Genomic DNA, 288358 nt, shown 5'->3' with positions numbered 1-288358 from the left:
ATTACAATGTGCTTTGAATGTTTTGGAAAGAAGTGGCGAATATGGAACAATCCAACTGTTGTCAACCACGAAATCGTTTCCTTTCACTTTAGTTGTGACAGTTCTACCATTATCATCGGGCGATCCACGCCGATACAATGGATAACCATCGTTGCCTGTAATGGTCTCTGCCGTCAATTTTCGTGGATACCGTTTGGAACACTTGCCGTCGACCATGCACGGTGATTGTCGGTTGATAGATAATTGACTCGCGATATTCCTTTGCCTAATTGCATTACGGCTTCGCTGGGAAGGATTAGATCTTCTAGGACGCGGCATTGTTATTTAAATGATTAATACAAAATTAAACAAATAAATAAAACAAATATTAAATATGATTAAACAAATACAAATGAACAACAAATGAACAAATTAACTTTTTAGACAAATTTCTGAACACACACATGATGTCTTCAGAAAAAAATAAAGTTTTGGCTTTAAGGCCGCAACAAACAGGCCATAAGTTGTTTTTTTTTTTAAGATCTATTCTGCTACTCGGGACGGAAACAAATCCAACAAATCAAAAACCACGGCAATCGGTCCAGCCGTTCTCGAGTTATAAGTTTTGTAACAAGATTTTTGAACAATTGAACAATTTGAATAATGTTTCCAATGGGCTTTATTTTTTTTTTAGTTCCCAATGCGATTTTGAATATTGAGGGTGAAGCGTTGCACCGATGCAGGGTGAATTTTGTACCATTCGTCCTTTGGCCTCTCCCACAACTGATTAATTATAAATCGTAAATAGAACATTTTGGCTGATATTGATAGCTATGACTGAAATATAATGTTCAGTATATTTTATGTTGCTGTAACATATTTCCATCACATTGATTTATTTACTTGAATTTAGGCTTAGGAATTTAAGCACGCAGGGCCTGTCTCCCGCTCTAATGCAGTGGATCTACATCTCGGTGGAGCGACCAAATCTGTTTTACGGAGTCCTAGTGCGATTGCAAGCTACCGAAAAGATTCGAAACCCTACTCGGAATAGACCGTCTGGACCTCCACTAACGGCTGATCGCAGGAAAGGCAGCACAGCGCCTAATTGCAACACAACGCTACGGGCATAGTTCAATTGACAGGGACATGATCAGCTTTACTGATTATATGACCCCCCAAACATGCCTCGACGTTGCAACAAACTAATTAATGGCACCCGAAGACTGGGAAAAGGGACGGGACCAGACTAAACACCTTCAAATATACACAGACGGCTCCAAGATGGACGGAGGAGTACATAGATGCAGGCAAATATTATACAAACCCTGAAATAAGGCGGTCATATAAGCTACCGGACCGATGCAGCATATTTCAGGAGGAAGTTTTCGCCACAGCAGGGCCACATGATGCGGTCCACATATTCGTAGACAGCCAAGCGGCGATGATCCATGCAATCGTCCGCGGTTAATTCCAGAAGCGTCCTGGCGAGCAGGGAGGCACTAGATACCCTAAGCACGACTATGTCAGTGCGGATCTACTGGGTTCTCAGCCACCAGGTCATCGAAGGAATCGAGGCAGCAGACGCTCTAGCTAAGGAAGGCGTCGTGCTGGCGAATGCCAGACTTCAGAGCGCTACAAAGCGACCTAGAAAAGCAAGCCACACTACAGAGCAGGAACAGGTGCACTATGGTCCAGATGACCAGATTTTTAAAAGTTAAAACCAAGACGTGGTTTTTGGCGCTCTGTATTAGAAAAAGAGTGACCATCAAAGTTGCGTACCAGAAATTTGCATAGATGGCGCCACCTTCGCAAAATCAGGTGTGAAACCCAGCGGTCATTATTGCACAGAATGTGCAGTGAAAAAGTACCAATTTTATTGATGTTTTAAATGTCTCATAAATTGAAAAATATGATTAACTGATCAAATTTTTTGGATGCATTTTATTTAGTAGGGTTTTTACTACATGTTTTGTAATGTGAACGGTATCTAGTAGTTGGCGATGTATTCGTAATTTTATGTCAAAGTGAGGCCTTCAATATGTGTCAGTTCGTAGTAAAGACTAATTTTTGAGAAAGTTTTTTTAATAGAGTGCCACCTAGTCCCACCTTGAAACCTATTGTGTGTCGTATACCAATAAATGATTGTTAAAATGTATATAGTCACAAATGCCACATTTGACCACAACTCTTACAATTTGCATTTATAGATCATAACCTCAAATGAGAATTTTCAATGTTTTTTTGCCGTTTGGAACATGTACGGTGAGGCGTGTAGCTGCTTTTTTTTGATTTTTTTGAGAGAATCGGGTTTTTGGGATCCGCCGAAAATTAGGCACTGCCAGGAGTGCAAATGCGAGCATAGTTCTCTTAAGAAAGTAGCGGAGGAAGCGAATTGCATGGATAAGGAGAGCAGAGAATGCAGCGACAAGCTAGTTAAAAGGAGAGCGAGTTCGAAGGCAAATTTCGAACAGAGAGGCTTTAAATAGAGGTCGGCAGGACGCCATTAGGCATTTTTGAGCTGTATCTCTATCAATTTAAAAGAGTTTCAGAGGCTAAGAAAGTTTTTCCAAGTGAACAAGTGCAGTAAAAAAGTGAAATTTACACCGCCAACTTTACACCGCCACCATCGATCTGCTAGATCAATTAGCCTGCGAGAGCCGCAAGGCAGCTACTAGGTAAGGGAAGCTGGGGAAAAAAAAATAAGAAAAGGCAAGACTGATACATTTGCCCACCTTTATGCTAGGCAGCGACTAGATAAGCCAAAGAGGAGGCTCGGCCGTTTTAAATTTGTCAGCTGGAGCGACAGAGTTTCGCCGGAGCTTTTGCCGCCGCTAAGCAAGCGAGCGAGAGGGAAAAACGCAAACAGAACCAGGCAGACGGCGGCCACCTAAAACAGCGCCAAAGCGGTGCTGACGCGGAGAAGTTAAAACCCCGCGAGGGAAGGGAGGGAACTAAACAAATTATTCAAACCTAATCTACAGCCAAACCCACTCAACAAGTGGAAAAAATGTTTATAAAAAAAACGAAAAAAAAAGTGCCCCCGATAATGTTTAAATATTAATAATTATAGTCAAAAAAATCTTTATTTTAATGGTTCAGTACTTTTAGTTTTCTATTGCTATTCTATCTCTTTCTACCTTCCTCTAAAAGTTAAAAGCGATCGCCGTTAAATGCACAGATGGCAGAGAGAGAGAAAAGAATTTGAGACGTGCAAAGGTGGAAAGGAAAGACAAAAAAAGTGTATTGCACTGAATAACCGCAAGACGGATTTTGTAGAGAGAGTCAAGACTAAGAGAGTAAAAAAAAAAAAACAGACAGCCTTCACATTAAAAAAAATAGAGGGTATCTACGCATATGCAAGTGCAGGTACAGCTGTTTTGTTTGTCTACACATTTTTTTTTCCATGGCTTCACCCTTCTTTAGTTTCCCCTCTCCCATGTGCATTTATTGTGCATTTAATTATATTTCCTTTTGCTTCTATTGATTTTAAAATCGTTACATTTAGTTTATTTTTAGCATAATTGATTACTGGGTAGAATAATGGGAATGAATATTTTTATGGGAAATTTAATTAATGTTTATTAGTACCAAATAAATATTTATAATGATTGAATAGAGTATTAGTGTTTGATCTCCTACAGCAAGCCCCTGTAGGCCTCTCGAAGATAAAGGGGTCTTGTAACTAGTTTATTTATTCTTGGTGATTGCAAGACCAAGGTAGGGTGGGCGTAAATGTGCCTCGCAAACACCTGAGGTATGCTGTCCGTTGTCCGTTTTACACCTGTAGTTATTGTCTTCCGTTTTAGGCGTTGTACTCTTCCGTCCGGTTTATGGCTTTTTGTATGCACGTTTCATTTTTTTTTTTTTAAAGTAATAATAAGGTAGGCCTTAGCTTGGACCAAGAACACCACACTCGTAGCCGACGAGCCAGCAGCCGGAATAAATATAAGCGTGCCGTCCAATGCTAAGAATAACATCTTGCCTAATCATGGGTTATCCATTACATATATTATTATTTTTGGCGCCCATCGTGGGGCCAGACTTTTGGATAGGAATTGTCAGCAATTATATTTAAAGGTGTGGTTCACGAGCAATGACCTAAAATAGACTGTCATTTGACTAATATTTTTTTTATTTTTATTTCGTTTTTTTGTTTATTGTTCATTGAGATTGAGGAGAAGTTTCGAAAGTTTCTCCGAGGTCTTGAATGAAGATGAATAGGAAGAGATCGAAAACATTTCCGCTATCAGTTAGTTCCTGTACGAGTCCTTGGAATACCGAAAAGAACTTAACCGTAGGTTAATTTTCCGGGCCAGGATTCTAAAGGTTCTGATTGAGTTCTTCCCTTTTCGGTGCCAATAGCCTGACTGTCTTGCTTCTTAGGAATACTGCAAGAATAGCTTTTGGAAGCTGTCTGTAGTCCAGATCAATTCAGTTTAGGCTTGAAGCACCACTCAACTTTATGCAATTGGAGCTTTTGGAAGCATTTAGGTAGGTCGACAGATTTGGATTAACAGGTGATGCATTTCGCATAGCTGCACTCCTGACCACGGCCGATTTCATTAATGTCCAAGCTTGCATTCTTTTTTTTTTTTTGAATATTAGATCACTATTTAGCCGAAATTGGACGCAGGGAGAATAATTTAATTTGTTTTCCACTGCCCGTGGCTTAGTTGTTCTAACTTTTCATTAATTACTTTCCTCTTTAGCTATACTTGGTGTATTAAATCGTGCAATGTGAGAGGCTCTACAGGGAGCTAAGCTAACGGGGAGATCAAACTATTTAGAACTTTTTTTTGTTTTTTTTTGCGATTATATTTTTTAGGTATAATTTTTGTTGTGGTCGAACTCATTTTTTTAAATTTTGGTTTTTATTCTACTTTAACATATTTTCTTATATTTTTTTTATTTTTATTTTAGACTTTTTTTTTTTTTTTTTTCATAATAGTTGAGGCAGTTAATTTTAAGATGGGACTAGATCGGTCGGATGATGAAGGGGAAGTTCCCGCAGCAGTTCGTTGTGGGCATTGCAAGGAAGCTATAGCTCCCGAAAATCTATTTAAAACCCCATGCCAGCACGAATTCCATAAAGCCTGTGCAAATACAATTTTCAAAACTCAAACAACTTGCCCAACTTGCAAAACTATATGCTATGCCTCATCGTCTTCCCAGCAGCCGCTAGTACCTGGCAAGACTAGACAGCAGACGAGGTTAGTTCTTAAGGAAGGGAACAACCCATCGCAATTGGAGTCAGATAATCAACCATCAGGTTCCAAACAAATATCTAGGGAGATCGCTGAAGCGATAAAGGGTATGCAAAATGAACTCCTTAACAATCTGACGGAGAAGATTGCTCAAATGATAACTACATCAGTGGATGCTCGGTTAGCCGAGGCACAAGTTCCGCAGCCATCAATAGGAGATCTGAACAGAAACGTTTCATTTGATCAATTGTTAGGGATTCCCGAGGAGAATCAGCGCGAAGATTTCTTACTACCACCTCGGACTTATCTGATTTAGCACAGAGACCGGACAAGGTTGGACATATAATGAATAATTGGAAGCTTCGCTTTTCAGGAGCACCAGAAGCCTTGAGCGTAGATTCTGTGTGAAGCCTTGCGGAAGCAGTTTAGGGATTCCCGAACAGACGTAGATATCAGACAGTTGATTCGCGATAAAAAGCAGAGAGAAAAGGAGAGCTTTGAAGTATTTTTCGATGCAATCTTGAAACTGACGGATAAGCTTGAGCAGCCTCTATCTCATAAAACTCTGGTCGAGATCGTTCGCAGGAACTTGCGTCCAGAAATACAGCATGAAATCTTGAATCAAACCATAGATTCGATAGAAGTGCTGAGGGATATATGCAGGAAACGAGAATGCTTTTTGGAAGAGGTGCGTCGTACTCATGGCTACCAAAAACCTGTTACATTTCGAAAACAAATCTCGGAGCTAGTAGACGAAACCTCAGGAGATGATGCAGAAGAGTTCTTGGAATCAGAGTTTGGGGATGAAGTGGCAGCCATATCTCTCATTTGTTGGAATTGCCGAAAGGAGGGACACCGGTACCACGACTGCGTAGGAAAACGTAAAATATTCTGTTTTGGATGCGGGGCACCAAACACGTATAAGCCCTCTTGCAAAAGTGTCAAAAAAAAAACACCATGGAGAACACGGCAGATCCTCGTCGGCTGAGCAGTGTTCCGCAGAGGGGGGCGACGAAACAGGACTAAGACGGTCAGATTGTAAAATACAGGAAGTGTCTCCTCGGGATTTGATTGAGTCACACACACCAATGGTGGGATGGCACAAATTTCTAGCAGAGGCCAAGCAAAAGATAGCACCCCAATGGGAGACCGCAAAGTCGAATAGAGTTACAAGAAATGCACGGCGCATAAAGGCACATTTTAAATCCATAAAATATATAAATGAATTAAGGAAAAAGAAAGGAGATAGGAGGCCTTATGCAGACGTTAAGATTCTAGATAAAACAGTAACCGGATTACTAGACACCGGCGCGGGAATGAGTTGCGTGGGTGGTCAGTTAGCTAAGGAAATAATATGTAGTAAAATACCATTTAAATTAATGTCGTCTAACGCTTTTACAGCAGATGGCAAAAAGCAAGAAATATTAGGAAAATTAGCTACTAAAATAGAGTACAGGGGGGGAAGCTAAGATAATAGAACTATTTATAATCCCAAATTTAAGTCAAGATTTATATTTAGGAATTGATTTTTGGTCACTTTTTAATTTACTACCGTCCGAATTCAATATTTCAGAAATTAGCGAGGGTTTTGATAGACATAAACTTACTTCCGCTCAAGAATCGGCATTAAGCCAAATTATCTCACAATTTCCATCCTTCTCTATTCTGGGTCTGGGCAAGACAAAAATGCTTACGCACTCTATTGATGTAGGGAACGCTAAGCCCATAAAACAGAGACATTTCCCAGTCTCACCAGCAGTCGAAAAATTGCTATACGGTGAAGTTGATAGGATGTTGAAGTTAGGGGTGATTGAAGAGTCAGAAAGCGCTTGGTCTTCGCCTGTGGTTCTGGTCCAAAAAACCAGGAAAAGTCCGTCTCTGTTTAGATAGTCGGAAGGTCAATGCGGTGACCGAAAAAGATGCTTACCCCTTGCCGCAAATTGATGGCATTTTGAGTAGATTACCAAAGGCAGAATACATAACTAGCCTGGACTTAAAAGATGCATTTTGGCAAATACCGTTAGAGAAGGCATCTAGGGACAAGACGGCATTTACCATACCAGGGCGACCCTTATACCAATTTAAGGTTATGCCTTTCGGCTTATGCAACGCTTGTCAAGCCATGTCCAGACTTATGGATAAGGTAATTCCCTCATCTCTCCGAAACCAAGTTTTCGTTTATCTTGATGACTTGTTGGTCATCTCAGACACGTTTGACTCGCATCTTGAAATTTTGCGGCTAGTGTCACAACACATCCGTCAAGCAGGATTGACGATAAATATAGAAAAGAGCAGATTCTGTAGGCGATCCGTAAAGTATCTCGGTCACATAATTGGCGAGGGTGGAATACGAACAGACCCGGAAAAGATCTCCGCCATCACTAAGTTTCCGCTGCCGAAAACACTCAGAGCCCTAAGGAGCTTCCTTGGAATGGCAGGGTGGTATAGGAAATTTATACATAATTTTTCTACATTGTCTGCTCCGTTGACAGACTTACTAAAACAGAAGAAGAGATTTGTCATGTCCCGGGAAGGTATAGAAGCTTTCGAGAAATTGAAGGAATCGCTATGCACGGCCCCAGTTTTGAGAAGACCTGACTTTAAGAAGCCTTTCTATATTCATTGTGATGCGAGCAATACAGGAGTAGGGGGTGTATTAGTCCAAAAGACGGAGGAAGGGGATGAAATGCCGATTGCATTCGTTTCAAAAAAACTAAATAAAGCCCAGCGCAATTATACCGTAACCGAGCTGGAATGCTTGGCGGCTTTAGTGTGTATTAAAAGATTTAGAGCATTTGTCGAAGGACATCAATTCACAGTGATAACGGACCATGCCTCACTGAAGTGGTTGATGTCTCAGAATGATCTGCATTCAATGTTAGCTCGATAGGAAGGGAACCCAGAATGTAGTCTCTCAAGCTGCAAGGTTTTCGGTTTACTTAGTTTACCGTAGAGCAGAGCATACGAACGGGGATTTGCTTCATGACTCATTTGCCTGGAAGCTATGGGTGCCTAGCGAATTGGTCAGCGTGATCCTAAAACAGTCGCATGATGATCCTCTAGCTTCGCATGGGGGTATCCATAAGACCTTGGAGCGAGTCCGACGGTACTACTTTTGGCCGGGATTGGTTAACGACGTGAAAGCCTATATAAACAACTGCAGCGAATTTAAGACCACAAAGGCGCCCAACTTTACCTTGCGACCACCGATGGGAAAGGCGGCGCAATCACAACGATTCTTTCAGAGATTGTACATAGACTTTCTGGGTCCGTATCCGAGGTCGCGAAGTGGTCACGTCGCTATCTTTATCGTATTGGACCATTATTCAAAATTTGTGTTCCTCAAAGCCGTGAAGAATCTGACTGCTGACGTAGTCATTAAATACTTGCGGGAAGATCTTTTCCATACTTTCGGGGTGCCAGAATCCATAGTGTCGGATAATGGATCCCAATTTAGAGCTGAGAAGTTCCAAAACCTTTTAAAAAGCCACCGGATCTCTCATACCTTAACAGCGGTACACGCGCCACAGGCCAATGCCTCCGAGAGAGTCAATCGCTCAGTGATTGCTGCCATCAGAGCATATGTGCGCCCAGACCAAAAAGATTGGGATGAACATTTAAGTAGTATTTGTTGTGCACTCAGATCCGCCGTTCACTCTGGAATAAGCGCGACCCCATATTACATGGTGTTTGGGCAGCAGATGATTACTTCCGGGGCTACTTACTCCCTTTTGAGATCGCTCGAGATGTTAGAAGACAGAGCGGCAACCTTTACCAAGGAAGATTCTTTGGAGTTGGTCCGGAAAAAAGCTCGAGAAGTAATGGACAAGCAAAATGCTCGGAATGAAAGACAATACAATCTGAGGTCGAGAGAGGTAGTGTACCAAGTAGGACAGGAAGTGTATAGAAGAAATTTCAAGCAAAGCAACTTTCAAGCTGGCTACAATGCAAAACTGGGACATGCTTTCGTGAAGGCTAGAATCCGGAGAAAACTCGGAAATTCTATATATGAGCTGGAAGATCTACAAGGCCGAAGCATCGGGAAATATCACGGGAAAGATATCAGGCAATGACAGCTACAAGCGGATCAGCCTTGTGAACATTCGGTACCCCAAGTCTGATCTTGGCAGGGGGGATTTGTACGGTGAGGCGTGTAGCTGCTTTTTTGATTTTTTTGAGAGAATCGGGTTTTTGGGATCCGCCGAAAATTAGGCACTGCCAGGAGTGCAAATGCGAGCATAGTTCTCTTAAGAAAGTAGCGGAGGAAGCGAATTGCATGGATAAGGAGAGCAGAGAATGCAGCGACAAGCTAGTTAAAAGGAGAGCGAGTTCGAAGGCAAATTTCGAACAGAGAGGCTTTAAATAGAGGTCGGCAGGACGCCATTAGGCATTTTTGAGCTGTATCTCTATCAATTTAAAAGAGTTTCAGAGGCTAAGAAAGTTTTTCCAAGTGAACAAGTGCAGTAAAAAAGTGAAATTTACACCGCCAACTTTACACCGCCACCATCGATCTGCTAGATCAATTAGCCTGCGAGAGCCGCAAGGCAGCTACTAGGTAAGGGAAGCTGGGAAAAAAAAAAAAATAAGAAAAGGCAAGACTGATACATTTGCCCACCTTTATGCTAGGCAGCGACTAGATAAGCCAAAGAGGAGGCTCGGCCGTTTTAAATTTGTCAGCTGGAGCGACAGAGTTTCGCCGGAGCTTTTGCCGCCGCTAAGCAAGCGAGCGAGAGGGAAAAACGCAAACAGAACCAGGCAGACGGCGGCCACCTAAAACAGCGCCAAAGCGGTGCTGACGCGGATAAGTTAAAACCCCGCGAGGGAAGGGAGGGAACTAAACAAATTATTCAAACCTAATCTACAGCCAAACCCACTCAACAAGTGAAAAAAAATGTTATAGGAAAAAAAACGAGAAAAAGTGCCCCCCGATAATGTTTAAATATTAATAATTATAGTCAAAAAAATCTTTATTTTAATGGTTCAGTACTTTTAGTTTTCTATTGCTATTCTATCTCTTTCTACCTTCCTCTAAAAGTTAAAAGCGATCGCCGTTAAATGCACAGATGGCAGAGAGAGAGAAAAGAATTTGAGACGTGCAAAGGTGGAAAGGAAAGACAAAAAAAGTTTATTGCACTGAATAACCGCAAGACGGATTTTGTATGTGCATGATGCGGTGCGGCTGAGTTTTTATACCCGGTACTCGAAGAGTAAATAGGGTATATTGTATTTGTGCACATAACGGTTGTATGTAACGCACAGAAGGAAACGTTTCCGACCCCATAAAGTATATATATTCTTGATCAGCATCAATAGCCGAGTCTCTGTCTGTCTGTCTGTCTGTCCGTCTGTCCGTCTGTCCGTCCTGATGAGCGCCTAGTACTCAGAGACTATAAGAGCTAGAGCCACCAAATTTTGCATCCAGACTTCTGTATGCTCACACTGTTACAAGTGTATTTCAAAAATGAGCCACGCCCTTCCGCCTCCGCAAAGGGCGAAAACCTCCCAAATCTACAATTTTGAAGATAGCAGAAAACTAAAAACGCCATTCCGTAGGGAATGACCATATCTATCAGATCACCAAATTGGGATACGATTGGACCATTATTATAGCCACAATGAAGAAATTAATTTGCAGTAGCCAAACCCACCCCGTCCCGCAGCATTCACACTCTGCTTCGCGCTGTTTATGGCCTGGCCCTGACACGTCACTGCCTCTGCCTCTGCCGCTGCCTCTGCCGCTTCCTCTGCCGCTGACTCTGCCGCGACTCTGCAGTGTGTGTCTATAGGGGAGGGTGGCGAGCTAAAGGAGCGTGTTGGCGTGAGTGGTGTTGTTGATGTAGATGACAGATGAAGAAAAAATGTAAAATTTGACAAATAACCGCTAAGTTGCAGATGTAGTACTGAGTGCCGGGTATAAAAGTTGTGACGCGTAAGAAGCGTCTCACACGTCCCTTCTCGTTTTTGTTGTTTCTCTGGGTTTTTTTTTGGTGTTTATTTTCAGCGGCCGAAATCGGAAGCGCTTCTACGATGGAGGTACCGTGTGAGTAAATATGTATATATGTATGTAAAATTGAAACGATGTCTTGTTTGGGCACAATGGTCCATTAGCAAAGGCGAATAGAGTCAAGACTAAGAGAGAAAAAAAAAAAAAAACAGACAGCCTAAGCCCCAAACACATATGCCTTCACATTAAAAAAAATAGAGGGTATCTACGCATATGCAAGTGCAGGTACAGCTGTTTTGTTTGTCTACACATTTTTTTTTCCATGGCTTCACCCTTCTTTAGTTTCCCCTCTCCCATGTGCATTTATTGTGCATTTAATTATATTTCCTTTTGCTTCTATTGATTTTAAAATCGTTACATTTAGTTTATTTTTAGCATAATTGATTACTGGGTAGAATTAATGGGAATGAATATTTTTATGGGAAATTTAATTAATGTTTATTAGTACCAAATAAATATTTATAATGATTGAATAGAGTATTAGTGTTTGATCTCCTACAGCAAGCCCCTGTAGGCCTCTCGAAGATAAAGGGGTCTTGTAACTAGTTTATTTATTCTTGGTGATTGCAAGACCAAGGTAGGGTGGGCGTAAATGTGCCTCGCAAACACCTGAGGTATGCTGTCCGTTGTCCGTTTTACACCTGTAGTTATTGTCTTCCGTTTTAGGCGTTGTACTCTTCCGTCCGGTTTATGGCTTTTTGTATGCACGTTTCATTTTTTTTTAAAGTAATAATAAGGTAGGCCTTAGCTTGGACCAAGAACACCACACTCGTAGCCGACGAGCCAGCAGCCGGAATAAATATAAGCGTGCCGTCCAATGCTAAGAATAACATCTTGCCTAATCATGGGTTATCCATTACAAACACAATGAAGAAGAAAATTGTGAAGTAGGGTACCATTTTGCATTGCATTTAAGCCACAGTATTAGTCACTAGCTATGTATATTGGAGGGCTAGAGTGCAGCCAGTGTAATATTTTTTTATAATGGAAACTGCTGAAGAGCATGCTCTGTTTGAGAAAAAATGCGATTATCTTAGATTTTTAAGTGGTTTTAATTCGTGCTACGACTTTTTTGTATAGAATCTTGATCTGCTAAACATATTCCCATCCTTTTTTTGCTTCTAACATTTTGAGAAAAAAATTAAAAACCGATTTTCCCTTAAAAAAGGAGCTGCCACGCCCATTTCAAAAAATCCTTCCTCTTCCTATTCTCAACTTATATCAAAAGACTAAATCCAAAAATCTTATTCCGTTCGCGAGTTATTCATTTTGGCCAAGAAAAGTGGTCATCTGGACCATAGTGAGGTGGAACAGTACCACCACCTGCAAAACCGCGAAAACCATGTGCAAAGAATGCAATGGTAAACTCAGCCACTTCCTACTCCGCCTACCGAGGAAGGTCTGCAGACTACTGGTGGGAGTCCTCACAGGCCACTGTCTGGCTGAAGCCAAACTAGGCATCACCAGCCGAGATAGCTTCAGGAAATGCGTTGAGCCTGGGGTCATGGAAACCCTGGAACATCTCATCTGCTTCTGTCCGGCACTCGCACGAGCAAGAGGTAGATACCTAGGTGCCTTTGTGCTAGCATCACTTGAATATTCTTCCAAGAGGACGCCAGGGGAACTACTTACCTTTGCCAAGAACAACTCGATAAGCGGCACGTGTATAGATCAGTCAGAATGGGCATCATTGGTTTTGACCTTATTGCTCTTTCAGAGAACTCTGAAGATCTTAGCGACCTTACTCCTTGTCACCCCAACACCTGAATAAACAACGCATGATTCGTCCATACCGAAGTTAACAGGAAGTCCCATGCAACCCAAAACTCTGGAATGCAATAGAACGTCGCTGACCAATACGTTATCAGCTCCTTCCCATACTCCACACTATGACTAATTCAGTATCAGTCCCACACTCCAGTAGAAGGGAGAACTCTTGTAAACAAGTGAGTTCTCAAGATGAAAGCTGACACCAATTACCAGCTGCAGGTGCCTGTTTCATCCAAGCCGACGCATCTCCCAAGCCTCCCACACATAGGCCAACGCATCGCTTATCAGCCGCTCTCACCAAAGCAACGCCTCTCGCAACAGAAGCTTCGTCTCTTTCAGCCGAAGCCATCATCACTCAATTCCGACGACAAAATATCAGCCGAAGCCGAAAGCTTAAGAAGATAAGCTTTAAGCTTCCCAACAGAGGTCTCTAAATCAATATCTCGAGAACAAGAAGACAGTTCCGTTTGAGACTTTCTAACATTGAGTTGGGGAATTCATTATCCTATGTTCTATTATATAAGTTCGGTTAAATAAAATATCTTTTTTAAAAACCTACTTTTGAACTCGGGAAATCTTATTAATATCAACTTTTATACCCGGTACTCATTAGTACATTACCTTAGTGGTTCTTTTCCAAATTTTACATTTTTTCTACATCTGTCATCTACATCTACATCACTTCTTACCCCAACACTTTTTTTAGCTCGCCCCCCTCGCTTAGAGCCACACACTACACGAAGCAGATTGAGAGAGAATGTGCAAAATATAAAAAAAAGCTGCTGGGCAGGGTGGGTTTTGCCACTGGAAATTAATTTCTTCATTCTGGCTAAAATAATGATCCAATCTGACCCCAATTCGGTGATCTGATAGATGTGGTCCTCCTACCGAATGGCGCTTTTAGTTTTCTTTTATCTTCAAAATTGTGAATACAGCAGATAATCGCGATTTTCAATTTATAAAGAGATAAAACACATGTTTAGTGCATTTCCGTCCCGCCGAAACGGACTTAAGCCTAGTACTAAGATCGAAAAACACGTTTGCTAGCAAACAGTGCAATATATTTTCCTAGCGGCAGAGTGTGACCAGAGGTGAAACCCGCATTCCGTACGGTTACACTTCTAAGGAAGCCGTTTGGTTTGTTTTGCCTTTTTGAAAATGTGGGGAAAGTGAATAAGAGGTTAATAAAACAATGAAAGCAAAATGGATCCATGCAGAAGGTTGTTTTTAGTGGGATTGGCGGCTCTTGCATTACTGGAGGAGGAGGACAATCAACGAAATAAGCGCTGACAACTTTGATTCAACCCATATCTGCAAGACAGAAGCCAGGACGGTCGTTTGTCTATACATGTGAATATTATAAATCATATAAATATGTGTAAATGTATGGAAACCCATCGAACAATACCCTTGGCACAGCAGTCTAAAAATATGACTCAAATGCCATCAGTATTCTTTGAGAATTTGCATATGCCTGGGAATAACATTCTGCATGCTTCTTTGATTGGTGGAGCAGCAAGGCCGTGCCAAGGAATATTTGCGCCCGTAGCGAAGTTTTAAAATGGCGCCTCCAAGCACCCTTCCCATTCAAAATTGGATAGTTTCGATTCCAAATCTTCGCTATCGCCCCTTGGCACGACCCTGTGGAGCAGTACTTGGTCCCAAAAGGAAAACATCTTAGAAAATTTGGTTAACAGCCCAGCTGGGTCTGTGTCTTGGCAACATGAATCAACTGGCGTTGAAATAAGTTAGGTTAGGTTAGGTTGAGGCGGCTGTCGGGGATTGTCAGAGACTCGACACACTTAGGCCGGTTTCGGCCCATTGTGATACCGCATGTTTCGCTCCCTTCTCTCCCGTGAGACCCTATTTTATCCATTATCCCATCCGGATGCCCTTATGAAGCCTGCGATCCGTCTGGGACTTATTGTAGACATGTCCGAAATGTCATTTAGAAAAGGAGCTCCCAAGTATTGGAGTCTCCTTCTACTGAGAGCCGGGCAGGAGCAGAAAAGGTGTTCCACAGAAATCGTTATAAGGGGCTCCCAGCCTGTTTGCATGTGTGCCTATTAGCCAGTGTCCCGTAAGGGAGCGTATGACTGAGCTGCACCTACTCCTACTGAGTTTGCAGAGCTCATCGGTGCGCTTCCTATTTATGTTAGGCCATGTTTGCCGAGTTATGCGACATAGTGGCACAGTTTGCCATCTGTCATTTGTAAGTTTCTTAAAATGTTCTTTTATTCTGAGCTTGCAGGTGGCCATTGGCATACGAATATCCTCCTTATCATTGAGAAGGGGGATTGTTGTTCCAGCTCTGGCCAGCTCATCTGCTATACAGTTGCCTTCAATGTCCTAGTGGCCCGGGACCCATATTAGGCTGATGACGAACTGATAAGCCATCTCGTAAAGAGATTTGCGACAGTTCGCAACTGTGGCCGAGCTTGTCGTTATCGCATTCAATGATTTGATTGCAGCTTGGCTATCACTGTAGATGTTTATGTGAGTCGCTTCAGGGGTTAGTTCCTGAAGACAGCTCAGAGCTTCCTTGATCGCTATGACCTCCGCTTGGAAGACACTGCAGTGATCCGGGAGCCTGAAGGAGTAGCTTATGTTCAGCAGTTCGGAGTATATTCCTCCTCCGACCTTGTTGTCCAGCTTTGAGCCATCAGTAAAAATTTGAATGGCTTCCTTTGGACCAGGTGGTCCCTCAAGCCAGTCGTTTCTGTGAGGGATGATTGTCTCAAAGGGGTATCTGTATACTCCCTCGGAACGCAGTAGTCCGTTTTGCAGGGACGATGTTGTTTCCATTTAGGATGGATGCATGGCCGGTGCGATGTGACACCCATTGGTCGGAGTCTCTGAGACGGATTGCTGCCATTTCTGCCTTCTCCTTACCTGCAAGGTCAGGGCTCTGCAGGCAAAGTATAGCATTTAGCGCATCCGTTGGCGTTGTGCTCAGAGCTCCACTGATGCTTAGGGCTGCAGTTCGCTGCACCTTGCTTAGTTGTTTTGTGATGGTCCCCTTCGATAGGGCAGTCCACCACACTGTGACTCCGTAGAGCAGTATTGGTCTAACTATTGCTAGGTAGATCCATTGGACTATTCTTGGGTTCATGCCCCATTTTAGCCCAATGGCCTTCTTGCAAGTGTAGAGGGCTATCATAGCCTTCTTCACTCTGTCTTTGATGCTTAGGTTCCAGCTGAGCTTTTTATCAATTACCAACCCTAAGTAACTGGCACTGTCGCTGAAGGAGAGCCTGCATCCGTTTAGTATTGGGGGGTTGAGGGGCGGGATTTTGTATTTGGTTGTAAACAACACAAGTTCCGTTTTAGAGGGATTAATTCCCAGTCCACGCGACTTTGTCCATTCTGACAGTCGTGCGAGCTTTGCGGTCATTAGTTCGCAGAGTATTTGAGGGATTTTTCCCGAGAAGATAATGGCAACGTCGTCCGCGTATGCTACCACCTTGCAGCCCTCCCCTTCCAAGTCACACAAGATCTTATTGACGGCTATGTTCCATAGAAGGGGAGACAGGACACCGCCTTGCGGGGTGCCTCTGTTGACATACCTTGACTGAGTGGACGATCCCATTGATGATGTCACTGTCCTGCATGTGAGCAATTGATCTATGAGCATCACCAAGTGACGATCCACCCCCAGGTCAGTCAGTGCCTCTGTGATGGCTCCCGGTATGACGTTGTTAAAAGCTCCCTCAATGTCTAGGAAAGCGATTAGGGAGTATTCTTTGACGTGAAGAGATTTCTCTACCGCCGAGATTACTTCATGGAGTGCCGTTTCCGTGGATTTCCCTTTTCGGTAGGCATGTTGAGCGCCTGACAGCCACTGAGGTTTAATGGTTGTCCTCAGCTGCAGCCCGACTAGTCTTTCAAAGGTTTTAAGAAGGAAGGACGATAGACTTATTGGTCTGAAGTCTTTTGGGGTTGTGTGAGAGGGTTTCCCTGCCTTGGGTATGAAGACTATTTTAGCCTTTAGCCAAGCGCGGGGGATTTTTCCCACTGTCAGTGTCTTCCTGAAGATACTTTGCAGCCAGTTGATGGCCACGTCCCCGGCTTTTTGTAGCTGAGCCGGAATGACTTGGTCCGGGCCAGGCGATTTGTAGGATTTAAAGCTGTTTACTGCCCAGCTTATATTCCGTTTTGTGAGGATGTGCCCCATCGAGGTTTCCGGGCCTTCACTTGGGGTGTCTGCCGGCTCGATGGTCGTACACCCAGGAAAGTGAGTTTCGAGAAGAATGTGTAGGGAGTCCTCGCTAGAGTTTGTCCACGTACCATCAGTTCTCTTGAGACTTCCCACCGAGGGGGATGTTTTTGACAGGACCTTGCGTAGCCTTGCGGCTTCTGACGTGTCCTCAATTTCGGAGCAAAATTTATGCCAAGAGGCCCTTTTTGCTCTCCTTGTTTCTTTTTTGTATAGGGCTAGCTTACTTTTGTAATTTTCCCAGTGCGCTACCTCGCTGCTGCTTTTGGCTCTGTTAAAGAGAGCCCTGCAGTCTTTTCGGAGGGTATCTATATGTTTAGACCACCAGGGGGGTTTCTTTTTCCCTCTTGGTTTGGTCGAGGGGCAAGCTGCCATGAAGGCCTTATTGCAAGCTTCCGTGAAATTGTCCACAAGACGATTAAGATCGTCTTGTGTATCCGGGCATTTTGGGGCTAGGGGAGTAATTCCTCCATTTTTTTTGCGCTATACGTATCCCAGTTGGTTTTTCTTGGGTTTACATAGCTAGTGGGTATGGTGCTTTCGAGCGATAGGATTGTCTCGATGTACCTGTGGTCGGAGAAGGAGTGGTCCTCTAGGACTCTCCAACTTTTCATAGTGTCTAACAGTTTGTGAGATAACAGAGTGAGGTCAATAACCTCTTGGCGGTTTTTTATAATGAAAGTGGGGTCATTACCCCGATTTCCAATAAATAGGTTTGAGTTAAGGATGAAGCTCAAAAGTGACTCACCCCTTACATTTGTATCCGAGCTCCCCCATTGGGTGTGATGAGCGTTGGCATCGCAGCCTATTAGTAGGCTTGTGTCCGACCTCTCGCTGTCGCTGACAATCTTGCGAACGAGGTCACTGGGAGGATCGCTTTCCTCATGAGCCATGTAGGACGACACCAGGTTCAGGCGTGTCCCTTGTAGCTCTAGGCTGGCCGCCGTGTTGTCGCCGTTGCTAAAGTTGTGGAGCAGAAAGATATTTAAGTGCTTTCTTGCTAATATGCAGGTTCTTATTTTACCTTCCGTTTGGGCTACAATTAGGTTGTAGTCCTTTGTCGCTAATCCACAGACCCTGCCTCCTACCACCCAGGGCTCTTGGATTAGGACTATGTCTCCTCCGCTCGCGACTAAGCGGAGTATAAGAGAAGCGGATGCTGCTTTACAGTGGTGGAGATTTATCTGCAGAAGCCTCAGAGACTTCATTAGAGTCATTCTCCACCACTGTTATATCGGCGTCTGAGTCGTCGAGGATGTCGTCCCGACACATCGCCTCAAAATCGAGCAGCAGCTCCGTCTCCGAGGAGTAGCTCTCTAGGGCCGGCTCCGGCTCCGGGTCTACTTCCGGTGCCTCGATCTCCGAGGCAACGTCCTGCTCAACTGGTTTGTTGACAGAACGCGCCTCAGCCGCTGCATCCGACTTGTAGACCTTCATGGTCACCGAGCTGAACCCGAAGCTGAGCTCTCCCCTGGCTGCCTCGATCGGGGCTAGCGATTCCTTGTTCAGGATCACAACCGCCTGATTTGTGGGGCCCTTTGATGCCTCCACTTTAGCCACCTTCCAGTCTGAGGTTGGCAGTGTGGGGTTGCATCTCTGCAACATCGTTAGGATCCGCTCGGGCTCCTTGAACGTGGCCGGTACCCATATACGGGCTCTTGGCCTACTTGGCACCTCGCTCCAGTCTACAGCGACGAGCTTCGCCCCTGCGTAGACCTCACCGATTTGCGCCACCGCAGCTTTGTATAGCTTCACGGAGCGCTCATCCTCGCAGGCTACCACTTTTATATTTCCCTGGAACCATCCCATGTCCTTGCAGACTGGGGGTGGCCCGGGATCCTTCTCTAGAAGCTCGAAGCAGCGGTCGGCCAGTGCCGCTTCCACCCACTTCCATTGGCTTCTGGGTATTTTCCCTCCGCGCTGCCTTTATCGAGAACGCCTATCAGCGTCCCTCCTTGGCAATCTGCGCGAAGGATACGTTAGGTAGAACCCTGGATCGCTTCGCGGCAGGTCCGGGCGTCTCTTGAGAGCGTTGCCTCTTCTGTTGTGCGGCCACCTTCTGTGGCTCCACACTGAAGTTGGGCAACACCGTCGAGGCCCATTCTACTTTTTTCAGCCAGTCTGCTGTCGGACTGACTTCTTGGCTGGCGTTCTGCCGACGGAGTATGTGCCCAGCACTTCTCTTTTCGGCATAGCTATACTTCTTGGCTTGGACGCTGGTAGATGGCAAGTCCTCCCCCGCCGCTTCACCGGAAGGTTGAGCAGCCGCAATATTGCTTAGCTGCCCTACCATGGTATCAGTTTTGGGTGTTGACTTTCTACCCATCCCAGGTTTGGGATGGGATCCACCCGGATTCGTACCCGCGTCTTTTACCGTGCAGGTCTTTTCTGCTTCTGAGCGGATCGGGCGAAGCCTTTGGGCCGCTGCCTTCTCCCGCTTGGGATTTCTCCCTGCAGGCATTTGGGGAGTGCCTCTCTCGTTTTTGTTTTTATTATTAGCAATATTTAATTTTTCCATGTAGTTCCCACGAGCTGCAGAGAAGGGGAACGGTCCACCCCGGCAGAGCTCTGCGTTACCCGGGTAAGGCATAATTAGAACAGGGGGCTGCCAAATCCCTGAGCTCTCCGTTCACGACTGGGCTAGTGTTTATACCGGGCCCCCAGCCAGGCTGACTCTTGGCACGGGTCGAGTGACACCTTAGTCCGGCCCGGTGTGAGGTGAGTGTTGGGGCTAGGATGTGGGTAGGTATTGTGTAGGGATGGGATTGTGTGAGCTACTTAATGAGAGGCGGCACCACAAGCGCATCGTCAGTGTTGCTGCGTCGCGAACACCCGCTGGCTGTCCGGGACTGCTTATTTCGGTACTCTCCCTCAGAGCCAACTTAGTTGATGCTCTTTAGGATGCCCGCCTATTCGCAGCTGACCTACCCACTGGGGTAGGCCGTTCGCTATCCGCAACCTGCGACCCGTCCGGTGGCCTCAGCTAGGCCCCTCTGAAGCCACCTCAAAGCCCAATAGGATCATCGGATTGAAATAAGTTAGACAAATTAAAAATGCAAATAAATTCAATTGAAATAAGTTAGACAAATTAAAAATGCAAATAAATTCAATAAAATCTCATTAATCTATAATAATTTTTTCCTTTTTTTTTTGCCGTTTGATGACCTCAAGCTCATTGAGAAGCACGGTGGTCATTTATCTTTCAATTTCAGCGGGATTGTTGACTGCATTTTATTGAGTCTTTACTGTCTGTTTGCTAGGTACCCTCGCGGAATATAGAACAGATCTATATTTGTCGAGCTGCTAGAAACATACCACAAAATTCTATCGTATGATTGTAGAATGTAGAAAAAATTTTATATTTGAAAAGAAACCGTTAAGGTACAGATGTTCTTCTGAGTACCGGGTCTAAAAGTTGTGACACGTAAAAAGCGTCTCACACGTCCCTTCTCGTTGTTTAAAAGTTGAGGCGAGACTTTTGATTGCTCAACCAGGTGCAAAGGTTGAGGTTTTTTAAAAAGCCCTCACCTAGGGAAAGCTCCACAACAGGACGAGATTGCGGTGAAATGTACTTTGAACACTGCCACTTTTCTGAGACAGTTTACCCGTTGCTGACTCTTTCACACAAATTTCCCAGCGAGAAACAGGGTTTGAACCTTTTCTCCAAAGGTAGGCTCAAGCTATAATCGGATTCTCCCGTATCGCCCGACTGCTCATCTTCAAAAGAGCGATGAATTCTGCCTTGTTAAAAGTTTCTGGCCTTAATCTTGGCTCTGACTGCGTCTGAGATGACGAAGAGATGAATCCATCCATGTAAGAACGATCTCTCTGAGTTCGGCTGGATCAAACTTTCTTGCATATCCATCTCCAACTGCTCTTCGCAAAGAGTCTCGGAGGCCTGTGACTCGGCGACGCTTCGCTTGGCCTAAGTTGAGAGTCTACTATACTATTTAGTTAGTGGCACGGCCTTGCTGCTCCAGCATTCAAAGAAGTCTGCAGATGTTATACCCAGCCATATGCAAATTCTCTGTCATATTTTCAAGTTGCGGAATATGCAAAGGGTATCGTGTCATGGGTTTCCATAAATGAACACATATTGATATGATTAATAATATTCAAGTGTATGGACAACGACCGTCCTGGTTTCTTTCCTGCAGATATGGGTTTAATCAAAGTTGTCGTCGATTATTTCGTTGATTGTGCTCCTCCTCCGATCATACAAGAGCCGCCAGACTCACTAAAATAATCTCCTGCATGGATCCATTTTGCATTCATTGTTTTATTAACCTTTTATTCAATTTTCACACATTTTTTGTTTTTTTTTTTGTTTGAGGTTTTATGTTACCGCTCTACCCTTGGGTAGAGGGGGATTATTTGGCCGCCCGCCTTTACAAGGTTTTCACACATTTTAAAAAAGGTAAACAAAACAGCACAGCTGCCTGAGAAGTGTAACCGTACGAAATGCGGTTTTCACCTCTGGTCACACTCTGATGATAGCAAAATTTATTGCACATTTCGCTAGCAAGTGTGTTTTTATACACGGTACTTAAAGAGTAAATAGGGTATATAGTATTTGTGCGAATAACGGTTGTATGTAACGCACAGAAGGAAACGTTTCCGACCCCATAAAGTATATATATTCTTGATCAGCATCAATAGCCGAGTCGATTGAGCCATGTCTGTCTGTCCGTCCGTCTGTCCGTCTTGTTTGTCGGCTAGTTCTCAGAGACTATAAGAGCTAGAGCCATCAAATTTTGCATCCAGACTGCTGTATGCTCACACTGAAACCAATGTATTTCAAAAATGAGCCCCGCCCCCTTCCGCCCCCGCAAAAGGGCGAAAACCTCCCAAATCTATCATTTTTAAGATAAAAGAAAACTAAAAACGCCATTCCGTAGGGACTGACCATATCTATTAGATCACCAAATTGGGATCCGATTGGATCAGTACTATAGCCACAATAAAGAAACTAATTTGCAGTGGCCAAACCCACTCCGTTCCGCAGCTTATATTTGTTTTTTACACATTATCTCATTCATACTCTGCTTCGCGCAGTTTGTGGCCTCTGCCTCTGACACGTCTCTGCTTCTGCCGCCACTCTGCCGCGTCTCTGCCGCGTTTCTGCCCTGAATCTGCAGTGCGTTGCTCTAGGGGAGGGTGGCGAGAAAAAGGAGCGTGTTGGCGTGAGTAGTGTTGTTGATGTAGATGACAGATGAAGAAAAAATGTAAAATTTGACAAATAACCGCTAAGTTGCAGATGTAGTACTGAGTGCCGGGTATAAAAGTTGTGACGCGTAAGAAGCGTCTCACACGTCCCTTCTCGTTCGATCTGAGTACTAGGCTTTAACAACAATACCTAAATGTAAGCTGTTGCTTAGCGAAATATGTACTAGGTCTAAAAAAATGTGGGGAAGTTGATATGCAACGACTGCACCATAAAGTGGTCCAACCGACACCAAGCCGAGGCCTCCTCCCGTATAGTATAACTACTATTTGGTTAGTGGTTTAACCGAGCCGGTCGCGAGCATGCTGGAGAGATATGTAGATGTTGAGATAGATGGTTAATATTCGAGGAAAATTAGAGCTAAATACAACTAAAACAGCTAAACAACCATAGTTATCAAACTCAAAAACAAAGCAAAACAAAACGGGAAAAGACATGTGAGACGCTTCTTACGCGTCCCAAATTTTATAGCCGGTACTCAGTAGTACATCTGAACCTTAGATGTTTTTTCAAACTTTAAATTTTATACTTTTTCTACATCTTTCATCTAAATTTACATCACTTCTCACGCCAACTCTTTTAGCTCGCCCCCCTCCACTGGAACCTCACACCAAACGAAGTAGAGTGTGAATGTGAGAATGTGAAAAAAAGAAAAAAAAGCTGAGGGACGGGGTGGGTTTAGCCACTGGAAATTAATTGCTTCATTCTGGCTATAAAAATGATCCAATCTGACCCCAATTCGGTGTTCTGATAGATAAATTCCGTCCCTACCGAATGGCGTTTTTAGTTTTCTTTTATCTTGTGTGAATACACAACATTTTGAATACAGCAGATTTTCGCGATTTGTGTCGGCGGAAGGGAGCGGGGCTCATTTTTTAAATACACCTGTAGCAGTGTGAATGTACCACCTGAGTGAAAATAGCTTTTATAGTCTCTGAGATCCAGGCGCTCAACAAGACGGATGGACAGACGGACGGACAGACGTGTGCGTTACATACAACCGTTATTCGCACAAATACTATATACCCTATTTACTCTTTAAGTACCGGGTATAAAAACACACTTGCTAGCGAAATGTGCAATAAATTTTGCTATCATCAGAGTGTGACCAGAGGTGAAAACCGCATTTCGTACGGTTACACTTCTCAGGCAGCTGTGCTGTTTTGTTTACCTTTTTTAAAATGTGTGAAAACCTTGTAAAGGCGGGCGGCCAAATAATCCCCTCTACCCAAGGGTAGAGCGGTAACATAAAACCTCAAACAAAAAAAAAACAAAAAATGTGTGAAAATTAAATTAAAGGTTAATAAAACAATGAATGCAAAATGGATCCATGCAGGAGATTATTTTAGTGAGTCTGGCGGCTCTTGTATGATCGGAGGAGGAGCACAATCAACGAAATAATCGACGACAACTTTGATTAAACCCATATCTGCAGGAAAGAAACCAGGACGGTCGTTGTCCATACACTTGAATATTATTAATCATATCAATATGTGTTCATTTATGGAAACCCATGACACGATACCCTTTGCATATTCCGCAACTTGAAAATATGACAGAGAATTTGCATATGGCTGGGTATAACATCTGCAGACTTCTTTGAATGCTGGAGCAGCAAGGCCGTGCCACTAACTAAATAGTATAGTAGACTCTCAACTTAGGCCAAGCGAAGCGTCGCCGAGTCACAGGCCTCCGAGACTCTTTGCGAAGAGCAGTTGGAGATGGATATGCAAGAAAGTTTGATCCAGCCGAACTCAGAGAGATCGTTCTTACATGGATGGATTCATCTCTTCGTCATCTCAGACGCAGTCAGAGCCAAGATTAAGGCCAGAAACTTTTAACAAGGCAGAATTCATCGCTCTTTTTGAAGATGAGCAGTCGGGCGATACGGGAGAATCCGATTATAGCTTGAGCCTACCTTTGGAGAAAAGGTTCAAACCCTGTTTCTCGCTGGGAAATTTGTGTGAAAGAGTCAGCAACGGGTAAACTGTCTCAGAAAAGTGGCAGTGTTCAAAGTACATTTCACCGCAATCTCGTCCTGTTGTGGAGCTTTCCCTAGGTGAGGGCTTTTTAAAAAACCTCAACCTTTGCACCTGGTTGAGCAATCAAAAGTCTCGCCTCAACTTTTAAACAACGAGAAGGGACGTGTGAGACGCTTTTTACGTGTCACAACTTTTAGACCCGGTACTCAGAAGAACATCTGTACCTTAACGGTTTCTTTTCAAATATAAAATTTTTTCTACATTCTACAATCATACGATAGAATTTTGTGGTATGTTTCTAGCAGCTCGACAAATATAGATCTGTTCTATATTCCGCGAGGGTACCTAGCAAACAGACAGTAAAGACTCAATAAAATGCAGTCAACAATCCCGCTGAAATTGAAAGATAAATGACCACCGTGCTTCTCAATGAGCTTGAGGTCATCAAACGGCAAAAAAAAAAAAAAAAAAATTATTATAGATTAATGAGATTTTATTGAATTTATTTGCATTTTTAATTTGTCTAACTTATTTCAATTGAATTTATTTGCATTTTTAATTTGTCTAACTTATTTCAATCCGATGATCCTATTGGGCTTTGAGGTGGCTCAGAGGGGGCCTAGCTGAGGCCACCGGACGGGTCGCAGGTTGCGGATAGCGAACGGCCTACCCCAGTGGGTAGGTCAGCTGCGAATAGGCGGGCATCCTAAAGAGCATCAACTAAGTTGGCTCTGAGGGAGAGTACCGAAATAAGCAGTCCCGGACAGCCAGCGGGTGTTCGCGACGCAGCAACACTGACGATGCGCTTGTGGTGCCGCCTCTCATTAAGTAGCTCACACAATCCCATCCCTACACAATACCTACCCACATCCTAGCCCCAACACTCACCTCACACCGGGCCGGACTAAGGTGTCACTCGACCCGTGCCAAGAGTCAGCCTGGCTGGGGGCCCGGTATAAACACTAGCCCAGTCGTGAACGGAGAGCTCAGGGATTTGGCAGCCCCCTGTTCTAATTATGCCTTACCCGGGTAACGCAGAGCTCTGCCGGGGTGGACCGTTCCCCTTCTCTGCAGCTCGTGGGAACTACATGGAAAAATTAAATATTGCTAATAATAAAAACAAAAACGAGAGAGGCACTCCCCAAATGCCTGCAGGGAGAAATCCCAAGCGGGAGAAGGCAGCGGCCCAAAGGCCTGGCCCGATCCGCTCAGAAGCAGAAAAGACCTGCACGGTAAAAGACGCGGGTACGAATCCGGGTGGATCCCATCCCAAACCTGGGATGGGTAGAAAGTCAACACCCAAAACTGATACCATGGTAGGGCAGCTAAGCAATATTGCGGCTGCTCAACCTTCCGGTGAAGCGGCGGGGAGGACTTGCCATCTACCAGCGTCAAGCCAAGAAGTATAGCTATGCCGAAAAGAGAAGTGCTGGGCACATACTCCGTCGGCAGAACGCCAGCCAAGAAGTCAGTCCGACAGCAGACTGGCTGAAAAAGTAGAATGGGCCTCGACGGTGTTGCCCAACTTCAGTGTGGAGCCACAGAAGGTGGCCGCACAACAGAAGAGGCAACGCTCTCAAGAGACGCCCGGACCTGCCGCGAAGCGATCCAGGGTTCTACCTAACGTATCCTTCGCGCAGATTGCCAAGGAGAGGACGCTGATAGGCGTTCTCGATAAAGGCAGCGCGGAGGGGAAAATACCCAGAAGCCAATGCAAGTGGGTGGAAGCGGCACTGGCCGACCGCTGCTTCGAGCTTCTAGAGAAGGATCCCGGGCCACCCCCAGTCTGCAAGGACATGGGATGGTTCCAGGGAAATATAAAAGTGGTAGCCTGCGAGGATGAGCGCTCCGTGAAGCTATACAAAGCTGCGGTGGCGCAAATCGGTGAGGTCTACGCAGGGGCGAAGCTCGTCGCTGTAGACTGGAGCGAGGTGCCAAGTAGGCCAAGAGACCGTATATGGGTACCGGCCACGTTCAAGGATCCCGAGCGGATCCTAACGATGTTGCAGAGATGCAACCCCACACTGCCAACCTCAGACTGGAAGGTGGCTAAAGTGGAGGCCGGGTATAAAAACACACTTGCTAGCGAAATGTGCAATAAATTTTGCTATCATCAGAGTGTGACCAGAGGTGAAAACCGCATTTCGTACGGTTACACTTCTCAGGCAGCTGTGGTGTTTTGTTTACCTTTTTTAAAATGTGTGAAAATTGAATATAATTGAAATTGCATAAATTGAATAATCCTTGAGAATAGGCATACATATGTCTGGAAATAACATCTGCAGCCAAGGAATATTTGCGCCCGTGGCAAAGTTGTAGTTGTTGTGGCGCCCAAATTGCAGCCTTCGCCCCTCCACGGCACGACCCTGTGAAGCAGTCCTTGGTCCCAAAAGGAAAACAACTTAAAACATTTTGTTAACAGCCCAGCCGGGTCTGTGTCTTGGCAACATGAAGCAACTGGCGTTCAAATAAGTTAAACAAATTAAAAATGCATATACATTCAATATAATCTCATTCATCTATAATAATAATTTATCTTTCAACTTCATCGGCATTGCTGCCTCGATTTGATTGAGATTTTACTCTCTGATTGCTAGGTACCCTCTCGGAATATAAAACAAATCTAAATTTGTCGAGCTGCTAGCAACATACCAACGAATACCACACAAATACTATCAATACCACACAAATACTATCAATACCACAAAATACTATACGCTGACTTTCTGGATTTAATAGGCCTGTTTTTTTGTCGATCTGATTACTGCCACTAACCATATATGGTTACTATACTATATGGTTAGTGGTACTGCTTGGCGTACAGACGCTAAAAAGTAACTTGTGCTCTCAAAATGTCTTATCGGTTCCACACGAATATCATCCTTGATTTTTCTAGCGGCCCTTTTTTTTCGATCTGAGTACTAGGCTTAATGCGGATATCCAGCAACGCAAAAAATTCTATCCTAAAATTTGCTATTTATTTCTTTTGTGCGAGGAACGTAACTAACTAACAAAGACATACGAATCATCTATTTTTTTGTATACATGTGTACTGCAGTGGAAGTTTGAATTTCAAACTGAAAATAAAAAAGTAACAAAAAGAGAGGGTAGTTGAATTGAGAATGCATTTGCCAATAATGCAAATGCAAAAGAACACAAATTGTAAATAATTAATTTATTAATTTCAGTAAAATGATCTAAGTGTCTAATTAAGTGCCTAATAATATTAAAAAGAAAATCAATATCGAGTAATATGATTTTTATTGGAATGGTAACCACACGGGAACTACACATTTGCTACATTTTGCATACATATTTTAGTTTCTGCTATGAAAAAATGCATGGTGTGTGACTTAAACAAGGTTGTTCTCTTATCAGCCATGAACTGAAATCTATTTCCACGATGTTGATTTGGTTCTCAGTATTACTATCCAACAAAGCTTTCAGGCCACAGAAAGTCAATTCATCAATCGGTAAAAAATAGTTTATGAAAATAATTTTATTTTTTATGAAAATGATTTAGGATTGGAATAGATACTGTATATAAAGGAGAAGGTATATTTCAGTATATATCCGAGGGTCTACCGGTATATTTGATCGTTAACTTCGCGGTCACACTACTATATTTTTCGCGACAAATAATTATATTTATACAAAAAAATGGGTTTAAAAAAGGCTTTGAACAATTGCCTGATCAATTTTGATTGTCGCGTGATGGTCACGGACCTGCTGGAGGAGTACAAGTTATCCTACAAGGAGGTAAATGACACGTTGGAGGCGTATATCAAAGGGAAGGAGCCTGCAACGAGATTCGAGAAGCGATTCCTGGTCCATGGCACAGGGCTGACAAATGGCACAAATGATGAGTTCTACACGATTGTGCAGGAGAGCAAGCTAGAGGATTGGCGGACGAAGCTGCGGGATGCGCAGTGGCAGCTCTACAGCGTGGAGATTGCAGGGGGCTCCAAGTCTCCGGCGACTGTGTTCCGTCCGATGCAGCACCTGGAGGTGAAGCTGGCCGGCGTGGAGAGGCGCTCTGGTACCAGAATTGCAGAGGACAGGGCCACGAACGGTGTGCAGAACTCAGGTCCATCAACCAATGGCGTCCAGAGGGCACCGACTGCTATGAATGACGGCTTCAAGACTGCTACAAATGGGTTCAAAAACCCTTCCAACAGCAAGGAAAATACTGAAACCGAGCTAATGAAAACATCGCCCAAGGAGCAGGCATCAAAGGGCAAAGCAGCAAAGAAGGGAAGCATCAACAGTTTCTTTTCACCTGCAGGAGCGGGAGCTCCTGCAGCTAGCAACAAATCCAAAGAAGTCAAAGCTACGCCAAGCAAAGCCAATACAATGGACACTTTTTTTAAGAAGCAACCAGCAGGAGGAGCTGCTGCCACAGCAGTCAAGAAGCTGTCCCCAGAGAGTCAGACCAATAAGTCCCCTGAAAGCCAGATCAAGAAGTCTCCTGACAGCCAGGCCAAGAAGTCCCCTCTGAATGAGGAAAAGAAGGAATCCACAGCCAACATGTCCATTCAATTGTTTGACGATGAGAGCGCCGAATCATCCGAGGAGGAGAAAGAACTGAACAAAATACGACGCAAAGTAATGGCCTCGGACAACGAGTTCGACGAGGAGAAACCCACCACCAGCAAGCGTCGTCGCATTAGCGATTCCGAAGACGAAGAGCAGCAGCCCACTAAGAAGAGCGCCGAAGAGGAAGTCCACACAGTGGATGACGAAATGGAGGCAGATCCCTCGAATGAAACCTTTCTGGATGATGACGGCTTTGTCGTCACTCAGCGCAAGCCCACAAAGCCATCAAAGGCATTTAAAACAATGGCTTCACCGGTCAATTCCGCAGCAGCTGCCAAAAATAAGTATTCGCCTTCACATTCGGTTGCAGGTGCCAAGAAGAAATCGCCTCTAGCGACAACCAAAGTCGGCAAGGAAGCATCGAAATCAAAGCAGGGGAATCTCATGAGTTTCCTTACCAAAAAATAAATAGGGGAAATATTTATACTAGAATGAAATCTAAACAATGATATTTTTTGCTTAGTTCTTAAGAAAATTGAATGAAATTTATATGCTCCAACAAAAACTATTATTAGTCTATGGAATAGTTAAGAGGATTATATCCAGATTATATACGCTGTGTTAATTATAAACCTTTTCATTAGAATTTATATTTTCTGCCAATATCTGTAATCTGAAAGTATTTTCAGGAAAAGCTGGTAATTACTTTATAATTAAAAAATAAGTTTCTTTAAGCTCGAAGTTGATAAAGTAAACAATATGCCAATCCTAATAAATATTTGTTCCATTAAATTTGAATCCTCTTTTCGATTAAATAATCCCTGATTCTCGCTGCATAAAGTTATATTCTAAATGTCTAAAACAATCAATATAATATTCCATGTCTATAAGAATAATCAAGCAAATTAATGTCAAAACATAAATACAGATCAATCGACTGAGTTTTCTATAACTCTGACAACTTAACCAAAATGCACTTTATACCTAATTCTGTTTTGGATTTCGCGGAAGAATTGGAAGAGCTTAAGCGCAGATCTGTCGGTGTAAATCAAAATCAAGCAAAAATCCATGGATTTACTACTTTAAATTTGTTCGCACAGTTTTAAAGAATGAATAAAAGGCATTCAAAATTGTATAATTGGAAATCGTTCTAAGCCAAAACCACAAAAACTCCATGGGATATTGTAATAGCTTTTAGAAATATGAAACAACGGAATTACTCAGTCAGTATAGATTTAACTTAGTGGTTCTTTTTTCTCGAATTTTACATCTTACATTTTTTCTACATCTATCATCTACATGTACATCACTTCTACCGCCAACACGCTCTTTTAGCTCGCCCGCCTCCCCTAGAGCCACGCACTTCAAGAAGCAGAATGTGAATGTGCAAAAAATAGAACGTAAAGAGACGTGTGAGACGCTTCTTACGCGTCACAACTTTTATACCCGGCACTCAGTACTACATCTGCACCTTAGCGGTTATTTGTCCAATTTTACATTTTTTCTTCATCTGTCATCTACATCAACAACACTACTCATGCCAACACGCTCCGTTAGCTCGCCCCCCTTCCCTAGACCCACACACTGCAGACTCACGGCAGAGGCAGCGGCCGCAAACACTGCGCAAAGCAGAGTGTGAATGAGAGAATGTGCAAAAAAACAAAAAAATCTGCTTGAAGGGGTGGGTTTAGCCACTGCAAATTAATATCGTCATTCTGGCTATAATTTTGGTCCAATCGGATCCCAATTTGGTGATCTGATAGATATGGTCATTCCCTACGGAATGGCGTTTTTAGTTTATTTTTATACCCGGTACTCGAAGAGTAAATAGGGTTTATTGTATTTGTGGGGAAAAGTGGATGTACGTAACGCACAGAAGGAAACGTTTCCGACCCCATAAAGTATATATATTCTTGAACAGCATCCATAGACGAGTCGATAGAGCCATGTCTGTCTGTCCGTCTGTCCGTCCGTCCGTCCGTCTTGTTGAGCGCCTGGATCTCAGAGACTATAAAAGCTAGAGCCACCAAATTTTGCATACAGACTTCTGTATGCTCACACTGTTACAAGTGTATTTCAAAAATGAGCCACGCCCCCTTCCGCCTCCGCAAAAGAGCGAAAACCTCCCAAATCTACAATTTTGAAGATAAAAGAAAACTAAAATTCCGTAGGGAATGACCTTATCTATCAGATCACCAAATTGGGATCCGATTGGAGCATTATTATAGCCACAATGAAGAAATTAATTAGCAGTGGCCAAACCCACCACGTCCCGCAGCTAATATTTGTTTTTTGCACATTCTCTCATTCACACTCTGCTTCGCGCAGTGCCGCGTCGCTGCCTATGCCGCGAGTCTGCAGTGTGTGGGTCTAGGGAAGGGGAGCGAGCTAAAGGAGCGTGTTGGTATAAGAAGTGTTGTAGATGTAGATGACAGATGAAGAAAAAATGTAAAATTTGACAAATAACCGCTAAGGTGCAGATGTAGTTGTGACGCGTAAGAAGCGTCTCACACGTCCCTTCTCGTTTTCTTTAAAATTGTAGGTTTGGGAGGTTTTTGCCCTTTTGCGGGGGCAGCAGGGGGTGGGGCTCATTCGGTGATCTGATAGATATATGTAGTCCTTCCCTACGGAATGGCGTTATTAGTTTTCTTGTATCTTAAAAATTATGAATACACCAGATTATCGCAATTTGCGGGGGCGGGACTCATTTTTTAAATACACTTTCAACAGTGTGAGCATACAGAATGCAAAATGTCTGGATGCAAAATGTGTTGGTTGCAAAATTTGGTGGCTCTATATTTAAAAGTCTTTGAGATCCAGGCGCTCAACAAGACGGACGGACAGACAGACGTGGCTCAATCGACTCGGCTATTGATGCTTATAAAGAATATATTCACTTTATGGGGTCTGAAACGTTTCCTTCTGTGCGTTACGTACATCCACTTTTCCCCACAAATACAATAAACCCTATTTACTCTTCGAGTACCGGGTATCAAAATAACCCCCCAAGAAATGGTTTAATTATATAAGTGCTCAAATCAATTTTTCCTCCAAAAATATATTCGATGGACTTTATTTTTGTTAAAAGAATTTTTATTGCATTTGTTAATAGCTACTAGAAGTTTGTTTGAGTATCTTGTTGTTTGTTGTAATTTTTGTTTAGTAAATCATATTCGTTTGCGTGTCTGTATGTGTGTCCGAAAGTGTTGGTGTGTGTAAGTGTTGGTGTGTATGTATCTGTGTGAAGACTGCCTGGCGTACGCGTATCAGTGCGTTTTTTATTGGTTTTGTTTCTTATTTTTTGTTGTTCAATTCATATTTTGACTCATCTTCATCTTCCTTCAAAACACTTTCAAAAATTAAGGCGAGGTTTAATACAAATTGAATATTGATTAAGTTATTCTGTTTTCGTTTCTGCAGTGATTGCGATTGATTCCTATCTGATTTTTAAGCACTAAAAGCTTACAGTCGGGCTGCCCAATGGCAAGCAAATATATACGTGATTGGGAGAGGACCTTTTAACTCGATCTGTATCTGCAACAATATAATATCTTTGCTGGTTTGATGGCTAACAAGATTCGGAGACCGATTTTGTTTGGTTCGAAATGCATAGGCTTAGGTAGAAGCTTCTCAGAAGCTAAATTTGTTGCTTATTATTAAATTTGATTTTGCTTAGAAAGAGATTTGTATGTCCTCCCCACTGTTCGCTGAAAATACGTTGTATTGCATTCCCTTTTATCTGATTAATGTCCGAACTAAATTTAGGATGCGTACAGTGGGATTGCTTTTGTTTTTTGTTTCGTTTGCAGTTTTAGATTTCTCAAAATATTGCTCGCATATGCAAAATGTAAAACTCATTTGCTATAAAAATCAGTTGATCGTTTTGTCCTAGAGGGTGGTGTGATATGAACATAATGCATGATATGATTATTCTACTAAAAATGATTTCTCCACTTTTGTTCTGTTTTTTGATTCGTCAAAATTGTTTGTCATTTACTTAATCACCTAAATGAATGTTACATTCGTTGCGTACAATTTAATATCTCAGCACCATTTTTTGAATAATAGCACAAAGTATATATGTATAATAATATCTATATTTTATGGATCAACAGTAGTACCTTCCTAGAATTTGTTTTCGGTTTTTGTGTGTTTCTTGTTGTGGTTTGCTCTACAGAATAAAATAGTTTTAATTTAAGTTATGATTTTTGGTTTCTCGTTTTTCTTTTTGCTTCTTTCTTTCTTTCCAGAAATTTCTGTGTTGTGTTCTAGACCTGTGTATCTACAACACTGCCATAGGACTGTTCAGCATATTTGGGCGAAATATAATCCTCGTAGTAGTTGATGAATATATCCTTGAATTCATCGGCTATGAACTCCAGCGCATTCAGCATCTGCATCAATTCCCGATCGTTACACTTGTAGTTGCTCAGTGCCATCACATCCCAGAAGTAGGCAAAGTATTGCACATACTCGATCGACTGCCCGCCGTATTGGGCCACCACAGCAGGCAGCACGGCGCGCATAATGGATCCCAGCTTATTGAACTCCCAGTCATCCAGGACGGTGGCCCCCTCTTCCGAACGCACAGACAGCAATTAGACGACCCGATAGAAAGATAATACACACACAGAGAGATAGAGATAGTAATAGCAGTATTTGCACACAAGAAAAGGAGGAAAAGAAATGGTAGGGAGATTGAAAACAGAAGCCCGAAACTTGATGAAGGTGAAACAAATGACATCAGTGCGAAAGCAAGAGCTGGCAATGAATAAAAACAAAGTAAATGATACAAATTGTAAATATCGAAGCAGTCGCTCCCCACGGACATACCACGATGCACCATCAGGCACTGCTCTAGCAGAAGCCGGGCCAGTGCCACCTTGCACTCGTGCAGCTCGATCAGCTGGCTCTCGGCACGCTCAATGGCGGCATACAGCTTGCAGCGCTCCTCGATCAGCTCGCAATCAATTAGGGATGTATTGAAGGACCAGAACCACTCCAGTTTCTGCGCCTGGTCACAGTGCGGACACACAATCAGCTCGGCGCCGTTGTATTCCGGCTGGGTGTACTCCTCGGACAGCCACCAGCGTAGGTTCGGTGCATGGGGAAGGGCATGGGGCGTGAAGATCTCCATGCACTTGGGATTATCACAACGATAGCGATGGAACTTGTACTGCAAAAAGTCGGGAGGGTGTAAAGACATGTAAATTTTGATCATATGCCATATCCCACTTACGAACTGATCATCCGTATGGGACAGCTGGCAGGCATTGCAGTAGCACTTGATGCCGTGTTCCCCCAGCTCTTTGCTGCGTTCGCCCTGACGCAACTGCTGGTAATTGCCGCTGGCAAAGCAATTATATATGCCCGATCCCGCCGGCAGGTCCAGCAGTGCCAATGCAGTCAGCTTTCGCCCCGAGAACTTGCTGCAGATGGTGGAGGAACAACTGTGGCGACAGAGACTCAGTGTCTCTGGATAGACGGCATAGGCCACGACCGCCACCTCGCCGGCCAGCAGATGCAGATGGCCCTCCTGCAGCCGCATGGGCGCTGCCCACAGCTGGAACTCATTGAGGGGCGAGAACACATGCGGATCCGAGGGCAGCACAAAGGAGCGGCAGTGTGTTAGCGAACGATGGCGAAGCTGACTGATGTGGCGCATCAAAAGCGCCGCACACAGCAGCTCCCACTCTGCACTCGACATGCGGGAGGCCGAGGGCAGGTTCTTCTCCAGCTGATCGAAGAATGTCGTGCATTTGCTCAGGTAAATGGCCAGAATGTGCGCTGCCAGTGCCAGGGAAATCAGCGTCTCCGAGGAGTGCTCTTCTTCAAGCCTCTCCAGTCGCAGCACAGAGCTGTAGCCAATATCCTGTCGCTCCAGCAGGGCGCCGTTGATGCATGACCATAGCTTGCTGAGCGTCGGCTTTTTGCGGCAGTGCGCCAGCAGCTCTGGCAGTCCCGTGATCAGCAGTCGCAATGCCAACTGCAGCAAACGCGGCATGCCAAACACCTCTCCAAAGGACTCGAACAGTTCGATTTGGTGCCCAAAACACTCCACGGCATGAATGGCAGCGTGCTTGAAGCGACACTGGCGAGAGCAGTAGACAACCAGGCGGTTGGAGCAGTAAATGCAGGGAAAAGGAATGAACTGAGTGATGCCACAATAATCACACACCCGACAATTGCCACTCGGCACCATGGCTACCGCCTCGGACTCGAAGATGAGGGAATTCCTGGCCAGGGCACGGGTGCTATGCAGCGACGAGGAGTTGTCCAACCAGGCACTGTTTTTGGTAATAAAAATATCGATTAATGGTGGTCCCTAGTGGATGGTTGATTCTAACTCACATTTCAAAGGCTTTCATGTCGTTGGTTTCCAGGTCATCGCCCGTTTGCACAGCCATCTCGAAACGCTCCACCTTGAGCACCTCGCACTGATGCCAGAGCTCGTGGGTGCGCGTCTCGAAGACCTGGTTCAGTTCAATGTGCAGGAGCTCGTGGAGATGCTCCTCGCAGAGCGTAAAATTGCGTAGTTTTAAGGCACAGGCGGCTTGTCGGAGCTTTATTAATGGCAAGTACTCCTCCGGATAGCCTAAATCCAGAGCACACAGGCAGTCATCATAGGATTCCTAAAATAAAATTACTGTTATTGGCAAGAAATATTTAAAAGAGTTTATCTTTGCACTTACCGCATACAGACCACAATCGTAAAGGACCAGTGAGCGATTGGCATGGGCCAGAGCAGCGGCCAGCGTGTCCCTTGCCGGGGCCAGGAAGATGGCCTCTGTGAACAGATCGCTGGCCTTGAGCGGATGCTTCTCCTTGCGGTATGAGTCATTCCCGGCCTCGCGCAGTCGACGCGACTCCTCCTCGGACTTGAAGTGGCCCGTTTTGTGGCGTAGATGTTGAAACCATTTGAGTACATGTGTTCTGTAAGTAATTATGCCAAGAATGGGGCGCAGGTGGAGGCCGTTACATGGTTATATATGACGGGTGGTGAGGTTGATGGGGTTCACTTAATTTATTCACAGAAAATGTCAAAACGAAGTGACCCGAATTCCCAAAATCGACAGCGAAAATGCTACTTAACCGTACGAATGCATGCAATCAGAGTGCATGTCTTATATGAGGTGGGGGCAGTCCAAACGAGACAGTCGTTTTAGTTGCATTATCCGTTACAGTTGCATTTCTGCAAACCAGGAGTGGGAATCAGAGAGAGGTAATCAAACAAATTATCATAACGGACTGCCCCTTACCCTATATTTATGTGCCCTGCAACAATCACAACCAGGGCTGAACACTTGCCCCTACCCACTAAGTTACAAAACACACCTGACAATTACAAAACACATTTCTGATGCCATTCATTATATTGGCGGATAATAAAGTCCCCAAAGGTGGAATTAATTTCACATAGTTGCGGGAAGGCAATTTTGCATAATTTGATTGTATTGCAGCCCTGGGGCGCAAAAACACTTTCGTTCTCACACGCACACCCACACACGTACGCTTGCACTGACTGGGACACACGTACACGAAAACACACGAAGAATCGTTTGTTTCACCTAAAATCCAACAGCGGTTCCTTCGTCGTTGTCGTTGCTGGTGTTGGGGATGAAACACTGAAACCGCCCACCGCCCCAATTAGGTCGTCATCTTCTTCCCCGCCATACTCCGGCCTAGAAAGTGGCGCCAATGCGACCATGGTGTCTCCGCCACCATTGCAACCATCCTTCTGTCCATCCCCATCAGCCTCCCGATTGAGCTTTTGCCGTTGCACTGGCGTTAAAATCTGAAGCAATTGCAGTTCATCTCTATAGTGGAGCTCCTCCAGCTTGAGTTGTCGCAGTTGGTGACCAATTAAATCACCCAACGACGGAACTGGAGCAGAAGAAAAAGAAGCAGCAGTGGCAGCAGCGGCAGCAGGAGGAGCAGCGGATGTAGCTTTGTTGTTCACACGCGCAGATGAAGAGGAAGAGGCCATCACTTGCTTCCTTTGATTGGGCTTTGCTTTTTTGGTCTTCACGTCTTCTCGCGTCTAACGATCTCACACTGTCATTCATTCAATGGGCCATGATTTTCGCCTCTTGTGGTCAATGCTGCGGTAATCCTGGCGATGTAATGGCTATCAATTCGTATGCACTGCACCCCGACATGCTTAAAAGTTGCTAAAACTTGGGCGAAATTTTGCACGTTATGGCTTTCATTGATTTTTTGAACATTGTGGCGAGTATCATCGATAAAATATACCGTCAGGGCCTCGTAAATATACCAAAACATACCATTGCATCTTCAAAATATACCGTAAATATACCGTAGTCTTAAATCAGATTCCTCGATTTAGATGTTCTATTTGATATTACTAGCTTGCAAAGACTTTCACCAATGAAACAATAATTTAGTCCGATTGAGGAACCAATTTTGCTTATTATAAATACTAATTTTTATTGGATTGTATACCTTATGACCTTATATTTTACAAATTTTTATTTGAATTTTTCATTCAAATCACCCCCTCTGGAAGCACTGGAGCTTTGTCTTCAGTATGTAAATGTATGTAAATTATTAACAGAGTCACATGTACATATGTTAACTAATATCATTGACAATTAGTGAAAGTGCGCGGAACAAAAGAGGAAAATAAATTCTATTGTTTTCCTGAAAGTTGCACAAAGCATTGGGCGATAAGGGAACATAAGTATGTATATATTATAAGCTCGGAGTGTCTTGGGGCGGTTCTTTTATCTTTACAACATAATTGGGTCTAGAATCCGGTATCGACATTATCATTCATTTTCATTATAATTATTTTTCATCATTGTCGTCTAACTAATCAACTATGGATGGTGTTTTCATTGATTTTATTTTTATTAATATTTTATATTTAGTTGTTTATTTATATTTTATTTGAAGTTTTTTATTCTATCGAGCTTTCAGGAAACAAGGGAGCTTTCACGCTGAGAAATTTTTGTCAAAAAACTAAGGTGTCGACATCAGGTAAAAACGTCACAAAAAATTCAAGGTGTGCCAGGTAAAATACACCAGCGACTTCAAACACTAACCAAATAGTATAGTAGACTCTCAACTTGAGCCAAGCCACTAACCAAATAGTATAATATACTATACTTATACTTATACTATTTGGTTAGTGGCCAAGCGAAACGTCACCGCTCAATGTGCGTCTCGGAGTCCCAGGCCTCTGCCAAAGTCCCAGCTACAAGTATTAGTGCGTGTAGAACACTCAGCTAGAAGCCCCAGCTATACTATTTGGTTAGTGCTTCAATCCTCCAGGTAACTGGACTTTCGCACGTTTGCATTTTAGGGTGGATTTTTAATTTCTGTTTTCATTTTGTGTATTTTTCTTCAGTAGTAAATGTGTGTAAACCATTAACAGAGCCATGTTAACTGATAACATTGAATAATTAGAGAAAAGCGCGCAAAACAAACTAATTTTCTATTCGTAAGTAGTGGCCAACCTTCACCGATGGATGTCCATCCGCGGTCGGAGCCTCCAGCCTGGTAGCTGCCTCAAAAATCCATACCCCTGTCAATCTAACTCAAGTTATTTTGCACTCAGTTGCATTAATGTATGCTGATGACGTTAAAATTTGTTTTCCTTTTGCGACTGGTATTTGCATACTCGTATACAACTTGGCCTCGATGAATTAAGCATTTGGTGTTGGAATAACCTACTTTTCTTAAACCGTTCTAAGTGCAAACTTATGACTTTTCACCGCTGTGCTCCACGTTGTGTTGCCTATTCTCTAGTACACCATGTTCTGGATTGACTAGGAGTCCTTTTCAAAAACAAGCTATTGATATTCATTTTGCTTAAGGGAGTCCTGGCGTTTATTAAGCGTTGGTCAAAAGAGTTTGACTATCCGTATATAACTGAAACACTGTATATTGCAGTATTGTTCTTGTGTGTACAAGGAGCAACAAATTCTTTTTTAAACCCGTTCAAAAACAATATATTATATTCGCCTTAGAAATCTGAACTGGGACTCTGACAGACTCTTACCACCATACCGATATTGGCTAAAACTAGTGGACCTCTTTACACCATCGCTTTTGGGACAGATAGATTGTACAGTTCCCTCCAAACCAGGACCCGGCATGGCCTTATTATACCCGTTACTCGAAGAGTGTGTATTTCAAGTGTATTTCAAAAATGAGCCACGCCCCCTTCCGCCACTGCAAAAGGTGCGAAAACCTCCCAAATCTACAATTTTAGAAGATAGCAGAAAACTAAAAACGCCATTCCGTAGGGAATGACCATATCTATCAGATCACCAAATTGGGATACGATTGGATCATTATAATAGCCACAATGAAGAAATTAATTTGCAGTGGCCAAACCCACCGCAGCTTATATGTATTTGTTGTTTTCACATTCTCTCATTCACACTCTGCTTCGCGCTGTTTATGGCCTCTGCCCCTGACACGTCTCTTCCTCTGCCGCTGCCACGACTCTGCAGTGTGTGTCTATAGGGGTGGGTGGCGAGCTAAAGGAGCGTGTTGGCGTGAGCAGTGTTGTTGATGTAGATGACAAATGAAGAAAAAATGTAAAATTTGACAAATAACCGCTAAAGTGCAGATGTAGCACTGAGTGCCGGGTATAAAAGTTGTGACGCGTAGCACGTCCCTTCTCGTCTATTATCTATTGTGCATAGGACAAGGCTCTGCTGCGGCGCTGCCGCTCACGTACACGCATATTACAGTGATTCCTACCAATACCAATAGCAATGTCCAATGTCCAATGTATTTTGGGGCTCCGTTTTGCGTGAGACACACAAACGCAAAAAGGGCGCGTTCCCTGCGCCAGACCAAGCACCAACCGCACTTTCCACCCCCTCCGATTTCCCAAATTCAGGTTATTATAATATATGAATATTATATTATAATTATTTAATATACCAATATTTAATTTAATATATGTATACCTTATTTTAGCAAATTTGTAAATTTTATCTTTCCTTCCTCTCCTTTATCATACTTAATTTATATTTATTCCTATTCCATAATTAGCAATTATTTCTTAATTTAAAATAAATAAATACTTACTATAAACCATATATTATCTATAGTCATAAACTAATATAATATATATGTACATACATATATATTTAGTTATTCTCATTAGTTGTTCAAACTCCCTTCGCAAAGGAAAAGAGCTTTCAAACTCCCTTAAGAAGCCAAGGGAGCTTTATGTAGGTAAATACGTCACAAAAATTCCAGTGGCGCCAGGTAAATTACACGGCGATTTTCATACTACGTGATGGAAAAAAATTTCCAGGCAAGTTCTCTCCTGCGTTTTAACGGTCAGGGAAATCCTCTCTTGCCAGACGCTCTCGCATGCACTATTAGGGATCCTGTCAACATGAAGAAACTACACATATAAGGAGGTCTCGTCGGCAAAAATTAGGGAGGCTGACAATGCTGTCAATAAGTGCGAGTGAAAGGGTTCTCTCTGTAAGTGTGAGTGAAACGACAATGGGTCGAGCGCCCAACCTTCCGCGTCGGCATCTACATCACTTCTCTAGCCAAATAATGAAGCTGCTGGACGGGGTGGGGTGTATCCAATGCAAATTAAATTCTTCATTCTGTCTATAATAATCATCCAATCGGTTCCCAATTCGGTGATCTGATAGATATGGTCATTCCCTACGGAATGGCGTCTTTAAATTTCTTTTCTCTTCAAACAGTGGATACCGCAGATTTTCGCTGTTTGCAGTGGCGGAAGAGGGTGGGCGAAATTAAAAAAAAATACATTTGTAGCAGTGAGAGCTTACAGCCATCTGGATTCAAAATTGGGTGGCTCTAGCTTTTATAGTCTCTGAGAACCAGGCGCTCAACAAGACGGACGGACGGACAGACGGACAGACAGACAGACAGACATAGACTCGGCTATTGATGCTGATCAAGAATATACATACTTTATGGGGTCGGAAAGGTTTCCATCTGTGCGTTACATACATATGTATGTACATTCACTTTTTGCACAAATACAATATACCCTATTTACTCTTCGAGTACCGGGTATAAAAAGATACTACGGGATATACAGAATACAGCCGCAGCTATTTCTGGCTGTCTGGCAGCCTTGTGTACAGCGCCAAGCTTAAAACAAAAAGTTGTGTGTAAAATTGTGAAAATATGTTTGTACACCGCACGTTACCATCATTATATCGTAGAGTAAGCAGTTCGGTCCGTGTGCTATAGTCAGACTTGATAAGAAAGTATTTACAAATGCTTCTCTTGTCATTTCTTTTCCAGATTAATCAACTCACAAACACACACTCGCACGCACCCACTAAGTGCACTTGGCTCTCTTAGGCACGTCGCCTATCAGCCGCAAGTTGTAAGTTTTATCTTTCATTTATCTGGTGTTTGCTCTTGATCTTATCGTTCTCTGCTTAGCTCCACAGCTTCGCTTGGGGGATTTCGAATCTCTGGCACTCTGTCATATAAGAAACATTTCTCCGTCAAAGTTTCTGTTGTCACGTTGTGTTTTCTGTTGTTTGGTGCTGCGTTCAAATTGTTTAGCATTAATATGTCCAAAAATGAGGATACACCTATTGCCAAGTAAGTGCTGAGGAAGGGACCGAGAACGGGGACGGCAGCTTATCGTCTGACTTTTGGCATAAATTTACGTGGCAGGAATAAAAAGTTGCGCAAATACAAAATCTCTTTTGGGTAAATTAACATAAAGTGGAGAGCCCAAATGAGCTGCTGATTTGTTAAATAACCGTAAAAGCGGACAGCGTGGGAGCGGCGCCAACTGGGCCGGCACTCTCTCTCTCTCTCTCTCTCTCTCTCTCTCTCTCTCTCTCCCTCTCTCTCTCGTAGGTGCGCTTCTAGAAGGCCTCGAAAAGTTGCCTACGCCACTCTATTTTGATTTTTGCAATTTGTCTTTTAGTTTTCTTTCTGCCCATGCTCTTGCTCTTGTAAAGGTTATAACGATTTATTAATGACATTGGTATCCGAACAAATCATCTAAACAATTGGCGTGCCACTGACAACACTACTGTCTGGCGATATTACTTGAGTCTTTCGAGATATGTGATTTTCTTCCTCTCTGCATCTGTCATTGCGTTGGCGGGGGCTTATTAAATTTTTATACCCGACCTCACAAAGTATGTACATATAATATTGATCAGCATCAATAGCCGAGTCGATATAGCCATGTCTATCTGTCCGTCCATCTGTCCGACAGAAACCATATGTAAGAGATAGGGCAACCAATTTTTGCATCCAGATTGCAGTATGTTACTCACACTGTTACAAACGTATTTCAAGAGTATATACATAAGTATAAGAAGAGTTATCCCATAGTATCCATATTTGGGAGCAAGTAAAATGTGTGAAAATTTTAGAATTATGTAGAATCAAGTTAAGGGTTTGACTGTCAAACATTAAATATGTTTTGGAACACGAGATATGAACAATCTATGGATCATAGCTCCAATTCCTCGTTTAATTCTGGCCACCCTTTTCATTCATCTGCAGTGTCATAAGCTTGCATACTATGTATGTACATATGTATGTGAATATGTATACATACATGTATGTAAATATGTATGTAATGACTATGCACCGGGCATAAAAGTAGTGACGCGGCTTTAGAAGCGCCTCACAACGTTTCTCCTCGTTGTGTATTCAGCCACCTTTATATGTTTTTGCAATTTCGTTTGGTAAAGTTGCAGACTCAAGTAGTTTGGCTCCATTTGCACTTTTCGTAGTAAAAATTACGCACACTTGTACCCCTTCCCAAGCACTCGCAAACGATGAAAATGTATCACACATACTCATACAGATGGGAACACATCAGCCCCAACCCAAACTGATGAGGAAGGAGGCGCTGCTCCTGAAGTTGGGATGGCCGTTAAGTAGTCCTCGCTAGTAGTTTTTGTTAAGTAACAAAACTTCAAATTGAATTTTTCGCAACACTTTTCATTTTAGCACCTATCAAAAAACTCACTTTTTCCGAAGCTACTCAGCCTCATTACTGTGCCAACTGCCTGATGATGGTCTGTGGTTGTGGGTGGTCCAAGGGGAATTATATGACGGGTTGTAGTGTGGAATGTGAACGCTTACATTGTGTCTGCTTGAATGCCGCAGTTTCTTGCCAGCGAGCAGTACGTTTAAGTTCTCTTTTGCTGTTTTCCTACCAGTTGAAGTTGAGTTTTCCCTTCACCAGCCAAAAAAGTAAACTTTTCCTTGCTGTCGCTGCTGCTGCCACTGCATCGTCTTTATTTTTTTATTGCCGAACACAGTGAATTTATATAGAAACTTCTAATAGAAAATGCCACTTTAAATCGGTTTTTGGAGGCAGCAAAATTGATCAGATATCGGGGCAAACAAACCCCTATTTTATATAAATAAAATTAGTGATACATTTTTGTTACTTTAATTTACTTATTTTGTTTTAAATTTTGTATTACATTTTTAATTTATAGTTCGGAAAATTCCCATAGGGGTAACTATGGAACGGGACAACTGCAGGGCCAGACGAATGGTGGCAATGGCAACAACAATAACCCAGCAACGCCCTCAACACCTTCTCAAATTTTTTGTTTGCACGGACGCTCCAATAACGTGGAAGGTATGTATGTATGTAGACTTGTGGGTGGCACTGTGACGTCGAGGCAGGCGGCACTGTCGTGTCGCTTTCAATCAGAGGTGGGGCAAACAATTTTTAGTCGTCATTCATAAATGATTAAGAAAAAACGCAGCAGGCAGGCATTTTCCACTAAAAGTCAAATGCAAAAAAATCAAACAGAAAAAACCAACAAAAAACCATCGAAATATCAAGCAAACAAAACTAGTTTTTCGTTAGCGTTTCGATTCGTTGCTGTTCCGTTCTGTTAATCTTATCGTGAATTTGTTGATTGTTCCGTAAATGCTCCGTTTCGTTCAGAATCGGAAATTATGTGCAATTTGAGCGGGAGAACACACATGCCATACATTTATTATAGGGTAAACGATTCGCTAATTGTCAAACGGCACGGAAATCGGCAGGAACTGAATGATAGACTTGCTGCTGGTAACGCTTGCGATGCCGATGTCAGCAACGGGGTTTATGCCAAGGCGACGTTGGATAAGACTCGCATCGAAATGTTGCATGAATTCGGTAAGCGAATCGAACCAATTTACCACCTATTAAGTGGCACAAGCACACTCCGACACATCACAGCGCATCTACCAGCTGATGCTGCACACTTCGCGATTTTGCTGCAAGTGCTGCTTCTGACCCACAATCTGGGCGTAATCAAAATGTTGCAAGCCACTGTGAGCAGCTTGGACCACATCCGACTATTGCCATAAATCGCAAGAGGAGCAGCATCTCTGCTCCTCTTCTTAATTTACTTATGTATGACATCGATGGAACACCCCCACACCCATCCAAATAAATGTTGGGGTAACTTTTCAATCTACGCAATTTGAGCCAGACTCCTTCGTTCTGGAAGCTCAATATTTTAATTTCCTCTGAGCTGAGTCTGAAAGATGTTGCATTTTTTCCGCTTTTTTTGGCTGATGATTCGATTTATTGGCAGACGTCGAACTACGACGACCCTCAAATGACATTAACATGTGTCTAGACTCTAGACTGTTGACTGTTGATGGTGGTGCCGGCAGCCCAGAGAGAGACTTTTAGTCTTATAAGCTGTGAGCTCAACTCTTGGCGGATGCATTTTTATTGACTGCCTGGGGGAATGCCTTATGGCAGGGCATAAAGGTTTAACTTTTGCTAAAGCCAGGAAAATGTTATGGATTTATTTAAGGAAAGGGGATTTGTTAGGGAAAAATGGGACAGACTGTAGCTGTGAAACAGCTTTCTGATTACCTGATAGCTTGATAATTTGAGAAAATAAGAGACTGTGGCCCAAGCGACACCAAGTCGAAGCTTGTGATGCGTAGATTCTAAAAATAACGAAATCGGGTAATTTAAATATGAAATTTGAAATGATACAACAGATTTATTTTATGGCAAAATCTGTATGAAGCATTATCACACAAAATGTACGTCTCAACTCTACTCGGTTTCTTCTGTTTCTCAGATGTCCTTCTATTCTGAACTAATTAATGTCTAAATGAAGCTACAGACAAGTTCTTAACATGACTGTAGGCGTAAATACTTATTTTTTGACAGCTATTTAGAACATTTAGAACACATATTTATGAAATATTGAAGCCCACAACATTTGCGACAAATATTATTCCTGGGCATGCAAAAAAAACCCATAAATATGTGGGTACCCTCAAATGACCTTTCACTTTATACATAAGTAAAATCCACACACATATTAGCGATATGCACACAAATGTAATATGCAATCACCTGGGCGCTTTCTGGTGCATTCAATAATAGTTCAAGTAACAAGCACCCATTAAATGACCCGAGAGCATGTTGCCAACCCCCCACTCCCACTCCCTACACCCCAACTCAAGACTCAAGACCAAGCCAAGCAGTTGCAGCAGCTGCTTTCAATTGTGTGCCCAGTCCCTAGTTAGTCGTTCGTTAAACGCGTCCCAGATGGGACCTGGTACGCTCCCCCTGGTACCTTGGCACACAAACCCATATGCCGATATTATGGCATACTAATCAGTTGGAATAGTTCAAGTGGATCGACGTTCCATCGTTTCCATGCATATTGTAGTGATTCCCAGCTCATTGTTATCGATGCGTGTTTTGGATTCGGATAACATGGATTTGTTCAATAGGAAAGAGCAGAACAGAAGCGAAGGTAACTTTCCACACATATCCATAATTAGGGACTGGCCACAGAGATACATGTACAGATGGGTAGATTTATTGAAATTTGGTGGGGGATGGATGAAATTGTGGATTAGATGCCAAGGGAAATTGACGGAAAGATATGTAAGTGAAGAGTCAAGGAAGGTAAGGATTGGGAGACCGACCTCTTTGAGACCTTAAAAAAAGCTTTTAACCAATTTATGAAATATAATACTTACCTAGTAACCCATAGAAATCATTATCCAAACCGTGAATTTAATCACCTAACTGGTGAACATAAAATAATCTCTATAGAAAAAGCAGCCCTTTTAATAATGCACATCTATGTTAGAATATTCCCTTCATCGGATGATGGAACTCCTTTCATCACTTTGTTGACAAAATACACAGAGTACGCTGCAGCATTGCATTTCTTATTTGCACATAATGGAATACTTGTACGGAGAAGTACTCGACTCGTACTTGTTAGCTTTTGTTGCAGATTTATTTCTATTAAATTACGGCCCCGTTTTGTGTGCACTTGGGCTCGAGTTTTGGATCCCACTTGCACGGACATCCCATTTCTCCAATTAATTATTTATAAGTACACATAAAGCACACAATTGTTGTTAAAGGTAGAAGAAAGGAAGGTGCATGCCACCTGGAACCTTCCCTCCACATATTTTCCGCATTGCGCAAACAAGCAGGGACGTAAAAAGGAGGACGCGGATGCCATGGACGACGTTGGTCCAAGGTGACCAATTAAAGATGCAGATGGATCGGAGTTGTTTTAATTGAAAGTATGATGATTCTTATGCATCAGATGGTAGCTGCTGCTGCTACTGATGACGGCCAGTGGTGCTGCTGCCGCCTCGGATGCGGGTCTAATAGGTGCAATTTTCACGTGCCACAATCGCACTCATCATTGTCGTTGTCGTCTTCATCGTCGTCGTCGTCTGTGTTCTCAGAGCCATTGCCGAGCCTTGGTAATGCACAAGAATTGAATTTCGCTGCCGGCACTGTTACTGCCTCAGCGAGAGAGAGAGATAGGAAGAAGGCAGGCCAGAAAGATAGAAAGAGATGTCATGTGACGACTCGTTGGATATGCGAATGTGGAGGTGGCAGTGCAGAGAAGATGTCGCCAGCAGGGTCCTTGCTCTGAATTCAAATGACAATGGGAGATGATCAAAGACAGTCGTGACATAAAATAGTAAAGGGAAAATGAATTACTTGAACATTAGCGATGGGACACGATCGCGGTGGAGTGGATACAGGGATCCATGTGTTCCCAAACCATTTGTGGTTTTAACTTACCGTTTGCAAAATATTAAGCTTTGGAATGCAACAATGTTGATGTTTGTGAGGTATTTTTTACAACTTTTCGACTTCAAAAACACGGGAAAAGTCGAAAAAAATAAATCCTGTGTCCACTACTTATACCCGGTACTCGAAGAGTAAATAGGGTATATTGTATAGATAAAAGAAAACTGAAAACGCCATTCCGTAGGGAAGGACCATATCTATCAGATCAAATTGGAATCCGATTGGACCAATAATATAGCCTTAGGTGAAGAAAATAATTTTCAGTGGCTAAACCCACCCCGTCCCGCAGATTTTATTTGTTTCTTGCTCATTCTCTCATTCACACTCTGCTTCGCTCAGTCTGCGGTCTCTGCCTCAGCAGTGTGTGGTTCTTGGGGAGGGGGGCGAGCTAAAGGAGCGTGTTGGCGTGAGAAGTGATGTAGATGTTAATGTATGTGTTGATGAAAAATGTAGAACAAATTTAAAATTTTAAAAGAAACCGTTAAGGTACAGATGGTCTTCTGAGTACCGGGTATACGCGACGCGTAAAAAGCGTCTCACACGTCCCTTCTCGTTGGTTTAAAAGTTGAGGCGAGACTTTTGATTGCTCAAACAGGTGAAAAGGTTGAGGTTTTTTAAAAATCCCTCACCTAGGGAAAGCTCCACAACAGGACGAGATTGCGGTGAAATGTACTTTTAACACCGCCACTTTTCTGAGACAGTTTACCCGTTGCTGACTCTTTCACACAAATTTCCCAGCGATAAACGGGCTTTGAACCTGTTCTCCAAAGGTAGGCTCGCCCGTATCGCCCGACTCCTCATCTTCAGAAAGAGCGATGAATTCTGCCTCGTTAAAAGTTTCTGGCCTTAATCTTGGCTCTGACTGCGTCTGAGATGACGAAGAGATGAATCCATCCATGTAAGAACGGGCACTCTGAGTTCGGCTGGATCAAACTTTCTTGCATATCCATCTCCAACTGCTCTTCGCAAAGAGTCTCTGCCGCCACAATTGGCGGGCACTAATACTTGTAGCTGGGACTTTGGCAGAGGCCTGGGACTCCGCGACGCACATTGAGCGGTGACGTTTCGCTTGACCTAAGTTGAGAGTCTACTATATTATTTGATTAGTGGCACGGCCTTGCTGTTTCACCAATCAAAGAATTCTGCAGATGTTATTCCCAGCCATATGCAAATTCTCTGTCATATTTTCCAGTTGCGGAATATGCAAAGGCTATCGTTTCATGGGTTTCCATAAATGAACACATATTTATATGATTAATAATATTAAAATATATGGACAACGACCGTCCTGGTTTCTTTCCTGCAGATATGGGTTTAATCAAAGTTGTCGTCGATTATTTCGTTGAATGTGCTCCTCCTCCGATCATGCAAGAGCCGCCAGACTCACTAAAATAATCTCCTGCATGGATCCATTTTGCATTCATTGTTTTATTAACCATTTATTCAATTTTCACACATTTTAAAAAAGGTAAACAAAACAACACAGCTGCCTGAAAAGTGTAACCGTACGAAATGCGGTTTTCACCTCTGGTCACACTCTGCTGATAGCAAAATATATTGCACATTTCGCTAGCAAGTTTGTTTTTATACCCGGTACACGAAGAGTAAATAGGGTATATTGTATTTGTGCGAATAACGGTTGTATGTAAGGCACAGAAGGAAACGTTTCCGACCCTATAAAGTATATATATTCTTGATCAGTATCAATAGCCGAGTCTATGTCTGTCTGTCTGTCTGTCCGTCCTGATGAGCGCCTAGTACTTACTCAGAGACTATAAGAGCTGGACCAAATTTTGCATCCAGACTTCTGTATGCTCAAACTGTTACAAGTGTATTTCAAAAATGAGCTCCGGCCCCTTCCGCCTTCGCAAAAGGGCGAAAACCTCCCAAATTTTGAAGATAAAAGAAATCTAAAAACGTCATTCCGTAGGGAATGACCATATCTATCAGATCACCAAATTATTATGGCCACTATGAAGAGATTGATGGAGCTAAACACGCCCCGTCCCGCAGCTTATATTTGTTTTTTGCACATTCTCTCATTCACACTCTGTAAGATAAATCAGTTGTATGGAAAAAAAGAACTACCTCTAAAAAAAGCGTTAAAAAATACCATAGTCTATTCTGCCATAGACAAAAAAAATTATTATTCAGAAATTGTTTGATAATAAAAAGTCTCGCTTACATAAAAAGTCGACAAAATCGTGTCGAGTAGTTTATTCATTCCTGGTATAAATACGCCATTGAGAATGGCTCACGCACACATATCAAACAAGATGAACGGCAGAACGACCAGGCTAGCGAAGCATATGCACATGTGTAAAGCCACCTTTCTCCTGGTGGTCCACCAAATAAAGCCGACCAAAAGAAGGCACTGAAGCAGTAGCAGGAGATGGAGCTAAAATTTCTACGAGCTGCAGGAGGAAGAAGTAGGAGCTGCGGGAGGAGCAAGCAGAAGCTGAATATACATACATATGTATGTGTAGTGGAGAAATGCAGGAGCTGAAGCCAGTTGCAAGTGCAAAGAAAATGCATGCGGAAATGACAAAGCATGAAATACGGCTGCGACAAATGCTATAAAGTATTTAATAGACTGCTCCTAGCAAATGCTCCGAAGCGAACACCAACAGAAGCAACAGCAAGGAGCAGCAACTGAGCAGCCACTACCCAACTTTCGCTGCCACTTCCACTGACACCCAAAAATCGAGTAGGAACGTGTTACCCTTCATACGCGTCTCAACTTTTATACCCGGTACTCAGTCATATGCATGTGTGTGTGTGACCTTTTATTTGTTTCGTGCAACAAATAAAAAAAGCTGTTGGAAGGGGTGGGGCGCAGGCACTGGACATGAACATAGTCATTCTTGCTATAATAAAGATCCCACATGATCACAATTCGGTGGGCTGGCGAAGCAGTCACAGCAGTTTAGAGGCAAAATTCGGTGGCTGTAGCTCTTATAGTCTCTGAGCCCTAGCAGACAAACAAGACGGACGGGGAACTGACGGACGGATGGACAAACAGACATGGCTATATCGACTCGGCTATTGATGCTGATCAAGAACATATATACATAATGGGGTCGGAAACGTTTCCTTCTGTGCGTTACATATGTATGTATGTATGTACATCCACTTTTGTGCACAAATACAATATACCCTATTTACTCTTCGAGTACTGGGTATACAAAAAGGAAATAAAATCCAAGGAACACCAAAAAAACAACGGAAAATACGAAACGGGAAAATGGGTCATATACCCCGTATGGAAACCATATGGGAGAGGCGTGTCAGCAGTAGCACCAAGGAGCGGCAGCAGGAGCATTGGTGGTCATTATTCACGTACCATGTTAAATAAATTTAAATGTAAATATGTATTGCTCATGCTCAGCGGCATAACACATGGCTTAAACTGGAGAATGTAGATGCAGCAGCTTCAAACTGCTTTTCCAGCAAAAAGAAAGCGATCGCCCAAACTGGTAGGATCCACAAACAAACAAACAAATGCACACATGGCCCGTGCCACACTTTAAATTTAAAACCTTCGCAGAAAAAGAATATGCAACGTGGCTTAAATTCTTAAGAAAGGGATTAAAGGAAACAATCATGCAATTTATTCAATGCAAAGAGGAATAAGCAGAGCAAAAAATAAATATGCAGTGGAATGGATACAAACAAAAGCGAAGAAAAGGCTTTACTTTTTGCACAAAACTATACATGTACGTATGTACATACATACATATGTATGTAAATATAAAAACAATCATTGTAAATTTATTATAATGAGCAGGGACTCCGCATGCCTTTCAATGCGAAATTTGTATAAATACAGAGGTTTTGGGTAGTAATTAAAGTTGGATAATTATACCCGGTTCTGGAAGAGTAAATAGGGTATATTGTATTTGTGCACAAAAGTGGATGTATTTATGTACATACATACAGTAAGCACACATATTATTCGTACACCACCATCACCCTAGTTTGAACACCTATAACTTGGCGTACGGTCAACGTAAACAGGAAAAGTTAATTTTGTATCAAAGATCAACATATCTACTATATGTTTATGAAAAAAGTTTCTAATTTTCCTTTATGGTATCCTTATAAAAATTAACTTAAGCAAAAAAGACCTTTTTTTTCGCACATAAATTATTCGTACAGCCGTCCGATTCCTTAAGTAAAATTAAAATATTAAAGGTAAAATGAACAATGAAAATTTTTGTTTGCTATATTTAGCCTTAATGATAACTAAAAGCCCTAGAAACAATCTTTCCCCCAAGCTATTGATGCCCCATGAATTAATAGTGACCCCCTCCACAAGCAGTACCGGTTGCAATAGCTCCCTCGAGGAAATGTTGGGCTTCCGTATTCTTTTTTACCAATTTTGCCACGCAGGCTTCATGAAACTCAAGTTTACTAACCGTAGTGAAAGTTTCAGCTAGTTGCAGTTTTAAATGAGCCAGATTTGATCCAAAAAGATTACATTTTTGTGTAATTTTTTTGGGATGGGTCAAGTTTAACTTCGAATTATGACCAAACGGAATGATACATGGATGCCAATTGTCACTCAAAATAATGTTTAATACACCCTTTTTTATATTTCCATTACATAAGACCATTCGTAAAGCTCCAGTTAAAAAACAACACAGGTGAAAAACTAGGCACCCTCTAATGACCCATACGATTTTTTTCCAGATATGTTAAATTAATTTTCCGGAAGACTTTTGGAGAAACCCATGGCCAGATTCATTTCTAGAGAATGAATGACTAGTGAGTCCATCTAAGACAGATTTTTGATTGGTTGGCCTTGCGAAAGTTCATTTAGCCCATGATGAGAAAATGGTGGTCCCTCCTGTATGGCATTTCGGAGGGTGCCTAGTGTTTCACCTGTGTTGTTTTTTAACTGGAGCTTTACGAATGGTCTTGTTTAATGGAAATATGATAAAGGGTGTAACTTTATTTTGAGTGACAATTGGCATCCATGTGTCATTCCGTTTGGTCATAATTCGAAGTTAAACTTGACCCATCCCAAAAAATTACACAAAATCTAATCTTTTTTGGATCAAATCTGGCTCATTTAAAACTGCAACTAGCTGAAACTTTCACTACGGTTAGTAAACTTGAGTTCCATGAAGCCTGTGTAAAAATATTTGTAGAAAAGGATACGGAAGCCCAAAATTACATCGAGGGAGTTATTGCAACCGGTACTGCTTGTGGAGGGGGTCACTATTAATTCATGGGGCATCAATAGCTTGGGGGAAAGATTGTTTCTAGGGCTTTTAGTTATCATTAAGGCTAAATATAGCAAACAAAAATTTTCATTGTTCATTTTACCTTTAATATTTTAATTTTACTTAAGGAATCGGACGGCTGTACGAATAATTTATGTGCGAAAAAAAAGGTCTTTTTTGCTTAAGTTAATTTTTATAAGGATACCATAAAGGAAAATTAGAATCTTTTTTCATAAACATATAGTAGATATGTTGATCTTTGATACAAAATTAACTTTTCCTGTTTACGTTGACCGTACGCCAAGTTATAGGTGTTCAAACTAGGGTGATGGTGGTGTACGAATAATATGTGTGCTTACTGTACATACATACATATGTAACGCACAGAAGAGAACGTTTCCGACCCCATAAAGTATATATATTCTTGATCAGCATCAATAGCCGAGTCTTTGTCTGTCTGTCTATCTGTCCGTCTGTCCGTCTTGTTTGTCGGCTAGTTCTCAGAGACTATAAGAGCTAGAGCCATTAAATTTTGGCTCCAGACTGCTGCTGTATGCTCACACTGAAACCAGTGTATTTCAAAAATTAAGGCAAAACGGGCGAAAACCTCCAAAAGCTAAAATTTTGAAGATAACAGAAAACTAAAAAAGCCATTCCGTAGGGAATGGCTATATCTATCAGATCGCCAAATTGGGATCCGATTGGATCATTATTATGTCCACAATGAAGAAATTAATTTGCAGTGGCTAAACCCACCCCGTCCCGCTGCTTATATTTGTGTTTTGCACATTCTCTCATTCACACTCTGCTTCTGCCTCTGACACGTCTATGCCTCTGCCTCTGCCGCGTCTCTGCCGCGTCTCTGCCACGACTCTACCCTGACTCTTCAAAGTGTGTCTCTAGGGGAGGGTGACGAGCTAAAGGAGCGTGTTGGCTTGAGCAGTGTTGTTGATGTAGATGACAAATGAAGAAAAAATGTAAAAATTAGACAAATAACCGCTAAGGTGCAGATGTAGTACTGAGTGCCGGGTATAAAAGTTGTGACGCGTAAGAAGCGTCTCACACGTCCCTTTTCGTTTCTTTATCATTTTAATTATGTGCCAATTGCAGTTAAGAATGTATTTGTACGCAGTTTGTCTGCTTTGTTCCCTACATTTCCCCGAATTTTAAAAATATTTCATTACAATTTTGTTACTTAAAATATTTCTTAAATATTTGTAACCTTTTCCCTTATTTTTCTTGTTTAATTTCAGTTCGAGATCATTGCCATCGTGCCCGCAGCGAGGGTGTGGATGTAAGGGCCCGTCAAAAGCTGATTATTGCCAGTGTTTTGTGTCTGGTTTTCATGATTGCCGAAATTGTGGGTGAGTGTACGAGGAAATGCAACAAGGAAGTACCCCATTCATTATGCGACGAACAACCCCCCACCCTGTCATTGTGCCTGGTCGACTGCTCTTTCAATTCCTGAAATTCCACCTTTTTTTACTCCCATTGGTGGCTCTTTCAGTCTCAATTCCCAAACTAATTTCGCTCACCTCTGAAAGACTGAGCCCACAAATAAACAAGAAGGAAGAAAGAAGAACAGAGAAAGCAGTAAAAAAAGAAGAAAATGTGAAAGCCAAACAATTCGTGCAGCATAAAAGGGAAATGGAATAGGGATACGGGATAGAGGCCACGGAACAAGCAAACCAGAACAAGCAGGAGACGGCGATGTCGATGAGGACGACGACGACGACAACGCCGACGACGAGACGATTAAAAACTGAGCACCGGAAGTGCAACAGTATGGCGACCGGAAGGTCTTACTGTCTGCTGTCAACCTCGTCTCATATCTCGCTTCATTTATGACAAGGGAAAGGCCACCATAATAGAAGAAGCCAGCCGGTGGAGTCAGGGATGGTTTGGGGTTCTGTTGGTTATACAATAAACATTTAATTTTCGAGTGGCGACGATGTCTCGGGGTCCTTGGACGGACGGCTCTTGCCGTTAATCGCTTTGGCAATTACCTACAATTTTCTATCTTCCCCTCCTCACTGGGAGAGGAAGAAAGGTTTTTTTTGCCAGTGCCTTTTGCTGTGCCCTTCTCTGTTCGTTTTCGAAACTGTTGTCCAAGAGAGAGCTCCTCCTTTTTCTGTTTTTTCTCTCACTCACACAGCCGAGGGGATTGTCGAGTCCTTGTATACCTTTAAGCGTGCAAGTACCTCTCTCCATCCTCTCCCTTCCAATCATCTCACGCAACTCCCGCAGATTGTCGAGTTAATTTTTTGCTCATTTATTTACTCACTTTCCCACCATTCACACCAACCTCTCTTCTCTCTGCTCTCCAAAACCACAGGTGGCTACCTATCGAACAGTCTCGCCATTGCCACAGACGCCGCTCATTTGCTCACAGATTTTGCCAGTTTTATGATATCATTGTTTGCCATCTGGATTGCCGGACGTCCATCTACGCAAAGGTAAGTACAGCACCAAGTACCAGGAATTTCCATTTTAGACCTATACAAAAAAAGAGACACTGCCAAAAGTATTAGGGAACGAGCTGGAGCAAAGAGGGAGAGGTGAATCAATTAAACGTAAAGTTTTTCCTCTTTTTTTGCCAAGTTATTTTCATTCCTCTTTCCTTTTTTTACCCGGTACTCGAAGAGTAAATGGGGTATATTAAATTTGAGCTCGAAAGTAAATGGATGTATGTAAAACACAGAAGAAAACGTTTCCGACCCATTAAGAATGTATATTCTTGATCAGCATCTGTCTGTCCGTAAGTCTGTACGTCCTGATGATCGCCTAGCTCTTAGAGACCATAATGCTAGAACAACCAAGTTTTGTATTCAGACCTCTGTAATATCACACTATTACAAGTGTATTTCCTGTAAGAAATCTGTAAGAACAAAAATTTTGAAAATATGAGAAAACAAAAATGTAAATATATATTAGAGCCTCAGATAAGGGTCAAATTGCATCATTATTATATCCAGAATTTTGAAATTCATGTCCTGTGGCTAGATGTTGATAACAGATGTAGAAAAAATGTAAAATTGAAAATTCGAAAAAATCATAAGGATGCATACATATGTACATACATATGTAATGCATATGCATAAGTACATATCTATCACCCTAAGGCTGCATACATATGTAATTACAAATAAATAAACATTTACTCATAGACTGATTGAGTGTCGGTTATAAAAGTTGTGACGCGTACGGACGTGTCTCTCAATGGTGGTGACGATGGTGGACCAAAGACTCATTTCGAAAATAATGTAAAACATTTTTTTGGAACTTGTGTATCCTTTCTTTTCGCAGTTCGGTATGAGAACTATTTCCAGGGTTTAAGATAGAAAATATTTATTTGTAGGCATGACACCAAAAAATTAATTACTCGAAGAGTAAATAGGGTATATTGTATTTGTGGGGAATAAAATAAATCGCGAAAGATCTGCGGTATTCACGGTAATATTTTGAAGATAAAACAAAACTAAAAACGCCATTCCGTTGGGAATGACCATATCTATCAGGATTGGGATCAGATAGGATCATTATTATAGCCAGAATGAAGAAATTAATTTTCTTTCGTTACTTGTTGGTCATTTTTTAAATTTTAAATCCATTTTTCAAAAGTGGTGCTATCATTTTTTTCGCCTAATTTTATCAGACTCACTAAAGTTCCTTAAATAACTTAAAAACCTTAATACTTACTAATACCTACATATGTGTGTAGATATGTTTGCATGTACGTATGACCTAAATGTCCTTATAACTTACTTAGGCGGATTCTAGTGTGTTTAAAAGGGGGTTGCATTGCAATTTATATTCCATTTTTCTTCAGTGGCGCCTCCACCATAATTTCTGTCGCTCGACTGTGCCCAAGGCACATGGGCATGCCCTGTGCTCTCCCCATGTACCTCCTTTTTTCTCCATCTCTCTTGCTCTCTCTCTCTCTCTCTGTCTCTCACAGCAGCCGTGTCTCCGGGTGTTCCTCCATTTCCCCATTCGCCATCGTCTAATTAGGCGAAAAGCCTGTTTTCAAATTTTGTTGTGTGGTTGCTTTTGTTGCAGTTGTAGCTCTGTTGTTTTTGTTGTTGCTGCGGTTGCAGTTGCAGTTTCTGCTGCTGCTGCTGTGGCTGCTACTTCTGCGTACGGTTCGGCCGTTGCACATTTTTCAATTGGTCTTTGGGACCAAGAGCACTCCCTGCTCGACTGCTACGGCTGCTGTTGCGGCTCCTCTGCATCCATCTTGTGCTCAAACTAGAAGGCGGAAGAGGCAGCAGGAGCAGCTGGGGTGGCAAGCGGCACGTTCTGCTCATTCATGCAAAAATCTCACTCACTCGACGACTCGACTGCAGCCACAAAGTGAATAATGAAAAACTTTTGCAATTTCAAGCGTGTTGCATGGTAATTTTGTAAATTTTGCTGCTGCTTCTGTTGGTTCCTCTGTCGTTGCCTCAGCCTCCGACTATAGCCCCTTGATGTTGTTTCTGTTTCCAGTTTCCCTCTTTCTCAGTCTCTGTCTCCCAGTCTCTCTGCCTTGTGTCCTTTCTGGTTGCCATTGCATGGGTGCTGCATGCTGCATGGCTGCTGCTGGATGTTTGTCGGCATTGGTGGTGGGCATTGGTGGTGGCAATGAGAGGCCTTAGTTTTCAGCCTCAGCTTCAGTCTGGTCTGGGAAGGAAGGTCTCTCTCTGAGCAGTTCGCAGAATTTCTACCTTCCCATCCTTGGACTGCTCCTCATCCTCATGCCCCACCCCAGCCATTGTGGCGCCGCCATTGCCGAGTTGACAATCCTAATTTATCAAAACAAAACACATTTGCACAATTGCAGAGGCAAACGCAGAAAATGAAACTTAAAACGAACCTAAAACTAATATACGGTAAAGCACAGTGAACTAGATACTATTTATTTTGCATTATTTTGATCATTTTTAAAGGAAAAATTATCTAAAATTATTGAAGTTCAATGAGTTTCTAAAAGAGAACTCAAAGTGCCTCAGAATTCGAAGCCAAATAATCATCTTTCTCATCACAGTAAATGTTGGCTTTCATCGAAGAGTAATCGACTGCTGGTTCAATTTTGATTATCCATTGTTTAACCAATTAATAACACTCATAAACAAAATCGAACTTTTTGTTTTCTCAAGCAACTAAACCGACTTTTTCTGATAGATTTGGGGATTAACATTTTTTAATGAATTATGGTTTTTTTTATTTTCTATGGCAGAATTTTATTTTGTTTTTAATATGTAATTACTAGTATTTTTGTTAGTGCTTTTTTTGGAGGTAGCGGTTCGGGTGTGTATATAACTTAAGGATCTTAGATTTTGTTGTTAAGAACCATTCTGAAAAGCTATTTGATTCATGTAAAAATTTAACCCAAGCAGTTACTTCTTTTAGTTTACCGTCTGGGGTATACATACAAATAGGGCTTTCAAATGCAAAATGTGTTTTTTTTATTCGGTATTTTTTTCAACATTTCGCAATTGTATACAAAAAAATAAATTACATAGGACTAACATTTTTTTCGACTTTTCCAGAGTTTTTAAAGTCGAACCGCAAAAATCGTAGTTTTTCCATTTCAAAGCTTAATATATCCCAGACAGTAAGCTAAATCAGTAAGATAAAACCTCAAAGTGTTTGTGTAAATTTTATAGATGTTTTTATGAGCTTTTTAAAATGACAAGGTTTGACCAGATGTAAGATACTTAAGTTCTGTGAAAAAAGAAGAGCTACCTTTAAAAAATGCATTACAAAAGAATACCAGCTTCTAAAAATTCTTAAAAAAAGTTCTGGTATAGAAATCAAAAATATATCAGATAGTTTCTAAGCCCCATATCTTTCAGAAAAAGTTGGTTTGGTTTTTAGTGAACGTTCTTTGAAATTATTAAGATTCAATGCAGTTGATCAAATTCCCCTAAGAGATCACTCAAAATACCTTAGAACTAGAAGCCAATAAATGCTTTTTCGTATCTTATAAAATTGGGCATCAATCGGAGGGAAAGCATATTATTGCTATAGAAAATAATCAAATAAATCATTAACATAACACTGTACCTATAATTTCAAAAAAACATATACAAAACAGCATCCTTTCCTTTCTCGCCTTTAACTTTGTTTTTTTTGCCACGAAACTTCAATCGCTTTTGTCTTAAATGTTTTATTTTATTTTCCCAGATTGATTTGCATTTTAAGTGGAATGTTTTACATACAAGTAACAACACCATATTTCATTTTCGCTAATCCCAATTAAGTGTTTTGGCTACTTATTTTTAATTATCGTGCTGCCAGGACCCACTGTGGGAGTGTGCTGCAGCCATTGAGGTAGCTGCTGCTCCTCCGCCAGCAGGACCGACAGCAGCAGGCGGTCATTAAGCAAATGGCTGCACTTGCAACAGCAACGACGTCGATCCCCGTCCCCACAAACCCTACTCGTATATATTCATACATACATATATTCGACAGAATCTGGGGAATGCATCAGGGAGTGGGCAAGATGGGGTAGGAGTTGGAGGACACGACGGATGTTTGCTGGAAATTAAATTGTATTATTATGGCGAGACATTCGTTGCTGCAGCTCCTGCTCCTAGGGGCTACCTGGCATCGCATTAGTTAGCACGCTGGCAAAATTGTTGCCTTTTGCCATTATTTCAATTTTATAAGGAGAGAGGGAAACCGAGCTCCTGGTCGTTGAAAGAAATTATACACACAAAAATATATACACGAGTACATATGTACATACATATGTACATATGTACGTTTAGGTAAAAGCACATGCAAAACTCACATTACATTAGGGAAAAATAATCGCACAGAAAAGGAGTGGGAGAGGTGAGAGAGCGATGCCTCCCCGTTTTCACCACTGCCAAAATATGATCATCTAAGTAGAACCACACCCCAGAAAATTAAATGAGGAGGCACGTGTGAGGCGCTTCGTACGCGTCACAACTTTTATAACCGGCACTCAGTCAGTATATCTGTACCTTAGCGTTTTTTTTTTAATTTTACATTTTTTACATTTTACATTACAAATTTAGTCTACATCTATCATCCACATACATCGCTCCACTTTTTAGCTCGCCTCCGTCCCCCAGTGACGCACACTGCATAAGGCAGAGTGGGCGAGCGAGAAGGAATGACAACAAAAAACAAGAACTTCATGAGCGGCTGTTGGACGGGTGGTAACTACTGCAAATTAATTTTTTCATTCTGGCTATAAAAATGATTTCATCTAATCCCAATGCAGTGATCTAATAGATATTGTCATTCCGTACGGAATTGCGTTTTTTTTTATCTCTTGTCTTGAAAATTGTGGATACAGATTTTTGCCCTTTTTGGTGCGAAAGGGGGCGGGGCTAAATACACTTGGATCAGTGTGATATCACAGCAATCTGGAGGCAAACATTTCGGTGGCTCTTGCGACAGACAAGATGGACAGACAGACAACGGAAACGTTTCCTTCTGTGCGTTACATTCATCCACTCTCGCGCACAAACACAATGTATCCTATTTACTCCTCGAGTACGGGGTATAACATGAAAATTAAAACCTGTGTGCGTAAGTGGATGGAGACTCAAATTAAAATGGCATTTGACGTAATTTTGGTCACATTTATCAAGTCAAGCCTGAATTCTATGCCATGGAAAAGTCAACCCCAAACTCTATAGAAAGTGTGGAGAGATAGATACCAGTAACCCCCACAAACACATCATCCCACATTAATTTGTGTGTGTATTTTGTTTTGTTAGAGTTTTGTTTTTGACATGCCTTTTCTTTGAGGTTTATTTGGAAAGCTAGCTGTGAGTGAAGCTTCCTTTGATTGGTCGCAAGTAATTCAATTAAGTACCTACTCGTTCTTTTGGGATTCAATTAACGAAGATAGAAGAAAATATATTAAACTTAATGCAATACAGGTTAATTATGCCCGGTACTCGAAAAATAAATAGGGTATATTGTATTGTTGGGGAAAAGTGGATTTATGTAACGCACAAAAGGAAACGTTCCCGATCCCATAAAGTATATACATATATATTCTTGATCAGCATCAATAGCCGAGTCGATAGAGCCATATCTGTCTGTCTTGATGAGAGACTGCACCCACCCCGTCTATCAGCTTTGCTTATATGTTTGGACGTTGATATGTCGCAAAACAAAAATAAAAGAAAACGAGAGGTAGGATAGTATAAGAGATTTAAGAAGGGGAAGGGAGTTAGTGGAGGATATAATATGATAGAAGGAAGTATAAGGCGAGCATAAGACCCTAAACGGGTAATGCAAGGCATAATTCGATCTACAAAATGGAAGGAACAAGGGAATGAAGTTTCTAGTGCGTCTAATGGGAATTGTAAAGTTTATGCGGCTCTAAAAGTCAGGTCTGTCTACTTCTCCCTTGATAAATTTGTGCATACAAATTACACCAAGCTTATTTCTACGACTAACTAAGAATGGAAGGTTTATTAGAAGTAATCTACTACATCGCCGTTTCATAGTTGCATCCCAGTTGAGGCCACGCATGGCAAAATGTCAAAAGTTTTTCTGTACTGATTCAATACGGTCCTGATGTATGTTGTACTGAGGGCACCATACACATGAGCCGTATTCTAAAATCGGACGAACAAGCGAGATGTAGAGAGTCTTCGTTATATAGGGGTCATCAAATTCCTTTGACCACCTCTTTATAAACCCAAGCACACCCATGGCTATATTTACCATGGTATAAATGTGTTCAGAAAACTTTAACTTGGGGTCTAGTTTATCACCAAGATCATCAACCAATGTAATTCTCTCAAGAGAACTATCGCAGAGGGTGAAAGGAGCCAGTAAGGGGCTGGAGCGATGAAAAGTCATGACTTTGCACTTCGAGGCATTAAGGTGTAACATATTTGCACAACAATGACTGAAAGTTATTGAGATCTGATTGCAAGCGAGAGTGAAATGAAATGTCCTCATACTGGACACAGAGCTTAACATCATCCGCATACATAAGTATTCGAGAATTTGTTAAGACAAAAGGCAGGTCATTAATAAAGTGTGTGAAAAGTGAGGGGCCTAAATAGCTACCCTATGGTACTCCAGAAGTAACCATAACAGGTAAAGATAAGGAGTTTTTGAAAAGGACCCTTTGAGACCTAGAACACAGGTTTAAATCCATCTCAGCAGATTGGGCGGAAACCCTAGAAGGTTCAAGCTTTTGAATGGTGGTTTACAGAGCCGAATGCCTTACTGAAATCAGTGTAAATAACATCCGTCTGCAAGTTACATTGGAATCCTTTATTGATTTAGGAGGTGAACTCTAACAAATTGGTGGTTGTTGATCGCCTTATAACTCTATGTTTAGCTAGAGATATAAGTGATTTGCAGAGATGTTGCAAGTGCGGAGTTAAAATTTTCTCGAACATTTTAGGAATAGCGGATAACTTGGATATACCTCTATAGATTTTTGAGTCAGACCTGCTATGTTTCTTATGGAGAGGAATTATGAAAGATTCCTTCCAGATGGGGGGAAAGCATGAAGAATAGATGGATAGAGTGAATATTTTAAGCAAGGACGCACAGTACCTTAGTACACAGCCGGGAACTCCGTCAGGGCCGGCTGAAAATACCGGCTTAACTAATCGAAGATCATGAAGCAGAAAGCCTTTAACAAAGGCTTTGACCTTGGTAAACTGTTTTGGTACACATGACCAGGGTAGCTTTCCTGTTAATAAGTTGTTTGAACTAAATTGTGCAAAAAGATCGGCGATTGCCTGATCACCGATTTACCGACGTATTTAGAAATGATAGCGAGGATGGATGTTTGGCCCTTAAACGACGCCGAATAAATGCACATGTCAATCAAAAATAAATAGAGAACACAATATATAATTTTTGTTTGACTTTTCCCCTCACAAAAATCAACATTTTTGCATTTCAAAGCATAATATTTCCCAGGCGGTACGCTAAAACCACAAAGTGTTTGGGTTGACTTTTTAGTTGCATCAATCAGTTTTTAGATAAGTAAAGTTCTTTACAACCAGATTTAAGATACTAAAGTTACATATGTGAATAAACAAACCGCTACCTCTGAAAAAAACCGTTACAAAAAAATACCAGACTTAAAAAATTCTTAAATAGATGGATAATAGATGAAAATGTGTTACGTGTGAAGTCTAATCGTTAAAATGTACACTGAAAAATATAAAGCTCTTCCAGTGGTAGACTAGTTTTAAGGAATTCTTTTGGCAACTTTCAGAAGAAAAGTTTCTCCTGTGCAATTGCAATTTTCATTTTCTGGAAATACTTATTTTTCTTTTAACCTTAAACTTAAGTTCTGATGCTTTTCATTCTTATCTTTTGACAGGATGTCCTTTGGTTGGTATCGTGCCGAGGTCATTGGCGCCATGGCCTCTGTTTTCATGATTTGGGTCATAACTGGCATACTCGTCTGGCTGGCCATTGGACGCCTCATTACGGGGGACTTTGATGTGGATGCCAGGATCATGCTGATCACATCGGGACTGGCCATATTGGTTAATGTAATGTAAGTTAATTGCTAATATATTTACATACATACATACATATGTAGATCTTCGATGTCAAAGCTCTGCCGTTTGCCGTCTGGTGCTGTCACTCCGTCTGTCTATCCGTTTGTGCGACTGTAAAGTTTTTGCCCTGTTTTCCAATTGCAATTGCCGCAATCAACTTGTCCCGTAACAGGAAGCGAGAAGGGGAGGAGGAGCTGCCCAGGGGTCATGGCAGGGCCAGCAAATGGGTCAGCACATTGCTGCAGAAATGTTTCTCCGTCGATCCGCAAGCCCTTTGCCATTGCCCATTCCCTTTTCCCCGGCCAGTTTTTGCGGCAACTTTCTCCACATTTTAGCGACAACTTTTTCCACAAGTTTAAAATTTTTCCAGCTCCTCCCATGGCTCTGCTTTCGATTTGTGCGATTTTTTTCTTCTGCGTCAACAAAAGGCCAAAGCGGCGGGCAACGACGACTACGACGAGCAGGAGTTTGCCTGGTGTTTGCCTTGGCTAGTCTCAAAGATGGTGTTTTCTCTAGACTGGGGACGGACTGTAGGGTACTCTTACTCTTACTCTTAACCCCAATGCAGACTACATTTTATAGAATGCCTGCTGAAGACTCTGTCGCTGTGCGCGATTGGATTTTATTTCAATTTGGAAAGCTAAAAAAATTAATATAGCTGACAATGTTTTCTAAACGATTTTAAACTGCAATTTCATCGGTTTACGCTTTTTGTGTTCTTTGGGTGGGAGACACAACGTGACGAGCGTCCCATCTTTCGATGGGAGGAAACTATTTTTGAATGATATGTATGGGGCAGCTTACTTTTCTAAGGAAAGAGCTGACTTTCAGAGAAGATTTCCGATCGGTTTTTACAATATTCTTTCTTAACTTTACTCTTATATTTTTGTTCTTATGAATGACACGTTTTTCTAAAGAAGTGTCTGTATATATTTCTTTAAAATATACAAGTTTTTCAAAATTTTTCCATTCTCAGAATAAATTAAATCAGTCAACAATTATATTTCTCTTCTTCACTATTTCACTTTCTGTTGACGCAAGACGATCTTCGCTTTTTAACAATCTTGTAATTTAATGAATATCGCTTTGTATATCGATGAAATATACATATTTATGTATGTAGATTCTCATATTAAAAATAAATACAATGCGTATCTAAGAGCATATTGTCTTCGTTTTTCAAATTTCCTAAACACTCCCGCTTTCTGATTGTTTTGATTCCGTCGAGTGCAGCACCTGCCAGGCAGCCCCTGTCATACCCCTTCCTCGCGGTCTCCTGCCACATTCATGCTCATTCATGTAGCTGTCGAAGCATAGTTTTTGGCGCATAAATCGCAACTTTCAATGCTGAGAGCAGCACACACCCTGACACACACATGCATATGCCCCCACGCTCTCAGTCAACTCACCTTAGCTCTCTCCCACCCCACCTCCGTTCGACCAATATTTTTGTTGTTGTGCAAAAATTTTCCAGTTGACGTTGGCATTTTCACTGTTTGCCACTTGAATTGTTTGATTACGTGAATTGATTGTGAAAAACGTGCAGCAGAAGCAACTCTATGTTCTCCGTTCTCCTTTCTCCATACTGCTTCTACTGCTGCTTTGGCTTAGATGTTGTTGGACAAAAGAAGACCAGAGGGAGTGGTGCCATGGCATGGCTAACCATCCTAAAGATTCTGCCAGAAAATTGAACTAAAGTAAAGTTTGGTGCTTCCCTCCCGATGCTCCTCGAACGGATGCCATCTTACGCTCATTCCGTGTTCGAACAACGGTATTAAATGGCCATCCATTGCACTATGGGAAATTTGATTACTTTTTGTGGCAAGAATTAATAACCTCCAAACGAAACAATATTTTTTTATTTCGTTTTTTGTTCATAATATGATGAGTTCATAATAGTGAAAGGAATAGTGAAGGTGGTTCCTTCAGTGGAAAATCGAATTTCTATTTTATTTTTAAATTGAATCAAACAAGAAATTACGGGAATATGTAAAGCAAAGCCATATTATATTAAAAAAGCCTTGCCCGGACTATTAAAAATTAAACTAGAAGATAATTGGATTTTTACATTGACTTCCTTGTATACTGCAAGCAGCTTCTTTTTCTTGAGTTGTAGAAATGTTGGACACAATAGCACAGCACGTCAGTGCAAAGATACTGAAATTTTTTCAACATTATTATATTTGTACGATTTTACACATATTTAGCCAATCTGAACATTTTCAAGTTTTCCGTAAAATTTTTTCTTTATCCGAAAAACTGTTCAAAAAATGTCTTCAAAGGGTTTTCAAGTAACTCTTATCGTTATCAAAACTTAATTACCGCTTAATTGCAGAATTTGCAAACCTTAGGCCATATTACGAAAATGTAAATATCTGCGAAGGCGCAGAAAAGCAAAAAAAAAGGACATATGTATGTATGTACATACATTTGATCAAGGATTGATAACTCTACAATATCCATAAAGTTTAATGCTTCCGTGGGCTACCAGACACGTTGAGAGCCTCTTCAAAGAAAAAATGTTCGTCACAAATATGTATGTAAGAATGTATGTAACGCACAGAAGGAAACGTTTCCGACCACATTAAGTATATATATTCTTGATCAGCTTCAATAGACGATAGAGCCATGTCTGTCCGTCCGTCTTTCCTCTTGTTTGTCGGCTAGTTCTCAGAGACTATAAGAGCTAGAGCCACCAAGACTGGCACCAGACTGCTGTATGCTCACACTGAAACCAGTGTATTTCAAAAATGAGCCCCGCCCCCTTCCGCCCCCGCAAAAGGGCGAAAACCTCCCAAATCTATAATCAATTTTGAAGCTAACAGAAAACTAAAAAGGCCATTCCGTAGGGAATGGCCATATCTATTAGATCACAAAATTGGGATCCGATTGGATCAGTATTATAGCCACAATGAAGAAATTAATTTGCAGTGGCCAAACCCACTCCGTTCCGCAGCTTATATTTGTTTTTTACACATTCTCTCATTCATACTCTGCTTCGCGCAGTTTGTGGCCTCTGCCTCTGACACGTCTCTGCTTCTGCCGCCACTCTGCCGCGTCTCTGCCGCGTCTCTGCCGCGTCTCTGCCGCGTCTATGCCGTGTTTCTGCCCTGACTCTGTAGTGCGTTGCTCTAGGGGAGGGTGGCGAGCAAAAGGAGCGTGCTGGCGTGAGTAGTATTGTTGATGTAGATGACAGATGAAAAAAAAATTTGACAAATAACCGCTAGGGTGCTGATGTAGTTCTGAGTGCCGGGTATAAAAGTTGTGATGCGTAAGAAGCGTCTCACACGTCCCTTCTCGTTTTTTTTCTATTGCAGAATTTTTTTTGTTGCAATTTTTTAAATTTTGTATTTTTTTGTAACGCTTTTGTAGAGGCAGTGCTTATATTTTTCAAACAACTTAAGTATCTTACATCTGGTTGTAAAAAACTTTTCTATAAAGCTTTTCCTGAGTTTTTAAAGTAAAAATTTCGTCAAAAAAAAACATTACAACGAGGAGGAACGTTGTGAGACGCGTCTTAAGCCGCGTCACAACTCTTATACCCGGTACTCAGTACTACATCTGCAACTTAGCGGTTATTTGTCAAATTTTACATTTTCTCTTCATCTGTCATCTACATCAACAACACTACTCACGCCAACACGCTCCTTTAGCTCGCCACCCTCCCCTAGAGACACACACTGCAGAGTCAGGGCAGAGGCAGCGGCAGAGTCGTGGCAGAGGATGAGTCAGAGACGTGTCAGGGGAAGAGGCCTCTGCCACTGCGCGAAGCAGAGTGTGAATGAGAGAATGTGTAAAAGCAACAAAAGCTGCTGGACAGGGTGGGTTTAGCCACTGCAACTTAATTTCTTCATTGTGGCCATAATAATGATCCAATCGGATCCCAATTTGGTGATCAAATAGATATGGTCATTCCCTACGGAATGGCGTTTTTAGTTTTCTTTTATCTTTAAAATTGTAGATTTGGGAGGTTTTCGCCCTTTTGCGGGGGCGGAAGAGGGCGTGGCTCATTTTTGAAATACACTTGTAACAGTGTGAGCATACAGAAGTCTGGATGCAAAATTTGGTGGCTCTAGCTTTTATGGTCTCTGAGATCCAGGCGCTCAACAAGACGGACGGACAGACGGACAGACGGACAGACGGACAGACAGACATGGCTCAATCGACTCGGCTATTGATGCTGATCAAGAATATATATACTTTATGGGGTCGGAGACGTTTCCTTCTGTGCGTTACATACAACCGTTATGTGCACAAATACAATATACCCTATTTACTCTTCGAGTACCGGGTATAAAAATCAACACTTTTGCATTTTGAAGCTTGGTATTTCCCAGACGGTACGCTAAAGCCTCAAAGTGTTTGGGTTGACTTTTTAGCTGCATCAATCAGTTTTCAGATTAACAAATTTTTTTACAAACAGATTTAAGATACGTAAGTTATGTGGAAAAAGAAGCGCTACCTCTAAAGAAAACCGTTACACAAAAATATTAAATTTTTAAGATTCTTCAAAAAAAAAAGTTCTGCCATAGAAAAGCAACCACAATTCTTTAAAAAATGTAAAGCCCTCAGTCTATCAGAAAAAGTCGCTTGGTTCCAAGCGAAAAAAAAAAGTTCGATTTGGTTGAGTAGTGTAATTTTGCTTGTTCATATCAAACAGCTGACTTTAACAGCTGTTATCTTAACAGTGGTGCGCACTGTTAATTTTTTGGGTATGTAACAATACAGACGGGTTTTGATTTTATCGACTTTTAAAAATTGAGTTTTGGCCTGAAAAAGTGGTCAAATTCCCCATAGTGCATTGAAGGGTTTTCACTTAGTTTCATTTATTTGTAGTAGAGGCTACTTCCTGTATGGTTTTATATTCTCCGGACTCTTAGTTAAATTAGAAAAATGCCGAAAATGGAACGAAAAAATACAAATACAAAAATACACGCACCTCAGCAGAACATTATCCCCACCACATTCCTAATTTTTTTTCGTCTTTTCTTGAGTTTTGAGAAATATTATGCCATTTATTGTACAACAAATGCTTAGTGTACTTACCATGTGAATATTGAGCCTCCACTACACTCCACGCTTCATCCAACAGCCAGCCAGTCAGCCACTTGAGACGGGCAGGGCTGGCCAAAAGCTTGTTAGCCTGACAGCTCAATTTTATTTTCAATTTCTTAAGACCACGCTGTGCTGGTCTCCCAGGCTGTAGCTTGCTCTCTCGAAAAGCAGCTTCCCAGGCCAAATGTGGCCATAATTTGTCAAACACACATGAAGAAAAAATAAAGAAAAACAATAAAAAGAAAAAAGCTACAGCGAGTGGTGGAAAAAAAAATAGGAAGAAATATAAACGATGATGAAGATGGGAAAGATGGGAAAGACGCGAGGGAGAGCGTTGATGGGCCACTAAATAAATTGTATTGCGCACCAGAGCTCCGAGAGGCAGAGATCCCGAGCCAGCTTGAGCTTCAGCTTCGAGGCTGCGTCTCCATCTCCAGTGTTGCAGGAGGCACTCATTCATCCTGGCTGCGTGGTCAGTGGTGTTGCTGCCTCTACTGTGGTGTCAGGGATTCGATGCGAAGCACATACGCTTTTTGACTTTGAACGTCCGATTGCCGAGGCATTACCGGGAGCCACTTTTCCTCTCTCTCCATGCCACTGCTCCTGACCTACCGCGTGTGTATGTGTGTGTTCTGGAGCGAAAAAAGATGCCAATGCGAGCGACATTCCCCCAACATAAGCGGCCAGCCAAAACCCACCAAGAGACCCCACCCCCTGCTCGCTGCCACTGCCACCAGGGCTAACTTATGGCATTGTTGTTACAACTGTATCGCTGTAATTTGTAGCGCGCAATGAAGCATTTCCCTTGATTTTGCGGCATCTTTACTCGCCTCGTTAGTGGCCAACAAACGACAGCAGACATGACAACACCAGCCATGACTCTGGGACCATGCGAACTACGGACGAGAGCTCCATAGCTGGCTCACTGGCTCACTGGCTGGTTGGCTGGATGGCTGGCAACGTGACAACGTATAGGACATACCCTGATTTAATTGACAGGAACATAAATATTAGCGAATATCTTGACAAAACTCGCCTTGGCTCTGCTTTCTTTGGGATTCTCTCAGTGTGTGTGTTTGTGTTTGGCATCTGGTCTGGTCCCTGGTTTGGTCTCGCTTGGGTATCGTATGTGACTGTTGCCAGGATTTGCCGGCTGCTCCAGGATGTCTCGGGTTGTGTCGGGAATGTGCACCAGAGCTCTGGGTTCTGGCTCACAGTCCTGGTTGGCATCCGGATGCGCAGCTCGTTAAGCTGTCGCCCCATGGACGTAGGACGAGCAGCAGAACCAAGCAAACCAAGACTCAGACTAGCACCAAAACCAAAGACATACAGGGATAACGACAAGTGGACACGTTTATTGCGCTCATCTTAACGCGCATTTTACAACCGGGTGTTTTTATTTATTTTTTTCGTGGTCTGCCTTAGACATGCCAACTACACCAACTTCCTTTAAACATACGGACGAGTAAAAGTGCAGAAAACTTAATAAAAAAACTTTTTCTCGAAATTAACTACAAGAAAGAGAAATGCAAGAGGATTCCTAGGTGGTAGACATCTTGAGGACTCTTTTGAAAATTGTCTTTTGGTGGAAAAAGTATTGTCTTTTGGGTAAATGATTAAGAAATGATGGGTGTTACGTGGATTTAACTATTATTGAAAGACGAATTTTTGAAGTTATGAGAAGAGAAGATGAGTTTCGTAGAGAATTGCCATATCTATCAGCTTGCGGAATAACGATCAGATCGGATCATTATTATAGCCATAATGACGATTTATGTTCAGTACCTGCTCTCCACCCCTTTCAGCAGCTTTGCTTATTTTTTTTTGCTCTACGTGCCCTACGGCGCGACGTGATATGTTTTTAAGACAATCAAATTGTCTTTGAGTCAACAATTGAAGTTACGTCAATTAGCCGCAAATCGACATCGTCGTCGTTGGAATGGGTTGTTTTTTGGGGGCACACCCACATCCTCACAGAGTCTTCTGCTGCTGCTATTCCGTGACTGTTCACTTTGCGCTTTATGTTTGGAGCTGCCAATGGTTTGTGCGTAATTTATGCTAGTTTATTTATTGATTCCCCGGCACACAGTGCATTGTTTTCCCCGAAAAAGCCGGCTAAGTGCAGCCGGCGGACAAGAGTGGAGCCATACATAGTCAGACAGCCGAATAGCCATACAAAACGGAGCAGCAGCAGCTAAAATCGGCACTGTCCGTTGTCCGCTGTCCGTTTTGGCATGTCGGTTGGCCCGACCATGGCCTTTTTCCTCCCAAATAGAAAACCCATAAATCTACAATGTCGGAGCATTTAAAATGAATAAAAAGTCAATGTGCCGAGCTATTAACTGCCTGATGCATGCCGTTTGAGGACGGCTTCATACGGGGTATTCCGGGTCGGGGGTGGGGAAAGTGCTGGAAGGAGGAGTTGATGGGAGTACAGTGAAGACTAGTCAACCGGTTGCCATTTTGGACAATACAATTGTATTTGCATGCGGCAATGCATCCGGACGTATGCAGCAACTGGAGCAGAACCAACCCCAGCCCCAAATGGTACTCGGATTTTGGGGGGTTTCGGTTTTTGGCACGGGCACACAGCGAAGCATGGGAATGGAGGGGGACGACTATTCGCACACAACTTCCCGTACAGAGAACAGAGGTGGTTCAGGAGTTTAATCAGAGTGAGAGAGATGTATAGGGCTCAACTCTCGATTACAGTGTGATGGAGTAATTTCTTTTTTGAAAAGAAAAACATTGTGTGTATTTCAGTGAATTCTTTACCTGAAAGCGATTATTCTATAATTTGTTAGTATCAAAACTTATTTCTTTATTTTCGCTCCTAACAGCATTAGTTTCTGGACACAGCTCTACAACGAGACAATATTATTAATTTATTTGTATTTATCAAAATAATTCAAGTGCAATAACTGAACAACATCACTGTTTGGGAATTATGCGGAATATATCTGTAAAGAAATAATTATTATTATATAATTCATATACATTCACATAATACTATTCTATTACCAAAGCTTATGTTCAAGCAAGTTATGTTCAGCTTATCAAAATAATTCAAGTGCAATAACTGAACAACATCACTGTTTGGGAATTATGCGGAATATATCTGTAAAGAAATAATTATTATTATATAATTCAAATACATTCACATAATACTATTCTATTACCAAAGCTTATGTTGATTCCTTTTTTATAGTGCAATTCTGCAATTGTCGAATATGTCACAATCTTTAAGTATTTTGATGAGAGGGTATATTTCTTTTACGCTTAAGTTAAAGTAATTTAATTTAGTATCGTAAAATATAGCTCAGAAAATACTCTAATTTCTACAAAAACATCTACAAAATCCTGTCTTCTCCCTGTTTAAATCCCTACTTTCACGCCTGTGCCGTTCTGTTCATTTTCATTTAATATATGCCTTACAATTCTGCATACTATTGGTCGCACTGTGCGTGACCTGTCTGTTTTCCCGATTGTGGTAGTGCTTTTGGTACATTAAAATTCTGAAATAAAATACGAAACAATGCAAAAGAGTTGCCCGCACACCGCCATACCACTCTCTACTACCAACAAACAAAATAAAACGAGGAGGGACGTGTGAGACGCTTCTTACGCGTCACAGCTTTTGTACCCGATACTCAGTAGAACATCTGTACCGTAGTAGTTTTCGTCAAATTTTAAATTTTTAATTTTTTCTATATATGTACATATGTCATCTACTTCTACATCTAAATAACTTCTCACGTCAACACGCTCTTTTAGCTTAGCAGTGTGAAGGCAAAATTTGGTGGCTCTAGCTCTTATAGTCTTTGAGAACTTGCCGACGCACAAGAAGGACGGACGGACAGACATACAGACAGACAGATACTCGGCAATTGATGCTAATCAAGAAATATATACTTTATGGGTGGTAAATTGCCTGGACGTTGATATTAAATGACTGCACCATCAAGTGGCCCATTCGACACCAAGCCAAAGCCTGTTACGCGCGGAACCCAGCAGAACGCAGCCCTCCTCTCGCCCAACCGACCGAGGGGCGCTGCCGCATGACGCGCGGCGCGATTAACCGAACCGGTCGCGAGCATGCAGGAAAGATAGATGTTAGGCAAGATGTTCGAGGAAAATTAGAGTTAAACACAACTAAACTAGAGCAACTATAGCTAAGCAAGCAAAAATTACCAAAATCGGAAACAAGACAAAACTAAAATGAAACTAACTACGGGAGAGGTAGGCTGATCAAGTATAAGAGATTTAAGAAGAGGAAGGTAGTTAGTTGAGGATATAATGTGGTAGAGGGAATTATAATCCGAGCACAAAACCCTAAAGGGTTCGTGTGAGGCATAATTCGATCTACATAGTGGAAGGAACAAAGGAATAAAGTTTCTAGTGGGTCTAATGGGAATCGTAAAGTTTATGCGGCTCAGCAAGTCAGGGCTGTCTACATCCCCCTTGATCAAGTTGTGCATAAAAATTACACCAAGCATTTTTCTACGACTAACTAAGGATGGAAGATTTATTAAAAGAAGTCTACTACGGTAGGATGGCAGTCTCACAGTTGCATCCCAGTTGAGGCCCCGTAGGGCAAATAATAAGAAGTTTTTCTGTACTGATTCAATACGGTCCTGATGTATGTTGTACTGAGGGCACCATACACATGAGCCGTATTCTAAAATCGGACGAACAAGCGATATGTAGAGAGTCTTCGTTATATAGGGGTCATCAAATTCCTTTGACCACCTCTTTATAAACCCAAGCACACCCATGGCTTTATTCACCATGGTAGAAATGTGTTCAGAAAACTTTAACTTGGGGTCTAGTTTAACACCTAGATCATCAACCAATGTAATTCTCTCAAGAGAACTACTGCAGAGGTTGAAAGGAGCCAGGAAGGGGCTGGAGCGATAAAAAGTCATTACAGTGCACTTCGAGGCATTAAGGAAGGGGGCGGAAGGGGGCGGGGCTCATTTTTGAAATACACTTGTAACAGTGTGAGAATACAGAAGTCTGGATGCAAAATTTGGTGGCTCTAGCGGAAACGTTTCCTTCTGTGCGTTACATACAACCGTTATTCGCACAAATACAATATACCCCATTTACTCTTCGAGTACCGGGTATAAAAAGCAGAAGCACACGACAAAACGACGCACAAAATAAAGAGATTAACTTTATATTTTTACACAAATAACAGGCATGCACTCGCGTATCAGGACAGGTTAAAGTTGTAAGGCATTCAGTATGCAAATTTAGATATTAATTTAGAAATAAACACCCACCGGTCTTTTATCCAAAATAGAAAAGAAAGTACGAAGCGCAAAACAAAAACACGTCTGGTCACTACGAAAGAGAACGAGAATATGAATGAGAATATTGCTCCAACCACAAATACAATATACCCTATTTACTCTTCGAAAAAGGAAGGAGAAGAATCCCACTTTTGGGATGGGTTTTTGTTTTGGTACTGTTGCTAACGTGGCCTAGACAGTGAGGATATGAGGCCACACAACACCACTAGCTCTTGCAACATTTTCAAGAATATTAAATATTTGTGATAACGTTTTCAATTTTTTTCTCTCTCTTCCGACCCCCAGAATGGGTGTCCAACTACAGCACGGGCACTCGCATACTCTGGGCGGCGGTCATGGCCATAGCCATGGCGCCGGCAACTCCAGCAAGACATCCAAGAAACCGAAGAAGTCAAATAAAACGGGTCGGCTTCCATCGCATATCCATGCCACATCCACGCCATGCGCCGCCTCTCCCACAGAGCGCATTGAGGGCGGTGTGGCCTTTGCTCTCGAGGATGCTGAATTGCCGGGCAGCGGGTTGCCGACCTACTCCTATCAGAATGCCAAGCTGGTAGATCCTACACTGGATTTGGAAATTGCGGCCGTGCTGGCCGAGACGGCGCCGGGTGCCCATCATCACGGCGGGTCGGTGGGTCGTGAGGCCGTCAACATGAATGTTCGTGCGGCCCTGATCCATGTGATTGGCGATGTCATCCAGAGTGTTGGTGTGTTTGTCGCAGCTCTTGTGATCTACTTTTGGCCAGAGTACTCCGTCGTTGATCCCATTTGCACGTTTGTGTTCTCCATCATTGTGCTCTTCACAACCTTTACGATCATGAAGGATGCCCTGCTGGTAAGTGGGTGGAAAAAGGGGATTAGTATTTGTGCGAAGAGAGTATACATTTTGCACTCGGCTAAACCTATTAAAATGTAACAGATAATCATTTAAACAATTTAAATTTCAAACCCTCTTTAAATGCAATTTTCAAACACAATTCTAAATGGCGAAAATCATTTTCGTGACTTGAATCATCCATCGAAAAACAAGAGAAGAAACAGCATTCGGCATGAAACGCAATAATAAAATCATTTAAAATTTCCCTCATTCATTGCATGAATTGCATGATTGCATGACTATCCATAATTGAATCCTATAATTTGATAGATATGGTTATTTGTATCAGTTTTCAAGCAGTTTGAATACCCAAAAATTCAAGGATACAAGTTTACTTAGCAAAACAAAAAAGTAAACTACGTGTAGGGTTGAATGTTTGTGTTAAAACCAGAATTAATTAGGCATTACTTGCCCTTTTGCCTTTTCCTTTTTTTGTTTTAACAGGTACTGATGGAGGGTACACCCAACTATATGCATTATGCCGAAGTGCTGCAGATATTCCAAGCCATTGAGGGCGTTGAGCGGGTCCACAATTTGCGCATCTGGGCGCTGAGCATTAATAAAGTGGCGCTATCTGCGCATTTGGCCATTGGTTAGTAGCAGCCCTCCGGCGTGTCCGTCCGTGTGTGTCCATGCCTCGAAACAGGCCAAAAAGGTTGCTGAAACATGTGTTTGTCCATGGCTCCCGTCGACCCACGTGCTTTGGGTATGGTAATTATCCCAATGGATTTGCTGTTGTTTTAACCGGCCTGTCCAACACACCACCAACAGTGATGCTTCTGGCATACCTTCCTGCTGCTGCCTGCACTGCTACTTGCCCATGTTCATGGGCAGTCAGTGCGCAATTAGCTTAATTATTTTTGAAATGGCTTTTGAAGCGTGGACAATTTTGAAAGGGAGAGCGAGGCAGAGGATTGCTGTGCTCCTGCTCCTTCCACCGACCTTCATTAATGTTATCATCCCCGCTGATATCGCTTCATCGTTTCCTTCTTTTGCCCTACACTCAAACAGGATCCAATGCCAATCCAAAGCAGATACTGGATGCAGCAACCTCGGCGGTACACTTGCGCTACAACTTCTTCGAGACGACCATACAAATTGAGGACTATACGGCCCAGATGGAGAGCTGCATGCAGTGCAATGTGCCGGCCAAGTAGAAGACCCAAACCCAGAAATATCTGAAATATATAAATGTTATCTTATATATCTTAAATGTTATATCTTATGTATCTTACATTTTGTATCTGCTAAGTCACTTACCCATCCACATGTCCTGGCAAGAGACCAGGCAAAAAACCCACTAAAAACTATAAAGAAACGTACATGAATGTGTGTTGCTGCTTTTCCGTTTACATATTTCCCATCATCACTGGCAGTTCATCAAAACCTGGTTCACCCAGGGACGGGGATTAGCTGTTAAAGAATCTGCATAATGTGGCACACAGGACATATTTCAGCCACACTTTGGCTGCCATCTGGGGTGAGGGTATATCAAGAATAATAGATGGTTGCAATATATGTAAGTGTAAACCATTAACCATATGAGGATATGGTCTTCAAATTATTTTGGTATACTGCCCATTCGTGAAGTATGTATGTATGTATTTTCCATCAAATTCGACGCATGAGCGATATGCAGACACGCATAAAAGTTATTAAGCTGCCGTTCTCTGGACACGATCTGTCCGTTGCCTGCTATTCTGCAATCGCTAGCGGCGTTGCTGCTCTTGACAGACGGACGGACAGAAAGGCATGGCTATGTCGACTCGGCTGTTGATGCTGATGAATAATATATATGTACATATACGTTATGGGGTCGGAACCGCTTCCTTCTGTGTGTTAAATTTTTTCCCCACAAATACAATATAGCTTATTTACTCTTCGAGTACCGGGTATAAACATCTATCCATCAGCTTATCTGAGACCATCCTAACTACCTGGTTCCATTCCATTACACTCCACACCTGGCGATATCATTATGCATAATTTCACATGTGGCCATTGCGTAAGCGAGGACAACGTTTCGCGTGTGGACCGAAACGAGGCGACGCTTTTAAATTAAGTCTTAATTGTTGACCGTCAAACTGGGCGGCATAACTCTCTCTCTCTAGGCGGCATATGATTCCCACGTGGAAGGCTCTAACACTCCTCTTCCCAAACCTCCTGTTGATGGTGTTGTGTGGCGACTAATCGCCGGCAGTTTGTTGAAAGTTTTTCATGCTCGAAGCGAACAAAGAACAAAGCTGCCACCTCGAACAAATGCCGCAAATTCTAGTCAAACGAAGAATCCGACGTGGCCCTGCTAGCTAAGGTACAAAGTTGCAGTAAGTCACCGGCATTCAGAGGTTCGGCGGGGTGGAACTGGCACTCCACCCGGCTCCCAGAGCCAACACCCTGCGCAGACGCAACACAAAGTGTGCTAAAAAGAGCAAAAACAGCAGAGAGAGCGAAAGATTTCGTTTAGTTCGGCTTCTCCCGTTGCTGCTTTTGCTTTGGCGGCCACTTGACCTGCAGTTGGAATTGAATGCAGATGAATCGGCACAGCGCCAGCCAGATGGATGCAGACTGTGCAGCCACACACATGCTTTAAGTGAATTAGCATGCAACACTCACCAATACAAGGGGCACCAACCAGCTGCAAAACAGAAGTCATGAATTGCGTGTGTAAGTGGGTGGGCTACTTACTCAGCAACATCGTAGATTGTAGATGCATTTACTTACTGTATTTAATAACTTAAATTGATTTCAATCTCATAATTTCAATTGTTCTGCCTCATTCCTCAACGCATTAGGGATTTTGGCCAAGATAGGTATAAATTCCATACCAAAGCTTCAATTCGAGATGAGCTTTATTCAGAACTGACAATACCCATACAAAATGTAAAATTCACTAAAATTATAATGTAACATATGTACATACATATGTATGTACATATGTGCATATTAATCAGACTAAGGTTACACAAATACTTATGTATGTACATACATACATATATATGAATGTGTGCACAAATGTACATTTACATATGTATATATAAATGTATAATGTATAAAAGTTGCAACTCGATCGACGCGTCTCACAAGCTTCCCTACTCGTTGTAAGTGTAAAAGAGCATAAATAAAAATAAGCAAAACAATTCAGAAAACATTTTTTACAGTGAAATGTTTTGAAAACGTGTGAAATATGCTGCGTACACAAAAATTACGATATTTCGAGGTTAGTGAAAATATTGAGACAAATTTAATTGAATTTTATATATCTTGGTAAACTTAAATCTCTGGAAATTGATTGTCATCCCCCACGTGCTATGTTTTGCTCGCGGCTAGCCCCTTGAAAAACTGCATTTTCACAATACATTTTCTGCAAGATTCCGCGTGCACTTTCTTTAAACAGTGTTGCGTGGGGAATGAAAAGGCGGGGGCAGAATGCTCCGATGCTATGGTGGGTGAAGGTAAATACTTCGAACTGTAGAGTGGTGAGGGGAAGGGGCCAAGACGATGACGTCTAACGTCGTTGCTCATTAAAAACTTTTAGCCAGTTGGAACTTTCTGAGCCAAGAGATAAACAACAAGAAACATAAGACAGAGAAAAGTGTAAATTATAAAATTCACAAAGTAAACGGAAAGGGCGCGAAAATGTTTGGGATACATGAGATGAGACCGAAAAATGGAAAATGGAGACTGGGGGCCGACCAATGGGCGGACTAAGACTTGCAGATATATTTTTGGAATATTTATACACGTTGCGATCATATGCTTCAAGGAAGTAAGCAAGAATGAAGTGAAAATGCTTTAAGTATCTTATGGGTTGGCGACGATTGGGGAAGGGGAGGCATATACATTCCCGTGGCATTCCCAGTCGAATGGGAAACGGGAAACATTGTCCATTGCATATTTTAATCAAGGGAAACCCGTATTGAAAAATATTGTTAACAATAACGGGCAGCAGCGGCTGTGGCTGCGGACACTTTTAAATGACCCACCCAAGCCCAATACAGAGGCCAACATGTGACACACAGAAATGGCGGCGACAATTAAAGCTTTTCACTAGCATTCAAATTTTTCAATATAAACCGAATGGTTGTCGGTGCCATATCCAGAATGGATCCCGTGGCATGCACACTACACTGGGGGGACCACTACACTAAACGACCACCGCCATAAAATACTTGCAACAAAAAAAAAAGAAACATCAGCAGCGGCAGCTCGCAACAAAAGCAGAAACGAAAACACACGACAAGAGAGTAAGAATGAGTTGGGCTGATTGTAATCGTGGTTCCGACTAGCAGCTACCTGGTAATCACACAAGGGGAAGGAGTTAAAAATGTTTAATTTAATTTGACAGACATGGCTATATCGACTATATCGGCTATTGATGCTGATCAAGAATATATCTATATACTTTGTGGGGTCGGAAACGCTTCCTTCCGTATAAAGTACCGTATAAAAACTGCTCCAGGAATATTTCGTTTGCGTTTTCGTTTGTTGAAGCTGGGTACCCAGCACCGCGGAAAATAAAAATTCCTGTCAAACTTCATATAAATAAGTGCTTCAGAAATTTTTCGTTTGCCTTTTCGTTTGTTAAGTATCAAGCAACGTAAAGGAAATACATAGATTCGTATCGATACGTAGAGCGTGTGTACAAGAACAGCTTGTAGACAGGCCCGGAATATATAGTTTACAATTATTCCTGGAGTGAAGAGTAAAAAAACGAATAAGAGAGTCGAAATTGATCGTCGCAGTCAAAATAATACTTCTCCCATGACTTTATTGAAAATTAAATCATTTTACTGAAAGAATTTTTCACTGTGCTGAAGACAGGCCCAAAGGCTTGCCAATAATGCATACGAAAAGTTCCTGGAGCAGTTTTTTTTTAGTTTGACAGGAATTTGTATTTTCCGCGGATACCCGCCTTAACAGCAAAAATGAGTAATATAAAAATGCATGATATACTCTTAATATATTGTTCCAATACATTTGAAATCATTTTTGTCACTTGCAAAGCAATTAAGCTTTATTATCCACTGTACTTTTGTACATCTATGCTCTTTTGTGCAATTACCAACAATAACATGTTTTTGTTGTCATGTTGTCTTTGAAACGCTTTCTTGCTTCTTTGTGTAATATTATTTGGCGTAGCCACTTCACATTCGGCTACCGACAGCCAACCCAAATGTTACAAATGTTCATGCATTTACCTTGAATTATTTGCAAACCGTTCCAATGATTTTGTTGATTAGCTGTCCCATCAAAACCTGAAGATAGGCCAATAAAAAAAACGGCTGCAAACAGTCTCTGCAACCTCATGGTGGAAAGTTTTACGTTTATCTTATTTCACGCTCGATTTGTGACGCTTTTTCTCTGCCTCTTAATACAATTATTCCACGGCTCCAATTCCCCATCCGACACGATTTTTGCTCAAGGAACCAAACCCCCTGCATATAAAAGATATGGAGCTTAGAAATGGTCTAATAACAATTTTTTTTTTCTGTCAGAATTTTTTTTAAAGCTTTTTTCAGAGATATCGGTTTGTTTATTCACATAACTTAAGTATTTTTGATCTGGCTGTTCAGAACTTTGTTTATCAGAAAAGCTGATTTATTCAAAATATTAAACCTTGAAATGCAAAAATGTTGATTTTATATGTACATATTGTGCATAAAGTAGATAGAAATATATCGCAAACTTTGTTTCAATAATAAAAATAGTACACTTGGGTTCTTTGCAAACGCCATTACAACCATTTAAACTTTCTTTACTAACCACAAAAACAAAAATAGATAACAAAAAAATCACTTTTAGAATACGTTGTACATGCAAAATGACAATAAACAAAAATTAATCAAATAAAACAGGATTCGCTTTTAGTATAAATTTTTTATGCAATATGACCCACCTTCTCTGGTACATACTCGTATGTACATATGTACATATGTAGTTTGTTATTGATTAAAGCTAAATAGCATCAGCAATGGGTATCAGAAAATAACGAATAATAATTTCTACAAAGACAAAAACTCAAATAATATCAAAAGTTGTAAAGTAATTTTTTATTATTACTAATTCGGTAAAACCACTATTATTTTAATTGTTTTTGGCGATACCCATCAGCATTATCAAGGGAAGCTCAAACGACGTTTTTGGCCAAATACTTAGTTTAAACGTATTTGCACCAATGTACTATGGGTAAAAAGCCCGTATTTTTGGCATTAACCAAACCAAAAGAGCTAGAGCTCTACAAATTGGCATTAATGTTCGTTAGACTAAAGTAAAATTTCGGGAACAAAATGTAGTCATTTGGACACCGCCTACCTCCCGCCCCATGCAAACTGGAACCCATTTACGTCGTATTTATTATAAAAAAAGGTATTCAAAAGATTTATTATGATAAAAAAACATTTAAAACATTTTAGAACTTTTCAAAAATATATTTGATTGACTGATTGAATGATTGTTTGGTTTGAAGTAATTTGATTGGAATCGCTCCAACGTACAATTGAATTTCGCTTAGTACTTGTTTAACTAAGCAATAAATTGGATAATTTTCGTTTGAATTGTAATAGTTTCATCTTTATTTAGTCAGTTTTTGTCAATACTCTTTAAGTTACAACAATTTATTGCGTCTGCTTCACGATTGTTGTTGGTCCAGACCTCCAGCAGCGGCTGCATGAGTGAACTCATAAGCATCTGCAAAATTTAAAATTTTTCGAAAGGGGGAAAAAACGGGCCAAAAGCAGCAAACAACACGTGATTCTATAATATTTTCTTAATAACAAGTAACTTGAACTTCTGTGCAGTGGTGTGCTGTGCAAAAGTAATATTCCACAGAAAACACGTGTAATTGTTAGTACATATATGGTACTAGTAAAACATATGGTACTAGGTAAAAATCTCCTAAAACCAGTTTTGTTCTATCTGGATATTTAGGAATCAGAAAAGTTAAGTCGCATTCAAATATTTTACCCAAAAAAAATTACATAGATGCCAAAAATTCGGGCTTTTTACCCATAGTGCAATTCACCATTTACTTTTCAAGTCTCTCCATCGGTTTTCAGTTAGGTTTGAAACAGGACACTAACTTGGGAAACTCTGAACGTTTACTTTGTTCTCTTTAAATCATGCATAGAAAAGTAAAGAGGTGTACACTGGGTCGTTGGCCTGTTGAGAAACAACTTCAAAACCTTTTCGGGCTATACTTCCTATTATTTCTGCATTTTTGTATATCTCCCGAGATTATATCTCATTACCGGTTTGAGCAGAAGTGGGGTAGTGTGGCACGTGGATCGGTTTTATTTATTTTTGCTTTAAATTTTACGACTGCATAGCAAAAGTACTATAGTAAAATAAGTGTATTAATTGTCATCGTCTGTAATTTCACATTTTTTAAGGCCTTTTGTGCACTTTCCGACAATAAAATGTTGACTTTGTATACCTGAAGTTGTATATATTTCAGAACAGTTTAGAATTGTTTGTTTAAAGTTATCTACATTTGTATGTACATAACACTCACCTGGCTCCTTATACAGTTTAGCGTAACATGCAATCGTGGCCACTTCGCATGCGGCCACCGCCTTCCAGCACAAGTCCACAAAAATACAATGGCTGTGGGGGCCCTTACTATCACAAATTTTCTGGCATCTTCTTTGCATCCTTCTCAAACTTCGCGGCATCCTATTGTCACGTTGTCCCATCAGAACCTGTAGAGAGGCCAATAAAAGAACGGCTAGAAACAGTAGCAGCAACCTCATGGCGAAAGGAACTTTCGAGTCTATAGCTTTAGACAAAGTTTTACTTGGATCTTATTTGTCGCTCGATTTGTTACGGATTTTCAATGCCTGTTGATACAATTATAGGCAAAGGCATACTATGAATACCGATATGGAATAAGAAACACATCGTTCTTTGCAGTTTAGTGCAAAGGGTACAAATGTATATTTAATGATTTAAATCATCGTTTGTACATATCAGAACTCTTAAATCGAGTCATTGCGTAGAAGCTCCTGGGCTTTACAATTGTCTTCGAGAGAAGATTGAAACTCTGTTGGACCTAGACTCGCTTTTTTGGACATGCATGTTATGTAGTTCATCATGTATACATTGAGGGACCATAGTGTAGCAATTTATTAAAAGTATTCAGTACTGCGACGTCTCATTTGGATAGATTTAGCACATTCTCCCTCAAACTTTTTTTCGTCTCACTCTCAGCGATTGCGATCAGAGCTTGGAGGATATGTTAAATATTATGAAAATGATACTGATTACCTGCTACAATTATCAGATGCAACCTTATTTTAATGGGAATCTCGACTAAAGTAGAGTAGAGGTGGAAATGAGGTAATTATAGCCTAATGGCCTGTATCTGTATTAACTGTTAAGCTGTGTCCCCTGTTTGATTTGTCATGGTTTTCTGGGACTATCTATACCCATTAGCGGTAGGATATGATTCTGCCAGCTTTTATGCGTACCCACGTGTTTTGCATACCCTCTTTGGCGTTTTGTACGCAGTAAAATAAAGAAAGGGAAAAGAAAAGCCGCGACATTGCCATACTGTGTACATAGTACCGCCGCTAGGCGGGGCAGAGTTCGGTATGTGGAGGCAGTATGGCACGTGGATCGTTCGTTGAAAACGGCGTAAAAGAACGAAATAAAGAAAGAAAAAGAACGTGCCTCTGCATGGGGAAAGTAGTGGGCCTGCCGGAGGGCATTTGCCGCCGAGTGCAATATTTGTCTATGAAAAGGAAGCCGTGACAACTGTACGGGTACTGTGGAAAGCCCGGGAAATTTACCCCTCCCGCTTCCGATCCACCACGACAACTGACTGTCGGTGACCGAACAGGCGGAGCGGAGTAGCGTGGCTTGTATTGCGGGCTGCACTGCCAATATAATGCCCCGCAACGGATGCATTGCAGTTGCTTAATAAAGCTTTAAAGAAAAAATGTCGCAAGAGCCACCTCCCTCAGCGGCCGAAACAGCAAAATATTAAAATGATGGATGTGTATGCGCAAAGTTACTTTTTATACCCGGTACTCGAAGAGTAAATAGGGTATATTGTATTTGTGCGGATAACGGTTGTATGTAACGCACAGAAGGAAACGTTTCCGACCCCATAAAGTATATATATTCTTGATCAGCATCAATAGCCGAGTCTATGTCTGTCTGTTTGTCTGTCCGTCTGTCCGTCCGTCTTGTTGAGCGCCTGGATCTCAGAGACCATAAAAGCTAGAGCCACCAAATTTTGCATCCATACTTCTGTGTGCTCACACTGTTACAAGTGTATTTCAAAAAAGAGCCACGCCCCCTCCGCCTCCGCAAAAGGGCGAAAACCTCCCAAATCTACAATTTTGAAGATAGCAGAAAACTAAAAACCATATCAACCATGTGACCATATCTATCAGATCACCAAATTGGGGCATTATTGGAGCTTTACTATAGCCACAATGAATAAATTAATTAGCAGTGGCCAAACCCACCCCGTTCCGCAGCTTATATTTGTTTTTTGAAAATTTGCTCATTCACACTCTGCTTCGCGCAGTGGCAGCACACTGGCCGTCTGCCGCTGGCTCTGCCTCTGCCGCTGGCTCTGCGTCTGCCGCTGGCTCTGCCTCTGCCGCTGGCTCTACCTCTGCCGTGAGTCTGCAGTGTGTGGGTCTAGGGAAGGGGGGCGAGCTAAAGGAGCGTGTTGGTGTGAGAAGTGTTGTAGATGTAGATGACAGATGAAGAAAAAATTTAAAATTTGACAAATAACCGCTAATGTACAGATGTAGTACTGAGTGCCGGGTATAAAAGTTGTGACGCGTAAGAAGCGTCTCACACGTCCCTTCTCGTTTTGTCTACGTTATATTGTATATTGTATTTTTATTGATTTTTCCCTCTCTCTCACTGGCAGCTGAATAAGAAGATCTGAAAGGGATTAGACCTGGTTTGCATATAAAACGAGGAGGGACGTGTGAGAGTCAGTATATCTGTACCTTAGTGGCTTCTTTCGAATTTTATATTTTTTATTTTTTCTACATCTGTCGTCTACATCTACATCTACATCACGTCTCCCGCCAACACGCCCTTTTAGCACGACACCCACCCCCAGTGACGCACACTGCATGAGGCGAGCATGTGCGAGTGAGAAGGAATGAGCAACAAAAAACAATCACAAGCAAAGCTGTGGTGGAGAACGGAGGGAAGCCACTGCATATTATTTGCTTCATTAGAACACACTTGTAGCAGGGTGATATCCCAGCGTTCTGGATGCACAATTTGGTGGCTCTAGCTTTTATAGTCTCTGAGATCCAGGCGCTCAACAAGACGGACGGACAGACGGACAGACAGACATGGCTCTATCGACTCGGCTATTGATGCTGATCAAGAATTTATATATGTACTTTATGGGGTCGAAAACGTTTCCTTCTGTGCGTTCCACTTTCGAGCTCAAGTACTATATACCCTCTTTACTCTTCGAGTGTTTCATTTAAAATTAAAGTAAACGTTAAATAATGGGGAAAATCTAAAGATGTGCATAAGAAGTGGATCATTTTGTAAGAAAATATTCTTTGATGGGCATTCGGCTTGTGAAGGAATAAATATTTGTGGCTTAGTAAAGATAATATCTTTCATAATATTGTAAGCAAGAAAACTTTTTAGTGATTTTTGCGCACCGACAAACCAAAGATCAAAGAAACTCGATTTTGTAACATTTTGTATCTACAATCAGCTTTTTCATTATTTGTTATCAAAAAAACATGTCGCAATCTCATTTTCCTGACGTCCAGAGCTTGGGCCAGGCCGTTATTCTCATTGCAAGACTTGGCCACATTAAAGTCTCCAATGATTTTGGGTGACTCCAGTGATGCTGGCAGGGGGATAGGATCCCCATTAATTATGTAGAATTGAATCCAAAAGCTTTTGGGGGGAAAAACGATCGATGTTGGTCGGGTGCTCCGCAGTGGGGCTTTGAAGATGTTTTTTGTAAACAGGAAGAGCCAAAAAAAAAACCAACAAATTGTTGGAAAGTTTTGTAGCGCAGAAGCCTAGGATGTAAGACATAGGACTATGGCACAGAGGCATAGAAAATGGCGCAATAAACACTGAACGCATATAAAGGACAGTCGAGTTCATTTGTTAGGCGTGTTTGCGGTGTGGGAATGGTTTAAAGGATGCAGAGGGTCTGTTTTTATGGATGTTGGCGGGGAGGGAAAGTGGCTAGGAATGGTATGGCCAGTGCATTGTACTCCCTACTTTTGCCGCTGCTGTTTCTGCTGTTAAAAACAATGCCCCGACGGCGTGGCACCGAAAAATAGCTGCAACAAACTTTTGCAAACTCTACAATTGCATAAAATCGTAAAAAATTTATAGGGAATACATGGGCGCTCTAGGGGAGGCATGGAGGGAGCGACGAGACTCTTTCGAATATAGAAAACAGGAGCAGGAACAAGAACAAGCACAATTGTTTCCATTGCAATGGAGAGGCGTTCGCCAAAAACGACACCAAAAAAACGAGGAGGGACGTGTGAGACGCTTCGTACGAGTCAAAACTTGTATACCCGGTACTCAGTAAAACATCTGTACCTTAGTTGTTTTTTTTTAAATTTATCTTTTACAATTTTTTTTTTCTACTTGTGTCATGTAGATCCACATCTACATCACTTCTGACGCCAACACGTTCTTTTAGCTCGCCTTCCTCCTCTAGAGCCACACACTGCACGAAGCAGAGTGTGTAATGAGAGAATGTTCAAAAAATAAGCAAAGCTGCTGGACGGGGTGGGGGTAGCCACAGTGGCTATATTAATTCCTTTGGTGATCTGATAGATATGGTAATTCCCTACGGAATTGCGTTTTTAGTTTTCTCTTATATTAAAAAATGTGGATACAGTGGCCGGATGGGGCGGGGATAACTTTTGAAATACACTTGTATCAGTGTGATATCACAGCTGTAAGGGGGCAAAATTTGAGGGCTCTAGTTCTTATAGTATATGAGAACCGGCTAATGATGCTGATCAAGAATATATATACTTTATGGGGTCGGAAACGTTTCCTTCTGTGCGTTACATATGTACATACATATGTATGTATGTACATCCACTGTCGAGCACATACACAATATACCCTATTCACTCTTCGAGTACCGGGTATAAAAGAGCAAGAGAAATAACTACATAGGCGACTGTGTAATTGCGCTGCCAAAATAAAAAAACCAAAACAATGCAGAAGGACCGGTTGATGGGGGGCTGAAAAATAAATAAATGTAAGTCAATATGTAGCGGCCAAAAAGTTGTTGAAACAAAATATACAATCCACCCACGCGTTCAAAAGGATATCGCATTACGAAGCCAGGAAATGGGATTTCTTAATTCGATTAGTCCTTTAAATAAAGGATACTGATGATTGAGATGTAGCTAACATTTGGAAGGGAAATTAATAATAAAAGTTCCAGTTTTAGCAGAAAAGAGTAAGAATTGATGGATCTTTAATAGAAATAAATTTAAAAGCAAGAATTTTACGCAGTAATATATTTAATATATGAATGCAGTTTTGGGGATCTTCTCTAAGATACACAATTCAGTGATCTGAATGGTGATCTGTTTTATATGAAATTGTATTCTTGACATTAGATAATCGTTTATCTAATCTCTACAATATAATATAAATTTAGAGAATCTATAAAAATTTAGAGCATACCTGCGTCAAAATGGATACCAATGAATGTACTTTGCACAAGACTTTTGAATTTGCAAAACAAACGTAAAATCTTATTTAAAAAAAAAAACAACAAAAAATGTCCTTCATCCTACATCACTAGCAGCGCGGATTTCCTCAACAACTTGAATATATTTAATAGTTAGCTACCTCTGTTCTCTTAATTCATAATCAGATGTATAATTATGATTTATGAGCTTTTATCATTGAGTTTGACATCCATGTATTTCAAAAGCAGTCGTTTCTCTTTTAGTTTCTGATACTTGAAGTGTTCCTTCTGCCAAGCCTTAAGCTGTTTAGCTGACTTCTTATTCAGATCTTATTTTTAGCCACACATACTCGTACTCGCCCTCGTATTCGTACCATTCATCATTCAAATTGTGTGCACCATTCATAACGTTTTTTTGTCGCTCAGCTCCTCAATCCACCTAACAGTTCGTGCATACCCCAAAGCGTAAACATAATTTGTATTGCACTCCAATGTGCTTGGCTCAGAGCAGAGAAAAACTGCAAATGAACACGGTCCAACCGTGTCGTGGTTCGCAGTTTTGCAGACTTTCCTCTGGCTGCCACACACCGCATGTTGTCGCTTAGCCTCGGGTCTCGTTTTTCTATTGCTTTCTTTCACACTTTTATATTTTTTTGCGCAACCGAAAACAAAAAATATAACGCCCCGGCACGTTAAGCCAATATTTTGTGGCTGCTTAAAGTTATTCAAAGCTCTGTGTGTGTGCTCGGGGCTTCGTGTTTCACTTTTTCGCGGTTTATTCAAAGTCGCGCAGAGTCAGCGGAAAAAGGAAAAACAATTAACACGCCCAGAAAGTTCGGATTCAGAATAACGGACGCCGAATCCCTACCAAACCTAAACCCAAACCCTGATGAACATGAACCTCTGCTGAAAAAAAACGTGAGAAAACGAAAAACCCGCATTGACTGGCCACAGATTTTCTGGTTTTTTTTGATTGTAAAACTCTCTCCTGGGGGTTGAATTCGGGTGGTGCCCCAGAGGTTGAGTCCTTGGGTAAATGTCCAAAGGTTAAATCCAGGGGAAATGCTGCCTCTGCTAGTCGGTGAGGGATAAATGTCCGCTAGGTCCGCGGGACATTTTTGTGCCGCTTGGTGGTTTGAGTTTTGTTTGCGACTCCTCCGTAGGTAGCCACCACTTTTTTTTTTCGCTCACATATACGAGCACTACACATAAATTGTTCACCACTGACATGGTGTCAACCTCAACCTTAACCGTTCGGCGACCATGGAGCAGAATAGACGAATGTGTCCAAGGATTCGAAGAGATTTGGGTTTCCACAGTGTCTAGATACAATTGGTAAGAAACCAATAGAAAAATCTATTATACATCAACAGATATGTAAGCATGGCTTTGTTTTTATTGTAGATGGATGTCACAACGAACTAAAAAAAGCATGAGCTGAGGAAGTCGACCAGCACAATTATAAAGGCTGGTACCCCACCGTATTGTTTACAAATTTTCGACTTTCGTTCGACCCTCTCCCCATCCAATCGCGAGCCCAGCCTCCTTCCTGGCCTGTGCAATCATGCAGAGAGTCGTTTCCGACCCCATAAAGTATAGACATACATATATTCTTGATATAGCTATAGCCATGTCTGTCTGTCTGTCCGTCCGTCTGTCAGTCCGTCCGTCCGTCTTGTTGACCGCCTGGATCTCAGAGACTATAAGTGCTAGAGTCACCAAATTTTGCATCCAGATGGCTGTATGCTCACACTGTTCCAAGTGTATTTCAAAAGTTTTCCCTGCCCCTTTCCGCCCCAGCAAATCACAAAAATCTGCTGTATTTACAATTTTGAAGATACAAGAAAAGTAAAAACGCCATTTCGTATGAAAGCTTAGTATCTATCAGATTATAGCCAGAATGAAGAAATTATTTTCCAGTGGCTAAACCCAACCCGTCCAGCAGCTTTTTTATTTTTTGCATAATCTCTTATTCATTTTAATAAATCTCAGAATTAAATATAAAGGTGAATAGTGAAATCCTTAAAATTCGTCCTTGAAGGGAATGCGATGTATCACATGAAAGGTATTCTCTCAAGGATCATGAATACATACATTCATGATCACACAGTTCAAAGGACAATGAATTTAACTTTTATTTTTAACTTAAAATAAAAGTTATGGAATAACTCTTAATCTTAATTTTTTAAATAAAAAATCAAAAATAACTCCTATTTTTTATTTTTACTATATAAATCATAATTAACTCTTATTTTTGATTTTTAAAGTAGAAATTAAAAATAACTCTTGCTTTTAATTTATATTGAAAAAATTAAAAATATGAATTAAAAATAATTTATAAAGTATAAATCGTAAATAGAAGTTTTTGGCTGGTATTGAAAGCTATGACTGAAATATAATTTTCTGTATATGTTACGTTGCTGTAACATATTTCCTTCAGTCCCTGCTATGAACTATTCAGCTATATATATAATGCCAGGATCCTGATTTTCCCATCCACTAATTTGCTTTTGTGCGAAAGGAGTCAATAATTAACGCATTTGCTGGCGAATTCTGGCTAATGCGACCAACCCTCATTAGAGTAGACGTAAAAATCATGCCACACATCAAGATACGATCCGAACGGATACGGTACGGTGGTACATACAGAAAGATGCACTGAACGTGTATTTGTATCTGTGACATTGTAAGCTGTGACTTGTATCTCTGTAGCTGTATCTGTATCTGTTCATTTACAGTAGTAGCTGTGGCACTGGCTGTATTTTGCATTTGTGCAAGTATCTTTGCATTTATATCTCGCAACTGGATATGTATGTATCTGTGCTTTTGTATCGGCAACTGTACTCTGAAGCTGTATCTGTATCTGATTTTAATGAGCTTACATGGCATAAGTAATTTATATTGAGACCACTTGTGAGCAAAATGAGCTCGAAATGCTCTATACCTCAAGTGGAAAGAGTTAAATGGATACCAATTTTGAATGGCGGATGGTGGATGGCGGAGGGGAGGGAGTTCCAGTGCCACGGCAAGTGGCAAGTGCTTGCGGAATGGAGGGGGATGTACCAGCCGGATTGGTGGTTGGTCCTGCCGTCTGCTTGCTCGTTCAGCTAAATGAATAAACTTTTTCCGCTGCATACTATTTTGGGCGGTAAATAGTGTTAAAGTTCACACATTTGATTTGTTTTTCCATCTCTTTTTTCGGGTTTATTTCAGAATGTCCGATTCCCTCTCATGAAGTGTGCTTCCTTCATTCACATTCCACTTGACTCCTGACTTTTTTAGCATTCACAAATTTGTTGACAGCATTTGTTCCTCGCAAAATAGTTTTTCCATTATGGCGGCGGCGGCGGTGCATGCTGGTTGCTGATGGGGTGAACATGGATGGGTATGTTGGTGAGGGGGGTCTGCCTCGTATATAAAGTAACCGAAACAACAAAAGTGTAAATTAGCTTTTGGCTGTTGTTGACTTTGTTGGGTTATTTGTATACCCCGTTAATCGTTGTGAAAAATGGGGTTATACGTTTATGTTTAAATTTGAAACAGTACGAAAAAGAAATTATACATTTTTGAACTGTATCACCGACTAAAAGAGTTGGAGTAAAATTTTCTGATATCAGATTGGATCAATTTATGTTACAAAAAATATTAACTGCTTAAAAAGTACCTGCTATAAAAGCTGTGACGCGTACGAAGCGTCTCAGACGTTCCGCCTTGTTTATTTTCGAATACGTACATGCGTTTAAAGCGAAAATATATTCTATCAGAAATGAGGAAAGCTATTTCCCAGCAGATCAGTCATTTTTAAAGCGCTTTACATCAGTACACACCACCGACCCTCTAAGTCAAGGAATCTTATAAATAGATCGAATGTACATATATATAAAAATTCGCTGCTCATTACTGCTCTTTTTAGAGTAAGAGGTACCTTAAAGGTCTTTCTCTGCATAGTTGGTCTCTAGGTTTGAGCTCGTTCTCTGGCTCGATCTGGCTCTGAGTCTGACTACCGGGTTGCTGTTGAAGGGAAAACTTTGTCATTTGGTTTTATTAAAACACTTGCACCATCACACTCTCACTCGCTTTTGCCTCATCCACACACTCGCTCAAATGCACTCACACTTACTTGTGCCTCCCCCGCCTCTCCTCATGCCTGTTGCGGCACTTCAATTGCGCCGTTGCAAGTAGGAAAAGTTCTGTTTTAAGGGGTTATTTTTTGGCTCTGTACTTAGATTGGAAGGTCCCGTAGAGTCGGGTCCTGCTCCTGACACTCCAGCCAAAAGCCCACGGCTCCGGCAGAAACCGCAAAGTTTATTTAGAAATTAAAAATGTTTTGAGCGCTCGTAGGCCAGGCCTTCCACCGAAAGTACTCGCTTGTAATATGAAAAGACAGAAACTCTGCTCCAAAATTTAAAGTTAATAATAATTTTAAGTTGGAATTGACGCAAATAACTTACCAGAATATTAGAATAAATTAGAAGTGATCATAATGCAAGGGAGTCTATGGATTCGTTCTTTGTTTAAACTACAGCAATACCATTTCTAAATGTGGAAAGCTTTACAAATCCGACACGAATCAGTCGGGTAATGGTTGAATAATTTCAGCCACACCTTTGTTTGTGGATAGTTCACCATTACAGTCCACACCATGAGGGTTCATCTACTGATTTTAGCGGGTAAGAAATCCATCTATATCTCATTTGGGCTAACAATAACCTACGTCTACTTCTGTACTATTGCTTCAAGTGTTAATTAATTTTGTTGCAACTAAAGATGAAATTAAATGTGATAAATTGTGTGATAATAAAAAACCACGTCTTGAATCGTATTGTGCATACGTTCCCCTATATAAATGCTGGAATGTGATACCCACAAAATGTAACGTTGAGATGAAGAAATGTTTAAACAGGAAACTTAAACAACCAGGTGAATATTTCTTTAGATTGAAAACCAACCAACTTTTTCTGATAGACTGAGGCTTTAAAATATTTTAAAGAGTTATGGTTTTTTTTCTATTTCAAAACTTTTTTTTTAAGATTTTTTATTTGTATACATTATAGATGCGTTCATTAGCTCTATAGAAAAGCTAAGTTCATTACAACCAAATGTAAGATACTTAAGTTATGGGAAAAAAAAGCGCTTTCCCTTAAAAAATGTGTTAAAAAAATACCAGATTTTAAACATTCTAAAAGTTCTTCCATAGAAAATAAAAATTGTCATCAAACCATTTCTAAGCCCAATATCTTTCATAAAAAGTTTGTGTGGATCGAAGCGGCAAAATCGTGTCGAGTAGTCTTATCTTATACTGCGGATATCTTATATTTTGTTTTTTGACAGATGAAAAATTCTTGAGTGGTCATTGTACAAACCTGAAGAAAAAACCCCTTTGTAAGGTCAGGGAATACAACATATCCTGGAATTTTAATTCTGAATAATTAAAGTCTTAGTCCGAGCCGAACATTTGCAATAAAAAAAGCCTTCGTAAAGACGGTTAAACTGTGTTATTAAGACTGTTGTCGTTGGGCTTTTAGGCTTCCCAATTTCACATAATCGAACTGCACTAATTCGTTAGCAAAGATATCGATCCTGGCGAATGATACTAAAAAGTGATCGATGTGAAGCAAAATCTAAAATTCACATCCCCAAAAAAGCTAGTTTAATGAGTGACATGTACTTAAAACCATTCATCATTAATGCAAAACTTACATTATTATTATTAAAAGAAGAAAAAATGAACTGCAACCTGTAGACGTACATATGTAAGCAAACAACTAGACAAATGGTTTAATTAAAATGAATCTACAATGAAAGATAGAAATGCCAGTCGTAATCCACTACGCAGACAATGGACCGCAGATGCCGCCCTGGACACCAGTCTCTCATATAGGAAGCATATGGAGTACGCCAACGCAAAGGCTTCACAGACGTGCCGAGCACTTTCGCGGATCCTGCTCAATACTAGAGGACCCAAGCAAGATATAAGAAAACTAATCACCAGCGTAGTCTCCTCACAAATTTTGTATGCTGCCCCAGTGTGGGGCAAGGCGACAAAAGGGAAGAGCTACATGCGAGGAGTCGAGGCCTGCCGTCAGGATCGCCTGTGCTTTTAGGACCATATCCGACGAGGCTGCACATATCGTCGCGGGACGCGTCTCACTAGCGGAGCAAGTGATGGAAAAGGTGGAGCTGCACAATCTCCCGACAGGAGAGCATCGCGAGATGGCAGGCGAAATGGGACTCCTCGACCAAAGGTCGCTGGACCCACAGGCCAATAATGGTTATCAAGGTGTGGCTGGAGCGGAAGCACGGCCAGGTGGACTTCCACCTCACACAGATGCTGAGTGGACATGGCTGCTTTCCATCATACCTGAAGCGGTTTGGCCACGAAACGGACGACTGGTGCCCAGCCTGCGGCCGAGGCATCGAGGCGAACGCCCACCACGTCTTCTTCGAGTGCCACCGCTTTGAGCGTGAGAGGCGCCTGCTGGAGGAGGATTTAGGCACCGTCATCAGTGCTGACGGAATTGTGGCACACATTTTAGCAGATCCCAAGGCGTGGGATGCCACTATCAAGTTTGTGGCAATGGTAATGCGGAAGCTGCGTACAGCGGAGCGGGGAAAGGAGAGCGTCTGTGGAGTAAGATGGAGCGGTTGTGCGCTCAGCCATGCACCATTATTTTTTTCAGGCACTATGCACCATTCTACATCCATAGGCACATATGAACATATGTATGTATGTGTGTACAAATGTGCTTGTGGGCAGAGTGGTGTATTTTCGTGCACGTGAGTATCTCTGTGTCGCCCTCGCATTTGGCATTTGCAAAATTCAATCAAGATCGGATCGATGGATGTGCTGTGCGGGCAGTTGTTTTTGGACTTTTGTGCAGCGAACGAAATTGAAAATGTCTCACCCTTTTTTTTGCTGATGCCCCAACCATACTGCCCATATATGCCTCCCCACTGTTAGACCCCACCGAACACAAAATTCCACGATTTGTTGGTGTGTAAATCTGAAACAAAAGCAGCCAAACGATTAAAACAAGAACAACAGCAGCAACAATATGACTCGGTTGACTCGTTTCTCGGTTGGCGACTCTCCTCAAAAAGCAGCTGTTCGTGTACTGGCTCAAAGGCTTTGTGTGAGGATTTTCCCATAACGACAAAAACAAAGCACAAAAAGAAAAGAAAAACGAGAAGGGACGTGTGAGACGCTTCTTACGCGTCACAACTTTTATACCCGGCACTCAGTACTACATCTGTACCTTAACGGTTTTTTGTCACATTTAACATTTTTTCTTCATTTGTCATCTACGTCTACAACACTTATCACGCCAACACGCTGCTTTAGCTCGCCCCCTTCACTAAAGCCACACACTGCAGAGGCACGGCAGAGGCAGAGGCCGCACACTGCAGAAGCAGAGTGTGAATGAGAGAATATGAAAAAAACAAATATAAGCTGCGGGACGGGGTGGGTTTAGCCACTGCAAATAAATTTCTTCATTGTGGCTAATGATCCAATCGGATCCCAATTTGGTGATCTGATAGATATGGACCTTCTTCACGGAATGTCGTTTCTAGTTTTCTATTATCTTTAAAATTTTAGGTTTGAGAGGCTTTCGCCCTTTTGCGGGTCGAAAGGGGTCGGGGCTAATTTTTGGAATACACTTGTAACAGTGTGAGCATACAGAAGTCTGGATGCAAAATTTGGTGGCTCTAGCTTTTATAGTCTCTGAGTACTAGGCGCTCATCAGGACGGACAGACAGACATGGCTCTATCGACTCGGCTATTGATACTGATCAAGAATATATATACTTTATGGGGTCGGAAACGTTTCCTTCTGTGCGTTACATACAACCGTTATTCGCACAAACCATATTTACTCTTCGAGTACCGGGTATAAATATAACAAGATGAAGAAAACTGAAAAACAAGAGTGGAATTTTTGGAAGTTCAATTTAACCCGTGGGGGAGTAGCGTGGAGCGGCTAAGCGATTTTCAGAATTAAAAAAAAATAAAAACAGCGAAGGGAAAGACTAACTTGGCAAGAATATTTTTTATTTACCCTTTATATTCGATTCAGACAACCACACAAATATATGTAAATCCTTCTCAGCGTCACAAACCTCCAATTAAAATCTTAATAACCCTCTCTTCGAGCGCATACAAAAGGAGGAGGGAAAAAAGGGAACTGTCAAAATACATTTCATGAATTTGGTAACTGAACAAAATTGTGTTATAAATTGTATATAATTATGGAGTTCTGTGAAAGTGTCTGTGTGGGGGGCAATATGTCAGCACAGCAAAATAGACAGAATGAATTTTGTCAAATCTGTAACATAAAACCAACAAAAATATTATTGCAGCAGAGATATGTGATTTTTATTTGAAAATAAATATAGGATGGACATTTAATTGCTAATTTGATGGACTTTTAATTGTCATTTCTTATATCACTGAACTTATTGGCAACGAGAAATGCAACCAAAGTAATTTCTTGTGTATTTATGACAAACAAATTTTGTTTATATTTTTTAATGCATCAAAAGCAGACTATTACATTACATTTGTTTGAAAGGCATTAATTGGGACACACAGAATATATTTTTTATATTTTGGTTGTAGGATTATCTCAAATTGAGGAAAACACAAAGTGAATTCATTAATTGGTTTATGCATACTCGTATACTGGGTTCTCACGAGGTAGAAATCAACATTTGAATATATTTAATAATGTTTGCTTTTCTTTGCGTTATATTTTTTCAATTTTTAAATCTTAGATTAACCTAAAAAACTGCTACATACTTACATATGTACATATGTATGTTAACATACATACATATGTATGTACATATACTTATGTATTTATGTTTATCCATTACAAGAATTTCTTTATACTTAATTTCTTCCCTTGCTGAAAATTCCAAAGAAAAGCAATTTTTAGAAAATAACCATATGATTTAGCTCTTGCAAATAGAATGTGAAACTTTCTTTCAGTTTTCGTCCATCACTAATCTCAAACACCTGACGAAGGACTCATGGCAGCTTTTGTCGCTCTCTCTCCCTCATCTGTTCCTCTCCCGCACGTCCACTTTCTCTCTCTCTCTCCTCTCTGTCTTTCGGTCGGTACGATTTCGATTTGGTTTTTCTGATAGATCCCTGTGATAAATGTATACAATTTTTGGACCATTTGCATACGCAGTCGAAACGATGCGAAACGCATAGCGTTAGGGGGTAGGGTGTGTTGGTGTTGTGGGAGGAAAAGCTGAAGAAGATAAGTTGAAACCAGCAAAATGATTTTCATTTCAATTATTTATTGATTGATTTGCAATTTGTAACCGACCAAAAAGCTGCACACCTGCACTCACACACACACACACACACACACAAGAACATATGTGTGTACTTATCAATCGACCTTTTCCAAGGATTGATGGGGTGTCTCCTTTCTATGTGTGAGTAGTTTGGAAGGGGCGTGGTAGCGGCTTTTCCTGTGCGGGCGGGCATGTGAAAAATCCATCTACATGACTGGGTTTCCCAGTCGGACTTAGTTGCTTCCAAACAGTACTTCTGTATCGCTAAGCATGAGTACACTATGCGTGAAGTTTTCGCTTCAAATTTACAGGGGGTGAAACACGCAGGAATCACGCCTTTCTGTTCTAGTTGGGAACGGTTCTTTTGGAAGGCATGTAGAAGTGGTGGTTGTTGAAATTTCAACAACCGCTCGGGTTTCCCTTGCAGTGTAGTTTCCGAAGTAAGCATTACCAGAACACATCTTTGGCATGCATCTAGATGTGTTCCTTGGGAATGTATGGGGCATGCATATAATACCGTCCACAGGAACCTATTAAGAACCGTTCCGAACCTGTTCAATGGATTCATTCCATAGCACATCCGTGGCATAAAAGAATGCAAAAAGAACATGTGCACACAAACATATACACTTTTATTATTCATTGCGTTTATTAAATTAGACTAAAAAAAGGCTATGTTACAAATAAAAGAAAGAAAACTGTAAGCATTTTTTGGCCAAGGTGCTTCAATCCCTTGTATGTTTTCTGAAAAATATAAAAACTGCAAGGATATCAGATTTGTTCGAATATTATTTCATAATCATTTTTAATATAATTCACCGCATTTCTACCTGATCGATGATACATACCTGTGACAACGAACAGATACAGTTATCCATACTTACATACTTACTTATGTGGTAAAATATTGATTTGAAACTTCACTTTTTAGAACGGTCGGGAAGCTGTTCGGGTTACATTTACTCTTTCTTGGTGGATAAAGATGCATTAAAGAATCGGTTCTACATAGTCAAAAAGGGAGGGAAAAAGATCGATTCTTTTTTGCAAACCACTTTCAGACGGTCCGACTGGAGTGTTGCGTACGTCTCTATCCTTTGCCTTCTCTCTCTCTCTCTCTCTCTCTCTCTCTCTCTCTCTCTCTCTCTCTCTCTCTCTCTCTCTCTCTCTCTTTCTACTGCACAGTGTGTGGCGAATTGTGCAGCTGCTTGCGAAAGTTGCACATATTTAATTGAAAATGTTACCGCATTTATGAAATTGTCAATGTGCAATTCAACACACACACACACCCATGCAAATGCAGGTGGTGACGTCATACATACGTGTGACATATTTACATACAATTAGTTTGTGAAATTTCTGCACAAATATAAATATGTAAATCCTCTAGAAATGTATATTTTAATGTTGTCCAAGGTGTGAATACCCTTTTCAGAACTCCCAAGAGAGCACTAGAAATTCAAGAATTGTATAATAAAAAGCCATTTGGGTGCCAAAGATTGTTGAGATACTTTTAGAACCATCAAGAGAGAGGAATGACACAGTTATGGGATCCCCGACAATTTCTTCAGGGTAGCCTTAGAGGTTTTATTGAGAGAAGAAGGGACTTTGAATTGGAACCATTATTTATTTCTTCAGTTCCCAAATAGATTTTCCAATACGACCGTCATGTCATTCCCGAATACACTTTCAGCAAATAATATTTCATTTTCTGTGCAAGAAAAACCAATGAGGTAGGTGCTGAATGAACTAAACGACACACTACTATACCTACAGGAAACTCGGCAGTTGGTTACAGTGGCCCAAGAATTGTGCAATGATTTTATGATAACTTATTAGATAAAACATTTTTGATATAAAGTAGAGCTACCAGACATCGATGGAAGGCGGCAGTTAGACGGACATGCATCGGCATCTTCTCCTTTCTCTTTGTCACACACAAAAGATAAAAATCATGGCACGCCTGCAACGTACAGAGTATACAAGTGCAGAAGAAAAAAAAAACGAAATCAACAAACAAATTGAAATGGCAAAAGCGGCAGCACCATGCGACAGAGAAACTTTTATGGTTTGCGGAAAATGTAAAACAAAACAACAACAAAATGGGGGAAATGTGGAAAAACAAATTTTAGGAGGATAAATGCATAAATAATAAATTTATTTGCATAGATTGGTTGCCATTCAATTAGAATGTGTAAAAAAAATTAAATCGTTTCCCCAATAGGCAAAGAAATACATTTTTTTATCGTTTTAATTTGGTTTGTTTTTTGTTGTAGCCTAATTAATGTATTAACTGTCTAAGCAGGTTCTATCAATCGACAAAATCTTCTTTGGAATTACCAGAGCCCTGCATTAGTGGGATCAATCGCCTTTGATGTCTTGAAATTACAAAATGTAGATTACAGATAACACTACTTGACAGGATATTGCAGCTTCGATCCACGCTAACTTTTTCTGAAAGATATGGTGCTTAGAAATGGTTTGATAATAATTTTATTATTTTATATTGAAAACAATACTTTTAAAACTCAGGAAAAGTAAAAAAAACGAGAAGGGACGTGTGAGACGCTTCTTACGCGTCACAACTTTTATACCCGGCACTCAGTACTACATCTGCACCTTAGCGGGGTTTTTTTCAATTTTTAATTTTTTCTTCATCTGTCATCTACATCAACAACACTACTCTCGCAAACACGCTCCTTTAGCTCGCCACCCTCCCCTACAGCAACACACTGCAGAGTCAGGGCAGAGACGCGGCAGAGGCCGAGGCAGAGACGTGTCAGAGGAAGAGGCCTCTGCCACTGCGCGAAGCAGAGTATGAATGAGAGAATGTGCAAAAAACAAATATAAGCTGCGGGACGGGGTGGGTTTTGCCACTGCAAAGTAATTTCTTCATTGTGGCGATAATAATGCTCCAACCGGATCCCAATTTGGTGATCTGATAGATATGGTCATTCCCTACGGAATGGCTTTTTTAGTGTTCTTTTATCTTCGCCTTTTTGCCGTTGGCGGAGGGGGGCGGGGCTCATTTTTGAAATACACTTGTAACAGTGTGAGCATACAAAAGTCTGGATGCAAGATTTGGTGGCTCTAGCTTTTATGGTCTCTGAGATCCAGGCGCTCAACAAGACGGACGGACAGACATACAGACGGACAGACAGACATGGCTCAATCGACTCGGCTGTTGATGCTGATCAGGAATATACATATATACTTTATGGGGTCGGAAACGTTTCCTTCTGTGCGTTACCTACATTCACTTTGTGCACAAATTCAATATACCCTATTTACTCTTCGAGTACCGGGTGTATTTACATCCTGTGTCCTCTATTTTTTTTTACTTTTCCTGACTTTTTACTGTCAAAATGTCGTAAAAAATATCTACAAAAAATCAACGTTTTTGCATTTCAAAGCTTAATGTTTTTCAAACGGTAAGCTAAAACCACAAAGTTTTTGGAACCATTTAATAGGTTCATTCATGAGATATATAGAATGGCTAAGTTCTTTGCAACCAGATGTAAGCTACTTGGATTACGCGAAAAAAAGATATATTCAGGCTATGTTTTTTCAGAGCAACGGTGTAGGTACATATTGGAAAGCACAAACATAGCAAATTCTTTGGGTATTGAATGTAAGGCGTAGAAAACGAAAAGTAAGAAAAGACAATCCTAAAGCAGATGATGAATTTGCCAATATAACAGAGGAAGACACACTTCGGATCTCGTTTTTAGAGTCAATTTATCTAATCATTCAGCACCCACAATGGCAATTTGAAGCTCTGCATAAAATGGCTGAAGATTTTGAATTTCTATAAGGCTCAAAAATAACAGTTTATACAGATTATGAGCTTAAAAAACTTGTGGAGAATTTGGCCAGAAAGTATAATGAAGACTTAATTGAAGATGACTTTGCCCATGAAGTCTTAAGTGCGAATAAATTGTTTCCTACATTAAATCCGAATTTCGCCAACCTGGATCATATAAGGGTGCTCCAGATAATACTTACTAGATTTTATTTTGACATCAAACAATACAAATTTGGGGACGGCCTATCGTGTTTTTATACCCGGTACTCGAAGAGTAAATAGGGTATATTGAATTTGTGCACAAAGAGAATGTATGTATAAATTGAAGAAGGAAACGTCTCCGGCCCATAAAGTATATATATTCTTGATCAGCATCAATAGCCGAGTCGATTGAGCTATGTCTGTCTGTCCGTCCGTTCGTCTGTCCGTCTGTACGTCTGTCCGTCTTGTTTGTCGGCTAGTTCTCAGAGACTATAAGAGCTAGAGCCACCAAATTTTGGCACCAGACTGTTGTATGCTCACACTGAAACCAGTGTATTTCAAAAATGAGCCCCGCCCCCTTCCGCCCCCGCAAAAGGGCGAAAACCTCCCAAATCTACAATTTTGAAGATAACAGAAAACGACATTCCGTAGGGAAGGACCATATCTATCAGATCAATAAATTGGGATACGATTGGATCATTATTATAGCCACAATGAAAAAATTAATTTGCAGTGGCCAAACCCACCCCGTCCCGCAGCTTATATTTGTTTTTTACACATTCTCTCATTCACATTCTGCTTCGCGCAGTTTATGGCCTCTGCCCCTGACACGTCTCTGCCCCTGCCTCTGCCGCGACTCTGCCCTGACTCTGCAGTGTGTGTTTCTAGGGGAAAGTGGCGAGCTAAAGTAGCGTGTTGGCGTGAGTGGTGTTGTTGATGTAGATGACAGATGAAGAAAAAATGTAAATAACCGCTAAGGTGCAGATGTAGTACTGAGTGCCGGGTATAAAAGTTGTGACGCGTAAGAAGCGTCTCACACGTCCCTTCTTGTTTTAACTATTCCGGTGACATCTGCATCTGCATAGCGCTCCTTAAACAAACTGAAGCTGATGAAATGAATAAAAAAAGTATTGAACTAAATATATTGACAATCCGCAAAAACCTCATTTGTATTTTATATACATATGTACATACCTTCAAAAACAGATGTGAAAATGGAGGGAGTTTCGGGAGCCGTTTTGCAACTTCTTCCCGGTCGCAAATATTCCTCGGCGCGGCCCTGATTCAGTGTAGATTCTACAGTTTCCAAATAAGTTCCAGCTAACATGAATAAAGAATAATTTATCTACCTGTGTGCAATTCTCACATAAATCAAATATGTGCAATAGCCAAGACTCCGATCCAACAAATGTCATAGACGCGCTGTCTTGCGAGAAGGGTTGCCAAAGTCCTAACGACACGATTGTCGCTATCTACATACATATGTACCCTTGTAGCCCATCCATAACGCCACTCTCTCTTAGGATTGTCACTAAATTATGGGAAAAGTCTCTATACGATTTCCATACTTTTAGAAATAAAGTGAGGATTTTTCTGATCAATTTTATAGGCAGTTTGTTCACTGTCTGCAGCAGGTGGCACTCTGGCGAAGTCCATGATGTAGGTCATGCCTTTGATGTTTAAGTGGATGGCCGATGTTTTAAGACTGGCAGAAGTTCAACCACCGGCCAGACGAGCCTCCTTATGATGCTCCCTCTTGCTGGCGCACCGAATCACCATCGGGATCAGGCCCTTGTTAGGCTTGGATCTATGACACGACTATCGATGCCCGAACATCGTGCTGGGAAATCGACACAGCTGATGTTGCTTCACTCGGCCATACTGCTTGCAGGTGCTGGCCAAAATAAAGATGGCTTCACGCTTCACTTCGTAGAGTGGACTTGGAACAAACAGAGCGGCGTTGGCCAGCTAGCTCGTCTTAACCATCACCCGATCAATGGCTGATTGATGCTCGGCGACGATCGTGGGATTTTATTGATTGATTCTGATTGATCTTCAGAAGATGGGCCAAGGAATTGGCTACTTTCTCCAAAGAAAAGATTGGTGGTCCGGATGTTTTGTGCTCAAGGAATTAATACAGCAGCAATGCAATCTTGGCGCTCAACGATCTTTGTTTCTCGATACCCGTCCCCGGAGGTGATTCCAATATCATCAATATGGCTTCGGGCAGCCCTGTAACTGCGAAGGAATCGCGTACCATCCTGGGGCAAACAATGAAGTTGCTGGCCACATCCAGGCTGCAGCTCAAAATGGTATGCTGCACGCGTGTCGACTCCAGTATCTCCTTCATTACGTCCAGTATATTGATCCACATCGAAATGTGCTACACTTGAATTTTATAACAATGTGTGGTCACATGGGTAAGGGCCTGTAAGGGCCAGTTGCACAAATAGAGTTTCAAGCATTTTGTCACACCAGCAAATGTTAATATTGGTTATTATCCAGTCGCCAAAGACCAGGGCAGATTTCTCCTCGCTGTCGAGTAACGACAAAATGTCAAGATGATCAAAAATAATTTTTTTTTCAACGCGGTGACCCAACCCAATATGCTAAGGTTCGTTTCTACATGATTCTCCATGCTATTCTGCTATGTCTAAATTAAAAAAACTATATGAAATATTTCAATAACATTACTCGACACGATTTTGCCGCTTCGATCCAGATCAACTTTTTATACGCGGTATTCGAAGAGTAAGTAGGGTATATTGTATTTGTGCGCAAAGTGAATGTATGTAACGCACAGCAGGAAACGTTTCCGACCCCATAAAGTAAGTATATACATATATTCTTGATCAGCATCAATAGCCGAGGCGATTGAGCAATGTCTGTCTGTCCGTCCGTCTGTATGTCTGTCCGCCTGTCCGTCCGTCTTGTTAAGCGCCTGGATCTCAGATACCATAAAAGCTAGAGCCCCGCCCCCTTCCGCCCCCGCAAAAGGGCGAAAACCTCCTAAACATACAATTTTGAAGATACAAAAAAACTAAAAACGCCATTCCGTAAGTTTGACCATGTCTATAAGATCAGCAGATTGGGATACGATTGGATCATTATTATAGACCAGGGCTCGGAAAGGCCCTATCCCATGGGTGCGGGACAAGGCGCTGCTGCTGCGCTGCCCTCACGTACAAGCGTATTACAGTGATTCGTACCAATACCAATGTTCCGTTTTGCGTGCGTCTTCACACACAAACGCAAAAACGGCTCTTTAATTGTATGGGTGCCGAGCCCTGTTATAGACACATTATTCAAACTCTGCTTCGCGCAGTGTGCGGCCTCTGCCGTGAGTCTGCAGTGTGTGGGTCTAGGTTAGGGGGGCGAGCTAAAGGAGCGTGTTGGTGTGAGAAGTGTTGTAGATGTAGATGACAGATGAAGAAAAAATTTAAAATTTGACAAAACACCGCTAAGGTACAGATGTAGTACTGAGTACTACTACGCTTTGGACTAGAATAGTATAAAAGTTGTGACGCGTAAGAAGAGTCTCACACGACCCTTCTCGTTTGTAAAGATATGGGGCTTATACATGATTTGATAATAATGTTTTTTTCTATGGCAGAACTTTTTAAAGAATTTTTAAAATCTGATTTTTCTTCTTAAACTCAAGTATCTACCATCTGGTTGTAGTAAACTTAGTCACTCTTTAAAGCTAATGAATGCATATATAAAATTAAACAAAAGTATCTCATGTGTCTCTCCATAGATTTTGATGAGAAATACCTTAAACGACGCCAAATTAATACACCTATTCATACAAATTTGTTTATTTTTCCCGAGTTTTTGAAATCAAAATGTTGTAAAAATTACCTCACAAAAATCAACATTTTTGCATTTGAAAGGTTAATATTTTTCAAATGGTAAGCTAAAATCACAAAGTATTTGATTACACTTTATAGATGCATTCATTAACTTCATAGAATTTCTAAGTCCATTACATCCAGACTTAAGATACTTTAGTTATGTGAAAAAAGCGCTACCTCTAAAAAAACCTTTACAAAAAAATACCAGACTTACAAAATTCTTAAAAAAAAGTTCTGCCATAGAAAACAAGCTATAATTCTTTAAAAAAATGTAAGCCCTAAGTCTATCAGAAAAAGTCGGTTTGGTTAGAAGCGGAAAAAAGTTGGATTTAGTCGAGTAGTGTAATTTATTAAACTTTGAGAGGTATTTATGAGGTATTTATTCAGGGAATCCAAGTGTTGCCTTTTTGGACAGAAATAATCTCAATGCCTGTGAATAAAATTTGTATTTCATTTGGATTAAATACATACTACTTGTTAAACTTATGTAGAAATCTTACAAGTTTTCCTTTTGGCTGACCTTTAGACTAGAATAGTAGAGGATGCCCCATGCCCCCCCCGATGCGATTCGGACTTTGACACTACCACTTGAAAGTTTTCTTTGCTCTTTTCTTTTCTTAAAGCTCAGTAACAGAGGAGAGCAGGGCAGAGAATAGCCAAAACTCCTTCGTCCGCTTAATTGCCTTGACTACTCACTGTCTCGAGTGGGCGGGGGGCGGCTATGTCCACAGCCAGCCATTCCCACAAACAAATCTCTGAGCGGAGCGGATGCCCCTTCCGGAAACCCTTATTAAATTTACAATTGCATGGATTATGTCAGAACTCTGGCAGCGTTAAGCAGCTCAGCTGAGGCTCACTGTAGCCAATCTACTTCGATTTTTGCTGTCATCCTCTTCAGTTAGTACTCCCACTCATACAGCCCAGCCCCCATGCTCTCTGCAGCTGCCACCTCATCATCTTGAAGAGCTCTCTATTTCTACTAAGAGCTTTAAATGCCAATCAGGACTTTGCCGTGATTGTCTGAGGGTCGTATGGATTGAGACCCGTGTACCATCAGTGTTACTCAGAAGAGGTTCTGCTATCTAGACCTCGGACTTCGAATTGGTAACACTACCCGACAGGATTTTCCCTCAAGTAACCAAACCAACTTTTTTCTGAAAGATATAAGACTTAGAAATATTCTGATGATATTTATTTGTTTCTATGGCAGAACTGTTTTTTAAGAATTAAAAAAGTGGCATTTAGCATTTTAAAGCCTTATATTTCGCAGGCGGCAAACTAAGTGTTATGGTCCAATTGTTAGCTGCATCAAGTAGCTTTTGAGAATGGCAATGTTCTTTGCAAACAAATCAAAGATACTTATGTAAGTTACCTACAAAGTCAAACCGTTACCGCTGAAAAATACAAGTTTTTTTAAATACTTAACAACAAATTTCTGCTATAAAAAAAAACATAATTCATTAAAAAATTGTAATGCCCAAACTCAGACAAAGAGAATTTTGTTTCTTGAGGAAAAAAGGTTGTTTTTCTATTAGTCTAATTAATCAATTTCTTGCGTCTCTGCCTTAAGCCTCGATGTCATTTGTTGGCCATATGTATGTACATATGTACATACATACATACATATGTACATATGTACATATATACCTTTGAGTATGTTTTTGACAGAGAATTGTATTTATATACATAAGTACTTATGAGCGAGCGCCGTGCCATTGCTGCTTCTTATTGGAAGTGATTTGTGATTCCTTTTTTTTTTTTGATTCTTTTCAATTTGGGTATTGCTTTGAATGGAGTAGACAAAAATTTAATGAATGGAGCTTCGTCTGCTAATAAGTCTTATTTAATTTAAAGACTTATATAAATTTATACCTAGAATGAAATGTTCTCCTCACTCTTAAACAACATTTTCACTTTGACAGGGCCCTATTTTCATATTAGGGTTGGCACCAACAATAAGAGCTTCACCCTTCTTAAAAGGGTTAGAACGGCGTCCAGAATAGTCGCAGTTACCTTCATATTAAAGTATTTTAAGGCTGGATGAAGTTGAACCAACTAAGTTGGGAGTTGAATTAGAGAAGCAGCTTAAAGGGAGAACACGATTTTCGAACAAATCCAACGAAAAACTTGTTCTGATTGTACATTTGAAGGCATTTCTAACAATGCTTGGCGACGTCCATATTTTCGAGTCTGAAAACCGCCTTTAAAAAGAGTTACCAGCGATGGGAACGCTAAACATTTTGATTGATGTCTCTTCATGTATCTTGTTTTTGCTCGAGCTTTAGTTTGTTCAGAACTTGTACCATTGATAACACTACTCGACACGATTTTACCGCTCGATCCAGGCAGAACTTTTTTTAAAGAGTTTTTAACATCTCGTATTTTTATACCCGGTACTCGAAGAGTAAATAGGGTATATTGTATTTGTGGGGAATAACGGTTGTATGTAACGCACAGAAGGAAACGTTTCCAACCCCATAAAGTATATATGTATATTCTTGATCAGTATCAATAGCCGAGTCGATAGAGCCATGTCTGTCTGTCCGTCTGTCCGTCCTGATGAGCGCCTAGTACTCAGAGACTATAAAAGCTGGAGCCACCAAATTTGCTCACACTGTTACAAGTGTATTTCAAAAATGAGCCACGCCCCCTTCCGCCTCCGCAAAAGGGCGAAAACCTCCCAAATCTACAATTTTGAAGATAACAGAAAACTAAAAATTCCGTAGGGAATGACCATATCTCCCAGATCACCAAATTGGGATCCAATCTGATCATTATTATAGCCACAATGAAGAAATTAATTTGCAGTGGCCAAACCCACCCCGTCCCGCAGCTTATATTTGTTTTTACACATTCTCTCATTCACACTCTGCTTCGCGCAGTTTATGGCCTCTGCCTCTGCCGCGTCTCTGCCTCTGCCGCGTCTCTGTCTTGACTCTGCAGTGTGTTGCTCTAGGGGAGGGTGGCGAGCTAAAGGAGCGTGTTGGCGTGAGTAGTGTTGTTGATGTAGATGACAGATGAAGAAAAAATGTAAAATTTGACAAATAACCGCTAAGGTGCAGATGTAGTACTGAGCGCCGGGTATAAAAGTTGTGGCGCTTAAGAAGCGTCTCAAACGTCCCTTCACGTTTTTAATGCTTTTTTTTAGAGGTAGCGCTTCTTTTTTCCACATAACTTAATTATCGTACAACTGGTTCCAATGAACTTAGCTCTTCTTTAGAGTTGATGAATGCACCTATAAGGTGTATAGTATTTTTTAAGATATTTTGCCTATAAAGGGCTGATATCCAGCACCACAAAAAATTCAAACTAACTAACTAGCACAGGCATTCGAATCAGCTGTGTTTTGTAAACATGTGTACTGGAGTGGCAGTTTGAAATTCAAACTGAAAACACAAACGTAACAAAAAGAGCTGGTAGTGGTTGAGAATGCATTTGGCATTTTCCAATAATGCATTTGGTTTGCCAAACGTCCATTCTTGCCAAAAGAGCACAAATAGTAAATAGTTAATTTATTAATTTCAGTACAATGATTTAATTTTCAATAAAGTCATGGGGGAAGTATTTTTTTGACTCCGACGATCTATTTCAACTCTCTTTTACGTCTTTGTGCGCACTTGTTTCCTACACCTCCACCTCCTAAACACCAGAAATAATTGTCAACCATATATTTCTTGTCTACCAGCTGTTCTCTCAGTCCACATACATACGTACTTCGTATAGATATATCAAATTGAATCCGTGGATTTTGTCAACGTACTCAAGAAACAAAAAGTCGAACCAAAATTTTTTGGCTGTTTTTTTTTATATGAAGTTTGGCAGAAATTTTTTGTTTTTGTGGTGCTGGATACCAGCCTAAACACTCTCTAATTCTAAATTCTCTTTTTATACCCGGTACTCGAAGAGTAAATAGGGTATATTGTATTTGTGCGGATAACGGTTGTATGTAACGCACAGAAGGAAACGTTTCCGACCCCATAAAGTATATATATTCTTGATCAGCATCAATAGCCGAGTCTATGTCTGTCTGTCTGTCTGTCCGTCTGTCCGTCTGTCCGTCTGTCCGTCCGTCCGTCTTGTTTGTCGGCTAGTTCTCAGAGACTATAAGAGCTAGAGCCACCAAATTTTGGCACCAGACTGCTGTATGCTCACACTGAAACCAGTGTATTTCAAAATGAGCCCCGCCCCTTCCGCCCCCGCAAAGGGCGAAAACCTCCCAAATCTACAATTTTGAAGATAACAGAAAACTAAAAACGCCATTCCGTAGGGAATGACCATATCTATCAGATCACCAAAATGGGATCCGATTGGATCATTATTATAGCCACAATGAAGAAATTAATTTTCAGTGGCCAAACCCACCCTGTCCCGCAGCTTATAGCAAAACACTGGCCGTCTGCCGCTGGCTCTGCCTCTGCCGCTGGCTCTGCCGCTGTCTCTGCCTCTGCCGCTGGCTCTGCCTCTGCCGTGAGTCTGCAGTGTGTGTCTATAGGGGAGGGTGGCGAGCTAAAGGAGCGTGTTGGCGTGAGTAGTGTTGTTGATGTAGATGGAAGATGAAGAAAAAATGTAAAATTTGACAAAACACCGCTAAGTTGCAGATGTAGTACTGAGTGCCGGGTATAAAAGTTGTGACGCGTAAGAAGCGTCTCACACGTCCCTTCTCGTTTGTAGTCTAAAGGCAGAAATACTCTGGCAGTTACTTTTCTTTGGATTTTAAGGGTAGAAAAAAAAACTATAACTCTTAATAAATATTAAAGCCCTCAGTCCATCAGGAAAAGTCGATTTGGTTCGAAGCGGAAAAAAACGTAGGATTTTGTCCAGTAGTGTAATAGGCTTAAGTTTTTCCACAATTCAGTCCAATTCTCTGTGAATGAACTCAATCACATAATTAGATAATAAGGAGTCTTCTGTCTGCATCGTTGAAGACGAATAATGTTACGGGGAGGAGAGCGACAGAATAGTTTCCCTGGTCTGAATAACCAGGCTCTAAATCAGCTCTGCATCGTCGATTACTCATCACCCCCTTCAAAAAATGTTCAATTTATTTATACGTTGTCGTCTCTTAGTTTTAGTTGGACTCGTACATGTCAGTCCCTCTGTCTCCCTCTTTTCATGTGTCGCTTGAGGTTGTGGCTGTGCCACAACCAAACAAAATCTATTTGTTTTCGTACAATATTTCTGCGCTCGTCATTTGTCTCACGTTTCTTAATTAGCTGCAAGGAAAATGGGCTTCGTGTCAAATGTTGATGTTACCAGTAGACAAAAGCAAAATTCGAGAAGCGTCAGCGCAATGCTGTGATGCTCCGATGGCATTGGGGATGCGATGCGACACCTCTGGATTATGCAGTGGAGAAGATTTTAGCAATTAATGGCAAAGTAATTGAAATATTTCATTAAAAGCTGAACAGGCAATGCTGAAAAGACAAAACTTTCTACAACAAACGAAAAAAGGGGAGACACTCGAGACCGTGACAGGATTATAAATCAATTTGGGGTAGCCAAAACGAGCGACCAAAAAGTAACGACAAGTACAATAATGCCAGAAACGTAGAAAAATCCCAACAAAACAAGATGGAAAAACAAGAGTGAAAAAGTTTACCCACAAAATCGACTTTAAGCTGATTTTTCTTCCTTTGCATCCTTCTATCAAAAAAGAAAAACGAACAAAAGAAGAAGGTCCTATATATAGAGTAGCATTATGTATTTATTTCATACGTGGTACTCGAAGAGTAAACAGGGTATATTGTATTTGTGCGGAAAAAGTGTAACACACAGAAGAAGGCGTTTCCGACCCCACAAAGTATATATTCTTGATCAGCATCAAAAGCCGAGTCGATTTAGCCATGTCCGTCTGTCTGTGCGTCCGTCTTGTTGATCGCCTGGATCTCAGAGACCATAAAAGCTAGAGCCCCCAAATTGTACAACCATACGGCTGTATGCTCACACTGTTAGAAGTGTATTTCAAAATTTCGCCCCGCCCCCTTCCCAAAAAAAAAGTAAAAAATCTGCGGTATTCACAATTTTGAAGATAAAAGAAAACTAAGAACGCAATTCCGTGGGGAAAGACCATATCTAACAGATCACCGAATTTTGATCATTATTATAGCCAGAATGAAGACATTAATTTCCATTCGCTAAACCTACCCGGTCCAGCAGCTTTTTTTTGCCAATAAGGTACAAGGTACACTAAGGTACTACTGAGTACCGGGTATAAAAGATGTGAGTCGTAAGAAGCGTCTCACACGTCCCTTCTCGTTTATATGTACATACATATATGCAGGTGTATGTCTGTCGGTTTAGGCGTCGGTGATTTGTTTTGTTTGCCATTAACTCCACTCCACTCCGCTCCAAGCTACTCCCCCTTCTACTCTCTTGTTTCATCTGGCTATTGGATTTCATTGTGCTGCCTTTAGTTGCCGTAATAAATTTAATATGGGTAATTTTTATGACATTCTACTCCTATCAGACATAGCATCCCCCGTCAGCCCTCACCGTCGTCTCATTTTATACCCGGTGCTCGAAGAGTAAATAGGGTATACTGGTCGAAAAATGTAACACGCAGAAGGAAACGTTTCAGACCCTGTAAAGTATATATACTGTCCTGATGGCCTCAGGCAGAAGTCAGAGACAATAAAAGCTAGAGCAACAAAGTTTTTTATCCAGACTTCTGCATTATCATACTGTTACAAGTGTGATTCAAAATTTCGAGAAATTCTAGTAATAGGAGAAAACCAAAGGGGCAGTTCCGTACAGAATGCCCAAGTCTATAAGATCCATGAATAGGGATCAGATTTGATCATTATTATAGCCAGATTGACACAATTCACTTGCAGTGGCTTCCCCCCACGCCCTCCAGCTGCCAATGAATGATTGCTAATGCTCTCTCTCTCTCTCGCACTCTCTGTCTCGTGCACTAGCTCTGACGAAGAGTGGCTACTAAGAGGATGTGGTGGTGTGAGAAGTGACTTAGATGACATATGTAGAAAAAATGTAAGAAATAAAAAATTCGAAAACATCAGTAGGTTTCAGGCATACCGGTTACAAAAGTTGGGACGCGTTCCCGGGCGCCTCACAACGTACCTCCTCATTTTTCTTCTCTCTGTAGATTTCTGCTTTTCCACCTTCCACACATATTTTTTATTCCCGGTACTCGAAGAGTAAATAGGGTATATTGTATTTGTGCACAAAGTGAATGTATGTAACGCACAGAAGTAAACGTTTCTGAACCCATAAATTATATATATTCTTGATCAGCATCAATAGCGGAGTCTATGTCTGTCTGTCTGTCTGTCTGTCTGTCCGTCCGTCTTGTTGAGCGCCTGGATCTCAGAGACCATAAAAGCTAGAGCCACCAAATTTTGCATCCATACTTCTGTGTGCTCACACTGTTACAAGTGTATTTCAAAAGAGAGCCACGCCCCCTTCCGCCTCCGCAAAGGGGCGAAAACCTCCCAAATCTACAATTTTGCAGATAGCAGAAAACTAAAAACGCCATTACGTAGGGAATGACCATATCTATCACCAAATCGGGATCCGATTGGATAATTATTATAGCCACAATGAAGATATTAATTTTCAGTGGCCAAACCCACCCCGTCCCGCAGCATTCACACTCTGCTTCGCGCTGTTTATGGCCTCTGCCCCTGACACAGCTCTGCCTCTGCCACGACTCTGCAGTGTTTGTCTATACTAACGACTCTATAGGGGAGGGTGGCGAGCCAAAGGAGCTTGTTGGCGTGAGCAGTGTTGTAGATGACAGATGAAGAAAAATATTTTGACAAAATAACCGCTAAAGTGCAGATGTAGTACTGAGTGCCGGGTATAAAAGTTGTGACGCGTAAGAAGCGTCTCACACGTCCCTTCTCGTTTCTAATAACTTTTGGGCAGTCCAGTGGCTGAATATTTCTTTTTGTGCCATGTTTTTTTTTTGCGGTTCATCTTGTGTTTCTTGCCGCCCTTCGGTTTCCCACCGTCGCCGTCATCGCTTCGGCCTCCGCCTGCTGCTTATTCTGTTTTTGCTTGGGTATTTCGGGCAAAGCGCTCAAAACAGGAGGAACACAGAGGCAGAGAGAAGAAAGCATAGGGAAAGCTCAACAAAAGGCGCAACAAAGCGTGCACTGACTGGCGGGCGAACGCCGTGGTGCAGGCGATGGGCTGCGGAGTCTGTGGAAGCCACCGAAACTCTGGCCATGCTTCATGGTACTACTCTCCACGCTTCCCTTTTGCTTGTCTTTCTGCCAATGACATGTTGCAAATTAAAAAAAGGGTATATGACTGAGCAATCTTGGCTGCGGTTGCCCTCTGTCGACACAGAAGCACAGAAGCCTCCCGAATCCTGAAGTGTTTTCGGGACCCAGGATCGGACTGCCCCCTGCCCAGAGTTCAAAGGTTCCTACGTTTCGGTAACAGCATTTTAATGATGCCTATTTTTTGTTTCCCTTTCATTACACTTTTTTGTGCGATGCGCCTGGAAGGGTATACCTTGTACATAACGATACAAAAATGTAAAAAAAAAGCTTTCGTAAAAGAATTAAGCTCTAAGACAATCGGACTGAAAAATAATTATCAAGAAAACTTCCTCAACTCAAAGGGAATAATTTGTATTAAAGTTTGGATCTTACTTTTTTTTATTTTTTATTTCTAGAGTCATCTAAATTAAATACTAAAATATTTTATAGAAAGTGTATTCAAACTTTGAAGTGCCACTGCTAGTTCTTACCGCAACATTTTCAACAGTTTTGTTTATGGTTTTTGGGCAAAACCAAAAACCCCGAGACTTGAGCATCTGCAACAACAATCGACTTGCACATTATTTGATGACAAACAATTTGAGCCCCAAGTTGTGTCCTTCCTTTAAAGTTGTTGGTCGCCAAGCCCCAAGCTTTCCTTTATTTAAGAAAAAGATGGTGCTATGAGAGAGCTAGAGAGCTATTCCAGGCGCTTTTCCACAGATAAGATGGCATCTCAAACATGTGGAGAGAGAAAAAAGAAAAAACAAGTCTGTAGATAGCTTTCCTTGCTATTTAGCTGGGAATTTGCTCCCCCCGTCCTGGAAAGGGAAACAGGGGAAACGCCGCTTATGAGTAGAGAGCGTAACTTAAGACTTGTTGAAACTTAAGTGGAATTTAATAAATGCTTTCCTTGTTAACTTTACCTAAAACTGCTTTGAAGTTTTCCCTGGTTTTCAAGCAGCCTCAAAATGATTTTGAGGGCAAAGAATCTGTAAACAAGAGGCCTCTTTCCGTTTGTTACCCTTCCTCACCTTTCCTTTCCCAAAAACCAACCATCCATCGATTAGGGCTCATTAGGAAAAGCGAGGAAAAGCTAACAGAGATTCTGGATGTTGAACCAAATGGCAAGCTTTTTGAGTAAATAATTGTTGGTGGTTCAGGGGCAAATTTTATGCGTTAACTATTCAAAATCGATTGGCCTTAAATAAGGCCTCTTTTGAATGGAAGTGAAATGTTTAATTGGTTGGAATATTTTGCTAGGAATTATTTTTGAACAGCAATGAAATAAGCAGAGAAATTATTTATGGAATGAAGTTGTTTAAGTCCGAAATCCTTTTTCAGAAACGTAAATTCTTTCCCTTTAGGCAGTGACATACATACATATGTATGTACATATATAGTTTTACAGTCTAATTTCTATTGAATATTTCGATTTCAAAGCATTAAATTTGTGACTCTTCAAAAAACAGGTACTCAATTTGTTTGAGATTTTCTCCCCAGAGTCTGTCAATCTAAGCCAAAATGCTTAGCTAATACCTGATTCAGAACGAGGGCATAAGAAGAAGATCGCTTGCAATTGAGAGACAACATGGCAACAAAGCCTGTCACGGCTGAGAATCGCTTTGAGAATTCCCTTAGCAGAGGCTGGTGGCAAGTCCTTGACCCGTCTTGTCTTAGATTATGCCATTTAGCTGTGCAAATAAATACAATTGTCGTTTTTCTGGCTGTATCCTCCTCCTTCATGTGTGTCTCAATTTCCAACCATTCGGGGTGAAGTAAATTAACGGGGAGGTTGGTGGAGCTTTGGGAATCTCTGCATTGCTGGCAGATTTCTTGAGAGGATTGAATCAGAGTTTTACCGAAAATGGGTGGCGGGAGGATGCTATTACTAAAATAAACAAAAACAAAAGAGTGAAAGAGAGGGAGAGGGAGCGCAGAGCAGAGGAATGTATAGGAAGGAAATAAGTTGGCAGGCGGGCATGGAACAACTCTCACGATGTGCTTTGTTATTTTTAACAGCAATTTCCAAGAAAAACAAAAAGTAGTCAAAACCTAAGAAAAAGATGAGACTTAGAATTTCGGAATTGAGTCTTTTGATACCCTAGGAGATATAAATTAGATCTAAGAGCACAGAAGATATATTAATATTATTAAATGATAATATTGAAAGAATATACAAACGGATATGTGCTGTTACATTGCTGTTACTTGTGATCATGATTATACATTTATATCTAATAAAATTAAAGAACTGTTCTCCTCTGCCTGTGCCAACATGGCTTTATTGTCATAAAGGCCCCCCTTGTACATGGGCATAAAGCAAAGAGAAACGAACCCAAGAATCTACAATACTCCTACCCCTGTCTGGCATTGTCTCTGGGTTTAAATTCGTTTTCGCTCTGTGGATGTGACAGAGGATGTTGTTGCAGCTGAGTTGAGGAGAAAACGTAGATTTGCCGCCATATTTGTGAGACAATATCCCGCGTGGGGCAACAGCCAAGCAGCATCAGCAGGAGCTTACATTAAGGAAGCAACACTCGTTTATACGTACGTGAGTCTATTTGGGTGCATCTCTGTGTGTTTGTATGTGTGTGTGTAGTATGTGTGTGTGTGTGTGTGTCTGTGTATGTGTATGTTACGCATTATGCTTCCGTTTCCGGTTTGTTGAGTTCCACTTGTTTACTCGATTTAAGGAAATATTACTGGCACAAGCAAACAAAGTGCAACAACGCCAAACGGAGGAACAACGAGGAGTCAGTCGTCGAGTCTCTCAGGTCAGTTTTTCCTCCAACACTCTCACGCTCTCTCGCTCTCCTTTCGAGCGTGTATGTGTGTGTTTGCGTCGAATAGATAAGTCATAAGTTTTTCCGCTTCGTTGCAGCCAAGTATTATGAAATTCTTATGCTTTGAAATTCTCTGTAATAACTCTCTCAACAATCACAAATAAAAACGAAATAAAATTGTACAATAATACGACGGATGAATGCTCTTTTGGCTAGCCAAAGAACTTCCTGGCATATGATAAAACGAATAAATTATTGTTGAAGTGATTGTTCATGTAAAAATTCTGCTCTTTGATAGAAAAAGATTGTGGTAGGCAAAAAATTATGATTACCTGAGTGGTATACGCGATTGAGAGTTTTGAAAAAGTGCAGTTTTTGTATGCTATTAAATAGATGAAATGTATGTACATATGTATGTATGTTTATAAATATTTACATATGTATTAACGGTTTTAGTATTTTATTTGGCAGAAAGAAATCCATACATACATATGAATGTACATGTACATACTATGTATGTGCTATATGAGTACCGAAGCGTCTCACACGTTCCTCCTCCTTGCATTTATGTCTTGTCTCAATATCATACATATTTTTGCTCCTGCTCCTGCGCCCATCTTGGAACTGTCTGTGTATATATGAAGACGTTGAGTCTGGTCCCGTCCCTTTTTCCAGTCTTCGGGTCCCATAAGTGAAGTTGTTGTAACATCAGGGGTTTTGGGGTCTATCCCTGCCAATTGAACTACGCCGTTAGCGTAAGCGATGCAATTAGGCGCTGTGCTGCCTTTCCTTCTATCAGTCGTTGGTGGATGTCCAGACGGTCTATTCCGAGTAGGGGTTCGAATGCTTCTGTTGGAGTTGACCTCAGTGCCCCTGTGATGCAGAGGAGAGCCTGTCGCTGAGTTTTATCAAGAAGCGTCTTCTTTTCGGTAGCTTGCCATCACACTAGGACTCCATCAAGCAGAGTTGGACCCCACGTGCTGCTGAGCATTTTTTTGGATGGTCCCTTTCCAACCCTTTGGGTCTCCCTGCCAGTTGGCTGGCGTGCTTGCAATTTTTGGTGCTACTTAGCCTGATCTGACCGATTGTAGGGGGGATCCATGTAGGTGCCTCGTAACTCTTGGTGAAGAGAATGGGTCCGTCTTATCCGCGTTGATACTGAGTCCTACTTCTTCCGCCCACTCACATATCTACCTGAGTGTAAGTTGCATTATTAATTGAATGATATTATTGAATTCTCCGGATATATCTACGAATACTTCCAGCGCATACTTTTTGTTGTGAAGGACTTTCTCGATGGCAGCTACTAACGAGTGAAGTGCCGTTTCCACCGATTTCCCTTTGATATAAGCATGCTGGTTGGCTGACATCAGTCCCCCTACCTGGTTTCTGATGTGTTTATCCAGTAGCTTTTCTAAAGTTTTTAATAGAAAAGAGCCTTATCGGCTTTAGGGTTTCTTCGCTGCCCTCTGTCCACTGTCCGTTGTCTAGTGTAAGCTGGCTCCGTTGGCGAGCTTGAGAGGTCCTGGTTGCAACAGAGTGGCTTGGAGAAATATCTTTGTTCTCGAGGGTGGGCATGATGCTTGGTAGGCGCCCAGTAGTCCCTTGTATTACTAAGTACGGACTCGCGAGCTTCGTAGTAACCGTATTTTTAAAGTTTTCTCAGTTAGTATTCCGGGGGTTTCTATAGACTGTTATCTTCGATGCGTTTCTGAATTCAGACTTGAACTCATCGTACTTATGGTCTGAGAAGGATGGTATTTCCAAGACTCTCCAGTCAGATACCAGGGTACTTTTCCCCGCATCAAGTATTAGGTCTAGCACGTTTGGAGAGGTAGGGCCGACGCTGATGTGCTCCTTCCCCACGTTTGCTACGTCTAGATTAGATGTTTATTTGAAGTCTTAACTGTGGTGGGCATTGGCGTCGTACCAATGAGAAGTGGCTAATCGTTGGCTACCAGGCTCCTAAGTTCTTCAGGGCCTGTCGTTTGCCATGTAGCAGGAAGCTACCATGAGAAGCTTCTCCTCGTTCTCTAGCATCAGAACTATCAGGTCATCCGTTCTGTAAAGAGAAAAGGATAAGCGTTGATTCACTTTCGTACGACCTCAAGGTTCTGTTCCTGCTTACCGATGTTTGGAATTGCCGTTTTCTATCCAGCGCTCTTGGACTAAAACTACGCCCGCGGTCCCTTGCTCCACGGCAAAGAGGAGCTCCGCCAACGCTACTTTGCTTTTATGTAGATTGAGCTGCAGCACCCTCATCGTCACTCGATCTGGAGGATCGCACATTGGCGCCCCTCCTTGGGTTGTAGGCTCCCAATGTTCAGAACCTTCCAGTCCGCCGTTTGAACCTCCGGGTTCTGACGTTGAAGTAGCTTCAACGTACGGTCCCCTTGGATTGCGATGGGGAAGAACGGGATTAGCTCTCTGTCCACAGCCTCCAGTTTAGCCTCCTCTCACAACGAGATCCCACATGAGACCAGGAAGACGATGGACCTTGCCTTCGCTAGAAACTGCAATACCTCGATCAAATCATCACCCTGTCCGCTATAATACAGTTCCCATTGCCCAGCCGGCACCCGCAGGGAGGGTTCAGCTAGAGGATTTTTGCCAGCCCAATTATAGGTAGCTCCAAGAAAAACTTTTGTAGAAAATTGACAAAGATAAAAGGGGTAGAGGAGGTACCAAAGGCTAAGAACAGGGCCACTAATCAGACACGTGATTATGCATATGGTTGTGTGGCAAGAACTGTGTCTAGTAACAGGTGCCCCCATATGTAGCAACTGAGCGGATATTTATACCCGGTACTCAAAGAGTAAATAGGGTATATTGTATTTGTGCGAATAACGGTTATATGTAACGCACAGAAGGAAACGTCTCCGACCCCATAAATTATATATATTCTTGATCAGCATCAATAGCCGAGTCTATGTCTGTCTGTCTGTCTGTCCGTCTGTCCGTCCTGAGGAGCGCCTAGTACTCAGAGACTATAAGAGCTAGAGCCACCAAATTTTGCATCCATACTTCTGTATGCTCACACTATTACAAGTGTATTTCAAAAATATGCCACGCCCCCTTCCGCCTCCGCAAAAGGGCGAAAACATCCCAAATATACAATTTTGAAGATAGCAGAAAACTAAAAACGTAGGGAAAACCATTCCGTAGGGAAGGACCATATCTATCAGATCACCAAATTAGGATCCGATTGGATCATTATTATAGCCACAATGAAGAAATTAATTTGCAGAGGCCAAACCCACCCCGTCCCGCAGCTTATATTTGTTTTTTACACATTCTCTCATTCACACTCTGCTTCGCGCAGTTTATGGCCTCTGCCCCTGACACGTCTCTGCCCCTGCCTCTGCCGCGACTCTTCCCTGACTCTGCAGTGTGTGTCTCTAGGGGAGGGTGGCGAGCTAAAGGAGCGTGTTGGCGTGAGTAGTGTTCTTGATGTAGATGGCAGATGAAGAAAAATTTAAAATTTGACAAATAACCGCTAAGGTGCACATGTAGTACTGAGTGCCGGGTATAAAAGTTGTGACGCGTAAGAAGCGTTTCACACGTCCCTTCTCGTTTTTACTCGAGTGGTTCTGCAGAGCTAACTCCGCTCTTCTACACTCCTGCCTCTTGGATGTTAAAAGGCAAACTGAAGAAAAGTAGGTGGCAAATAAACAGGACCGGATCTGCTTGTACACGGACATAAAAAATGCATAACGAGCTTTAAAGTGGTTCGGTATTTTACGAAATTTAAACGCTTTAGTCCACATCCACCGCACCACCACCATACCATCTGTCTTTGCAGATCTCTCTCTCTCCCTCTCTCGCTCTCTCTCTACATTCATAAAAAATTCGCTTTATTGTCAATTTTAATACGTTTTTTGCTTTTTATACGATTTGCTTAAGAGAGAAGTTTTGATGGGCTTATGTGATGGCTGGTGGGTGGTGGGTCGACGAGTATAATCCCTTTTCTGCCTGGTCTATCATAAAAAAACGAGTAGGAACGTTCGTGAGACGCTTCCTATGCGTCACAACTTTTATACCCGGTACTCAGTCAGCATATGTAAGTACATTCCTTATAGATTTTTTCGAATTTTGCACTTTACATTTTTCTATGTCTGTCGTCTACATCTTCATCACTTCTCATGCTAACACGATCTTTTAGCTCTCCCGCCTGCCCCAGAACCTCCCCCAGAACCCCACACTGCATGAGGCAGAGTGTGGCAGCGAGAAAGAATGAAAACGATAAACAAGCATAAGCAAAGCAGCTGGAATGGGTGGGGTGAAGCCACTGCAAATGATTTTCTTGATTCTGGCTATAATGATGCTCTGAGCAGATCTTAATTCGAGGATCTGGTAGATGTGGCCTTTCTCTACGGAACTGCGTCTGGATGCAAAACTTGGTTGCCCTATCTCTTAAGCTAGCCCATCCACGATAGAATTTGAAAAATAAAACCGTTGGTTAGGGCCAAGAAAGGGCAGCAGCGAAAGGACTTAACGAGCTTTTACTGCTCTGCTGCCTCTTTGCCCTTTGACATGATATTCAACAGATTTACGTGCGCTCGTGCCTAATTTCAGGATAAAGAAAAACGCATCAGGATGCGGCAGGATGTCAGAGTCAGAGATTTTTTGGTTCTTAACCTTTTTTTTTGTTTGGTTATTGTTTTGATTGTTCTGCATAAAAGAGCAGTTCCCCAGCTCTAAGTCCACTCCACTTCCACCGTCGGATGTGAGCCACTCAACGCGACTCTCATCTCATTTTCGGTCTCGTTTAATTTGATTTCATCTTTATCCTTTTCCCTCGACAGCCGCTTAAACGGATTAAAAACTTTTCAATTTAATAACGTCACTTTAAATTGACAGTGAAATTCGGTTGACAAAACCCGAAACAGTGGAGTTGTATGTATACACACACACCCATCCAGACACCCCACAGTGGAGTGGCTGCCTTTCTGTCTTCAAAAAGCCCTTCCTACCCAAAATGTTCATATATGTATGTATATAGGGGGACTCGGCATCTAAGCCGCATACGCATTACGAAAACTTAACTTTTGAGCCATTTAAATCACTGCTTCAAATGGGGGATGCCACTCTTGTGGAAATTGTGAAGGAGGGGAGGGGCGGATGGTGGAAATCTCCCACTATTTGACTGTCGGGGCTTCTGTTCTGCCGTGGCATCAATTACAGCAACAAGCAGCGGTGGCAGTTGGCCTAATAATGCAGAAAATGCCAGACAATGTGTTTAACGTTGTCAATTTAACAACCTCGAGCGCTTTTTTATGGCTCGTCTCCCATCTCCATCTTCCACTGTCTCTCTCTGCTCTCTGCTATGGCTTTTCCCTTTTTCCACGTCCCCAAATTTTCCATCCAACTGCTAACCAAAACAAAACAAAGCAAAAAAACAAACGGCGGCAGCAAGCAGCGAGGAGAAAAGTTAAACAAAGGCCATAAATGTACAGTGGAAGAGTTTACCAGGTCAGTGGGTGAAATTATCGAAACAGTGGGTGAAATGTGGCAGGAAAAGAGTGAAAATGCATGCAAAGCCAACATAAATTAGCATTACATATTACCGCATCCTGTTTAAGCAATAAGAAGGAAGCAAGTTCTCCAAAACTGTGAAAGATACATTGAAAACAAAGGTAGGTTTATAGACTACTATAAGAAATTAATTTACCAATAACCCAAATGCGATTAGACATGATTTATTTACAATTTAATATTCATTTCGTGCTCGTTTTCCCCGTTTTGCTGTTATAATAAAGTGAGATAATATTAAGTATCTTGTTGCCCTACTAATGTATTGTAGTCACACACAGATACACAAACACAAACACAGAAACACACATAAACGAATGGCTCATTCGATTTTCCGCATAATTTGTTCCACTGTTCGACGGCAAAGCAGAAAAGTAGACACACACACAAGAGCGATTCAGTCGCTCGGCAGACGGGTCATCATCCCAGCAGCGGATGGCTCCCAGCTTCAGATCCCAGACTTTGGGTTCCTGGCACGCCGCAGATGCTCAGGCAGCTACGCCCCTCTCCATCCTACACCCAGAAGGAAGAGCACGCCACGCACATAACAACAACTACGGCACACACATACGCACACTGACATAAACGCTATCACCCACAAAGACACGCGCTGGCAGACAACAACAAACATGTTAACATAAACGTCAAACACACAAAGGCCGCCCGCGTTCCGAACCCGGTGGAACATTTCGTGGGGGCCTGGAGAGTGTGTGCGATTGGCGAAAGAGTATACATAGGTAATCTAGAGGTGGAGTGGAGTAATGAAACTAAACCGTAGATTCAGGAGCAGAGGCAGCAGCCGTGGTTCTTGGTGTGGGGGTGGTCGAAATTGTGAGCATCGCACGGACCCAATTCTGCTGTTGCTGCCTCTTCTGGTGCTCCTACTGCTGTTTCTGGTTCCTGTCTAAATGGCCCAGCGAACATTAGAGGAGCAGTTTTTGCGCCGATTATCTTTGCTGGCCAAGTACAGTGAGAACGCGATGAGGGGTCAAGAGGGTCAAGTAAAAAACTGTAAAACTTGTGACTAAAATTGCCCCCAGAGTCTAAAAACTATAATCAAGCTTCACTGAATGTTCCATAATTTCTCCTAATATGTTCCTTCATTACCGAGTGTTCCCTGTTTTTGTAAACGAGCCAGAGAAAAGCAGCGAAACGCTAAGACCGTTCTATTTTGGCAATTCATTGCCGTTTTTCTTCAATGGAAAATCTCTCTCTTGTGTATTTGTATGTGCATCTCCTCAATGTGTGTGTGATTCGTGATTGCTATCTATATCCATGGACATGCCCGTGCTTTTCTCCTTGCTGATGACCAGTGCGCCGCCACTCCAGCCGCCACTCCAGTTGGTCCTACACTTTCAGCAGCCCCGAAGGAGCCTTCTGCTGCCACCTGCTTCCTGCTATTGGGGCGTGGTCCACTACTAGGATATCCCATACACTACATTAAGCTAACTAATGATGCATGCCAAACAGGAACAACAATGCGAACAACCTTAGTCGAGAAGCTAAAGAATTATGAACGCAAATCCACTCATCCACACGAGGCTCGAACTGGACCAGGACGAGGACCAGCACCAGTTAGTGCGTTTGCTGGATTGGTGGTATTGCTCTGCAGAATGGCTTAGGACACGGCACAGCAGTTAATTGAAGTCGTAAAAAAAGAAAAGACAACAGCAAAACATCTTTATCAGGCTCTCCATTCTTGTGACCCCTCCCTGATGGTTTCCTTTCTTTCCTTATTTTTTTTTTTTGTGTGTGGTGCGTGTGAATTGTTCCCCATGCCTTTGTATTTATTTATTTGGGCCATCGGTAAGGACGATTTGTCATGGCAGCGAGAGAACACAACGTTTTAGAGATTATCCTCTGAATATTTTTTATGTACTCCTACCACAAACGCTTACAAATGCCTTGTATACAATGTCGGCTATCGACAACTATATAAAATGTAAGTATCTTGCATAAACTGTATGGCCCTGAAGATTAGCCAACATCATCAAAGGCAACACTAGACAAACTGATACTTAAAGTATGCCGCCAATGATGGGGGTGCCAAGTGGATGGAAATATTTTGCACAAAAAAATACAATGCCTAACAAAAGAGTTCACTATTTGTGTTTTTCTCCTTTAAATGCACTCGAAACTGTTTTGTTTGTAGAGAGTGTGGCTCTAAATAATATACATTTTTGCATTTTGCTTTGATTTTTAACATTATAGATGGATGCATACAATTCTCCCGTGTGTGATTTATGTTTTATACATGTATGGTTTATTCGAATCACTTAAAACAATATTCAGCTGTTGAACTTCAAAATCCGTTGAAACGTCAAAACCTTGGAGAATAAGCAAGAATAAACAAAGCTACCCGAAGGTGTGGGGGCTAGTCACAGCAAAAATAACATTCGTCATTCTGTCTATAAGAATGATCCAATCGGACCCTTATTTGAAATATGGCTATTCTTTACGGAATCTCGTTTTTACATTTCTATTATCTTTAAAATTGTGGCTGTTGAGATTTTCGCCCTTTGGTCGGGTTGAAATACACTTGTAACAGTGTGATATCACAGTATCACATTTTCACGCAAAATTTGGTGACTCTAGCTCTTTTAGTCTCTGATATCCAGGCGCTCAGACGGATGGACAGACGGCCAGACGGACGAACAGACAGACATGCCTATATCGACTCGGCTGTTGATGCCGATTAAGAAAATACATATGTATATACTTTATGGGGTCGGAAACGCTTCCTTCTATGCACTCACCACATCCACTTTCGAGCACAAGTACAATATACTCTTTTTACTATTCAAATACCGGGTATAAAAAATAAAAATCCCTTTACAAACTACTAGTTGAAAAATCTCCACAGCCACACTCTTGTATAATACTTTGACATACTTCATACTTCATTTTGAAAAATAGATACATACGTATGTATTTGCATGTTGCATTATAATGCTTCGGTCAACAGCAACATGCACGACGAAACATTTTTAGTGGCATTAATTATTCAGAGGCCTCAAATGGAATAACTTGTTCTACACGAGTATGTACTTCATATTGTCCGTTTGACCGCATCATACATATGTACATACATATATCCATAAGTACGTCCTGCACAACATACACACAAGTAGACAGAGACACTCACTGAAAAGAAAGGGTATGAGGACATAATTTTAGTTTGATGTTGAATGTTGTTGGAGAGAGAGCTTCGGGTGCACAGCGCCTGGACTCTGGCAACACCGGTAGCACATGCCACTCAACCACACTCCTCCACATGTCTCCATGACGTCAGGAGATGGACACCCCATGGACAGCAAGGAAGCTCCATAAAATTGTGAGGCATATTGGGTCAAGAGTGCAAATTTGCATCTTATTAGGTTATTGATCATTTTCTGGTCAGCTTGCCTTTCTAAACGAACAATTTCTTCATGCATTCTATACAAAATATTCACAACTTAGCACTGAAACCATATTAGAGAGTTGACTGACGGATGGAATATTTGGGAAACGGTTTGGCTTGATTTGAGTTAACATTTTGACAGAAATATTAAAGAGGCCAAAGGTGTTGCTTATAATGGTTAAGAATGTCTTTTAAAGTGGAAAAATATCTTTTTTTCTAGATATCTCGCTGCACGGTCCTTAATACTTAGATTTATTTCCCAATTGTTTTGGCCTTAGCACTGTTGTGAAGCACATCTTAAAAATATTAAATAATTCTGGCATTAGATCAACTCGGAAGTGTTGGGAAACTCTGACTTACAAAAAAATGTTTTTTTATATCCTAACCTCTTAAAGGGGAAAACAGGGAAAGAAAATGATTGATCCGTCCTATAAGACCCCTTATTTCTCCACTCACCATTTGAATATGTAAATTCATTACAAAAATCGTCCAACTCTACAAATTATAAAAGATTTTAAAGAACCCTACAAAACCATCGGCACCCAAACGCAATCCAAATGATTCGAAATGTAATGCAGCTCAAAACAGATAAAAAGTGTGCGAAAATATGCAAATAGTAGACGGGTTGGCGCGGGGGCGATGGCGTTGGCTTTCCACTTGACCAACTAAAGGGTATTCCAATTGGAGCATACATTCAAAAGTATGCACTCGAGAATGTATGTAAGCGCGTATGTACATACATTGTATGTATTGTGTATTTGCCCCGCCCTCATTGCCACACCAGCGTTCAATTGTTAATGCAAACAAGAGCTAATAAAACATGAAAAACTGCTTGGTGGTTTGCATTATATTTATGATTGCTTTGGGGCCTGTTCTTGTTTAACTATCGGTTGTCGCAAACAAACTGGGCAGGCCGGGCAAGGCCTTTGCCTTCTTTCGAGTGGTGAATGCTGTGCTGAATCCTGTTTGTTCTTTTAGTGGTTCGAGACAATGGCTAGAGGGAAAGAATGAGGGACAGGGCCATCTCTTGCACATGGAGTGACGTAAATGTGAACGAGTTGAAGTCAAAGTGTGAAATGCTACTGGTGCTACTGGTGCCCCCAAACGATAATAATCTTCATTTGCCTCCACTCAATGGTCTGGTCTGGTCTGTCTGGGCTCTGGCTCTCCTAATCTGTTTGGGCCTGGCCAACAGTACAGAACAACATGTCCCCAGACCTTTGTTGTCCATTTGGTTCAGTGTGTGCGACTGTCTGCCACTGTGGCTGATGATTCTGCTGCCGTAGCTGCTGCCAATTTATGTAACTGTTACTGACCAAAAACGTCGGACGTCTTTTTGGCTGTCTATTTAGCCAGTGATTTAACACCGAACTATCCTCCCTGCAGTTCCTCCTAACTCAATGTCTGTCTTTAGGGCCAAAAGCATCCTCGTGTTTCACTCTCTAGATGTTTGCCTTTGTCTCTGTGCTTGGAATTTTGGTTTAATGGCGGCCTCGTCGTTTGCGTTTTCTGTTTTCCTTGGACCACAGAACGCTGCACTACCCTATCTTACCCTACCCTAGCCTTCCCTTTCTTCTGTTGCTGTTGTTCAACTAATTGGTAGTATAACAGCAGACATAAGCAACATAACTGTCCAACTTGACTGGAAAGTGTCTATATGGCCAAAAATGATAATTCAATTTCATTTAAGATTATGCAACTGCATTTAAAACACTTGATAGAAAACTTACAAAGAAGACTACTTTCTGACATTTTCCTAATGTGAGGAAGAGAGGAGAGGAAGGAAGAGGAAAGAAGGAATGTGAGGAAGAGAATAATTGTAAGTATTATGAAAAGGAAACTAAAACGAGAAGGGATGTGTGAGACGCTTCTTGAGCGTCACAACTTTTATAACCGTTTTTTTCAAATTTCTTCATCTTACAAATCTTACAAATGCCTTGTATACAATGTCGGCTATCGACAACTATATAAAATGTAAGTATCTCGCATAAACTGTATGGCCCTGAAGATTAGCCAACATCATCAAAGGCAACACTAGACAAACTGATACTTAAAGTATGCCGCCAATGATGGGGGTGCCAAGTGGATGGAAATATTTTGCACAAAAAAATACAATGCCTAACAAAAGAGTTCACTATTTGTGTTTTTCTCCTTTAAATGCACTCGAAACTGTTTTGTTTGTAGAGAGTGTGGCTCTAAATAATATACATTTTTGCATTTTGCTTTGATTTTTAACATTATAGATGGATGCATACAATTCTCCCGTGTGTGATTTATGTTTTATACATGTATGGTTTATTCGAATCACTTAAAACAATATTCAGCTGTTGAACTTCAAAATCCGTTGAAACGTCAAAACCTTGGAGAATAAACAAGAATAAACAAAGCTACCCGAAGGTGTGGGGGCTAGTCACAGCAAAAATAACATTCGTCATTCTGTCTATAAGAATGATCCAATCGGACCCTTATTTGAAATATGGCCATTCTTTACGGAATCTCGTTTTTACTTTTCTATTATCTTTAAAATTGTGGCTGTTGAGATTTTCGCCCTTTGGTCGGGTTGAAATACACTTGTAACAGTGTGATATCACAGTATCACATTTTCACGCAAAATTTGGTGACTCTAGCTCTTTTAGTCTCTGATATCCAGGCGCTCAGACGGATGGACAGACGGCCAGACGGACGAACAGACAGTATTATGAAAAGGAAACTAAAACGAGAAGGGATGTGTGAGACGCTTCTTGAGCGTCACAACTTTTACAACCGTTTTTTTCAAATTTCTTCATCTGTAAAACAAAAAATAAAGCACTTAAATAAACATATCCATTCATCTCAAGAGGCCAAAGGAAATAGTTCTCTACTACAATAAGTATGTGTATGTATGAATGTTCCTTTATATACATACTTAACAGGCATATTGAAAGGTAATTGTATAATTTTTATATGGTATTGTATCGGGTATTGTATTGTTCTGGAATATTGGTTGCTAAAGACAATTTTAAGAAAGTTTGAATGCACTTAACAAACTTTTTGTTTCTATTAAAAAATGTAGAGTAAATTTTAATGGTTTACATTTGTTGTAATATTTTTTAAGAAATTAATTAATTATATGGCTATATGGATAACTTTTGTCTAATTTCAATATTAACACAATGATAATACCATTTTTGTCAAATGGAACGGGTAGTTTCACCAGGATAGTCGCACGAAATATAACGGTAAATTGATAAAGAAGTGAATTAAAGACTAAAATTTTCACCTAATTTTAAAGTTTTTTTTCTCTCCTAATCAGAATTTTACAGGGATCGCATGGGGATAATTTAAAGAAGTTAAACCATTACATAATTGCATCAAACTGGCCTGCAGCGAGCTTTAATTGAACCCTTTGAAATCCCTTTCATTTTAATGTCCTGAAGGACTTTACCAAGCAATTCCCAAAAAGTTTTCCACAAACATTATTAGTTAAGCTCCAAACAAATATGTATTACAAAGCTTTTGAAAGATTTTGCATAATATTCATTATTGAGTCTAAATTGCAAAATCGTGTCGAGTAGTGTTATCAGTTTTAACTTAAATTAAATTGTTTGATCGGTTTTTGTTCACAAAACTGAAAGAGTATAGAATCTATATATGTACATAGTTCTTTAACGACAATACTGTGTTCACGCTTGAACACATGGTGACACCCACCCCAAAAACGAGTAGAATCTAAATATATTAAACTTGTTGTTGTTTGTTTTTATTTTTATTGGTTTTCGGAGGAGGGGTCGTGAGGGGCAGAATGTGTAATTTAATAAAGTGGTAAAAGAGCAGTTATTCGCCAAACTTGAAACACCATCCTTCCCGCCCGCGTGCCATGCCCTTTGAAAATCAATTGCGGTTTCTCGTGTTACTGTTTGGTTCAGTGGCCACAACTCTCTTTGATACAGCAGCAAAAAGAAGGATGAGGGACAGCAGGAGGAGGAGGAGTAGCACGTGGAAGCACTTCATGCAATTCACATGAGCGGTCCACAGCTGTTCACTCTTCGGTCAGTGGCACTCTGTGTCTCTCCCTCTCTCTCTTTCTCCTCCGCATATGTATCCGTATCCCGAGTGCGGGTGTCCTTCTGCCCGTTGTATGTAAATGAGATATTTTGCGGTCGCTGGTCAGTAGCAGCAGCAGCAAGCGGCAGACAGGAGTCACGTAGGGGAGGATGATGGTGCTATGCAGGCGCCATGGCACGTACAACATTCAAATGTGGTTGAAATCTGCATTAACTATTGCAATTAGTGCACAAATTTTGTATAAATTATGGAAAGAATAGTTTTTGGCGCATACTTTTCTATGAAATGTATCACTCTATCTATCTATGTATGTATGTATATGTCCATGGTAATGTGCCCGGTGCCCCATGATTGCGTGGGTACTTTTTGGTTTAAATTGTATGCTGTAAAAGTATTTTTATACCCGTTACTCGAAGAGTAAATAGGGTATATTGTATTTGTGCGAATAAGGGTTGTATGTAACACACAGAAGGAAACGTTTCCGACCCCATAAAGTATATATATTCTTGATCAGCATCAATAGCCGAGTCGATTGAGCCATGTCTGTCTGTCCGTCCGTCTGTCCGTCCTTATGAGACTATAAAAGCTAGAGCCACCAAATTTTGCATCCAGACTTCTGATCATTATTATAGCCACAATGAAGATTTTTTTGCAGTGGCTAAACCCACCCCGTACCGCAGCTTTTATTTGTTTTTTGCACATTCTCTCATTCACACTCTGCTTCTGCAGTGTGCGGCTGCGGCCTCTGCCACGTCTCTGCCTCTGCCGTGAGTCTGCAGTGTGTGGGTCTACGGAAGGCAGGCGAGCTAAAGGAGCGTGTTGGCGTGAGCAGTGTTGTTGATGTACATAAATGACAGATGAAGAAAAAATGTAAAATTTGACAAAAATCCGATAAGGTACAGATGCAGTATGGAGTACCGGGTATAAAAGTTGTGACGCGTAAGAAGCGTCTCACACGTCCCTTCTCATTTTTTACTAAATATATTCATAGAAAATATACTGTAATTGATCAAACGAAAGGAGGTATTGCCGTTAACAGAAAATTAAGGAAGCAATTCCATGGAATGACATGTAAAATGTACATACATATATAAAAGGAAAAATCTATCTGATTTATATATAAAGCAATTTTTCAGAATATATTCCCATTCTCTTTTATCTCAAATTACCATTACCAAGCAGCAATCGAACACATATAGTGCCTGGTATAAAAACTTTGACGAGTAAGAAGCGTCTCGCACGTCCCTTCTCGTTGGTATAATGTTTGCGTCCATCTGTCTTTAAAAACCTTACACGCTAAATATATTTATTTTCGAGGGTGTTTCTACCACTTGCCAGGCAGACAGCTGCATTCCTGAATTATGCAATTGAATCGAATATTAAGTAATATAGTTTCAATACCCTGCTATTAGTTGGGTGTGCAAACTTAATTGTTAATTATTCATTTTGTTGAATAGAGTCCGAGTAAGGCTTTTACCGTTGCTCTTCGCAAAGGTATTTCCTACCTAAGCGAATACCCCTGCTTTCCCTGCTCTATGAACAGTCTATTCTATGGCTTTCATCGTGTGGATTCATTGCACGCGTACATTGCTGCGTTTTCGTGATATTTGGCTGTCTGTCTTTGCGCCCTCTGAACACACTTGCAACACACGCTCTCTTGAGCGCTCTCTTTTTTGTTCGAATGCCATCGCCAGCCATCCTATTGTTTATTGTAAATTTCGTTTAGATGTGCAATACAATTTTAATTAGACTGCCTCTTGAACGAGTATTCCTATTTTTTGGTGTTCGGATACAGTGGGTGCGGGTTGGAGCGCACACTAGTCGCAGCATTAGAGTGTGTGGCTACAAATATATCGCTATTTATATCTCCTTTCATTAGGTAAGTTAATTGCGGGGCTTTCATCCCAATATACCATTGATGCTTATCGGCTTTTAGAGTTTGTTTTCGCTGTTTGATTGCACCAGTTTCATTGGCGGATTGATTTTTGCAAATGTACCCTCTCTTCAATGAACTGGGGGTTGTGGGGTTTTTGTGGGTTTTCTACCCATGTAAACTGTAATCAATTAATTCATTGTTATTCGTACTCTGCTCTAAAAAAAATTAGCTGAAACCTGCCACATAGTACACACTCACACACACACAGATGGTCTATTTTGGGGGCAGAGATGCCAGGGGCCAAGTGCACGAAGTAATCATCAAGTTTTTGCCATGATAATTCCGCAGGAAATTCTTGGCTTTGCTGCTTCTGCCACACTTCCACTGCCACTTTTTAGAGGTATTTTACGGCATGTTTTAGAGGGTTAATTTGATTATTTAATTAATGTGTAGTATTGCATGATTGATCTAAATAAAATTAATTTAATTAAAGGCATACATTTATTTTTAATATAGTTTACATTTATCCATTGCCATGTGACTGCCACATTTTTCTCGTTGCCTGTTTCGCTTTGTCAGTTGCCAAGCCTAACTCAACTTCGAACAGATGTTCATGCTACAGCAAAGTGTGGCCATTTTAAGATCATTTTATTACGAGTCATTTAAAAATACGGCTTCTTTTTGTCCCGAACCCCTCTCTGCACTTTGAGTTGATTTTTGAAGACTTAAACGCCTTTTGAAAACTCTGCTGAAGGAGCGCAGAGAGAAGAAAGAACAGTGAAACTTTTAGCAATTGGCAGAGTCGCATAAACGTCGTCGAGGGTGGTGCCGTGCACCCTCGGTAACCAGCGAGAAGCGGCCCTCTGGTGCCACACATCGAAAGTTGTTTTTATTGTCGCCAGCCATTTTCATTACATTAACCGTTTGCCATAGCATCCCTCTGCTGCCCGACCCTACCTCTACCTGCCTCCTGCATCAAAGCATTGTACCCCGTACACCAGTGTAACTTCCTAACTCCAATACCCTCCAGTCTGCCCTTCTACTACAGTGCGCATCGCTTTCCTGTTTTTGTTTGTGTTATAATGCCAGTTACTGTGTTTTAATCCCGGAGAGAAAGGGGATATAACGTATTCGTAACTCTGGGATGCCCTGTCAATCAGAGCCTGATCCTCTTAAAGAAACTAAGATATATGTAAGAAAAACGGAGAATTAATACTAACGATTTGTAGTTTATCTTTTTTTGCACAATTTATAAAACATGAAAAAGTTGTTCAAAGAATCCAATGGTCTTTCATCAAGTTTCTAGTATAATAACAGAGCTTCGTAATTTTCAATTTTAGATGTGGGGATCCAATGTTGTAGGGTACTCACTCATCAACCGAAAACAATGAGAAAAAATATTGTATTTTAGAGGGTATTCTGCCCACGATTATTATTCTTAGCAGTTTTCTCTTATTTTTCCGCTGGCTTTGCTGCTGTTTTACTGCGCCGTTTGTTGATTTTGCTGTTGGCTGATGTTGCCACTGCCACTGATAGGGTTCCTCGCCCGCATCTGCCTCTGCTCCACCCACTTTTGGCCAGGTGCACGGGTAGGGGAGCAAAAGCTTAACGCTTTTGTCGTTAAAAAACATCAAGTAGATGGACGAAGAAAAGCGGTAGAGGCAAGAGTACGAGGAGAGTGGTGGTTGTGGAAGTGGCAGCATCAGCGACAACGGCTCAAAACAAAAGCAGAAGCAATCGAGCTGAGTTGGCTTGAATGGCAACCAATTGCGAAACTATGTGAACAGCCTTCTATTCCATCTCCTATCCCCCGTCCCCCCAAGAACAATCATGCGCACTTCCTTACAGTCTTAACGCCCTGCACAACCCTACCTCCCTGCAACACCATCACATCCCCCATCACCCTCATTAATCAGTGGGGAAATGGGCACATGATAGCTCCCAAAAATCCAGACATGTTGAACCCCCCAAGCCGGGGTCTTGGCAGAGACCCCTGCACCCCGATCAACTTCGACAGGTCAAAGCGCTTTTATAAAGCTATAAAATATACACAAACTAAGTCTTTCCATTCGCACACGTAACCTTTTTGACCACCCCACACATAGCCCGGTGTAGCAGAGAGAGGCAGCAAGCGTTTTAAATAAGTCATATGCAGAGGGTTGCCTAGGAACTCCCTGTGATCCTCAAAGTCCTTGAGGAAAGTATTCTCCCACCGTTTAGTATAGAATTTTCAAGCAATTCTCTGCTCTGTATTGTAAATATTGTATTGTATCTGTATAAAGTAACGCACAGAAGCGTTTCCGACCCCCACAAATGATATATATTCTTGATCAGCATCAACAGCCGAGAAAATAAAAAAAGCTGCGGGACGGGGTGGGGTTAGCCACTGCAAACTAATTTCTTCATTCTGGCTATAATAATGATCCAATCTAATCTTAATTCGGTTACCTGATAAATGGGTCATTCCCTACTTAATGTAATTTTTTTGGTTTTTTTTCTAAATTGTGTCTTTACCAGATTCTTGTCTTTTATAGGGGCGGAAGAGCGCGGGGCAAAGTTTTAAAATAAACTGGTATCAGTGTGAGCATAAAGCAGTCTAAAATACAAATTTAGTGGCTCTAGCTTTTATAGTCTCCGAGAACTAGCCGACAAACAAGACGAACAGACGGACATGGCTATATCGACTCGGCTCAAGAATATATAAACATACTTTATGGGGTCGGAAAAGCTTTCTTTCGTGTGTTAAATTGTTTCCCCAAAAATACAATATACCCTATTTACTCTTCGCACGAAGCGTCTCACAATCGTCCCTACTCTTATTTTTTTTTGATCGGGATTTGGGGCCTAGCACTCGAAAGATTTATATGCGTAAACTTCAAGCTGACGTCAACAGGTGATTTAACACTTTAGATAACATGGAACTTGAACAGTCTATAGTCGGAAATTGTGGAATCTGTCCCTCCACTGCCCTGAAAGGAGCAAAACAAACCAACAAACGAATTGCGAGGGTTTCGGAGTTGCGAAACTTGAATTTTTATTATTTTATTTTATTGCGTTTACATCTTTAAATAAGTTTCCTTCTGCTAAGAAACAGCCTTCCCCTCTTTGGGTGTCCTGTGTGTGTGGAATGCCCTTCGGAATTGATGTGTCTTTTGGGGCCATAAAAATGACAACAAAATTTCTTTCTCCTTTTTGGACTGATTGCTTTGTGCGATTGAGCATCGTTTCGCAGGTTCTTGTCCCCTATACCCTTTGGTCCTTTTTCGCCCTGCTCTGTTCTTTAGGAGTCCTCTCCTGATTTTTTGTTAGCTTGTTTGTTGTCCACATAGGATATAATTTATACTGAGCGCTCTGAATTAGTTTTTTATGTGCAGTGCCCGCCCCGTGCCTCACATGTACTGAACATTAAATTAGATACGTGTTTGGGTACGAGCTGAGTTTCTGGTCCAGATTTTCCCCACTCATCGAGAAAAATATGTAAAGTTTACCATTGATTTTATCTTTGATTGATAACTGTGTTAGGGGCGCAGGTTAGCAACTTGTCCGGGGGATATTTAAATAGTTTACTTTACTCTCACAGTACGCCACATTTTAGAGCTCCATTGGGGAAATTTTGCCCTGCAATCGCTGCTGCTGTTGCCACAGCCAGCAACAACAATGGCCAGCACTTACCAAAATGCAACCGAGAAAATTTGAGAAAAGTGAAAAGGGATGAGAAAAAAATGTTGAGGAAATTCTATTCCAACACGAAAAGGGAATCGCAAAAAACGCGAAACAACATGGAATTGTTAAGGAACTGCAAACTGCAAATCCATTAAGCCACAACAGAATGGAAACGAGTACCAGAACCAGAACTCAGAAGAACAGAGCAGAATCAAAACCGTAGAGAGCTTCTATAGGTTTAGCATTGAAATGGCAATGTCCTTACAAAATGGACTCAGAGTTGTTTGCTGAATTTAGAGAGAGGGAGAGAGCGAGAGCATTGAACGCTGAACATTTGGCCAGACAATCGCAAATGTGTTGATGGTGGATTAGCGGATATTGTTTGAACTTTCCCGAAGAATTTTCAACTTAACTTTGCCACAACTACATTCAACCAAGAGTAGCCAACGAAACCAACTGCCAGGCAAGCCGAGTAAAATCGAACTCAGAGCTGTCTATCCATCTTAACAATATACATATTAACACTTCTTATTTGATTAAGATGTTTTTCAAATCATTGAAGAAAGAAGAAAAGTCAACACAATAAAACAATTTAAATTTATAAAACAAATATTCATTTTAAATATATTATTATATTATTATTATTATTAAAATATAAAAAAAGTAAATAAAAAAGTTATATTTATAAAAAAAAACTAGAGGCCAAGCCCCCTGCAAACCATTAATTTGAATGTATCAAATACTGATGAAATGAATTATCTAAAGCAAGGGGGGACGCGTTTTTTCAAATTATACAACCTTTACATTTGTTCTACATCTACATAACTTCTCACGCCAACACGTTCTTTTAGCTCGTCCGTCAGTGCTTCCGTGATGGCGGCCGGGACAACAATGAAGGCTGTCAAGGTGAATTCCTTGTGCTGCAGGGACGATTTTATGATGGGTGTGATCGTGTGTAGGCACGATAGGCATGCTGAGAATCAGAGATTTCATTTAGCGGGATTTTCGCAGTGAGGTGCAGACCTAAGAATCGCTCCATCGTCTTCCAATGGGAGGATGAGGTACTTATAGGCCTGAAATCTTTGGGGGCAGTGCCCTCGAAGATCCGCTTAAGCCAGTTTACGACTCCTACCCCAGCTTTGATTAACTGTGCTGGAATTATGCCATCTGGTCCTGTGGACTTGTAGGGCTTGAAGCTTAGGAAGGTTGAAGCTACAGGCTTGTAGCTGTAGGGTTAATATATAACCCAGGATATATTCTCGTGGATATAGATCCTGGGCAACTAGAGGTTGCAGCCTGGGTTCAGTGCAGCCTGGGAAATATGTTCTGAAGAGAAGATTTAGGGATTCGTCGCTGGACATTGTCCATGACATGGGGTTGTCTTAAAAAGTACCTTACGCAGGCGTGAAGCTTCGGAGTTACTCTCGACTTCGCTGCAGAACCTACGCCACCAGGCGCGTTTGGCTTTCCTAAGTTCTTTGTTATAATTTGAGAGGCTGATCAGTAATCTGACCAGTTCTGCTCTTCGTTCGTTCCACCATTTAGGCTTCTTCCTACCTCTGGCTTTACCAGGGAGCCATGATTTATCAAGCGCGGCACTGCACGCGTTGGTAAAGGTTTTGACCAGGTTGGTCGTGGCTGTCCTTGAGATATCAGGGACTCAGGGAGCAGACGGCCTAGCTGCTCTACATATGTACATGCTCTCTACATGGCTCCAGTTGTTCCGCCTAAGCTTCCGGAAATGCACTGGGCTCGGTACCTAGAATGATAAGACAGTTTTCACGTACTTGTGTTCCGAGAAGGAGGATACAGCGTTATCCTGGATACTATGGGAAGCAAGTGTAAGGTCTGAGAACTTTTTGTGACGAGAGACGTGGGCACGTTTCCCCGGTTTAGGATGACCATCCTGGTGGTCAGTGGATAGCTGAATAAGTGCTCACCCCGTTCATTTGTGTCGGAGCTCCCCCACTGAGAGCTCCCCACTGAGAGCTCCCACCAGCAGGCCGATGCCTCTCATCTCGGAGTCTGTGATAAGGGCACTTAGGGTCGTGTGCGGAGGGGGGTCTGGCTGGTCATGCCCCAAGTACGTCGAGCTCAGCTAGCTCTCCTGGCCTACTGAAATTTGGACCTTTGAGAAGCTTCGTTGCCTCCTCATTTATGACGAGGAAAGGCCCCAGCCTTTGGCCCCTGGCCTACTCGACTTTAGCCACCTTCCAATCGTCTGTAGGAAGGTGGGGGTTGCACACCTGCAGCAGCCTCAGGATCTCCACCGGCATTTTGGTGGCGGTCCGCCGTTTTCCTCGAGCTCCAGGATAGATTCCTGCTGGAGCAACGAGGTCCCGAGGGACATTGCCATCCATGGCGCCCCTGTCAAGGACGCCAATGAGGGTTTTTCCCCTCGCCACCTCCGCGAACGATCTGTTCAGCGGTTGCGTTTTCGGCGGCTTGATGAGGATCAAGAATATATTTACTTTATGGGGTCGGAAATGTTTCCTTCTGTGCGTTACGCACATTTCTCCGACCACAAATAAAATAAACCCTATTTACTCTTTGATTACCAGATATACAAATTAATATGACTACAAGACTTAATTGAGATAATATGGAAATTTAATTAAATTAAATGCAAAATGGTAAGAGCTTCTAAGTTTATACCCAGCATAAAACCATATTGTGGCAATATACATTTTCTCACGAACGAGCCTCCAAAAATGTGGGGGCTTATGTTTATTTTTTATAAGTAAAGGTTAAAAAGTGATTGGATATGGTATAATGGTACTACTCTTTACGTCGGAGGTTGGATGGAAACTCCCTCGGCGCTCTCTCGCCGATCGGTTGTCCGCTCTCGCTCTCAATTCGCGCTCCTTCGTTTTCTCTTTGCGTTTGCTCTCGCGTTTGGAATTCGCAGTGACGCGAATTCGCCCTTGCTCGTTTTGTTGTTTTGTCTAGCGATGACAATTGGCAAAACACAGCCCACGAACATACATACAAATGTATGTAAATATATCAAATTACTTTCAATAACTTCACGGACAGGCGTGTCAAATCCGACAAAAATTGTGCGGAGCAGTAAGACACACATTAGTTATACGGTAGTCTTTGCTGGATGTGGTTGGTCCTTTAACCATGAGGTTGCAACTGATGACTCTTATAGGTAAACTCTCCAGATTGAAGTGTAGTTCATGTGTCAGTATCTTAACGTTCGCTATATTTTTCTCAAGTTCTGATTACCGTTGATGGACGACATAGAAGCAGAAATAAATGTCTTGAAGTGTGTCTAAATCGAAGGGATTTCGTACAGCCCTTCTGCGCATTAGATCATAAACGAAAGTGCTGGTTTACGATACCATCAAATTGTACATACGATCTTGTTAAATGTTTAAGAATGAAGGCGAACTTACTCCGTGAGTAAATTATCTGTAATTTTTTCAATTTATGCTAATTATTTGCATACATACTCGTAGCTTATAAAGCCCCGGACATTGTGGACGGTGAGTGTGATAAGGTTAAGAAAGAACCATGGTGCGAAACCATTGCGATAAAAGAAAATGAGGAATCAGAATCGAAAGAAAAATCATATGAAAAATCAACGGAAAACGAAAAAGCCGAAAAATCAACAGCAGCATATTCAGCCACGGAAAAAGAAAAAAAAGAAAAATCAACTACAGATAATAAAACAACAACAGAGAAATCCACCACAGAAAAAGCATTGGAAAACACATATAACGCGACAGAAAAATCAACAGCAGAAAAATCCACCACAGAAAAAGCAGCAACAGAACAATCACCAACAGAGATTCCGAAATCAAGCGAAGAAAAAGACACACCGACAGAAAAATCAAAAGAGAAACCAAAATCAGAAGAAGACACATCGAAGGAAGAAACAACTGAGAGCCAAAAAGCAGGAGAAGACACAGCGAAGGAAGAATCAACCAAGGAACCCAAGTCAGAAAACGAGACAGCGGCGGTAGAACAAACACACAGACCAAAATCAGAAGAAGACACATCGAAGGAAGAATCAACTGAGAGCCAAAAAGCAGGGGAAGACACAGCGAAGGAAGAATCAACCAAGGAACCCAAGTCAGAAGAAGACACAGCGACGGTAGAACAAACACACAGACCAAAATCAGAAGAAGACACATCGAAGGAAGAATCAACTGAGAGCCAAAAAGCAGGGGAAGACACAGCGAAGGAAGAATCAACCAAGGAACCCAAGTCAGAAGAACACACACAGCGACGGTAGAACAAACACACAGACCAAAATCAGAAGAAGACACATCGAAGGAAGAATCAACTGAGAGCCAAAAAGCAGGGGAAGACACAGCGAAGGAAGAATCAACCAAGGAACCCAAGTCAGAAGCAGACACAGCGACGGTAGAACAAACACACAGACCAAAATCAGAAGAAGACACATCGAAGGTAGAATCAACTGAGAGCCAAAAAGCAGGGGAAGACACAGCGAATGAAGAATCAACCAAGGAACCCAAGTCAGAAGAAGACACAGCGACAGAAGAACAAATTGAGAGTCCAAAATCAGAGGAAGAAGCATCTACGGAAGAGCCAACAGAGAACCCCAAATCAGAGGAAGACACATGGAAGGAAGAACAAACAATGAGACCAAAATCTGAGGAAGAGGGAGGCAAGCCGGATGAAAAACAAACTGAGCGACCAAACTCAGAAAAAGAAGGAGATACACCTGACGAATCACAGACATGGAAACCACAAAAAGAAGAAACATCGGAGAAAGCCACTGCAGAGAAACCCAAATCGGAAGAAGACTTCTCGAGGGAAGAAACAACTGAGAGCCAAAAAGCAGGGGAAGACACAGCGAAGGAAGAATCAACCAAGGAACCCAAGTCAGAAAACGAGACAGCGGCGGTAGAACAAACACACAGACCAAAATCAGAAGAAGACACAGCGGAGGAAGAAACAACTGAGAGCCAAAAAGCAGGGGAAGACACAGCGAAGGAAAATTCAACCAAGGAACCCAAATCAGAAGAAGACACAGCGACAGAAGAACAAACAGAGAGACCAAAATCAGAGGAAGAAGCATCTATGGAAGAGGCAACAGAGAACCCCAAATCAGAGGAAGACACATGGAAGGAAGAACAAACAATGAGACCAAAATCTGAGGAAGACGCAACGATGGAAGAACAAACAAAGAAATCCAAATCTGAGGAAGAAGGAGGCAAACCAGAAGAAAAACAAACTGAGAGACCAAAATCAGAAAAAGAAGGAGACACACCTGACGAATCACAGACATGGAAACCAGAAAACGAAGAAACATCAGAAAAATCCACTGCAAAGAAACCCAAATCGGAAGAAAACTTATCGAGGGAAGAAACAACTGAGGGACAAAAAGCAGGGGAAGAAACATCGAATGAAGAACCAACTAAGAAACAGAAGTCAGAAGAAGAAGGAGGCAGACCCGAACGAAAAACTAAAGAGCAACTAATCTCGGAAGAAGAAGACAGCAGACTGGGAGAAAAACCAACAGAGAAATCAAAATCAGACGAAGAAGGAGACAACCCGAAAAAAGAACCAACAGAGAAAACAAAATCCATAGAAGAAAAATCGGGAAAAAGTACAAAGGATGAGGGAAAATTTAAAAAGGATAAGTCGGAGGAAGATGAGAAAATAGAAGGAAAATCGATATCAGTACAAGAAAAATCGGAAAAGGCAAGAACGGAAAAAAACAAATCTTCCGAAAAATCAGAAGCAACAACAGAAAAGTCCAAATTAAAATGGGATCATTTAGGAAGAACCAAAATTCAAAAGAACATCAAAAATGAAAATATTAAAAATGGAAAAGCCGAAAGAAGCATCCAATTATTGCAAAATAAAGGTGAAAGAAGACAGAAGAAGGAACAAAAGAAGAAAGCAATTAAAGAGAAGAAACAGCTGAGAAAGCAAAAGATACAGGAAAGGAAACAGAAGCGTAAGAAACGAATCCAGATGAGGAAGAAGAATAAACGACTGCTGAAGAAAAAGCGGAGACAGGAGAGGAGAGAACAAAAAATAAGTAAAACCAAAAAATATAAAAGGAAAAATCAAAATAAGCAAACCCGTATGAAAAACAGCAGAATCAGAAGGAGAAACAACAGGAAAATCGAAATGAAGAGAGGAATCACAATAAACACCGAAGAGAAAAACAGATGAAGCCAAACCAACGGCAGTTAAATTCGAAGAAGAAGTAAAAAAAGACACACACAACATTTTTATAACTGGTAGTGACGTTTGTACGACCCTTCGAACGTTTCACAATTTTATACCCAGTACTCAATCAGTACATATGTAAGTACATACAATACATATGTATGTTTACAGAGACCGTAACTGTTATAACTTCTTAAGTAAAAAATTGCAGTCTGAGCATTATCTTAAACTTTTTTATATAAAAGTTACGAGTAGCACTTATTTTTAATTTTTTCAATAAAAATCAAAATTATGAGTTATTTTTAATTTATACTTTTAAAATCAAAAATAGGAATTAATTATGATTTTTATAATAAAAATCAAAAATAAGAGTCTTTTTTGATTTATATTATAAAAGTCGAAAATAAGAGGTATTATTGATTTTTATTTTAAAAGTTGAAAATAAAAGTTAACTTGATTCTAGGCACGCCCTTTCTTGCAATTGCATTGCATAATATTGCATTGATTAACAAACTTCATTAATATGTTATGCGGCAAAATTAAAAAAAAAATTGTTATATTATACAGTGAAGAGAGTGCGTTGCCACGCCCATTTTCTAACATACCATCGTCTCATTAATATGAGCTTATTAATGTAAAACACTACATAGAACAATTTTGTTTCGTTTTCAATTCATTAAGTTTGGCCACAACAACTGGTCAATTTCCCCACAGTGCAATGGGTATGCGAATTCGGTAATCAAAGCTTTAGTAAAGTGCGCAGTGCGAGTAATGAACAACTTATGTTTTTAACTGTAAACAAATTGCTGACTTATGGAAACAGAAAGACAATGACTGACCTTTGCCAACATATTATGAAAGCTCAAAACGAAATATAAAGGAAAATAGTGAGATCCTTAAAATTCGTCCATGAAGAGCATGCGATGTATCACATGAAAGGTATTTTCTCAAGGATCAGGAATATACATACATACATTTATGATAACAAACCACTCACTTCGAAGGATAATCAAGTCAACTTTTATTTTCAACTTTTAAAATAAAAATCAAAAATACCTCTTATTTTCAACTTTTATAATATAAATCAAAAAAGACTCTTATTTTTTATTTTTATTATAAAAATCGTAATTAATTCCTATTTTTGATTTTTATTATAAAAATAATAATTAATTCCTATTTAACTTTTATATATATAAATCGTAAATAGAAGTTTTTGGCTAATATTAATAGCCATGACTGAATTATATTTTCTGTATATTTTATGTTGCTCTAACATATGTCCTTTACATTGATTTATTTACTTCAATTTAGCCTTCATAACTGTTATTTGAGGTCTCTGTATGTTTGTACATTATTGTAATACCCGGTACGCGAAGAGTAAATTGTATACGTGCACAAAAGTGGATGTATGTAACGCACAGAAGGAAACGTTTCCGACCACATATATTCTTGATCAGCATCAATAGCCGAGTCGATATATCCAGGTCTGTCTGACCGTCCTTTTGAGCTCCTAGTACTCAGAGACCATAAGAGCTAGAGAAATGTTTCACAGAAAGTTTTGTGTCCAGACTTCTGCATGCTCACATTATTCCATGTTTATTTCAAAATTTAGCACCGACCCCTACCGCCACCCAAAAGAGCGAAAATCTGCTGTATTCGCCATTTTGAAGATAAGAAAATACTTAACGCCATTCCCTAGGGAAGGATTATATCTATAAGATCACCGAATTGGGATCTGATTGGATCATTATTATAGCTAGAATGAAGAAATTAATTTGCAGTGGCTACGCCCACTCCGTCCAGTAGCTTTGCTTATTTTTTGCACATTCTCTCATTCCACACTCCGCTGCGTGCAGTTTGCGGCTCTAGGGAATGGTTGGTTGCCTAACAGAGCGTGATGGCGTGAGCAGGGTTGTAGATGACATACGTATAAAAAATGTTAAATGTAAAAATTTGAAAAAAAAAACACTAAGGTACAGAAGTACTACTGAGTACTGAGTACGACATGTACAAAAGTTGGGAGGCATAAGAAGCGTCTCACACGTCCCTTTGTGTTACTATTCGATTACTGGGTATAGAAATACAATACACCCTATTTACTTTTGGAGTACTGAGTATAAAACCTGAAGCAGAAAAATAAACAGACTAATTTAGATAAGCAACAACGGAAAAACGGCAATTGAAATTGAAATTAATAGAATCAAGTGCAGAAGCAACAAAGCGAATGTACTATGTACATTTATACAATCTTAGAAATTTTTTTTTTTTCGAATTTTACATTTTTTCCACATCTGTCATCTACACTTCTCACACCAACACGCCCTTTTAGCTCACCATCCTCCTCCAGAACCTCACACTGCATGACGCAGAGTGTGTGATAGAGAAAGAATGACACCAATGTGGGAAAGGGGGGATTGGGGGGAAACCACTCCAGATTGATTTCTTCATTCTGGCCATAATAATTATCTGAGCCGATCTTAATTAGGCCGTCTGCTAGATCTAGCGATTCTCTACAAATGGCGTTTTTAGATTTCTCTTATCTCTATTAATGCTGATTAAGAAAATATATATTTTATGGGGTCGGAAAATAGTTAGTTTTGGGTAAATTGAAGTTTTTATGGTAGATTTAAGATATCAGTGCAGAACGCCAAGATAATTTCCGTATCCAAACTTATGATAATGGTCTTAACTGCACGAATCTCATTATACATATATCAGTTTCAGTTGTCAACTCTTTCAATCAATATGATGTTAAGTCTCGTTCTCCTCCTAGGTAATCCATTTACGTTTGAACATTTTTATTTCGATTTACAATCCACTTTTAAATCCTAGCTCCCCTAAGTTTTTCCATAAAGTCAAAAGGTTGCATGGTGAATTGCCCAATATCATACGAAGGAATGACATGTGCCTATGATTTAGCATGTGGATTTAAGGCAGAAAATGAATGTCAGCTAAAAGTGGAGATATGTTTGCGTGAATTAAACAATAGACCCCGTAAGTTTTTTTGTTTTTTACTATTCAGTTTTTATATGCTTTATGCTCTTCAACATATATTGTTCGACTGTTGAAAGGCTTTATCAAAACGAGTTCTGGATACTGTGTGGATGACAAAAAAAGACAGTGCAAACCTATGACACAAGAAGAATTTACAGATATAGATTTGACGTAAATTCGTTTTGCACTTATTAAAACATTTTTCCATGGCCAATAACGATTGATTGGGGTGTCTTTTATTACTTTTCTGGTAGCACTTAAAATTAAATTTAAAATAATAATCACTACAAGATTCTTAATGAGTGGGAACGTGTGAGACGCTTCTTCGTGCCACAACTTTTATACCCGGTACTCAGTTATCTGTATCAGTATCTCAGTATCTGTCTTAAAGTCCTTTTTCGAGTTTTATATTTGACATTTTACATTTTTTTCTACATATGTCATCTACATCTACATCACTTCTCACGCCAACACGCACTGTTAGATAACTACACCTCCCATATAGCCGCTCAGTACACGAAGCAGAGTGTGGAATGAGAAAATGTTCGAAAAATTAAAAAAAACTGCTAGACGGGTTGGGGATAGCCACTGCAAATTCAATTCTTCATTCTGGCTATACGGAAAATAATATTTATACCCGGTACTCGAAGAGTAAATAGGGTATATTGTATTTGTGGGGAATAACGATTGAGCAATGTCTCTCTGTCCGTCCGTCCGTCTGTCAATCCTAATGAGTGCCTAGTACTCAGAGACCATAAGAGATAGGGCAACCAAGTGTTGCATCCAGACTTCTTTATTTCAAAAATAAGCCAAGCCCCCTTTCGCCCCCACAAAGAGCGAAAATCTCCCACAGCCACATATTTTGAACATACGAGAAAACTAAAAACGCCATTCCGTAGGAGAGGATCATGTCCATCAGATCATCGAAATAAGATCAGATTGGATCATTATTATAGCCGGAATGAAGAAATTATATTTGCACGGGCAAAACCCACCCCGTCCCGCAGCACAGTTTTTTGCACAGTCTCTCATTCACAACCTGCATTTGCAGTGCCACTGCAGTGTGCGGCTCTAGGGGAGGGGACGAGCTAGAGGAGCATGTTGGCGTGAGAAGTAATGTGGATGTTGATGAAAGATGTAGAAAAAACAAGTAACAAAAAACTTTTAAGGTACAGATACCTTAAGTGAGACAGATACCGATACTGAGTACCGGGTATAACAGTTTTTTTTTTTTTTTTTGAGCCTTGTTTTAACTTTATTTAAGATCTGTCTTTTGCAGACAATTATTAAATTTCCTCTTTGGGTACTTGGCAATCTTATTTCAGTTATCTTATAATTATGTTATTATTAATTGTTTTGTTATGTCTAGCTGCTTAGATCCAGGGGAGGTCCAGCGGGTGATCTCTTTTAAGTCTTCTTGTGGTTGTGCTGTTGTCCAGCAGGCCCAAAGGCTAGGTTGTTATCGTGCTGGTGCAGACGTGTGAGGTACCTGGTGCTACTCTCAGTGATCACTTCCGTTACCCACGGTGTGTTGAGGACACTGTGGATTGTGGCATTGTCGTGATAAATATGTGCATTACCGACAATTCGGAGGGCTTTACTTTGGAAAATTTGTATTATCCGCCGGTTACTTGGTTTGGCAGTTCCCCACAGTTGTATGCCGTATATTGGTTTAATGATCGCCTTGTAGACAAGCAGCTTCGACCACAGGTTGAGTATGCTTTTGCGGCCAATCAGCCAATAGAGTGTCTTCAGCTTGTCATCCGCCTGCTTTCTTTTCTTAAGCAGGTGAGCCCTCCAGGTTAGCCTCCTGTCTAGTGTCATGCCAAGGTATTTCGGCGTTTCTTCGTCCGGGATAATGACCCCTTCCAGGTATACAGCTGGACAGTTACCCGGCCTTAACGCAAATGTGGTGGCTGTGGACTTATCGTTGTTGACCGCGATGTTCTACCTCCTCTGCCAGTTGTTGACTCTACGGTGTATTGAGAGCCCCGACCTACTCCCGACCTATCCCGACGCTGATGACACAGCATTCGTAGCCACCGCTGATAACAGTTGTGAAGCGTCAGAAGCATTTCACATGTTCCTTCTCGTTGGTTTTGTAGATACAGCAGATTTTCGTCCTTTCTGTGGGCGGGGCCAAATTTTGAAATACACTTGTATCAGTGTGAGCATAGAGGGGTCTGGTGGAAAAAATTGGTAGCTTAATCTTTTATAGACTCTGAGAACTAGCCGACAAACAAGACGGACATACGGACAGACTGACCACAAGACAGACATGGCTATTTCGACTCGGCTATTGATGCTGATCAAGAATTTATATACTTTGTGGTGTCGAAAACGCTTCCTATCCTATTTACTCTTCGAGTACCGGGTATAAAAAGAATAAATTTTAATGTAAAGTAAATTCTTCTATCCGCACATATTTTAAGTCTTAATAGTGAAGGATTTTGTTTCTTCGTAACGAATCTGCAATGAAAATGCTTATCTGTCTTCTCCGTCATGGCAGCTGCTTCATGTCCGATTGCTCCATAGTTTGACCAATTCAAACTACAAGAATGGGAATGGGTAGCCCCAAACTACAGAAGAGCGAACGGGCGAACCGAAGCAACCGACTATGAAAAATTTAAACTTTGCATTCAGGCCATTTATTCATCCTCCGCTTGGCATTTGCCTTCATATCTTAGCGTGCGGTTCCACCCCGACATCAGTATCGTTTTCTGGTGGGTCTGGCCGCCTCTATCTTCATCTCTGGCTATATATTTGGCCGTCTCTGTCTGACACTGACAAGTGCTGCCTCCTTTCAAGATGGGTCGGAGCGACGGGGGCAGCACCTTAAAAATTAATTGAAACATCACTACCGGCTAATATTGTATATTAAAAACAGCAGCAAGCAGAGGACAGAACTCGGAGAGAGGAAGCTTGACCTGGGAACTGAAACCAGAACCGAAATTGCCCACCCCTACTCACAAAAAGATGAGGCATATAAAACTTTTGGGGTTAGCTCAGGAAAACTTGCAAATTGCCATAGTGCGTGGCCATTTATCAGTCTTACTTTTTAGGTGGTGGGAGGCACGAAGCAGCAGCAGCAGCAGAATGGACCTACTATGAGTAGAAGAATGTTGAACAATAAATTCGAACAACATTTTTGGTTGCTCCTTGGGAGTTTATTAGCTGGCAGCCGGTATTTTGTGGTCAAAGGGCAACCTGAACTTGAATTCAACCCTCCAACTTTACAAATCGGCCCTACTATCCATCCCAATGCAACCCATCCCATTCCATGCAAAGAACGAATCAACCCATTCATTCATGTTCATCGTCATCAAATCACTGTCCAGTTTCGAATTTTCGAATACTCTCAAGCGGACCAGAGCATTGCCAGCCTCGAAATTAATGGGCGCGCATGTGCAAACTCTCTTTGTGGGGCGCTCTCTGGCGCTGATGTGCCGATTGGACCCTCGCGAGGGCCTCGGTTTGTCGTCTGTTGCGCCTAGGACAACACACTTCTTATTAAATGCAACCTTTTGTGCTTTCGTGTGATCTAAAAAACGAAGCGTGTGGTCGAGGTCGCCGTCGCCATCGCCATCGCCATCGCCATGGCCGTCGTAGCATGTCGTCGTCGTCGGGTTCTTTGGGTCTGCTGGTTGTCGTTGTCGTGCCATAAAATCCGCATAATGTTGCTCGGATGTGACAGTGCACGGTTTTTATTTGTCGGGTGAGCATCGCTTTTGGGGCGGCACCGTGAGAAAATTGTATGACGGGATAGTCTCTAGTGCTGATGTTGTAGAATTTCGTACGTGAGCGACGCAATGGCAATGGAACGTGAACGTGAACGTGTAACGAAAGGCATCACGGGGCTTAGTTTTTGAAATAAAGCAATGTAAAGAAATAATTCACATATAAAATAAAAGAGGAAACGCGCAAATAAAATGCTAATGGCATTGTGATTATTGTAGTGAAGTGAAGTGCTTATCAAATGAGCATGATAAGAAAAAACTAAGCCAAGGGAAAGAAAGGATAGGGAAAGACAAGGAAAAGCTGACTTAAGTAAGAGGAAAACAAATCTTGGACACATGCAACAACTGGATACGGATACGCCACTGAAGCTTTGAACACCACCCTCCCCCACCCGCTTCAAGTCAAGTACGTAACAGATTGTTGATGCTGCCCCCTCTGACCCGAGTGGCACTCCATCTCGAATCCACAGAAAACTAAACTAAACCAAATCATCAACCATCTCTCCCCATCCTTTCGCCACTTGACTAAAAGTTCAATTTCCTGCAAGATGCTTTAATTGAAGCGCACTGTAAACAGAAGAAGAAGGAAAAAGAAGCACCATAGCAGAGCCCAAACGGATATAAGCTCGTATGAATGGGTGTCTCTGTGTGGCTCTTTGGCTGTCTCTCTCTCTGGTCAGTCAGTCAGTCATTAGTTATTTGCTCATTTCCGCAAAACGCAACCTGCCCGGATGTGCAGCACTTGTCAGCCAATAAACAAGAGCAGGGACCCAGGGACTGCGAGCCAGGCACTTGGTTACTATATATGTATGTAGAATAGATGGGAGGTCGCAATCTCTCTGACATACACAGAAGAATGAATTAAATGTTCATCTGGTGGCAAACACATCAGCGTCAATCAGCAATGGTGATGGGCTGACTGTCTACGGGCTCGATGTCCAACCTCCTGCTGTTTTGCGGTAATGTCCATTGAGTTTCGGAGCGCTATCGGTAGCCAGTCCAGCGGTGTATTGTCTGTAGGCATTTACCAGAGCACGACTTGATGAGGGAATGTCCCTTACCTCTTCATGGGAATTGAGTTATTCAAAATTGAGGGAAATTTTCGATTGGCAAGGGTTCGTTCTACCACCATTAGCATTGGCTACATATTTTTTTCCGCATAATATTTTCGAAATTATAGGTAAGCAAATGCCTTCGTTGAATCTTTTATGGAGTTCACACATGACATTTACATACATACATTTTTGTGTGCTGTTATAATCATTTATAGAATGATTCCAAACATTGTTCAATCTTTTCAGAAAATCACTGTCAATACCCATCAATCCCTTTGCTGCACATTTGTCTCTGTCTAACCGGAAATATTTTGCAGAGTGTGCTAAATAGCATTTGAGTGGTATTTAGAACATTCCTTCTTTATTTGTCGTAGTTTTCGGAAATCACACAGATTCCATTTCGGTTTGTTTGAATAAAAATGGAAAACCACGATGTACGAGCGTTAATTGTGATAGTTATGAGGAAGTATTCGCCATGAATGCGTTGAGGAATAAAATTGAATCAAAAGTTTTCAATGTAAAATAATTTTAGGTGTGGAATTGAAACCCTTAAATAACACTACTCGAAAAAATCTTCAAGGAACCAAACCAAACCAACCAAACCCAAATTATGGTTTTTTTTTCAATGTCGTGTTTTTATACCCGGTACTCGAAGAGTAAATAGTGTATATTGTATTTGTGCACAAAGTGGATGTACATATGTACATATGTAACGCACAGAAGGAAACGTTTCCGACCCCATAAAGTAAATATATTATTGATCAGCATCAAAAGTCGAGCTTTGCAAGTCTGTTTTAAAATGGGCTTAAGAAGTGTTAACAACACTTCGGAACAACTTTAAAAGATTATTTCGCAATGTCCTGGGGTTGTTTCCACGATTCTCCATACTTTGTGCTTATCGATTGGAGTCAAAAATTCATCATCATTGATTTAACTATGCCCCTATACCCTGAAAACGGCACAGTCTAGCATTCAATCATCCATGCTCTCTTGTACACAATATTCTTGCAGGGTCTTTAAGGTACTTTCAGGAAAAAGTAGCACAAATGGGATGAGTGTGTTTTGGGCGGTGGTCTACTCTACAGTGAACACGACTTGTGGCACTGCATATGTGTCATACATTCAGGTTCTTGGGACAACAATAACCAAGACGGACAATAACACGGCGCATCATTCATAAAGAGCAAAAAACACACACCCATAGCATAGGTGTAAAGAAACAAACAGAAGCAACAATGAGTGGAATCAGGGTGGGGAAGGAGAACGTATACGAATACGAGTATGAGTATGAGTACTCGTACCCAAGCTAACCGAGTTTTTTTTTGTGGCCCTGCTTCTTCACGGCCCACTTTTTTTTGGGCTTCTCTATTTTTTCCTGCTGTTGCTTGTTATATTTCTTTTTATGGCTTTTACGGACTGCCCGCAAAACGACGACGACGACAATGACAATGACGAACCTTAGTGACAGAGCAGCGAAACAGGAACAGCAAAATGTTCCACCAAAAACCAGCCTTAACCTACCCCCACACCTATCCTATCCACCCATTCCACTCAATCCGTCCGTACAGAACCAACCAGAGCCCCAACGCCCAAATAGTTTGATGAAACTTGTTTTGTAATTGTTTGTTTTTTGGGGGTTTTCTTTGGAAAACCCCTTCTCAACCACTACCATATTTTTAATCCCGTTACTCGACTACTAAAAGGGTATACTGAATTTTTGCACAGTAGGAAACGTTTCCGACCCTATAAAGCATATAGTCTTGATCAGCATCAATACTTGAGTCGATATAGCCATGTCTGTCTGTCCGTCCGTCTGTCTGGAAGGGGGCGGGGCGAAATTTGGAAATACACTTGTAACAGTGAGAGCATATAGCCATCTGGACGCAAAACTTGGTGGCTCTCGCTTTTATAGTTTCTGAGATTTTTTCCGCACAAATACAATATACACTATTTACTCTTCGAGTACCGGGTATAAAAACAATGAAACAATGAAATTGTTTTTCAGGTAGATCTGCAAAATGGTGTATGTTATGTTGTGTATGTGTATGTTTTTTGGTTCAAGTATGGTTTTGCTTTAATTATTTGATTATGTGACAACTATTTACTATTTGTTAGAATTCCTGTCAGTGTGTTTTGTCTCGAAATCATCTAATATTTGTCTGTGTTTTTTACGATTTATGTGACATTAGTAAATTGAATTCGTTTATTTTAATTCGAAAGTTGAACCAGCCCGGGCTATTTAATGGCACGATTTTGGTTATTAGAAAACTAATGAATAATACTATTGAAGCAACCATTTTAAATATATAGTTAATGAGAGAATATTTTTTGTTACTAAAAATGAACCGAAGTGCCAATTGAATATAAACGCTTTCAATTTTTTATTAAAAAGACGGAATGACATTGATATCAGTATGAAAACATTCAAATTAGATTATAAAATAACATGAAGATAATATACTTGATTATGAAACACAAAATCTATTTTCATATTTTGATGTTATCATTATTTTATTTTAGACAATAGTTTTTGATGATTCTCACATTTTTACTTATTTATTTAATTTTTCTGAGTTTTTAAGTCCTAAAAACTACCGCACAAAATACAACATTTTTGCCTTTCAAAGCATAATATTTTTACTTTATAGATGCATAACTTTATAAATGCATTCAGCAGCTTCATGGAATGGCTAAATTCATTCCAAACAGATTTAAGATACTTGGGTTATGTAAAAAAAGAGCCACCTCTAAAAAAAAACCGTTAGAATAGAATGGTTTAGAATATTTTTGAATTTTGAATTTCAATAAGCTTTTCAGAATGGCAATGTGTCTTGCAACCAGATCTAAGATACTTAAGTTATGGGATAAAACAAAACACAACCTCTGAAAAAATCATTATCAAAATATAACAACTTTTTTCCACAAGGAACCAAATACCATCCAAGTCATACTTTTTTTTTGGTTTTTTTTATTTTTTTGGGGTGGGTTACCCAATTAAAGCTCAGGCGTTTCTACATAAATTTTATAAAGCAATACCTTAAATGACGGCGAATGAATACACCGGTACATAAAAAATAGAGGACAAAATAAACAATTTTTTTCGACTTTTCCTAAGTTTTCAAAGTAACAATTTCGTAAAAATTCCGCACAAAAAAATTTAATAAAGTATTTATTTTAAAGTTTAATATTTCCCAGACGGTACGCTAAAACTACAAAGTGTTTTGAAATACTTTTCAGCTGCATCAATCTGCTTTTCAGATAAACCAAGTTCTTTACAACCAGATCAAAGATACTTAAGTTATGTGAAAAAACAAACCGCTACCTCTGAAAAAAGATTTAGAAAAAATACGAGATTTTAAAAATTCTTCAAAAAAAAGTTCTGGCTTGGAAAAAAAACTTTTCGTCAGACCATTTCTAAGTTCTATGTCTTTTAAATAAAGTGGGTTTGGTTCCTTGAGGAAAAATGTGATGTAGTGTAATTGGTATATTAAAAAAAAATGAGGGGTTGACAAACGAGCGAAGCGCGGTTTTGTATGGGCTTGCTCCTAGTGAACTATATATGTATGTATATGCTAAGTACCGTGTAAAAAAGTTGTTATGCGTACGAAGCGTCTCACACGTTCCTCCTCTTTTTTTTGTTCATGTGGTGTGGCTTTTTTTTTGCCCTCGTCACGTAAATCAGTGACAGATAATATCCCCTTTGACAAAAAAATGCCTATTTAGACGTTATTTGTAGCTACATATAGACGGGACGGGACGGTCAACAGTTAATGGCGTGGAGAGTGTTGTCGTCGTTCTCGACGTCCCCCAGGCAGAATCTCGGAGTGGAATTCGGGTTTTGGGGTATTAGTGGGTGCCACTTCTTGAGGAGTTCTTCTTCTTCTTTTTGGTCTTCTGATTACATTCCATTTGGTAGTTTTGTGGTGCTGCCGACCGTGGTTTTGCTTCTACGTTTTATTTTATTGATCTATTTATGCTACTGGAGGGAAATTACCCCCCAATTCCATCTCCATGTCCCAGCCCTCGTCACGGATTGACAAACAACAAAAAGTTGTATGTTTGGACTAATAAAAAATATGAAAAACGAGAAGGGACGTGTGAGACGGTTCTTACGCGTCACAACTCTTATACCCAGTACTCAGTAGTACATCTGTACCTTAGTTGTTTTTTTTTTTTAATTTTATCTTTTACAAATTATTTTTTTTCTACATATGTCATCCACATCTACATCACTTCTCACGCCAACACGCTCTGTTAGCTCGACCCCCTCCTCTAGAGCCGTACACTGCACGAAGCAGAGTGTGCTAGCGAGAAAGAATGAGAAACTACAAGCAAGCATAAGCTGCTGGACGGGGTGGGCCCTTTGTGGGGCGGAAGAGTAAAATTTTGAGACAAACTTGATTCAGTGTGATATTCCATGAGTCTTCACAAAAAATTTGGTGACTCTTATAGTCTCTGAGAAACAGGCGTCGAATGAGACGGACAGACAGACAGACGGACAGATGGACGGACAGACAGACATGGCTATATCGACTCAGCTATTGAAGCTGATCAAGAATATAAATACTTCATATGGTCGGAAACGGTTTCTTCCGTCTGTAACATTTTTCGACTACATAAACAATATACCATATTTACTCTATTTACGAGTACCGGGTATAATGAGAGCGAGCGGACCTCGAAAATGTTTTCCTTTGAAAGAAGTGTGGCTTCCACGGTATTCAGAGGTTAATTAGCAGACAGGCGTGAAAGTAATCATAAACAGGGTCCATTTAGGTGTCCTGTCCGAGTTTATATACCTTGACCTGGGTCCCTGGGAGTCCGACTCTATCATCAGAATGTCTCTAAAAGCCCGGGACTCCATAAACAGCATGTCCTGTTTGCCCGCTCTATCATCTGGTGGTTAATTATAAACTTTCTAGAAGGAAATATTTCATGTTTTTCGTTTCCTTTGCAGCCTGTAGGCTATATCTGGTGGTTAATTATAAACTTTCTAGAAGGAAATATTTCATGTTTTTCGATTCCTTTGCAGCCTACAGGCTGCATTAGTTTTGTCTTTGGGTATTAGTTTTCTTTGAAACATAAATTATTATGAGCCTATTAAATCATATTTCTTCGATCCTTCGATCCGGAATAACCTTTTCTGAAAGATAAGGGGCTTAGAAATGGTTTGATGATAATTTGGTTTTTTTCTATGGCAGAACTGATAAATGCATCTATAGTCTATACCCCAACACTTTGTGGTCTTAGCTTGCCGCTTTACTAATATTAAACTTTGAAATTCAAAAATGTTGATTTTTTGTGCAATATTTTTAACCAAATTTCGACCTAATATGGCCAAGTTCAGTTTAAAGATACTGAAGCTATGTAAGAAAAAACCGTTATAAAAAAGATCTGCCATAGAAAAAAATATTTCTGTAAAAAATAAAGCACTCGGTATATCTGAAAACGTCGGTTTGGATCGATGCGGAAAAAAGTAGTTCGATTTTTTTAAGTGTTGAAAATGTTTATGCTTTTATTATAGTAAAAAACAAAAATGTATTCTAATGGTTTACACTAGTAGTATTTTTAATATAATACAAAAATCAGCTTCTCGAGACTACTTTTAACATTACAAATAAATATTTTATAAATTTTGTCAAACTCTTAAGAAACGTTTGTTATTTAAAGTTTTTAATTGGTAAAAAAGGAAATATAGAAATTTTGACATACAAATAATAAATAAACGAAGATAATTGTTCTACAAAATGCAAGACCTCAACAGTAGAAATATTGTATGTCTAACTTCTAAATAATTATCACCTGGTTCATAAGTACATATCTTTGTTTTTAACTAGTAAAAAAATGAAATATAGAAATTAAAGCATACAAATAATAAATAAATTAAGATTATTGTTATACATGATTCAAACCCACAATTATACAATTTATGTGTGTAACTTCTACATAATTCCACATAATTTTCACTTGGATGTAAACCCATTAATGATCACGACAATCCCAGGGTAACCCCTGACCGAACGTAAACTTAAAGGTAAACATGAAAATCCCTGAAAATTTCCTAATCAATTTGTTGCCTTAATTACCTGGACTTAACCTACGATTAGCCTTGGACTAAAGTCAGAGTTAATCTATCATTTTATTGGGGTTTCCTAATTATCAGGAAAACTGTGGCTCATATAACGCAACAAAATGATTGATGTCCATTACAAATTTTAGCGGTACTCCGTGCCACACCTTTTCCACACCCACATCCACCCACACTGGGTGGGTAGGGTTTAGGGTAACTCTGCAAACCCTAAAACCTCTTTGCTTTTCCACTGTTTATTGAAGCATTCAGTTTTATGTCATAGCAACTGATTGATTGTTAATTAAATGTCCAGCCAATTCACTGATTGCTGCTAATCATACGTTTGATGGGTATCACACCACCACACGCCACGCTCCTCCGGGTCTAATCGGTTGAGCAGAGATTTTCATGTTCCACTTTAATTCAAACACCAAAATATGTTTGTGACGGAAATTTAATCTTTATTATGAGGCGTTGCCCCGACATAAACCAATTTCAATGGAATTTACAACAAATAATGCGAGGAAGGCTCGACAAAAACGAATCGAATATTATCCAGAGATAGTGCCAAAGATCCGTTTACGTGACTCGGAAATGCAAATAAAATAAAGGAGTGGAAAAAGCCCCGCTTTCGGGTTTTTCTTTATTGAATTCCTCTATGCAAGGGAGGAGTCTCTGTGTGTGTGTGTGTGCGAGGGCAGACCGACATAAATAAACCTCAACTAAGTCGTGTGTTTTGACATCAATTTAAATTGACTTGGCTGTGTAAAAAGTGGGTGGGGGCCAGTTGGTACTATATGATAGGCGTATAGCCCAAAACGCGAAAAAGAAACAGAGGCCAGAGACCAGAGAAAAAATTCTTGTCATTTAAGGCATTCAAACATCAAACCAATCCCCACTTTTCTCCCTTTTTTTCTGTCCACCTCCAATCAACCAAATATTGGCCTAATGGCCAGTTTGGGTGAAAGAAAACGAGTAGGAACGTTTGATAGACGCTTCGTACGCGTCACAGTTTTTATAACCGGTACTCAGACAGTATAACTGTACCTTATTGTTCTTTTTTCAGAATTTTAAATTTGTACATTTTTTCTACATCTGTCATCTACATCCCTTACACCAACATGCCCATTTTGCTCGCCACCCTCCCCCAGAGACGCACACTGCATGAAGAAAAGTGGAATTATTTTCTTCCTTCTGGCTATAATAATAGTTTGAGACGAACTTCATTCGGAGATCTGATATGTATGGCCATTCTCTACGGAACTCTTACTTCTCTTATCTTCAAAATTGTGGATGTGGGAGATTTTCGCCGTTTGTGGAGCAGGAAAGGGGGCGGGGCGAGCTTTGAAATACGCTTGTAATAGTGTGAGTATACAGAAGTCTGGTTGAAAAACTTGGCTGCTCTAGCGCTTATGGTCTTTGAGTACTAGGTGTTCATCAGGACGGACGGACAGACGGACGGACAGACGGACGGACAGACGGACGGACTGACGGACAGGCGGACGGAGAGACAGACAGTCATGGCCATATCGACTCTGCTATTGATGCTGATAAAGAGTATATGTATATCCTTTATAGGGTCGGAAACGTTTCCTTCTGTGCGTTACGCACATTCCTCCGACCACAAATACAATATACCCTTTTTACTCTTCGAGTACCGGGTATAAAAATAAAATAAAAATGCAAAATAGTTTGTTGTTCAACATATTTTTACGGGTACCATCGGTTAGGGCTGATGCTTTTGCTTTCGGATCGTAAATGTAAATTGCCCGACAGATATCTGGAGAGAAAATGTAGATGATAAGAGGAGATAGGACACAAGCAGGTTCTAGCCCATAGGCAAGAAATTCCAACCAACCCTTTTTGACAATTTTGTTTGCTGCGCTTCGATGGCTCGTTGGCTTTCCTTCGCTTTCACTTGCCCCAACACAAAAAACTTGCGAGTATTCGCCGCGCAAATAGCTGGAAAAGTATTCCCCGATGATGTTTCTCTAACTGGGCAGACACGCCAGTGAGCAAATTGAAAGGTACACACGCGCACGCACTTCGCAAAACCAAAAAAAAAGTAGGATGGCCAAAAATATGAACAGGCCAAAACAATTTAAGAAGGATACCACCACCAGAAAAAAGGGTGTTGGGAGGAAAAAGTGAACTAGAGGCAGATAAAGGAACGATACGAAACAAAACGCTGTCGTTGCTTTCTTTGTCAATTGGTTGTCGGAAAGAAGACGGGAATAGAGCAGAGTCGGGAATCGGTGCGCTAAGGGATGCAGGAAGGTCAATTGAAAAGGGCTTACTTTTTAATGAAGCGAGCTAAAGGAAAACACGATCCACACATACGGAGAGAGCAGACGAAAAGAGTGAGAGTTGTGTCTGTTGCTGGCTCGACACAATGTTGAACGAAGTACAGAAAATGGATGAGCATATGTACATATGTACATACATACGTACGATATGTGGAAGGGACGGAGTGAGTGTCTGTCCGTCTATCTATCTTACTGTATATCTGTCTGTCTGGGTCCTCAAGGAAACTGAAAGCATATTGACAGTACAGAAAATGGGGGGCAAATGTGAATTGAAATGCTATACAAGATACAATTAGATAGAGAATAAGTGGAAGATGACACAATACGACGTTTTGTCATTCTCGTGCATATGATGAATGATGAAATATGAAAAGGGAACCTGGATTTGAAAAGGGACGGATGACTGGTATAAAAGAGTGAAATAACTAGAGTTGTTCAACTCTGACAATATGGAAGTGATTGAACTGGAAAGATTCTAAAAGATCCTAATGCGGATTTAGTTCTTTAACTCTATAAAGAACATTTTCAAAACAATCTTCTATCGAAACTTCTGCTTAACATAATGCGTAAACCCAATTCTCTATCGTAATCATTGTCAAAGGCGAAACAAAACTATTCGGAATAAGACGGAAACAAGTTTGGGGTAGCATTTTAGACTATTCAGATATAATCTTCACAATTAATAAGCCAGTTATCATTGATCTATCGTTTCGTTTTGAATTGATTTTTGCACACTGGCATTTTTATTGGTACTGGTATTTGCCGCATGGGGCAATAGCCACAATCTGACATATTGGAATTTCAAACTAATGAGGTTTCCAAACCAAAACGTACTTACCCCCATTCGGCCCCCCACAACCAAGCTTCCTTATATGTATGCACATACATATCTACATTCGTTCGTTCGTACATGTTCACAAAGGGATAGAGGGTGTGTAGCAAAGAGTATGCGAAACCAAATCAAATCACATAACATGGCAGCTATGTTGGTCGCAACGACCATGCCCCCCATCCCCAGTTATACCAAAAACACAACAGAACCCAAGCCAAACCAAACCGAAGGGAAGCCCCCAACTGAACAAATCCAAACCGATTGAAACCAACTACAACAATTCCCTTAGCTATGCTAATGACGCGCACTTTCCTTCATTGTATGGCCCCTTTTTCACTATTTTAGCCCCAGTCCCCCCTTCGTTTATCTGTCCCGCAGCTGTCACCTGTCCCCCATAGGTGGCGGAAGCCTCACACATCTGATTCCACGCCTCCTTGCCATTGTCATTGCATTCTTTTTTCCGCTTTTCCGCTATGCATGCGACGAAATTAAATACATGTTGTGTTGTGGAGCCTATGCTAATATGTAAAAGAAGTGGTTTTGCAATCACGTCGCGGAACTACGGGAAAGATAATACTAAAGATCTGCTCAAAGTTTACCTCTCTGAAATAAAATAAATTTTGCATGAGTAATATTAAAACGTTGGTTAAGTTAACGAGGAAAAATGTGTGGAATTGTTATTGATTCTTGGGTTTCCGTTGGAAATTCTTATAGAAAATGGTACAGAAAGAATACTTATCATTATTATTACTAATTCTTTGAATAAATAAATGTTACAGCCCACTCCTGGCAGACGACTTTGAATAGAAGATCCTTTTCAATGGCAAGTGTCGAGTTGCCATAAATCGTCTTTGTTATGAACATGCTACATCATCCATTCTTGTGAGATTTTAACATTTATAGGGCATGTAATTTTCGATATGTCAATTAGACTACCCGACACGATTTTTCCTCAAGGAACCAAACCCACTTTTTATAAAAGATATGGGGCTTACAAATCGTCTAATGACAATTTCTTTTCTATGGCAGAACTTTTTTTGAAGAATTTTTAGAGGTTTTTTTAGAGGTGTCGGTTTGTTTTTTCACATAACTTAAATATCTTAGATCTGGCTGTAAAATCAGGTTATTTATCTGTAAAGCTGATAGATGCAGCTAAAAAGTAGTCCCAAACACTTTGTGGTTTTAGCTTACCGTCTGGGAAATATTAAGCTTTTAAATGCACAAATGTGCCTTTTGTGAAATATTTTTAACAAAATGTCGACTTAAAAACTCAGGAAAAGTTGAATAAAACTATATCCTGGGTTATTTATTTTTTTCTGTATATGTACATATGTGCATTCATTCGGCTTCGTTTAAGGTATTGCTCATCAAAATCTATGAAGAGACGCCTCAGATAAAATTGGTTAACCAAACCTAAAAAAGCAATTTGAGCAAATACCTTAAATGACGCCCAAATAATGCACCTGTTCATTCAAGAATAAAGAACAGAATATATAATTTGTACATATTATTTAGACTTTTCCCGAGTTTTTAAAGTCAACATGTCGTAAAAAATACCGCACAAAAATCAAAATGGTTGCATTTCAAAGCTTAATATATCCCAGACAGTGAGCTAAAACCACAAAGTGTTTGGGACTACTTTTTAGCTGCAACAATCAGCTTTTAAGATAAACCAAGGTTTTTACAAACAGATTTAAGAAAAAAAGTTCTGCCATAGAAAAAACCATAGCTCATTAAAAATTTGTAATGCCCGATATCTATCAGATAAAGCCGGTTTGGTTTCTTGAGGAAAAGAAAGTTCGATTTTGTTGAGTAGTGTTATCATTGCCAAGATGTGTTTATTTTCTGCACACACATACAGAGGATATCTAGGTATTTGTAAGGAAATATGCATATGGATTCTCCTATTCGCTGTTTGCGAGTTGCTGTTGACATCGTCGTCTGGTTTGGTTTTCGATGGTTTTGGATTCTCGACCTCGCGCTCGTTTACCATACCCCTTCCTATTACCATTCGTATATTCTTTTTGCTGGTTCTGGAACTAGTTGTCGTCGTCCAATATGTGTCAAATGCAAATTTAAATCTTATTGAAAAGGGGGATTATGTGACAGCAACAGACGTTGCTCCAAAAACAGTGGAGAAAGGGAAGGTCCTCAAAAGATGGAAAGGTATTGTAGAGAGAGAGAGGGAGAACATAGATATGGTTAGGGTTCTTCGGTTCCTCCTACACATCTTTTTTATTCAGTTTGTGGGCTCTGCTGCTGTTTCAACTAAAAATTTTACTGCAATGGCTGCAATCGAAGGCAGGAGGAGTAATTGACTGACTAAAAAAGAGAGAAAAAGAGAGCGGTGCGATTGACAGACTGACTGAAAGAGTGAGAGGGTAAAACTTTTGAATATAGTAATTATTCCACCCAGAACCGTTTCTCATTTGCATCTTTTGCTGTGTGACATTTTTTAAATGGATTCTCTTTCTTCCACCATCCCATATTCTTGGTTTTTGCGGTTTTACTGTCATTGCATTGATATCACCATTTTGGCATCATCTCCGCCTGAGAAGAGTTTGGCAATATAATAGAAATTCTACTGCAGTACATGCCATAGCAGACTCCAAACACACACACACATCGAAAATAGTTTAATCCCATATCACCATGAACACACACAAAGCTGCAATAACCAATACAATGACATGACCATACAATATTTCTTCTCCACAAAATGTTTTATGCTTGGCTGCTACCTCGCTCTGTCATCCCTTTTGTGTGTATCCATTCCCATCACACCAATACTCAATATTTTGAAGGCATTGACAATTTTCTGTAGATGCAAGGGATGGGTGAGGGTTCACCCAACCGCCCCCACCCCCCTTGCCCACCACCACCACACCACCCTTTCTTGATCAGATAAACGCTTGTATATATTTCAAAGATTTTGTCGTCTGCTTATTGAAAATAATACAATATTCGTGTGGATGGGATAAAAGTGGACGGTCGTGTGGTGCCATGGGTATTTGGTTCAACATAATATATCTCTCTGTCTGTGTACCATATTGTGTGAAGTATCTACAGGATACACTCTCTGCCTCTCCCTCTCTTACTCTATATTGTGTCGTTCGGTGTGGGGCACACTTTTGGAACATTGATTGTGTCATCATCACAATTTAAACTGTAATTTCTGGGGATTGTTTTCATAAATACGAAAACGTAACTTTTTGATTAAACCAAAACCAAATTTTTTATAATAATACAAACCAAATATATTCATAGCAACCTTTGTTATTGCCTGTGTGTGCTTCTAAAGTATTTTTGTTTAAACATAAACATATTGATTGTTTGTTTGTTTGATTGCTGGTTCGGTGTTTGTGTGTTGGTTGTGCCTTTTGTTATCATGAACCAATTTCAATAATGTCCACAGCGATGGCATTAAATATGCCTACCACAAATGCCACTACACTACATACCATGAATCACACTCTCTCCCAATCGACAAGAAAGAAAGGTAAAGAGGACTCATTGACATCTCAATCTCTTTTCTTGGGAGGAGGAGGACTGGCAAATGCACCGCACGTAGCCACATAAATTCCTATATTCAAGCTGTACTTTTTTTACATTAAACATTCCTTGCCATTCAATTCAATGCGATTATGTACAAAGGAATCATAGTCTTGGTGCTGGTGCTTATCCTCGCTCTGCTCCTTCTCCTAATTGAAACCTGCCCTGTAAATGCATTAAGTCCCCCTAAAATTCAGGGAAAATAATGAAGCTGATTAATTCAATCTGTTGTAATGTGGCGCGCCCGCCTATTTAGGTATTCCCCTGCAACCCGCAATTCACATTCACATCCTTATTCTCATCCTGTGCCATTGCGTACAGCAGTTCTGATTGTGGTGTTTCCCTTTCACCATGTTAAGTAGTTTAACACGCTAATGTGATTGAGGCTCCCATGGAAGCGGCCATGCCCACCGGTGCGCCACCTCAATCGGATGGTAGATCAATGAATTAAACGTACTATGTAACGTACTACGTTACATATGTGTAAATAATCGTCGAGATTTTGAAATACACTGGAAACAGTATGAGCATACAGCCATCTAAATGCAAAATTGGGTGGACTTTTATAGTATCTGAGATCCAGGCGCTCAACAAGACGGACGGACGGACGTACAGACGGACGGACGGACGTACAGACGGACGGACGGACGGTCAGACAGAAATGTCAAGAATATATATACTTTGTGGGGTCGGAAACGTTTCCTTCTGTGCGTTACATACATCCAATTTTAGCCACAAATACAATATACCCTATATACTCTTCGGTATAAAAATAAATGTATTAAGTAAATCTAAAAGACATTGCTTATGCTGTTGCTGTTTGCTGCTGTATATTTTTCTATGTTCAAATTTATCTTTCTTGTAACCCGTAACCACATATTTATCGATTTTTACCATCACAATTTAAAGAACCTTCTCTCTGATTACATTTCTGTGTGAAATTCACAAAATCACATTTGCTACCTCCAATGAACCTCATCAGCTTTACTCTGTGGGGGAGTCCCCAACCAGAACTAAGAAGTCATAGCATACCTTGAGGCAACTGAGGACAGCACTATGGGGAATTTTACGACTTTTTGTTGAGTTTTTTTTTTTAGAGAGAGGAAGGTATGTTGGAAAAATGGGATGCCTATTGTTCAGTGTAAAATCGCATTTTTATTTTATTCTGCATAATTGTAAAATTGTATAAAAAAAAAATATGGAAATATGTTAAGCAATATTATATTAAATTATTAATTGTATACAAAAAAAATATGAAAATATGTTAAGCAATATTATATTAAAAAGGAGCACCTGAATTTTTAAAAATTTAAAAAAAGAAGATGATCGTATTTTTACATTGAATTCCTTGTGTACTTCAAGCAGCTACTTTTCTTTGAGTTGTAGAAATTTCGAACATAATAGCGTTTGCGCGATTTTCTTTCGAATTGGTTCAAGTTTTTCAAATTTTTCAAATTAATCGAAAAACGGTTCACAAAATCTCTTACTTTTATCTTAGAATATCCTTTAATATTCCTGCCAAGAGGTCTCGTTTTGCAATACAAAGACAATTTATCGTTATAAATTGTTTAACGACTAGAGATTACGCAAGACATAAGGACCATTTAATCTGTTCAAAATTTAACAAACATAATTAAAACCTCTCTGATCAGGCTGAGTAGTAAGAATTCAACCTAAATTGTTTCATTTTAATCTTCAGATATCTTCAAGAAGTAATCTGCATTTGAAAGACACAATTCCAAAATTATGTCTTTGCGAGGCCATAATTACAATAAATAGTCTAAGTTTAACTTTGATTTAGGGGCTATTTGCCAATTTGCTGTGCATAAAATTACCAACATATATTTTTTACACATAATAAATTTAATTTTAGAAAAAAATAAAAAAGAAATATTTTTAACGAGAAGGGACGTGTGAGACGCTTCTTACGCGTCACAACTTTTATACCCGGCACTCAGTACTACATCTGCAACTTAGCGGTTATTTGTCAAATTTTACATTTTTGCTTCGTCTGTCATCTACATCAACAACATTACTCACGCCAACACGCTCCTTTAGCTCGACACCCTCCCCTAGAGCAACACACTGCTGAGTCAGGGCAGAGACGCGGCAGAGGCCACAAACTGCGCGAAGCAGAGTGTGAATGAGAGAATGTGTAAAAAAGCAAATATAAGCTGCGGGACGGGGTGGGTTTGGCCACTGCAAATTAATTTCTTCATTGTGGCTATAATAATGATCCAATCGTATCCCAATTCGGTGATCTGATAGATATAATTATTCCCTACGGAATGGCGTTTTTAGTTTTCTTTTATCTTCCAAATTATAGGTTTGGGAGGTTTTCGCCCTTTTGCGGGGCGGGGCTCATTTTTAAAAAACAGTGTGAGCATACATATGTCTGGATGCGAAATTTGGTGGCTTTAGCTTTTATAGTCTCTGAGATCCAGGCGCTCAACAAGACGGACGGACTGACGGACAGACGGACGGACAGACTGACATGGCTCAATCGACTCGGCTATTGATGCTGATCAAGAATATATATACTTTATGGGGTCGGAAACGTTTCCTTCTGTGCGTTACATACAACCGTTATTCGCACAAATACAATATACCCTATTTACTCTTCGAGTACCGGTTATAAAAAGGTATTAAAAACCTTTTTGACATAAAATAACAAAAATGTATTCCCAAATGTTTCCAAGATTTTTATACACGGTACTCGAAGAGTAAATAAGATATGTTGTATTTGTGGGGAAAAAATGTAACTACCGAAGGAAGCGTTTCCGACCCCAAAAAGTATATACACATATTCTTGAGCAGTATCAATAGCGAAGTCGATTTAGCCATGTCTGTCCCTCCGTCTGTTCGTCCGTCTTTTTGAGCGTCTGGATCTCAGAGACTATAAAAACTAGAGCCAACATATTTTGCATCCAGACGGCTGTATGCTCACAGTGTCACAAGTGTATTTCAAAATATCGCCTCGCCCCCTTCCGCCACCTCAAAGAGCGAACATCTCCCACACCCACAATTTTGAAGATAAAAGACAACTAAAAATGCCATTACGTAGGGAATAATTATATCTATCAGATCACCATTATAGCCATAATGAAGACATTAATTTGCAGTGTCTAAACTCACCACGACCAAAATTTTTTATTTTTGCACAATCTCGCTCACTCTGCTTCGTGTAGTTTGCGGCTCTTGGGGCTAGGGGGGCGAACTAAAAGAGCGTGTTAGCGTAAGAAGTGATGTATATGTAGATGTAGGTGACAGGTGTAGAACAAATTTAAAATGTCAAATGTAAAATTCGAAAAAAACCACTAAGGTAGAGTCCTACTGACTACCGGGTATACAAGTTGTCACACGTCCCTTCGCGTTTCATTTCAAACTCACAAGCACATTTTCAATGTCTCAATCAAGAACATTGTAAAAGAAAACTCTCGTTTTTACATAATCTTTGGATATTTCTTCATCGTTGTGTGACGCTAAATCGCGATTTTCTGGAAAGTTGGAGTTTTGGAAGCTCTATGAGATGCGTATATTCATTGTATCCAGAGTCCCAAAATTGTTCGACTTTTGCGGCTGCGTCGTGTCGCTGTTCATGTCCTTGTCCTTCGTCCATAATCGAAATTCATTTTCTGGCTTTTAATCAATGCGATAACGCCCCGGCATCGGTCTCCAGCTCGCAATGCCACGCTCCAGTCCCCCCACCAATGCCAAGCCCAACTTATGGAAATCGTTGACTTTCGTGCAGTCTTTATCCTGTTCTATTATCCTACCAACCTCCCTTGCACCCCCTAAAAACGTAACTGCAAAAAAAATGTTGTGCTGCAAAAACACCAAAAATAACGAGAAGGGACGTGTGAGACGCTTCTTACGCGTCACAACTTTTATACCCGGCACTCAGTACTACATCTGTACATTAGCGGTTATTTGTCAAATTTTAAATTTTTTCTTCATCTGTCATCTACATCTACAACACTTCTCACACCAACACGCTCCTTTAGCTCGCCCCCCTTCCCTAGACCCACACACTGCAGACTCACGGCAGAGTCAGAGCCAGCGGCAGAGGCAGAGCCAGCGGAAGACGGCCAGTGTTTTGCTATAAGCTGCGGGACGGGGTGGGTTTGGCCACTGAAATTAATTTTTTCATTGTGGCTATAATAATGATCCAATCGGATCCCAATTTATTGATCTGGTAGATATGGTCATTCCCTACGGAATGGCGTTTTTGGTTTTCTGCTATCTTCAAAATTGTAGATTTGGGAGGTTTTCGCCCTTTTGCGGAGGCGGAAGGGGGCGTGGCTCATTTTTGAAATACACTTGTAACAGTGTGAGCACACAGAAGTATGGATGCAAAATTTGGTGTCTCTAGCTTTTATGGTCTCTGAGATCCAGGCGCTCAACAAGACGGACGGACAGACGGACAGACGGACGGACAGACAGACATGGCTCAATCGACTCGGCTATTGATGCTGATCAAGAATATATATACTTTATGGGGTCGGAGACGTTTCCTTCTGTGCGTTACATACATTCACTTTGTGCACAAATACAATGTACCTTATTTACTTTTCGAGTACCGGGTATAAAAATGAAATAAAAACGAAACGGGAAAGATGCGTCTGAACAAAAAATGAAAACAGCAAACCGAATTTGATTTGTCTACCCGGTACTTGAGGAGTAAATAGGGGATATTGTTTTTTTTGCTCAAAAGTATGTACAATTGTAACGCACAGAATGAAACGTTACATACCTCCTAAAGTACGTATTATTGAAAAGCATCAATAGCCGAATTAATGTCCGCCTGTCCGTCTTGGTTATCGGCTAGTACTCAGGGACTATAAGATCTAGACTCGACTCTAGACCCACAACATTTTGCATCCAGACTGCTGTAATATCGCACTGACTACTCACACTGTTACAGGTGTATTTAAAAAATGATCCGCGCCCCCTTCCGCACCCACAATGGGCGAAAATCTCCCACAGCCACAATTCGAGAAAACTAAAAACGTCATTCCGTAGGGAAGACAAATATCTATCAGATCACCGATTGGAATCAGATTGGATCATTATTATAGCCAGAATGAAGAAATTAATTTGCAGTGGCTAAACCCACCCTCAGCTTTTTTTTTTTTGCACACTCTCTCATCCACACTCTGCGTCGTGTGGTGTGCGGCTCTAGGGAAGTGGGCCGAGCTAACAGAGAGTGTTGGCGTGAGAAGTGATGTAGATGTAGATGACATATGTAGAACAAATGTGGAATGTAAAATTCGAAAAGAAAAACAATAAGGTCCAGATATACTGACAGAGTACCGGGTAAAATGTTGTGACGCGTAAGAAGCGTCTCACACGTTCCTTCTCGTTTTTAGCTCGTTTTGAGCTGACAACCTTTCGTTTTCTTCTCGAATTCTCGCTTTTCTGTGTGTATTATTATTATTTGTGATTTATTATCAAATTGTGTAACATATGGCCAAAGAGAGAGGAAGGTACTCAGGGCGTAGATATGCCAATGTAGTGCCAGCAACTTCCAGAGCTTGAAGTTGAAGTCAGAGACCACCTCTGGCACAAGTTGCAGCTGTAATGTACATTTTTCGGTTTTTTTGAATACACTGTCTATAGGGTACTATATGATAAAGCAGGATTTTGCCCACAACAGGAAGGACTGTGAAAGGTTTTGTAATCAACCTTAATTTTATTTTTTTCGTAAGACACACCAATGAAACAAATATCTTCATAATCTTGACAAATATAAATTCGTACCAAATAAATTACAAATCTGTCATTCAATGCTAAAAAGGAGTATCTACATTTATTTTTACCCTTTCTACACATGCAAAAGCACTTCAAGAGTATTTGAACTTTTGAAAAGACCCGAAGATGGGTCTTGCTTGCGGAGTTAAAAATTTTTTTCTTGGATTGGTTGTCGATTGGCTGTCCTTGTTCTGGCGACCGAGGCCGGGGCCATTGGTATGCACACGCGTGGACCACGCATAGTTGTCCTCGACAGGAAGTCTAACCTAACCCGAGCAAATGCCCTGCACGTATTGCCCTTATAAGTTGTTGCCATATATATGTATGTACATATATGTGCATGTGCTACAGTACCAGTACTATAGGACAGTACCACCCCTGTGCTCTCTACATGCGTATGACAGTTGCTTGGGGTTCTTTGGTATGCACGGAGGACAATTGCAAAAGTCGTTGCAAACTTTTTGTTTTTTGCCAAGCCATGCTAACTGTCAGTCAATACACGAAATGCGAATGATATGGCGTATTTGTGTCCTACGGATGTTGACTGTCCCAGCTCCAGCTTCACCTCTGCTTCTCTCACTGTTTTCTTCTCCTACTCCCTTTGGGGAAAAGCCAAAACCTTATGACTTATTCAGTGAATGTTTGGCTGAGTTCGAGTTTTCCTCTCTCTTTCTCTTCCTTTTGTGCTATGTCTGTCTTTTGCAGCTGCTCTTGGACTTTAACCTGCTCTACCGCTATTCAGCTAGAATTCACGTCATTAATTATACGCCACGTTCGCCGTCGAAGCCATTTACGCATAATGAGAAAAGCGCCTCTCAAACGTACCACAGCGCGCTATGGTCCCACAGACCACTTTTGGTGGCCAAAAGCTAATTTTTAAAAGTTAAAACCAAGACGCGGTTTTTGGCGCTCTGTATTAGAAAAAGATTGACCATCAAAGCTGCGTACCAGAAATTTTTATAGATGGCGGCACCTTCGCAAAATCTGCTGTGAAACCTAGCGGTCATTATTGCACAGCATGTGCAGTGAAAAAGTACCAATTTTATTGCTGTTTTAAATATCTCATAAATTGAAAAATACGATTAACTGATCAAATTTTTTGGATGCATTTTATTCAGTAGGCTTTTTACTACGTGTTTTGTAATGTGAACGGTATCTAGTAGTTAACGATGTCTTCGTAATTGTATGTCAAAGTGAGGCCTTCAATTTGCATAGGTTCGTAGTGAAAACTAATTTTTGAGAAAGTTTTTTTAATAGAGTGCCACCTAGTCCCACCTCAAAACCTATTGTGTGTCGTAGACCAATAAATGATTGTTTAAATATCTATAGTCATAAATGCCACATTTGACCACAACTCTTACAATTTGCATTTATAGATCATAACCTCAAATGAAAGTTTTCAATGTTTTTTGCCGTTTGGAACACAATGAAGAAGAAAATTGTGAAGTAGGGTACCATTTTGCATTGCATTTAAGCCACAGTATTAGTCACTAGCTATGTATATTGGAGGGCTAGAGTGCAGCCAGTGTAATATTGTTTTATAATGGAAACTTCTGAAGAGCATGCTCTGTTTGAGAAAAAATGCGATTATCTTAGATTTTTAAGTGGTTTTAATTCGTGCTACGACTTTTTTTATAGAATCTTGATCTGCTAAACATATTCCCATTCTTTTTTTGCTTCTAACATTTTGAGAAAAAAAATTAAAAACTGATTTATCCTTAAAAAAAAGAGCTGCCACGCCCATTTTTCCAAAAAACCTTCCTTCTCCTATTCTTAACAAATATCAAAAGACTAAATAAAAGAATCTTGATTCGTTCGCGAGGTTTTAATTGAGGACAAGAAAAGTGGTCATTGGGACCATAGTGCAGCGTGCCACGGAGCAGAAGCAATAGCAAAAGCGGCAAATGGAATTAAAAGCAACACTAGTGTGAGTATTATTTGTGGTGGGGCAGGGCAGGGCTGGACAGAGCTACTTAATTAACTGCATGGTCAATAACTTTTAGGCACAACTTATAAGCTGCACTTGCACCACAAGAGTAATGGCATTTCGATTCTGACCATTGAGCATGTTTTTCTGTGCTTTGGCTTTTCGGTAATCACAACATAATAAGTGCGTGTATCACACCTTTCGTTCTTTAAATAGAAGTTATCAATATTTTGTGTGCACTTAATTTCGATGCGAGTATTAAAAATGCTTCATTAAGCGGAAAAATATACAAAAAACTCTAGTTCTCTTGTTCTCTACTTTTCTTCTTAGATCTGAGAATCATTCCTCATACTTATGTGCCTCTAAACTGAAGAACAAATGTCTAATAGACAGCTAAAAGCACCTCATCCAATACAGTATTCTCCCTAGAATGCGCACCACAACAAACTACCCCAATATAAGGAAATTTGCCGACCACTAATAGGAAAAACAAACACCACCGTATGCCCGCAGGACCCTCGCTCATCAGCCTGCCACCTGTCACACTCTCCTCGTCGTACATTCACATCTTGAAACTTTAATATGTACTTTCATTAGGTTTATAACGAGGCACGCATATCATCGGTCGACTGTCTCCTCACCCCCTACACCCCCACCACGCATCATTCCTTGGGGAGTCATTGACACACATTTCATCATTAAAGTGGCACAACAGCAATGAACGATGGGCAGGCAGGTCGCTCATCTATAGGGAATTCGTTCTCTCTTAAGTTATGATCAACACCCCAGGCACATTTCCATAAACCTTTCCGTGTAAAAATTTAGTTTCTTTCGACACTCAAAACTGTATACCTTGACCCATTTTCGTTCATTGCAGGGAAGGCGGGGTCCCTGGTCTTTAATGGCGGTCAAGTGGCTGACATAATCAGGCGACGATGGCAATGTGGCAATGGCAAAGATTTAAGAGTTAAAATCCTCAACATTTTGGCCCGTTGTGCGCGTGTCCACAAGTTCCAATTTAATTACACATCTGACCGAATTTGAATATTCTTCCCCCCTACACTACCCCGTCTAAAAAATGTATCTGAGTATATAACATAATGGTATACATGCCTTGGACCTCGTAAATTGAAAGCATTAAGATATTTAAACGAGGAGGGACGTGTGAGACGCTTGTTACGCGTCACAACTTTTATTCCCGGCACTCAGTACTACATCTGCACCTTGGCGGTTATTTGTCAAATTTTACATTTTTTCTTCATCTGTCATCTATGTACATCAAAAACACTACTCACGCCAACACGCTCCTCTAGCTCGCCACCCACCCCTAGAGCCACACACTGCAGAGTCAGGGCAGAGACGCGGCAAAGCACGGCAGAGGCAGACCGTGTCAGAGGCACAGGCCGCTCACTGCGCGAAGCAGAGTGTGAATGAGAGAATGAAAAAACAACAAATGCTGCGGGACAGGGTGGGTTTAGCCACTGCAAATTAATTCATTGTGGCCATAATAATGATCCAATCGGTTCCCAATTTGGAGATCTGATAGATATGGTCATTCCGTACGAAATTTTTTGAAATACACTGGTTTCAGTGTGAGCATACAGCTGGAGCCAAAATTTGGTGGCTCTAGCTCTTATAGTCTCTGAGAACCAGCCGATAAACAAGACGGACGGACAGACAGTCAGACACGGCTATATAAACTCGGCTATTGATGCTGATCAAGAATATATATACTTTATGGGGTCGGAAACGTTTCCTTCTGTGCGTTACATACAACCGTTATTCGAACAAATACAATATACCCTATTTACTCTTCGAGTACCGGGCATAATAACGTAACTTTTTCCCCATTGTTTTTTTATACCCAGTACTCGAAGATTAAATAGTACTCTATAGTACTGGTGCACAAAAGAGTATTTATGTGATAGCCGAGTTTATATAGCCGTGTCTGACTGTCCGTCTGTCCGTCCGTCCGTCCGTATTGTTGAGCGCCTGGATCTCAGAGACTATAAAAGCTAAAGTCACCAAAAGTTGCATCCAGATGGCTGTATGCTCACACTGATACAAGTGCATTTGAAAAAGTTCATGAAAAGTCATCGCTTATGTCAGATAGGTTAATGACGATGTGTCTTCGCGTACACATCGACGACTTAGGTTACATACACACATACATATGTACATTATACAGAAGTATATAAAAGGTATCAAAATTGTGACGCGTACCTACGAGATTTATTTCAACCACTAATGTTTAGGTAATACCAGCAACGTGATTAGCCCAAATCATGACACAAATTCATAAATTTCTCACAGGACTCAACTTGCTAGACCCTCTCTCTCTGTCTCTCTCTCTCTATGGTTCTGTCATTATAATGCCTTAAAGCCTTTCAGTTAGCAAAGTGTCGCCATTCTGGCTGCGTAAAATTAATACAATAAATGTATGTACATGCATACATACATATGTAGCATTGGTTGCGGGGGACTGCTGCAAATTTGAGTTTGGATGTTGGCCGTATGTGAGAGGAAAAACATTAGATCAATGCGGATACCCTGTGATGAAGTTTCAACGATTATAATCGGCCAAAGTTTAATGTAAATTGGCCTGACAGTAGGAGATTGTGACTCAATCAAATGAGTACGGTTTTTAATTAGAACATAAAAGTAAAGACTAGTAGGAATAAAATACTGGATCAAATACGGTTATCCTAACATACATATATTTTGAATCCAATAAAATATTGAAAATATTCTAGGCGAGATTTATTTCAACCAAAAACAAAAAGCGTTTCAAGTAAAAATCATTACATTCTTATATTTTCTTTAATCTACCATACAAATATTGTTACTCGGCTACAATCGTTTATTTTAATTCAATTTAAGCTGTCCAAAAATATATAAAGTATTTTAAAGATTTAAGCAAGAATCTCTGGCAGCAAACTTTTCCATAGCCCCCAAAAGTTGGTAGAAATCCTGGGTAAAATTTAAAACCTTTTTTACGCATAAATACGAGTATGCGAGTGCGAGTACTTGGTATACATATGTACATATGTACATTAAACAGACGGCAGCTGTGAGTGCAACTAAATCTACTTAAAAAAGCTGCATATTTTACCTACCCACCTCTCAAATGGCAGGCCAAGAGGGTTCCCACCATTTAAGGCCCAGGCACAGGCCTCTTAGAGTTTTCCTTTCAGCTGTGAGGCTGTACCAGAAAAATGCGTCGTTAAAATTTTGCTGGTTTTTGTGGATTTTTACTTTTGTCAGATTTATGTTTTCCGCTGGCCTTTTAGTTTCCGCAGAATAAAACATAGAGAGAGACTTTCTCTCACTGTTTCACAGGCTTTTCCAGAATCTGGCCAAAATCTGCCAGAAACAGTCATTGGGCTTTTTGTTCTGAAGGCTTTTTGTTTTTGCATAATTAACACACAGATTTTGGAAGGCTGTCTTGCATCCACGCACTGAGAGGGGCAGTTAGACACAGATACAAATCATCCGTCAAAATCGAAGTTAATCCCTTTGCGTTATGGACAGCAACTGAAATTATTTGCTTAAAGGCTTAAATCCTTCGCCTATCAAACAGCCAAAATAAACAGAAAAACATACGAATAAAAATCTCAAAAACCAACACAACAACATCAAAATAAAACGAGAAGGGACGTGTGAGACGCTTCCTACGCGTCACAACATTTATACCCGGCACTCAGTACTACAACTTAGCGGTTATTTGTCAAATTTTTTCTTCATCTGTCATCTACACCAACAACAATACTCACGCCAACACGCTCCTTTAGCTCGCCACCCTCCACTAGAGACACACACTGCAGAGTCAAGGCTGAGTCGCGGCAGAGACAGGGGCAGAGACGTGTCAGGGGCAGAAGCCACAAACTGCGCGAAGCAGAGTGTGAAAGAGAGAATGTGTAAAAAACAACAAAAGCTGCGGGACGGGGTGGGTTTGGCCTCTGCAAATTAATTTCTTCATTGTGGCCATAATAATGATCCAATCGGACTCCAATTTGGTCATCTGATAGATATGGTCATTCCCTACGGAATGGCGTTTTCTTGTATCTTCAAAATTGTAGGTTTGGGTGGTTTTCGCCCTTTTGAGGGGGCGGAAGAGGGCGGGGCTAATTTTTTAAATACACTGGTTTCAGTGTGAGAATACAGCAGTCTGGAGCCAAAATTTGGTGGCTCTAGCTCTTATAGTCTCTCAGAGCTAGCCGACAAGCAAGACGGACAGACAGACATGGATCTATCGACTCGACTATTGATGCTGATCAAGAATATATATACTTTATGGGGTCGGAAACGTTTCCTTCTGTGCGTTACATACAACCGTTATTCGAACAAATACAATATACCCTATTTACTCTTCGAGTACCGGATATAATAAAGAGAATTATTGAAAACAAACGCATGGCATTTCACTAACCCCGAATACACACACACATATTGGAAAGCGATGCCAGAAAAGCTGGGCAACATTTTAAAAGCTCCTATATCGTATATGGCTTTGCCCTCAGTCGACCCTTTTTTTTGCCAGCCCTCCCTCCTCTGCCTCCCTCTGCTCATTGATCCTGGGGGCCAATCATTTAGGCCTGTTTGTACTCATTTTTCCGAGCATGTACATAATTCGTTTTAATATTTGTCAATTGACTGCATAAATTTATGATAAACTTTGATCAATTTAATTGCTGTCCTAGCAATAGTCAGGCAGGCCAGGGCGGCTAGAGCTCTGCTTCCTTCCACACCTCTCATTGTTTTGCTTTTGTCGGTTATTGTAGCAATTTCTGGATTTGTGGCTGCCACTGCCGCTGCTGCTGCGTTCGTTTAATTGCGTTTAATTGATAAATGCGTCAGGGTCTGCGACACCACCGTCCTGGTGGGCTGGCAGGATAGGAAGGCAGGCAGTCGGGCGAGTTCCCATATGTTATTATAGATGATTTGAATAATTCAATGCACCGAACCGCCCCACCGACGTTAACTCCGCGACCGCCAGCTCGTGTCACGTTATGTTTACGCAATTAATTGCGCGGCAGTGTGTCCGAAGAACAACAGCAGGAGCCAACAGTGGGCTGGGAATGGGCGGAAAATTCAAGGAAATAGTACCCCTCTCTTTAATATTTTCTGGAATACAATTGTGTGTTCTTAGATGATGTTTAATTGAGAAATCATTGAATCAAAGCTGAAACGAAAAGGCTTTTAAATATATTGCAAAAATTGGATTAACCCTCGGGCCTAAAAGGCCAAAACATAATTGAGTATTCTGCTATAGGTTTTTTATGATAAGGATTAATATGATTCCAACGATGGCTGGTCAAATAAAATGTACAAAGTACTTACTTTGTCTTAACTTACATTTTTTCACATAACTTAAGTATCTTTCATCTGGTTGGATAGAGTACAGCCATCTATAAAGTGTTCCCAAACTCTTTGTGGTTTTAGTTTACCGTTTGAAAAATAATAAGCTTTAAAATGTTGATTTTTGTGAGGTATTCTTAACGAAAAATTGGGGTCTTTGAAGGTGGGTTGAACAATTTTAGCTCAGCCGTCTCTCCATAGTAATTGATAAGAAATACCTCAAACGAGGCGAAAAAATGCACCTGTACATAAAAAATAAAAAGAAACCGAGGTTTTTAATCCAAATTTCGTTAAAATACCGCACAAAAATCATAATTTTTGCATTTTAAAATTTCCCAGACAGTAAGCTAAAGCTACAAAGTGTTTGGATACATTTTATAAATGCATTTATCAACTTTTTAAAATGACAGAGTTCATTACAGCCAGATTTAAGATACATACACGTGAAATAAACAAGCGCTACCTAAAAATAACTTCTGCTATGGAAAAACAAAATATCAACAGACCATTTCTAAGCCCCATATCTTTCAGAATAAGTTGGTTTGGTTCCTTGAAGGAAAATCGTGCGGGCAGTGTTATTTGCACTTTCTTCATTAATAACTTTTACTTTCCTTTGTTATTATTTAGGTGTAATTTCCTACACTTTTCCTGTATCACTGTGCCCACGATCGGGTTGCTTGGTCATCATTCGCTTGTCGGCCTCAACTTTCTGGTTATGCACTGTCATTTTCTTGATAAGCATGCTATATACTTCCAGACATACTGCACATACATATATTCATTCAAACTGACGCAGTGGGGCACCAACCACGCCCACCACACGACATGACACGCTTCGAGAGGCAAGTCCAAGTCTCTCACCATTACTCTACTATATCCCATGGATAGTTTGCGACTGTGTTGTTCATAAGCAATTCATGTATGTAAATATTTTCCGTAAACACTTCAATATAAGTTTAGTGCCACGTGTCGCGAAGTTGCTGCTAAATTATTAAGAATTATTAGAGCAGCGCTAGCGAAAAAGTTGTCTGCCCGAGCTGATGAAAGAGTTCTTTCGCACATCGGGGACTTTCAAGTTCAGGGACAAGCGGAGAACCTGGGAGCACGCACACGCCTGCACCCGCAAGGAAATTGTGGACAATTTTGAGGGAAAATCTTTGGGTATGTCTCAACGTTTCAATGCCTCTCTTTTAGAGGAGGTATAGATAACTAAAGATCCTAAAAGTAATAAACCTTAAGTAAATATATCTGTTTATTTAAATATTCGCCACTCACCTGCACTATAAAAAACACTACCCAAAACCATTTTTCCGCTTCGAGCCAAACCAAATTTTTATACCTGGTATATAGGGTATATTGTATTTGTGCATTTGTGAATTTGTGAATGTATGTAACGCACAGAAGGAAACGTTTCCGACCCCATAAAGTATATATATTCTTGATCAGCATCAATAGCCGAGTCGATAGAGCCATGTCTGTCTGTCCGTCCGTCTGTATGTCTGTCCGTCAGTCCCGCGCAAAAGGGCGAAAACCCCCCAAACAATTGTGAAGATAAAAGAAAACTAAAAACGCCAATCCGTAGGCAATGAGCATATCTATCAGATCACCAAATTCAGATCCGATTGGAGCATTCTTATGGCCACAATGAAGAAATTAATTTGCAGTGGCAAAACCAACCCCGTCCCGCAGCTTATATTTGTTTTTTGCACATTCTCTCATTCACACTCTGCTTCGCGCAGTGGCAGAGGCCTCTGCCTCTGACACGTCTCTGCCTCTGCCGCGTCCCTGCCTTGACTCTGCAGTGTGTTGCTCTAGGGGAGGGTGGCGATCTAAAGGAGCGTGTTGGCGTGAGTAGTGTTGTTGATGTAGATGACAGATGAAGAAAAAATTCAAAGTTTGACAAATAACCGCTAAGGTGCAGATGTAGTACTGAGTGTCGGGTATAAAAATTGTGACGTGTAAGAAGCGTCTTACACGTCCCTACTCGTTATACCCGGTACTCGAAGAGTAAATAGGGAATATTGTATTTTTGAGGAAAAGTGTATGTACATATGTAACGCACAGAAGGAAACGTTTCCAACCCCATAAAGTATATATATTCTTGATCAGCATCAATAGCCGAGTCGATAGATCCATGTCTGTCTGTCCGTCTGTCCGTCTTGCTTGTCGGCTAGTTCTCAGAGACTATAAGAGCTAGAGCTAGAGTTGTGACGCGTAAGAAGCGTCTCACACGTCCCTTCTCATTTTTTTTTTGTCTGGACGTTGATATGCAATGACTGCACCACCAAGTGGCCCATTTGACACCAAGCCGAAGCATGTTACGCGCGTAACCCGGTAGAACGAAGACCTCCTCCCGCCCAACCGACCGGTCGGTCGCGACCTAGGGGAGCTGCCGCATGACGCGCGGCGCGATTAGCCGAACAGGTCGCGAAAGATAGATGTTAGGCTAATATTTGAGGGAAATTAGATGCACGCTCCTTTAGCTCGCCCCCTCTCCTCGCCGCACACTGCAGAGGTCGCAAACTGCGCGAAGCAGAGTGTGAATGAGCCACTGCAAATTAATTTCTTCATTCTTTCTAATATAATGATCCAATTGGACCCCAATTTGGTGATCTGATAGATATGGTCCTTCGCTACGATTTGCGGAGGCGGAAGGGAGCGGGGCTCATTTTTTAAATACATTTGTAACAGTGTGAGCATACAGTAGTCTGGATGCTAAATTTGGTGGCTCTAGCTTTTATAGTCTCTGAGATCCAGGCGCTCAACAAGACGGACGGACAGACGGACGGACGGACAGATGGACGGACAGACAGACATGGCTATATCGACTCGCCTATTGATGCTTATCAAGAATATATATACTTTGTGGGGTCGGAAACGTTTTCTTCTCTGCGTTACATATGTATGTACATCCACATTGTGCACAAATACAATATACCCTATTTACTCCTTTATTACCGGATATAATAACTACGGGAGAAATAGGCAAGTATTAGTGATTTAAGAAGAGGAAGGGAGTTAGTTGAGGATATAATGAGGTACGGGGAATTATAATCCGAGCATAAAACACATCGGTCGAACAAGCGAGATATAGAGAGTCTTCTTTATATAGGGGACGTCAAATTCCTTTGACCACCTCTTTATGAACCCAATCACGCCCATGGCTTTATTTACCATGGTGGAAATATGTGCAGAAAACTTTAACTTAGGATCTAGTTTTACACCAAGATCATAAGCCAATGTAATTCTCTCAAGAGAACTACCGCATAGAGTGTAAGAAGCCAGCAAGCGGCTGGAGCGATCAAATGTGATTGCAAGATAAGAAGTTTTTGAAGAGGGCTCTTTGAGACCTAGAACACAGGTAGCTAGAAATACATCTCAAAACATTACGCGGAAACCCTAGAAGGTCAAGCTTTCGAATGCCTTACTAAAATCAGTGCAAATAACATCCGTCTGCAAGTGACCTTGGAAGCCTTTAATGTCAAAGGAGGTGAACTCTAAAAGATTAGTGGTTGTTAATCGTCGCCTTATTAATCCGTGCTGAGCTGGTGATATAAGTAATTTGCAGAGATGTTGCAAGTGTGGAGTTAAAATTTTCTCAAACATTTTTGGAATAGCGGATAACTTAGATATACCCATACAGTACATGAGTACACAGCCGGGAACTCCGTCAGGGCCCGGTGAAAATACCGGCTTAACTAATTGAAGATCATGAAGTTGGGAGCTTCACAAAGGGTAAACTATATGGATACACGTGATCTGGAAAGCTTTCCTGGGAATAAGTTGTTCGGAAAAATTGTGCAAAATGATCGGCAATTGCCCGATCATTTTTGGCCGCCAAATGTAGAAGTGATAGCGAGGATGGATGTGCGGACGTTCTACGATTGCTGTTTCCGAAGCTGTGCAACTGTTTAGTCCTGTGAAAAACGTATCCTCCATCGAGATAGGTAGTTCCTTTAGCATTGAGCAATATGAACGGAGAAAATTTACCCGAGCCGGCCCAACTTCCTGCAATATTCTTGATTTTAGGTTCTATAGAGTAGATAGCTCTTTGGTGAAACAAGGAATCTTCCCACATATAATCGGACGAATCGGACACGAATCAAAAAGTGTGTCTAGTAGTATGGTAGCAGTCTTCATTTATAGCGAGCAGGCCTCAAGGTTATTAAGTGTGCTGAGCTTACTACGTAAGCCGCGATCATTTTGATAGGCTACTAGAGAGGAAGACCGTTTTTTGACTGAGAGGAATTGCAGTGGGAAGTGGGAATAAAATTATCCCCGCCCCCTTCCGTCACCACAAAGGGCGAAAATCTCCCACAGCCCCAATTTTCAAGATAAAAGAAAACCAAATACGCCATTCCGTAGGAAAGGACTATATCTATCAGATCCGATCCTTGGGATCCGATTGGATTATTATTATAGCCACAATGCAGAAATTCATTTGCAATGGCTATCCCCACCCCAACCCAGCAGCTTTTTTATAAAAAAAATAAAAATTGTATACAAATTGTGACGCGTTATAAGGGTCTCACACGTCCCTCCTCGTTCTTCTTAGCCTTATGCACTTTTACAGCCAGGTGCTCTGTCCAAAATTTAGGGGAGCAAATGGTCTCGAAGTGAGTCGGCGATACGCTAATTTTGAAAGATGCTATCTCCCTGGCACAAGAGAAAATAAGCTAGGCATGCACTCACGGATTAGCATAGGTAAACGTATAAAGGTAGTCAATGAGTATTTTTAGAGACATTTTGAAATCAAAAACCGATCGTTTATCCAAAATAGAAAGGAAAATACGGAGCGCAAAACAAAAACACGTCTGATCACTACGAAAGAGAACGAACGTTATGAGAGAAAGAACCATAGCTGCATTATTTAGCTTTTCAGATTCGCAATGTTTTTTAAAACTAGCTCCAAGATCCTTAAGATTTCTAGCATAGAAAAAAATTAATAATTCATTTAAAAACAGTAATGCTCCAAATCTTTTAGAAGAAGTTGGATTGGTTCAAAGCGTAAATAAAAAGTATAATTTTGTCGAGTAATGTATTGCTTTTCTGCACTATACCATTTTCCAGAGAGTATTGTTTCAAGATTTTGAAACCAGGTTTCAAGTTCAGGTGCGAATGGGATTGCCACTGGGACCTGTCGTCACGACTTGCGAAATTATCTATGTTTTCTTTCCACCTATCGGTCAGGAGGATGACTGCCCCTCCTGGCACATAATTGCGGCAAGTCGAAGATAAATTACCCAAACTCAAAACTTTGACCTAAGCGCCGTTGCCGTGAGTAAGATTAATGATGCGGCAATTGCCGACAGCCAACAGTTCTCTCCTCCTCATACCACATGCCCCCATAAAGCGACCGGCACACAACTATCACAGCACTCCGACAACTTTATGGGATTTAAATCAATGGTTATACTCCAGGTTTTTCGGGGGGAGGTGTAGTGTAGTTGAGTGGTGGACCGACCCTTTTCCCCTAGGGGCAAGAAACTAGGGAGGGCAAACAACATAATAATATCAACAGAAGGCAACTAATATATGTATGGGTAAGGAGTGTAGGTAGAAGTACCGTGTGTGGCGACCCCCGCACCACTGTAGCCCATATCACTTGCCCTCCCCCCTGCCACTTAGGTGCGAGTGGGTGCATATTTATGGATACAGACACTGAGATACTCAGCAGAGAAGATACATTTATTGCTTTGGCATAAACTTTGAGTAATACATTTTACTTTTATTGTTCTGTTTGGTTGATCCCGTCGACTGACAGACTGGCTAGTTGGCCTGCTGGTTGGGTGGCTGGCTGGAGTTGAATTGGTGGAGTTTCACAAAGAAATCACCTTGCTAAGGAGTGCCAATGGCAGGAGATTGTATGTGCTGCTGGAAGGCGGGATATTATGGTGAAAGGGGTACACTGCGAAATTGGCATATTTATGAGCCAACGCCAGTTTCACGGAAGGCGCTGCCAAAAGTGGCAAAAAGCGATAAACGATAAACGACACTTGAATGAACTGACTGTATTTTGAAAGTGTGAGTGTTGGTGGTGTGTTATTTATATGGCCAGGCAATTGTAGGAATCCCTTCTGCAGGAGGCTAACATATTTATTAGAGCGCCTCACAAGATGAATGCATCTTAAAGTTTTTGCACCGCTCTGCTAATGGTTTCATAAAACACAATACGTTGCATATGTACATACATATGTATTTATATCAGATTGTGTGTATGCAAGTCAAGCGCCCAAACGATTCCCTATGGGGCATTTGACCACTTTTTCTGGCCGAAACTAAATTTTTATTGACGACAAAATAATATTTTTTTAACCGATATTCGTAAGAATACATAAGTCTTTAATGTTACATACCCAAAAAATAAACAGTGTGCACCACTGATATAAACAATCAAAAATTGTATGAGCAAGAATGTTTTCATCAAGTTTAAATTGCAAGAAAGTTGTAAATTGATCAATTTAAGTGCATTTTTTACAATTTTCTTGATTCAGACAATTAAAATGTGCTTGTGAGTTTGAAATGAAAGGAGAAGGTACGTGTGAGACGCTTCTTACGCGTCACAACTTGTATACCCGGTACTCAGTAGAACATCTGTACCTTAGTGATTTTTTTCATTTTTACATTTTTTTCTACATCTGTCATCTACATCTACATAGCCTACCTACATCCACAGTTTAGAAGATAAGAGAAAAGTAAAAGCGCAATCCCGTAGAGAATGGTCATATCTATCAGATCCCTGAATAAAGATCGGCTCAGGTCATTATAATAGCCAGAATGAAGAAATTAATTTGCAGTGGCCTGCCCCGACAACTTCCAGTAGCTTTGCCTCTGTTTGCACATTCTCTCTTTCCACACTCTGCTTTGTGCAGTAAAATTGTAACATATGTATGTGCATATTTATCACACTAAGGTTACATATGTACATACATATTTATGTATGTACATACATTCATATATACATATGAACGTAAGTTCACTGAGTACCGGGTATACAAATTGTGACGCATACGAACAGTCTCACGAACGTCCCCTACTCGTTATACATAGACGTTATGTATGTGAAGATACATTTAATTGATGGTTATTGACTAAAAACCAACCAGCAACACCCCAAATACAAATTAACTACAGACATTGTCTAATACATATTCTCAAAACAAATTCATACCACAACTGGGTTACAACGATGGTTTCGCTTTCACCATGACTTCATAAATAGAGAGGATTACATCTATGTATCTCAGCGCTCAGCTCTCAAGTTATCGAAATATTGTAGCTATCCGGAAAAAACCTTGGTAATTCTACGCCCCGCGCATCACACACAAAAAACTGTTTTATAAGTTGGTAAAAGTATTTCTCTAACGACCTAATACTTAAGCCAAGCCAGGAAGCAGGAAGCTTAAAACAAAAGCAAACAGTTTTAGCGAACTTTTGCAGGGTGTCTGAGGAGTGAGACTCATTTAATTTACTTGACGCCGATTAACTGAAATGTATCTTGAGGATATATGTATATGTATTTATGTATGTATGTACATAATATGCATATTTGTAAATCTACTTGTTCGCTCGTAAAAACAGGCTACTCCTCTGTGCACCTCCGAGCACAAAACCAAACTCAACATTTTCATGTTTATCTGGGTTGAATACACGCTCACACTTTGTTAAGTTAGTTTAAAGTTTTGTAAATTATTTTTAATTATTTATTTTATTTTTTGTTTGGTTTTTGTACTCTGCCTCATCCGTTACCTTCCAATGAAACCAGACAGCTTGTGGGCTATATTTAAAAGCCTCATTCTCACATGTGTGTAAAGGATACAACACGAGAGTGTAAACGAATAAGGGAAGGCAACTTACGTTTGTTATTATCGCACAAACTCGCAGATTTTCGACAGGGAGTTGAAAATGCTGTGGCTGGGCGGAATGGGGCACGGCTCTGCCTCTGCCAACGACTCCCAAATGAATGCTACGCTTTTTTCTGCTACTTCTTTCAGCAACTACTCGTAACAGTAGCAGAGCGAGTCAGAGTGCGAAATGTCCAAAGGAGGACGCTTATCATCCATGTACTGTGTCCAAGGCTCACTTTTCTGCTGTTTGCCTTCCAGCTCGTTGACATTTCATGTCACTGTGTCACCGACATAAAAAATTAAAAGTATAAAAATGATGCACAGACCTCTGTGATCCATCCACCCCTCTTCAGCACCTTCCCGCACAGCCTCCGACACGGAAAAAACGAGCGAGCGACTCTGTAGCTCTGTTTAGAGCAAATCGCTGGCATTATTATGTGCGTACTAAAAACTTGTGGTCTTCCTGCCTGGCAGCCTGGCTGCCTGACTGCCTTCGTGCCGCTTGTTGACCTTTCCGTGGAAGTGAACTCCAGTATTTTCCTCGAATGAGGGACTTTTCATATCTCCCGCCTCTCTGTCTGTTGAATGACGCAAGATGATGGCTCGAAAGGCTAAGGGCTAAGGGGCTAACGGATGCAGAGGACGGACACTTTGTTGTGTATTATTCCCTTTGCCATACTGTTAAAAGGCACGAAAAAGGGTTATCGGACATTTTATGGGTGTTATCAAATGAATGAATAATGAGCTAAACATACATATGTACGTACATAAACATATAAATATGTACAAACATACATACATATGTACATATGTATGTACGTACTCACGAATATGTAAAGTATACACAGCGAGGTTTTAAGATTTCCAGCTTAGATCCTTCAATAACACTGCTCGACAAAATCGAACTTTTTTTTATCAGTGAACCTAACTGACTTTTCTGGTAGATATCGGACAAAGCCATTTTTTTGAATAAATTATGGTTTTTGTTAATGAATTATGATTTTTGAAAAATTTGTAAAGTCTGGTATTTTTTTAAAGCTTTTTTCAGAGGTAGTGATTTGTTTTTTCACATTACTTAAGTATCTTAGATTTGGCTGTAAAGAACTTTGATTTTCTGAAAAGCTGATTGATGCAGCTAAAAAGTGGACCAAATCATTTTGTAGGTTTAGCTCACCGTCTGGAAAATATTAAGCCTTAAAATACAAAAATGTTTATTGAAGTGCGGCATTTTTTACATCATTTTTATTTCATGAATTCAAGAAAAGTAAAAAAAAATCCTATTATACCCGGTACTCGAAAGTAAATTGTATTTTTTATTTGAAACGTTTCCGACCCCATTAAGTATATATATTCTTGACCAGCATCAATAGCCGAGTCGATTAAGCCATGTCTGTCTGTCCGTCCGTCTGTCCGTCAGTGCATCCGACTTGTTAGCCGACCATATATATCAGATCACCGAATTTAGATCAGATTGATCATTATTATAGCAAGTGGCTTAACCCAACCCGTCCAGCAGCTTTTTCTATTTTTTTGCACACTCTCTCCTTCTACACTCTGCTTCGTACAGTGTGCGGCTCTAAGGGCAGTGGCAGAGTTAAAGAGCGTGTTGGCATGAGAAGTGATGTAGATGTAGAGGACATATGTAGAATAAATTTAAGCTGTTACATTTGAAAAAACCGCTCATGTACAGATGTAGTACTGAGTACCGGGTATAAAAGATGTGACGCGTAAGAAGCGTCTCACACGTTCCTACTCGTTTTTATATATTTTTTTTTACGTCATATGACATTATACTTGTTGGCTGCCAGACGGTAGCAGTTCATGGAAGGGGCTAAAAGTAGGGGCCGGCTGGCAGCAGTGGTGTCTAGGGGTCCGGAGACAGTCGGTCGCGCCTGTCACGCACCCACGCCCCCAAGCTGAGGGCACCCCATATGATGCGGGAAATGAGAACGGACGGACGGACTGATGAACGGCTTCCATCTGAACCTCAACCTTGTACAACAGAAACTTTGTACAGAAAACGAGAAGGGACGTGTGAGACGCTTCTTACGCGTCACATCTTTTATACCCGGTACTCAGTACTACATCTGTACCTGAGCGGTTTTTCCAACACGCTCCTTTAGCTCGCCACCCTCCCCTAGAGACACGCACTGCAGAGTCATGGCAGAGTCGCGGCAGAGACACGGCAGAGGCAGAGACGTGTCAGGGGCAGAGGCCATAAACTGCGCAAAACAGAGTGTGAATGAGAGAATATGTAAAAAACAAATATAAGCTGCGGGACGGGGTGGGTTTAGCCACTGCAAATTAATTTCTTTACTGTGGCTATAATAATGATCCAATTGGATCCCAATTTGGTGATCATTCCCTACGGAATGGCGTTTTTAGTTTTCTTTTATCTTCAAAATTGTAGATTTGGGAGGTTTTCGCCCTTTTGCGGGGGCGGAAGAGGGCGTGGCTCATTTTTGAAATACACTTGTAACAGTGTGAGCATACAGAAGTATGGATGCAAAATTTGGTGGCTCTAGCTTTTATAGTCTCTGAGAACAAGCGGACAAACAAGACGGACAAACGCACGGACGGACAGACGGAAAGACAGATAGGGCTATATCGACTCAGCTATTGACGCTGATCAAGAATATATATACTTTATGGGGTCGGAAACGCTTCCTTCTGTGTGTTCCCCATGAATACAATACTCTTTTTACTCTTCGAGTACCGTGTATAATAAAACGCAAATAAAAAACTTTTACGACATTTTTATCGTTTTCGTTTTTGTTTTGTTTTCCGTCCATCCATCCAGCATCCTGACTTCTTCGACTTTGTCGATGTTTTGCATGTTCTGTGGAAGGTGAAAAAAAGGTGGAATGGGACGCTACACACTCAACCGTGTGATGTATCATTTGTTTTACATGGTCAAACGAAAATACTTCGATTTGTCACCATCGGTGTTCTGATTGGTTTTTCCACCCCTCACATCCCACATCGTGTGAAAATATGTAAAATTTGCTCAAATAGATTTTGTTTATCGAATTTGATCACCATATTAGTGTGTGTCAATCAGTCAATCACCAACATATGTATATGTACATATAATATATCCTTTGGATTTGATATTTTAATGCCAGCCAAGGCCTTGGAAAGCAAGTCCTCCGATGACTCAAAAGGTTTGGGAGGAAAACTTAAGTGCGAAGAAGTCACGTCTCGCCACTGATAGCTCTTACCTGTCGACTAACAAAAGTCTAGCAACATAATTCAATATTAAAACAAAATTGTGTATTGCACCCAAAAATTCTGCACTCATTTCTCTCTTTACAGTACTGTACAACATTTTTATGATCTCATTAAAAGTGAAAGTGAAAGTTTTACTCTCTATAAGTGAGTTCCTTGTTTTGTTTCGTTTTAACACATTGTACACCAAACAAAATTATGAGCTCATATCGTGAGCTCTGTCAGAATATGTAGAATATGTGTGTGTAGTAGTTTGCAAAACGTTAACAAGGCTTGTGAAGTAAATGACGCAGGTGCAATGATTTCCCAAGAAAATGTTAGTTTTTGTTAAAGTATATTTATAAATTGCTCCTTGATGTTAATTTTTTTCTAAATTTGTTACACAACTGTGTATGTTTATATGTTTTTTTTATATTTTACTACAGTGTACAGAGCTTGAGCAGGAACACACTGTAAAAGAAATAGAATCAACTATGATAGATATTCAATGAAATAGCAAAACCGAAGAAGATGAAATTTGTTCAGATTATTCACAAACCATTCGAGCAATAGCATAGTATCCATAATAACTAATATTGGCTATAACTAATGGGCAAACAGCAAAACACAATTTCCGTTGATGTTCAGACTAGCTGTAAAAGAATAGCTGTTCCAGCGATTAGTGCAGCCTTTTCGGTTGCTAAAATTGTAATAGCTGAAATGCGCTTCAGAATTGCCATCACCGAAGACATGGTTAATAAGATTATGTTCTTACACTCAAATATTGATGGCTCGCAAGTGGATGTATGTACATATGTACATATTTAAATCACGAAACGTTTCCGACCCCATAAAGTATATACATGTATGGTTGATCAGCATCAATTGCCTATTCCTATATACATACATATGTACATATGTATACCTACAATAACATATATTTTACTTATTCCCCGAAAACTTAGAGGCGACTTGAAATAACTTACGGATTTTTCGGATGGGGTATATGTGAGAATCGGGTTGTTATGGGATGGATAAGGGCTGAATGTCGGTGGCTTTGGTGGCTCTCTCGGCTTGGCTTGGCTTTCTCTCTGTTATATTTTTCGACGCTAGTTTTATGGCTGGTCGTAATGTGCACAGGTACACACACACTCGAACACACCGCCGGGAGTCTTAAAGCTCAACAATCGTGCTAATGGACCGTACTCGTCCTCGCCCTTCGTCCTTCATCCTTGCCGATGTAGTCGTCGACGGCTTTTGCTGGTGCCGTAGTCCAAAGCCAAAGCCAAATTTTTTATTTGTTATTATATACTTTGGCGTGTCAAATAAACATCACACATCTAGCGTACATGAAACCTGTTTTATATGCGACTTCACTTCATGGATGTGGAGTCTTCTCCTTCTCCTGCCGCACCGTGCTCATACCGTACGTGTTGTGGTTGCGCATTTTACTTCAAATCTTTCGTCCCTTTTTTTAAGGCTGGGAACTGGCATATGACAGGGAGAGAGCCCCAGTGTGTCACACGACTGCGGCTCATTTGCATGAGTTGTCGCAGGCTTTTAGTCGAAAACTTCCTCCGTCTTCCGTTGTATGCCGGGAGACGGTGCGGAGAGCAGAGGTTACTTTCCCAAAAATATATACATTGGTTCAACAGTAATTAAAATACAATTAAATCTACGTTAATTGTAATTTGCGATCAGAAAATGATAATACTTCTGTATTGTTGTTACAACATTTTAATGCACCAATTGAATCATGGTTTTATAAATTGAACATTAAGTCAGAGTTGACCCACTTAATGCGATAAAAGACCCTTTGAAAATCGGGATGTACTTCAAAAGTGTATAACCAAATATGAAAAATAATATTTCTGAATTAAATTAAATTTTAAATAAATAATCAGAAGTACTAGAAAGGAGTAGATTTACAATTAAATGGCTGTGATAATTGCCATTTAACATTGAAGAATTGTTCCTATTTTGTTGTCTATTTGTTTGTTTATCCATTGGCATCACGAACACCAATCAACTGCTGCGTGCAGTGGCTTTGTATGGTATATTTTTTGGGACTATCTAGGCATTCGCTCTATTGTTTTTCTATAAGGCAAAACCACTGTGCACTTTTGATGCGTGTGGACTAATGTTAATTTTATGCCAATTCATTTGCTTTCTCTTTCCAAACGTGTGATTTATGCAAAGCAGCAAGAAATAAACAAATGCCTGACGGGCCAAGGCAAGGTGTCTTTACACTCTGAATTTTTTCACGTTCTACAAAAATGATGAAAATGTCTCCTTAAAGCACTCTCTCCTCCCTCCACTCTCTCAACCAAGTATTTTTGAAGCTAATTTACCTTCTCTTTTTAACGCTTACAGCATGCACCTGTACCTAGTACTGATCTCGTGTCTGGTGAGCTCAACGCACTGCTGGCAGTTCGATGGCGGAGGTCACCGATGGTCGAGGAATACGGCCAGGGTGCAGGCACGAGGACCATCGCCACCGTTGCCGCCAGGAGGCCGAGGCCGAGGATCGGCGGCATTGTTGGGCTCACAGCAACAGGAAATACTGTATGCCTGTCCACTAAACTCGATGTGCCAGTGCGCCGGTCTGCCCAACGAGACTAGCATGCTGATTGAGATTAATTGCAACGAGGTGGCACTGTACAAGTTTCCAGGTAAGAGATAGGACGCGACACACCCTCCACACTCAACCTCCCACTACCAGCCATTCTTCATGCCACACGTGAGGGTCTGCGCGCCGCCTGTCAATGTGTCCGCCCCGTCCCCCCTTGGAGCTTCAAGCTTGTCACGCCTTTTATTTATGTGGCAAATATTTTCATTGCCAGTTGGTCATAAATTGCCTCGGCCACACAGCCCACAATGAAAGGACTTTCGTCCTGGCTGCCAATCTCAATCACCTCGCTCCCCTCCCTGCTCGTTTGGTCTTCTTCCGCCTCGATGGTGTCCCTTTGTCACTCGTCCTTTCATTTGTGTTTTCCTCTGTTATGCCTGCAGCGGGAAAAATGTAATTTTTTAATGAAGCCTCAAATGGCTTTGTCCTGGCCCCACAAACAAAATAAAATCTTACATTTAAGTTTTCCAATTAGTTGTAAAAACAAAGTTGTATTTCATTTTAGTTCCTTTTTTGCTGCCTGTCTGCTCTGCTCTGCTTGCCCGCCCCCGCTAGTTTGACTCTCTGTCGGTCTCTCTCTCTCTCTCTCTCTCTCTCTCTCTCTCTCTCTATCAAGTTGTGTATGTGTGTGTGTATCTTTTAGGGCAAAGTTCTGTAACGATTGCTGTGGGAAATTGCACGCTAATTTTGGTAGTTTTAATACTCACTATTTTTAGAGGATGTGGATATGATTTATATTATATTGGAGCATGCAGCCATGATTGGTAGCAAAAAGAGACAGGCGTGTCGGCATGAGCTCCCTTATATTTCAAAATAACTAACATCTATTAGAATAATTATACAAAAAATGTATACGGATATTTTCCTACTCCTATCTTTTCATTGAGCTATAACATTTCCAAATATAATTTATTAAATTTGTTCTGCCTCTGCCTGCTTGGCACTTCCCATAGCAGGTATAACGTAGTCTCAACACTCTATGCCATCATTATTATATTCTCTTGTTAAGGTAAAGAATGAATGGCAAGTTTCCATAGTTCCATTGTCATTGTCCCCCCATTGCCATTTCCAATTCCATTCACAAAAATTTTGCTCGTTGCTGCGGCTTCCTTGGCATCGCTTTGGTCTCTTTCTCTCGCTCTGACTCTGTGGCGCTCTGTATGTCTGTCGTGCTGAAATTCCTAGCATTCTTTCTTCTGATGTTTATTTTATTCTGCAATATGCGTAACAACTGTGACACACCCACAGGGTCCACAAAGTCGTCAACCCCCAATATTTTTTGTAATGTAAAAGTAAAATGTTGAAAAAAAATAAGAGCAACAAAAAAATAAAAAACGAGAAGGGACGTGTGAAACGCTTCTTACGCGTCACAACTTTTATACCCGGCACTCAGTACTACATCTGCACTTTAGCGGTTATTTGTCAAATTTTACATTTTTTCTTCATCTGTCATCTACATTAACAACACTACTCACGCCAACACGCTCCTTTAGCTCGCCACCCTCCCCTATAGACACAGACTGCAGACCGCGGCTGAGGCAGCGGCGGAGTGTCGGCAGAAGCAGAGACGTGTCAGGGGCAGAGGCCATAAACAGCGCGAAGCAGAGTGTGAATGAGAGAATGTGAAAAAACCAAAGATTAGCTGCGGGACGGGGTGGGTTTGGCCACTGCAAATTAATTTCTTCATTGTGACTATAATAATGACCCTATCGTATCCCAATTTGGTGATCTGATAGATCTAGTTCTTCCCTACGGAATGGTTTTTAGTTTTCTTTTATCTTCAATTTGTAGGTTGCATTGTAGGTTTGGGAGGTTTTCGCCATTTTGCGGGGGCGAAATACACTGGTTTCTGTGTGAGCAAACAGCAGTCTGGATGCAAAATTTGGTGGCTCTAGCTCTTATAGTCTCTGAGAACTAGCCGACAAGACGGACAGACGGACGGACGGACATACGGACAAACAGTCATGGCTCTATCGACTCGGCTGTTGATGCTGATCAAGAATTTATATACTTTATGGGGTCGGAAACGTTTCATTCTGTGCGTTACATACAACCGTTATTCGCACAAATACAATATACCCTATTTACTCTTCGAGTACCGGGTATAAAAAGTGGTTGACGGTTAGAACACACAAAAATTGCCCAGAAAATGGCATCACTGGCAAGAAAGATGCGCGAACGAACGAACGAATACCATCGAAAAGTTTGTCCCTTGTTTGGATGATGAGAGGGGAAAGGAAGAATGGAGTCGACACTCCGCTTTGGCAATTTATCCTTCGTTTCTTATGCAAAATTTCTGCATTGGCATTTGCTTTAATAAAAAACTTTTAGGTATTATGCATAATCAAATTAAAATTAATTATACATATGCCACAAGATCCAATAGAAAATTGGATACATACCTACATACATATGTAGTATGTATGAATTGTTTAAATACAGGAACAGATGATATATGTAGCAACACCCAAATTCTAAATTCTCACTCCATTTTATTTTATTTTCAATACAATTTTTTTTTTTTTTTTTTTTTTTTTTTTGAGCCGTGTTTTATATTTATTTAAGATCTGTCTTTCGCAGACAATTATTAAATTTCCTCACTTTTAGGTACTTGGCAATCTTATTTCAGTTATCTTTATCGGTTGTTGAGTCCGAAAATCCTTAGCAGGCTGCTGGATATGCTGTTATGTAATTATCATTACTAGCATTTGAACCACTGACGTTTTGTGGTTGTGGCAGCCAGATGAGAGTTTAACGCTCAGCACCATGGCTTGTGCCTTTACCAACCAATAGAATAGAAAAAAGAAGCGTGTGACGCTTCTTACGCGTCACAACTTTTATACTCAGTACTACATCTGTACTTTAGCGTATTTTGTTTTCGTCAAATTGTATTTATTTTCTTCATCTGTCATCTACATCGCTTCTCACGCCAACACGCTCATTTAGCTCGCCCCCACCCCTACAGCCACACACCACACGAAGCAGAGTGTGGATGAGAGAACGTGCAAAAAACAACAGCCACTGAAAATTAATTTCTTCATTCTGGCTATAATAATGATTCAATCAGGTGATCTGACAGATATGGTAATTCCCTACAGAATGGCGGTTTTTTTTTATCTTCAAAATTGTGGCTGTGGGAGATTTTCGCCCTTTGTGGTGGCGGAAGGGGGCGGGGCTCATTTTTCCTTCTGTGCGTTACAAACATCCGTCATTCCCCACAAATACAACATACCCTATTTACTCTTCGAGTACCGGGTATAATTATGTATATAGAATATCAGCAGCTATTTTTCCATGGCACCCCTCAAGAAATCGAGTTCTGCACCACCTTTTTGTTCATGCCTCTCAGAATTCCAATTTAAATTAATTTAAAGAAATGTCTCAATTTGAATGCTAGTAAAATATGTAGATATATCAACATACATATGTATGTATATGCATACATACATATGTATGTATATTCCTTCTCGACGTTGATGGCTATGTCAACGACAATGATTGCATTCAAGCGGCAGAAGAAATGTTGCAGTTGGAAAACTTTTGGCAATTAGCAATTCTAATGGAAACAGAGTGAGTCAGACTCAGAGTCACACAGAGAGAGAGTGAGAGCGAGAAAGTGAGGGAGGGAGGGAGATGGAAATCATAGTTTTTCCCTGCTTTTCCTACCCAGAAAACACTTTGGTTCAGCCTGGCTAATTGCGTGTCACGGCCCCTGCCATCCGCCTCCAATTCCTCCTCTGTTCCTGCCTCTGCCTTCACCATCTTATTCATCTTGTGCATATCGAAGCGACTTCCTAGCTGGATGGCTGGTTGCTATGTCACCATGTGGTCCAGCAACCGAAAAAATGAAGCACAAATATGCACCCAGAAGCAGAAATACTCGTAGAGACGCTCCGTGGTGGGCAGCATCCACCATGAGAGCGCTGGCACCCCTCAATGACAAGTTGAACGAGAAGGGACGTGTGAGACACTTCATACGCTTCACAACTTTTATAACCGGTACTCAGTAGTAGTAGTTTAACATTTTACATTTGTTCTACATATTTCATCAACATCTACATCACTTCTCATGCCAACACTCTCATTTAGCTCGCCCCCCTCCCTTAGAGACGCCACTGCTCGAAGCAGAGTGTGGAATGAGAGAATGTGCAAAAGATAAGCAAAGCTGCTGGAAGGGGTGGGTTTGGCCACTGCAAATTAATTTCTTCATTCTGCCTATAATAATGATCCAATCTGATCCCAATTTGGTGATATGGTGCTTCCCTATGGAATGGCGTTTTTAGTTTTCTTGTATCTTCAAAACGCGGGGCGAAATTTTGAAATATACTTGTAACAGTGTGAGCACACAGCCCACTGGATGCAAATTCTGGTGGCTCTATATTTTATAGTCTCTGAGATCCAGGTGCTCAACAAGACGGACGGACGGACAGGTACGGCTATATCGACTCGGCTATTAATGCTGATCAAGAATATATATACTTTGTGGGGTCTGAAAGGTTTCCTTCTCTGCGTTACATACTTACATTCCCTTTTCCACACAAATACAATATTCCTATACCCTATTTACTCTTCGAGTATCGGGTATAAAAATCCATTATAAATTCACCAAAAAAATATCTCTCTGTGCATCTGCCTCTGTCCCATCACACACACAGCAAATATGCAGTGGATGCAGATTGGTCCTTTTAGGCATGAGTATGTCCGTACTTTATTGTTTTGTTTCTATTATCCATTGCTCATGTGAAAGAATGAGGGCAAATAAAAAAAAAACGAGAAGGGACGTGTGAGACGCTTCTTAAGCGTCACAACTTTTATACCCGGAACTCAGTACTATATCTGCAACTTAGCGGTGTTTTGTCAAATTTTACATTTTTTCTTCATCTGTCATCTACATCTACAACACTTCTCACACCAACACGCTCTTTTTAGCTCGCTCCCCTTCCCTAGACCCACACACTGCAGACTCGCGTCAGAGGCAGCGACGCGGCACTGCGCGAAGCAGAGTGTGAATGAGAGAATGTGCAAAAAACAAATATTAGCTGCGGGACTGCGGATCCCAATTTGGTGATCTGATAGATAAGGTCATTCCCTACGGAATACCGTTTTTAGTTTTTTTTTTATCTTCAAAATTGTAGCTTTGCGAGGTTTTTGCACTTTTGCGGGGGCGGAAATGGGCGTGGCTCATTTTTGAAATACACTTGTAACAGTGTGAGCATACAGAAGTATGGATGGTGGTGGCTCTAGCTTTTATAGTCTCTGAGATCCAGGCGCTCAACAAGACGGACGGACGGACGGACAGACGGACAGACAGACATGGCTCTATCGACTCGTCTATTGATGCTGATCAGAATATACATATATACTTTATGGGGTCGGAAACGTTTCGTTCTGTGCGTTACATACAACCGTTATTCCCCACAAATACAATATACCCTATTTACTCTTCGAGTACCGGGTATAATTATTGTGTTGCAATTTAGATTTATTTTTAATATTTCATTTTAGGGCTCATTCTCCCTCTGACTATGGGCCTACATCACTTGTGAATTTACACGCTTGGCCAGAAATATTTTACTGAGGGGCCCACAGGCCTGGTTGGGCTTCCTGCTGCTGCTGTTGCCTCTACTTTCTTCGGTTTGACCGCAATTTTTCCTGCTATTTTTCCGAATCTATTTTTCGTAGCATCCGAAAAACGAAAGTGAACGTCAACAGTTTGACCACATGCCGCACGTTTCCTGTGTTCTATGTCATCCTCTTTTTTTGTTGTTGCTGCTCCTGTTGCTACTGGCTGCAGGACACTAACTTTATGGATATGAATGGAAGCTTCCTATTCCCAGGCTCTCTATTGGAGTGGGGATACCCTGTCCTGTGCTGCTTTCCTGAATGCCTGGCCAAAGAATTACTTTTCAGCTGACGTAATCTTTATCATCACAAACACACAGAGACAAAAAAAGAGGATGGGATGGGATGGTAAAGGGGGAGGTCTAAGTTTTTTTGTTATCCAAAGGGTTGTCTTTATTGAGGTATAGAGTATAAATTGGTCTTATAGCAGACTGAAAATTCCATTCGTTTTGAGTGACTCGTAAGAGTTTACTCGATAGAATAAATTAAACATCTTTAAGTGAATTAAAACAAATAAACCAAAAACAAGAAGTTACCCTGTGGTAATCTGTCAAACCTTAATTTAATAAGTATTCAGCAATCAGCATTTTCAACTTGAAATCAAATTTGAAATGAATTATTTTTTGCTTGCTACCAAAAATGATTGAATTGCTGGTCAAACTGATTGATTTGGTCACTGTGTTGGGTACCTTCATCTATTTGATCCTGAACATACTCGTACTACGGAATGCGATAATGTTCGATATGCTTCGACTGGAAGCCCTTGTGGAGTGCTTGAAGCAGAGTGAAAACAGGGCATTGGGAATGGAAACTCGCAATAATACCATAGCCAATATATATCAAAGATTATCGTGCAATAAATTACTGGATTTTGATTAACTAATCAAAAACAAGACAATTCAAGTAATACACTTACTGATCGCAAAGAAACTTAAATTTCAGCAGATAAACTTCAAGCACATGTTTAATAGTTTTAAAATGGTTAATAATATACTAATGAAATAATAAATTCCTATCCATAAACACAAATGATTTTTCCTGAAGTTTTACATTCAAGTCATACTTCCAAATTAAATCGTTTTGAGCTGTGAATGTGTGTTATCAATCTTAACTTATAAGAGCAAATTGAATAATTGAATTGAAAGCAATTTTCCTGGCAATAACTGTTCTATTTTGAAGATTAAGACGTCGAAATTCACATTTTTTGCGGGCTATTACTGTAAGCCAGGCATGGTTCAAGTATTGTTTATCTATGTACATCTGGGAAGACTCGTTTAGTGAGATCATTTTGAGAATCAGCAACTGTGCAGAAATCTATTGGCAGTTTTAAGTAGCCTCTATCCAATAATTGTTTCAGCCGTATACTTTTCCTTTTGTTTTATTTAAGGAATTGTTTTGTTGACCAGTTGTAGCAGTATTATTGACTATTTCTGCTGCTCAAAACGATGTCATTTGGAAGCAATTCCCGAGTTTTTGAAATCAAAATGTAGTAAAACATAACTCACAAAAATCAAAATTGTGGCATTTCAATGCCTAATATTTTTTAAACGGTAAGCTAAAACCACAAAGTATTTAGCTATATGTTATAGATGCGTTCATCAGCTCTATAGAATAGCTTAATTCATTAAAACCAGATGTAAGATAATGAAGTTGTGTTAAAAAAGTGCTAACTCTAAAAAAAAACGACAAAATAAATTGGAGATTTTAAAAATTATTTAAAACGAGAAGGCACACAACTTCTATACCCGGCACTCAGTACTACATCTGTACCGTAGCGGTTTTTTTCAGATTTTACACATTTCCTTCATCTGTCATCTACATCTAAATCACTTCTCACGCCAACACGCTCTTTTAGCTCGCTCCCCTACCCTTAGCTACTACACGAAGCATAGTGTGGATGAGAGAATGTGCAAAAAACAACAAAAGCTGCTGCACGGGGCGGGTTTAGCCACTGAAAATTAATTTCTTCATTGTGGTCATAATAATTATCCATTCGGATCCCAATTTGGTGATCTGATAGATATGGTCATTCCCTACGGAATGTAGGAAATTGTAGGTTTGGAAGGTTTTCGCCATTTTACGGGAGCGGAAGGGGGCGGGGCTAATTTTTAAAATACACTGGTTTCAGTGTGAGCATACAGCAGTCTGGAGCCAAAATTTGGTGGCTTTAGCTCTTATAGTCTCTGAGAACTAGCCGACAAACAAGACGGACGGACGGACAGACGGACATACGGACAATGTACATTTAATATTCCGAAAGGGAAAACAGACTTGGGAAAGAAACTGTTGGTGATATACATATGTATCCATTCCTTGGCTGAACATCGCTCTTCTGTGCTCACCGATCTCCCCATCGTCTGTTGCTTCGCCCACACACTCTACGGAAAGCATTTTCGCACGTAATCTTGCTCTCAAACTCTCTGGCTTATCTGCATTCTTATCTGCTCTCTTGGAGTATCTGCTTTCGTGAGCTCACCTTTTGTTATACCTGCTGCTGCTGCTGATCGTAGTGAAGGCTTCGCTGCTTGATCTCCCTTATCGACTGCGCTCTCACTCTCACTCTGTGCCTCGATATTCTTCGCGCACAGTGATTCTACTGCTGTCATAAATTACTATCGTTGCAGTGCAAAGAAATGCGAGCTCGGTGGAATCATTATTGGCGATTCATTCCAGGAATCATTTGCTACTCCGTTCGTCAGGTGCTCGTCACTTCCAGGACCGATACATCATCGAACATCCAAGTGTCCGTTCCTGCTGCCATCACTGTCGACGTGAGTGAGTGAGTGAGCACTCTGTGAGTGCTCCCAGTGTTCTTGTGGCTGGCAATTCCAAGACTGTTCCTGAAGCGCCCAGAACTGCTGACGTGTCGGCCGAAATCTTTTTCGGTAATGGCTCCACCATATCGCTCTCTCTCGGGACTACAACTCAGAGCTGTGGTTCCTCGGAAAGCAATTTTTGTTCCTCGTCTTATACTACACTAAATTGTGACCACATTTGCATTTCGACATAAGGGCAATATTTCCTCATCTAAGGCTCTTCTCCCTCAATCTTTCCTATTTGGCCTGAGCATACAATTATGCATGAATTCATTCATAAAGACTCTAACCAGAGTCCCAATATTACTGGCAGAACCTTCAAAAAACGAAATATCCTTTTTCACATTTACTACCAGAATGTACGTATGCTGTTAGGCAAATTGTGTCAAATGCATATGTACTAAGTATGTGCGAACAGTGTCTCTTTTGACTTCAATGCTATTTCCTTAACTGAAACCTGGCTTATCTCTATGGAATGGGGGAGTTCTGATTGCAGTTAATACGTATTTCTCACAGGAGTTGCTCCCATTCAAAGTCCGTTCTGGGGCAGCATTTATCTATTTAACCTGTTATTAGATTTCCACAGAACTGAGATCCCGATGTTTACGTTAGCCACCTTGCTGCCTTGTTTACTGTGTTGTCTTCTTTAGAATGCGCTGAACAGATTATTGTTATGAGTGATTGTAACCTTCCATTTCTTTCTTGGCTGTCTTGTGATGTGACTTACCTGGTGCTACCCAATAACAACAATCATTTTATCAATGCGCTATCGGATATCGGATATAGACTTCTCGACCTTATTTTCGTTACTGATGCTTCTCTAGCAACGGTTGCTAGAGTTAGTCCACCAAATTTTGCCTCTGGAGTCTAGACTGCTGTTATATCACACTGATGCACACCGCCACCACAAAAGGCGAAAATCAGCAATGTCCACAATTTTGAAGATAAGAGAAATCTACAAACTCAAATCACCGAATTGGGATTGGATTCGATCATTATTATAGCCAGAATGCAGAAATATATTTGCAGTGGCTACCCCCACTCCATGCAGCAGCTTTTTATACCCGGTACTCGAAGAGTAAATAGGGTATATTGTATTTGTGCACATAACGGTTGTATGTAACGCACAGAAGGAAACGTTTCCGACCCCATAAAGTATATATATTCTTGATCAGCATCAATAGCCGAGTCTATGTCTGTCTGTCTGTCTGTCCGTCTGTCCGTCTGTCCGTCCTGATGAGCGCCTAGTACTCAGAGACTATAAGAGCTAGAGCCACCAAATTTTGCATCCATACTTCTGTATGCTCACACTGTTACAAGTGTATTTCAAAAATGAGCCACGCCCCCTTCCGCCTACGTAAAAGGGCGAAAACCTCCCAAATCTACAATTTTGAAGATAACAGAAAACTAAAAACGCCATTCCGTAGGGAATGACAATATCTATCAGATCACCAAATTGGGATACGATTGGATCATTATTATAGCCACAATGAAAAAATTAAGTTGCAGTGGCCAAACCCACCCCGTCCCGCAGCATTCACACTCTGCTTCGCGCTGTTTATGGCCTCTGCCCCTGACACTTCTCTGCCTCTGCCTATGCCTCTGCCGCGACTCTGCAGTGTGTGTCTATAGGGGAGGGTGGCGAGCTAAAGGAGCGTGTTGGCTTGAGCAGTGTTGTTGATGTAGATGACAGATGAAGAAAAAATGTAAAATTTGACAAATAACCGCTAAGTTGCAGATGTAGTACTGAGTGCCGGGTATAAAAGTTGTGACGCGTAAGAAGCGTCTCACACGTCCCTTCTCGTTTTATTTTTTGCACAGTCTCTCATTTCACTCTCTGCTTCGCCCAACGTGCTTCTCTAGGGGAGGGGGGCGAGCTAACAGACCGTCTTGGCGTGAGAAGTGATGTAGATGTAGATAAAATCTGTAAAATAAATTAAAAATGTAAAATTTGAAAAAATAACCACTAAGGAACAGATGCCCTACTGAGTGCCGGGTTTAAAAGTTATGACGCGAAAGAAGCGTCTAACACGTCCCTACTCGATTTACAATTATTTTGTATCACTTTAATTTAATTCACAGTCAAAGATAATCCTATGAAACTTTTGAAGAGTTAGTTAATACCTCTCCATGTCTCACCTGACGTTAGCCACTTATCTTTAGATCTACCGTTCTCTCTCTTTCTCTCTTTACGGACACTTTATTGTTTGTTTTTTGTGTTATTAACTTTTTTCATTGGATATATGTATGTACATATGTATGAACATATATGGTTTATATACATATGTACATATTTACTAGTGGAAGTTAAATAAACACACTTGGCAAGTGACGCAAAACGAGAGACGAGAGAGCGTTGAGCGTGAATGTTGAATGTGGAAGCGTGGGGGAGTGGAAATATGTACATTTGGTCGGGTAGTACGTACCAGTGCCGCTACAACAGAGAGTGGTATTTTCCTGGCAGGAAGAGTAAATAAATAAATATGCTTGGCATTTTGTCAGAGAATTGACTTGGAGCCATAAAATTCAAGCAGACGTACGATGGACGAACGGGATGGTACCCCCAACAGTGTCGTGTCCACCAGTGGATCCATACACTCGTTGTAAGTACCACCCCCAAGTTCATTTCACTTCTTGGCCCTTCAGGCTTATTTACAGAATACATATGTACATACATATGTGTTGTACTTGGTGTCGGTGTTACTGTTGGTTCTTCGGGTTGGTTTGTCCACGCATAACAAAACACTGGCAACAACGGCTTAGATATGCAGACACACACACACACACCAACACCTATGGACACCCTATGTACTTATTTAGCATATATGTATTCCAATATGGATACATTATAGAGCAATGCGCCGGCTAGCCACGTGTTTGCTGCTGTTACTGTTGCTTGCTACTGCTATTGAGTCCTGGGTCTTGGGGTCAGGGCGAGCGCACATGCGTGTCAACAGGGAGTATGATTAATATTGTATTAATATACGATATGTAATTAAGATGTAAGCTGGCTCTGTTTTGTGCTTATATACATACATACATATGTAACTGTTTTTAGGCGTTCAGTTCATACCACACACAATATAGGATTGTAGACGTTCAGTTCAAGCCACACACAATATATGTATGTACATATAAGTATTTGTTGGACGTGTGTACGGGTCGTACACATTGACATGCTTAGAGGGAAACCACAATTTAAAACGGCTGTCAGCGATATGTATCGGATCTTGCCACAATACAGTCATACATATGTATATTGTGTTAAGTCTGTGATGTATGAAATGGGGAACATATTAAAACTGAATTAAAGGTTAATTGAGTTTAGTTTGACATCAACACAAACCAACAAACAACTCTTAGCAATCCTGCCTTGTCGTTAACGAGAACTGTCCAAAGCAGAACTGTCTCAATGTCAATAAAATTGCTTCCATTATGAGCATCACTTTGTACCCATCCATCAAGTATATGAAAATCCTCTCTCTTGCACAGATCAACTTTTGATAGTTTGAAATTAGTTTGTCTACTGAATAAATTCTTTAGAATTATTATTTAGTAGCCATCTGCTCGTAAAAGAAGTTTTCAAACTGGTTTTAATGAATGACCCAAAACTGACCGAATTCGAGAGGGACCAAAATGTTTATGTGACTCAAGTCGAAAAGGGTATGCTGGATTTTTGGCCCGTGGGAGGCATCAGTGTTGCAATTAAATTACGATTCGTTGAGCACGTGTAAATTAAACAGGGGCCAAAGGAGGAGAAGTAGCAGGGTAGGAGCTGGACTGGCAAAGAGCAGCACTCCTACGGAGTCCTTGGAGTGCCTGAAGCGTGTATAGCGTGGTAGCTCTCAAAGGATTTGGTCACCCAAGGCGAGCCTTCTCATGAAATTGGAACTCCTGACAAACAGACACACACACACACGCACACAGAGGCAGATACATTCCCGACAAGAGACAGGACAAGCCGAGGGTGACCATATGTTTTAGCCTGATTATGGCAACGGGAACGACTGCTGCTGTCCAACGGGAATTTTCATGTCATGCTTGTCAACTTAAATTATGGCCTGAACTTACCTTAAGCATTCTACGTATAAAGGAGAGGATTGGTATGCTCCTACCGTGGGAATACAATGCATCTCTTTTTTCGCCGCCAAAGGGCGAGTATCTTTCTGCTTCTTTTTATCGTCATCCTGTTATACCCGGTACTCGAAGAGTAAATAGGGTATATTTTATTTGTGGTGAAAAGGTGATGTACATATATAACACACAGTAGGAGACTTTACCGACCCCATAAATGCATATATATTCTTGATCAGAATCAATAGTCGAGTCGATAAAGCATGTCCGTCTGGCCGTCTGTCCGTCCGTCTTGTTGAGCGCCTGGATCTCAGAGACTATAAAAGCTGGAGAGACCAAATTTTGCATCCAGTTGGGTGTATTCTCACACTGTGTACACAAGTGTATTTCAAAATATCGCCCCGCTCACTGCTTACCTCGCAAAGGCCAAACATCTGCAGTATTCACAATTTTGAAGATAAAAGAAAACTAACTAGAAGGGACGTGTGAGACGCTTCTTAAGCGTCACAACTTTTATACCCGGCACTCAGTACTACATCTGCAACTTAGCGGTTATTTGTCAAATTTTACATTTTTTTTTCATCTGTCATCTACATCAACAACACTAGTCACGCCAACACGCTCCTTTAGCTCGCTCCCCTTCCCTAGACCCACACACTTCAGACTCGCGGCAGAGGCAGTGGCCGCACTGCGCCAAGCAGAGTGTGAATGAGAGAATGTGCAAAAAACAAATATAAGCTGCGGGACGGGTGGGTTTGGCCACTGCTAATTAATTTCTTCATTGTGGCTATAATAATGCTCCAATTGGATCCCAACTTGGTGATCTGATAGATATGGGCATTCCCTACGGAATGGCGTTTTTAGTTTTCTATCTTCAAAATTGTACATTTGGGAGGTTTTCGCCATTTTGCGGGGGCGGAAGGGGGCGTGGCTCATTTTTGAAATACACTTGTAACAGTGTGAGCATATAGAAGTCTGAATGCAAAATTTGGTGGCTCTAGCTTTTATAGTCTCTGAGATCCAAGCGCTCTACAAGACGGACGGACGGACAGACGGACTGACAGACAGACAGACATAGACTCGGCTATTGGTGCTGATCAAGAATATATATACTTTATGGGGTCGGAAACGTTTCCTTCTGTGCGTTACATACAACCGTTATTATCCACAAATACAATATAAACTATTTACTCTTCGAGTACCGGGTATAAAAACTCCATTCTGTAGGGAATGACCATATCCATCAGATCACCTGATTGATTCATTATTATAGCCAGAATCAGCAGTTTTTTTTTAAATACACTTGTAACAGTGTGAGCATATAGAAGTCTGAATGCAAAATTTGGTGGCTCTAGCTTTTATAGTCTCTGAGATCCAAGCGCTCTACAAGACGGACGGACGGAAGTACAGACGGACTGACAGACAGACAGACATAGACTCGGCTATTGGTGCTGATCAAGAATACATATACTTTATGGGGTCGGAAACGTTTCCTTCTGTGCGTTACATACAACCGTTATTATCCACAAATACAATATAAACTATTTACTCTTCGAGTACCGGGTATAAAAACTCCATTCTGTAGGGAATGACCATATCCATCAGATCACCTGATTGATTCATTATTATAGCCAGAATCAGCAGTTTTTTTTATTTTGCACATTATCTCTCACTTTGCTTCGTGTAGTGTGCGACTCTAGGCGGGGGGGCGAGCTCAAAGAGCGTGTTGGCGTAAAAAGTGATCTAGATGTAGATGACAGATATAGAAACCATTTAAAAAGTCATATGTACGTGTGTTCATATGTCATCGAAAAAATAACAAAAAGGTATAGATAAACTGACTGAGTACCGTGTATAAAAGTTGTGACGCGTAAGAAGCGTCTCACTCGTCCCTTCTCGTTTTTGTCATGAATTTGGCCTTGTCGAGTGGCGTGCCTTCCCCGCACATTTTAAAATACTAAGTGTACTGTCGTGAGGGGAAGTAGGCTGGCATACTGGCATAGGCAACTGACGTGCAACATGAAAATGCACTTTTCGCTTTTAATTGAAAATTTGTTTCCATCTCTGTCGGTTCGTTATTTTCTGAATTGTCATTTTCGGCTGTTTTGTTAGAGAGTGAGTGGAGAGTGTTTGTGTGTGGAATGGTATATGTAGGTATTTCCCTTTTTAGCTAGCAGGTTTTCAAACGCATACATTATACATGTGTTTATCGTTTTTCATCTCTCTGCGTATTTCATGGAAACGCTTAATGACCGCTTCCAAAAAATACACCGAGTTAAAGTCAAAGTGAAATGCCCGACTGAGCACAGATTTTAGCATTGACTGACTGAACAGTCAGTATATGTACAAATATGTACATACATTTATATGTATGTATCACAATTGGGTTACATTCATATTTAACCTCAAGTTTTTTTACGTATTTATGAGTTTTCGAACAACATTTGGTGTCTCTCTTATAGTCTCTATTTACTCTTCGAGTACCTTTCTAAGCTCCATATCTTTCATTAAAAGTGGGTTTGGTTCCTTGAGGAAAAATCGTGTCGGGTAGTGTTATCTGTTGCTTGTGTTGGGCACTTGGACCGACTTAGAATGGCAGTATCTTTGAAAGGCACGGCAGCAGACTGATACATAGGTCAATGCGATTATGGCTGGGACTTGTCCTTTCCAGCTTTATGTATCATTGGGATCATTTTCTCCATTGGTGAGGATATTAGCCCCATTTCATCATGATGTTGAATATTATGGTCAGAAAGTATACTGCACAACTAGGCAATTCTATGATCATTTTAGGGGAGATGATGTCGTGTCCCGTCGCTTTTAATACCCGGTACTCGAAGAGTAAATAGGGTATATTGTATTTGTGGGGAATAACGGTTGTATGTAACGCACAGAAGGAAACGTTTCCGACCCCATAAAGTATATATATTCGTGATAGCCGAGTCGATTGAGCTATGTCTGTCTGTCCGTCCGTCTGTCCGTCCGTCTTGTTGAGCGCCTGGATCTCAGAGACTATAAGAGCTAGAGCAACCAAATTTTGCATCCATACTTCTGTATGGTCACACTGTTACAAGTGTATTTCAAAAATGAGCCACGCCCTCTTCCGCCCCCGCAAAAGGTCGAAAACCTCCCAAATCTACAATTTTGAAGATACAAGAAACTAAAAATTCCGTAGGGAATGACCATATCTATCAGATCACCAAATTGGGATACGGTTGGATCATTATGAAGAAATTAATTTGCAGAGACCAAACCCACCCCGTGCAGCAGCTTATATTTGTTTTTTAAACATTCTCTCATTCACACTCTGCTTCGCGCAGTTTATGGCCTCTGCCCCTGACTCGTCTCTGCCGCTGCCTCTGCCTCTGTGTCTCTAAGGGAGGGTGGCGAGCTAAAGGAGCGTGTCGGCGTGAGTAGTGTTGTTGATGTAGATGACAGATGAAGAAAAAATGTAAAATTTGACAAATAACCGCTAATGTACAGATGTAGTACTGAGTGCCGGGTATAAAAGTTGTGACGCGTAAGAAGCGTCTCACACGTCCCTTCTCGTTTTATTTATATTCATTATGTGCATAGACACTTGGATTTCAAATCCCTTATCTGTAAGTGCAGCAAGGGAACGAAACATGCGGTATCACAATGGGCCGAAACCGGCCTAAGTGTGTCGGGTCTCTGACAACCCCGACAGCCGCCTCAACCTAACCTAACCTAAGTGCAGCTAATATCTCATCAACTGGAAGCATAGATGCGATTCTTTGATAACCACTTGTAACCCTTTGCTACTTTTAACTGGGTGGGTACAGGAATTCATCTTTTCATTGTCGAGATATTTGACCACTGCTCGATAGTTTTGCTCGTCATTGACTTGAAGTTTTGTATCATTTATGTTACCCCTTTTTATGAATGCAACATAGAATCTGTTGTCACCAATTTTATTATTTTTTTTTTAACCAATTCAAGACAATTTGCATAACGATGCAATTTTTCTTGCTTGTTTGGCCTTAGGTGTTCGTTTGGCAAATCGCTAATCAGTTCTTGGAGAGCGCCTTAAAAACCGCACAGTGTTTTCGGATGTTTTGGTTATTTTGGGTGCGTTCGATTTCGTAGTTGCTTCGAGGCTAGGGGATAGGGGAGACTTTTCGCTATGAGTAGAAAATGCCGGGCGCTGAGAAACTGCAGTTGTTGTTTTGGTTGCATTTGTTGTCGTTGTTGAAGTCGACGACACAGTTTTAATGGAGGGCATTGTACTGGTCGTTGTTGTAATTAAAAATTCGTTGGTAAAAAAATAGGGGTCGGGGGACGTGCACTGAGCACTTCACTTAACTTTCAATTGTGCTGTTTGGGCATAAAAGCTAGAGCCAACAAATTTTTCCTCCAGACCGCTGAATTCTCACACTGTTTCAAAAATAAGCCCCGTTCCCTTCCGCCAAACACACAAAGGGCTAAAATCTGCAGTATCCACAATTTTGTAGATAAAAGAAAACAAAAAACGCGATTCCGTAGGGAATGACTTTATATATCGGATCACATAATTGGGACTAGATTGAATCATTATTATAGGCAGAATGAAGAAAATAATTTGCAGTGGCTACCCCCACCCCTTCCAGCAGCTTTACTCATGCTTGCTTATGGTTGTCATTCATTTTTGACACAAACTTGATTCAGTGTGATATCACAAGAGTAACGATAACGAGGCGTCCAACAAGACGGACGGATGGACGGATGGACAGACAGACATGGCTTTTTTGAATAGGCATTGCTGCTAATACAGAAAATAAATAATCTTTATAGTGTCGGCCAACTTTCCTTTTGTCTGTTTCATGTTTCGCCCACAAATATATTATACCCTATCGACATTTCGAGTACCGGGTATGAAAGGTACCGGTGCAAAACTTGACTGCGTAGCGAAATAATTGAACATCAATTTGATTAGTTCAAACCGAAATACAAAATTCGCAAAATACAACAACAACAAACCGAAAAGCCAAACACACAAAATGCCAAACCAGCGCGCTATGGTCCAGATGACCACTTTTCTTGGCCAAAATGAATAACTCGCGAACGAAATAAGATTTTTTGATTTAGTCTTTTGATACATATAAGTTAAGAATATGAAGAGGAAGGTTTTTTGAAAAAATGGGAGTGGCAGCTCCTTTTTTTTCTGAATATGTTAGAAGCAAAAAAAGGATGGAAATATGTTTAGCAGACTAAGATTCTATAAAAAAAAGTCGTAGCACGAATTAAAACCACTTAAAAATCTAAGATAATCGCATTTTTTTTTCTCAAACAGAGCATGCTCTTCAGCAGTTTCCATTATAAAACAATACTACACTGGCTACACTCTATCCTCCAAAATAGCTAGTGACTAATACTGTGGCTTAAATGCATGGCAAAATGGTTCCCTACTTCACAATTTTCTTCTTCATTGTGTTCCAAATGGCAAAAAACATTGAAAATTCTTATTTGAGGTTATGATCTATAAATGCAAATTGTAAGAGTTGTGGTCAAATGTGTCATTTCTGACTATAGATATTTAAACAATCATTTATTGGTCTACGACACACAATAGGTTTTGAGGTGGGACTAGGTGGCACTCTATTAAAAAAACTTTCTCAAAAATTAGTCTTCACTACGAACCTATGCAAATTGAAGGCCTCACTTTGACTTACAATTACGAAGACATCGCCAACTATTATATACCGTTCACATTACAAAACACGTTGTAAAAACCCTACTGAATAAAATGCATCCAAAAAATTGGATCAGTTAATCGTATTTTTCAATTTATGAGACATTTAAAACATCAATAAAATTGGTACTTTTTCACTGCACATGCTGTGCAATAATGACCGCTGGGTTTCACAGCTGATTTTGCGAAGGTGGCGCCATTTATGCATATTTCTGGTACGCAACTTTGATGGTCACTCTTTTTCTAATACAGAGCGCCAAAAAACCACGTCTTTGTTTTAACTTTTAAAAATTGGCTTTTGGCCAAGAAAAGTTGTCATTTGGACCATAGTGCAGCGGCCGGCAACACAATCTCTGACCAACAATTGATTGTTTCTCATAAATATTCAATGTTCCGGAGAGCGCAGAATTCAATCGCCCTATTTTTGCTACATGTATTTTTATACCCGGTGCTCGAATGTAAGTAACGCACAGAAGGAAGCGTTTCCCACCCCACAAAGTTTATATATTCTTGATCAGCATCAATAGCCGGGTCGATATAGCCAAGTCTGTCTGTCCGTCCATCTGGTCGTCTGACTATAAAAGCACCACATTTTTCACCTAGATGACTGGGATATCACACTTTTACAAGTGTATTTAGACCCGTGAAAAGGTAACACATTTTTGAGAAGGTTTCAAACTGATTTCAAACAATATTATAGACAGGAGTAGGGAAGCTCTACCAGACACTAGTCGCATTGCATCAACTTGAGAACACGCTGCTATTCAAAAGCACACGTAAACATTGTTTACAATCTTTTGCGGACAATCAAAAATTAAGACTTAAATAAAAATCCACTTTAGAAATAGATTTACGAACAATAATGTAACTAATCCATTATGTATAGGACAAAATTTAAGAGAGAAAAATGGTTGTAAATATTTCGAACCCGAAAAAAAAATTGTTTTTCTTTAATCCAACGGATTTTGCAAGTGATGACGACAGTGAATAGGGTGAATATAAAGGAAAATAATGTTTTGTCTTTTAAGGTCTACGAAGAAAAAAATTAGATGATCTCCAATAACAAATAAGGTTTTGATACGTTTTTATTTATTTTTTTTTTTTTTAAATTTAATCGCTACAGAGAAATTTGTTGGTCGCAGACAATGAGTCCGCATTGACCAGGTACAAATGTTACTAAAAATTTTGAACTCAAAAAAGAGTTGTTTGCCGAACGAACACTAGAAATAGAATGACGTTTTTATTTATTTATTTTTTTTGATATTTAATCGCTACAGCGAAATTGGTTGGTCGCAGAGATGAGTCCGCATTTCTGGTCAATACTTCAGTTTTGTGTTGAATATTATAAAAAGTTACTGAAAATTTTGAACTCATAAAAGAGTTGTTTGCCGAACGAACACTTGAATTATAATGACGTTTTTATTTAAATAAATAAATTTTTTTTCATCAGTATATTTTACGGTATATTTGAAAATGATAAAGTATATGGTATATATTCGAGGCCCTGACGGTATATTTGATCGATAATTTCGCTGGTGGTGGGCGTTGCCGGGTGAATTGATGTAGATGTAAGATGACAGATGACAGATGTAGAAAAATGTAAAATGTAATTCGAAAAAAAAAACCACTGTACATGAAGTAATTATATAAGGAGGTGCCGTCGGAAGGCGTTCGGGTGTGTTTCGGCCTCTAAATGTTTAGTGCGTGCTCGCTTGTTCATGCGAAAGGTTGTGTGAATACGATAGTTTCGTTTCACTCACACTTACTGCGCAGAACCCTTTCACTCGCACTTATTGACAGCATTGCTAGGAGTCTCTTATTTTGCCGACGGGCCCTCCTTATATAGTTTCTTCATGGTACAGACTGAGTACCGGGTATATAAGTTATGCCGCGTACGAATCGTCTTACAAACGTTCCTACACGTTTTGCTTATCCCTTGCGCTTATGTGGCACTCAAAACATTTTGGTTTACTTCCTAATCGATTCGGCCTGGCCTTTGACCCATAAAAATGTAATAATACGACCAAATCGAGAGTACGGCGAGATTCATTGGGTCCAGGCAAGATGTCACTGTCATTTCCATGGATATAAAATGGAATTTGTTTCGGTTGTGTCCTAGTCGTTGTCCCACCCCTGCCATGGTAGCTGTACTGGTCTTTGTCCTGATTCGTGTCCGGGTCCTTGTACCGGGGAGAGTGCCGTGCCTTTTGCTTGGCTGCAAAACCCGCAAAAATGGCAAGTGTGGCCCTCCCATGTCTGCGGGCTGTATACTCCGTCCATTGTCTGATGCCGCCGCCACGCTAAAGACCCATTTTCCTTAACGCGCCGGCGATCAAAACTGCCAAAACAAAAGCTATCATCGTTAGGCAGGGAAAGATGGACCATAGAAGAGGGTTCTGGCCCTGCAACATTGGCTATTCAATCGTTTATGGTAAACGCTTCGAATGCCGTTTAAAATCAATTTGAATGATGAACTGATGGCATCCTCCATTGCCATGGCCGTCGCTATCGCGACGAAGTTTCTTTCCTCTCTCTGCATATCACTTTGTGTCGGTTAATCAATGTTTAGGGCTATATCCAGTATCAAAACTTTTCAAATTTACCAGTTCTACTCTACTATGTACACACAATGTTCTTGCCAGCATATCATCTCCCGCTTTTGGTATCTTTTGGTTCTCCACACAGAGTTCATGCACAGCAGCGTGCGGTATATCGAAATGTCCAACACACATCTGCAGAGTGTCGACGATGAAACATTCCAGGGACTGCGTCTGAAGACACTGAAGCTACTCGACAACGAGCTTCAAGATATATCCGAACGGAGTTTCAGGTGAGTGTAAAAGATGTTGGGTGGTCAGTGGGTAAGTGGTATATAATTTTGGGTACGCTCCGAGCAGAATGGTTCGAAGTGGGAATGTTTCAACCTGAAAATGCAAGCGGGAAACTCACACACTCGCCGGAAAACTCAACAAAAAAAAAGGAATGAGAGAGAGTGCAAACGCTAAGGAACAAAATCACAAAAAGAGAAAAACGAGTGCAACGAGAACGAGAGTAGAGCTCAGAAAATTAAAGATATGCACCAGGACCAAAAGTACGTATGTATGTGTACTCTCCTCTAAAAGAATGCGCTCTCAAAGAAAGAACAAAAGTGTATTTTCCTTAAAAATTAACTTTACTTAATTACACAGACAGTTGTTTGTTGTACAGGTGTATGCAAGTTAGCACTGGACAGATTTTCGATTGTTCTAGGTATTTTATTCAATTATCCTGTCTTTTTCTGCTACGTGTATTTTCTGTATTTTAGCTTTTAGAGTCTAAACATAACAATTTCCCTTGGCTACCTTTACATATTTCTTAAAAAGAACTCCCATCACAAAATCGTTAAGCTACATGTACATATGTAAGTATGTACATACATATGTAAATATATGTACTCTATGGGCAGAACGTGAAAATTCGCACGGGAGAGAAGTTTTCTTGTTGTGCTGACTGTAGTGCAGTGTTAGCTTTTTATGATGCAGCGTGCACACACAACGTTTCAGGCATTTGACCGAGTAGTTGGCAGTCGGTGACTTTCCTCTTTTTCTACCCCGCCTCCGCCGCCCAACCCCATCACAGTTTGCTACTGCTACAAAGAGATGGTCAGAGAGTGATGGAAAGAGAGAGTGAATGAATGAGCTGATCGCATTTGGCAGCCATTTGGCGTTTCCTTAATGTTATATTTTATTTTAACTTTTCCTTCTTCTTATGCGCTTTTTGTTTCACAAAAATGTTTTAACGAGCACAAAGGGTAGCCGGAGTTGGGGTCTCGCCCTTTAACCATATGCGCCCGTAACACCACACGCACAGAAAAAGAGACAAACACACAAACGCATTACGTTACTAAAGTTAAATGGATGCCCACAATTTACAGTTATTTACAGTTCTAGCGAATGAGACAGAAAGGCAAGGATATAAGGAGCATAAGAGTGTGGGACACACAGCCAGAAAAACCAGATACAAACATACATACATATATATGTACATACACGTTTACACACTCCACCGAAATTGAGATTTGAAATCAAACTAATTAATGCTCATAAACTTGGCAAATGTTCTTAAAGCCAAATTACACCCACATTCGTTTTTCAACACTGTTGCGGCGCGTAGCCGCGGAATTATCTTAAAAATTAGCTTATTTCACGAGATTTAATAAAAAGCAATAATTGATTGAAACCTAATACAAATACCAACAAATACTATGAAGGTCACAAAGGCCCCTATGTTGTGTACATCACCCAAGGACTCCAGACTTCGCTTCATAGGCAGGCGAACAGAATATTCCCCGGAGGGTAGACGAATGTTATGGTTGACGATGTGTTCCTCGCAGTGCAGCGCCTCCTTTGTTGCCTTAGCGATCGGTTCAAAGATGTGCTCCACTTCCCAAAATTGACGAACCAGCTCATCAAGCCGAGTGCTGTGATTGGTGTCATCCGAAGATTGGGCTGCGATAATAGATCCAAATAGATCCACCAAGATACCATCAGTTGAGAAGCTAGCATCTCCTACTGCCAGAGTAGAGACTTCCAGAGACTGCGGTGAGCGATTTGGTTCTTCGAAATTTTATCTGATTAGCTAGACGACTAGTTACGAAATGTAATTGTGATCCCGAGTCCAAAAGTGCGCGACATGGCACGAAAGTTCCAACGCTGTTTCTTGCGAAAACTACGACGGTGGCTTAAAGCACAGCATCAGAAATACTATGGGATATTAGAGCTTGAGACAATGAGGACGAAACGGCAACCATGGCGGTATGACTTGGATTTTGGATATTCATAGAAGCAGATTGTAATGTCTCTGTTGGACGAATCAAGTGCAAAAGCGTGTGGTGCTTCGATCGGCTAGTGCGGCAGGGACCGGATTTACAATCCTTCACATGATGGCCCTTTCGCAGGCAATTGAGGCATAATAAGAGCCGCTTTGCTTCCACATGACGATCATTTGGCGACAGAGGTGTAAACCGTGGACAATTAGCAATCATATGGTTAGTGCCCTCGCATACCACATAAGAAACGGGGCGTTCGATGCGGCGAAAGATTTTCTTTGATGCGTACTCACGGTTTTTCCGGACCTGCCAAACTGATCTTGCCCTTGCGTCGATTGATCTGCATTTTCAAGCGTTCGACAACTTTTTTCCAAAAATCCAGACAATTTTTCACAGGATGGCAGCTCCTGATTCGCCGAAGTTTCTTACCTTTTGTTCTAAGTGGCTTTTTCCAGCTTCTGAATCACTCTTTGTATAAGAATACAGTCTGTACTTCTTTCCACCTTGCCAGCGATTCCATTGCACGAATATGTGAGGTGACTCTGTCAGTCAGTTCCCTCATCCTGCCCACCGATTCGTCAGCCTTATCCAACCCAAATATCCCCCTGATGTGTGCCTGCAAAATAAACCGTTTATTAAACTACTCGACAAAAAGGAACTTAATTTTCCTTAAGGAACCAAACCGACTTTTTCTGAGAGATATCAAGCATTAACATTTTTTAATGAACTATGGTTTTTTTTCTATGGCAGAACTTTTTTTTAAGAGTTTTTAAAATCTGGTATTTTTTTAAAAGGTTTTTTCACATAACTTAAGCATCTTACATCTGGTTGTAAAGAACTTCGTTTATCTAAAATCTGATTGATGTAGCTAAAAATTGAGCCCAAACACTTTGTGGTTTTAGCTTATCGTCTGGGAAATATTAGGCTTTGAAATGCAACAGTGTTGATTTTTGTAACGTATTTTTAACAAAATTTCGCTTTTAAAAACTCGGGATATGTCGAAAAAAAGTATATATTGTGTCATCTGTTTATGTATGTAAAGGAGCATTCATTCGGGGTCGTTTAAGGTATTTTTTAAGGTTTAAGGTATTTAAGGTATCAAAATCCATGGAGAGACGCCAGATAGCCAACCCTAAAAACAAATGAAAAATGCAAAAAAAATACGTTGTGGAGGGTTGTGCGCACAACTGCCAGAATATTTCTGGCTTCAGCACTCGAAAAATATTGAAAAAAAATATTAAAACTAAAAAAATTTGCCTGAAAAGTTTTCGATGCGTGTTTTTCTGCCTTCCAAAAGAATGCAGAGAAGATGTATGTTGGCCTTCGGAAAAAACACGAGCGGTCGGTAAGTTGTTCGGGTTACATTTACTCTTTCTTGGTGAAAAAAGATGCATGAAAGAACGCTTCTTTTGGGGAATCGGTTCTACAAAGTCTGCCAGGGAGGGATAAAAGAACGCTTCTTCTTCGCAACCACTTTTACAAGGTCCGACTGGGTGGGAGACTTTTTGGTGAAAAACGCGCACACATATTATGTACATATGTACATACATATGCATGCATGGACATACATATATGTACACACGGACAACACACTTTCTCAAACCCGAAGCACGCATACACACAACTTGTTGTTGACCACAAGGAAAACCACAACAACGACAACGACAACAGGAGATTCAGCACCAACAACAACAACAACAAGAACGACAACCGGCACATGGCGGCCAAAGCGCAAAACCGAAAGGAGCCGCTAACCGCCACTGTGGGTGCAAAAAGAAAAAGAAGAGGTGGAAAAACGAAGAGCCAGAACAAGGTGTATTGCCTGGGAAGGCACTGCCGCCTTCATCATACTTATTTTTTGCATACAGTAACTAAACTCAGTTGGCTTCATGAGATGGTTATATGAACGTGAATCTGTCGCCTTTTACCAAGGTGGGGACCGCATGAGGCTATTGAATAGAGACTTCTCGCAGAGACAGTCTTACCATCTATAAAATATATGTACATATGTACCTTAAGCCAGAGTGGGAAAGAATACCAGAGCTGACAGTATTAGATCGTAGTATGAAGCGCAATGAAACCAAGTTTGGCTGCAATGTCGGACCTCTATTTAATAAACCTTGGAGCCAGAGGAGGAGAATAGCAGTAGGAGCAGGGAGAAACGCGACAGTAGCAAATGAAAAGAGACGACCACTGAAGAGCCAAAAGGAGGATGGAGGATAGTGTACAGAAGTGGGAGCGAAAAGGAGCCGCAAAAATTTGGCTTTGCGTTTGATTCTCCGTCGCATAAAACAACAAGTCCAAATACAATAACAACAACAATAACGACTACATAGTACATAGCTACAGCTACAACCAGTACCAGCGCCAACGACCCGGAACATACAGTAAGCACACATATTATTCGTACACCATCATCAACCTATGTAGTTTGAACACCTATAACTTGGCGTACGGTCAACGTAAACAGAAAAAATTAATTTTGTATCAAAGATCAACAGATCTACTATATGTTTTTCAAAAAAGTTTTTATTTTCTTCTATGGTATCCTTATAAAAATGAACTTAAGCAAAAAATACCTTTTTTTTCGCACATAAATTATTCGTACAGCCGTCCGATTTTTTAATTAAAATTAAAATATTAAAGGTAACTTGTACAATGAAAACACTTGGCACCCTCCGATGACCCATACGATTTTTCTCAAGATATGTTAAATTTATTTTCAGGAAGACTTTTTGAGAGACCCATGGCCAGATTAATTTCTAGAGAATGTGATTTGACTAGAGAGTCCATCTAAGACATATTTTTGATTGGTTGGCCTTGCGAAAATAAATTAAGCCTATGATGAGAAAATGGTGGTCCCTGCTGTATGGGTCATCGGAGGGTGCCAAGTTTTTACCTGTGTTGTTTGATAGCTGGAGCTTTAAGAGTGGTCTTATTTAATGGAAATATGAAAAAGGGTTTATTAAACTATATTTTGAGTAACAATTGGCATCCTTGTGCCATACAAAAAGAATACGGAAGCCCAAAATTGTATCGAGAGAGCTATTGTAACCGGTACTGCTTGTGGAGGGGGTCAATATTAATTCATGGGGCACCAATACCTTGGGGGAAAGATTGTTTCTAGTGCTTTTAGCCATCATAAATACTAAATATAGCAAACAAAAATTTTCATTGTACATGTTGACTTTAATATTTTAATATTACTTAAAGGATCGGACGGCTCTACGAATTGATCTTTGATATAAAATTAACTTTTTCTGTTTACGTTGACCGTACGCCAACTTATAGGGGTTCAAACTTGGGTGATGACGGTGTACGAATAATATGTGGTCTTACTGTACATTGTACAGTTGTACAGTGTACAACAAAGAGATGGAAAAGGCGAAGAAGGAGGAGGAGTAGGAGGCTGTGCGGCTTGTTTGGAAAACCTCGTGGTTTTCATAATTGAGGTCGTCGCTTCCACCAGCACAAAACACTGTCTCTTTTTCCACTCTCCATGTACGCATGAGTTTCTACTGTGTGTGTATGGCCATTAATGGAGCCTACAGAGGGAATGTGTATGCCAGAGGGTCCCTTGGGTTGGGGGCTTGCGAGGCGTTAATTAAGTTTAAATACATATTTGTTTTCCGACTTATGCGAGGGATATGCGAACGAGGAATGGTTACAGGCAGCAGCGACGGAAACAGTTGATAGTTTTGGAAAATTCTTGCTTTCCAACTATTATATTTATTTTTTTGATAACTATTACCTCTCTACCTTGTCCACTTCCAAACCCCCAAACCAAACCCACTTTTTATAAAAGATGTGGGGCTTAGAAATGGTCAAATGATAATTATTTTTTCTATGCCAGAATATTTTTATTTAGAATATTTAAAATCTGGTATTTTTTTTTACGAGTTTTTTAGAGCTAGCGTTTTGTTTTTTTTCGCCTAACTTAAGTATCTTTGACCTGGCTGTAAAGAACGTTGTTCATCTGAAAAGCTGATTGGTGCAGCTAAGAAGATGAATCAAACACTTATTATTGGTTTAAGCTTACCGTCTGGGAAATATTAAGCTTTGAAAATCAAAAAAGGTTGATTTTATTGAGGTATTTTTTACGAAATTTTGACTTTAAAAGCCTATTACTCAGTACTCAATGTTGTCGGCCCTTATCTCGTTGATTGACCTCCTTCTCAGCTAATGCAAGGGCCGCCAATCCCAATAAAAGTCATCTCCTGCATGCATCAATTTTGCTTTCTTAACATTTTATTCACTCTTCACATGTTTTCATAGGGACGCTCATAGGGACGGACAGACGGACGGACGGACAGACAGACGTGTCAAAATCGACTCTGCTATTGATGCAGATCAAGAATATATATACTTAATGGGGTTGGAAACGTTTCCTCCTGTGTTACATACAACCGTTATTCCCCACAAATACAATATATAATCTTGTCGGCGTGTCGAGTAATGTAATCGCATAATATTATTTTTCTACTCACGCTCTGCTCTTTGCAATTTCCCTTTTAAGTACGATGACACATTCGCTGATGACATTGGATATCTCAGGAAACAAGATGCAACAATTACCCCTGGAGGCACTTCAGCGATTGCACTCACTCACGCGACTCGTGGCGCAACGGTAAGTTGATACATTCGAGGAGATATAACAATCGTTGGGATGTTCTCCGGGCCATGTCATGTGTAGGCCTTGATTTGTTTTTACTCTTACTAATTTCCATTATTTTCTGCCATAGGAATCACATCACGACTTTGGATGGCAATTGGGAGGCCCAGCAAGACACACTTCGTTCGCTGCATCTAGCGGACAACGACATCACCGAGGTGTCACCAAATGGCGGCGGATCATTGGAGATCATCTCCCCAAATGATAACAGCTCACATCCCTCGAGCTTGGCTGCGGTGCAGACCAGTCAGGAGGCAGGCAATTCAGTGTATCAGCCATCGCCCAGCTCCGGAGATCGTTCAGCCTTGGGTCAACCTTTTGAGCAGCTGCAGAAGTTGCTATGGCTAGACCTGTCCAACAATAGAATCTATCACGTCTCGGGCAACTATCTGCCGCGATCACTGGTGACGATGGACTTGTCCAGCAACCTGCTGACCATCTTCCCCCAGCAGCTCTTTGAGCAATTGCCTGGTCTGAGGATCGTGAGTCTGAGGGATAATCTCCTGAAGAGTGTTCAGTGGAAGGAGCTGCAAGTGCGGCCGTTACGCATGCACTTGGAACGCCTAGATCTGGGGCAGAACTGCATTGAGAGCCTCGAGTCGGACTACTTTCAACATAACTTTTCAGATGTGCATTTGAGGGCGCTCAATCTGGAGCAGAACTTTGTAACGCAGCTGCCAGCGGCACTGTTCAAGGCCACGGGAATCGCCCACCTGGTGCTGGCCTTCAATGCGATTAGTCGAGTGCATGCGTCTGCCTTCGAGGGCCTGACTGATACCCTGGAATACCTGGACTTGGAGCGGAACCGACTGACCACAGTGCCCGTGGCCATATCATCGCTTCACCGCCTCAAGTACCTCTATCTGACGTCCAATGAAATCAATCAGTTGGTAAATTTGCCATCCTACACCGACAATTTGCGAGTCCTCAGCCTTAGTGGCAACAACTTCAGCATGATCCCCATTCTGGGGCTGAAAAACTACACACAGCTCTCCTATCTGAACATGGGTTACAACTCCATCATGGACATACCCGAGGGCATCTTTGCCGTCGATTCGTGGGGCAGTAATCTGCAGACAATACTCCTGCGGAACAATAAGATCACGCATCTGCATCTGGGATCGTTTGCGGGTCTGGATCAGATACAGGAGATTAGTTTGAGTTTCAACGACATCACCATTCATCATCCACTGGTATTTGAGAATGTCTCGAGATCCCTGAAGATACTGGAGCTCTCGTTTGCCGTCTTCCCGGCGAGAAGTCTGGAGAGTTTCGATCCACTGGACGCTTTGCTGCCTCTGTCGCAGCTGATTTGGCTGGGACTAGACAACAATAACCTGAAGAGCATCTCGAACGAGTCCTTTGCGCAAATGCGGGAGCTAAGCTACATAAATCTGAGCTTCAATCAGCTGAAGGTCCTGCCACGAGGTCTCTTTATGCCCGATGTCCACAGCCATCTGGTGGAGATAGAACTGTCCTACAATGGCCTGGAGCACCTGGAGTCGCAGACCTTCCACAATCTGGGCGATCTTCAGACGCTGAATCTGCAGTCGAATCGCCTGAGGACGATTGCGCGACACGCCTTCCACAACCTGGAGTTCCTACGTTACATAGATCTGTCCCACAATCGGCTGGTCAACGTATCCCATGCGGCCTTCACAGTCCTGCCGAATCTGGCCGCTCTGGATCTGATGCACAATCAGCTGTGTTCCTTGTCGCTGAAGTCCTTCCACTACGTGTCAAATACGACGACTCCGCTACGCCTCAATGTCAGCCACAACCACATCTCCAGCTTCGACGATGAACTGAGCAGCTACATGTACATCTACCAGCTGGACATCAGCCACAATCACGTGGCCAAGTCGGATAGCTTCATGAACCTGGCCAACACCCTGAGACTCCTCAATCTGGCCCACAACTCGTTGGGCGCGCTGCAGAGTCATGCTTTTGGCGACCTCGAATTCCTGGAGATTCTTAATCTCTCCAACAATAACCTCACCTCCCTGAGGCGTCGCAGCTTTCAGGGTTTGAACAGCCTGCAGGACCTTGACCTGAGTCACAACCAACTGGACCAACTGCAGGTGGAGCAGTTCTCCAATCTGAGGAAGCTGCGGATTCTGAAAATCAGCTCTAACCGTCTGAGAGCTCTGCCCCGCGAGGTATTTATGAACACACGCCTGGAGTTCCTCGATATAGCCGACAATCAGTTGAGTGTGTGGCCCGTGCCGGCCTTCACGGACATTGGCTTCACCCTCAGGTCCATACAGATGTCACGAAACAATCTGGAGTACCTGGATGCCTCGATGTTCATCAATTCGCAGTTCCTGTATGACATCAGTCTGGCCCGAAATCGCATCACCATCCTGCCGGACAACACCTTCAGCTTCCTGAACAATCTCACCAATCTGGATCTATCGCAAAACCCGCTGGTCACGACCAATTTGCGCGAGGTGTTTGTTCACACGCCGCGCCTTCGAAAGCTGAGCCTGCATCACATGGGGCTGTATGTGCTGCCGCCGCTGAAGCTGCCGCTGCTCTCGTACCTGGACGTTAGTGGCAACTACTTGCAGGAGCTGTCGCCGCTGGGCTCGATGCGGCACCTGCGGCACGTCAATGTGTCCCACAATAAACTCATCAATGCCAGTTGTGCCGTAGAGCATCTACCGCCCTCGGTGAGGGTGCTCGACCTCGCTCAAAATCCCCTGCGACGCATTACGCTGCACGATCTGGTAAGCCTGCGGCACCTGGCGGAGCTGAACATCCTCGACGTGAAGGTGTCCAATCCACAGGCCTTCTCTAAGCTGCGCTCGCTTCGGAAACTCCATGCCAGCTCCCATGCGAATCTGGGCGAGATTGTGGCCAGAATTCCAGGACTCCAGCAGCTGAAAGTGCACTGCCTGGAGCCCAACATTGGGGCTCAGTTCTTCGCCAAATTGGCCAACAACACAAAACTGCGGCTCGTCGAGCTGTACGGCATCAATGTCCAGACCATATCGCCCGAAGTCTTTAAGGGCCTCGCCCGCAATCAACGAATGCAAGTGAAGATATCCCACACACGCATCTCCGACCTACCACCGGGGATTTTTTACACGCTGCGCGAAGTGCCGCATCTCTCCATCGACATATCGCACAATCGCATCAATGCTCTGGCCGCCGATAGTTTCTATCCGAACAAGAGCTACTGGGATGCCGTGGGCACTCGCAGCATCATGGGCGGCCTCATCACCTCGCACAATCCGCTGGAATGCGAGTGCGGATTGGTCTGGTTCGGGCACTGGCTGCGACGATGGTTGCGTGAATCGGCCCAGATCAAGGTCATCCAGAAGGATGACCTAAAGCGCATGGTTCAGGTGAGTGCGGTTATTGATTTCATCCTATTATACCATACACTCTCTCTGCCTCCTTTTCTTAATGGATATCTTGATTTTGTTATTGGGACAAAGTTACCCCTATCGATGGCCGACATGCGCGTAAGCTTTTGCATGTCTTTTTTGGAATACTCATGCGTCTATTGCGTGCAAAATATTTTTGCAAAGTGGAGTTCTGTAATCACTTTGCAAAAATATACAAAACATTTATCAGATCAAAGAAAACTTTTGTTATACATTCACATTTCAGGAATATTCTGTTTCTCAACTTCAATAACATTGTAACCTCTCTTGCCTTTAGCGCGCCCGTTCCAACACATGCCATGATCCTACATCGGGTCATCATCTGCCCATCCTGGAGATCTTTCCCGAGGATCTGCTGTGCCAGGCGAGTGCTTTGAGTAGCTCCGGCCAGCGACTGTTTCTGCTATCCTTCGCCATGTCCCTTCTGCTGCCCATCATGACGACGATGACCCTTTGATGTTGGCTTTAGTTGGCGGCCAAGTAAGTTGTTGTGTGGTAGACGGAGAGCGCAACTCTGAAGTAACAGAACTAACCATTGATTGTATGATATGTAGATACTAAATATATATACACTAACTCTAATCGGTAGCTACGATTTTTTGGTATTTAACAATAAACATACGGATAATAACGATACTAAATAATTGAAAAACAAGCAAATCGGTTCATGTCCACTCGTAATTGATAAGTCATATGGGCAATAAAGTCGTATATCCATACATCCATATAGGGATGTATTTTTGCCGCTTCGATCCAGACCAACTTTTTATGAAAGATATGGGGCTTAGAAAGTGTTTGATGATATGTACATTTTTTTTCTATATGCGGGTATCCAGCACCGCGGAAAAAAAATTCCTGTCAAACATAATAAAAAAAAAAACTGAACCAGAAATTTTTCATTTGTCTTTTCGTTTGTTGAGTAACCAGCAACGTAAACGAAAAACTCAGATTCGTATCGATATATCGTTACGAAGTGCGTGTGTGGACTGAGAAAATCTGGTGCACAGGCCAAAATATATACTTTACAATTATTCCGGGGGCTAAGAGTGAAAAATGGAAGAAACAACTTTGCGCAAAAAATTTAAAAGTTTATTTAGTTGTGTAAAAAAAAAGAAGCGCTACCTCTAAAAAATGCGTTAAAAAAGCATGCCAGATTTTAAATATTTAAAAAAAAAAAGTTCTGACATAGAAAACAAAAATTATCATCAAACCCTTTCTAAGCCCCATACCTTTTCGAAAAAGTTGGTCTGGATCGAAGTGGAAAAATCGTGTCGAGTAGTGTTATCACAAGAAAAATAAAACTTATCCTCCTGCGAGAATATCTCCCCGCCCAGTGCACGACGACTGTGTCTTGGCCAGCATGAATGGTAATTAATGCAGTTGATTAAACACATACACCAGCGAATATATGATGATTCCTACACACAGAACAGACACATCTATAGAATAATTAATCAACACTTTTGCATTTACATTGATCCGAACTAGTTGTTAATAATAGTTAAAAAAAACTATTTTTAAGGAAGAAAAAACAGAAAACGAATTCTAGTTAAAAATAGTTGCATATAATTTACAATTTATGTAGTCAAGGCCAATAAGTACATTTATACGAGTATATACATATGTACGTGATATATAAGAATTGAGGCAAACATATATCTATGGCGATACATATGGGCAATTATTGGATAGCAATTATTGGATAGCAATTAATAATTGTTTTTTAAACCCTACCGTAGAGAACATTGCACAGAACTAACAGCAGAACTAGAACTACAAGTTTTTGGCTACTTTTGCGGGCCGGCAATTTTAAACAAACACAAAGATGCAGACATCATACATACATACATACATACATATATATAAGTACATATCATTTTTGGGCAAAGGATAACCAAAGGAGTTAGGATATGTTCAAATTAAATAGTTATCAAAAAAATAGTGAAAAGCATAATCGTGTCGCACACAGAAACAGACACCACGACACACAACACTAACTCCCAAAAAATTCAAAGCGATGAGAAATAAATAACAATTTATACGAGAAGGTACGTGTGAGATGCTTCTTACGCGTCACAACTTTTATACCCGGTACTCAGTACTACATCTGTACCTCATCGGTTTTTTTTTGTTTTCAAATTTTACATTGAAACAAACTTGATTCAGTGTGATATTACACTAGTTTTCACATGAACTTTGGTGATTCCGGCTATTATAGTCTCTGAAAACGAGGCGTCAAAGAAGACGGACGGACAGACAGACATATAGTGAGACAGTCATATACAGACTCGGCTCTTTATGCTGATTGAGAATATATGTACTTTGTGGGGTCGCAAAGGTTTCATTCTCTGCGTTACATACATCCACTCTTCACCACAAAAAAAATATATAAAGAGTAAATACTCTTCGAGTACCGGGTACCGCGGTAGAGGTATATTATGGAGGGTTTTCCCGACGTTTTTATGCGTTTCATTTTTTACGTTGCGTTTATTTCGAGCGAGTATTCCCCTCGTTTTTTTTTTTCTTTGGTTACACAATGACAATCGTGATACTAATTGTAGTTGTTTACACGACGACGATGCAAAATGCACAAGTATAATAATAACAATAATAATATTAATGATATTAAATAAATAAATTATTGAGTGGTAATTGAAAATCCGGCAAGAAAACACAGACACCGACAGGCACAGACCCACACACAAAAAGCTGCTGGTAATTAATTATTTTTTCTAGCTGAAATTTCTTTCAAAAAATTAAAACAATAAAAGACATTAGAGTTTCTATAAAAAAATATTGTACATACATACATATATACGAGTACCATATAGCAAATGGAATGGAATTTTCATTATGTTTATTCATTCAATTTTTCGTTATTTTATTATGTTGTTTCAATTAATCTGCAGCAGCTATAAAATACACAAAACATAAAATAAAAGTAAAAAAACAGGAGAATGCAAATTAAAGTAGTAAAAACTGAATACTGCAAGTGAATATCGAATACTGAATGAAAAACTGAATATGAAATAAATATAAACAAAAAAATGCTAGAAATATGAACCCTTTGTGTTTCAAGTTAATGGGAATTGTTTATGGCTGTGGTTAATGGTTATGGTATCGGTCGCGTTTTGCTCACTGAACATTTCACCCACATGTAACCCAGAGTACTTGTTTTCCATCCCCTTCATATCAGGGGAGACCCCCCACAGAGATTAGCCCTCCCTCCCGCCAATAAGGATTACGACTGCTCCGACCACGTCGCTCCTGCAGCTGTTGACCCTTTTACACATTTTAGTGTGAAACTTCACTCCGGGCGAAATAAGTTGCCGCAAATTATGGGAGGAGGACGATGTTGCCTGAGGTGTTACGCGGCGGCACTACCCTAAAACTACCCTAGCGCTGTCTTAAAACCATAGAAAGAAATCACGGAACCAGGAAAGGAGCAGGTAAGCCTCATCCACGTACGCGTACATACATATATGTACATATGTTTACCGAGTGTGGCAGGAGCACGAGCGAGGCAAAGGATTGGAACTGTAGAACCCCGGACCAGACCAGGCCATAATTGGATTATCGGCGTCCAAAGTGTTGCAATGAAGGCATTCCTTTGGCTACTAGATCCTGTGTGTTCTGACTGTGCTCCCTGACCCACTGCCAACAGCCCTTGCAGCTGGCATTCTGCCTTCCTGCCTGCGAGCCAGCTTCTGCAATCGGCGGATACTCTTTGTCCCGGAATTGATTGGTAAGTGAGTTGAAACAATTTAAAGTTTCGCTGATGGGCTTGTGGCAGCACGGGGAGTAAGTGAGTGGAATGCACTCAAAAATTCATATATTAAAAGTTGAACTTCTGTGTGAAAAAGCAATTAAACATTTTATAGACAACTCTTAAATTTTCCTTTAACTTGTAGAACGTGACTGCTAAAAATGATAATACAAATTTGGTGCCCCTGCGAATCTTCATTTTCGAAATTCCCGTCCCAACATCTACATATGTACGTATGTATGCACATAAATAATCAAAACTCTGAAGTCCCTTTGAGGGTATTTCCAGACTCGTCAAGTCCGGATTCCACTTTTTTTTTCAGTCCTTTCTTGTGTCTGTTAGCCTTGCTCTTACGGCTTTCTTTTTTTTTTCCTTTTTTTTCCCGGTGCTTGAAGAGTAAATAGGGTATATTGTATTTGAGGTCGGTGCCATGTGCTTGATCAGCATCAGTCTATGTCTGTCTGTCCGTCCGTGCCAAAGTCTTAATGAGCGCCTGCATATCAGAGAGTATAAAAGCTACAGCAACCAAATTTTTCATCGACACTGTTACAAGTATATTTAAAAATTTTGCACGCCCTAACAAGAAAATCTTCTACATCACCAAATTAGAAGATAAAAGGAAAACTAGATAACAGATGTTGAAAAATTCAAAATGAAATCTGAAAAATCATGAGTTTATATACATACATACATATTTATTTATGTGTAACACTTAGGTTGCTGAGTACCGGGTATAAAAGTTGTGACGCGTACGAAACGTCTCACAAACGTCCCTACTCGTTTTTTTTAGGGGAAACCGTTCAGCGCTTTTAAGGCTTTTCTCATCTCCCACTCGCGTCAGGAGTAGTGTGTGGTCGCGAGACTTTTGTATGTGTGAGATGTGTGTGTGGTTGTTGCAGAGTCTCTTTATGGTGCACGGACGGAAAGACTCTCTTTCAACCCGTTGCCGGAGATTGCATGTCGATGCGACTTAATTGCATTTCAGACAGCGCTGCCAACGAGCTGTTTGCCCATGTTTGCACCAAAACACGCCGTTCTCCATGAGCATTTCTCCGCACGGCTTTCTCTGCGAGGATATCCCCTGCCTCTTAAAATAGCCTTTCTCCGTGTGCATTTATTTTCTAGACTTTCTCCGTTTTGCCCCGTGTTCAGCGGAAGGAAGCGGAGCTTAGTACGAGTTGTCGGTGAGGGAGACTTCCATTGAGACTGCCACTGGTGCTTTTTTGTTGCCGTAGCCTTACCCCTAATACATATCGGTATTGTTTTAGCCACATCTCAGTCCCAGAACGCGAAAGGAATGAACATCTTGAGAGGGGAGCTCCATTAAGAGTTTCTGAAATTTAATAGCCACCAAGGAACCAGCACCAAACGAGAAGGGACGTGTGAGACGCCTCTTACGCGTCACAACTTTTATACCCGGCACTCAGTACTACATCTGCACCTTAGCGGTTATTTGTCAAATTTCTTTTCTTCATCTGTCATCAACATCAACAACACTGCTCACGCCAACACGCTCCTTTAGCTCGCCACCCTCCCCTATAGACACACACTGCAGAGTCGCGGCAGAGGCAGAGGCAGAGACGTGTCAGGGGCAGAGGCCATAAACAGCGCGAAGCAGAGTGTAAATGAGAGAATGTGAAAAACACAAATATAAGGTGCGGGACGGGGTGGGTTTGGCCACTGCAAATTAATTTCTTCATTGTGGATATAATAATGATCCAATCGTATCCCAATTTGGTGATCTGATAGATATGGTCATTCCCTACGGAATGACGTTTTTAGTTTTCTTTTATCTTCCAAATTGTTTGGGAGGTGTTCGCACAAATACAATATACCCTATTTACTCTTCGAGTACCGGGTATAAAAACCCGAGTGTAGCTAAATGTTAAGTTTAGCTACATGGCGCACCGTGGCCACATGTATTTACTGGCCGGATAACTCTGGCAGAGGCGGGGAGTTTTCCGGAGGGGTTGGTGGGTGGATTAAGCGGAGTGTATGCACTTGGCTGTCAAAGCTGGCGACGAGCAGGTAAATCCAAGTCCACCCAATTTGCCTGTCACTTACCGCCGCCACTCGCCATTACTAATGCAGATATGCCAACTATCGCGGAATGTGGTTTGCGTTCTGGTTGGTGGGAGGGAGGGTAGTAACGTCAAAAACCGCCGACAAATCTGCTGCACGGACAACAACTCCACAACTTCCCCCCCGCTGCCACTCCGCCCGTACTGGCCAAAGGAGTCATGGAAGGGAGGACCAGGCCAGATCGATGGACAGGAAAAAAGCCGGAGTAGAACAGGTTGGACGGATCTGGACGGACAGTATGGAACGGGACGGAAGGCGGCCTCCCGTCGAGCCAGTGGGAAAACTAACAGAGAGCTTATTTTAACGAAGTTACAACAACTTTTGCAATACAAACAGTAATGCCAGGGCAGATTCACACTCGGCACAACGGCAATAGCACAGAACACAGAAACAGCTACAGCTACAGCAACAGCCACGCTTGCCCTGCACCCAGAGCTTCTACTGAAAGTATGCAACTACATTTGAAATTGGATAAAAAAATACAAGAATTTCTAGCGAAACGGAGATGCTCTTTTGCCACAAAATTTAGGGAAGGAGTTCCTTGCAGCGATGATCTTTGATGGAAGATAAAGATGTGCTGGATACGTGGATACGTAAAATCTGTTTTTTTTCAAGCTTTTTTTCAGAGGTAGCGTCTCTTCATAGATTTTGATAAACAATACCTTAAACGACGCCCAATTAATGCACCTGTACATAATTAAGTAGATATCACAATATATACTTTTTTCGACTTTTCCCGAGTTTTTAAAATCAAAATATATACAAAAAAAGCCCAATATCTTTCATTAAAGTGGGTTTGGTTCCTTGAGGAAAAAACGTGTGGGGTAGTGTTATCTGAACCTAAAAAAAAACTATGCCCAGAGAAATAGGATTCAGCAAATCAAACCTACGTATGTTGCTAGTCATTTGAGATCCGTTAGAGCATCGGCTGGTGGTAAGGGAAGGGAGCCAAACGGTTTGTTTCACTGCCACAGAGGTGGCAAGTACTATGCCTTTGGAATGGGAATAGGATGGAAGTACTACTGCGCCCATCGGAGTGAAGTGGAGCTGTGCACCACTAGAAACTTTACGACTTTCTCGTAACTTTGCCGTGGGGAGCAGATTAGTTGATTTTCACATACCGACATGTAATACATGTGTGTGTGTGTGTGTGTGCTTGCAGACCGAACCACACCGAAGAGTAAAACGAATCCTTTTAACCAAGTGATATGTACTAAACAATTGTTCACTGCTGCAGTTTTGATACTCTCAAGCTGAGGGCATAGCGACTTTAAAGTGATGTTGGGACAGCCATGTAAATGAAGCTATAAAAAGTATATATGTACATATGTATGTATGTACATATGTATAGACCACACCCAGTTAATAAAGTTGAATTTAAAATCGTATTTGAGAAGAACCATTTCCTCTTGTTTAAAGTAGTCACGCAAATTAATCCCGATTGATGCCTCTTTCTGGCTTTATATACAATTTCTAGCTAGCGTATTTAATCTCTCTGTGGTATACAAATTAATAGATACAAATGTGTCCATGCTATCTGTATCGTTAATTTTTGTATGGCTTGCGCTTGGTTTTTAAGTAACTAATTTAAATCTATCAAACACACTTCATTTAAAAGTAAGCTAATACAAATATATGTTGCATTGCCATGTAAATTGCTAATTTCATAGCTGGCAACGCAATATATATTCTCCATTTCGGGCGCGGCTTCATCGATGAAATGCAGAGCTTCTAACAGCCGATCTTGATGTTTTATATACATATGTACATATGTACATACATTCGGGATCGAAACAATGAGATCCCCAGAACAACGACCATATTGTCCACGGTGCCCAAACAACATTATTTGATAAAGAAAACTCAAATACATTTTTATAATAAGTTCAGGCTTTTGACAAAGGAGTTACAAATATCCACAGCGGAAATTCATTATCAAAAATTTGGACTCTCGAAATATCGCTAGAAATCTATTGTGGTTTTTGCAAAATTCCAAACAACATATAACAAAATCTATGTGCAAGCGGGTTTCAGGGATCGATGATTTTTACTTCAGCTTAGAGTATAACTCACAATGAACCATCCTCAACGCCATCCATTTCCGATTACGGTTATTTCGGCTAAGCAAATCAAAACTAAATCATAAACGATTAGCTCGCTGGTCGAATACTCTGATTAAAACAAATAGACAAGCAGGAGACGAAGGTGGACTGGTGGGGGAGGGGGCTGGTGGGATGTTTACCCTCAATGGGGCCCTCGAGGGCTCTGGCTCAAATCAGTTGGCAAATGCACACATGACTGAGCAATGCAGATGCGGCAAGGACAGTGGGTAAGTGAAGAGTGGAAAGCAGAGAGCCCCTCTCTGTGCGGTTCAAAGAGATGAAAGAGAGGACGCATTGGATGTGAATGTTGATGATGGTGGTACTCTCGATGTGGCCATGGATGGGGGCACCTGGTCAGAGCTGGCGCCGGCTCCTTGCAGAGGCTTCTCGACCAGAGAGCAATGATTTGATTGATGAGTGAAAATTCCCACAGTTGATTTGATGAAACGTCGTTTAAAGTGGATTTTAAATCACTATTTTAACTCAACGGCTTGTTCAATATGTTGAGAGAATTATTATAAAGCAAAGGGCTGGGAGCTTGTTTGTTTTTGTAAAGTAAAGTAAAGACTTAATTATTGTACTTGAAACTCCTTTAAGTTTCCCATATCTTGTTGTATATCGTTATCTCTGTCTAGTACTTGCATAGCTATTACTTTTAGAATATCCGCAACATATATACCCTCCCAAATCCAAATGTTATGTTCGCTGCCATGTGATCTATCGCTAATCACTGTATTCCAATCGATATTTGAGCTGCTTCTCAGTTTACAGGACCGTGAGCATTCATCGATGCCCTTTGCTTAGTTTAATTTCAGAACTAATCAAGTACGGGCACATATACGCATATGCCACGGCAGTGCAAGTGCCTCCCTTTGCCAAACCATTCCATTCCGCTCCTCTACACTTCAATAACGTTGCGGCCGTTGCATTTTCGTGAAGCCGTTCCTCAGCTACGAGTGTAGATATTGTGCGATGGTAACGGCAACACCAACAGAAAACGGCAATAGCATGGACTACTCCGAGTCTGATTCCTTGCTCCTGATTCATATGTAGTGTCAGAGCAGAGCAGAGCTAAATCCGGAGCAGAAGCAGGAGCGGGTCCTGTCCCACCGCCAACTCCCCCCAATTATTCATCCTTAGAGTGGTGGGACACACCCACCAAATGACCAACTAGATAGAGCCAGCTGCTCATTGAAATAGAATCTAATCGGCTTTTGATTTTACAAGTCCTTTTCACAAAGTTTGTCGGTGGCTGCCGCTTTTCGTATCGCATCGTATCGATGTGTGTATCACTGTATACATACATATGTATGTGTGCATGTGTATCCAGTACCTGTAGATGGATGGATGGAGCGACACCAGCTAGAACCGGTCTGCCAGAGTGTCTGACGCTGGCTGGGCTACCTCCCTCCCTCCAATTCTCTTCCTGCGAACTTGGTTGCCATTTTGCACTCGGCATAAGTATGCAATATCCGTTTCCGTTCGTTACGTTTGTTACCAAGGCTCGAACTTGACTCAACTGGGCGGGCGCCCCAGACGAATATAGATTTTAGGAAGATGGGGTAGGGGTAGCAATGGAGTATCACGCTACAGGGAGTTGCTAGAGTGGAGTGTCTGTCGTTCCAGTGGCATCTACCTTTGACTTGGCAGGTGCCAACAAACCAACAAACGAGAGAAACGACGCTTATTGTAATAAGCATGAGTCAGAGTGCAATTTCTATAGAATCTTTTCGAGCAACAAAAGTACGCAAATACACAGAGCAACGCGAGGGTTTCTGGAAGTGTTCTCGAAGAGTTATTGATGAGAGAGTGCAGAAAAGTGTGAAAGGAAAGTTGGTTTTATATATAAACGTATTTCTTTAGATTTGTTTTGGAGTTAGGTGAAAAATTGTGGTTGGCAGAGAGAAGAAACTCCAAGCCAATTGAAGTAGCTTTTATTTCCTGCAACCTAATGCCGTTATTAACACACCCCCGTAATACACTCGTCCATCATCCACCACGAGCAGGAGCCCTGGGTCAGAAAACTGGCAATAGTTTTACCATCATCCTTCATCCTTGAAGTTCACACATGAAGTCTTTGTGTTCTCAACATAATTTTCAAAGCCATTTGCGACTTAAGTGTGGAAGATGAGTTTTTTTTATATTTCCTGCGACTTTTTTTTTTGGTTTTGATAGCCCCAGTGCAACAAATTATTTCCATTTCCGTAGGAAAGTCGAATTCTTACTTTGGTGGCTCATCTCTCTCTCATCCACGTACACATACATCCATACATTAAGCCTTTTTTGGCCTATGGCACCAAATAATGTCCAGGAAGTGATAATATCAAGCTCTCGAGTGCACTCCAAATGCAGCCCTGCCAAAGTCGGACCACTCTTCCAATCCCCTCCCCCTCGCTGTATCCTGCCTTTTCCTCTATGCTCCCCCTTCCATTTTCCTCCCTCCTCTAAGTACTTTCCTCGCTGTGCATTCAATTGGAAGCTCTAAAGCTCTGAGCGGGAGCGGGGGAAAGGTAAGGAAGAGTAGCTGTGTGTGTCTCTGTGGTGTTTGAGCCTTTGCTGCTTTTAAGCAGCTTCGTCGTCGCTTTATCGTACATCAGACATTTTATTATGCCACGCCCCCAAACCCCCCGACCGGCCTGTGTCCTCCCAGAATCCCGCCGTGGCTGTCACACTCCCACTCTTCTCCCCCCTCTTCGATATGGCAATGGCAATGGCAATTGCAAAACGGAAATTGCCGTCTGTCTGGATTGATTTTCTGACCTGCCTTCAGTTTATTACGCCAAGTGATTTTCTGATTGATTTGTCACCTCTTGACCCTCGACTCCTTTTGAGACCCGCACACACAATTTAAGGGATTCCCGCATTTTTCTACAGATGCGCGCACTCACCGCCCCTCTTCGCCATGGCTTGTAGCGTGCAGGTGTGGGATAGATGGTTTTTTTACCCAAACTAGTACCAGGAGATTTCGTGTGCACCTCTAGCTATGCTCTAGCTAAGCTCGCCGGATTGTCGGGGTTCGTTCTACTCTCTCCTATGTTAAGTACTGACACACACTCGCATAATATTTTAGGTGCACATTTAAAAAGAATCAAAAATCAAAAGCAGAACACAGGTTAAACTGGACTGAAGGTATGGAAAATGGATCAAGTATTTGTTGTAAAAAAAAAAAGGAGAATGGTGATCTCAACTACTCTATTCAAAGCACGGGAAACTCAGGTGTCGTCGAGAATCCCTCTTCTTTACCCACCCAGCCTATGCCATACAGGTAAATCATACCGTATAGACCCTAAAACAATCAGGCAGTTTTCATCCTACCACTTCGACCTTGCTTGGCTAAGGACTGACATTAGAATTTAGAACATATTATAAATGGGTTTCAAAACAAAGACTTTCAGATATATTTCCATGGTTTCCTATTATTAATATTCAATATCTTCCAAATTTTCTTAATCTACGGATGAATTCATTTTTCTGGCAGTCTAGCCCACTTAAAATATTTACTTATTTTAGTTTATACCAACTTTAGAATTCAAGATTCTACGACCTTATATATATATGAATGTGTGGGCCGTAGTATGTAAAGAGACTAAGAATCATAGGCGGGTAATAGAATAAAGGGGGGCGAGAGGTGTTAACCCATTATGGTAACGATTATAAAGGTTTAAATCAAATAATTTAGTAACACGCAGGTTACATTTATACTCAGTGCACATATAGTGTCAAGTTTACAAACTCACAGTTTTCGTTTGGTTTTGATATTTTAAAACCCTTACTCCTTTCGTAATCGATGAGCTCATGGATGACGTAGGTGCTGGTTTCTGGGGAAAAATAGAAGGTATTAACAATATATGCACACGAACGTACATGCAAGTACGATTTAGTAATTTCATTTAATTATTTTAAGGTCTCATACCCACTCTTTTCTACCAACACTCATAATTCCCGATGCTCAAAAAAATACATTTCTATATATCTCCGCCAGAGAATTGGCCTTAAAAAGGCATATTAACTCAAATCCCGAAAATGTGTAAGTTAACACAGAGCAACTACGGACATCTTTCTGTAGCGTCGGCGGCGGCTACTCTGTAGGCATGCCCGTCAAATATCACGCCCAATGTTCTGGTCTTCTTCACACTGGGCTTAAGCGGGGAACATCCGACTGCAGGTCAAGCTGCAGCTTACATTGGCACTACAGTGCGCGACAAACTGGTCTTCTCACTGGAGTTGAATAAAGTTCCGAGGCGCCCCCTTTTGCACTGGGCTTCCTAAGGGTTGCGACGCCTCAATAAAGTTGACCCAAGTCAGAGGTTTTCGGTGCTCAGCGTTTCCGTCAGTAGAGGGGGGTCGAAGGGTACCCCTTTTAGGTTGGAGGATCACTTCGGTGATACTCCTCTCGTGGAGCACCCCGTCTATGTACTTATGCGCACTCAGGCTGCAACGACGAAACGGGCTCCTGACCTCTGTCCTATAAACTTAATTCACATAAATTAAACCGATCACTTGTTGTAGCCTACGGCCCACATACCTTGGTTAATTATTATTCACGCTTGGTACTAGCACCGATCCACAGAGATTTCTCAGAATAAACGGTTTATGCACAAAAATTTCACCACGAGGAAATGCGTAAGCTATATGTAGGTTATGTACATATATATATGTATATATATATATATTGCTTGACACAATCACGTCTCTTTTCGTTGATCGACTCTTTGCTATTAACTCAAGCGAAACTCATCCAAGTTAAATTAGGCTGTACAGAACATAAAGCTCATAGATCGGATGATTTTTGCGAGCTTTAACGGGACAATCGTATGATCTTTCGCTGAATTGAGTGGAATTTCGGTCAAACGTCAAGGGCAACTTCTATGCTCACGCTACCCAAAACTCTCTTTTTTAAGATAAGCGCCGCTCTCGCTTGCATGTGCTAACACTGCAGCGACTCTCTTTCGTAAGCTCGGCGTAAAGCTTGCGCTTACGATCCACTTTCGGAGTTCTCTTTCGGAATGCACTTATAAGCGCTACCGAATATGTTTATTAGTGATGCTCTATGCTATCTCCTACTTTCGGCCCCTACACCACAGTTGAAGACGAAAGTGTTCTTACAGTGAGACTTCAACTGAAGAAGGCGATCTCTTAAGATTTAAACTGATTATCGTTTAGGTGGTAGACTACTAGCTTTTCCTATGCTAATTAATTTGTAATACGTGGTCCCAACTCGACGTATAACCTTGGTTGAGGTAACTACGGGTGCCAGCTTAGCGCTAAACCTTTTTATAGCGTTCCCTTGACAAAAGGTTCGGGCATACACGTCGTCTCCAATGTTGAGTTAACTGACACGGCTTCTTAAACTATTTCTCACTACATTCTATTCGTGAGATTCCGCTAACCTATTAACCTATACTTAATAATACTAACTTATTAAAAGGAATTCGATGTCTTTAGTATGACCGGAAAGGTTTTGTGAATGGTGATTATTACTATGACTTCACAAAATCCATTATTGGCCTATCGAATATTTCCGAATTTTTTCTTTGCCTTGGCGTGAGCTGCAAAAGACTTAGCAGCAGCTTCATTTCCCAGTCAACTTATCGTAGCCCCTGAATCTAACAATGCCATGAATTGTTGTGTATCTATACTTAGTTCTACAAATAACCTGCTATCGGAGCTCATAAGGATCGAGGAGACAAGTCTCTTTCGAACACTTTTTACGGAAGCTCAGAATTGTCTTAATCGAATGGTCGATCTTTTAGGCTGATACTTAAATTCTAGCTTATCTGAGTGTATACTACTACATTCTATATCTATCTCCTCCGTCTGAGTTTGGGCGTCCGCCAAGGACCTCTCAGCAAGAGCTCTTCTGAAATTCGGGTTGGAAGAGTTTTCTTGGAAAACCACTTCTTTTAATCGGTCTTCGTTGTCGGATGCGACAAACTGGTGCTGGTTTGCGCATCCTGTTTGCGGTTTTCCGATGGATTACATTTCTCGCACTTTGGCTTAAAAGTATTTTTCGCCCCGCAACCATAACAGAAGATGCGTCGCTCCGCAACGCAGTCTTCAAACCTATGACCGGTCTTGTCACAATTCCAACAGACAAACCGTTTGCGACGTATCTCGGAGATACTATCCTCTTCGAGTTCTTCGTCATCGCTCTGCATTTCCGACACATTGGGTCTAGTTACTCGACTTCGCGGCAGAAAGTTTCCTGCTTCTTTACAGAAATGTTCATGCTTCTTCACTTCCTCCCTCAACTCACTTCTATTCTGAATTTTTAAATGCAGAAGCTCGTATCGAAGAGCACTTTTGGCATTCCTTTTAAGAATATCGATCATTTTGAGTTCACTTATCCCGTGTGAAAGTCGAGCCACTAACTTTTCAATCGCTGTCTGAAAATCTTCGAAGGGTTCATTTTCCCTCTGCTGTCGTTTTCTGATCATTTCCCATAGGTCAAAATCATCTTTCTGGTCGTCGAATCTTTGTCTGAACGCTGTGCAGAACGATTGCCAGGAGTATTGGTGGTTTCTTCGATGGAAATCCCAAAACCAATCACAGGCTTTTCCCGCGAAAAGCAGATGTAAATTATCGCAAAGTAGTTGGTCATCGTTTCCAAGCGTCTGTGCCGTCAGAGCACGAATGCGATATAGAAATTCTTCTACATGCATTGCCTCCCGAGAACCATCAAATTTAAGACGCCAACTGAGTAGAATACCAGCGGCCTTTGCCGGTGCTACCGTCTCGGTTGTACGATTGCTTCTCGGACTTTCTAATGGAGAATCGCTACTTCTCATATTACTGCCGTTATCTACCTCCTGCCTGACATTACTCCGCGACTCTGATGGACCTCTGTTTACCGTGGCGATATTCGTGGTTAAATGTAGGTTGGCAAACTGGGTTTGTAAGGTTTGCTCAATCGACGATTTAATGAAAGAACTGAGGTTTTCCATCATGGTTTTCTCCTGACTTTGTATCACCGAATGGATGTAACTGGTAAGATCTTCGGTTGCCGCGTGACCGGGCGACCTATTTCCGTTACTGCTAACAGACTGTCGACTTCCATATAAATTACGATCGAGGCTAGCTTGATACCTTGTTTGCATTCCCCTTTTTGGAATGGCTCCTTTCCCTCGACCTCTACTGTTATATTTCCCTTTCCTATGCGATACCGTTGGATCTGATGGTGCCGTTTCAAAGGGTTCATTAGCCTGAACGTTGGACGGTAGGGACCCTGCACTTATGTTTAATTCCGCTGCTAGAGTGTTATTCTCGTATCGCAGACTATTCGGACCGCATTCCGCCTTGCAGACAGGACAAGATTTTTCACTTTTTAAGTGTTCACATACGCACGTGTTATGGAAGCGATGTTGACAAGGCGTAGTAACTATTAGCTGATCTTGTCTTAAACTTCCCTGACAGATTATGCAAAACGTTTCTTGGCTACTCAACGCCGAAGCTAAGTTTTCGTTACTACGGTGTACAGCCATAATAACAACAAAAATATTTAAGCGAAACAACAAAAAAAAAAAAAAATATAAGTAACTAATAAAGAACTTTTCTATTATTTTCAAAAATAAATAACAATATGTTCGTCCTCTCCAAGCAAGATCTGGGTGGTCCACTCTTAAAACTGCCGATTTCGATTTGAATAGTTGAGTAGTTGATTAGTCTATCTGTTTCTATTGTAAGCTTCCGGGAGTGTACGTGTGGATAATGGACAATCTCTACCTATTATAAATAGAACATTGTAATTCCGAAAATCTGAGACGTTTCCCTGCCGAGAACTAGTTTTTGGATACAGGAGTCTCAACAGCCAATATCAAGATAACGCCCAAGAATATAATTGAGTCGGAGTATCCCTCCATAAGAATAACTACCGCAATTCTCTAAATTAACATCTTGAATGATCTCGTTGGTGGAGTCCCGTATCATGAAGTGCTTCTTTGGTTATTATCCATCTACGCTAGTCTACCCTGACTAAGAGACACTAAGTTATACATAGGTCGACCTTTCCAACCTTGGAAATTAAACCGCATAATCCCTATGTAAAGACTGTAGTACTCCCACCTAGAGAGATCTATCTGTTTCGTGAGAAGATAATACTATTGTTTTGGATGGAACTTTAGAGCTATGGTGGAGCCTCGCCCCAGAATGACATGTCTCTGATACCGATGTTATGTACCATTTGAGAAACATACCCTGTCGGGCCCCACGTTGGGCGCCAATTATGTAGCGTGCAGGTGTGGGATAGATGGTTTTTTTACCCAAACTAGTACCAGGAGATTTCGTGTGCACCTCTAGCTATGCTCTAGCTAAGCTCGCCGGATTGTCGGGGTTCGTTCTACTCTCTCCCATGTTAAGTACTGACACACACTCGCATAATATTTTAGGTGCACATTTAAAAAGAATCAAAAATCAAAAGCAGAACACAGGTTAAACTGGACTGAAGGTATGGAAAATGGATCAAGTATTAATAAAAAAAAAAAAAGGAGAATGGTGATCTCAACTACTCTATTCAAAGCACGGGAAACTCAGGTGTCGTCGAGAATCCCTCTTCTTTACCCACCCAGCCTATGCCATACAGGTAAATCATACCGTATAGACCCTAAAACAATCAGGCAGTTTTCATCCTACCACTTCGACCTTGCTTGGCTAAGGACTGACATTAGAATTTAGAACATATTATAAATGGGTTTCAAAACAAAGACTTTCAGATATATTTCCATGGTTTCCTATTATTAATATTCAATATCTTCCAAATTTTCTTAATCTACGGATGAATTCATTTTTCTGGCAGTCTAGCCCACTTAAAATATTTACTTATTTTAGTTTATACCAACTTTAGAATTCAAGATTCTACGACCTTATATATATATGAATGTGTGGGCCGTAGTATGTAAAGAGACTAAGAATCATAGGCGGGTAATAGAATAAAGGGGGGCGAGAGGTGTTAACCCATTATGGTAACGATTATAAAGGTTTAAATCAAATAATTTAGTAACACGCAGGTTACATTTATACTCAGTGCACATATAGTGTCAAGTTTACAAACTCACAGTTTTCGTTTGGTTTTGATATTTTAAAACCCTTACTCCTTTCGTAATCGATGAGCTCATGGATGACGTAGGTGCTGGTTTCTGGGGAAAAATAGAAGGTATTAACAATATATGCACACGAGCGTACATGCAAGTACGATTTAGTAATTTCATTTAATTATTTTAAGGTCTCATACCCACTCTTTTCTACCAACACTCATAATTCCCGATGCTCAAAAAAAAATACATTTCTATATATCTCCGCCAGAGAATTGGCCTTAAAAAGGCATATTAACTCAAATCCCGAAAATGTGTAAGTTAACACAGAGCAACTACGGACATCTTTCTGTAGCGTCGGCGGCGGCTACTCTGTAGGCATGCCCGTCAAATATCACGCCCAATGTTCTGGTCTTCTTCACACTGGGCTTAAGCGGGGAACATCCGACTGCAGGTCAAGCTGCAGCTTACATTGGCACTACAGTGCGCGACAAACTGGTCTTCTCACTGGAGTTGAATAAAGTTCCGAGGCGCCCCCTTTTGCACTGGGCTTCCTAAGGGTTGCGACGCCTCAATAAAGTTGACCCAAGTCAGAGGTTTTCGGTGCTCAGCGTTTCCGTCAGTAGAGGGGGGGTCGAAGGGTACCCCTTTTAGGTTGGAGGATCACTTCGGTAATACTCCTCTCGTGGAGCACCCCGTCTATGTACTTATGCGCACTCAGGCTGCAACGACGAAACGGGCTCCTGACCTCTGTCCTATAAACTTAATTCACATAAATTAAACCGATCACTTGTTGTAGCCTACGGCCCACATACCTTCGTTAATTATTATTCACGCTTGGTACTAGCACCGATCCACAGAGATTTCTCAGAATAAACGGTTTATGCACAAAAATTTCACCACGAGGAAATGCGTAAGCTATATGTAGGTTATGTACATATATATATATATATATATATATATTGCTTGACACAATCACGTCTCTTTTCGTTGATTGACTCTTTGCTATTAACTCAAGCGAAACTCATCCAAGTTAAATTAGGCTGTACAGAACATAAAGCTCATAGATCGGATGATGTTTGCGAGCTTTAACGGGACAATCGTATGATCTTTCGCTGAATTGAGTGGAATTTCGGTCAAACGTCAAGGGCAACTTCTATGCTCACGCTACCTAACTCTCTTTTTAAGATAAGCGCCGCTCTCGCTTGCATGTGCTAACACTGCAGCGACTCTCTTTCGTAAGCTCGGCGTAAAGCTTGCGCTTACGATCCACTTTCGGAGTTCTCTTTCGGAATGCACTTATAAGCGCTACCGAATATGTTTATTAGTGATGCTCTATGCTATCTCCCTACTTTCGGCCCCTACAGGCTACTTTGCATTGCTTGGAGGTTGGGAGTTGTGTGGAGTGGAGTGGTATTCGGTGGTGTCGGAGGGCCACAAAACTAGTTAACGCAATGTTAATTAACATTTAATAGCTTCGCCATATAATTACGTAAAAATATTAAAATATCTCTTATTTATTAGAGGGAAACGAGTCCGAGTCGAGGGCCCTCGGTGCTCGGTGCTCGGTACTCGGTGCTTGGGGCCCAGAGCCCACAGTTAACTCGCGCCGCTGAGTCAAAAGTGGAGCTCTCTCTGTTTCATTTTTGTCAAACAGCAAACAGGGCTCAGCCCTCTGCCATCTGGTATGCATTATACATTAACTATTTAAAATGTCAGAGCAACATCTAGGCGGGATGATGGTGATGAGAACGGAAGAAGGATGAATATAGTGGAACCTTTGTGTGGGCGGATGACAGTTGTAATAATAGGGAGAAGTTTTGCAAAATCTTAAATGATTTCATCTAAATTCGTTTCTCTTTTTCTCGTCTGTTGACTTCGATTTCACTTCTAGTTGATGTTTTAAAAAAAAATTTAAGGTACTTGCCACGAATTTAAATGTAAGTCTTGTTAGATTTTGTTTAAGTTTTATGTGCTGGTGGAGCATACGCGCAAGCACTACTTGTGTATGTTGTATGTTTTATCCCCGTTGATTCCTTTCAAAGTAAAATTTCCTCATCAAACAATAACTCCTCTGCTAAGACTCCAAATTGTGTTAATTATTGGGACATCCCTGGCGAAACACACACCGCATGTGATTTTTATGGCCGGCTCAGAGTAAGCTTGGCGTGAAGAAGAGACTGAACGATGACGATGACAGGAGGAGGAGAGGTTGCACGACTGCAGGGAAGGAAGGACTTTACTCGTACTAACAATAGTAACTATATATAAATATGCACATGAACTGACTGACTAAGCTTTGGGGGCGGGTTCGGGTGACAGCAGCTGATACCGGAACAATGACAAGGAAGAGACCATGCTTTCGCTTTGGCCGCTGGCATTGGGTTTGCTCAGGTACCTGGTGCAGTCTCCATGTTGTCACCGCCACAGTACTCGTGCTCGTTTTTGCACTTGTTCTCGCTCGGTCGGTCGGTCGTTCCTTCTCCACCATCATAACCCCAAACGAAATGAGGTTAATTAATGAATTGTTAATATAATTTGCGACCACACGTCGCCACATTCGCACTTACTCTTACAGAGGGCAGCTGCCAGCCTCCTGGCTGCTGCCTGCTAGCCTTCTGCTGCTCCTGCCACATGCCACAAACTGTGCAAACAGTTGGTGCAACGATCTCGCTCTGCGCCTTGGCAGCTGCAACATAATATTATTATGAGGTGCACCGGGATGAAATGGGGCCTGGTATGCCACTATGGTCCCAATGACCACTTTTCTTGGCCAAAAGCTAATTTTTAAAAGTTAAAACCAAGACGTGGTTTTTTGGCGCTCTGTATTAGAAAAAGAGTGACCATCAAAGTTGCGTACCAGAAATATGCATAGATGGCGCCACCTTCGCAAAATCTGCTGTGAAACCTAGCGGTCATTATTGCACAGCATGTGCAGTGAAAAAGTACCAATTTTATTGCTGTTTTAAATATCTCATAAATTGAAAAATACGATTAACTGATCCAATTTTTTGGATGCATTTTATTCAGTAGGCTTTTTACTACGTGTTTTGTAATGTGAACGGTATCTAGTAGTTGGCGATGTCTTCGTAATTGTATGTCAAAGTGAGGCCTTCAATATGTATCAGTTCGTAGTGAAACCTAATTTTTGAAAAAGTTTTTTTAATAGAGTGCCACCTAGTCCCACCTTGAAACCTATTGTGTGTCTTAGAGCAATAAATTATTGTTAAAATGTATATAGTCAGAAATGACACATTTGACCACAACTCTTACAATTTGCATTTATAGATCATAACCTCTGATGAGAAATTTCAATGTTTTTTCGCCGTTTGGAACACAATGAAGAAGAAAATTGTGAAGTAGGGTACCACAGTATTAGTCACTAGCTATTTTGGAGGGCTAGAGTTTGATATTGTTTTATAATGGAAACTCCTATGGAGAATGCTTTGTGGGACAAAAAATTCGATTATCTTCCATTTTTAAGCTGTTTTAACTGGCATTTTTTTTAGAATCTTTTTTTATAGAATCTTGCTTAACATATTCCCATCCTAATTTTGCTTCTAACATTTTGGGAAATAAATTAAGAATAAATTTTCTCAAAAAAAAAATTCCCCTTGCTATTCTTAACTAAAATCAAAAAACTAAATCAAAATATCTTATTTCGTTCGCGAGCTATTAATTTAGGACAACAAAAGTGGTCATTGGGACCATAGTGGTATGGTATGGGCCCTTTAGATGAGGTTGGTCCATAGAGTTGGTTTTTTTTCTGCCCGAGCGTCAGCTGCAATCCAATTTCTAGCTTGAACAATGTGAGAGAGTATGTGTGTCTGTGCGAGTGCTTTATTATTTTACCAGCACATGACTACACACACACACTCTCGCTCGAAGAGACTTCCCCTATGAGTATATGTACATATGTATGTGTGTGAACAGCTCATTATTATTAAAATTTGTAGAATTTTTGGGTTGCAACTAAGCTGCATATAAATTCAGCTGCTTGCCACTGCTACACTTCTCAGAGCAAAGCCCGCAGCCCCCATCCGTGTTGTGTTAAAGGATGTCGGAGCTCTCCTGCCTTCCTCTCCCAGTCTCTTCATAATTCAAAGGCGCAACCGCTACTTGACAATTTGCTGCAAGGATGTGAAGATGTGGAGAGCGCCAAGGCAGCAAACAGCAGCTGCTCCGACACTCCAACGGAGGCAAAAGACGGTGAAGATTTTCGGTACTTTTTCATAGACATACATATAATTCTGTGAAAAAGTTGTGCGAGTTTTCCATTTTCCAGTGGGTGGGATGGGATGTCTTTTGGCATAAGTGCAAAAGCAGATTACATCGGCATGCAGCTCAGGGTCGCCTCCGCACTAGGGCAAAACATATTGGGTGGCAATCTATTTTTAAAAAGTACATTGTTCCCTGCATATTGATATCCCAGAAAGTATCCCAGTGTTTACTTAAGAGATTAGCTGGGGGAAAGTTTATGTGTTTCTTGCAAATGTTCGTGTATTCTCCAAATTTGTTCTAATCTCGAACTCTGCATGAAATCGAAAAAAAAGTATTCAAGTCAAACAAAACATTTTTAGTGTACACACAATTTCCATTTCTATAGTTTATGCTCTAAATTCTTTATACCCGGTACTCGAAGAGTAAATAGGGTGTATTGTATTTGTGGTCAATGTGAGCAATGTGCGTAACGCACAAGTCTACGTCTGTCTGTCTGTCCGCCTGTCCGGCCGTCTTGTTGAGCGTCTGGATATCAAAGACTATAAGGACTAGAGTCACCAAATCTATATATATAAAAGAAAGTCGTATTTGTTACAACACTTATAACTCGAGAACGGCTGGACCGATTGCCATGGTTTTTGATTTGTTGGATCTGTTTCCGTCCCGAGTAGCAGAATACATCTTAAAAACAACTTATGTCCTGTTTGTTGCGGCCTTAAAGCCAAAACTTTATTTTTTTCTGAAGACATCATGTGTGTGTTCAGAAATTTGTCTAAAAAGTTAATTTGTTCATTTTTTGTTAATTTGTATTTGTTTAATCATATTTAATATTTGTTTTATTTATTTGTTTAATTTTGTATTAATCATTTTAATAACAATGCCGCGTCCTAGAAGATCTAATCTTTCCCATCGAAGCCGTAATGCAATTAGGCAACGGAATATCGCGAGTTGGAAGCACTAGACCGAACATTAAAAGATCTGCGCAATGACTCGAGATGTTTTGGTGGTGCAATGATTTTATTATCTGGCGATTTCCGACAAACACTACCAGTCATTCCAAGATCTATTGCTGCCGACGAAATAAACGCTTGCCTCAAAGCATCAAATTTGTGGCGATATGTAAAGAAACTTCAACTGTCTGTAAATATGAGAGTTGCGTTGTTGAACGATCTATCTGCTGATGATTTTTCGAAGCAATTGCTGACTATCGGTAATGGCCGTGTTCCTGTTGACAAATCGAGCGGTTTGATTTCATTTCCTCCAAATTTTTGGCAATTTCGTATCATCAAAAGACGAGCTTATCAACAAAGTATTCCCGGATATCATTGCTAACCACAAAAATACTAAATGGTTAAGTGAGCGAGCAATTTTGGCCGCTAAAAATAAAGATGTAGATGACCTCAATCTTATAATTCAAAATCAAATCGTAGGTACTCTGTATTCATTCAAATCTATCGACTGTGTAACAAACGAAGAAGAAGCCACTAATTATCCAACTGAATTTTGAAACTCCTTGGATGTACCTGGTTTACACAATTTAAAACTTAAAGTTGGCTCGGTAGTCATCATGCTTAGAAATTTAAACCAACCAAAACTGTGTAATGGAACGCGTTTGGTGATAAGAAAACTGATGAGCAATGTGATTCACGCGTCGATACTTAAAGGTAAATTTAAAGATGAGGAAGTTCTGATTCCAAGGATTCCGATGATCCCAACGGATATGCCCTTTGAGTTTAAACGAATTGAATTCCCGATTCGTCTTGCCTTCGCCATGACGATCAACAAATCACAGGGCCAATCCTTGACTATTTGTGGCCCCAATCTAGAAAATGAATGTTTTTCTCATGGTCAATTGTACGTGGCATGCTCACGTGTCGGCAAACCATCCGCTTTATTTGTTCTTGCGCCTGACCAAAAAACAATGAATGTCGTTTACCACAAAGTGCTTGAATGAAAATCCTGTTACCATCGCATTGGATCATTGCAACCTATAGAAGATGCACAGCATAAATTCTTGCAAATATACTTCATGGGCAATATGGAAGAACAACTTGACAGGCGTCAAGGGATCAACACAGCTACGAAGAGAGCAATTCTCCAAGATCTGCAGCAAATGCTTCATGAACATCATGCATTGGTCAGGCTGTTCAAGACTGCTTTAGAGCGCATTCCAAGTGATTGCGATTCGGTCAAGTCAATTAAATACATTTGCAAATATGTCACGAAAGGGAGCGACATGGCGGTTTCTGGTATCCAAACATCCAATACCAACGATGAAATCACGCGCTATCAAGTTGGTACTTTTTTGTTTCTATCTATATAAACACATTATTTTGTATCATTGTTTTACGTTCATCAAAGCCTAAATTAGTTCAGCTAAAAAGTAACACGACATTCATTGACTGTTAGGCGGTGCGAAGTTCGCCGGGTCAGCTAGTTATGAATAAATAAAATACAAAATATAAATAAATAATAAATAAATAGGGCAATGATTCCTATTGTTGTTCCTTTTTTCGACGTGGGCGTGACTTGCCCAGATCGAACAATAAATGGGGTAACAAATTAAGTATTTACTGGTGAAAATATCCTTGATCCTTGAAAGCTACTTCATCGAATCAAGGATGTCAAGGATGGATCATCCACCCACTAGAGGGCGTCGCAAGTCAAGATCAAATGAGGAATGGCGGAGATCTCAGATGAGATCGACCAGACACATTTTGAGTTCAAACTGTACAACTGTGTTACGGCCACGGTGCTGCCAGAACAAAGCTACGCGCAAGCACGCGGAAACCACAACACAACTTAATGTTGGACACACAGTCGCTTGGGTCATATGGAGTAGCATCGTCGAACAAGTCACTACGCCGCGTAGATTTCCTGATCTTCACGACTTTGAAGGTGAGCAAGGGAAATGGCCAGAGGAAAAGGCTCTGAAGGGTGAAGCGCGAGCGTCAGTTAAATCGCTGCTTATATACCCGAGCAATGTTTAGGCTGTACTGGAGCAGCTACGATTCCGATATGGACGTCCGGAACAGTTGATGCGTAGTCAGCTGAAGAGCGTGCGAGATTTGCAAGCAATTCAGAAGCACAAGCCGTTTGCTACGCGGATTATCAATCTCGCAGCGTTCCTGCGGTCAGCAACGGACGGAGTCCAGCTCTTGGGCAACCCTTCCCTGATGGAGGATCTGATTGTCAAGTTGTCACTGAGCAAAAGGGTGGACAGGGCTAGGCACGATTACAGATGTTGGAAGCAAGGCTCATAAACCAAGGGTATTGCATGCTAGCACCAGTCATTTGGATCAGCAGCGGTATAACGACCGCACCAGGCGTTGCCCTAAATGTAAAGGACAACACACGATCAAGGACTGCAAGAAGCTGGCGAAGAAGCATGTGCTTCGGATATGCTTCTCGTGCCTGGAAAGTGGAAACCGCCTGAGTGTGTGCAATTAACTCGATTTCTTACCGATTAGGACGAGCTACGTGGCCTCGTAGTCAGCAAAATGTTGGCGATCCTTTTCAATCAGTGTCGCTTCAAATATATGAGGATAAAGGATATACTGTATAGACATGGTACTCCGACTTTTATCATCCCATCAATACGTGATTCGTGTCCTCTTGAGCGGAAGAGTCTCCTGATTCCTTTGAATCCATCAAAAACCTCAAGGATTTGAAAGTATGCAATTCTTTGTAAATAAAGCCTTCTTTGTAAAGAATGTCTCCTATCGATCCAAAACATACATATATTTACACCAAGGAGAAGAAGGATAATTCATTTTAAATTTTTCTATTTAAAAAAATGCAAGTAAGTAGAGCACAGTCTTATAGAAAAATCCAACTGGTTTTACACATGATTTGAGGATGGCAGGACCATAAATGTGTCTCCCTGGATGTTCGTGTGGTACGACCATTACCAGCACGTGATGAAAGAGCAGCCATTGGGATTCACTAAAGAATCAAATTGAATTGTGTACGTGTCGTAATGTTCTCCAGGTCCGGCAGGTCCGTCCCAAGCTTAAAGCAATCGAATCGAAGTCGTAGCATAAAGGAGAGCCAACGGGAACGTTAAAGGCTTAGCTTTGTGGCTTGGGAGCTGAAACTGGAAACTGAGAATCCATCAACCATGAAAATCGCAGTCAAGCGTACAAAGGCAGAGCCTGCCGGCAGTCGACGAGCCTCTCTATAATGAACGAGTACTAACCCTCGGAGCCCTTCTCCCTCCACGGAACTTCCTTCTTGGCCTGGGCACAAAGCTCGCGCCTGCTTTAAGGCCATTAATTTTCAATGAAAGGCGTTTAATTTATTTGGTTTTAATTTAAATTTGGCGCTAAGATTTATAGACCAAACTTTGACGTTGCCATACGAGACGTCGTACTTGTCTGTATTGCAATTTCCCGGGCCCCTGCTGGTCGCAGACCCCCAGGTCCCCCAATTACTAGAGCTCTTCTGGTTATTGTGGGCTAATTTTAAATGTGGGACACGAAACCGAAAATTTCAGATTGCGTAGAGTGACAGAGACGAGGGCATTACAAATTGCGAGTCATGCATTGAATATGCTCATGATAAGGCTTTGGATGGGAAGGGATGGGATGGGATGGGATCATTAGCATACTAGATGCACCTTGAATTAGGTTCATGGCTATTTTTAGAGTCTTTTTAATCATTGAAGTGTCTTTTCGACAGAAAACATTTTCGTAAATGGAATTCCGGCAGAAAAAGAGTAATTGGTTGACACTTGAAGGTAAGTTGAAGCGTTTCTAAGTTAATTTGCAGATTTAAATTACATTTCTCCATGTTTATCATTGCCTTTAGTCTGTCATTGGAGGAGTCACATTGAGCAGCGTTGAGAAGTGACATATGTTTTAAGGTTACTCCTGGCATATCCAGCCATTGTATTATTTATTGTTTATATTGAAATACAGGGCAGTAGATAAGCATTGACACTGTCGCCCAATTACGAAAATAGCAATATGTTAGTTTAGCATCGTAGCTGAGGGGCACAACTTCTAAAAATGCTAACGAAAATAGTAGACTAGTTCAATGAATAGTTATAAATGTCGATAGCAGCGACTGGTTTGACGAAAATAATAAACATGACTACGCAAATAGACATGGAATGTGTGTTTGGTGGAGTGCTCAGAGTGCTTTGAAAGGCCTCCGGGTGGAGGATGGGTGACTGGGCTTCCTCCCGGAAAATAGTATAGAGTTGCGCTACCAGTGGTACAACGCGTGCGGATAGCCGTTGGCGTGCGATGGCCTTTTGGTCCTTTCCGGTACCAAGTACCTCCTCCCGAATGATGAAACATAAGTACATATCAATAACAGAGCCTCGGAGGAAAATCTCCCCCGCAAGTAGCTCTGTATAATCAATTCCTTGGCTTAAATTCCCCCCTGATTGGGTTCGCTTCCTGTAGACCAAAAATAGATGGAAACAATGGAGGAATCACCGCCAACCAGAGAGAGAACAAGAGTGTCCCATTTCATATCAGCCACACTTCTACCCAATCAATTGAAATCCGCTACGTCATTTAGCCACATTAAACGTATGCCCTGTGCTGGTCGTTCAGCCTGCCGTTTCCTCTGTCTGCCTTTGTAGGGGCCTAGCTTGCCCAGGCTTATTGCAAGCTTTGGGTTAAATATAAATATCAAGTTCGCTTTGCTCTTTGAGGCAGAAAAAGATATAAAGCCCAGAACTAAATGCTAGCCACGTCGATTGCCCGATCACTTGCCAAAATGTAACAATATGTACAGTAACTATGTGTGTGTGCTTGGGTTGGGGGTTGTGTGTGTGGTGTTGCTTCTTCCCCTATAGAACAACAGGCTCATCAAGCCACAACGCCCTCAAACAAAACAAGTTGAAAGCTTTGCTGACTGAATGCTGCTTATCTACAGCTTCGATTTTCTGCGGGAATGGGAAGAATCTGTGCACTTGCCATCACCCACCCACCCAACCCCCCTCCCTTTACAGCTTTGGCAACGTTCCCAGGGAGCTTTCCGTATCCTCCTTGCTCGCCCACATCGTTGTGGTTATAGTTTTGTGGTCTTTTCCATTTTGCGGTCAACTCCAATTGGGATTTAATTTGTACTTCTTTGTTGTCGTTCGTAGGTTTTTTATTGTAGCAACATCAATAGCCCTAGCGGCACTCGCCTTCGACGCTTCCCCATCATGTTCCCAACAGTATTCCACAACCATCCCTCTTGATCGTGTAAACCCCCCCTCGATAACCATGCGCGAGTTTTTGAGTTTGAGCCTCGAACCGAAAATTCAATTTCTGTTTTGGGGCCCTGTTCCGGTTGTATAAATGTTTTTTAGCTGTGTGTGTAGGAAAATGCAAACCGAGTTTATCCACTCGAACTGTTAATGGGCATTTTGTATTTTATTTAATGCGAAAAGTTTCTGTTGAAAATATTTTCGGGCGCCGGTTCTGCTCTACCTCTACCACGACCCGTACTCCTACCCCTAGCTTCCACTGGTTCTGTGTCCCACCAGCTCCATTCCTTCTATCATCTCCACAATTGTATTGTTGTTCTGACAGAAATCTCTTCCGAGAAGAAAAGTTTATATTGTAATATTTTAATATTGTTGGCTTGTAATTCAAGCGATTTAATTAGCCATTATGTGAGGAGATGGGATGGAGAGCGAGAGAGAGAGAGAGGTTCAACTTAAAAACAAATAGGAGGAGGGGGTTAGAAACAGTCAGTTACAGTAACTACGTGGGGCAGATATAGAGAGAGAGAGAGAGAGAGAGATGGGCTGCCTCATTGTCAACTCTGTTGAGTCTCCTCCTCCTCCTTTTGAAGGTTAATGATAGCATTTTAGAATATGTCTGGACGTTGATATGCAATGACTGCACCATCAAGTGGCCCATGCGACACCACGCCAAAGCCTGTTACGCGCGGAACCCAGCAGAACGCAACCCTCCTCCCGACCGAGGGGCGCTGCCGCATGACGCATATTCGAAGAAAATTAGAGCTAAACACAACTAAACTAGAGCAACTAGAGCTAAGCAAGCAAAATTACCGAAATCAGAAACGAGACAAAATTAAAATGAATCTAACTACGGTAAAGTAGTACGGCTACTACTTAAAAAAAAATGTGTGCCATAGAAAAAAAAACCATTACCTATTAAACAATTTTAATGCCCGATATCTATCACAAAAAGGTCTGTTTGATTCCTTGAGGAAAACAAAAGTTCGATTTTGTCTAGTAGTGTAATGGGCATGCACTCGCGGATTGGGATAGGTAAAATAGGCAAGTTATTCAGGGAGTATTTTTAGAGTTATTTTGAAATAAAGCACCGGTCGTATATCCAAAATAGAAAGGAAAATACGAAGCGCATGGTCAGTACGAAAGAGAAAGAACGATTGAAAATTGAAATAAATTGTACAGTATTGTACAGTACAGTTTATAGTAAAAAGGAGGGGTATCCCAAACCTTTCCCAGCAATCTGGATTTAGTGTAATATTTTACATTGCCCGAGAGCTTAGCTCCCGTCAAGCGTTCCCCTTAATTATCCCCTCAAGGTGATCCATTTCCAATTTGACGCTTTCTCGCCATGTGGCGACAAACTGCTCAAGTTAACAAATTGAAAATAAGAGATGAGAGATGAGCGGTGGCACTGGAAGGAGACCACCGAAAGACTGCTTGCCACCAAAATGCAACCATGTGTGGCTCGCAGGCAGGCTAATCAAACGTTAACTAGTTGTTGGAAGAGTTATCCCAGAGACCCCTCCACCTGCTGCTGCCACAGCCGCCACAGCCGCCACGCTGCATGCTGCACCCGTTGACTTACAGACAAATGAACATGTTGAAATTTTAATAAGCCAGCCTAAAAGCAACCAACGACATTTGCCAGCCAATTTGCAGCAGCAGCAGGGGCAACAGAGGAAGAAACCAGGCAACAGCAGCAACGACTGCACCAGAACCAACAGAGCATTTGACGAAGACGAAACTTGGATCTGGAATATACATAGAATGTTTGGATGGGCCGAATTGGTAGCAGGTTGTGGGGTGGCAGGAGTGGCTCATAGAGTTCACACACTCGGAAAAACAATGGCATTCAATGGGATATTATAGAGATTGAGAAGCATACAATGTATGGATGCCTAAGCAGTATAAAGTACATTATTTGAATTACTACAGCGTAACCTTACTACGAAATAGATTACAAAATGCTCAGATATATTCCACGATCAAGAAAAATTAGAGTCAAACTTTGCTGTACATTGAACGGAGTCTCGAATTAGTTTTTATTGGATAGGATCCAAAAATCGGTTGTGCTACAAATCGAGTTTCTTCGTAGTTGCTCCGTAGTTATCCCAAAATGTATTTCGTTATTTTCTCACTGTGCAGATACTCCCTGTACGTTGTCAGGCTGAGTCGAAGTCTCAGCTGTTGGGCGCTTTTAATAAGGTTGCAGCCACAAATTTTCGCGACGACGTTGACGATGGCATTGCATGTTGTGCCAACGTCCAAATTAGAAAAGTCGCAAAGAAAAGCAAAGCAAACAGCAGGCTGCCTGCCTGCCAGCCCGCAAATGGGGTGGCAGAGACATGGGAAGGAACAGAGGCAAGGGCTGAGACTCAGATTTGGGGCAGTGCCAGGCATCGGAGGAGGGTAGCATAACCGACTGCGCCGGAAATCAAGTGTCACGTGATACATGCAACAACCACGTGCTGCTATAAATTGCATGTGCCGAGGCTGCAGCTGCAATGGCAGCAGCAGCAACAACAGAAACCAGAGGAAATTCAAGAGAAACCAGCCTGCCAGCCTGAAGGACTCCTCTCCTATCCATCCATGTGTGTGTGTGTTATGTTACTAATTATCTGACGGATTAGCTTAATTGGTAACAAGTGCACTTTCAGCCAACACACTTCACAAGCGAGACTCTGCGGCCGAAACTACTCGAGAGTGGCATTAGCCTCCTTTTTTTTTTGGATGAGAGAAGGGTCTCTCCAAAAATGTTGGCCTCCAAGTGTACGAGTTTGTGTTGTACTTCTGCATGTGTATGGTATATAGTGTGTATGATGGGTATTGGGTATGCAGGAGCTTAGCCAGCGAGGTGGACGTTGTGGCAGTATAGCAGTCAACAGGCCAGCTATAATTTTCACAGCCAAAACTGGGCTTAAAAACTTTTGCGGTACGCCGAGAGAGGACTCTAAAGGGTCTACTGGAGTGGGTGTGTAGGGGGGATGGGGGGAGCACACGAGCACACGAAAGCGGACAGGTCAACAAGTCGGTGAGTTGGTCAGCTCCAGCTAGAGCTTCTAATGCTGGCTCCCATTTCCCATCTTCCATTTCCCATCTCCAATCTCCAGCTTAAAGCATAGATACGAGTAGGGGAATGGGCATGTTCCGGACTGGGTAACGTCATGGTTGTGGTTAAATCGCAGAGCTTGACACCGACGGGCCGGCAGAGCTAGGTAGTCACAGTTTTCGATTCACATTTTGGGGATTGAAAAGTTTACTAATTTGTGAAAAGGGTGTACTTTTGTGACTTTTAAGCTACTCGCAGGATACTTCAGCAAATAAAAACGAGTAGGAACGTTTGTGAGACGCTTCGTACGAGTCACAACTTTTATACCCGGTACTCAGTCAGTGTGTATGTTTTTTTTTTATACCCGGTACTCGAAGAGTAAATAGGGTATATTGTATTTGTGCACATAACGGTTGTATGTAACGCACAGAAGGAAACGTTTCCGACCCCAAAAAGTATATATATTCTTGATCAGCATAAATAGCCGAGTCGATTGAGCCATGTCTGTCTGTCCGTCCGCCCGTCTGTCCGTCTTGTTTGTCGGCTAGTTCTCAGAGACTATAAGAGCTAGAGCCACCAAATTTTGGCACCAGACTGCTGTATGCTCACACTGAAACCAGTGTATTTAAAAAATGAGCCCCGCCCCCTTCCGCCCCCGCAAAAGGGCGAAAACCTCCCAAATCGAATTTTGAAGATAACAGAAAACTAAAAACGCCATTCCGTAGGGAATGACCATATCTATCATATCATTAAATTGGGATCCGATTGGATCATTATTAGAGCCACAATGGAGAAATTAATTTTCAGTGGCCAAACCCACCCCGTCCCGCAGCATTCACACTCTGCTTCGCGCTGTTTATGGCCTCTACCCCTGACACGTCTCTGCCTATGCCTCTGCCTCTGCCACGACTCTGCAGTATGTGTCTATAGGGGAGGGTGGCGAGCTAAAGGAGCGTGTTGGCGTGAGCAGTGTTGTTGATGTAGATGACAGATGAAGAAAAAATGTAAAATTTGACAAATAACCGCTAAGTTGCAGATGTAGTACTGAGTGCCGGGTATAAAAGTTGTGACGCGTAAGAAGCGTCTCACACGTCCCTTCTCGTTTTTTCTGTAGTATGTATAGTAGGGAAAAGCATTGAAAGCCGATAAGTGTGGGACTTGGAATTATCTCACCCACTAAAAACCCCCTACTCTCCGTATCCCTCTCGCGGTACGACCGTTAAGTATTACTTCGCGAGGGGGAGATGGCATGAAAGCCATCACTAGATCCTATCCAGGATTTGAATTTCGATTCCGCTGGCTTTCAGCGCGACGAAAGGATTGGATGATTGCAGCGTAGGTGCTCACGGCATCCCAATGGTTTTGCGAGCTAAGTAGGATATCCATTAAGTCATTGACTATAAATGGCCTCCCAATGTCTAGGCTTAGCTCTTCCCGGTCAGCAGAGAATCTTGGACATACAAACAATACATGTTCAGCGTCTTCCATGGTCCGTGCACAGTGCGTACATAACGGATCCGACTCGCATTTAAATTTATGTAGGTAGAATTTAAAGCACCCATGTCCTGTTAAAAGCTCCGTTAGATGAAAGTTAGTCTCGCCAAATGTTCTACACACCCAGGGCCCTATGTCCGGGACTATGCGTCTAGTCCATTTGCCGTTGGGTGTGTTACGCCATCGCTCCTGCCATCTATGTTGGGTCTCCGCCTCGCGGATTGCCTGTTCTTCGATGGTGGTTCCAGCGGCGAGAAGGTCGATTGGCGCCATGCCGGCCAATACTAGGGCCGCATCTTCGGAGACGGTGCGGTAAGCACTAATGACTCTCAGTGCACATCTTCGGTAGGCCGCTTCGCAGGTGCGGCTGTACGTTGGGAGCTCCATAGCTGGTGCCCATATTTGAGCAGCGTACATAATGATGGCTCTGACGACAGAGCAGTCTGCTCCTCTGTCTTGGACCGCCGATGTTGGCTATTATGCCGGATAGCACGCTTGCTGCCCTGCCGGCTTTGACTCCGGTTTCTTCCAGGTGCTGCTTGAAGCTAAGCCTGTGGTCCAGATGGACTCCCAGGTACTTGATAGCCGGGGACGACTCGATTTCGTCTGTTCCAACAACCACTCTGGCTGTCTCTACCTTTTTCCTGGGGCTAATCAGGACCGATTCGGTTTTGTGCGCTGCTAGGCTGAGGCCGTTTTCCTGGAGCCAGCACATCACTCGTCTGACTGTCTCGTTCGTGTTCTCCTCTACTTCAGTCTGTAGGGGCCGAAAGTAGGGAGATAGCATATAGCATCACTAATAAACATATTCGGTAGCGCTTATAAGTGCATTCCGAAAGAGAACTCCGAAAGTGGATCGTAAGCGCAAGCTTTACGCCGAGCTTACGAAAGAGAGTCGCTGCAGTGTTAGCACATGCAAGCGAGAGCGGCGCTTATCTTAAAAAAGAGAGTTAGGTAGCGTGAGCATAGAAGTTGCCCTTGACGTTTGACCGAAATTCCACTCAATTCAGCGAAAGATCATACGATTGTCCCGTTAAAGCTCGCAAACATCATCCGATCTATGAGCTTTATATTCTGTACAGCCTAAATTTAACAGTGCTTGGAGTAGCAATTGCGCCCGCAAAGATGCCTACCCTTTACCACATATTGATGGCATTCTTAGTCGACTACCGCCAGCCAAATATATTACGGGACTTGACGTGAAACATGCATACTGGCAAATTCCATTAGAGGAAAAATCTCGACATTATACAGCCTTTACTATCCCCAATAGACCACTTTACCAGTATAAGGTAATGCCGTTTGGATTAACCAACGCCGCTCAGACCTTATGCCGACTTATGGACCAGGTGACCCATCTACGGAATCGGGTATTCGTCTATTTGGACGATTTACTTGTGCTCTCCGATGACTTCGATTCGCACATGTTGCTGTTGCTTGAGGTAGCGATGCATTTGCGTAAGGCAAACCTTACAATCAATATAGCCAAGTCAAACTTTTGTATACGGGAGATAAAATACTTGGGATTCATAATTGGTTACGGTCAGTTAAAAACGGACCCGGGTAAAATTAGATCTATAATTGAGTTCCCCATTCCTAAAACTGTAAAACAGCTACGAAGATTCCTTGGGATGGCAGGATGGTACCGACGCTTTGTCGATAACTATGCCACCGTCAGCTTTCCGTTAACCGAACTGTTTGATTCCTCTATAACATCTAGGGCAAGCATTTTCTCCACTTCCTCAAACATTAACCTTTCCTTTGCAGGTGATATAGGCCAATGGCGCTGTTTAACCGGTCGGTTGGGTATCATTTCAATCGTATGTTGAATAGCGCGGGTGCGACCTAATCCTTCCTTTTCGAACGATGGAAAGGAATTGATCACGGACTCTAACCTAACCTTTTGGTCTTCGCTTAGATGATGTAACGGTGGCGATTCCAATACCTTGTTTTCACTTCCTACGTATAGTTCCTGTACTACCGATCGGTCGCTTAACAAACTCGTCAAAAGACCAAATTCTTTCCAGAAATCTATTCCTAAGTAAACATTTTGTTTCAACGCAGGCATTATAAGGAATTCAATGTCTTTAGTTTGACCGCGGAAGGTTATGGGAATGGTGATTTTTGCTATGACTCTACAAGATTCATTATTGGCCGTTCGAATATTTCCGGAACATTTTTTCGCCTTGGCGTGGTCTGCGAAAGACTTAGCAGCTTCATTTCCAAGGCAACTTATTGTAGCCCCTGAATCTAACAATGCCATGAATTTTTGTGTATCTATACTTAGTTCTACAAATAACCTGCTATCAGAGCTCATAAGGATCGAGGAGACAAGTCTCTTTCGAACACTTTTTACAGAAGCCCAGAATTGTCTTAATCTAATGGTCGATCTTTTAGGTTGATACTTAAATTCTAGCTTAGCTAGAGCATAGCTAGAGGTGCACGCGAAATCTCCTGGTACTAGTTTGGGTAAAAATACATCTATCCCACACCTGCACGCTACAAGTCAGGTTTTTATGTACCGCTACTACCGCGATGTCGTCTGCGAAGCCAACGATGCTGCATACGGCTGGTGTGTCCAGTCGTAAGATGTTATCATACATGACGTTCCACAGAAGCGGGCCGAGAGCAGATCCCTGTGGAACGCCTCCTGTAACTTGCCGTCGTTTTTGTCCAGTCGAGGTGTCGAACAGCAACACTCTGTTTTTAAAATGGCTAACTACTATGCTCACCAGGTACTCAGATACACCAATTCTGGAGAGGGCGGCAATAATGCTTGGCCACCTCGCAGAGTTAAAGGCATTTTGTTACATCTAGTGTAGTTACCAGGCAGTACTTCTTGGTGCCACCGTGCCATCTCTTCCCAGCTATGGCTTCGCGGGCTTTACCCACCACTGCTCTGATCGCGTCGGTGGTGCTTCTCCTCTTCCAAAAGCCGAATTGGAGTTCAGATAGTCCCTCTAGGCTGTCAATTTCCGCTTCTAACCGATTTGCGATGATTCGCTCGAACAGCTTCCCCGTTACGCTGATCATGCACAGAGGCCTGTATCCAGCCGGGTCTTCGGGGTCCTTCCCAGTCTTTGGTAGAAGCACGAGCCCCTGGAGCTTCCAGCCCGTGGGGAAGAGTTGCTCCTGCAGGCATTGGTTAAAGGTCTTCGCTATCGCTTCCGGGTATGTTATGGCTATCGTCCGGACTGCTATGGCGGGTATACCGTCGGGCCCTGGCGCTTTGCCGATCTTCATGCTCTTAGCCGCTTTTAAAAGCTCTTCCGCACCGATCTGTGGAGGTGTGGGGATCTCCCGGTGTCTAAGCAAGTAGGCTAGTTCCTGTTGTGTGGGAAACAGTGCATCCACGATTCTGCACAATAATTCCGGGCAGGTGGGCATTACCTTGCGTGCCAGTTTGCCCATCACCATCTTTTTCTGCGGGGCAACGCTCGGGGCGCTTGTCGGGCTTCGGCTGCTTCTCCTTCCGTGTGTCGGTGGCGTCGAGTTCCTTACATTCCACGCGATTCCTTTCCAGGCATTTCGTGCAGATGGCGCCTACCTGCTCCTCTTCGTGCAGCTTCTCGCTGACTGCAACCTGGATATGCTTCATTTGGGCCAATGAGTCCTTCATTCCTCGGTTGATCGTCCTCACGATGGGCCTCTTTTCATTTACCAAGTAGATAAGTTCGTCCAGGATGCTTCCCAACTTGATGAGCTGCGTCCTGCAAGAAGGTGCATTGCCCTTTTTGATGGTTTCCTCCTCGGTGGGGTTTCCGGGCTTGCCGATGCTCTACTTCTTTTTAGAGTATCGGACTCCAGTTCGCCCTTATTCTCCAGTATTTTGGGGGCTCCGATCCCATCGGCGGTGTTCGCGTCATTTTCCGCGACTTGGTAAATGCGATTTCCTGTTCTTCCTCTTTGCTTCCTGTTTTGTTTGTGGTTGGTGTGTTCATTTTTTTGTGTAAATGGGTCCCTCCTTAGGGCCGTTATTGCTCTCCATGCGTGCAGTTACCTTGAAAAGAACCCGTGGGTGCCTATCTTTAGAGTGAGGTCCACGCGAGGGTTGACTCCAGCCTTCATGGGGTCTGGAGTTCAGAGCCAGATCAGTATTAGCCAGGATATTGTCAACTGGGCCTGCACGGCCAGGCGGGTGGCGATGGAAGCAAACGTTTCCTAAGGCCTGCCAAGGTTTTAACGGGACAGGGGCAGCTGCAGAATTGGCCCAGCAGCCATTTCAGCACGATATCACTCGGCTTACTCAGGTGCCAGTATGCTGCAATTTGTCAGCCTGTTGTCTACAGTTCAGTAACGGGGCTTCCAGTTTACCATAATTGGGACCTTACTGGGCTGGGGTCCCAATGAGCCTTGCTAGGGCAAGGTTCACAGGCTTCCGTTTGCCTGCAGGGCGGTGGCTGCCGCCGTTGCATCTGGCGCCATCTGTTGGTGGGGTGCACCTAACATCCACGTGTGTATATATATGTACATGTATACGCTATGCAGGCAGTGTCATAGTGACCGCAGTAGTATGTATGCTGGCTCCATTGTGGTCTCTTGGTCTACGTACGTAGTGTAGATCATGAGTGGCGCCCTCTGCCGGAGTTTGTCGGTAGCTTTTTGTTGGGCCGTTTCCGTGCACTGGTCCACAGCTGACGACTCAATCAGCTGGCATGACGAGTGAATATCGGAGCGGGACGTGGCGGCACAGTCAAACACAAAGATGACAATTGAACAACAAAACACAAGTGCAACAAGTGATACAGGACAGAGAGAGAGCAAAGAAAAGGAGGATAATCTCACCCCTCCCCCCTGATCAACGTCCTGATTTTCATCTTACTCGCGGTCTTGGGGTTCCAGAGGCTGCATTGTCCATGTTTTGGAGGCTTCCTCGGTATTTACCGGTCTCACGAATTTTGCTTTTTTCAAGCTGCGCTCTTTTCTTTTTATGAACGTTTGTGCAGACTGCAAGTACAAGCAGACTACACACACTCTCAGCGCTGCACAGCCCGCTGCCTGAGCGGCTGGATATCTCGGAAGGTTCCATGTTAACAATATATTTGGTTCAACGTAATTAATTTGGAAATTCTTAAATGTTCTTGTGTATGGACATTTAGTGGGTTCTTGTTTTAAAATCCCTTTTATACAATTGTCTTCTATTATTTGCTTAGTTTCTTTGCTATATATTTTGTCTTCGTAACTATAATATTTATCGAATATTAATTCTGTTAAAATATTATTTTGGTTATCTGGATATGGCACAATTTTGTATACTGGGATATTAGCAATTTCGCTCGGAATATTGGAGATTATATAGATTTCGTTTGTATCAACTTTTAGCCATGTAGAAGTTTTAATATTTAAAATTTTTCATAATTTATATGTTTCAGGTAATCTTCTTTTAGTAGTTTTGGGTTAAAAATACCAAGTCTAGTTAGTTGCATTCCCATTTATATATCCTCTGTGTATTCTGTGAAATGTTGTAGGTTGAAAATTAAAATTTCTAATTGTTGATTTTTGTTGTTTTCTTTGTTTAATTGTTTTCTTATCTCAATTCCATGGTTTACTACTTCTATAACTAAATTTAGTTCATTTGTTTGTATGCTATGTGTGGCGAGATTTTCTATTTTCTTTTCTAATTCTTTCCTGTCTTCTTGATCTAATTATAGGCTGTACCTACGATATTTATTAGGCCTCTCTTGTTGCGTTTAGCAATTTTTAAGCCATTTATTTCCCTATTTAATTTATCTACTAGGTATTTTACTTGAATTACGTTTTGAAATTTGTTAGCCATTACTAGGAGGTTTTGATAGGTTTCTTCGGTTTTTGTTACATTAACTGGCAAACTGTGCCACTATGTCGCATAACTCGGCAAACATGGCCTGACATAAATAGGAAGCGCACCGATGAGCTCTGCAAACTCAGTAGGAGTAGGTGCAGCTCAGTCATACGCTCCCTTACGGGACACTGGCTAATAGGCACACATGCAAACAGGCTGGGAGCCCCATATAACGACTTCTGTAGAAGCTGTAGAGATGAGGAAGAGGAGGAGACTGTGGAACACCTGTTCTGCTCCTGCCCGGCTCTCAGTAGAAGGAGACTCCAATACTTGGGCGCTCCTTTTCTAAATGACATTTCGGACATGTCTACAAAAAGTCCCAGACGGATCGCAGGCTTCATAAGGGCATCCGGATGGGATAATGGATAAAATATGGTCTCACGGGAGAGATGGGAACGAAACATGCGGTATCACAATGGGCCGAAACCGGCCTAAGTGTGTCGGGTCTCTGACAACCCCGACAGCCGCCTCAACCTAACCTAACCTAACCTACATTAACTGTTAAGTAATGGTATTCATAGTTAATAGGGAGGTCGATTGATCCCGTTTTAAATATGAGGTATCCGTTTCTGGACTCAATCGGATTTATTTCAATATTTTGTCCTTCTGTTGTAAGGACCATTAATGTCATGAGGACGATGATTTTAATTATGTTGCCGTTGATCGTTACCTTCCGATTCGATAGGTGGCCTGGAACTATTGTATTTGCTAATATTAATTTTCTTTTTCTTTTTATATTTGGTTTTGTAATGTGTTATCTTGCTTCCTCTATTATTTTCTTCATAGTGTTTTTCATCTATTTTGGTTATTTCACCCGTTTTTCTGAAAGGGTTAGTTATTTTGGACTTCACTAGAGGTGATTTTCTAAACCTAGTGTCTACTACTAGTGTCATTACGACTTTGGTTCAACTGGGTGATCTGATTCACCTTGTTCAGTTGAGTGTTGTACTCTGGACTTCCTGCGTATATAAATATATCTGCAGGTGTTCTGTTGGTAGTATTATGTCGGGTCTTGTGATAATATGTGTATATTATCAGTTCAAATTTAGTGTATTTGTTTTCGGGGTCATTCTCACTGGATATGATCCTCAGTTTTTCGTTCACCGTTTTATAGAATCTTTTAACGTCTGATATTCCATTTTTACTGAATGTGATTGAGATCTTGACATCTTCCGAGATAAGCCATGCTTGCAATGCTGCGCACATAAAGGCTGAATCTTTGTCGGCTTTAATTTCTTGGGGTTTTCCCATTTCATCAAAGACTTTTAGTATCGCCCTTTTGGTTTCTAACCAGTCACGACTGTTCACTTCTATTAGTGTAGCGAATTTTGAGTACATATCGATTGTGATTTTGATAATCAATTTATGGAAATAGTGTTTTGTGGTTAATTTATCTTCATCTCCCTTGATCAACCCAATCTGGCGATTGAAATAGTTGGATTGGTCGTTCTGTAATGGGAATATGATTGAGATTGTCTTCTTGCGCACTGTTTATTGTGGCGCCTGCACTGTCAGAGACTTCTCCGAGGAGGTTTTTGTTAACTTTAACTCGGGAAAGGGCGTCCGCTACATGGTTTTCTTTGCCAGGTAGATATTTGATTTTGAAGTCGAATTCGTTTAATTTGATCTTCCACATTTGTAGTTTCATGTTTGGCTCTTTGAGGTTGTTTAACCATACTAAGGGCTTATGGTCGCTAAGTATTTCGAATGTTCTTCCGAACAAGTATGATCGGAAATACTTCGTAGCCCAAACAATTGCTAACAATTTTTTCTCGATAGCGGAATAATTAATCTCATGTTCGTTCAGCTTTCGGCAGGCGTAGCAGATCGGCTTATGGTCTTGCGATAGGACTGCACCTATAACCATGTTACTAGCGTCTGTAGTAACAGAAAACATTTTGTTAAAGTCTGGATATACGAGAATTGGGTCTGAGGTGATGAGTACTTTTAGTCTCTCGAATGCCTCGACATATTTCTCTTCTTTAGGATCTACTTTTACTATTGTCTGGACGTTGATATGCAATGACTGCACCAGCAAGTGGCCCATGCGACACAAAGCCAAAGCCTGTTACGCGCGGAACCCAGCAGAACGCAGCCCTCCTCCCGCCCAACCGACCAAGGGGCGCTGCCGCATGACGCGCGGCGCGATTAACCGAACCGGTCGCGAGCATGCAGGAAAGATAGATGTTAGGCTAATATTCGAGGAAAATTAGAACTAAACACAACAAAACTAGAGCAACTATAGCTAGGCAAGCAAAATTATCAAAGTCAAAAATTAAATTAACTACGGGAGAGGTAGGCTAGTATAAGAGATTTAAGAAGAGGAAGGGAGTGAGTCGAGGATATAATGTGATAGAGAGAATTATAATCCGAGCATAACACTCTAAAGGGTTCGTGCAAGGCATAATTCGATCTACACATTGGAAGGAACAAAGGAATATAGTTTCTAGTGGGTCTAATGGGAATCGTAAAGTTTACGCGGCTCAACAAGTCAGGGCTGTCTACATCCCCCTTGATCAAGTTGTGCATAAAAATTACACCAAGCATTTTTCTACGACTAACTAAGGATGGAAGATTTATTAAAAGAAGTCTACTACGGTAGGATGGCAGTCTCACAGTTGCATCCCAGTTGAGGCCCCGTAGGGCAAATAATAAGAAGTTTTTCTGTACTGATTCAATACGGTCCTGATGTATGTTGTACTGAGGGCACCATACACATGAGCCGTATTCTAAAATCGGTCGAACAAGCGAGATGTAGAGAGTCTTCGTTATATAGGGGTCATCAAATTCCTTTGACCACCTCTTTATAAACCCAAGCACACCCATGGCTTTATTTACCATGGTAGAAATGTGTTCAGAAAACTTTAACTTGGGGTCCAGTTTAACACCAAGATCGTCAACTAATGTAATTCTCTCAAGAGAACTACCGCAGAGGGTGTAAGGTGCCAGTAAGGGGCTGGAGCGATGAAAAGTCATTACTTTGCACTTCGAGGCATTAAGGTGTAACATATTTGCACAACACCATGACTGAAAGCTATTGAGATCAGATTATTGCTCGTTTCTTTAGTTTGAGCGTCATAGGCTTGGCTATGTTAGCGAAATTAGGAATGTACTTCCTATAAAATCCGCATAGTCCTAAGAATGACTTGATTTGTTTTGTGGTTTCGGGGATGGGAAACCCTGTGATGGCTGTTATCTTGTTGGGATTTGGTACTACTCCTTCGGGTGTAACTATATGACCTAGGAACTCAGTTTCTTTCTTCAGAAACTCACACTTATCCATTTGTAGCTTGAGGTTTGCGTCTCTCAGCTTGCCAAAGACTTTTCTTAGTGACAGAAGGTGTTCGTCCAATGAAGTGGAGAAAATTATTATGTCATCTAAGTACACCAAACAGTCTGTGAAAATTAAGTCTTCCAAAAGATCGTTCATGCATCTGTTGGTGCAGGGGCGTTGGTTAGCCCAAATGGCATTCGAGTATACTCGTAATGACCATGTTTGGTAGAGAAGGCCATTTTCGCGATCGAATTAGGTTCCATTGAGATTTGATGGAAACCTTTTGCATACTCGATTGTGGTGAAATATTGGCACTTTCCTAATTTGTCTAGGATTTCATCCATTCTTGGAGTTGAAAACTTATCCTTAATGGTTATTTCGTTGAGACCTCTATAGTCTACGACTAACCTGTACTTCTGTTTTCCGGAAGCGTCTGTCTTCTTCGGAATCATTGAAATTGGGGAACAGTAAGGCGATTTCGATTTACGAATTATTCCTTGTTTAATTCTTTGATTTGCTTATTGACTTCTTCGTCATGTATTTGGGCATACTTGTATGGCTTTCTGTATACCGGATCTTCATGTTGTGTTTGAATTTTATGTTTGACAGTACTTGTGAAGGTCAAATTGTCACCATCTCTGTACTGCACATCCCTGAATTCATACAAAACCTTCTTCAATTTTTCTTTCTCTTCATCGTTCAGATGCTCAAGCCTTAGCTCGTGACATTCCCTTAGTTCATTATCGATAGCGGAAGTGAAGTATTGATCCCCTTCTGAGGATGAGTCAAGGCACTTCTGAGCGATATTATCTTCTTCTGAAGATATATCTTTGCACTTATGTGCGGTCTTAACTTCTTCAATTGCTTCTCCACTAATAATTATTGGGAATGTTCTTTCTCCTAAGCTTACAGTATTGTCACTGCAATTATTAATGGCTTTGCTGGCCATCAGATAGGCCATCCTTCCTAGAAGGATATCATAGTTGTCCGAGAAGTTATACAGGTAGAACTTCTGCTCACTGGGACAGACTTTGTTGGGGGCCTAACTATACTTTTGGTTAACTTAACTGGTCCGTTGATGGTATGGACCTTGAGGTTTTCTATATTTATGGGGGCATTCGGAATGTTTTCTTTTATGATGTTTATTGATGATCCCGAATCCACGATACCTCTAAGAAGAGAGGATCCCCCTTGGTTTCTTCCGAGGCTGTTTGATGAAAATTTACATCCATTTTCATCTGGTCGCTTTGGCTTTCTAGAATTCTTTCAGTAGGTTGATTGGGCCTGCTGCCACTAGCTTGGTTTTGATTCATTTGATAATTCACAGGATTCTGTGCTTGACCTTTATTCAAGGAGTTATTGTGCCTAGATGTACCTGAACCAAATGGATTCTGAGCTTGTTGTGTATTGCTACTAAAGTTTGGGTAATAATTCCCAGTATTCTTATTATACCCGGTACTCGAAGAGTAAATAGGGTATATTGTATTTGTGCGAATAACGGTTGTATGTAACGCACAGAAGGAAACGTTTCCGACCCCATAAAGTATATATATTCTTGATCAGCATCAATAGCCGAGTCGATTGAGCCATGTCTGTCTGTCCGTCCGTCCATCTTGTTTGTCGGCTAGTTCTCAGAGACTATAAGAGCTAGAGCCACCAAATTTTGGCACCAGACTGCTGTATGCTCACACTGAAACCAGTGTATTTCAAAAATGAGCCCCGCCCCCTTCCGCCAGAAGATAACAGAAAACTAAAAACGCCATTCCGTAGGGAATGACCATATCTATCAGATCACCAAATTGGGATCCGATTGGATCATTATTATAGCCACAATTAATTTTCAGTGGCCAAACCCACCCCGTTCCGCAGCTTATATTTGTTTTTTGAAAATTCTCTCATTCACACTCTGCTTCGCGCAGTGGCCGCACACTGGCCGTCTGCCGCTGGCTCTGCCTCTGCCTCTGCCGCTGGCTCTGCCTCTGCCGTGAGTCTGCAGTGTGTTGGTCTAGGGAAGGGGGGCGAGCTAAAGGAGCGTGTTGGTGTGAGAAGTGTTGTAGATGTAGATGACAGATGAAGAAAAAATTTAAAATTTGACAAATAACCGCTTATGTACAGATGTAGTACTGAGTGCCGGGTATAAAAGTTGTGACGCGTAAGAAGCGTCTCACACGTCCCTTCTCGTTTAAGTTTAGACAGTGTTGTTATGTCTTTTCGGACTAATGTCATAAAGGTCTTATCTGGGAGTTTACGCGATATTACATCTTTAATTGTATTATTTAATGCGTTTTGATAAATCAGGGTGTTGTCTACACTGTTTTCTAATGCTAGCTTATTAGTAACTACAAGGCTTTGGTTTCTAGATCTTCTATAAACTTACGAAGACTCCCATTGAATTTTGTGAAGTAGATTTGTCGCAGAAGTTCTTCGTATGGTGTGTGATTCTTGAATTCGTCTATTAGAGCATTCTTTAGCTCCAGCCTGGTGTTGGGTTGCACCATTTGTGAGAGTCGTTGTGCTTCTTCGGTCAGCTGCACCTCAATGGCTCCAAACAGTATTCGTGACTGTCTGGCGTCTTGCGTCGGGTACAGTTCTTGTATGTACTCAACGCGTTTGATGAAGGAGCTCAGCTTTCCAGCTGATCCGTCATAGGCTGGCACTTGTCGAATTGACAGTAGTGCTTGGTTTAGGTGAATTTCTCTAAGAATTACAGGTGGAATTGCCATTTTGATTTGTAATTAATTTGGTTCACTTCACGTGTGTTTCACTCAATGGATTGTTTTAGTTACACAATTTTTGTTTAACGTTTGTGTTTGGCCTAGTTCTACGTCGCACCTAGGTTCTTTGGCGGATTCACTTGGTTTAACTAGCTTCGCTAATCTCCAGCAATCTTGTCGTTTAGATTGCTTATAATAGATTAGTACCGGAACAATAACGTTAGTGTTTGTGAATCCTACCGGCTGCGCCAATAAGAATTCCCGAGTTCAAAAGTAGGTTTTTTAAAAAAGATATTTTATTTAACCGAACTTATATAATAGAACATAGGATAATGAATTCCCCGACTCAATGTTAGAAAGTCTCAAACGGAACTCTCTTCTTGTTCTGGAGATATTGATCTCGAGACCTCTGTTGGGAGGCTTAAAGCGAAGCTTTCGTCTTCGGAATTGAGTGATGATGGCTTCGGCTGAAAGAGACGAAGCTTCTGTTGCGAGAGGCGTTGCTTTGGTGAGATCGGCTGATAAGCGATTCGTTGGCCTATGTGTGGGAGGCTTGGGAGATGCGTCAGCTTTCATCTTGAGAACTCACTTGTTTACAAGAGTTCTCCCTTCTATTGGAGTGTGGGACTGATTCTGAATTAGTCATAGTGTGGAGTGTGGGAACGAGCTGATAACGTATTGGTCAGCGACGTTCTATTGCATTCCAGAGTTTTGGGTTGCATGGGACTTCCTGTTGATTTCGGTATGGACGAATCATGCGTTGTTTATCCAGGTGTTGGGGTATCTTCTTTTATGTTTTATAGATGCGTATACATGGGTGCAAGGGTGAGTGCTGGGCATATGCATAACGTGTATAGGTATGGGTGCGGTTATGAATATGTCAAGTGCTTAACGTATACTTAATGCGTATGGGGGTGTAGGGCATTATGGATATGTTACTATATGTATGTAACTTTAGTGTGACAAATACATGTTTACATACATACATACATATATACTACATACATACATATCTAACCTTTTGACTAACTCGAATTTATCATTTTACATTTTTCCTACATCTGGGATCTGCATCTACATCACTTCTTACGCCAACATGGCCTTTAAGCTCGTCAACCTCCTCCGTCGTTAACCTATCAAATGAAAATCATTTATATCTCCAGCTCAGCACTGATTTATAAGGCGACGATCAACAACCACTAATCTTTTAGAGCTCACCTCCTTTGTCATTAAAGGCTTCCAAGGTGACTTGCAGACGGATGTTATTTACACTGACTTCAGTAAGCCATTCGATTCTGTAAACTAATCTCTTCTTGCACAAAAGCTCGACCTTCTAGGGTTTGCGCCCAATCTTTTGAGATAGATTTCTAGTTATCTGTGCTCTAGGTCTCAAAGAGTCCTTTTCAAAAACTCCGTATCTTTACCTGTTATTGTTACTTCTGGAACACCACAGGGTAGCCATCTAGACCCCCTACTTTTCACACTCTTTATTAATGACCTGCATTCTGTATTAACAGTACTTATGTATGCGGACGATGTTAAGCTCTGTGTCCAGTATAAGGACATTTCATTTCACTCTCGCTTGCAATCACATCTCAATAATTTTCAGTCATGGTGTTGTGCAAATATGTTACACCTTAATGCCTCGAAATGCAAGGTAATCACATTTCATCGCTTCACTCCCTTGCTGGCTCTCTACACACTCTGCGGTAGTTCTCTTGAGAGAATTACATTGGTTGATGATCTTGGTGTTAAAGTAGACCCCAGTTAAAGTTTTCTGAACACATTTCTACCATGGTAAATAAAGCCATGGGTGTGCTTGGGTTTATAAAGAGGTGGTCAAAGGAATTTGATGACCCCTATATAACGAAGACTCTCTATATCTCGCTTGTTCGTCCGATTTTAGAATACGGCTCATGTGTGTGGTGCTTTCAGTACAACATACATCAGAACCGTATTGACTGGGATGCAACTATGAGACGGAAACGTAGTAGATTACTTGTAATAAGCCGTCCATCCTTAGTTAGTCGTAGAAAAATGCTTGGTGTAATTTTTATGCACAACTTGATCGAATTATACCTAACATGAACCGTTTAGGGTCTTAAGCTCGGGTTATAGTTCCTTCTATCATATTATATCCTCCACTAACTTCCTTCCTCTTTTTAAATCACTTATACTAGCCTACCTCTACCGTACTTATTATACCCGGTACTCGAAGAGTAAATAGGGTATATTGTATTTGTGCGAATAACGGTTGTATGTAACGCACAGAAGGAAACGTTTCCGACCCCATAAAGTATTTTGATCAGCATCAATAGCCGAGTCTATGTCTGTCTTTCTGTCTGTCCGTCTCTCTGTCTGTCCGTCTGTCCGTCCTGATGAGCGCCTAGTACTCAGAGACTATAAGAGCTAGAGCCACCAAATTTTGCATCCAGACTTCTGTATGCTCACACTGTTACAAGTGTATTTCAAAAATGAGCCACGCCCCCTTCCGCCCCCGCAAAAGGGCGAAAACCTCCCAAATCTACAATTTTGAAGATAGCAGAAAATCTACAACCCTTCTCACAATAACACGCTCCTTTAGCTCGGCCCCTTCCCTAGACCCACACACTGCAGACTCGCGGCAGAAGCAGAGGCCGCACACTGCGCAAAGCAGACTGTAAATAAGAGAATGTGGAAAAAAAAAATATAAGCTGCGTGACGTGGTGGGTTTAGCCACTGCAAACAAATTTCTTCATTGTGGCTATAATAATGATATAATCGGATCCCAATTTGGTGATCTGATAGATATGGTCATTCCCTACGTCTCTATTTAGAGACGGATTAGCTAAAATTCGTTGACCTGTTTGTCGAGTAAGGTCATCGGAGCCTTTAACTATTCCTCAGCAATGATTCATTAGAGCCTTTAACTGTTCACAAACTTTTATTCACCAAATGCTGCTGTTAGTCATCACAAAATGGTTTGCTTATCACAAAACTGTTTCCTATTAAATGCTGCTACTTAGCACCTGCCTACGGGCTGCTCCTTCTACTCCTCGAGGAACTGTGTATTTTTTTCCAACACATTCCCCACCCCCAATATTTCTCCCATGAATAACTCAATTAAAACTTGAACTATTCTGGAGCCAAATCACACAGGCCACACTCCGAGGTCCGAGCTTTGTTGCTGTGTTTCCTTCTCAAACTCTTCCTCTCTCTCTCTTTCCCTGCCTGTTTGACTGTCTGCCAAATGAGATTCCTGTCTCTCGGCTGATGCCTATTGCCTGTGGTCCTGCTCCAGCTACGAATCCTTTTCCTGCATGGGCTGCAACACCTTCTGATCAAGGACTTAATCAAGTTGACTCCGCACCCCACGCCCCGGAAAGGTAACCAGGGCAACCGGTAGCAGGACTCCTGATCAGACAATGAGAAACTAGGAGTGCTCTGCTCTAGCCTCTCTCCTTCTCTTCCTTCCCATTCGTTCACTTCCTTTCATTTCATATCTCTCTGTTTCAGCTTCTCCTTTGTCCAAGTTGTTTATTGACACTTTGTTATGTGCTGAAAATGACAGTCGAGACACATGGAGAGTGTCCAGGATGCCTGCCCGTCGCCTGCTTCCTGTTATCCCTGGGCCATCCCTTTCGTTTTTGCATTTTCCGCTTTTTATTGGGGAAATTTTGCTGAGCGGAGCTGTTTTCTGCTCTACTCTGACTTGGTCGTTTCTGACACAGTTGGGCGCTTGTAAAGTACAAAACACAAAACCCGAATTAGAATCGAATCAATGCAATTGACATGGACGTTCATGGGAAATACGAATTCAAAGTTCTGCCAGTCCATGTCCCCCTACTCCTACCCCTACGCCTACCCCCTCTTTGAGGGCATGTGCGGGCTTCGGGTGTCCTCCTTTTGGTGGCCAGAGAGCAAATTAATTGATTGCAATATGATTGATGACATTGCTAGACTGCGATTCGCAGTCATTTATTAACGAATCTGCTCAAACAGCTTAATGAAAGTTTGCCCAACGTCCTTCCCATCTTGAGGTCCTGCGCTAGAACGGAATCTTGCACCATTCCGATTTTGAGTCGGCCCGCCCGGCACCATCCCACAGATTTTCTTTATGGCTTCAGGCTACGTTTTTCAGGGGCGCTTGTTTTATTCATGTCCCCGGCTGCTCTTGGCCCGGCTCTGGGCCGTGGCTTTTCATGTGCTTCGCTTTTCATTGTTTGCAGTTTTTCTTTTGCACACGCCATGGCTTAACATGAATAGTAAATAGCCCCTGCCACAGCCCCAGACATCCATCTCTGCTGCTGCTACTACAGCTACTGCCACTGCAGCTTAGAGAGGAGACCAAAAAAATACAAGAAAGCAGTGCTACAATCAGAGATCAAAGCTTTTGATGCCCTCTAAAATGTATCATCTTAACGGCTGTTGTGGATTCAATCTGCACATCTGAGGGAATAGTTAGCAGTTACAAACATGTCCTCAAAGGCAGGAACCCCCCAAATCTGAGGTATCCAATATTTGTAACAGCCGAATCACAAGCGAAAATTGTGAAGAGCAAAGTCTGTTCAGTTTGTGAGTTGCGCTGCTTTCTTTCGCATTTGCTTTGATAAAATATTGATTGCGGTCTGCTTGAATCTGCCGCTTCCGCTCCTCCACCCTATGCTCAACACCTTCACACACCCACCCACCCCTGCACTCCCTAATGCTCAACATGCGTGTCAGGCTTCAGTTCGGTCTTCTCCCTCCCCAATACTGGTACAGCTTAACATACCCGGAACTCGAAGAGTGAAATATTGGATATATCCTCAATATTTTATTTTTGGTCGAAAAATGTATGACAGACAGAAGAAAACCTTACCGTCCATATAAAGTACATATGTACATATATACTCGTATATTCTTGATCAGCATCGATAGCCGATTCGATAGACCTACAAATCTGCTACATCCACAATTTAGAAGATAAGAGAAAACTAAAAGAACTAAAGAATGGCCATATCTATGAGATCCCCGAATCAGGTTCAGATTGGATCATTATCACAGCCAATATGGCGAAATTTATATCCAGTGCCTACACCCCACCCCTTCCAGCAGCTTCTTTTTTTTGCTCGCACTCCCTGCCTTGTGAAGTTTGTGGTTTACCAGGAGGGGGAAGTTATAAGGACGTGTTGGTCTCAGCAATTCCCGTTGCCCTCGCCGCTGGAGGGGGCGCCTAAATTTTGATGGCCACACTCAGAAATTTCGTGCTTAACTCTTGGACGGTTGAGAGAGCTTAAAGCAGTCTACAGGAGAAACAGGAAGAGTCCTTGCGGGCATGGATTCGTTTTTCATTAGGTAAAGATGTTATGCTCCCTGTTAGTCCTCATGCTCTGATTGCTTTAAAAATCAATTAATTCCCAACATCCAAATGATTTAAGGAATAATTTTGGACTTTTCCAAGGGTCCCCCGAAGGTTTAAATCCATGCCTTCTGCTATTTCACCTTTGAAAGCATTTCCGAAACGTGGAGCGTGGAGTGGGCAGTTTTCTTCCCGATCAGATCACAGTTTCCAGTTTTCAGCTCCCAATTTGAGGCATCGAAAAACAACGCCAGTGGATTTGATGGTGCTGCAGCTGCTGATGTTCCCGTTGCCCCTGCTGATGCTGTTGCTCCCTTTGCCGCCGTTGATGCTGCAGTTGCCCAATGTTTTGAGGAAATAGACGAAAGAGTCAGCAGGGCGCAGACAGCGAGACAAGGAGACAACGGCAGCAACAACGCAAATTTCATACATATTCAACTGCCTGGAACCGAGTGGCGCTCCGCTCAGCTCAACTCAAGCGAACTGATGTGTCGACTGGGTTTTTGGGGGGCTAGGGATTTAGCTGCTGGCTGCTAGTCCTGGACTTGTTCTGCGATTGCCGCTGCTCCTGCTGCCGCTGCTGGGATTTTGCGGCCATTTCAAATACAAATTGCAGTGTTTTTATGGCTACAAATGCCTCTCTTTTTTGTCATTTTTTGTACATTTTTTTTTTGCCTGGGACGTACAATGTGTACATACGACTACATACATATGTATATGTCGCTGGTGTTGTAAGCAGCGACAGTTTGAACAAGGGTCTCAACGAGTATAGCAGCAGAGGAGAGCAGAGCATCAGCAGAACCAAGCCGAGGCAGCAGCAGCAGCATACGAACGGATTTCATTTTAACAGTTTCAGCAACGTTAATCCCCAATACCCAAATGCAATCGCTTGTCTGTTCTGGTAGTCGTCCCACCCGTCTGCCACCCCACAAGGCCAGGCAGGCAGGGCCCTGGGCCAGGGATTTATGGGGAGGCGTAATCGTTTTCCCCACCACACACCAAAACCCCCTCGAAAAAGATTCAGAACCAGTGCACCAGAGCCGGCGCATATGCAGCCAGGCAGCCAGGCAGCCAGGCAGCCCTACAACTGTCCCCGAGTCTTTTGTTTAAGCCGTGACAGCAAGAAGCTACCACTAAAAGCCTCAAAAAACATGCTGAAATAGTCAGCGAGGGCAGAGATTTCTGTGTTTCTGTAGGTATTGGGTTCAACACAAAAGTGCCATGGGGAATACGCAGCTTAAAGGTTCTGTTAGTCATCGGTTTGTCTTTATTTTATAAGCATTCAGATATGACCGGGGAGAAGCATTTAAAATATAACTAAGAAGTAATATTGAAACCGTTCTGATTTCAAGAGAACTCCAGTTGGAAAGGCTTGGGATATTAATTCACATTACAATACAGAATAATGAACCAGTTAATTCGTCACCTATCCTTCACTTTATCGCACAGAAAGTTAATTTCATTCCAGCGAACAAAAATTGAAGCGAAAGAAAGTCAAATTTCCAAAAAATGCAATCATTTCATTTTCAAAATAGAGGAGAAATATACTGTATCAATTGCTCTGTTCCTAGAGTGAAACTGCAATTCGCTTTGACATCTCACAGCCCACAAATTCTCTGAGTAAATGGGCTTATATGCATGTATTTGCGGGCTGCAGGAAACTCGAGTGAAAAATTGCTATTTTGTGTTGAGGTTTTGGTGTCAATTTAGGTGACATTTGACTTAGTTGTAGGAGGCCAACGCAATTGAGTTTTAATTGCACAATTTTTGTAGAGTAGAGGGGGAGCAAGGAGCCAGGAGCAAGGAGCTAGAGAGACTCTGCTCAAATTTAATGGTTAGTCGATGTGTTTGCTGTTTTAGTTAGCCAAGGTTGGCCGACACGTCAACAGCAACCCAGTCAGCCGGCGAAAGAGCCCAAACTGGTTGGATGGATGTTGGCCAGAAAGGTCTCTCAGTCTCTCGATTAAGACGACAAACGAGCCACATCAGCCAGTTATAAACCTTTGGCTCTGTGGATTTTGATGATGATGATGGAACCAAACCACCCCGCCGACTCCAACCACTAACCTCTATGCACCCTGCTTTTGGCCTGTCTCCATGGGAGCATGCCCCACTTGGCCCCGCTTCACCGAGCGGCAAAGCTCTCTGGCCTGACGTCTGAAGGGGGAAAGGTCGATGAGATGCCGTCTGTCGATTAAGTTGGGTGAAGAAGATGACGATGGGATGCTGCTCTTATGACTGTGACTGTGACAGCAACAATACGCAATCCACGACCTAGAGATGCGCAAGTCTTCCGTTGCGGCTAGTGATTTTGATTGGAATGGAGTGTGACCAAGAGGGCACATTAGAAATGGATAACAGCATTTGCTATTAAATTTAAATAAAAGAGGTAAGTAGAGGAACCTACATATCCAGTCAGTGACTCAATCATCGCAAAAAAGCGACACCATTTCTGCTGCTCATCTCTAGACAAGCCATTGAGTAATGCTCACCCCTAGCTCCCCTTTCAGCCATCGTTTGAATGTTGCTGGCATTTGCATATTCTCTAATTTGGCTAGTTTGGCAATTGCGGCCGATTTTGCAAAATGTTATTTGCCATGGGCGACGGCGCCATCACCTCCTTCTGACCGGAGGCATCCCGCATCCGCACAACCCGCACCTGACTGTCCCTCCCGCTTGTTCCTTCTGTTAATTGTGCCAGCCAGCCGCACACCGAATGGCTTCACAAGTATTTAGTCTATAACGAGTTAAGTGGTTTCAAGTGGTCCGTCTTTCCCCTGCCCTAAACCCCCTCCCCACAACCCATTTCTACTCTTTATCTCTATGTTAGATATCCCCCAGGCCATGTGCAACGTTTCGTGTCGTGTGAATTTGTTAAGTTTCGAGTGATTTGAAGTCATCTTCTGCTGGGTACAGCTGCTGCTGCTCCTGTCCCACTTCTCCTTTCGTCTATAAAGTTGCTCGACTATTTTTCTAATTGATATATGGCATTTTGCTTAAGTGCTCGACTTGGTTCCCATTTCGATGTGTGTTCAGCCAAGCCAATCACATTATGTTGGCAACCAATTTTAATTAATGCTCTTACAACAAAACGGAGCAGAAATACAGAACCATCGAGTAGGCGCTTCGTACGCGTCACAACTTTTATACACGGTACTCAATCAGTATATATGAATGTACATACATATGTATGTATGTACATATTTCATATATATGTATGTAATCCTAGTGCAAAGCACATGTACAAATGTACATATGTACATACATACATATGTATGTAACACTATGTTTTTTTCGAATTATAAATTTTTTCTACATGTGTCATTTACATCACTTCTCACACCAACATGCCCTTTAGCTCGCCACCATCCCCCAGAGACTCACCCTGCATGAGGCAGAATGTGCGAGCGAGAAAGAATGACGGCAACAAGCAAGCATGAGCAAAGCTGCTGGAAGGGGTGTTGGGAAGCCTCTGCAACTGAATTTCTTCATTCTGGCTACAACAAGGATCTGCGCCGATTTTATTGCGAGGATCTAATAAATTTGACCATTCTCTACGGAAGTAGACATTTGAAATTTTAAATTTTAAAATAGTGGACATGAGAAATACACTTGTATCAGTGTGATATCACAGCAGTCTGGATGCAAAATTTAGTGGCTCCACCTCTTATAGTCTCTGAGTACCAGCCGACATTCAAGACGGACAGACAGACATGGTGATATACAATGCGTGGGGTCGGAAACGTTTTCATATGTGCTTTGCAAATGTATGTACATCCACTTTCGACCACAAATACAATATACCCTATTTACTCTACAACTACCGGGTATAAAAATAAAAAAGGAAGAAGCGAAGAAGAAGGAGGCAACCGCAACAATAATGGCGGCGAGGCTGAGCCCTAATTTCTTCTGGCCAAAACTCATTTGGCAGCGTTAAAGTAATTACGATTTATAGGCCACAAAAATCCGTAATACAACATAAATCCAAATGAGCCAACATTTCGCTCCCCCTCTCTCTCTCTCTCACAGTACCGCTGAGGGAGTTAAAAATTTCAACCACACACAGTAGGACGAATACTACGTAAAACAATACTGACAGAAACAGGCGACACCTGACCTCCACTCCTTCACTCCCCACCTTTTGGCGGTGTCTTTATTACTTTGTCAAGGCAACGTGCGATACATAAATAAATAAATGCCGCCTAACAAGCCGCAAAGTTGATTCCAGGGATGGGCTGCCATGGAGCGCAGGGCTAGGGGACAGGGAACCGTGTGATAGGGGGGCCTGTAGGTTGTTAGGAGGGGCAGTCGAGCGAAATTTGTTGCAATTCATTGACTTGGCGCAAAGGCGCTAACATAAATTTCCGTGCCACAGACTGTAAAATATCGACAGCAACAGCAGCACTGGCAGTGGTAACAGCCATGAAGCAGCACACCGAACGCTTCGACGTTCGACGCTGAGACGCTTCGTACGCGTCACAACTTTTATACCCGGTACTCAGTCAGTATATGTACATATGTATCTGTACCTCAGTGGTTTTCCTTGAATTTTACATTGTACATTTTTTCAGCATCAGTCATTTACATCTACTTCTTCCGCCAACACGCCAACTGCATGAGGCAGGGTGTGCGAGCGAGAAAGAATGACAACAAGAAGCAAGCATAAGCAAAGATGCTAGGAGGGGTGCAGGTAGCCACTGCTAATGAATTTCTTCATTCTGGCTATAATAATGGTCCAATCTAATCCCAATTAGAAGATCTGATAGATGAGGTCATTCCCTACTGATTTCCATGTTTAGTTTTCTTTTATCTTCAAAATTTTGGATACATCAGCTTTTAGCTTTTTGTGGGGGCAAAAAGAGGCGTGGCTAAATTTTTCAAAGAAACTTTATTCAGTGTGATATCACATGAGTCTTTACACAAACGTTGGTGACTCTGGCTGGATGTACAAACGGACAGACATCAGATATAGACTGGGCTATTGATGCTGGGGTCGGAAACGTTTCCTTCTGAGAGTTACATATGTACATCCAGTTTTCCCCACAAATGCAATATACCCATTTTACTCTTCGAGTGCTGGGTATATAAATTAAGAAATATTAATGACTTGAACGAACAGTCGATACTCTCACCAATAGCCAAATATAATTAATGGCCAGTGGATTAATTAACAGCCGCCCCATTCAACCAAAAATATGTGTGTATTTCACACTTATTTTTCAATAATGAGTTGTGTGTGCGAGTACGCGTAATTATTTATATTTATACACTTTGGTACATAAACATTCACTGGGGATAATCTAAGTTTATGGCAGCAAGCTCTAAATGGGTTCCGCTTGATGGAGGAAAATCACGCCTCACAGACAAAAATCTACAAACTAGGATACATACATATATCCTCGATTCTATATATGTTGTTATATATCTTCCAACAACAATCATGGCCCCCTACTAATCATATCGGAATTAATCGTCAAAGTTCTGTATGTCGCCTGACGAAGGTGCCTGATTCTCCATATTCCCTTGAGGTCAATCAATCTGCCCCATGGCAGTAGCTTCTACGTTGAAAGTTTCCACTTGACTTGTTCCTTATATGGCCGACCAAACTCGACACAAGGTGCCCATACCCCGTTCCCCAGAGAGTGTACAAAACAAACTTAAATGGCAGCATATTGTAAATTTATTGAATTGGGGACATCGTGGCGGTGTTCTGAGCTGTGAGGCTTAAAGCAAGTGTGGAATGAGGCATGTGGCATGCGGCCTAAGAGTCAGGGCTGCCTGTTGGGTTACATGTGCTGGGAGGGCAATCAGGCGATGGCGATGGCGAATTGCGATTACGATTGCGTTTGCGATGGCAATGAGCTGCTCAGCAGCAGCAGCAGCGGGAGAAAGCAGCAGCGCGAAGGATATAATATAAAAAATGTTGCCTACATATGGGGGCCACATTTGACATTGCAATAAATAAATGTTAGGAATGGGGAAATATAAATCAAAATTCAATTTGAAATCTTTCTGTTAGTGAGGAAAAGAATTTAGGTTGCGACATTGGTGGAAAAACTGAGCAGTAATGGATATAAATTTAGTGCTGCATAAACACGTGCAACATTTTTATGGAGAGTTCCCCAAGTAATATAATGCGGGAAATCATAGTGTTAGAAATAGTACAAACCTAAACAATTTTGATTGCCTTTTAGTGCTACATGTACTCGAAAAATATTCCAATAGTTAATTAGGAAATCCTTTTAGCTTTTTAACTCGCTTTCCCTTTATTCTAAACACATAAAGTACCCTTCTATATGGGTCAATAGGTTAAGTTGAATTTACTATTTCGGCCCCAGGTGAAAAAGCTTTTAATATTCACCCGATCCCATTTGGCCGGCACATCTTATTAGTTTATCCCATGCCCTGCCCCTGCCACTGCCACTACCCAGCTGAGGCAACATTTTGGCTACCCTCTTCAGTCGCTTTATGGATGGGGAGTCCCGGGCTGACTACCACCCCAAAGTTCGTCCACCGCGGATGACCTTCGCTGAGGCGCTCGAGCGGCTGACTCAAATGCTTAGCCAAACGCTCAAAAGTAAATCGGTTGCAAGAGGCAGAAAAAAATCTATCAACTTCAAGGCAGGGACAAGCCACAAGAGAACGAGCCAGTGAAAGAGACAAGAAACAGACACAAGATTTGACAGAGTTAGAGCTAAAGGGAGAAGCTCTCACCTAAGTCTACTTCAACTGCTGCTATTTATAGCCTGCCGTTTTTTGAGGCGCTGTGGCAGTGGGTCTGGAGTTGGGTTGGAACTCATATATGCCGCAAGGACGGACCACCCGATGGCTAGCAAAATGCCTTTCGTTGTTCTTGCTCGCAGTTGACATGCTCAGCGACGGTGGAGAACTAGTTTCTAAAAAACTTTTCTTGCCAATTGTTCTAACTTTTTCCCAGCCACCCAACCATCCTCCCCCTCAAACAAAATCCTTCCTACCTGCCATTCCCATGCCCGTTCGGAGAGACCAACGCGAATTCAGAGATAAGTCTTCCACTCGGATAAATCTGCAGCAATGGGCGGCAAAGTTATGGCATTCGTAGAGTATCTGAAAACAGAGAGCGGACCACAAAAGGACAGGAGGCGAAGCGACCAACCGAGGCGATAGCCATGCCATGCCATGCCATGTCTACCTCTTCCACCTTGCCCGAAGCGATTCCCGTGGACAAGCCAGCAGTCTCCTGCTCGATGCTGCTACTGCTCCCCGTATTTGTGTCACTTTATTTGTATTAATGGCACAGGGGCATCCTGCGGCGCAGGTACAATAAGTAATTTGATCGAGTGGCAACGACTTCAGACTTCTAGACTACCAACAGCGAGCAGCAAGCGGTGGACTGCAGACTGCTCAACGCACTTTGCTTCCTTCCTTGCTCCTGGTCCTCTGGATGCATTGTGCATTGGCGAAATGAATTTTTAGAAGAATGCAGGAAGAAATAGCAGTCCAGAAATGGTACAAAAAGCCCAGACCAAAGAGAAGACTGAATGCTCTCGAGAGTCCTGGCACTGGCACTGACTTGAATCGCTGTTCAGACAAACAGACAAGCGGATAGAGAAGGCAGACAACCTGTGGGGTAAGTGGAGCAATTGGCTTGAAGCTGGGGTTATCATGAAGCTCCTTCGAGCGGGCTTTAAGGATGCTTCAAGTGAAGATAATTTCGATTGGGAACCAACTCGAGGGGCGATTCTTTTAGGTTAAGATTATTCTTTTTGGAGTGAACTGAATAAATTGAAGAAGAGAACCAGGAAGTGCTCTTAGTTTTGAATACTTAGTTAGTTTACTTAGTTTGGTCTTCCATGACTACTTCCATCTATCTGTGGATAGAGCTCTTGCCATAGCTAATGTACCCCCAAAATGACAGACCTAAGGACAATCGAATGCATCTGCATTGGCTGACTAAAACTTCTCGCCAAAGGAGCAATAGAAGGGGAGTTACACGATGGGGTAGAGCGACAGAAAAAGCACCGGCAGGCAACGGGCAACTGGCGAATTCAGAATACAGACATTTTTGGGAACATCTACAAGCAGGAATGGCAGCCAAGTGCAAAGGATTAAAAACTCTAGATTTTATTAGATAGAACCCAGTGAACAGAAAACAAAACTGAATTTTGCAGCGCCACCGTTTATGCCCATTCTGCCCCATTCCACTGCTCTACTCTATGTTTTCTCCTCTCCTATCCGCAGCCCATTTTCTCTCAAGGTCCTCACGAGCATCATAAATTCTGTGACAAATGCAGGTACAAAGTGCTTCCCAGTAGCAAACTTTTGCTTGGCGAAGATAAGGCAGAGATTCCAGCTGGATCTCACGTCGTGCCGGACCCCAGGACTGCCAGCTCTGGTTCCTCTTTTTGGGCCTGCTCAAACATAATTGCCAAAACTTTAAGCTCTCCAGTTCCAGCTCCAGCTCCAGCTACGGCCACGGCTGCTGGCCCTGTGTCGAGTTGGGTGAATTTTAATACCAATTGATTCGAGATTTTGGCAAAATATTTGAATTAACTTGTCAATTCTCATGAGAGGGGAGGGGAGGAAGAGGCGGCCTATGCCAATGCCTGGCCCTGATTAGCTGTCATTGTGCATTCCAGTTAAGAGAGGGGAAGCAGATATGTAAGTTGACATAATGCTTGTTCGCCTGAAGGCCAGAGAGACAACCACTTTTAGAAGAGTAGAGTGAAGATGTAATGCATTGAACACATCCCATGCCAGGACAGTGGAAAAACCTGACAGAAAAAGTACGTTTGTTTCGTTCGTTAAAGTGTGAATTGTACTCTGCCTTTCCGTAAAAGTATTTTGTATATGTATTTTCGACTGCATAATATTCTCCGTTTAGGGTGCGACAGTTGTGGTAACAAGTGACTTGAGCTGGTTTTGTTATTGAAATGAGCCTCAAACAAAAACACGCGCACTCCGCAGTTACACCCGCAGTTACACCCGCAGATACATATACACTCATGCACCAATGTCTATATGGATGAGGTCTGGCTGAATGGTGCGATGCGGTGCTTGGCGTGGCGGGGCGGGGTTGACACTCGCACGCATGCATAAGTAAACCAACATAAACATTTGCTCCAACGCCGAGAATAAAATGGCATAACAAGCAGCAAACCACACACAAAGGAGGCATAGGACATGGACAACGACAGCGGCAGGAGGAATAATAGCAGGGAGGTGCGAGTACGAGTACGAGTACGTAAGGAGATCCAGGAAGAGGGAGGGGGAACGTGAATATAATACATATAATACCGCAGCTATTGATCGAATTTTATGATACCCTATCAGCGGGTAATTGGGATAATTGAAAGATGGCATACATGGCATACATGGCATACATGGCATACATGGCAGGCTTAACGAGGATATTTCTCATATTTTTGGGGGAACTTCTTTTGAGAGCTGTTGCTGAGTGACGGAATTTACTTTTACCTTTGGTGAATTTATAAGGAACAGAGAGCAAATAAAGTTGTAACCTAAAGGGAGAACTTACCAATGTTTTCTTCATCATTCCAAGATTATAATTTGGTTATTCAATATCCAAGAATTATCGATTAATCGTGGCTGATAAAAGGAATCATTTTTATACCCGGTACTCGAACAGTAAATAGTTTATATTGTATTTGTGCACAAAAGTGGATGTATGTACATATGTACATATGTACATATGTATGTATGTAACGCACAGAAGGAAACGTTTCCGACCCCATGTCTGTCTGTCCGTCCGTCCATCTTGTTGAGCGCCGGGATCTCAGAGAAATTAAAAGCTAGAGCCAAATTTTGCATCCAGATGGCTGTATGCTCACACTGTTACAAATGTATTTTAAAATTTCGCCCAGCCCCCTTCCGACACCGCAAAGTGCGAAAATCTGCTGCGTCCACAATTTTGAAGATAAAGAGAACTAAAAACGCCGAATCACCGAATTTGGCCTGAGAAGTGATTTAGATGTAGATAACAAATGTATGTAAAAAAAAAGTAGTATGTAAAATTCGAAAAAAAAAAACCCCAAGGTACAGATGTACTACTGAGTTCCTGGTATAAAAGTTGTGACTCGTAAGAAGCGTCTAACACGTTCCTCCTCGTTGTGAAATGTTCTTTGTCAAAAATGAATTCAAGTTCCTCACAAACTTGAAATAAGCCGTGGAACACCCTTCTTTGGTTTGGGTGTTCGAAAAACCACAGTTGGCAGCCACAAATTTTGTTGCTGCGCATTGCTGATGCTGCTCGAAATGTTCCTTCTGCTGCTGTTTCCTCTGTGGCTGATACTTCCTTAGCTGCTGCGGGTACTTCTGTTCTTGACTCAACAGTGGCTCTTCTGTCTCTGCTGCTCCTACTTCTAACTGGGAAAATTGCTGGAACAGCTGGGCTGCTTCTGCAGTCATCATCATCTTCGCCTTATTAACGCAGCTTTTCTTTTGTGAGTTGCAAGTTGCTGGTATTGTTGCTGCTGCCGCGCCTGGCTCTGCGACACCTTAACGAGCTGCTGCTTGTGCTTCTGCTTCTTTTGCTGCTTTTGTTGCAGGTAAAGCGTGGGCAAGTACTCTTATTCGGTGGTGGAGAGTCCATCCGCTCCTCTTGTCTTTTTCTAAACTGGACACGCAATTAAATTGGAAACAGCCAGCCGAACAACACAGTTCGATGCATGCTACATGGCATCTAAGCAATTGACAGGTTGCACTTGAAGGCTGACACTTCGCACACACGGACACACACGAGTAACATGCCACCAAACAAGAGAGAGAGATAGAGGGAGCGACACACACATAGACGAGTGCACATGCAATCAATTAAATTCGTTGTAAATTCAACGGCTTATCTGCCGTAATCAATCTTAATTTTCCACTTGACATGCATTGCTGGGGCAAAGTAAACTGAAAAGGCAAAGGCAGAAGAAGCATGAAGAAAACCATCTCCAACTCGACTCACCCACTCGAGGGATCCACGAAGGCACAGGAGTGTGAGCTAAGAAAGAATGAGAGAGTGAGACAGACAGAATGGGAGAGACGCTGCGTGTACGCAACCTGGCCGATGCTTTACGCATTTTTAATCAAAAATACATTTCCGGCTGCCCTACGCCTACGCCCAAGCAACACAAAGAATGCCACAATTTACCCAAAGCACTCAAAGTGCACTCGAGACAAATGTAAAATAAAAATCGGAAAAATACTTTAAACTCTATATATGTAGAAGTGCGACAGTTCTTCGGTGTTGACACAAGAACAGTTATTTTCCTTATAAAATTAAACGAACTAAGTAAAGTTGAATTTAAATTAATTAAGGTAAAAAGTGAAGGAAAACGTCATCACAGAGTAATAACGCACAGCATCTTTACAGTATCTTTAGCTAAAGAAATTTACTGTGAATGAATGTAAAGAGTCTCTTCTCTTTGATCACTGCAAAGAGTGCCGTGTACCAAAAAGAGAAAGATTGCTGGAAGAACTTCTCATAAGTATTAACTGCACTTTCTATTCTTCCTCTGCAAAATGCATTCAAACATATATTAAAATCTTTATGAGCTCTTTTACTTTAAAACGATAAGTAGTGGAAGCCAATATTAAATGTACATACTTACAAATAGATTTATAAATTCTCAATAGAAATCTACTGCGGATCTACTATGCTATTTAAACATAATGATAATCCAGTATCCAATCCAGCAATCCACTGAGATTCAGACAACATGTTCGCAAAATAATTCACATTAAATTCTCTGGACTCATCATAATTTAGATATTTGTAAATCAATTCATTAATTGAAATTGAAGCGAAAGTGCAAACATCTTAACTAAAGCGGAGTGATGCTATTTTGTTTGAGTTAAGCCAACAAATTCCTTACCGAATACCCCCGGAACACCCGAATCGCCTAATGGACGATTATGGGCCACAATGTTTAATCAAAATCACTTGAAATATGCCTCACAGCTAACCATTGTAAGTCAGGGTTTCCTATCCCCATCTCTACATCCCATCCACCACTTGTGTGCATCCAAGTTTTGTGCATGTTAGGGAGTGATTTTGGTACATGGATCGAAGCGAATTGAATCCATCGCGTGGCCAGAAGATATTTCAACCATCTTGTTGCAATTTGTCCAAGTTTGCTCGCACACTGAGTAGGAGGAACCTTTCTTCCCCAAACCATTTCCCACTTGCATCCACTTCGACTCCTGGCGCATCTCTGGTTGCTGATGTACGCACTGATATACCAGCTACCGGACGCATTACTTAATATGTGTAAATTGTGTGGCATCAACTATACATTGTGTGTTATCTCTGGCTATCATACTACTCCTCTGCTTCTGCCACACCACACCACATTACACCTCGTCCTACTCTGGGGTGCATGTGCATGTTGCTGGGTCGTGGCTGAAACAATTTATCATTTGAGCATGACGCACGCAACGCAACAAACACTCCTACACAGATACGCATACACACTCATACATGTATTCAAATGCATTATACCATTGAGCTCATCAGTGGGGGCTTCCTTTCCTTCCTTTCCGCTTCCGCATAACCACTCGGGCTTAGTCGCTCCTCGAGGCAAAAGCATTTAACATGCAGTTTATGTTTGCCACAAGATCTATTACAGGAAATTCACATATGTATGCAGATGTGCAGAAATTGCTGTAAGTGGGTGTGGCCGAGGAGACGGATGATGATAATGAGGATGAGATGATGGTAAAGGCAAAGCAGAAGAAGATCCTCCCTCCTTTGGACCCTGCGGTAAATCCCAATCAAGCAGCAAAACAAAATGGATTATTTTGTGCGGTTTGAGTGGGGGACAGAAAAGGCTTTTCACAGTGTCTTCACTTATGCTAGGATTTGCATTAAATATTATTTAATTCTTACTTATTTATTTATCCTTATTTAAACATCAGAATACACAGCAAACTAAGCAAACACAACGCCTACGAAATTATGCAAAATTCGTAGCAAAGATTTGACGGTTGGGCGCATGCAAAATTTATTGATTAGGAGGTCGGCAGCCCCAGCTAAAAGCCCCGAACCCAGACCTCAGACCCCTAAATTGTGTGTATCAGAACATATTTCGAATGCAATTATAATTAGTTTAATTACAATTCCGAGTGCACTCATTTGTCTCTCTGCCTCTCTTCCAAATACGATTAAGTACATACATATGTGTGAGGGCTCAAAGGAATGAGTGAAGGTGTTAAGCGAATGATTGGAGCTTAAGGGTTTGAGGCAGTCAGCCAATCCGGCAACCAGGCAGCCTATCCAATCTTGATATGTTCATTAGATCGAGTTACTTACTTGCCGTCACTTCCTTTGAGTTATTTCGTTGGAATCATGTTGTCACATCACGAATAATTTGTTCTGGCATTTTCATCTTAAATGTGCACACAATGTCTTTGTCGATTGATTCATAATTACGAATGATTGTCCATTTCTATGCCTGAAAATCGTTGATGACTGCAAAAGGAAGAGAAATATAAAGTAATTATGGAATTTGAAATAGTTTGATACTCGTATTTCAACTCCACGATTTGTGTGTGAAATGAAATGTACGGATTTTTTTCTGATAGGGAAATGGGATTTTGCAAGTCCAACTAGTAGCTGAAAAATAATCCTACTTCTGTAAACCATTTATGTGTTAAATAGTGCGCTTAACTTAACAGTATTTAATCTAATAAAAAAGTGTAATTGGCGCGTAGTTTAAATTGTGCTAATCTTAGTTTAACCCAAATAGATGCACAAACAGTTGCTTAAAGTAAATAACACTACTCGACACGATTTTTACGCTTTGATCTAGACTTTTTCTTAGAAATGGACTGATGATAATTTTTATTTTCTATAGCCATTATTTAAAGCTGATAAATTTATTTATAGTGTATAGCCAAGCACTTTGGGGTTTTAGCATACCGTTAGAGAAATATTAAGCTTTAAAATGCAAGAATGTTGATTACAACCAGATGTACGCTACTTAAGATATGTGAAAAAACGCGCTACCTCTAACAAAAAACGTTACAAACAAAATTTCACATTTTAAAAATTCTTAAGAGACAAGTTCTGCCATAGAAAAATACCCATAATTATTTAAAAAGAAGTAACGCCCTCAGTCTAACAGAAAAAATCGGTTTGGGTCGAAGCGGAATAAAAGGTTCGATTTTGTCGAGTAGTGTAATAAACTGGAGGCGCTTTAGGGTAAATATTGGAAATAATTTTCACAGAGGAAACAATATTTAAGCATTCTTTGTTGGTTTTTCCAAAGAATTTGAAAAGAAAAAATTGGTTCGTTTCGTTAATATTTATCAAACGTTTTCTTTCAACATAAAACCCCCAGCTAGCTGTTCCTAGAAGTTATTTCCCTTACTCTCCTAGTCTCTGGTTTCTATCCTAGTTCAGTAGCTTATTGATGGCTTGGGTCTAGGGTGGCCGAAAAACAAAAATCTGTATACAAATTTATGTTTCTTTTAACTTTAATTACCATTAGTGCTACCAGGCTTGCATATAACAACTCAGCAACAACAGCAACTGCAATGTCACTTTGGCAATAAAATGAGGAAACCCAACAAGGAAGACCCAAGGAGAAGCAGAAGAAGAAGATCCCGAAGAAGACAAAAACTCTTGGAGCAGCAGTAGGTGGGCGAAGGGCATCCTCAAAATCAGCTCTCAATATAATGCTGCGGAAGCTTTTGTGAAATCCGCACGTCCAACTTTTTAATACGAAAACTTTCACCGAGTATAGTAGGACGGCAACATAAGCAACAACAAAAACATCTACTAAACCTTAACCAACAAATACAACAACATCAACACCATAGTGAAGGGACACCAACAACAACTAAAGCAATTGCAACAGTCTCTTGGTGGATTTGTTGTGGGCAAAGCGACAGACGCAGTTGGGCTGCCCGAACCTCGTGTCGACTCGAGAGCATATTGCAAATCCCCACGTCCAAACTACCTCTCCTCCTCTCGCTCCCTCTTCTCTGCGCACTCCAAAAGCGAACAAGGCCTCAGGAGCAGCACAGGAAAATAACTTAATCTTGTTTACATTCAATGACGAGTTATGAAAATGAAAGGATTCAGCTGACCACAAACAAACGCACCAACCAACTAACCAGCTAACATACACACAAACACATACACAAAGACAAGTACCCCTCCAGTACCAGAAATCAGCGATGACAAATGTCAGCTACTCGTAAGTTAGGATTTTTATACCCGGTACTCGAAGATTAAATAGGGTATATTGTATTTGTGCACAAAAGTGCATGTACATATGCATGTAACGCACAGAAGGACAAGTTTATACCTTATAAAGTATATATACATACATATATTCTTGATCAGCATCAATAGCCGAGTCGATTTAGCCATGTCCATCTGCCCGTCCGTCTTGTTGAGCGCCTGGATCTCAGAGACTATAAAAGCTAGAGCCAAATCAAGACTTCTGTATGCTCACACAGTTACAAGTGTATTTCGAAATTGAGCCCCGCCCCCTTCCGTCCCCAAAAGGGCGAAAATCTCCCACAGCCACAATTTTAAAGATAAAATAAAACTAAAAAAATTCCGTAGGGAAGGACTGTATATATCAGATCACCGAATTGGGATCCGATTGGATCTTTATTAAAGCCAGAATGAAGAAATTAATTTGCAGTTGCTAAACCCACCCCGTCCCGCAGCTTTTTTTTGTTTTTTGCACATTCTCTCATCCACACTCTGCTTCGTGTAGTGTGCGTCTCTAGGGGAGGGGTTCGAGCTAAAAGAGCATGTTGGCGCGAGAAGTGATGTAGATGTAGAAGTAGATGTAGATGACAGATGAAGAAAAAATGTAAAATTTGACAAAAAACCGTTCAGGTACAGATGTAGTACTGAGTACCGGGTATACAATTTGTGACGCGTAAGAAGCGTCTCACACGCCCCTTCTAGTTATGTATGTTCTGTACGACAGGACTGCTTCTGCTGCTGCTCCTCCTGTCAATGTATATCTTTGCACATTTACCAACTCATGGTACCATCTAATGCTCCACCTCAGATGGAACGACAGACAGCTAGCCACAATTTTCCGTCAACTCTATTCATTTGTTTGTTTGTCCACCGGGTATCCACAAAATACTCTTAAAGTGTAACAATATTTTCCATTGCGGTCAGTGACATGTGCGCAGCGTATCGATCAATGATGTCTCCTGTTTTGGCAGTCGGACAGACAGATAGACGTGCCACGCCTCTGATGTACTCAAAAATGTAATTTGCACATCATCGATAAACAGTCAACAAGGCAGAAAGGAAACACAGAGCCAAATGGCCAAAAGAAGGACTGGGCAGGGACTGGAGTTGGGCTTGGGTTGGGGTTGGGCTGGGGGAACGTGTGAGGCATGTTTATGATATGTGAGTCGAATCCATTGCCAAGGCGAAAGGTTGTTAAGGACTCTGTGAATATTGTATACGCTGTACGGGTAGGGCAGTACTCGTTTTCACTTTGTTTTCAATTTCTGTGTGTTTCTGTTTGGCTATTTTAAATTTTTGGCAAGGAGGCATAGTAATAATAATAATAATAATACTAATAATGGGGATACTAGAATATCAAAGAGATTCAAACTAATGGCCAAACGATGGGATTGACTTCATTTTAGGAATTGGTTCAGTTTGCAACTCGATCGAGTGTTTATTTCAAAATTGATGTACAGCTTCAATTGTTTCAAGGAACAATGGCATAGAAGATATACATACATATGTACATACATATGTACATATGTATATACAAATGTCCATACCTAGACCACATCATCTATGCAACGCATATAAATCTAGAGCTCTACCTCAGACATTAACTGAATACAAGTGGGAGTTTAATCCAGCCCGATCTAAGATAGATTGAACTCAATCTTGTATGCAGTTTGAATTACTTCCGGGGACCATAAAATATTTATGTATATCACCTTAGCCAGCCGTTTTATCGTAGCGCAACGTGCCACGAGCCACTGCCACAGCCACTACCACTGCTATTAGGGTTGCATAAATTGTGGCAAGTATTTATTGTATTTAATGTAAACTTGCCCACTTGCCACTTGGCAAGTGCAAATAGGCACGCAAAGGCCACTAGTTGCATCTGCCACATCCATCAACTTGCAAACTGACATGTGTATGTGTGTGGTGTGTGTGTGGGGGATATGTTTTGGCAGTGCACTTGCTTCTACAGCTACATGCTGTTGATGAGTTACAGCCAAGTTGTTGAAGTTTCTGGTCAAAAAGTTGACGCAGCCCTTAGATAAAACTGCAGCAAGAGTAGGAACATAGAGAGGGAGTGTGGTAAAGGGCTAACCAGACAGGAAGGAGGACAGGACACTCTCGTCAGATATAAACTTCATTGAAGTATAAAGCAATTAGTGTTGGTGATGGTGATGGAGAGAGACGAGAAGATACAGTAATTTGATTCAACTTCCATTTGTGTTTGCTGATGCAGAGGCAATTTTTCAATTTTTTCAATTTTGTAGCTAGAATTGTGGTCCACACATCTGTGGGTTCATAAATTCCTCAAACTATTATCGTACATGGTAACAGCATGAGTAATTTGTCCTGAAATGCTGCCTGGCAGCTGAGCGAACCTTTTTGCGGAGGTTAATTGAATTCTGATTAAACGCTTTGCATTATATTAGTGTGTGTTTTCGAATGTGATTTCAAACACTACATAAGTACAAGACTTCAAATACTTCAACGACCGATTCTTTTATCAGGCAGATTCAACAGATTACAGATAACGGAGAATTTGCATTTTCAAGTGAAAGAAAGCATAGAAAAACGTTATCATTCGAGAGTATTAAAATCCCCAAAGACCAGAAATCCTTTACGGAAATCCTAGCTGTCATTGTATGTATTATTAAAGAATTTCGTATCCTGAATATTGATTCCACAATCCATATACGTACGAATACGAGAACACAACTGCACTTGTCATTTTGAATGCAATATGATTTTACAGACAATTTCATGTGGCATTTTTTTTTTGCCCACTCATAACGAACTCATTTGGGGTCTCAAAGGTTTTTGACATTCGGAAAAAGCATTCAATGCCGCAGCAAAACTTGACAAATACGAAATGGCCTCGACCTCGACCTGAGCCAGCATCAATAATCAAGCGGAGACCATTTCCCTGCCATTAAACAGCCATGACCATAGATAAGCTGTGCACTGTTTGCGTAAATAAATTCGACTCTCTCTGTCTCTCTTTCTCTCTCTGGGGATTTGCCGCATTTCTCGTGGCCGTTTTTTTCCACAAAAATTAAAGAAGAGCAGAGTGGCCATTGCATATGAAAATATGTCCATTAAAAATAGATGTGTGGCCGTCATTCTGGGGGGCCGTAAACGCGTCGTCTCATCTGTTGGACATGTCATTCGATTGCCACGCCAACACGCAAAACGCAACTCCTACTACTACTGCTACTACCAATTTATAAATAAAGTCCCTCCCATTGCACGCACATTTGCGGCTCATAATTTGCGTGCCATTTTTGTACGTTGGAGTACAAAATCAACAAACGAACAGACGAAAAAATTGAGCGTTTGTGCAGCTACCAACTTGAATTTAAATTAAAATACCAACGCAGCGCTGCGAAAAGCACATTACGAGAACATCCGTGCATTCGTAGCCGCATGGGCTTATACTACAAATAAATAAATGTATGACAATATATGTATGTATGTACATATGTATAGCTACATATACATACATAGTAGATGGGAGACTATAAATATTGATTGTACGGTCACGTTAATTTCTGGCAATTATGCGCGTTTCACATTTATTTATAAAGAGTACTAAAAGATGAATATATAATCCATACATATGCACGTTTGTAGGGGTTTGACCTGCTGGGAGCCCTTTACTATTATTTGTTATTATTAAATATGCCTCGATAATTATTGTTCACTTTCCTGAATCGTTCGTTCAGCTTTCCATCGACATTGCCGTCGACGTTGGTCAGGGCTCCTGCCTGCTGTGGTCAGCCGATCGGTGCCGCCAGATGCTTAAATGCATATGGAGGGGGCCAAATCGTAATGGACTATATACATACATATATATGCAGATACAAATACATAACTGTATATGTACATATGTATATGTATTTTTGTACATACAGTGGCGAGCATTTGTGCATACTTGGTTACCACTTTTCAGTTTAAGCGCCTGTAAAATCTGTAAAAATTATCCAATTCTTCTAATTCTTTTTTTAATAGCTTCTTTAGTTATTTGGCAATGAAACAAAACAATAATTTAAACAAAAAAATATCGGCTTCATTAAAAGTTTTTAATTTTTGTCAAAAAAGTCAAGGTATCCACTTTGGCACGTTCTAATTTTTTAAATTTATAAATTTTTCAAAATGATTTGTGCAAAGGCCCTTATCATTTATCACACTCAGAATATACTTAGGTATATTCTCGACTAAATTTGTAATGTCCTCGCCAGATATTATGTCCCACTTGGTTTGTATACGCACCTAAAGGTCATGCATTCCCTTTGGTCCGGATTCATACTTTTCCACTCGGTTTTTAAGAAAAGCACTTAGATTTTCTATTCGATTTAGATATTTTCTTTGGTTAGACTACCAGATTAGATGAAAACTCTCATTATTGGAACAATTTATCACGGTTTCAGTCAATTTTTTCGGGTCTCCGTTCTGCTGGCAAGTGATATCCAGTATGGGGTTAGCACAATTAAAATCTTCAAAATTTCATATTTGCCAAATTGGTCTCCAAAAGGCTAATCTAATATTATTTATTCACATATGTATATGTGAGGTTGGGGCTTGGGCTGCTTCGAGGGAAGATGGAAGTGTTGACAGAGACATCGGGTCATTCGCGTGAGATTATCCAATATAAATATTTGAGTAAAGTTTATGCTTGCCTGTCAAATTTTCTAGAATAAACAACGGATTTGGGTTGACATCAAAATGTAAAAATAGCTTCACCCTAAAACCCCCAAAGTCCTCAGAGCAAGCACTCTAAAGACCCATAATAATTGATTTTGATTTGGAAAATTTCATTATTCCATTATCCGAACTATTGTAAGTATCTAATTACTTAAACTTGAAATCACTTTCTTGACAAGAAATCATTTTCCGAAGTATTAATTATCTTAAGAGCGTTTCCTTTATAGAAGGACAATTGAATATTTGGCTCGCTGTGTTTGCTTTTATTGATGCAATTACGAAAAGGATAACTCAAGTGGAGCTACTAAAAAACTCCATTAAAAAGTCAACATAAAAATGTGCATAAATCGATACTCACTCGGTGTGTGTGTTTGAATTCTCCTTGCTGACTCTGCCTCCTGATGTCTGTCTGAACTTCTTCGGATCACCTCGTTTTATTGCACCACTTAAAGTAAATTTAATTAATTAAAACAGGGAGGAAGGAGAAAATAAAACAAACCATTCGAGACACTTTTAAAGAGAGATCTACAGAGTGTCACTGGCAGACTTCCAGCCGACCGATTTGCATCTTTTCTCTCTTTTGTTTTATCCTGCTTTCTCTTGGCATAGCTTCTGCTCCTGCTCCCGCTTCTCCTTAAACTCCGTTTCCGCACTTGGCATATGTACATACATACATATATGCTAGGCAACATCGTTCCGACAGCATCGTCCTGACTGCCGCCGCCTCCTACCTCTCTGTCCCCTCTGCATTCCGTGTATCTTCTTATGTGCCAAACCGCTTGTGTTCCGTATCTGGTCTGCGTTTCCTTTACCTTTCCTCTGCCATCTGGAGCTCTTTTCGTTTCGTTTCGTATCGTATCGTTCCGTTTTTCTCAGTTTACTTGGCTGGCAGTTATGAGAACAAAAATAAAAATAACATTTTTAGCAGCAAACTCAAAGTTTTCTTCCCGTCTGGCTGCCAATCTCCCACCAGCCCCCAGAGCCACAAAGATGGAGGAGCAAGTCTATAGATTTTTTTACTGTAACTTGGGATTAGGCATTCCGGCGACAAAAAATTGTTTGGTGTAATTATCTTTTGAATAATTAAAGAAAAATGTTGCCCGAGCTTAAAATGAAGCAGACTCTTGCCCTGGGTGTGGGTGTGAGCGCAAGTCTGAAAGACGAAGCGAGGAAATTTAAACAGAGATGCAGGATTCAGCGTCGCTACAAATTTTGTAAACTTTTCTTTGAAATACGCACACGTCCAAGGTGCAGCCCACATCCCACTTTCTACTTTCCACACCGCGGAACCGAACACCAGCCCAGACCACTCAGTAGCCAAGGGCACATCCTCGCCGCCTACTTGCCGGCTTTCAAGGCACACGCTCGGAAATCGTAATTTGCTTTAAGCTATGATCATTATGCGCCAATTATTAGTGTCAAGCAAAGGCAACAAAAAAAGAAAGAAATACAAAAATAAAAAACTCTACCAAATTCGATTCGGGCCAAGGTTCGGTAGCTTGCGGCCAAGAGAGAGGAAGAGCGTTAAGCGCTTGGCTCAGATTTTGCTCGGTTGACTCTCGGAATCTTTGATTCCGCATGCCTCGGTCCGAATTAAAGCTGTTTATGAAGCGGTTATGCTGCTTAAAGTTAATGCGAGTAATGCGAGAGTTAAAGTAAAGGGGAGTCAATCAGTTGCATAAGATTTGGGAAGAGTTTCCATCTTGCTAAATACGGTACAAAGTAAATAAGAATATTCGTTAAGCATTTAACAGAA

The 288358-nt window shown here is 41.3% G+C and overlaps 8 protein-coding genes, 3 long non-coding RNA genes and 1 pseudogene across 16 annotated transcripts; 7 read left to right on the top strand and 5 right to left on the bottom strand.

The window, feature by feature from the left end:
* The first annotated feature begins 27987 nt into the window (after positions 1–27987).
* Positions 27988–29716, top strand: LOC117901662. Its single transcript, XM_034812501.1, has one exon. It carries the CDS (start codon positions 28043–28045, stop codon positions 29384–29386), a length of 1344 nt encoding a protein of 447 aa, XP_034668392.1. The 5' UTR covers positions 27988–28042; the 3' UTR covers positions 29387–29716.
* Positions 29717–32849: 3133 nt separating this feature from the next.
* On the bottom strand, positions 32850–37146 carry LOC117901376. Of its 2 annotated transcripts, none has more exons than XM_034812086.1 (6): positions 36487–37146; positions 35611–35851; positions 35270–35550; positions 34158–35205; positions 33752–34094; positions 32850–33494 (listed from the first exon to the last, which is right to left on the bottom strand). In XM_034812086.1, exons 1-6 carry the CDS (start codon positions 36903–36905, stop codon positions 33187–33189), a joined length of 2640 nt encoding a protein of 879 aa, XP_034667977.1. In that variant the 5' UTR covers positions 36906–37146; the 3' UTR covers positions 32850–33186. The 2 variants fall into 2 exon arrangements, with proteins under 2 accessions (XP_034667977.1, XP_034667976.1); XM_034812085.1 differs by having other exon boundaries at positions 33224–33679.
* Positions 37147–41351: 4205 nt separating this feature from the next.
* On the top strand, positions 41352–75164 carry LOC117900867 (zinc transporter 2). 3 transcript variants are annotated; one of them, XM_034811392.1, is made up of 8 exons: positions 41352–41506; positions 43381–43526; positions 53464–53574; positions 54546–54666; positions 62541–62720; positions 73380–73929; positions 74416–74563; positions 74983–75164. In XM_034811392.1, exons 1-8 carry the CDS (start codon positions 41475–41477, stop codon positions 75126–75128), a joined length of 1434 nt encoding a protein of 477 aa, XP_034667283.1. In that variant the 5' UTR covers positions 41352–41474; the 3' UTR covers positions 75129–75164. The 3 variants fall into 3 exon arrangements, with proteins under 3 accessions (XP_034667283.1, XP_034667282.1, XP_034667281.1); XM_034811391.1 differs by lacking the exons at positions 41352–41506; positions 43381–43526 and adding an exon at positions 43865–44054; XM_034811390.1 differs by lacking the exons at positions 41352–41506; positions 43381–43526 and adding an exon at positions 43865–44054 and having other exon boundaries at positions 74416–74567; positions 74987–75164.
* On the top strand, positions 68511–69181 carry LOC117900869. Its single transcript, XM_034811393.1, has one exon. It carries the CDS (start codon positions 68669–68671, stop codon positions 69149–69151), a length of 483 nt encoding a protein of 160 aa, XP_034667284.1. The 5' UTR covers positions 68511–68668; the 3' UTR covers positions 69152–69181.
* Positions 75165–81247: 6083 nt separating the features above from the next.
* LOC117900870 lies at positions 81248–81725 on the bottom strand. Its single transcript, XM_034811394.1, has 2 exons — positions 81482–81725; positions 81248–81403 (listed from the first exon to the last, which is right to left on the bottom strand). Exons 1-2 carry the CDS (start codon positions 81717–81719, stop codon positions 81324–81326), a joined length of 318 nt encoding a protein of 105 aa, XP_034667285.1. The 5' UTR covers positions 81720–81725; the 3' UTR covers positions 81248–81323.
* Positions 81726–91276: 9551 nt separating this feature from the next.
* Positions 91277–92129, top strand: LOC117900871. Its single transcript, XM_034811395.1, has 3 exons — positions 91277–91317; positions 91388–91567; positions 91979–92129. Exons 1-3 carry the CDS (start codon positions 91290–91292, stop codon positions 92074–92076), a joined length of 306 nt encoding a protein of 101 aa, XP_034667286.1. The 5' UTR covers positions 91277–91289; the 3' UTR covers positions 92077–92129.
* Positions 92130–101445: 9316 nt separating this feature from the next.
* On the bottom strand, positions 101446–131357 carry LOC117901057 (annotated as a pseudogene).
* Positions 131358–136231: 4874 nt separating this feature from the next.
* Positions 136232–136706, top strand: LOC117900671. Its single transcript, XR_004649291.1, has 3 exons — positions 136232–136274; positions 136342–136524; positions 136585–136706. It is a non-coding gene; the product is annotated as an uncharacterized LOC117900671 (long non-coding RNA).
* Positions 136707–141986: 5280 nt separating this feature from the next.
* Positions 141987–142477, top strand: LOC117901091. Its single transcript, XM_034811718.1, has 3 exons — positions 141987–142049; positions 142109–142270; positions 142348–142477. Exons 1-3 carry the CDS (start codon positions 142022–142024, stop codon positions 142443–142445), a joined length of 288 nt encoding a protein of 95 aa, XP_034667609.1. The 5' UTR covers positions 141987–142021; the 3' UTR covers positions 142446–142477.
* A 3768-nt stretch (positions 142478–146245) lies between these two features.
* On the top strand, positions 146246–218903 carry LOC117900703 (chaoptin). 2 transcript variants are annotated; one of them, XM_034811157.1, is made up of 6 exons: positions 146246–146413; positions 186286–186584; positions 207428–207572; positions 214066–214176; positions 214292–217571; positions 217891–218070. In XM_034811157.1, exons 2-6 carry the CDS (start codon positions 186287–186289, stop codon positions 218068–218070), a joined length of 4014 nt encoding a protein of 1337 aa, XP_034667048.1. In that variant the 5' UTR covers positions 146246–146413; position 186286. The 2 variants fall into 2 exon arrangements, with proteins under 2 accessions (XP_034667048.1, XP_034667047.1); XM_034811156.1 differs by lacking the exon at positions 146246–146413 and having other exon boundaries at positions 186287–186584; positions 217891–218903.
* A 10381-nt stretch (positions 218904–229284) lies between these two features.
* LOC117900667 lies at positions 229285–230212 on the bottom strand. Of its 2 annotated transcripts, none has more exons than XR_004649289.1 (3): positions 230089–230212; positions 229477–230028; positions 229285–229381 (listed from the first exon to the last, which is right to left on the bottom strand). It is a non-coding gene; the product is annotated as an uncharacterized LOC117900667 (long non-coding RNA). The 2 variants fall into 2 exon arrangements; XR_004649290.1 differs by having other exon boundaries at positions 229477–230035; positions 230089–230139.
* Positions 230213–234597: 4385 nt separating this feature from the next.
* Positions 234598–235235, bottom strand: LOC117900802. Its single transcript, XR_004649297.1, has 2 exons — positions 234790–235235; positions 234598–234694 (listed from the first exon to the last, which is right to left on the bottom strand). It is a non-coding gene; the product is annotated as an uncharacterized LOC117900802 (long non-coding RNA).
* Positions 235236–288358: the final 53123 nt, after the last annotated feature.

Source organism: Drosophila subobscura, chromosome U (assembly GCF_008121235.1).
Source record: "Drosophila subobscura isolate 14011-0131.10 chromosome U, UCBerk_Dsub_1.0, whole genome shotgun sequence".
NCBI lineage: Eukaryota > Metazoa > Arthropoda > Insecta > Diptera > Drosophilidae > Drosophila > Drosophila subobscura.
This window is presented reverse-complemented; position numbering and strand designations above follow the sequence as displayed.

What these genes read in the sequence shown, in the direction of transcription:
- LOC117901662 (XM_034812501.1), top strand. Translation starts at nt 28,043, where the DNA reads ATGGGTTTAAAAAAGGCTTTGAACAATTGCCTGATCAATTTTGATTGT.
- LOC117901376 (XM_034812085.1), bottom strand. Translation starts at nt 36,905, where the DNA reads ATGGCCTCTTCCTCTTCATCTGCGCGTGTGAACAACAAAGCTACATCC. An exon ending in CCCATACGGATGATCAGTTC is followed by an intron (nt 34,095 to 34,157) that starts GTAAGTGGGATA and finishes GACTTTTTGCAG; the next exon opens with TACAAGTTCCATCGCTATCG. An exon ending in GTGCCTGATGGTGCATCGTG is followed by an intron (nt 33,680 to 33,751) that starts GTATGTCCGTGG and finishes ATTCATTGCCAG; the next exon opens with CTCTTGCTTTCGCACTGATG.
- LOC117900867 (XM_034811392.1), top strand. Translation starts at nt 41,475, where the DNA reads ATGTCCAAAAATGAGGATACACCTATTGCCAA. An exon ending in GGACGTCCATCTACGCAAAG is followed by an intron (nt 54,667 to 62,540) that starts GTAAGTACAGCA and finishes ATCTTTTGACAG; the next exon opens with GATGTCCTTTGGTTGGTATC. An exon ending in ATCTGCGCATTTGGCCATTG is followed by an intron (nt 74,564 to 74,982) that starts GTTAGTAGCAGC and finishes ACACTCAAACAG; the next exon opens with GATCCAATGCCAATCCAAAG.
- LOC117900869 (XM_034811393.1), top strand. Translation starts at nt 68,669, where the DNA reads ATGCGAACTACGGACGAGAGCTCCATAGCTGGCTCACTGGCTCACTGG.
- LOC117900870 (XM_034811394.1), bottom strand. Translation starts at nt 81,719, where the DNA reads ATGAGGTTGCTGCTACTGTTTCTAGCCGTTCTTTTATTGGCCTCTCTA. An exon ending in TAAACTGTATAAGGAGCCAG is followed by an intron (nt 81,404 to 81,481) that starts GTGAGTGTTATG and finishes ATACAACTTCAG; the next exon opens with GTATACAAAGTCAACATTTT.
- LOC117900871 (XM_034811395.1), top strand. Translation starts at nt 91,290, where the DNA reads ATGAGGGTTCATCTACTGATTTTAGCGG. An exon ending in TCATCTACTGATTTTAGCGG is followed by an intron (nt 91,318 to 91,387) that starts GTAAGAAATCCA and finishes TATTGCTTCAAG; the next exon opens with TGTTAATTAATTTTGTTGCA. An exon ending in CAGGAAACTTAAACAACCAG is followed by an intron (nt 91,568 to 91,978) that starts GTGAATATTTCT and finishes GTTTTTTGACAG; the next exon opens with ATGAAAAATTCTTGAGTGGT.
- LOC117901091 (XM_034811718.1), top strand. Translation starts at nt 142,022, where the DNA reads ATGATGTTAAGTCTCGTTCTCCTCCTAG. An exon ending in AAGTCTCGTTCTCCTCCTAG is followed by an intron (nt 142,050 to 142,108) that starts GTAATCCATTTA and finishes TTTAAATCCTAG; the next exon opens with CTCCCCTAAGTTTTTCCATA. An exon ending in TGAATTAAACAATAGACCCC is followed by an intron (nt 142,271 to 142,347) that starts GTAAGTTTTTTT and finishes GACTGTTGAAAG; the next exon opens with GCTTTATCAAAACGAGTTCT.
- LOC117900703 (XM_034811156.1), top strand. Translation starts at nt 186,287, where the DNA reads ATGCACCTGTACCTAGTACTGATCTCGTGTCTGGTGAGCTCAACGCAC. An exon ending in ATATCCGAACGGAGTTTCAG is followed by an intron (nt 207,573 to 214,065) that starts GTGAGTGTAAAA and finishes TTCCCTTTTAAG; the next exon opens with TACGATGACACATTCGCTGA. An exon ending in ACGCGACTCGTGGCGCAACG is followed by an intron (nt 214,177 to 214,291) that starts GTAAGTTGATAC and finishes TTTCTGCCATAG; the next exon opens with GAATCACATCACGACTTTGG.